Source organism: Akebia trifoliata, chromosome 16 (assembly GCF_017979445.1).
Source record: "Akebia trifoliata isolate Shusen 1 chromosome 16, ASM1797944v1, whole genome shotgun sequence".
Taxonomy (NCBI): domain Eukaryota; kingdom Viridiplantae; phylum Streptophyta; class Magnoliopsida; order Ranunculales; family Lardizabalaceae; genus Akebia; species Akebia trifoliata.
Window position 1 is genome coordinate 31,092,267 of NC_141390.1, and position 268,224 is coordinate 31,360,490.

The 268,224-nt window shown below is 35.1% G+C and overlaps 29 protein-coding genes, 2 non-coding genes and 1 pseudogene across 46 annotated transcripts in view; 10 read left to right on the forward strand and 22 right to left on the reverse strand.

Annotated features, from left to right (window-relative positions):
- Positions 1-28, reverse strand: part of LOC147383533 (homeobox protein knotted-1-like 1) — an 11,108-nt gene extending 11,080 nt beyond the window's left edge. Inside the window, exon 1 of the mRNA XM_086428211.1 lies at positions 1-28. This exon is cut by the window's left edge and continues 737 nt beyond it. The gene's annotated coding sequence lies outside the window, so the exon portion shown is untranslated.
- Positions 29-7,924: 7,896 nt separating this feature from the next.
- Positions 7,925-12,016, reverse strand: LOC147383534 (cytochrome c oxidase subunit 5C-like). The gene is made up of 2 exons (XM_086428720.1): positions 11,890-12,016; positions 7,925-8,328 (listed from the first exon to the last, which is right to left on the reverse strand). Exon 2 carries the CDS (start codon positions 8,297-8,299, stop codon positions 8,108-8,110), a length of 192 nt encoding a protein of 63 aa, XP_086284846.1. The 5' UTR covers positions 8,300-8,328; positions 11,890-12,016; the 3' UTR covers positions 7,925-8,107.
- A 3,690-nt stretch (positions 12,017-15,706) lies between these two features.
- LOC147383535 (uncharacterized) lies at positions 15,707-18,999 on the forward strand. Its single transcript, XM_086428807.1, has 2 exons — positions 15,707-16,191; positions 18,306-18,999. Exons 1-2 carry the CDS (start codon positions 15,756-15,758, stop codon positions 18,866-18,868), a joined length of 999 nt encoding a protein of 332 aa, XP_086284933.1. The 5' UTR covers positions 15,707-15,755; the 3' UTR covers positions 18,869-18,999.
- A 1,266-nt stretch (positions 19,000-20,265) lies between these two features.
- Positions 20,266-23,191, forward strand: TBL6 (TRICHOME BIREFRINGENCE-LIKE 6). Its single transcript, XM_086427550.1, has 5 exons — positions 20,266-21,073; positions 21,454-21,646; positions 21,727-21,917; positions 22,516-22,674; positions 22,762-23,191. Exons 1-5 carry the CDS (start codon positions 20,469-20,471, stop codon positions 23,096-23,098), a joined length of 1,485 nt encoding a protein of 494 aa, XP_086283676.1. The 5' UTR covers positions 20,266-20,468; the 3' UTR covers positions 23,099-23,191.
- Positions 23,192-23,570: 379 nt separating this feature from the next.
- SWN (SET domain-containing protein) lies at positions 23,571-33,682 on the reverse strand. Its single transcript, XM_086427549.1, has 17 exons — positions 33,525-33,682; positions 32,710-32,811; positions 32,345-32,619; positions 32,080-32,238; positions 30,863-30,947; positions 30,505-30,660; positions 30,329-30,376; positions 30,168-30,239; positions 28,769-29,505; positions 27,843-27,993; positions 26,965-27,185; positions 26,671-26,802; positions 25,246-25,336; positions 25,105-25,152; positions 24,897-25,025; positions 24,239-24,316; positions 23,571-24,174 (listed from the first exon to the last, which is right to left on the reverse strand). Exons 1-17 carry the CDS (start codon positions 33,561-33,563, stop codon positions 23,983-23,985), a joined length of 2,715 nt encoding a protein of 904 aa, XP_086283675.1. The 5' UTR covers positions 33,564-33,682; the 3' UTR covers positions 23,571-23,982.
- Positions 33,683-37,724: 4,042 nt separating this feature from the next.
- On the reverse strand, positions 37,725-39,635 carry LOC147383538 (DELLA protein RGL1-like). Its single transcript, XM_086427306.1, has one exon. It carries the CDS (start codon positions 39,633-39,635, stop codon positions 37,866-37,868), a length of 1,770 nt encoding a protein of 589 aa, XP_086283432.1. The 3' UTR covers positions 37,725-37,865.
- A 3,604-nt stretch (positions 39,636-43,239) lies between these two features.
- LOC147383539 (WRKY transcription factor 22-like) lies at positions 43,240-45,107 on the forward strand. Its single transcript, XM_086429454.1, has 3 exons — positions 43,240-43,675; positions 43,889-44,026; positions 44,414-45,107. The coding sequence occupies exons 1-3, from the start codon at positions 43,515-43,517 to the stop codon at positions 44,946-44,948; spliced, it is 834 nt and encodes a 277-aa protein (XP_086285580.1). The 5' UTR covers positions 43,240-43,514; the 3' UTR covers positions 44,949-45,107.
- A 4,254-nt stretch (positions 45,108-49,361) lies between these two features.
- On the reverse strand, positions 49,362-54,641 carry LOC147383540 (uncharacterized). Of its 3 annotated transcripts, none has more exons than XM_086428329.1 (7): positions 54,171-54,641; positions 52,551-53,328; positions 50,454-51,126; positions 50,241-50,341; positions 50,040-50,129; positions 49,822-49,949; positions 49,362-49,699 (listed from the first exon to the last, which is right to left on the reverse strand). In XM_086428329.1, exons 2-7 carry the CDS (start codon positions 53,229-53,231, stop codon positions 49,555-49,557), a joined length of 1,818 nt encoding a protein of 605 aa, XP_086284455.1. In that variant the 5' UTR covers positions 53,232-53,328; positions 54,171-54,641; the 3' UTR covers positions 49,362-49,554. The 3 variants fall into 3 exon arrangements, with proteins under 3 accessions (XP_086284455.1, XP_086284457.1, XP_086284456.1); XM_086428331.1 differs by having other exon boundaries at positions 50,454-51,111; positions 54,171-54,639; XM_086428330.1 differs by lacking the exon at positions 54,171-54,641 and adding an exon at positions 54,069-54,092.
- A 2,076-nt stretch (positions 54,642-56,717) lies between these two features.
- LOC147383541 (UPF0481 protein At3g47200-like) lies at positions 56,718-58,703 on the reverse strand. The gene is made up of 2 exons (XM_086428675.1): positions 57,683-58,703; positions 56,718-57,565 (listed from the first exon to the last, which is right to left on the reverse strand). Exons 1-2 carry the CDS (start codon positions 58,442-58,444, stop codon positions 56,945-56,947), a joined length of 1,383 nt encoding a protein of 460 aa, XP_086284801.1. The 5' UTR covers positions 58,445-58,703; the 3' UTR covers positions 56,718-56,944.
- A 1,446-nt stretch (positions 58,704-60,149) lies between these two features.
- Positions 60,150-64,136, reverse strand: LOC147383542 (UPF0481 protein At3g47200-like; annotated as a pseudogene). The gene is made up of 3 exons (XR_015173875.1): positions 63,626-64,136; positions 62,745-62,900; positions 60,150-61,681 (listed from the first exon to the last, which is right to left on the reverse strand). The product of XR_015173875.1 is annotated as a UPF0481 protein At3g47200-like (transcript).
- Positions 64,137-70,439: 6,303 nt separating this feature from the next.
- Positions 70,440-72,160, reverse strand: LOC147383543 (UPF0481 protein At3g47200-like). The gene has a single exon (XM_086429326.1). It carries the CDS (start codon positions 72,077-72,079, stop codon positions 70,583-70,585), a length of 1,497 nt encoding a protein of 498 aa, XP_086285452.1. The 5' UTR covers positions 72,080-72,160; the 3' UTR covers positions 70,440-70,582.
- Positions 72,161-75,962: 3,802 nt separating this feature from the next.
- On the reverse strand, positions 75,963-77,684 carry LOC147383544 (UPF0481 protein At3g47200-like). Its single transcript, XM_086429338.1, has one exon. The coding sequence runs from the start codon at positions 77,607-77,609 to the stop codon at positions 76,113-76,115; it is 1,497 nt and encodes a 498-aa protein (XP_086285464.1). The 5' UTR covers positions 77,610-77,684; the 3' UTR covers positions 75,963-76,112.
- A 2,270-nt stretch (positions 77,685-79,954) lies between these two features.
- On the reverse strand, positions 79,955-81,963 carry LOC147383545 (UPF0481 protein At3g47200-like). The gene is made up of 2 exons (XM_086427307.1): positions 81,266-81,963; positions 79,955-80,782 (listed from the first exon to the last, which is right to left on the reverse strand). The coding sequence occupies exons 1-2, from the start codon at positions 81,825-81,827 to the stop codon at positions 80,184-80,186; spliced, it is 1,161 nt and encodes a 386-aa protein (XP_086283433.1). The 5' UTR covers positions 81,828-81,963; the 3' UTR covers positions 79,955-80,183.
- Positions 81,964-89,131: 7,168 nt separating this feature from the next.
- LOC147383546 (UPF0481 protein At3g47200-like) lies at positions 89,132-90,634 on the reverse strand. The gene has a single exon (XM_086427308.1). It carries the CDS (start codon positions 90,632-90,634, stop codon positions 89,132-89,134), a length of 1,503 nt encoding a protein of 500 aa, XP_086283434.1.
- A 930-nt stretch (positions 90,635-91,564) lies between these two features.
- On the reverse strand, positions 91,565-97,800 carry LOC147383547 (peptidyl-prolyl cis-trans isomerase CYP21-4-like). The gene is made up of 8 exons (XM_086427808.1): positions 97,619-97,800; positions 96,848-97,031; positions 96,729-96,768; positions 96,461-96,511; positions 95,098-95,183; positions 93,039-93,176; positions 92,582-92,732; positions 91,565-91,941 (listed from the first exon to the last, which is right to left on the reverse strand). Exons 2-8 carry the CDS (start codon positions 96,997-96,999, stop codon positions 91,855-91,857), a joined length of 705 nt encoding a protein of 234 aa, XP_086283934.1. The 5' UTR covers positions 97,000-97,031; positions 97,619-97,800; the 3' UTR covers positions 91,565-91,854.
- A 1,516-nt stretch (positions 97,801-99,316) lies between these two features.
- Positions 99,317-101,877, reverse strand: LOC147383548 (uncharacterized protein At4g28440-like). 2 transcript variants are annotated; one of them, XM_086428739.1, is made up of 3 exons: positions 101,722-101,877; positions 101,124-101,357; positions 99,317-99,888 (listed from the first exon to the last, which is right to left on the reverse strand). In XM_086428739.1, the coding sequence occupies exons 2-3, from the start codon at positions 101,344-101,346 to the stop codon at positions 99,698-99,700; spliced, it is 414 nt and encodes a 137-aa protein (XP_086284865.1). In that variant the 5' UTR covers positions 101,347-101,357; positions 101,722-101,877; the 3' UTR covers positions 99,317-99,697. The 2 variants fall into 2 exon arrangements, with proteins under 2 accessions (XP_086284865.1, XP_086284866.1); XM_086428740.1 differs by having other exon boundaries at positions 101,700-101,852.
- A 1,623-nt stretch (positions 101,878-103,500) lies between these two features.
- LOC147383549 (uncharacterized) lies at positions 103,501-121,852 on the reverse strand. 3 transcript variants are annotated; one of them, XM_086427051.1, is made up of 15 exons: positions 121,436-121,852; positions 121,175-121,242; positions 119,656-119,722; positions 119,350-119,504; positions 119,191-119,261; positions 118,243-118,311; positions 117,695-117,795; positions 111,003-111,223; positions 110,737-110,863; positions 110,291-110,359; positions 109,712-109,807; positions 109,484-109,585; positions 109,193-109,401; positions 107,197-109,075; positions 103,501-104,333 (listed from the first exon to the last, which is right to left on the reverse strand). In XM_086427051.1, the coding sequence occupies exons 1-15, from the start codon at positions 121,691-121,693 to the stop codon at positions 103,722-103,724; spliced, it is 4,104 nt and encodes a 1,367-aa protein (XP_086283177.1). In that variant the 5' UTR covers positions 121,694-121,852; the 3' UTR covers positions 103,501-103,721. The 3 variants fall into 3 exon arrangements, 2 of the variants coding, with proteins under 2 accessions (XP_086283177.1, XP_086283178.1); XR_015173192.1 differs by having other exon boundaries at positions 104,195-104,333; positions 106,816-109,075; XM_086427052.1 differs by lacking the exons at positions 117,695-117,795; positions 118,243-118,311; positions 119,191-119,261; ... (2 more) ...; positions 121,175-121,242; positions 121,436-121,852 and adding an exon at positions 112,907-114,014.
- Positions 121,853-121,896: 44 nt separating this feature from the next.
- Positions 121,897-121,970, reverse strand: TRNAV-UAC (transfer RNA valine (anticodon UAC)). Its single transcript has one exon. It is a non-coding gene; the product is annotated as a tRNA-Val (tRNA).
- Positions 121,971-129,345: 7,375 nt separating this feature from the next.
- TRNAV-UAC (transfer RNA valine (anticodon UAC)) lies at positions 129,346-129,419 on the forward strand. The gene has a single exon. It is a non-coding gene; the product is annotated as a tRNA-Val (tRNA).
- A 652-nt stretch (positions 129,420-130,071) lies between these two features.
- On the reverse strand, positions 130,072-133,302 carry LOC147383552 (receptor-like protein kinase ANXUR2). The gene is made up of 2 exons (XM_086428764.1): positions 133,145-133,302; positions 130,072-132,932 (listed from the first exon to the last, which is right to left on the reverse strand). The coding sequence occupies exon 2, from the start codon at positions 132,910-132,912 to the stop codon at positions 130,315-130,317; it is 2,598 nt and encodes an 865-aa protein (XP_086284890.1). The 5' UTR covers positions 132,913-132,932; positions 133,145-133,302; the 3' UTR covers positions 130,072-130,314.
- Positions 133,303-135,597: 2,295 nt separating this feature from the next.
- GUN1 (s uncoupled 1) lies at positions 135,598-142,074 on the forward strand. Its single transcript, XM_086428170.1, has 4 exons — positions 135,598-137,638; positions 139,013-139,229; positions 140,970-141,154; positions 141,598-142,074. The coding sequence occupies exons 1-4, from the start codon at positions 135,711-135,713 to the stop codon at positions 141,860-141,862; spliced, it is 2,595 nt and encodes an 864-aa protein (XP_086284296.1). The 5' UTR covers positions 135,598-135,710; the 3' UTR covers positions 141,863-142,074.
- Positions 142,075-144,539: 2,465 nt separating this feature from the next.
- On the forward strand, positions 144,540-151,734 carry LOC147383554 (uncharacterized). The gene is made up of 13 exons (XM_086428037.1): positions 144,540-145,507; positions 145,989-146,397; positions 146,474-147,137; positions 147,717-147,757; positions 148,067-148,135; positions 149,035-149,135; positions 149,275-149,353; positions 149,600-149,698; positions 149,791-149,859; positions 149,989-150,038; positions 150,141-150,222; positions 151,048-151,142; positions 151,223-151,734. Exons 1-13 carry the CDS (start codon positions 145,080-145,082, stop codon positions 151,350-151,352), a joined length of 2,316 nt encoding a protein of 771 aa, XP_086284163.1. The 5' UTR covers positions 144,540-145,079; the 3' UTR covers positions 151,353-151,734.
- A 2,190-nt stretch (positions 151,735-153,924) lies between these two features.
- LOC147383555 (uncharacterized) lies at positions 153,925-155,647 on the forward strand. Of its 10 annotated transcripts, XM_086428892.1 has the most exons (3): positions 153,928-154,604; positions 154,785-154,877; positions 154,908-155,647. In XM_086428892.1, exons 1-3 carry the CDS (start codon positions 154,148-154,150, stop codon positions 155,483-155,485), a joined length of 1,128 nt encoding a protein of 375 aa, XP_086285018.1. In that variant the 5' UTR covers positions 153,928-154,147; the 3' UTR covers positions 155,486-155,647. The 10 variants fall into 10 exon arrangements, with proteins under 10 accessions (XP_086285013.1, XP_086285014.1, XP_086285011.1 ...); XM_086428887.1 differs by having other exon boundaries at positions 153,925-155,185; positions 155,216-155,647; XM_086428888.1 differs by having other exon boundaries at positions 153,925-155,129; positions 155,196-155,647.
- A 1,525-nt stretch (positions 155,648-157,172) lies between these two features.
- LOC147383556 (putative pectinesterase 67) lies at positions 157,173-160,771 on the reverse strand. The gene is made up of 5 exons (XM_086428489.1): positions 160,374-160,771; positions 158,924-159,086; positions 158,014-158,220; positions 157,679-157,926; positions 157,173-157,565 (listed from the first exon to the last, which is right to left on the reverse strand). The coding sequence occupies exons 1-5, from the start codon at positions 160,649-160,651 to the stop codon at positions 157,415-157,417; spliced, it is 1,047 nt and encodes a 348-aa protein (XP_086284615.1). The 5' UTR covers positions 160,652-160,771; the 3' UTR covers positions 157,173-157,414.
- Positions 160,772-163,834: 3,063 nt separating this feature from the next.
- On the reverse strand, positions 163,835-166,984 carry LOC147383557 (putative pectinesterase 55). Its single transcript, XM_086427309.1, has 5 exons — positions 166,773-166,984; positions 166,517-166,673; positions 165,295-165,516; positions 164,915-165,150; positions 163,835-164,000 (listed from the first exon to the last, which is right to left on the reverse strand). The coding sequence occupies exons 1-5, from the start codon at positions 166,982-166,984 to the stop codon at positions 163,835-163,837; spliced, it is 993 nt and encodes a 330-aa protein (XP_086283435.1).
- Positions 166,985-172,112: 5,128 nt separating this feature from the next.
- On the reverse strand, positions 172,113-175,240 carry LOC147383558 (putative pectinesterase 55). Its single transcript, XM_086427310.1, has 5 exons — positions 175,005-175,240; positions 174,729-174,885; positions 173,657-173,872; positions 173,048-173,283; positions 172,113-172,278 (listed from the first exon to the last, which is right to left on the reverse strand). The coding sequence occupies exons 1-5, from the start codon at positions 175,214-175,216 to the stop codon at positions 172,113-172,115; spliced, it is 987 nt and encodes a 328-aa protein (XP_086283436.1). The 5' UTR covers positions 175,217-175,240.
- Positions 175,241-182,697: 7,457 nt separating this feature from the next.
- Positions 182,698-193,257, forward strand: LOC147383559 (uncharacterized). Its single transcript, XM_086427965.1, has 16 exons — positions 182,698-183,017; positions 183,616-183,810; positions 185,333-185,407; positions 185,534-185,707; positions 185,916-186,079; positions 186,597-186,815; positions 187,415-187,541; positions 188,079-188,267; positions 189,099-189,185; positions 189,358-189,515; positions 191,038-191,157; positions 191,918-192,143; positions 192,400-192,459; positions 192,534-192,707; positions 192,805-192,914; positions 193,009-193,257. Exons 1-16 carry the CDS (start codon positions 182,832-182,834, stop codon positions 193,172-193,174), a joined length of 2,430 nt encoding a protein of 809 aa, XP_086284091.1. The 5' UTR covers positions 182,698-182,831; the 3' UTR covers positions 193,175-193,257.
- Positions 193,258-194,282: 1,025 nt separating this feature from the next.
- On the reverse strand, positions 194,283-194,771 carry LOC147383560 (B3 domain-containing protein At5g26805-like). The gene has a single exon (XM_086427311.1). The coding sequence runs from the start codon at positions 194,769-194,771 to the stop codon at positions 194,283-194,285; it is 489 nt and encodes a 162-aa protein (XP_086283437.1).
- Positions 194,772-200,831: 6,060 nt separating this feature from the next.
- On the reverse strand, positions 200,832-202,790 carry LOC147383561 (uncharacterized). The gene has a single exon (XM_086428533.1). It carries the CDS (start codon positions 202,570-202,572, stop codon positions 201,319-201,321), a length of 1,254 nt encoding a protein of 417 aa, XP_086284659.1. The 5' UTR covers positions 202,573-202,790; the 3' UTR covers positions 200,832-201,318.
- Positions 202,791-225,382: 22,592 nt separating this feature from the next.
- Positions 225,383-226,763, forward strand: LOC147383562 (transcription factor bHLH147-like). The gene is made up of 2 exons (XM_086429267.1): positions 225,383-225,546; positions 225,826-226,763. The coding sequence occupies exon 2, from the start codon at positions 226,000-226,002 to the stop codon at positions 226,600-226,602; it is 603 nt and encodes a 200-aa protein (XP_086285393.1). The 5' UTR covers positions 225,383-225,546; positions 225,826-225,999; the 3' UTR covers positions 226,603-226,763.
- Positions 226,764-254,363: 27,600 nt separating this feature from the next.
- LOC147383563 (WRKY transcription factor 68-like) lies at positions 254,364-256,058 on the forward strand. The gene is made up of 3 exons (XM_086429252.1): positions 254,364-254,847; positions 254,978-255,121; positions 255,311-256,058. Exons 1-3 carry the CDS (start codon positions 254,480-254,482, stop codon positions 255,729-255,731), a joined length of 933 nt encoding a protein of 310 aa, XP_086285378.1. The 5' UTR covers positions 254,364-254,479; the 3' UTR covers positions 255,732-256,058.
- An 8,312-nt stretch (positions 256,059-264,370) lies between these two features.
- Positions 264,371-265,200, reverse strand: LOC147383564 (3'-5' exonuclease-like). Its single transcript, XM_086429469.1, has one exon. The coding sequence runs from the start codon at positions 265,146-265,148 to the stop codon at positions 264,510-264,512; it is 639 nt and encodes a 212-aa protein (XP_086285595.1). The 5' UTR covers positions 265,149-265,200; the 3' UTR covers positions 264,371-264,509.
- Between the last annotated feature and the right edge of the window lie 3,024 nt (positions 265,201-268,224).

Below are 268,224 nucleotides of genomic sequence, written 5' to 3' on the forward strand. Positions count from 1 at the left end.
TTCAGCTCGCACGTGCTCGCACGCTCTGCGATAGCAACAGTGCTAAGTGAACTGATACTTACCCTTATTTATAGCTTTTCAAGCACCGCCATCCCATCTATTATTGAACTGGACATGACACTCTGCCACGTAAACAAATCCTATTGGCTGATGTACTGTTAGTTGTGGGTCCCGAAATGAACTTGACTAGTGCTCGTCTCTGCAAGCGTGCCACATAGATGTATGACTATACGTCTTCTGATCTTCTTTGAGTACGAAATGGGAAATATGATAGTATCGTCCTTCGATGGATACTGTACCAACGGACACAGTTTCGGACCGTAGGATTTTTCACTAAGCCCAAACATTGTTTGGTTTAGCTTTGCGTGATTGGACAGATTAATAAATAACCCGGTTTCTTAGGGTGAATTTCGTCATTGAAATTTCCCCCCATCTTTATACGCGCTACGCAGTACGGTTTCCTTCGATATTGCTCCCAGTTGTAGTTAATTAGTAATTAGTAAATATTTTCTGATGTAAATTGTACTGAACAAGAAAGAGCGTGGAAATGAATTGATTATTAAGTAAATTCTCAGATAATTATAGAAATTTTCAAAAATACCGAAAATGTTACCTTTCTTTGTTGATGCAACAATCATCTAATATTGACAAAATATTATCAAATTATCAACATTAATAATGTTTCAAAAGTATTAAAAACTTTCGTAATTATTTAAGAGTTTACCCTTGATTACTTGGTAATATCATATAATAAAAATATTATTCTACATCCAAATGATCAACAAGTAGTAATCAATAATTATATTATTTAAAAATAATAATTATTTCTAATACTAATCAATGTTCAATCGCTTTAATAAAAATTAATGATTTTCTGACTCAAAAATTCTCACTCGATCTGTACTTAGTTGACATGGCAAGTGTATAGAACCATAGATATGTTGACCAAGTGAAATTTTGAGTCAGAATATCACGACTCTTAAATATATTGACAATCAATGATCACTAAAAATTGAAATTTGTGGAGGGTCAAATCATCAAGTCACAAGATCGCAACACGTGTCACCTCGAGATTTGGATTTGTTGGTCTTAGAAAGATTGTGTACCGAACTCATAGGTTAGTGTAAGATGGCTTAGAATTCGATAGATGTTGTTATCACACTCTCTCTTTTAAAGGTATTACCATGCATATCAAAGGTACCGAAATTTTATGAACAAAAACCCTATTAAAATTGTTTTGTAGACTAACTTGCACGTAAAGGCTCTATGGTGTAGGTACACTCAAGGGAATTCATAGGAGAGTAAGTGAGCATCAACAAACATGGAAATTGGAAAATTCAACTAGTCTAGGCCCACAAATTTTATAATCGAATTTTGATGGACTAGGGTCGTGGAAATTTTTTATGTTCCTCACAACTATTGAATTTCTCTCATCCTCCATTAATTTAACGATTTTGACTTATCGAAAAAAAAAACTGACAATGAAAATTTTGACACCTTGATCCATAGAATATGGACATTTTTCACATTGTGTTATAAAGTATACAAGGTTAAAAAATTCAATAAGATTTTTTTTTTTTTAAGAACAAAACAAAAACTACGACAACAACCACAACAAAATTAAAATATTTGGAAGCTTCTCACGAGGATTTTCATAAAGATGGGCAATGAAACTTTTAAAAATAAAATAAAATAAATTAGCATAAAGTAGGATTTTCATAAAGTTGTTCTATGCTACCACAACATCAATCCATTTAGGATGAGATGTGCGTGTTAGAGCCTACAAATAATGAAAGGATTTTGCACAAGTAAAGCCTAAAATATGCCTAAGTTACAAGGTTAATTTAGTAAAATTCTATATTAAAAGATAGAACTAGAATTGAATTGGGATCTAACTCATTGATTCGAGGAGAGAATATTACTAATTTTTAGCATAAATGATTTCTTCGTTTGAAGATATCTTCTACAAGAAAAAAAAAATTTGAAAAATCAATTCTAATGTCCTAGACTTATATAGTGGATTGACTGTAGTAGAAAAACTCGACAATGGCTAACACGTATATCTCCCGATTCTGGTTCTTCTCCTCTTTATTCGACTTTGTGTTTATTCATGTATTTGGTTTAATGTGTAATTATTTGAGATTGAATTCATTAGGGAATCTTAATAAATTAACGAAAATTTTCCTCCACAAGGATTATTCAAATAATTCCCTTAAATGGCAAAGGAAAAGTGGCTAGGTAGGTAGGTAAGTGGTTGGTATTGGAGTATTTTTGTAATCTCACTCCAAAAATTGTGGTCGTGAACACCTTTATCCCATTTATTGGGAACCTCAATATGAATAATCTATCTCCATTTAACCACTTCAACCAAGGAATGTTCACAAGTATATATATTTTTTATTACTTCTATCCATTGTCATTACTAGTTTTCTTCATATACTTTTTTAAAGTCATTTTTGGATCCTTGCATCAAAGTGTCCCTTTATTTTTATTTTTTGATAATACTGTATCCTTGTAGACAACAGATCGGGCTCATATGTGAATTTTGCCTAATCCAGAACCATGGTCTTGTCCAAGGACTAGTTCCGGGGCACGTGCAATGCCTGCACATCACACACATTAAATAAGTGAGGGTGCACTATCATGGGTGGCCCTTGAGGAATTAATGCTCATAATGGGTATCAAACTCATGATCTACAGGCATTAACCACTTATCGGTCTGAAATAATCATTGAGCCAACCCTAGGTTATGCCCCTTTATTCATAGTGGAATGTTTCAAAATGATTAAATTTGTCATGTTAGAAAATGAAGGGATTCGTGATTGAAGTGGATGATTCTAAGACATTTTGATATTCCATAACTTAAGGCATTGAGAGGATTTATGGTTCTGATACTTTGAAAGAATTTAATTTTATGTTAAAAGCAATATTACTAGAATTTTTAAGGGGAGAGAGAGAGAGAGAGAGAAAGATTGGATAGAATTTGATCTATGTCTCTTTATAACACAATGCAAAAATGATTTATATAGAACAGATATTTACAGACAGTTACAAGAAGTTACTTATCCTTAAATGATAGGTGTAATGTCTAGAGAAAGATAAGATGATAAGTATCTCAGCAAGTGCCAACCAGCTTAGTTGATAAAGTCTTTGAGTGATAAATCCATGGATTTGAATTCAAATCTTGTCAGTATCGAGTTATTGAACTCTTTAAAAATAGACTTACTAATAATATATATATATATAAAACAAGTATACTAATTACTCCAACAAACTAGCTACATGTGATTAAAATAAGATATTAACAAGTGGTATAACTAGAGAATTAAATGAAATGTGGCTTTGACATGGTTGAAGGCGTTGGCATGGTTCAACATATGGCATAGATCTGGACGTCCATGCCGGGGACTGGACATCTATTTATGAGGTTGTTATATCTTTAGTTAAAGCCATTCAGGTCAATCCATTTTTCACCATACGTATATAGAAATCCACCATCAAAGTCCAACTACCAAGAACTTTGGGCATTGTCCCTACAACATGCATGTGCACTGATCAAAATGCCTGGTACATCTGGGGCTGTGGGCTCAGTCTATGTAATTCAAGATGTGAAGCTCTCTGACTCTAATGGCGAGCCAAAATTGGACAGCACATTCATGCACGCTTGGTTCCCTTCTTATAAGTAGCGCATAATAGCACGTCCCCAATGGGGTATGGTATTGTGTTAATTCCGAGCTGGAAGTGAACCATTGATCCCCCACCCCACAAAGAGCACGAAACAATATGTCTCTCCATTTGCATTTTGGCATATAGTGTACAAAATTATTCACAACATTTAGACAGTGCTATGGTCTACACGGTTTCAGGTCTCTTGTTACAAGTTATTAACAACTAAACCCACAAGAGAGGAATAGAAAGATTCAGTGTTTCAACGGTTGGTGCCAAAATTCTACCTACCTCGTTTTAAGAAAATAAATATATATATTGAGTCAATGAGATATAAATCAAGAAAATAAATTCACCTCGGACATAATATAAAAGAATCGTGATAATTTGACATTCTTTTTTGTAAGCTCTTTGACCTGACAGTTCAGTTCACAAAATCATAAATCTTTGTCATTGTGCATCCCGAAGCAAAGGATCTATGGTTCTATGAAAGGACTTTACAAAGTGACTACAAAAAAGAGCATCAGATTATCACGACTCAATATAAAATCGAGATGCATGTCCTCTATATTTTTTTCAAGAGAACATATGAATAATTAAATATTTTAGAACAAAACTGAAAATTTTGGACACAATTTTTACTTCTATAGATAAATATGTATTTCTAATTTTTCTTACATTGAACAAATAAATGTTTTATCCTATATGCCGTCAATCAATGTGAAAATTACTCACTTGAGTTAAGCAAACAAATTTATAGAAAGGTAGGGGAAAATTATTTTCAAAGATTCTTCTTGATAATCGTATTCCAATGAAAATCGTCCATTTAAACCTTCCCTAACGAAAAATATGTGGCATATAATTTATATATGTTTTAAATGCCCCACATAAAAAATTTTAAAACAAATAATTCAGTATACTTTATAAGGGAGTCAATCCATATAAAAATATAATTATCATAATCCAATGATTTTCGAGTTGGGAAATTGCAACTTAGACCTTAAATTACCATCGAAAAAATCCAAGATATAATAAATCAATAAAAAAAAAATCAACAAAATACATGAACACTCCTTGAGCTCAAATGAATGACAAAGATAAACAGAAGTGCATGTTCTACCTGTTAAGAGAAAGAATTATATAAAGAGAAAAATCAATAATAAAATTCTAAAATAGTTGCATAGATCGATTCGATTTCAATTCTACTCTAAGAATATGCAGAGATCAATTTGATTTTAGATCTACTTCTTTGTTGCTTTCAAATTTGCTTTTTCAATTTCTTTTGATCAATCTGTCGAAGAGAGAGAGAGAGAGAGTAGCCTAAATGGGTTGCTAGAGAGTGGAAACGATAGGAAAATTGAGAAGTCTAACCAATGGAGGAGATTGAGGCTTCGTTGGTAACGTAGGTTAATATTTTGTTTTTCGCTGAATATTAAAATATTCATTAAAAAAAATCATTTTCTCTAAAAAATTGTTTTATTCATTCCCTTATTAAAAAATGTGATTTTTTTTAATCATTCAATTATTCAGACAAACAATATTTTTATTGAAGAAAAAAGAATCGTGAATTTTTCACGAATAAAACAGTAGATTACTAACAAGGCTATGGAGTTTGGTGTCCCATTTGGAAGTTGATGATCAGATAAATATTTGTAACCATTTGTTTTGACAAATCTCGAAAAAGCATCATCTTCATCACATAATATACATGTATCTCGAGGACTGGTAAACAAAAACACTGCACCAACCCTAAAAAAGCACAACATATGCTCATCTCTGTATCCATTATCAGTTTTTCTGTTTCAATGTAAAGGCCAACGTTTGACAATTCCCAAAAGAATATAGACACAGAGATGGGTCTTATCATTGTGATGGATCATTGATCATGATTGATCAAAGTTGTGCATTTTGGTTGAAGATCTCTAGGACATATTCAAATCTAATTTTGGTTTGTCATAAGAGTCATGCTGGGGTGACACAGACGGAGACACAAAGGTGACAAAATGATGTGGTGTCGCATACATTACCGTAAATACTTTTCCACGAGATATGAGTAAAAAGCATCTATGATTATGAACACGCCACCACATCATTTTTGTTGTCACCTTTGTGTCTCCATTTGTGTCATCTCAGCATTTTCCTTTTCATAATATACTATTAAAAGTCAGAAGTAACCCCCTTCTCTCTTTTATTTTTATTTATTTATTTAAAAATAGAGTTGCGGTCCCACCACCTAAAACCATCCCATGCTCCATGGCCCATGCATGATGGGTGGGTTGGGTCCACCTCTTTCAATTTTTCCTAAATAAACTTTATACAGTGCCCCTCCTGCCTCATTATCTACCAGATGCATTCAACATCATGGATTGCGGGTGGTAATGGGTCGGTTCCACATATACTTAGAATCGAAACCTAAATAAAATCTCGATTCTGATTTGTATTGATTTTGATTTTATCTATGAAATTCTTGGAACTAGAATCGAATCTACAAATACTTAATATTCATTAAGATAAATGATTTTTTTTAATTAAAAAAAAAGATGAGTATCCAATAAAATAAATAATTATTTATAAATGTAATAATTTAACTTGTAATTCCTTAATTGTAAGTTAAGATCAATGGATGGATATTCACGTTGAGAAAAAGTAAAATATTAAAGTTTAATATTTTATAAATAATATAAATTTACTAATTGGGTATTTATCGGATACTCATTGTGTATCCGAAGGAGACCCAATTCTTAAGACAATTACACAAAACTGAACCCCAAAATGATCGGTCGATAATGGTAGACCCAATAGATATGAGGCATTGTTGATCAGATCATCCTTGGTTTTATCCCAAATGATCAATTAGAACTTCATGGATATCTGTTAAGGTGGTGGGCCATTATCGACAAAGTAGACATCTGTGCACCACATCTGTTGGTGCATTTCAAACTACTTTAAAAGGGGATGATAGGAGATGGGTATGCATCTAGGTCCACCACCAAGCTCATGACTCTGGATTCATCAGACATACAATCTCTTAGTGTCCAATCGACTTTTATCTTGTGGGATAATTGTAATGCCTAGAGATACATAGATCAATGAGAGAGTGACATTTGAGAAGAAAAATCACTGGTTACTGGTTACCTAGCCAACCAGTTCCCACAAGCTTTTTATTTATTTATAACATTATTTAATCTAAAATTGTGGAGTAAGTTTCCCATCATTGGCACCTGAATTGGAATATTTATTTGTTTTCTAATAAAAAAATACCTAAAAGTGAGTTTAAAAAAGGTTTTAAATATAGATTTGCTGACACTGCCCAACCCAACAAATTGCCACAATCAGCTGAATTTTAAACTCAAATCTCAGTCTTCCTCTTAATACCGTTTTTTATTTTTTTATTTTTTATGGTGGGTATCTCGCTGTTCGGGTTGGACTAATCCCACGATCACACACACCTACGTGCAACAGGTTGAGTCAAGGTTCAACCACATCTTGGAGGGTGGCCCCAAGAAATTCATAGCTTCGTGGGGTTTTGAACACTAGATATAATATTCCTAGCCCAGTTTGCTACTAAGCCAACCCCTTAATCTTTAGGGATGACAATTTTGATCTGGCCCATCCCACCCTTATAGGGTCAATTTTCCCCACTTTTATACTGTTTCAAAATGATTATGGTAGTAGAAATGAAAAACCGATTCGATTTTGAGGTGGGGACATTCTGATATATCTCACTCCGATTATATTTATCTATATTAGATTTACTATCAAGAAGTATCACTTAAGTGAAGTTGTAAGATGTGTGTAAAGTATTTATTAAATTATTATACCCCATCGACCCATCTTTTACCTATTATACCCAATTTCTTAAAATTAAAACAAACCATTCAAACATTAAACCGGGGAGGGGATGGGTCAAAAATATTAGACCCTAGTTGGGGTCGGACGGTTTCAGGGTAACCAATAATAATCGGGGCGACCGTGCCATCCCTATTGGGGTTTCTCACTCTTAATACCTGAAAGAATCCATCTTCAGTTGCCGTTATTGGTACCATGTTTAGATAATAAGCACCAAAGATATACACATGGTTAATTGTTCTTCCCTATTCTTTTAAATGAAAGAGAGCGTGAATGGAGGGATGTTGGAATTGTTAATGTCCAGATTTCCTGGATTAAAACCTACCTGATCATATAACATTTCAGGTTTTTTATAAATAAAAAATAAAAAGCAATGTGGTAGAGAGTAAGTCCGTAAACAAGATGGCAATGATTGTCAAACAGATTCTGAATTTATTTCAATCATGAATGAGCCAAACAAACCAAGTGTGTATGCCCATTTGCATCTCAAAATCTCGAAAATACAATCAGCAGTAGTGCAGTAACCATGAAGAAGAGTTAAAAAGACAGCGTTATTCAACGTGTGCCCATCATAAAAAATAAATGAAAATAACTATTCTTCCACAACAACACCAATCTCACCCTTCTCTAATAAGTTGTAAAATGCTCTTACTTTCCTCTGCTCATTCCAGTGATGCATCTTCCACATTCCGCCGGCAATCAAGCCAAGTGTGATCCCGATACATATCTCCTTAATCACACTCGGTCCTTTCAAGGTAGCATGAGCAATCTTATGAGCCCCCATTTACCTCTGAAGTTGAATTCAAATAAAGCCTAAAAGCAATATAAAGCAATGAATGTCAGGGGAAGACTGCAGGCATGGATAATATATATAAGAATAATGCTGAAGTGACCTAACGATTGTACCTCATATTGCACATCCTGACGTGAAATTGAGTAGGAACCATAGATGCCTTCCTCGAGATACGAGTAAAAAAGTATCTATGGTTCCTACAAACTTTCATGTGCGATATGAAGTACAAGCTTGAGGTCACTCCAGCATGACTCTATCTATAATGTGCTACTATTTAGAAAATGACAATAAAACAACACCACTATCAAAAGCCTTATAACAAATCAAACAAGACTTCTGCAAGGATCCAGCTTTCTCTAGTGGTAGTTAAAGATTTGTGAGTAAATCTAAGCTTGCAATGTTGCAGTTTTCTGAGCTATAAAAAAAAACACAGAAAGTTGCAATTTCTTTGGTCACGCCCCTAAGTACTGCTAGTCAACCTCGAGAAGTTTAACTTAGCTGAGAAATGCTACATTTATTTAGTATACAATACTGGGATATTACAATACCATGTAAAATATGCTAAATGAGCACAAGTAGTAATTAAATTGCAAATTAGAAGGTTTATACCAATCACTGAAAAAGTTCGAAGTAACAGAACAAGTGAACATCGTTGCCTAGTCTGGATCTCCAATTCGAAACACTAGATTAAATCGATGTGTTGCATCATTGTTTAGTATTTTTTTCAGACTAATAGAGGATTTCTTAAAGAAGATTAAGGTATGGTAGAATAACTAAGTACTAATGAAATACATTTAAGAAAATATATTATGCTCCTAGATGCAATAAAGTAGTTGGCAGTATTGCAAATTTAGGCAATTTATGACCAATATCTTCTCATGCCTACGTAAACGTCCTTCGACGATATGCAGGATTGGATGAACAATACTAAAGACAATCCAATGTTTTGCCATAACAAGAAAGAAAATCTAAACCACAAACCAAACAAAAGTAACCAGAATGTTGAGCATCCTCATGTCTTCTCAACTCCAACTAATCATTGAAGATGGATGAACAGAACCTCGAACAAATTGGGAGTTGACAACATGATAAATCACAAGAAAAATGGGGAGGGACCCATTTTGCAGCTAGGGCCATGTCCGCGAATTCAAATCTCAGTCTCAAGATTGAATTGTCAAGCATCCCAGTCAAGACCTCTAAAATGACTTGGAGTAGGTAAGTTCAAGATTTATGAAATGAGCTAAAAATAAAGAAAGAAATAAATAAAGATAGATAAAATGTAAAATAAATTAATGTATAAAGAATAATAAAACCAATGAAGGCCTACTCGAGTACTATCATGCTATCAACCATTGTCATTCTCCATTTGTTGTTGCTAATGCAAGCCACAGCATTTAATTCCTACATTGGTCACTCCCATGCCACCCAATGACACATGTTGTCCATTTCCAAGCAGATCTTGCCAAGGTATCCTAGGCCACATATATGGCTCAAGATACCCTGTGGTGAACGATGCCAACTTTCCATGTCGGGTACCTTATGATGACTCCAACTCCAACACACATGGACAACCAGACACCAGAGTTCATTCCGAGAGTTCCTGCCAACTATTAATAATCCAACTCCTGCAACTCTGCCTTTTGAATAGGCCCTTAATACATTTAAATGGAATTTTCAGGTGAATTCACACATTTAAGTGGTCTAGAATTTCTTTGGCGGTACCCACACATAATTACTTTAATGTGATTTTTTGTAGGAATTACTCTCCTAATTTTTACCATATTTGTTTGTTACTAATCTTTATTGCCCTACTTTTGAAAAGGGATAGCTATTCACATGTTTCATGGATTAATGATCACTCAATGGAGTTACATGTTTGTTTTTTAACCTTTGGAAGCCCTTTATTAAGGCTTGATTGGGAAACAACCATGGGGAACCTTTTAGCTATTCCTTTGCTTTACTTAATGCTCTGAAAGAGAAGAAAAAAAATCAATCCTCACCTACTCATTGTTTCCACCATTTTTCAATTGTAAAGTTCCCAATTACCAACAATCTTCAACAGGATATCACCGTTGAATCTAGGGAAGTGTATCACCACAAGATTGATGACACCGAAGGTAATGACCAGATGACAACGATTAATAACTTACGAACACTATGTTGAATAGTGTCTCAGTGTTTTCCATCACTAATCAATCTTTCTTTCCTATAATAATCTATTTCTAGTGATTTGAATAATTGACATAGAGTTAGATTAATCCATTCTTTCAAAATTATGGTATGTACTCCCTATGGTAACATCTAGTATTTATGCATCCTATTTCAGAATGGTAGAAACTAATACCGCAATTTGACAAAATCATTCATCAAAGTCTAGAATACTTTAAATCATTATTGGCATTTGATATTGGTGTATGAATTTTATTATAACGAAAAAAACCCCATAGTATTTTAAGAAATAAATCATAATAATTCCTACAAATTTCACTATAATTTCCAAAACATAACTACTATAAATTCAACACAATATAGAAAGAGAGCTACCATTGGCACCTCAACTTTTACTCATTACACTCCAATTTCTTAAATTATTTATCACACTCCGATTAAAGATTAAAACAAACTCTTCAAACATTACAAAGGTTTGGCTCAAATTATAATCTCAACATTACAAAACATCATAACACTCATTCAAACAATTTCAATAGTTGTTCACAATTATGATTAGGCCCATATAAAATCCTAAACCCAAAAAAATAGAAATCTAGGAGAGAGCTTCTATTGGCACCCCAACTTTTACTTATGAGTCGTGATAATCTGACTTACCCACGTGATATTCTCAATCAACACCCCTGACGTGACAGGTTCGGGACCGTAGATCTGCTCTCCTCGAGAGACCAAACTGCACATTATTATGGGGAAGTGTAGTTCTGTATCGCGAGGAGAGCAGATCGGTTCCCGAACCTGTCACGTCAGGGGTATCGATTGAGTATGCCACGTGGGTAAGTCAGATTATCAAGATTCTTTACTTGTTCTTAACCATACACTTATTTTCTTTATTTTTAATTGGGGTGTAATAAGTAAAATTTGGGGTGCCAATAGCAGATCTCTATAGGAAATACCATTTGCCGATTTGCAACAAACACTCAAAACCCTCTCAACATATAATAGCAAACTCAAATTAAGAACGAATTAAAGACACTCAGATCTCAGATTCCTACATGGAAACAATCAATTATCTAATAAGTATTCCAAATCCTCTCATTTGTCTTTAAAATTCCCCTTTTTCAATTTGTAACGCAGAGGATCTATGCACCATTAACTAACAACCCGATTAAAAGAACAAAATAAACCCAGATTTCATTTATCCAAATTTTCTCAATCAAATCCACCAGAGAGAATGAATTTCGTTGAATCCAAGTTTTTACCCCAAATCAATTAAAAAAAAATCGAAAAAAATGATAAAATAGAATTGTTCTCTAATGGGGAAAAATCTACAAAATAAACTGTAAAACATGATTGAAATTTAATGGACACATCGAAGAAAGAAAGATTGAATATTTGAATGTAAGAAAACTAACCTTTGCGAGGAGTTTTTTTATTTTATTTTATACCTAGGAACGAAAGAGCATTGGAGCATTCCTGTGAGACTCTTGACGCAAATTAGACTTAAGTTTTATTTTGGAGAGATGCTATTGGCACCCCAACTTTTACTTATTATATCCCAATTTCTTTAAGAGTGCTGATAAAGGACGCGGTTTTGTCGCACGCCCTTACGCGTTTGGTCACAGCCCAACAAATGTTTAACATGCGGCGAGAATGACATCAGCAAATGACATAATCATGTTTTTCAGATTTTAAATCTTAAAGAGGATTGTTGGGCGCAGTGATTATCATGTACAATCCGACAACATATTATTTTAGATTTTATGAAAATATTCATATTCAAAGTAAATAAAAAAAAATATTATTTTTGGAGTTTGATCCAATGTGTTAAAAATGAACGATCTACGAGCACCCAACTTTAAAAATAAAATTCACAGGTGAAAAATAATTACTTTTTATTTTAAAGTTCATATCATTTTGTTCTCTACAACTCTATTGCATTGAATCATGTTTTTTTAAGTGTCACAAGGTGATCAGATTAGAAAGTTTTCATTTTTTCACTATAGGCAAGAGAGAGAAAATGGCGTTAGGGGTGTTAGTTAAAAATTGCATCATATTATTTAAATTATTTATTGAGTCGTGCTGGAGTGACCTCAAGCTAGAACCTCAAATCGCACTTCTTGACGTGAAAGTAGATAGGAGTCATAGATGATTTGTTATTCGTATCTCAAGAAAATGTATCAATGATTCACATACACTTTCACATTAGGGTGTGCGATATGAGGTCCAATCTTAAGGTCACTTCAGTATTATTTTTAAAACAAACCATTCAAACATTACAAAGATTTGGCTCATTTTCTTTCTTATTACAAAACACTATAACACTCTTCCAAATAATTGAGTCGTGTTGGGGTAACATAGGATTTAATGTGATTCTCACAATTCTGACGTGGACATGCATACATAATCGCAAATGGTTTTTACATGTATCACGAGGAAACACATCTATGGTTATGTGCACATCCCACGTCAGACTTGTAATAATTGCAGTAAATAGTTTTTGTCATTTCAGCATTTTCCCAAATAATTTCTAGTTGTTCATCTCTTTGGGGTTTAAGTAGGTAAAATGAAAATATATTATTAAAGAAAATATTGAAATGTAAAAAATAAAAAAGGAAATATAATAAAGTTAAAGATATATTTTTAAAAAGAGAACGGGAGGAGAGTAAAGATAATAAAATTTAGAAGGGACAAAAGAGAAGAAAACAAAGTTGGGAGGTATTATTAGTTTTTTTTTTAGGTTAAGGGATAAAAAATAAAAATAATTGAGTGAGTTAAAAAAATAAAAAATAGAAATATAATAAAGTTAGGTAGTTAAAGAAATGAGAAAAGTGGTTGAGATGTTTATCCTAGTTGGATTTGTTTCCATAAAAGTGGGCCTTATAATTGTGTTTTATTATAGAAATATTACAAAGAAATTGATCCCTACTTTCTATGATATTTATATATAGAGATTTATAAAAAAAAAATGATATTTATATATTTTTAAAAATAAAAATAAAAATAAAATTAATAGGTTAAATGATGTTGAAGAGCATATTTCAGTATTTCAAAAGAGAACTGTTTTTGCCACCCCAATGGTTACTTATTACATCTCAAGTAAAAATAAAGAAAATAAATGAATTGGTGAGAATAAGTAAAAGTTGGGGGTGCCAATAGAAGCTCTTTTGTATTTTTATTTGCTAGGTTTATATTTTTGGCATTTAAATTTTATATGAGCCTAATCATAATTGTAAACAATTGCTAAAATCGAACAAAGTTATAATGTTTTGTAATATTGAGATTATAGTTTGAACCAAACCTTTCTAACGTTTAAAGACTGTGTTTTAATTTTTAATTGGGGTGTGGTAAATAATTTAAGAAATTGCATTGTAATAAGTAAAAGTTGGGATGCCAATAACAAGTGTCCTTAAAAATAAGGAATAATCTTGTAACCTCAAACTAAACTCCTGAGAAAAGCTTGAAGTCACAGTAACAAAAAAACTTCATTTTTTTTTTAAAGTCTTGTTAAAATATATTTCTTATCTCTAAAGATAAAAACAATGAAAAAAAACTCGACTTTTTTTTAATTAAAAAAAAACTCGACTTTTTTTTAATTAAAAAAAAACTCGACTTTTTTTTAATTAAAAAAAACATTTTTATGTTTTAAACATGACTTTTACGTTTTAAGCACATTTTTTAATAAATTAAATTAAAAATCAAAATAACTCATTTTTAATAGGTTTATAATTGATTTTTATCATCTTTATGATTGTTTGTGCTTTGATTCATTGTTTAATGTAGGATTTGATGATAATGCTTGATGTTATAAATTTTTTTTTTAATAGTGTGTAATTTTGCTCAAAAGATACATTGATGTTTAGACATTTTTTATCATCATAAAATGAACACGTATGTGTGTGTAGGAACGTTTTATCATACACAGATATTCAATAATAATTTTTTTCGCTAAAAAATATTTTATAAATTTAGAATAAATGTCTTATGTATTGTATTATACCTTACATTATACTGGGCGGATTTACAATGAAGTCACTTACCCCCACAATAATTTTCAAAGTTTATAGATTAATGAGCTATTACAATAGATATCAACGATGAATAAAAAATAAATAAATCTACCATTATTACCTTTATAAAAAATTTTCCACTCTTACTTGTCTTGACAGCCCTCACAAAATTGAATGTAATTTACCAAAATACCCTCAAATTTCAATTTTCACAAGACCTGAAGACCTTCTACATATATAGGGTCCCGTTGCTTCGGTTTGTATCTCTATTAGTACCGCAGGTCTCGCTGGTATTTTTGACCTCCCGTTTTCGTCACTCTGTTGGTCCTCTGTGTGCCCGTTTTTAATATCGGGTTCAACAGTAAGTAACAGGGTTCGGCACCCAATCATTTACCCAAGAATTTGCTCAACATGTTTTGTCCTACATGGGTTAGAAGTTTTGGAATAAACTAAGTTTTGGTGAGGATGATCTCTATGGTCAGGAGATCATCCTCACAAAAAATCAGCCCATTCCAAAACTTCTAACCCCATCACAAATGATTTAAAAAAAGGATGATCATATATATATATATATATATATATATATATATATATATATATATATATATAGGGAAATGTTCAGCAACAAACATTTTGGCAAAATATTTTTCAAAACATGGGTTAGAGGTTTTGGAATGGGCTGATTTTTGGTGAGGATGATCTTTACGGTGAGGAGATCATCATCACCAAAAATCAGCCCATTCCAAAACTTCTAACCCCATCAAAAATGATTTACAAAAAATGGACGGTCCACGATTTTTCAACTTGTAAACTGGGGCTAGAAGTTTTGGAATGAGCTGATTTTTGGTGAGGATGATCTCCTCACCATAGAGATCATCCTCACCAAAAATCAGCCCATTCCAAGACCTCTAACCCATGTTTTGAAAATGTTTTGCCAAAATGTTTGTTGCTGAACGGGACCCATATATATAAACCCGTTTTCCGACTTTGGTGACCATGCTTGAAGGGAGTTAGGTTCAACTTTTAAGGGTGTATGTGTAAATAGTAGTTGATATTTTTCTGCCCCCCTAAACGACAAACATTTTCTCCAAAACCCATGAGCCGTGGAATCTTTCCTGTACACACAAATACAGAAAGAAAAAGAGCAATGATTACATAAACCAGTCGTAAGTTAATATAATACCATCCGGATGATATGATATAAATTTCTGTCAAACGAAAGCCATCGTCGCTCCCCACAAAACCAATCTTTCTTTCTCTCTCTCTCTCTCATGGCGTCTTTCATCTGCTCTACGAAATTTCTGCTACTTATCCTTCTCATCTCAGCCGTTCCTCTGGGGTTCATCATATTACTTGAACGGTCCAAATCTTCGACCCATGTGTACGAGTATCACAGCAGTGGTTTGCTTAGAGAGTGCAGTAAATGGGACGATCTCAACCATCGGTTTCTTGTATCTTTCTTAGAAGGTGGTGTGGGTCAGATCTCGGTGCCCGAAGATCATACTACAGGGACGGTGTTGGTTGAACAAACGGTAGTTAGAGATTCTGATTTGATAGGAAACGCTTCGTTGGGTATGGCAATCGATCGGCCGAGAAATCGCCTCCTCCTTGTGACTGCTGACGTCTTTAGTAATCTCTACGGCGCGTTATCGGCCTACGATTTAACCACGTGGAACCGATTATTTCTCACTCAACTCAGCGGCCCAGGTGAGTCGGCGAGTTATAAAAAATATTATATGTTTCATTCTTTAAGAGAGTTGCTATTGCCAAACCAACTTTTGCTAACGACACACCACTCGTGTGCAATTCTTTTGTTGTTTTATATAGGAATTGGTGTGGCAATAGTAGCTCTCTTCTTTAATTGGCTTAATTGATATCAGATATGTGACCCTATTTGAGCAGACATTAGTAAGTTTGGTCTTTCGTCAAAAAATTGAATATAAAAAGTAACGCATTTAATAGTTAAAATAATTGTTTCTGGTTCGTGTGGTCAACACCTAACCTAATTTCCACGTTTGAATTTTGAACCTGACTATTTCTTAAGGGTTGTTGGGTCCACATTGGTTATTATTACATTGAAAATCCAACACCAACTTTTAATTAATTGTGAACCAGACTAACTAAATTAATGTTATAAAATAAGATTACCTTTTCTTTTAATCTTCTTTTAAAGAAGAAAAAGTTTTAAAGTTCTTAGGATTTTGTTTTCTATAATCCTGTCAAATCATGTTTTTGAATATTTAGAAAAAATGAAAAAGAAAAGAATAATGGTTGGTATGTAGTTGGTGTGCGACCACGGGGTTGGTATGCAGTTGGTGTGCGACTACGTGACATGGTAAGGGCACAAAGATCTATGGTCCTATGCCCTAGTTACGTCAGTCACTTACCCAACCGCATACCAAAATCATGCGCATTCATCATGACTCTGAGAAAAAAAAAAAAAAAAACCATATTTTTGGATGCCACAAGTTGGGGTGTCAATGGGTGCCCATTTACTCGGAATTGAAATCGAAAACCCTGATTTTAATTTCTTTTTTATTGGAATCGATTAGAGTCGGATCTAAAATGAAATCGAACCAATAGGAATCGAAATCGTTAGGTTATATTTGATGAGTACCCACGGGAATCCGAAACTAATTTATTTTGTAATTTCTTTTTATATTATATAGGGGTGCACACGATTTGGATTGGTCTAGGTTGAGGACAAAATTGGAACTGAATCGAACATGATCGATTTTACAAATCTAAAATCAGAACTGAACCGGCTGTCCCTTAACATCGAACCAACCCAAACCAATTTTAGTTCGGTTCGGTTTTGGTCAGCAAATGTGTAGGTACAATGGGTGTTGATAAGAGAAACAATTTCTTAACTGACTTAGTAAAGATTTGAGCCTTATTAGGGGTCGTTTTATTCAAATGGATTAACACCTCAACAATCCAATACCACAATCATTTAAGTTGATTAAAAAAATTCAGATCCAACTTAGTAAAGATTTGAGCCTTAGTAAAGGTCATTTTGCTCAAATAGATAACCACCTCAGCAATCTAATACCATAGCTCTCTAAGTTGCTTTGAAAAACACAACAATCTAACACCACAACCCTCTATTGAACATCCACATACTCCCAAATTACAGAGAGAGAGAGAGAGAGAGAGAGAGAGTACTTCTTCAATTTTCGACGAGGTGACGACGACGAGGATCCAATCTCTGTTGATGAGGGGTGACGACGATGACTTGGCTAGGGTTTCACTTGAAAAAGATGAAAGAAAAGAATGAAATCGATTTTTTTTAAAGTTTATTTGTTAAATAAATAAATATTATATAATATATATATTGGTTCGGTTCTAGGAAACCTTGGAATCGAGAACCAAATTGAATCAATCGATTTTTTAAATTAACGACCCAGAATCGAACTGATATATTATAAAACCAAACCAATCCGAAATAGTTTGGTTTGGTTCGGTTCTTGGTTTGACTCGATCCAATGTGTACCCCAAATATTATACATGATTTAATTTTTTTAACATTTTAAAATAATACATTTTACATGAAAGGTCTTCAATTTTTCATATAAATTATGTATTAGAGCTTAAAATAGGTCCTCTCTTCTAAAAGTTGATTACTTGTAATGAAGTTAAATTTTAATTTTTGAAAAAAAAAATCATTAACCCCTAGCTTTAGTAGAATAAAATTGTAACTAAGTTGATATTTAAAAGATTAATTGGATCTGAACTGAAGATTTAAAACTTGTTTAATGGGTTTATTTTTGTTCGACATTTGAGCATGATTTAGTTACTAACATTTTCTTTTAATTAAATAGGCGACGAAAAGTCATTTGCAGATGATGTGGCGGTCGATGCAGAGGGAAATGCTTATGTTACCGATACCAAAGCCAGTAAGATATGGAAGGTAGGTATGAACGGCGAGCTTATATCGATCATAAAAAGCCCACTCTTCACTCATAAAGAATGGTACAAGAATTTGGTTGCACTTAACGGCATAGTTTACCATCCTAATGGTTATTTGCTGGTGATTCACACATTTAGTGGTAGTTTATTTAAGATTGATACAAAGAAAGAAGAGGTGAAGTTAGTTAAGGTAGTTGCAGGATCCTTGGCCTTTGGGGATGGTTTAGAGCTTATTTCTCCAACAAAGCTTGTAGTTGCAGGGAACCCTTCAGGGAGATTGGTTGAAAGTTCTGATGAATGGGAGACGGCTAGGGTCATCGCCAAGTACTCTGGGCCCATGCATCGTTTGGCTACGGCCGCAACTTTGAAGGATGGGAAGGTGTATTTGAACCATATGATTGGCTTGGGACTCCCTAAGAAGAAGCATGCCATCATTGAGGCGGTCTTTACGCCTATTAAGTCTACAAACGCATAGTTCATCGTTTTCTTGATTACTATATGTTGTTTTTTGCTTAATGGAGTTACTAGTTGAGGACATGTTAGACGAGCTTTGTGTTGTGAGATAACCATAGTTGATATGCATTGCGAATTTCCTTCTCTTGATAAGTTATGTTCTCATGGTATTTATATGAGAAATGAAACCCCATCGATTTGTTGAAAGATTGAAGAAAAATTGTATTGGCACACCAACTTTTTGTTATAACATACCAATTAGTGAATTTATGTATCACATACCGAAAGGATATAAACATACAATTAGTCTTTTCCCTCACCTCACTCTCTCTCTCTCTCTTTATGGCCTCTCTTCCGCTCCTCGCTCTTTCCTTGGTTCTAGTTGTAGAGAAATCGTGGCTGGAGAGAAGAATAATGCTATTGCCACATCAATTCCCATGTAAATCACCAAAGAATTGCACACAGTTGGGTGGCGTTAGAAAGTTAGTGTGGCAATAGCAGCTCTCTAAATTTAGTGGGGACTCCCTTTGTCAATTAAGAAACAATTTTAGCTTCTCTTACTTATATTGGTCAGCATGAAATCAATAATGCATTAATAGGACAACCATTAAAAAAAGTGCATTAAAATACTCTAGATCCAACCTGTAGACACTGTCGGGGGCATTTTAATTTGTTATTCAAAAAGACATATTTGCCCTTCCTTTCTTACATTTCACCTTGAAAATCCTAGCATCTCTTGTAACTTGTAAGCAACGTAAAGCTAAGATTTGTAAGAAAAGTAGAATAGTATGAGTTAATTTAATAAGAAGAATCTACTTAGGGGATCATATTGTCCATAAAATGGTATTTATTTCTGCATATAAAGTCTTTTAAAGTTCAAAACAATTGATTTTAGTAGTAACTAATTTTATAGTTTCTATCTATAAAGAATAATGATTTTCTGATGCCCCCTACAGCCCCCATCACATAATCGTAAATTATTTGCCTTTGGATATGTAAAATCATAAATCTTTTTCTTATGTATCCCAAAGCAAATGATCTATGATTCTATGATGGGGACGTATGTCAGAGGGGAGTGTCAGATTATCATGCCTCATCTATAAAATCAACATGGGTTTTTATCTCAAACTTGAGACCTTCATCTCGAGAGTCAGCTCTTTTTGATCAAATTTGGAAAAGATTATCGCCGCTTCAACGAGATCAATTTAATTTGGGTGTAATCAAATTGCTTAGTTTGAGATTCTAAACAAAAGAGAATGGTTGAAGGACTGAACAAATTGTCATGAAAGTATGTAAGTCATTTAGGGAGGACATATTTGTACTTATAGAGGAAGAGTAATGGTATTTTGGTAACTACACTAAGAACCCAATTCTCCACTGCTCCCTTCACTTGAAGGGTTGGAAGTCTATTACAGCCTGAATCCCTGAATCCTCGCTCCATTATCTAAAAACCAATTCATCTCAGTTCAACTCCTTTCCATTTCTAGATTTTTTTATTTTTTTTTATAATTTATATTTATATTTTTTTATTTTTTATTTTAAGTTTACACTTCACAAGTTTAATAACTGTTTTTTCCTTATATTTAGCAGCCATTATTGTTGTCTCATAGAATTCAGTAGAAATGGAGAGACAGAGAAGTTTCTCCTTCAAACCCACAAGATTTCTTGTCTTCTCCTTCTCTATTTCTTCCTCACTTCTCTTCCTCTCCATCTTCTCCATCTGGGTTTTCCAAGAAACCCCTTCAGTGCCTCAAGAAACGCAATTCCAGTTCAACACCTCTTTTAGTTTGGGCCTCAAACCCATAAAAGTTCACGCCTTTACGATTTTTAGTAAAAATTTGACTGTCGTTGAGGAGAAAAAATCAATTTTGAGAGATACCCATTTCAAAAGACCTGATAATTCTTCTGGGAATGATGTGGGTTTTGTTGGTAAGAGTGTTCAGAGTAACAAAAGTGAGTCTGCTAATGAAATTTTGAAAAGTACCCATTACAGAAAATATGATAATTCTTCTGAGAAAGTTGAAGAGAAGAGAAGTGAGAGGATTGAAGAGAAGAGAAGTAAGTGTGACGTTTCACATGGGCGGTGGGTTTATGATGAGAGCTATCCTCTGTATACAAACAGCTCATGCCCCTATATAGATGAAGGTTTCAATTGTGAGGCTAATGGGAGATTAGATAGAGATTATATGAAATGGAGATGGCAACCACATGATTGCAAATTCCCAAGGTACCCCCACTTGATTCTTTGTTGTCTTTGTGAATTATCTTGGAAATATTGATTTTATTAAATCTCATGTAGATGTGAAATTGTGAAGTTTGCATGTTTTCCTACCCTACTTGATTCTTTGTTATCTTTGTTACTTAATCTTGGAAATATTAATTTTATTAAATCTCATGTAGATGTGAAATTGTGAAGTTTGCATGTTTTCCTACCCCACTTGATTCTTTGTTATCTTTGTTACTTAATCTTGGAAATATTAATTTGATTGAATCCCATGTAGATGTGAAATTGTGAAGTTTGCATGTTATCCTTGTTCTTTAACTTTGATTCAGTTTGAAAAATTAAAAAAGAAAAATTTTGATGGGTTGGAAATTTGTGTATTATAGGTTCAATGCATCAAAAATGCTGGAATTGATTAGAGGGAAGAGACTGGTTTTTGTTGGTGATTCAATTAACAGGAACCAATGGGAATCCATGTTGTGTTTATTGAGAGGACCCATCAAGGATCCGAAGCGCGTTTATGAGTCCCATGGTCGAAGGATCACTAAAGAGAAGGGAAATTACAGTTTCAAATTTGTGGTAGTTCTGCGAAAACTTGTTCATTTCTTAATCGTATTTTGGGTCTTCACAAATATTTGATTCTCGCGGGGGTTTTGCAGGATTTTAAGTGTACGGTTGAATACTATGTCACTCATTTCTTAGTTCACGAGAGTAAGGCAAGAGTAGGACATAAGCGAGTACCAACTCTGAGAATTGACACCATTGATAGGAGCGCTTCAAGATGGAAAGGAGCTGATATTCTTGTTTTCAACACTGCACATTGGTGGTCTCATTACAAAACAAAAGCTGGGTGAGTACCGTTCTTGAACTATTCTATGTAAAAGCTTCTCTGGTACACTATTTTTCTCATGTACATTCTTGTTTGAAGCTTTGTAGTAGCAAAATGATTCAATCAAACTAAGTTTCTTAAAAGCAATTCCATGAATCTTAGTTAATTTAGTAAATTTAATGTCGAAGCTAAAATGGGTTTGTTTTACATTAGATGTTTAAATAATGTACCTCCAACTTAGACTTTCAATCCTTTCTTACTTAGAAAATATATAGGTTTTGAATGGTGAATTGTATGGTAAATCACGAAGGAATAGTTTTCCTAATCTAAATGATGGATACTTGAGAATGTAACCTAAACCAATAAGAATCAAAAACTTCTTGTCGATAAGGTGGTGAGATTATTCCCGCATTATAATATTCGAAGACTTATATTTGAGATTTGGTTTCCACATAATTCATTATGAACTCGTCCCTTCAACTCATAGGAACAGAATATGCAAAGGGAATACTTTGGCATTACGACTTACGAGGATATATGGCACACTCGTCAACCTTTCGCTTTTATTTACTTTATAACCATTTGGACCAGGTCTTAACTTGTGTTGTTCTCATAACAGTGTGAACTACTACCAAGAAGGAGACCAAGTTCATCCTCGTCTTGATGTTTCGATAGCTTTCAGAAGAGCTCTGATGACTTGGGCATCATGGGTTGATAAACATATAACTCCTGGGAAGACCCAAGTTTTCTATCGAAGTTCTTCACCTTCCCATTTTCGGTAAATATTTAATTCTCTTTGCTTAATCAAAGAATTTTTCGATCTTTCCTCTTTTTCGTTGCTTAGTGATGTGTACTTGTTTAATAGGGGCGGTCTCTGGAATTCTGGCGGACACTGCAAAGAGGGCATTCGACCCCTTAATGATACTTCATATACAAAATACCCTGAGAAGAATATAATTGCAGAGGAGGTCATAAAGCAAATGAAAACTCCTGTAACATTGTTGAATGTAACTAGTTTGTCAGAATTTAGGATAGATGGTCACCCATCTATATATGGAAGAAAACAAGGGAAAGGCGTCACTTCAACTGGACAGGATTGTAGTCATTGGTGCCTTCCTGGTGTTCCGGATACTTGGAACGAATTGTTGTATTTCTATTTGCAATCTAAACAGAAAACCAGATCCAGAGAGTTAACCCATTAGTCTCTAAGCTGTGTGACATTCCCACATTTTTTTTTTCTCAAATATTGGTTTATGTACTATAATTGTATTTTTATTTGGTATTTTTGGGAGATCTATTAGGATTTTTGGAATTCTACGGTTCAGTCCTCGGTATCTTTGGAAGTTCTACAGTTCCTGTAGTTTTATTATAAAACTTAGAGACCCAAATCAAGGAAAAAGTAGTTTAGTATAACCTTCTCAAAGGTCCTATACTTTTTCTCAGTTCTAAAAAATTGAAAGTAAAATAATTTAAGTGGCCCTCAATCCAAAGAGGAAAATGTGGGAAAAAATTTAGGTAAAATCTTTTGAATTTGATCCAGTTTTTTTAACAATAGAGAACTTACCTAGTACATATTTGGAGCCAAAAAATCAATTTGTATTGAAAATCTAACATTGTGACCAGTTTGATGTCAAGCTCACACTCACCCAAAAAAAACCTAAATTCTCTATTTAAAAAAAAAAGATCTGTACATTGAACGATTCACTCACCAAGAGTACTGATGCATGCCATGGACTTGCATTTCAGTCTTCAAGAACATCCCATAAATTTAAAAAAAGAAAAAAGGAAAAAAATGAATATGTCTTGGAGGAATCGAAGTATTGAACCACCATAGAAGCTTCCACTTTTACTTAAAATGTTGCAATGGATACAACTTTATAAATATATGGGTACCCATAAACAGTTGTTTTCTGATTCGAAGGTATGGAGAAAATTGAATTTCTTTATTGTTTATTTTTTTTATAGATAAGAGGGAGAAAGACGAAGTTCTGATCCGCCCAGACTTTTACCAGCTCTTTGTATTGACACCTTATATGTACTTCCATTATTATCTATACACACAATGCCATCTAAATGCCTTACACCGTCAATGAGATTGGTGTTTCTGTGCTCGGCCATTAGACACCGAAGAATCATCTTTCTTGGAACTCCCTGGCTTCCGGGCCCACACAGGTGCTTGATCAGGACAGTAACGATAATCATAGAAGAGCTCCTCATTAGCTTCTATATGTTCCTTGGCAAAAATGCCAACACGATGATCTCCAGCAACCAGCATTACCTGTACAAGCCAATACTCAGAACTTGAAAGAAATTTTGATACAGATCTACTGAAATTGACATACCTTTGCATAACAATTAGGGTTTGATGAATGGTTTGCAAATTTCAGCTTGTCTCCTTTGCGATAAGCATCAAGAACATACTGCAAATCAGGAGGTACCCACTATGAGAACTCAAATTTAGAAACTTTATTTTCAAGATAGTCCCCTATAACATTTTCTGCATTTTCAATCAAGACCTTCAGGGCTCAGCTAAGACTTCTGTGAAATTTGACTAAATTTCAATTATTAAATTGCAGGGTTTGTTACAAGTGCAGAAATAAGTGTGCCTCCAAAAACAAATACTCACAAGTTCAGGAGTGTATTCTATTCAAAATAAAAATATAAATGGGTTTAGGAGTCTATTTTGTTTTCAACAGTTTGTAATAATGGGTAATGAAGGGTTACATAATGGGATTGCTATGGGCTTGTAATGTATCGTATATGAGTAGATCCATATAAAATGTAATGTTATGAACACCTATATTTTCTAAATTATAGTTTTCTATACAGAACTTAAAACTATCTATGAAAAAAAAAAAAAAAAAACTAATTTATACTAAATAGTTTCAACCTCCAAAGAGGGAAAAATACTCAAAAACCTCTCATGTTAAGTCTACAATGAACACCTATTCAATCCACGAAGGCTGATGGAATTAAAAATCAATAAAACTTATCACTTGCCTGGTCATTCAAATCAAAAAGAAACGAGGAGTTGGCACGATCATAAATCTTCCCACGCTTGTCTGCTTCTCTGTGGGAGATCAATTCACCGGTGTATTCTCCAAGGTAATCGTTTTTATTAACAGGGTTCTGAAATCACATTAAACCCAAGTCCTGGTAAGAAGTAGCAAGAAATAGTGAGAAATAAAAGGAAATATTGTCTTCCCACCTTTAGAAAGGCTCCCCATCCAGCAACGTCAGACTTTGCTAAAAGGATCTGCAAAAATTGAATATAAGCGACAGATTACAAATATGCCAATCATTACAAAAAAATACTAATTGCAATAATAAAACAGCCAGTATTCCTCACTCTCTGTTGCTGCTTTAGGAGTAGCTTCATGTTTCCGCATTGATAACCATCTCCTCGTGCTGGTGGCTCACCTAATGAACCATCTCCACAGCTGCACATAATAAGAACTATTAGCAAAGATCATTCTGAAATATATAAGAAATTCCATATAAAATTATCACATAAATGATACAGAATCATCAATGTATATGGCTGAGCCTAACAAAACTAGATAACTGTGAACTACACTTTTAAAGAAAACAAATTTATTAACTACTTCAAGGTTGTTCAATCTTCTATCAAAAAAAAAGTTGATGGATTGGATGATAAAGCGATAATGAATTAATAATCAACTCTAATGAAAGAAATTTGCAAACTCCATAAAGAATGAATCAATAAAATTGATGAACAAGTAGGAAGTACCCATCATTGCCCTATTAATCATGCACGCGTGCATTTCTGTATGTTAGCATGATCCCCATGTGGAGACAAACAAAAACCTATCTGACGCAGAATCTAGTTATGAATATTAAAAATAAGAGGCTGCACATCAGAACATTTCTCTAATAAGGATTAAGATGTATGACTCAGCTGGTAAATATCAGGTGGTAGTCACTACCAAAGTGGTCAATCTGTTTACAATGTCTTCTTTAGGTCACTAATGATGTGTACACATTATTTTTATTCAACTACATGCAGTGAGCATACAATGTTCCCCATTTTTCAATATTTGGCTTCCTATTTTATTGGTGTAAGATTTTTAAAGAATTTAGAGAGGTGTTTTTTGAGTATTTCCTAGGAAGGTGGATTGAGTCTATAATATTAGATGTGAGGAGTGAGTTCTCAGGCCCTTGGGTGTGTGTTCAGGTTGTTTATTCTGTTCTTGTTTGGTCAAATCAATGAATAAAATTAATCATATGAAGGAAAATATATATATATATATATACACTAACAGAAACTAATATAAATTTTGTTAGTTTATTTTACAATAAACTAAATCTGAGTTCTCTTCCTCAATATAAACAAAAAACAAAATGTTTAGATAAAAGTGAGCAAATTTGCGGGGGAGACGAATAACACCAGCAACTAATAAGATTTCAAATTAGTTGGACTGAATGCGGCAGCATGATGAAGAACAGAAGGAGCTAGCCAACAGAGTGAAGTTCATCTCATGGAGATATCGTGTGCTTGAGAATCAGCGATGCAGATTGGTCATGTCAGGAACTGACAATTTGTAAGGGATCACCTTATATCAGTTTCATAACATGAAAATCATCAAATCTATGTCCAAGATGAACTAGCTTGAAAAACATGCCAACTCCATTAAATCCATTAAATTGGTCCAAAATAATTTTATAGCAGCTAATTGGTTAATGTCATAATAAACAGGGCAGAATCAATAAATGAATAAAGATGTAACCAACATAGGGATCTGAAACTCATTACCTAATCCAGCAATTCCTGCATACATCTGGGTCACACTCACGACCAGCTGCAAAGCACGGGCACTGCCGACTTCTGCACTGGCTCTTGGCACAGTGGCATCCCCTAAACCGATTTTTGCAGCCTTTAGAACACCTGAAAATTTAGAAGATTCCTTATATGAACCACAGATGCTAATCTAGGATTCGAATGCAAATATGTTTGTGAATAAATGAACATCTAAACATTAGCTTTATTCATGTTCATTTACTCATGTAATATTTCATCATAGAAAGTTTGAAAAACAGCTTAACATACCCACAGTATTTTTCACAGCAAGTTCCATTACGAAGACAAGGACATTGCTTTCCACAGTTGAACTGGCATCCACACGGCGTATATTGTTTACATGACTGATGTTTCCCATCAGCGATTCTTTTTCGAATTGATGGGTGTCCGGCAGATTTCCATGTATACTTTAGCTTTCGTGCTCGGCCCCTTCTACGAAATAGTCGTGTTCTAGTTGGCATCTCTTGCTCCTAATAATAATGTGATGCCAAGGTTAAAAAAAAAATGATATTATTACTCGAGTCATAAGACAAAATGCCTGCGAGTGATACCAATAAAGAAAATCTATTGAAGGGAATTGAATAAATACATTCCCAGACAATCTTTTCTGCAAAAAAAAATCATTTTGAGTCAATCACACTCTTTTTTTCTCTAGAAATCGTTAAAGAGTGGGGAATACCAGAGCTTGCATTGGTCTAGGTGCAATAAACCAGCATAAAAGGAGCCATAGAAGTTTGAGCTTGGTGGGGAATGAAGGTTGTTTTCAATCTTTTCTCAGTTTTCAGTGAGTTTCAATTTCCACATACTTGGTTAAAGTGCGATATGCCCACAAAAAGGTGGATTCAAAATCATAATGTCAAGTCCATGGGAGTGTTGTTGAATGTTGTATCTCAGTCTTGGTAAGAAGGACAAAAGATTGGCATAGTTGTGTTGAGTTGCCAAGCATTTAAACCCTGCTGAGAAGTAAGCCTCAAATGCCTAGAACTGGCATTTTTTTTTAAAGCAATGCTTCCAATAACAAGTAGAGTATCCATTACTTCCTTGCCACCGAGGACTAGAAATAGACAGTATTCTGATAATTATAAAAGAAAAAAAAAAAAAAAGAAGAAAGATTTCCTATTGCACACCATGTAATCTGTATCAGCTTTTCCAGTGTCTTCAAGGTATGAGTCTGGGACAGAAGTTCTTTGTGCCATTTCACCTCCATCATTACACATGTACATAGATACCTCAATGCAAGTCTTCAAACCAGAAAGTAAGTTCCTCGCTATTAGGCAACTGCAAAGAAAAGGGTCAAAACTTAAGCACAATCATACATATAACCCGTATGAAACATGGAGCAAAAAAGAGAAATATATATATATATATATATGGGTCCCGTTCAACACCCTACGCTTTACCCTACACTTTACCCTACGTGTTTTGTCCTACATGGGTTAGAAGAATAGGCTGATTTTTGGTGAGGATGATCTCTATGGTGAGGAGATCATCCTCATAGAGATCATCCTCACCAAAAATCAGCCCATTCCAAAACTTCTAACCCCATAAAAAATGGTTTACAAAAAATGGACGGTCCACGATTTTTCAACTTGTAAACATGGGGCTAGAAATTTCGGAATGGGCTGATTTTTCGTGAAGAGGATCTTCTAACCGTAGAGATCATCCTCACCAAAAATCAGCCCATTCCAAAACTTCTAACCCATGTAGGACAAAACACGTTTGGTAAAGCGTAGGGTAAAGTGTAGGGTGTTGAACATTTCCCTATATATATATATATATATATATATATAACTCCATGGAGTGGTTATATATTCTATCCGCAAAAGAAAGAATTGTATCTTATACCACAATCAAACTTCATTCACAATTAAACTAGATTTATGCCCTTCCCTCCCGCGAAAGTAATATGCATTGGCCTACAACTTGAATGTCATGCAAATTCCAATGATACCATTGAACATCTTAGTCCTATATTACCAATTAATAACTAATCAATAAAAATAAAATAAAAATCGAAACATGCTACACAGAGAAGAAATCAAATTCTTTATACCTGTTTCTCCCAAATATCTCCATTCCCTTCAAGTACAGTTCTTTCTCAAGAGGTTTCCACTCACAGCCACTTGTAACTCCTTTAATTTGTCCTTTTCTTGAACCAGATGATTGTTCCATTACACCTTTTTCTGTGGCATCATTTGTTTCAAGTTCTATGATATTATCATTATTCTCATCACATGCAGCACTATCAGGACCGATATATTTAGTATATTCTACAGATTCATTCAAAACATGCTTATTCTTCTTCTGTTTGTTGTCATTAGGTGCTCCAGAATCTGGATTCCTAATATTCTCCCTCAAAATGAGATCTGAATCTGTTTGACCTTCAGTGGACACATAACATACATCAACACCTGCTATTTTCTTCTGTTTCTTGTGAGCAGAATCCTGAAAATCATCTGAACCTGGTTTTGAATTTTCTACTGTTATGGTTACATGCTTCAATACCTTGCGCTTTCCTAAATTTTCATGTGAGGGTACCGTCGAAATAGATTCATCATTATTTACACCTCCAGCAGAGACTATGGGTACAACAGTAATTTCTGAAGAAATGTCGTCGGTCCTTCCACCACTGCATCTTTCATCAGGTGTTATACCTGTGCCTAAGTTATCAGGAGATGGTTCTTCAGATCTAGAATACAATGGATTCCGATCTTTCTTCGTTACAGATCCGATCCTACACAGGGTACTAGTATCAGACCTTCCAGATGGTTCTTTGACACCTTTCCTTGCCTGCAAGACAGCAGAGATACAAGTAATGCTTGAAATTTTTTTCTATAAGAGATGAGAGAAGTAGAGGACCCCAAATTATTAAATAGATTAACAATATCAAAGGGCTAAAGATGTTCTGAGAATTTAATGACAATGCTTCCCCTGGTTCAACTTATGATTAATTCATGACGAGGATAAATTTGACAATTGACAAACAGAATAAAAATGTTCAGCATTCTGTCCCTGATGAAATGAAACAAAAAATAAAACAAATATTGAGAAAATGACACCAATAACCAGAATACGAAGAAATATAAAAGATCAGTAGCATGCAAGCATCCATGTCCTTCTTGGAATTGTTGTTTTAAGGCCACAACTTGGTTCAGTAAAATTAGCTTACAATAAAGTGCTTACAATTGAGTGCTTTGAGTTACCAGCTGTGAAGGTCATTACACTAAGCAATCCATGAATTTTTAACAAGAAATACTTGTGGAACCAGCGTATCTAATACTTATATCTTTAAAGCTACGTCCTATTAGAGTCTTCTGCATCAACATAAACATTATAAGAAAAATAGAGACCATAAACCTGCTATTGGATTAAAAGAACCATGTTCAACAGACTGGGGAAGAATACAAGCAGCTATGCATTTTAACATTTCAAGTTCGAAATGAAAACCATACCCTAAGGTAGCACTGATCGCCACAAGGCTTCCCGTTCTCTTCACTTTCAAACCAAGATGGTTGTTTTTCACTCTGTAAATGGAAATACTCACATTAGAACAACCAACAAAATAATCATTGTATTTCAAGTCAATAAACAGCATAAAAACACCACAGCTTACAGGGGTGACTAGACTTTGTGAACAGCCATGTAGACGGCAGTCGAACACCTATGGGATGAAAACCAGTATATAAGAATCAACGTCAATGCAACTAACCCTATGAATTGAACAGATGAAGATAAAAGTATTTTTTCACAAGTGATGTAAGACCAGAAGTGGCCTAGAAAAAAAAGTACCAAGCAACGACGACAAAAAAGATTATCGAAAGAATCTAAAGCCATATTAAGGCTCTTGTCCAAAAACATGCTCCTTTCAGATTCTTCTTCCCCAGAACCTTCGACCTTTTTAGCACATTTCTCCTGATATTTCTCCACTAGTATATTGCATCTGTCCTGCAAATCTCAAAAACAAATACAGCTATCAGATACCTTCCAAAAAAAATACACCTATCAGAAATAGGTAACATTATTTATAAAAGATAATATACATGTTATATTTCTGATAAAGAAATATAGAACCCAAAGTACAGAATCATAATCTTGAGACAAGAAAGTCCCATCAGGATGTTTGGTTTTTCTATGTTAATTCCAATACCTGTATTTCAGTTGAGGTGGCTTCAATAAACTGGCTCAAGATTTTCAGCACTTCCTGAGTTAGCCCGTACTCTTGGGAAACCTTCCTGCCAAACTCAACACATAATATGGCTTTAGATTACCACATACAAACTTTACCACCTCGTCGAAGTGGTACCTTCAAAAAGCATGAATTGACTTAGACAATATTAAACCTTTTTAACAAAATCAAATAAATTCGGAATAATATAAGAATATGAATAAGATATTTGCAAACCCCAACCAGAAATAGATATGGGTAACCAATAAATAAGCCATTTAAAGACCTGCATGTTCATGGCGTGCCTCTTTGACTCTGATCTATAAAATATTTCAAGCAGTAAATAGCAGAAATTTAATGTCTGCAAGTGAATTTCTGTATACTTTAGGGGTGTGGAGATCACTTATTATGTGAATTAGTGAATTCAGGTTGCTTGACTGGTCATCTTTCTCTGAAAACTTTCCTATTCTAGTGTGCCTTCTTTTCTTTCTTTTTTTCTGTAAACATTTTATCAATTAGAGGACTTACCCAATAACTGGAAGTCTGGAACTACTATCTAGTTTCTCTTTCTGATGTAGAACATAGTATGAAAATCTTTGTGATGCAAGTCTTGACATTTTGAATAACTTACAGTCCTTATGGTCCTGATTTCGCTATTGTTTTATCCTAACACAGTCTGTACCTTCAGAGGAAAAGGAAGCTCAGGATTACATGAGAATAAGGATTTCCAGCAGTAACAAGGAGCATTTTGTTTAGAGAACTTATCAACCAAAATGGAATTCACTTCTGTTGATAACTTTTATCACATAATTCGGAAGGTAACTGGGCTTGTCTTTTACATTAAAAAATACAAAACACAACATTTTTGGCACTATATGCCATTCACAGAAAAGAAACGGTGAGATCGTGCATCCACAAGTAAATGGTAAGAGAAAATAAATATCATAAGTGCAGTGGAGCATGAAGAAAATATAATTGCCTTTAAGAATGCTTGATCTTTAACCTTCAAAATTTTGATAAATAGTTCATGGCCTAAGAGTATTGAAGTGATCAAAACCTATAGAAGGAAAATCCATCACTGATTTTTTTTTTCAAGGTTTTTTTACTTCATACTGCTGAGTCTAATTGGGCAGCCAACACAATTAAGCAATGATTATAATTATTACAATAATGGACTTACACCACTTAAATTTACTTACCACAACATCTGATCTTCACCTTCAGAAAACTCATGTTTTCCTTCGGGTTCTGCAAACTCTTCCTCACTGTCACTACAGATCAGTGTTTCACCACCATACTGGTCATAGTAGATCTGTCTCCTCCCAACTACTGATTGATCTTCAGCCATTCTCTGATTCCTGTATGTGTGAGGCAAATTTAAGAAACCGGGAGAACAAACAAAATCTTCAACAGTGCATACTTATCCAAAAAAAAAAAAAAAACATATTCGTCAACAGTGCATACTTGTCCAAGAAAATCCAAGTTGTATAAGGAGGAATCTTCTCAACATATGGAAGTTTGATAATTGTTGAAGGCAAAACTTCTTGATTGTTAAAATTATCTTTCTCTCCTGATCCTTGAGCAAACCCACTTAGCTTACAGAGAGGATTTTCACTTCTAAGTGAGAGCATGTTTTTTGACCCATTCCTCTGCATTAAAAGATCTTTTTTCGATGTTGCCAACTCAACAAGTTCAGAGGTGTTAATTTCTAAGTTCTTTCCATTCTTTCTAAGTTTCCCCTACAGAAGAAATAATCAACAAGTATCAGTAGTTTCTTAATTGGAGTAGCTATAACTAGAGAATTGACATCAAGGCCTCAGGTGACTTACTTTAATTGAAGCAAATCGAGTAGCTTGAATCTGCTTTTTAAGCTGAGATATCCTAGTTGATAGGCTTCCAAAAGCCTCATTTGCTTGTTCTCCCTCGAAGTTCTGCAACAAGATTAAAGAAATTATACAATATATCAACAGATAATTTGTCCAATTAATCACGTGTTTGCGAAAATAGAAAACCTTAAAACTTATAGAAGTTGAACAATTGATAAATGCTTCTTTGTCACTTATAACTAGATTTTAGTGTTTATAATGTTCAACAACAAAGCCTTAACACAAAGATTTGGGGTCTGCTAAACCAATCTTGTTCTTCTATTCCCCAATGTCCAAGGCCAACTCTAGTGTTTTACAATGTAAAGCTCCATATTGGGAAAATTTTTCTTTTTTATATTAGTATAGATAATCCACCAATTATCATTAAACTCTTCGGCCTCCCACGCCTTGTTTGGGAGGATTACACATCTTAAATATACCAAAATTATGCCTGAAATTCGGAAATTTTCACAAAATTCGACCCAACATGCAGTGATTCCTGAAAAAAGTGATTGAATTCTGTGACCATCAAGTCATGAAGTTCAATATTCTATTAACGATTGTCTTTCTAGGCTACAGAGATCGATAATAAAGTAAAAAAAAAACGACTATCAGCCATAAAATTCATGGATTGGATTCCTATATCCAATCCAAATCTAATTAAAATTTCAACAAAGATAAAAATATCAAATTCTGTATAAGGTTTTGTTGATTCCATAAATCATAGATGGAGAAAAAAAAAACGATCTGAACAGATCGAAAGTTGAAGAAAACCTGACCTTCACTTTAGTCGCACAATCGGATGCCTTGGACACCATGATCGAGCTCTGCTCTGTAACTCTCAGAGAGAGACCCAAGAGCGCGAGTACTCGAAGTCCGTAAAGAGGGTCCACGAAAGGGTGATAAAAGTCGCCAACGTGGATAACTTTTGCAGATGGCCCAGTACTCCTTGGGTCCCACGTGATATACATCAAGAAGAAAGAAATCACTAAACAATCGTCGTAATCTGACTTACCCACGTGGCACACTCAGTTGACACCTCTGACGTGTCAGGTTCGAAACCATAGATCTGATCTCCTTGGGATGCTGAACTACGATTCCTCGTAAAAAGGTACAGCTCGTGAGGAGAGCAGATCTATGATTTCCGAGCCTCTCACGTCAGGCGTGTCGATTGAATACGTCACATGCCTAAGTCAGATTATCACAACTCATTAACAAAATTTCTTAGTGTTTTAAAAACCAATCCGACCGTCCGAACGGAGATTTAACAATTGAATGATGATTTTGTGATGCCCCCTTTGACATACACCCCTTTATGCTCATCACAAAATCATAGATCGTTTTTCTCAAGATATGTAGAATCATAAATCTTTTTCTTATGTATCCAAAGGCAAATGATCTAAGCTTCTGTGATGGGGGTGTATTTTAGAGGGGGGTGTCAGATTATTACGTCTCTTAACAATTATTGGTTCAATTCTCAAAAAATCATTAATTCAAGAACCATCGATTTTTTTTTTTAAATAGATGGTTCGACTTTGAAAACCGTCCTTTGTAAAAATGCGGTTTTCAAAATTTTGAAATTTTTTAAAGTTTTCAACAAAATTGAATTTGAAGTTTTAAGATTCCATCTTAGATTCATTTTTGCTAAAAATCAGTCAAATCTTAGAAAATCTGAAAATTAATTAAGCTAATGATTTTCTGACTTGAAAATTTTCACTCGATCGGTATTCGATTGATATGACAAGGGCATAGAACCATTGATCTTTTTCCTTGTGTATCCTGAAAAAAAAGATCCATGGTTCAGCTGCGTATAGATTGATTGAAAATTTTCAGAGTCAGAAAATTACTACACAATTAATTATTTTACATTTGTATTGAAATTTTATTATCAAATAAATATAGAAACCTACTAAACTTAACATGCTAAAAATCAGTTAAATCTTTGAAAATCTGAAAATTAATTATTCCTAATAATTATCTAAAAAATTGAACTCGAACACGGTGTTTGAGACTACATCCTGCTTTGGATTCTTGAAAAAGTTTGAAAGCGATTCCACACGCATGGCTTCAAAATCAGCTTCCTATTATCGATGTCCATAGAATACATAATTGCATATCGAAGAAGCCAACAAGGACTAGCTTTAGAATGGCTTCATATTTTTCCCGTCACAAAATCTAGAATTAATTCTTTTCTACATTTTCCATAACTTATGCTTGAGGTACATTTGTGTGAATTCAAAGACTACGTTTTCGGACTCCCTGAAAGTAATATCCCCATAATTACAGTTTAGGGGGAATTGCAAACACAGGAAATGGATAATTTATCGTAGTATCCTTTAGTCCCTCCCAACTTCCAATCTCAAAAATCCAAATGGTTTTCTACAAATAAGGTCGGCCATGTTTTCTTATTAAGATTCTTCTTTTCGATGATTTTTAAACCTCCCTCTAGACATTCGGCATTTTCCTCCTCCTTCATTCCCTATTGCAACTAAATGGTCAAATCTTTTTTATTCCAAGTATACTCTCAACTTGAGATTTCTCTTATTCAATATAGTAATTGAAGAGCTATCAGATTTTTGAGAAATTATTAGTTATTTTTTCATGGTATTTTGATTTTTTTTTATTGACCGTATAGATTATAGTTGGATTCATGTCTCTAATTTCTCCAATTCTTTCAATATTGGTATGTCAAAGAGTTATGAAACTGGTGGGCTAATAGACCTTATTTGTACTAGAGTCACTAACAAAAAATAATTTAAAAAAATTACTTTCCAGGTATCTATTTACACTTTTTTCTGCAAAAAAAAAAAAAAAAGAGAATGGTGGGAACTCCAAACCCAAGTAGAAGATATCTTCGGAAACGAAAATCTCATATCTACACCCAAAATCATATCTCGAGGTTGGTCTCCTTCATGTTCCTACAAAAAATCTTAAATCCTAAAATCTGAGAGGATTTTTCAAATTAAGACCCTTCGACAATTAAATTAGTAAAAAAAATTAGAATTACTGAATTAGAACACAAAAAAAAAAAGTCTTTTACCTATATGTTCATAATAGTCTATATAGATTTACAGTTCTTCTCATATTGATAACTTCCTCGTTGAAGATCTTGCACATGTCTCCCAATCCTTCGTAGATTAGTAGGATATTTCCATCTTTATCTTATTGATTGCATGATGAATCATAATTCTTTCATATGTTAATCTTCTTTCAAATTGGTCTAACAATTTTTTTTTTTAATTAGGGTCATGTAGATCTTTGGAAACCTTATACTTTAGGTCCACTCTTGCTCCTTTTCTAATTCTGCTCCATAGACTAAGTTTTCGGCCATGATAAGTCGAGTGCTTCGAGTACTTACATGTGTCACTTAGGTTGAGTCCCCTTAACGAATCAACTCAAGTGAGAAATGGGTGTCTCCATTGAACTTCTCTCTTGTTGAATGATTCCTCTTACTTCAAGGACAAGACGCATAATGTCCCTTACGATTCATCCTTGCCTTGCACTAGTGACCATGCTGAGGCATGTTATTAGTCCACGTCGTCAAACGTAATTATGCCCCTGCAAGTTATAGGCTTGTCATTTTGGTTTGTAATTTTGTTCCCCTTGGTATACTACTCATGATTGAAGGTGCCAACTTAGCTAAGTTGGTAAAGGCATGTGAAATGTTGACCCAATGACCAGGATTCAAATTCCATTGAACCCACTTTTACGTTGACAACTAACAACTTTGCTTCCCTAGCCCAAAAAAAAAAAAAAAAAAAAAAATGCTCATAAGTTATTTCATTCCCACCGCTATTCTCTCACAAATTACCAGTCAAAAGTCTAAACCATTCAATTCAATAGTCACAATTTCTTTGATGTAGAACAAACTTCCCAATCGATCTTATCTTATTGTAATTCTAGAGCACTCTATATTTTGTCCATCTCATGAGAATGCAATATGTACAATCTATTGCAATATTAGTTTATTTTTCTCTATTATTTGTATTTATTGTCTCAAGTAAGTAGGCGGCCACAAATATGGTGTAATCGAACATTTGTTATATTATCAGAATTTCAATTATATCAGGGCCCATGTCTGAGACCTACATCATGTGGTAGCCCATTATTTCTTTGGGAAAATTTTCATTCAACAAAAATTATAAAATCGAAGATATGATTGTTTCATAAGTTTAATAATCAAAAGTATGATTATGTAAATTTCAAAGCAAGGTATGATCACAATTATTTCAACACAAAGATATTGATATCTTGGCAGCATTTGAGTAACTCCTCAACTTGGAGTCTTACACCCAAAGAAGCATTGACTAGGTAGCTATCGAATCTTCTACATGTACATGGACAATTGTGCAAACCGATGGACTTGCCAACTGATATAGGGTGAAGAATAATTTTTCAATTAGTTCGTTGATTCTCAAAATTATACTAAACAATCAGATATAAAAAACTTGTTAATTCACACAGAATACCAAGTAATTGAAAAATAAAGAGAAAACTCTCTTAAATATAAATTTTATTAATCAGAGATGTTTTCCCATATTAGAGTTACGATACTATTTATATTAAAGATTCTTATTCCTAAATATAAAAGAAATGAAAATAACAAAAATTAAAAAAAAAATAGTAAAAACACCTAAGGATGGAAATAGATACCAATTAACCTTAGAAATAAGAGGGAATCGACGGTGCAAAATTCTAAATTTTACAACTAAAGTTATTAAATTTTTATTTTTTTTTTTCAAAATAGTAAAAACATCTAAAAATAGGATAAACGAAAGAATCATGTCTAAAAATGGAAAGAGCATAGCTTGCTATAAATCTTGAAGATCTCGACGTTTCCATTCAACAATAGGTCCCTTTGGATTATTCTGAATCCGTAACTCGTCCGGATTAGTAGTCCCACTTGGACTTGTTGCATTGCATCACCAACCTTGATCATTACAAAGGATGATGTCGTACAAGGGTCCCAAGCCCTGATAGAGGTGGGTTACATCAAGTTGGCACCTGTGTAAAACATGATTCTTGATCCTTCCCACAATTTAATGCATGGTAGTAAAGCCTAACAAAAACTGAAAAAAACAACTAGAAACTATTTTTGCAAACACACACACACACATAATTTAATTGAATTTCCAAGCAGAAACAGAGTGAATTGGAGTTCCCTTCCACCCAACTGTTAGGCATTTACCCCTCATATCAAGGGTGCAAGAACTCCCACAAGAAAATTTCTTAAGAACCAAACTAGCTTGATACAATGATGACTGACTTAATTCTGTCTCCACCAACCCAAACTGCGAAAAAAAAACTCTCCACACATCGATCCCAACATGTCGCATTGTTCGTTCCTCTCCCTCTGCTGCAACAATGTTCCGAATTGCCTGACTAATGAATGTCCCCTCAGCCATTATTCTATTTTCATTATTTCGATCCATACAATCTTCATAGCAATCAAAGAATGCGCTGTAGAAGAACAAAGCTTCAATGAAGCGGTTCACGAAAGATATTGAATTATGGTTCGCTTCAATTTCGGTGACCACCATTATACATGGGTTAAGGCTTTTGATCACTTTCATCAGAGTTTCTAATCGATCTGGCCAAGCGATCATGGTTCTCAATAACATTGGAGAGAAGACGACCACCTCTTCGTCAGCTTCTAACTCGAATAAATCTTCCTTGAGATTTTTCATGTCAGATACCATAACCACCTCGAATGAACAAGGTAGGTTCATGGATTCAGCGAAATTTAACAACCTCTTACCAGTTTCTTCGATCTTTTGCCTCGATGTTGTTCCAACAGCAGTTATCTTAAAAAGCTCAATTGGGCATGCGTGTCTCGATGCAAGAGCTTGCATTAAGATTGATGAGTGCAGTCCAGATCGGACACCGAGATCGATCAAATGGACCTTTTTCGCCAAAGCTACATTTTCTATGATGGCTTGAATTCCAGCAAGTTGCAACACTTGAGAGAAGGGTATGTCTTGGTAATATGAGAGAATCACCGGGTTAAGATTCATCATCTCATCCTCGATATCGATATCTTGTTTTCCTTTACCCAAACCTTTTGATGAAATTCTTCCAGTTTCACGATCAATCCTCTCTTGAAGAGCTTTGGAGAAGTAGTAAACAACTCTCTGAACAGGATTACCCGTAGTAGACGCTAAGTAATCAAAGTGGTTTAGTAATTTGGTGGCACGATAGAATTGTTTGTTGCCTACCTTTTCGGCCGAGGCTAGAAGAAGGTGAGCGAGTTCCACGTCTTTGATTTCTTCGTCACTTAGACCCAAAAGAGCACAATCAAAGGGGTGTCTAAACATAGAAAGATTATCATCCTTTTGGCTCGAGAATTGGATGTATCGTTCTCCCGCAACTCTCATGATTTCTTCTGTTGAAAGTCTTTGGCCACCAATATTAGTAACTTTGTCATTTGGTTCTTCCTTGCTTAATCTCTTGAACCCACTCCCATAATTGTTCAAAATATTCAATGATGCTAAAGCTATCCCATGCGGCTTTTCCTTCTTTGGTTCAACAATATTTGAAATTTCAGTTAGGATAGAGTCAAATTGTTTCGAATCTTTTGACTCCTGACATGATTGAGTTGTCTGAGAAACAATATCAAAGTGAAAATCATCCAAGGACCCAAAAATTGAAAATGGTTGTTGTTGATCATCAGGAATTAGGATACCTTTTTGTGGAGTCTTCTCTTGATTGGTACCATATTCATGCCAAAGATGATCCATATCTCCAAAATCTTCCATTTCAAACAAATGGGTCTTTGCTTCTGTGTTCACTGATCCTTCTTCCTTCTCATAACCTTGAAGAGTAGGAACATAAACATCTTGATGAACTCCACCAAAATCAAATGGATCGAAAGAGAAGAAACCATTCGCCATTAATCTCGATGAGGAGATCAAACCAAGAACAGTTACTCTGAGATACTCTTCCAATATATGGAATCGAATAAAAAAAGTTGTACTATGTAAATTTCACCAATTAAATAGTACTTATAATCATAGGGTATGCACCATTAATCAACCAAGTTGCCAAGATTATCGATGACTTTCTTGACTACTCTTGATAATTTGTAAGTACTTGTCGTAGAAATGGAAATTAAAATATATCTTACAGAAGACAACAAGAAGAATGACATTTTCGATGTTGAGGCCTTGATGTTAACAGGTAGGCCGGCAGCCATGGCATGAGGAGGATTTCATTGTATAAGGGATCGCTGGAAGGATATGGATTGAAGTAGAATTTTGAGATCACAATAAATCTGTTTAGTTCGAGAACATAGGAGGTATCTCCAATATTATTTAACAAGACATAGAGGCCAATCTCTAAATCTATGTTACCAAATTCGTTCCTATACTAGATTGGACCAAGAATTGGTACAATGAGAATCAATTTGTGATTCAATTCATACTAGCTTCGTGGAATATAATGACTCACATGTTTACCAAATGAAGTAGTAGTTAGGGATACACGTGTCCGTGTGTGTACATATAATAAAACATGATGGTTGTTCCCCCTCCTTTTGTCTCAATTTGTATTCCTCCACAAAGAGGGATTGAGATTTTAAATGAATCTCGATGATTTTTTTTATTTTAAATTTTATTGTCTTTCCTCTTCTATCATTTTCAAAGAAACCCTTTCAAATTTGAATATTGTCTTTCCTCTTCTCCAATTTTCTAATACTATCTTTCAACTTTATTTTTAAATATATTTCCTCTCTTTCTTCTTCCAATAAGTGAAACCTTTTCTTCCTAACATTAACATAGTAAGATTTTGAGCCTTACTAAGATTCGATTTGCTCAAATGGATTATTACCACATCAGAAATCCAACAACACAGCCCTCTAAATTTCATCGAAAAATTTTAGATAAAAAAAAAAATAAAAATAATTTCTTCTTAACTAGATCCAAGATTTTGAAAATGGACGCTAACGAACTTCCACAGAACCCCCAAACTTAAAAATGAAATTCAAACGGTGAAAAATAACTTTTTTTTTTCTTCAAAATTCATATAATTTCATCATGTACAACCCTGAAGCATCGGATCATGTTTTTAGATGCCAAGGACCCTTAGTACGGCTAGGGGGACTGTTCCAATAATAATCCTCCTACGAATTAACAAATCAAACTGACAAAGAAACAAATTATCTCCGCCTATCCTTACAAATTGGATTTTGATAAACCATGTATTCAAAGTCTTATTGAGCAAATTATTGAACCAAATAATATAGGTCTAAATCACGTAAAATAATTTCGTATGGATTCTAAGAAGAGTTTGCCGTAGCTCACATCCCTGAATTCTGTATTTACATTGTCTCAACTTTCTCTCATTCTTTTGAGATAAACGAGAAAACCTTCGCTAGTTATTGGCGTGGAAATTAACCAAAGATTAATAAAAGAAAAGGAAATTTGAACTAGGAATTTAAATAAGTCTAACATGAAATCAATAATACAAGTGTGGTAGATCCCACACCATTTAAGTATTATAGCTAGGTATCGTACCATATTAGCTATAACGTGGACGTGGAGGTGTTGATACACATTAATGTATTATTGTCCAACCTTATCATATTAAGTGTAGAGTGATAATCATATACTACAGGGAGATATACTTTTTTTTACATACGTGCCAAGTGTTTGGGTGGGAGAAACATTTGTGATTTAATGGATGCAACAACGTCGATAGCAAATAGTAATCTTTCCTGTAGTTAATTTTAAATACTACACAATTAAAAGTTTAAAAGAAAAATCAACAGCTCGAGCATGTGAGGATCATGGTGGAGATTGGATTTAAAAAAAAAATGATTTTTTAAGTCTGATCCAAGTTTTGAAAATGGACAATCCCTGAACTTTAGTATTTTTACGATTGGATTTGTGCATCTATACATGAAATGGCGCTCCTTCAACCATTCAAATTTATTACAAAGAACTACAGAGAAAAAGTACTACAAAGGAGTTGCTTCTAATGTCTAATCTCTTAATATGTTTAAGTCAAATATTTCATTTTAAAACTCAAAAAATAATTAATATGTTGATTATTGGTCATTTTGAGTTTTGTGAATAATATGGATCATAGGCATGAAGTTACTTATGAAATCTTTGGTAAGTTAAAAGAGACAATCGTGGACAGGTAAATTTATATATATATATATTGACAAATTAATGTTAGAATGACTTTAGTGGGGGACACACGGGAGAGATCTTGACCTGGTGGTACACACATGCCCATAAATGCATTTTCTCCGAGATATGAGTAAAATGCATCTACAAACATGCACTTACCACCACGTCAAGGTGTCCCCCCCATGTGTCCCCAGCTGAGGTCACTCCACCACGACTCATATTAATAAGGTATTTTATTATTTTAAGGCATTTAGTTTTGAAATTTTACATAATTGGAATATCTAAGTTACTATGCAAAAATTAGGAGGCTTTTTAGTAAGAAAACCCTTTATGAGGGTGCATTAAGTAATTTTCATAAAAACAAGTGTGTGCCCATTCCGCATGAAGGACGCTGAATGACACGTCGCAATCAAGTTAATAGCACTACATGTTCCGCTAGTCACGTTAGGGAACTTTTGATGAATAGTGGGATAATAAAAATTCTACAATCCAACGTCGTTGGACACTAAATGTCCAATTGACTAATAATATATGGATTCTGAATAGTTCGGCTGGTGTTATTTTAAGTCTAGCATATCTGAGAGACTGTCAGCTACCGTTGGATCTGTTTGATTGGTGGTTCTTCTAACATGCACCTTGTCAGTTTAAGTTGCTAATATATTAATAATATAACATACGCCTGTGGCACGTAATAGCCCACCAAAGCCGGTAGTGCAAAGAATGGAATCTGATTGGAGTCCCTTTTATTTTGAGAGCTGCTATTGGCGCCCCAATTTTACTTATTACAGTCCAACTTCTTAAATTATTTCTCGAATTAAGAATTAAGACAGACTGTTCAAACATTAGAAGGTTATGATTAAACTCATATAAATTCCTAAATCAAAAATATAAAAAAAGGATTAGTCAATCACTTATTTTCTTTTTCATGCATTGAATATGAAAAAAATTTCAAGTTTGGTATATTATTCGTTTTAATTCTCAAAACATACATTCGTCATTTTTTTAACCTACGAACTTGTGAGATTGTCAATTTTAATATCTACGAATTTGTAGATATACCAATGAATTCATTGATTACAACAATGATGAATTCATATGAAATGCATGTTTTGGAAATTAAAATAAATAATGCACTCAAATCAGAATTTGGATTTAAGTTGTCCACGTTTCAGCAAGAATCACTTTTCTTTATTTTTAATTGGGGTGTAAGAAGTAAAAGTTGTGCCACCAGCAGTTCTCTTTATTTTTATCAAAATGTTTTTTTTTCAGAGAGAGAGAGAGAGAGAGAGAGAGAGAGAGATGGGTTAGGTGGAGGTGTTGGGTAGGGGGATTGTGGATGAAATTCATATTTATTGCTTTTTAAATAAAAAACAGTTGTGTAGGAGATATGTTTATCACTTTGCATTTATTTAAAGAGAGTGAAAGGGAGAGAGAGAGAGCAAGTTGGGCTCTCTTATCTCTTGTGTTGTGTCCTCCCCATTCCCTCCTCTTCATTACTTCCTAGTCTGATTCTCTGCAACTGCAACTCCATCTTTCATTAACTTCCATAACTAAGATCAGCTTTTAAGACATATAAGAAGAAGAAGAAGAAGAAGAAAAGCACAGCAACAGCAACTTATAAACAAAAAAAAAAAAGCCATGAAAGAAGACAATGATGTAAAAGAAAGCAAGTCACAAAGAAACATAGGCATAAAAGAAACCCATCATAAGAGATCAAGAATAGGAGGTTCTTCCTCTGAAAAAGCTGACCCAAAGCCTTCAAAAGAAACCAATATGGAAAATCAAGCCTCCAAAGGAAGGTGGGTTTAAGTTTCTTTTCTTCTTCTTCTTCTTTTTTTTTTCCTTTTTTATGAAGTTGGTTTTGAAGAATGATCCTTTTGTTTAAATCTTTTTCCTCTTCTTCTATATATTTATTTATTTATTTTAATACATGGGAGGCATTTGAACTTGGAGATAACTTTTTTTTTTTTTTTGCTAATTTTTTTGTAATTTATGATCATGTGGTACAATAGAAAAGTGTATCAGAAGACAGTGGTGACAGTAAGGATTGAAACAAGCAGTGGTAGACAGAAGAATGAAGGGCCACCTTCTGATATCTGGTCTTGGAGAAAATATGGACAAAAACCCATCAAAGGATCCCCTTATCCAAGGTACCTTCTCCTTCTTGAAATTTTTTATTTTGTTTAGTGGATCTCTTCCCCAAGATCCATCACTTCAATGTATATGGCTCATTCTTCTCATAGAAGAACACCCAAATCTTCATTTTCTTACTTGATTAAAGGGTTTCTAGAAGGAAAAAAAAAAAACATGAAAATTTTGTTTTATTTTCAATAATTTTGTCATTTTTTCTGTGAGTCAAAGTATAACTACCAAACCCCTACATATGATCTGTTATGGTGTTCAATTCTTCTTGCTTTTCTTTTTTTCCTTCTATTATATATATAGACCTAAGAGAGAAGTTATCAAATATTGACAAACAATTTTAAATACCCATATCAAGTAATCTCATTGTCTTCTCTCTCTAATGATCTTCACAGGGGCTATTATAGATGTAGCACATCAAAAGGTTGTTCAGCAAAAAAGCAAGTTGAGAGATGCAGAACAGATGCTTCAGTGCTCATCATCACTTACTCCTCAAGTCATAACCATCAAGACCCTGATCACATCCATCCCAACAGTCTAAATCAAGAACAAGACTTTGAAACCCAACCCACTGATGAACTGCCCACCACCCCAAAACAACAACAACAACAACAATCTATCATCACTAGTGCAGAAGAAAAACTCACTGAAGATCATCTACACTACTTCCAATCACCAATCAAACCTTTAAACATAACTCTAGAGGAAACCCATGACTCATTAAACCTCCTGTTTGATGAAGAACCAATCTCTTATCCCACTCTCATGACCTTCTCTACACCCAAATCTGAAGAAAATGACTTCTTTGATGAACTTGAGGAGCTACCCATCTCTTCATCTTTTACAAGCTTTATAAGCAGCAATTTCTTTGATGAAACAAAAGATCAGGATTCCTTCAGCCAACCCCAAATTTTTGGGATAAGGCTTTGATGGAAGGATCATTGTTCATCTCTTTTGAGATAGTATTAGTAAATTGTAGTTCTAGATGATATACCCACTTGTAATTTATGGTTTTTTTCCCCTTTCTTGGGTAGGTACATAATGACAATTTGAGATTGGTTATAGGGTATTTGTGACATTTGGATTGAATGATCTTGACAAATGTGAAACCCATAAATCCTCAAAAGGGTCTGAAGGTGGAGGGTTTTGAGTGGTTGTGATGATGAAGGCTTTGTTTTTTGGGTGTGATTTGGTGGAAAGAGTTGTTGTGCTCTTTTGGCAGTTCTCTTTGATTGGGGAGATTCCAATTACTGGATATCTCTTTCTACTAAAAAGCTGGTGAACTTTTTGGTAGTAAAAAGATAGCTTCCACAAAATGCCAAACCAACAAATATTCTTTGGTGGGGAAATTGCTTTGCTTGTGATTCCACAGACACCCCCACAGTCAATTGAAATCTATCTCAGATACCCCTCTTCTGGATACAATGGCTAAAATACCCATTGAGTTGGTGAAACATTGAAATATATATGCCCTTATTATTAGATTTAAAGCCTAATTCTTGGTTAAAATAAAGAATAATGCTGAAGTGACCTCTTGATTATACCTCTTATCGCACATCTTCACGTGAAAGTGAAAGTGTATAGGAGCCATGGATGCTTTCCATAAATGCTTTTCATCGAGATTGGAGTCAAAAGCATCTATGGTTCCTACACACTTTCACATCACGATGTGCGATATGAGGAACTATCTTGAGGTCACTCCAGCACGACTCTAAAATAAAAGCTTAATGGGGAGAGAGGGGGATCCTCTATAGTACATTTTTTCTGTAGTACACTTGAAATAGTGAAGAATCCATGTTGAAAAATATAAACTAACACATCGATCATGTTATGATCATGACTTAGATCAGATTTAAAAAATAATAACTTAAACCTAATTGAAGGCATTGAAAGTGAATGGTCAGTGCAACTCCCAAATTACAATGGTGGGATTTTGATGTCTCTTGCATGCGGCGTGCTCTCAACCGTTGAACTCCATTACAGGGAACTTCAAGGAAAATATACTACAAAGGATCCGCTCCCAGCTTAACTGTCAAACAAGCTTCAATGCTTAAGTCAGATTTACTCCTAATTATTTATGGGAACCTCAAAATTAAGCAGATCATACTCATCATTTCACACTCGTCTTTTAGGAAGTTTCTTCTCTTATTTCTTTTTCATCACAATCTCGCCCTAAATGCTCCTCTTGATCTTAAGCAATCATGGTTATCACTTCCTAATAATCTCTCAGCTAGTTACATGTTAACATGGCACTCCCAATTGGCACACTATCAAGGTCCCGTTTATAGGGTTTAGGCTCGATATCTCATCATGTGTCCTTGGGAGGAAGAATCTTCATAGATTCTTTCTTGTATTCCAAACCATTTTTCACAAATCTCGACGTAACACGTTTATGCTTGGGAAACATTCAATTTTGAATCGGGATCAAGTAAGGTGTCACATTCATTAAGAATAAGAACAATGCCTACTGGGCACATTTTGAACACTTTGATTGGAGTTTAAAACACATTGGGTTCCTAACCAAGTCAACAGTGTCTATGTGGCACATTTTGGTTGGAGTTTAAAACACATTAGGCTCCTAACCAAGCCATTTTCTATTTTGCATATAGCCCGATATAATTAATGTCCGATGAAAACGTGCCACAAGGTTCCTAACTAAGCCATCAGCATGCCACATAGGCACTATATGTTGTTATTGGAATGGAACACCACTCTGGAGTCTGGGATCACGACTCACAAATGAGTTGATATGACCACATTATGGTAAATGGTAGAACATGAATTCATGTAAGCTAAGTAAATAGTTGCAGTAGTAGTATTAAGTATCTATGGTTCAGGAATCATGTTAACCTAAGAAACCAAAACTAGTGCCCCTTACATCACTCCTTACGTTTGCATATTGCTATTATGCATTTATATAGTCGCTGGTGGAGCCTACAAGTTATTGAATAATGTAACAATCAAGCCAGCCATCAATTGGACCAATTTTGGGAACATTAGTAAGAAGGGAGGGAGGTGCACATAAGACTGAGTTTTGCTATCCTTAGAAATGACGAAAAGTAGTTATTAATTAGGACTGGTTGGCACGGGAACATGTGTGGGGTGACCTCTGAGGAGACTAATATTAATCATCATCTACGTTGTGCATGTGCCTTGTATTCTATTGGGGGTACTACGTGGATGCCAAGCCCACTGAGCTGTGGGGGTGCAAGTGACAGCACGCCCTGGACCAAATTCTTTAGGATTATCAAAAGGGTAAATATGTAATATTTTCTTAAGGATACTTACATCATTTCTTTTGTGATATATATATAGGGTCAGGATCACAGACACATAAAGTGACTTATATATCCACAAATCAACATAGCCGTCAGATTAATCAGAGAATCAACGGTCGCGACATAAATTAGAGTGTGCTCATTGTTTCACTTATAATTTTACATTATTTGCAACTACCTCCCTAAAATAAGAAATCGAAACTAAGGTGGTGTTTGTTTGCGCTATTTTTCAGTGCTTATTGCTGAAAAAAATTAAATTCAGCACTTTTGTCAAAATAGCGCGTTTGTTTACTCGTGCTTATTGCTGAAAATAAGTGAAAAAAATTCAGCACTATTTTGATGCTGAAAAAAAGTGCTGAAGCGGTAAGCACTTCGCTTTTTCAACACGGACAAGTATGCCCTTTGTTTTTTTGAGCATGGACAACTATGCCCTTATTCTTAAAAGGATATTACCTCTTATATCCCATGGATAAGTATATAGACACCCCACAAATTAATAAACCCACACCATAGCTAAATTATTTTGTCTTATATGGGTTAAAAATTTTGGAATGAGTTGATTTTTGGTGAGGATGATCTCTACAATGAGGAGATCATTCTCACAAAAAATCAGCACATCTTGAAACTTTTAACCCTATCAAAACAAGTTCAAGAACTGTAAATTGTCCATTTTTTTTTTTTTTTGAAAACTATTTTTAACGAGTTAGAAGTTTCAAAATAAACTGATTTTTGGTGAGGATGATCTCTAGACCATATAAATTATCCTCACAAAAAATTTGGTCATTCCAAAAATTTTAATCCATATAAAACAAAATAAAAAATGGCTATAGTGTGGGTTGCCCTTATTAATTCATAGGGTGCTTTAATAATTACACATCCTTCATTTCCATCGAAAATTATTCATAAAAAATTAAGTTCTTTTTAAAGTTGATTTCAAATTTTGGTGACTTGTATGACATTATTATTTTTAATTTGAAATTTGTGGGCTTTTATAAATAGAAATTATTATTTATAAATTGAAGATTTGAGTATTATTTATTATTTAAAAATAAATTGTATTTTAATTTTATAAGAAATAATATATTTTATTGTGTTTGATAATAAATAAGCATTTAAAACATGCAAACAATGTATAATATGATTGTAAGGGTAACAAAGACAATTTATCAGTTTCAGCAATGTGTAACAAACATGATTCAGCATCTAAACAAACAACTTTTTTAGCACTTAAATTCAGCGCTTATAAGTTTCAGCGCTTAATGCTATTCAGCACTTATTTTTTTCAGTTTAACAAACAGCACCTAAAACAGAACTCATTCTACACTTTTCTTGTCTTCATCTTAGGCAAAAAATAATTTCAAAATTGCAATTAAGTAAATTTGTTGAGTAATAAATATATTTGCAAAAGATTTATTACTCACATATAAGGGTAATAGAAAAAGGATCAAACACATCCATTTACAATTTATTTTTTCCTGGATCATTATTCCAGTGTTTTGTGAATAGGAGACGAAATTCACCAAAACTGAAGGTCTATAAGCAATCTAGCCGAATCATGTAAATCTAGCTTTATTTTTATTTTATTTTCTTTGGTGACTGCTCATGGTTTTCAACAAAGTACTTAAGAAACATTGATGTCGCTGGTTTTCTAAGTTACGAATCCATGAAGGCCTAGTATTTAGTGTCAATGGACTTGAAAGATCGTGTCACATGCATTTGGTTTTGGGGTTCAATTTGAATTATATTGTGTAGCTTTCAGACTCTGTTCTATTCAAAATTTAACAGAATATGGTTTGTGGAGCCTAATAGTACTAGTTAGCAAAGAGTTGGTGGTAATCAATGGAAAACTTCTGGGAAGCTCAAGATGAAGCCCTTGGTCCGTAGGACAATTCCATAGCCCTAAATTTGTTAGGGATATTTATAATTCTTTTCTGCCAGAAAGCTTACGATTTGTTAGGGCTGTTTATAGATATTGTCTTCCATCATTTGTCTACAATCTAACTGTTCGAATCTTCATATCTGTTTTTTCAAAATAAAGACCTAGGCAACGTACAACTTTCACCAGAAAAAAAAAAATTGTATTTATGCATCTTTAAGCAGTATCTCACGTCAAATGATAATCTGAGCTTAAGTAAAGCTCTCTGCCTCAGATTTGCAGAAATCATCCTCCACTACTCAATAGTAATTACAAAACATTGGAAGAATATGAGCACAGGTTGACAAAAGCTAATGCTGCTAAGTCAAGGTCGTCCGAAACATCAGCAGATTGATACAGGCTGCTTCTGCTCATTTATTGCTCTATAGCACTGAAGACTGCATAGTGGGAGCTTTGACTTCGAATCACGGTATTTGTATGTGTTGGTGCATGAAGGACCAGCACATTTCTCACGCGGAGGAGGATAACTGAAAATACAAACCAAGAACCAGTTGTCAACCATCAGCAAAACAAGAAATAGAATAACTATAAATGTGGGTAGCCAAGATAACAATCAAACTTGAATCTCGAAGAAGATAGGGATGCCAACCTGCACGGTTTGGGGTCAAATATACTTGGCAGGCCCATTTCTTTGGGGAATATAACCACCGTCCCACTTGGACCCATGACCCATCTGACAGTATTCGATGCAAGTGTCAAAGCGCTGGCAGCCTTCTCCTGTGTACAAAAGCATTAAATCTCAAAACTAAACAAGGGGTAATCAAATATGATAAAAATGAGAGTCAATTTTAGTGCAATTCTCTGTACCTGTGCTATCTCATCACGTCTCTTCTTCATCTTGTCCTCCCGCTTCTTCCTACTGGAGTCCTGACCAAGTATTTTCCTGATTGCCTCCGCCTACAAGATTCAAACTAAGTAAGCATGTTTCCCTTCAAAAAGATACAATAAAATGGACGATTCATCTTTGAAAAAGAAAACGAAAAAGAGAACATAAAATGAAGGGCAGACCTCAGACTCCCGAGCGGCCTTCTCCACTTGCATTCTACGTCTTTGAGCAGCTTCGGCTTTCTTCAGTTGCAGCTCCACTTCAGAAAGCTTCTCCTTTTGCTCTGCCACATCGAACAACCAGCCAACAAAAGAATGGAGGAATTTAATAAAATTTTCGACAATCTTATTTAAATATTAACTGAAGAAAGTAAATAGAAAGAACAAAATGCTTACTTCTTGAAGGGGCAGGCGGCAAACCATTTGGGAACTCAATTAGACTTGAACTAAGACCCGTCGAAGAGATGTCTTTGCCGGACTGAAGGGCCCGTTGACGTGTTGTAAGAGACAGTTCCTTCTTACCTACTAGCTGTGTCTTCCTCCTACCTTCGGGCCCCCCATCTGATGTTGGTTCTTCCTCTTCCATATAATCTGTATCCACAGATACTGATCTCGACTTCTTCTTACCATCTCTACCCAACTTTGACGAACCATACTCCTTATCTTCATCATACTGACCATCAACTGGCCTACTGTTTATAACCCTCGAAATCCGAAGTCGTTTCTTGCTTCCTTCTTCCTCATTGTCATCGCACTCAGCGGCATAATCTGCAGTCGTCTTGGAAGTTTTCAGTCTCTCAAGATATTTGATCTCCTCATCTTCATCACCATCATCAAATGCTCCATCTAAGACACGTCGCTTGGGGACTCGTCTACTCTTACGAACTGGCTCAGACTTGTCTGTTTGTTTCCCAGTGACACTATCTTCAGGTATCCTGTTTCTTGAAGAATCCTCCTTCCTGAGACTAAAACCCCCTCCAGAGAAATCCTTCCATGGGACTCCTTGCAAGCTACTGTCCTTTCTTGGAGGAGAGCCATCATCATCCGAAGTGTCCTGCAACAGAGTGGCCTGTTCAATACAAATTTCTTTATAGGATTTTACAGCTTATTTTCAACGAAAGTTTCATAAAGAAAATTAATACAATTTTGTTTTAATAAGCAAAGACAATTAATCTGATAGTCTTGTGGGTATTAATACTGCAGGGAATCTTCCATATAACTGGCATAAAAAAGCTCAATTGCCCGAGATGTCTAATTAATGAGTTCGGCATAGATAATTTCTAGCCTTGTCTTTTACGACATAACCCAATTATTGGGATCAGTAACAAGCCCTATTTTCTTTAGTTAACTCTTGCACCAACCATATCTTCAGTCAAAGCATGTTTCTTCATATATTTTCTTACTTTCGTCATCAATGTCATTTTTTTTATACATAAGCAAGACTTGAATCCACTACCTCAAAGTTGTTTTGCAATGTGTCAAACCAACTAAGCTATGGGTCTAAGCCCATAGCATGTCATCTTTGGTCGATCAATGTCATTTTCGGTCTTTCACCCTTTTAAATCCCTCAACTTGCACCAAAGTTCTATTTGCTGGTGTTGTTATTAGACTTCTTTTTTTTTACAGGTAAAAAAATTTATTAAAAAGAAAAGGAGGTCAAGATGACCACCCGGCATTTGCCAAATACAAAACTTGAAAATATTTATAATAAAAAAAATAAGAATCCAAAGGCCTAATATTGCTCACAACTCACTAATATTACAAACTCTATCCTATATAAACAAGAAAGTTCATTGTTGACTTTGCACAAGAAATAAAGAAACCCAAGAATTTATATGACAGGCTGTTGACTTAAAATGAAACACCCCTTGAACAACTTTTCATTTCAAATAATTTTGCCTTATTTTATAATTCCTAAATTTCCTTGAATATACCCATTTCTAATTGTAGTGTTACATACTGAACCATCTCAACATCCGATCTCAACTATTCGCACTTTATGAAAATGTACTTTCTTGCATATGTTGAAGGGTTCTGAGTACTGAAACTATCGACCGAGATTCGAAAGAAAGAAGTTCGTTTAGCAAATTGGCAACATTCTAATTCAATTAATTTTGATGATAGAATTCCTTGGCGTCCATACACTGCATTCTTTGGACACAACTGCATATCCACCCACTAGATACTATTAGGCTATAGACCTACTAACAAAATAATATAATATAATATAATATTTTTATTTTTATTTTTTATAACTGAAGTCAAGAGATTTCCCCCCAATTACATTAGTATGGGACCAGTTCATGACCCCCAATTATATTAGATACAATTAGGCTATAAACCTACTAACAAAATAATGTAATTTCTTTTTTTTTTGGAACTGGAGTAAAAAGATTCCCCCCCCCCCCCCCCCTTTCTCCTCCAATTATACTAGTATGGGAACGGTTCATGACCCTCCATTTCAATAGTTGACATTAAGCAATAGGGAAGTACCTGAAGAATCAGTCTCTGTCGTGGCCGAGGAGCATCAGAAGAGCGAGAAAATTTCAAGGAAGACGACCCATCTGACTTGGAGTTTGCATGTATTGTATGAGTAACACCCCCAACTTTGAGCTTGACTTTTCTAAGCTTATTCTCATTTCCCACGCCACCCAAATGAACCGAACTCTGGATTTCTCCATTACTTCCGCTGCCCATATGGCTATCAGGCTTTCTTGATTGCAGTTCAAAGACTTCCTTGCCTTTGCTCGTGCTTTTCCAATTTGCCGGGGCAAGGACACCTTCGCTGCATCGTTTGAAATCTGACCCACTTTGCCCATCATTACTGCCTCTTGAACCACGGTTTCCATAAAACCCGTCATATTCTCCAAATGTTCCATCTCTCCTAATCTTTTTAGGGGCAGTTTCACCTTCACCTTGGTGAACAGATGAAACCCCGAGAGCACATTGGTTCAGATCGATCTCTTTCTTCAGTAAACTGGTTTCATAACCAGTGTTCTCATCGCTGGAGACCTTGCTCAGATTATCCGAAGGCGGAGTGGACGACAGTGATGAGATGTCACGACTGTCAGGAAATTGTTGTGAAACAGATCGAGGCCGCCGGGATGTGTTACTTCTCTGCCTCCTCACCATAACACCTAAATTTTCAAATCTAGAATGTCCAAAACCTTCCATTATGGGAAAAAACTGAACTTACACCACAGGACCAGTGGTGTGGCTGATCTTTTGAAGATGACGGAGAAACCTCACTGAAGTTGAGGATTCCAGAATCCTAAACAAAAGAATAATGGATCCAGTAATTATCTATATTGAATAAAATAAAATAAAAACAAAGAAGATAACGGACTAAGGGAAAGCAGAATATAACAACAACATTCACACAAAAATTGCCAAGAAACATTCTCAAGTTCACATGGAGAACATAAAACAAACAAGGAAATACGAGGACTGGGAAAAGCAAAACCCGCAATCCTGATTAAAAGAAAGACAATTGAAGGTAATGCAAAAGTAAAATACGTTAGCAAAGATCATTCCAGGAATGTAAGTAAGTTAGAACACCCTGATAGAGAAGAAATCGATTAAGAGATACAAATATCAGAAAGATCAAGTTAATTGTGAGGAAACAACTAAATTATGGTAACATAAACACATCGAAAATAAAAGAATCCCAGATGAAAAAACAAAGAAACTGAAAAGCTTAGACAGATAAACCACGAAAAATCAAAGAAATAAAGATTTCATGATAAATAATCCAAATACACATCAACCCAAAACATGAATATAAACCAAACCCACGTCAACTCATATAAAGAGAACAGAAACCCAGATCAAAGACAGATGCGAAGAACCCAAAACCACATTCAACGATCATCACAAATAAATAAAAAATAAAAAATCTTGCTAATCACAAACAGATATCCTGTAAAAACCACATAAAAGAAATAAAATCAAGATACCCACATACAAATACCTCACAAAAACCAAAAAAACTAAACAAATCAAGATACCCACATAGAGATAACCTCAACAGCAACACATAAAGGAAACAAAGTCGAGTCCAACCTCGCCCCAAATGGCAGAGACAGAGAGGAGAGAGAGAGAGAGAGGCGTTACCTGATCGGTAATAACGAGGGATTTGCAAACCCTAGCTCAGCGTTGAGAGAATCGAAAAAGTCAGAAGAAAGTAAGGAAGAGAGAGAGAGAGAGAGAGTAGGGGGTTGGGTTTTTATTGGGTTAGAGTTAAATGTAGGGTTAGGGTTAGGGTTAGGGTTAAAGGAGAGAGAGAGTTTGAGTTTGAGTTTGGGTTTGGGTTTGTCTCTCTGGTGTAGTTGGGTGTAGGAGAAAGTTGGGTGTAGGGTTGGGTCATGATGAGGAGATGGATGAGGGCAAAGAAGACGCCTAATAATCTTCTCCATCTTTCTTATTATTCCACTACACCCACACCAACACTACTCCTGTGTTTTTGTTCAATAGTCCTTATTGTCTCTCTCTCCTCTCTCCCCCCCCCCCTCTCTCTCTCTCTCTCTTCTACCTCGATACGGTTTCTTCTTCTGCAGGTATGTGCGCAGGTTAAGAACTAGCACCCCTCTGAGTATGTTAGATAATTCAGATGATTAAGAATGGAATTCGAACTGAACTGACTTTGCTGAATACTGCACCGACGTGGCAGTATAAAAAAAACCATTGATTTTTTTTCTTAGTATCTCGAGGAAAAAAACAATGGTTTTTAATATACTACCACGTCAGCGCAGTGTTCAACGAAGTCGGTTTAGAACGACTCTTTAAATTTTCTAAAGAAATTAGGCATAACTGATGACATTCCCATGATCTGATTTATCAAAAAACAAAAACATTCCCATGATTTGAGTCTAATGTTATAAACTAATTAAAATGACTTAAATGCCCTTATCCTCTAATTAAACACTAGAGATTTTTTCTCTCGAAAATCTTTCATCATCTTCAATTCATCCATTTCATTCTCACCTTAATCTCTTCTTGAAAACCGTTGATTTTTCGAAAATAATTTGATCGTCTTCTACTTCTTTGAAAAACCGATCTTATTCTTGAGGTTTAAAATTGGAGTAGAAAAAAAATCCCAAGGTCGATGATAGAGGTAAATTATTTGCCCATGAGAATATAAATGACTGAATTTGGTTGAGATGAGGACATTTAAATTATTTTCCTTAGTCTATTTGGATAGACCAAAGTCAAGGGAGTTGTATCTCAAATATTCACAGAAACATAGACAGGTATGTCTAAACGAACTTGTAATTGTGAATTTGTGACCAATACTAAGGAAAATTCTGAAGTAATATTAAAATTGACATCAATTCTCACATTACTGATGTGAATGTATATATGGAACCATAGAAGTTTTTCATCAAAATACGAGTGACAAGCATCTATGGCTATTTGTGTACCTCCACATCAGCAATGTGAGAATTGATGTCAATTTTAATGTTACTTCAGGGCGACTCTAAAAATAAACATAAATCATTGCCTTGCCATATTTAACTTTCATATTAATGAAATTACACCCATCAAAATGAAGCAATCATATTTTAAAAAACAAGGAAAAGTGTAAGAAATTTTTTTAATTAGTAACAACTAAAATAGAGTAAAAAATTCAAGAAGACTTAATCCACCTTTTGATCACTACATTGAGATTCATGGTTGAGGACTACCCTGAGATATGTATGGGCTTATTTGCAATCACCCCAATCTAAGAACTCTATCCATCCCCAAGGGAGGGATCATCCTATGTGCCACTCGGGTTAGGGTTGCAAGTTGGGTGGGGTTGGAGAAACACACACTTGACAAACACCAATCCAGTCCTGTGCTCAACCTGACCTCAAGCATAAAATGCTCAACTCAAACCCAACCCAAGTGGGGTTGGTTCACTCTTCAATAAAATTATAAAATTTAACAATGACAAGGGCTTTATATAAACATAAGTGGAATGTAAAAGAAAAAAAAATCTATATAATAAAACACAATGGTGAGGCCTCCTTTAATGGGCAATAAATATCTCATCAAATTCAATGATCCCATCGGATTTGAGTTTGATCCGCCCAAGTTGCAACCCTAGGTCGAGCACTCTACACTAAAGGTAGAGGGTTTGTTTAGTGTGCCGGTCAAGCACTCCACCCCCATAGAGCAGAGAGCTCAGCCAAGAGACTAATCCTGAGGGAAACCCGTTTAGCCCGACCCTCACCGACCAAGGTGAACTCTAATTATATTAAAAAATTAGGTTAAAAATTTAGCTCATGAACAAGATAGCTCGGATATGGGAATTGTCTCAGTAGAGATGTCAAGACAACTCATCTTCATCTTGAAGCCCAGAGATTTGCACCAAACCCACCAAACCAATTGCATAGTCAAGTGGCACAACGCCGATTGGGAAATGGGTCCTTACTACACTAGGCCATTATAGAATGAATGGTTTCATGGGGGTAATTACAAAACAAAGGGCATAATAGGGGCATGGGAGACAAACAAATGATGAAAGAATAAGCTATTTTGGAAGAGATTTTGTATTATATGTTAGGTTCAGGTACTATCAATTCTAGGTCCCCTTAGGTTTGCTTACACAAATAACATACAAAATCTATTAGATTTAAACAGTTTTGATTTCTAGATGTTCCGGCTCCAGTTTTGAAATTTGTAGTCCCGAAACTGGGATAATTGATTCTTATTCTGATTTGAGTATAGGATAATTGGATACTTCCATTGATACCCATGGTACCATATACAATAAACATTGGACCATTCAATCACTCAACTTGTATCACAAATTTGCCAACATCTTATATATAGAGATGATAAACAAGAACTAAAATCCTCAAAATATATTAATTGTGGTATAAGTTTGACAAGTCAAAGTTGTATTAAGATGGAGGAGCATAGTAAGAAACTATGGTATAAAATGTCTGTGCTAAAGTGAGCCCAATGAGAAAGATTGCTGCCAGAAGAGAAACAATGGCCCAAGGGTTGCTAAAGTAGTCATGCTTCAAGCTTGCTCGCCAAGTATGCCATTTTCGATCAAAGTATTTATTAACGTCAGCCGAAACTCCAGAAAGATAACAATCATTGATGTCGAATGCAATTTCCCTACAAATGCTGTTGAAGAGACGGGCCACCTCGTCTTCGCTCCCCAGCCCATGGTTTATAATCCCTTGGTAACGAAGATACCCCACGTCTCGCGGAGTATTAATTAGCCCATCCATGAAACTCATGTACGAGCTGACATGGTTACTACAATGTGGGTAGCGTTGCTCGAAAGCCATGAGGTTAAGGAAGATGGCCTTGGTTGAGTCATGGATTATTAGGGGAGGAATGTGAAGAGTACCTTTCTTGAATACGATATCCATGAATTTATCTGAGTTCTTCTTTCGGAATTTCACTCCTGAATCCCTTAACTTAGTGACACAATGCATCATTAGCTGGGGCTGATAGTTGTGCTTAATCAGAACACACCCGAATGTGTCCTTGGATGAGGGGATGAGACTCTGCCGAACAAGATGGAGAAAATGTAGTCCTGGCGCATTAGAATTTGTTTCCCTATATTGTGGATTCTGGCATCCGGGAATGACTGAATCAAAGAATTGAAGAGCGATCTTACTCACCGAATCAGTTTCATGTAGCTCGCAAGTAAAAGCAAATAACCGATCAAGTACGAATAAGGGAAGTTGGTTCTCGAGCATCAACAAATCCCTTTGTATACATGGCAAGACTCCACGGGAAGTAAAGATAGGATCACCCCATGAGTAACCACAATATATGAACCCCTTCACTGAGACGCTAAGCAATTCAAGTATAAAACAACCATCAAGTAACATCATTTCTACAAATTCTCGATGATCGATATCGTTCTTGAGATTTGCATAACATCGTCGTGTCTTCTCTTCTAGTTCTGACATGACCTCTAGGTAGAGCTCCAAGCTATGTCCAGTGCGTTCCATGACATGCCGTAGAAGCCTCCACTTATGCTTTTCCATGTCGTTAAGACTTGTGTTGCCTCTATGATAAGGGCCTATGGAAACCATTCGGGGTGTGTAAGCCTTGGGCTCGATTTCAAAGAGAACCATAGGAACTCTAAAGATACATTGGTCAAGCCAAGAACTCGATCCTTCACATGGAGTGATTTGATCAAGCTTCTCTTTGATTTCAATCACCCAATCTGATGTTGGTGGTATTGTAGAATTGAGTTGTTGTTCTACTAGATGTTCTTCGTTCTCTTTTCTTTCTTTATCAGCAGTTTCTTCTTGATAGAAAGTGTGTCGACGTTGACTCTGGCTCCAATCTATTGGTTTTCTCCTTCCCTTTGATGCAACAAAGACAACACCTCTTAGTGTTCTCCTTAAAAATTTTGATTCAGGGATTGTCATTTGATGAAGAGGAAGGGTAAGCCTTGTGGAGTTAAAGAAATGGAAATTGAATTGGTGAAGAAGTTATAATTTCATTGAAAGAAACTAATACTTTTTGATCTTTAATTGAAGATAAAGCCAATATATGGTCACCAAACTCCACTAGTATATTCAATTGGATTACAAAATTTTTTTTTTTGTTTGAGTATGAGGTTCATCATCCTCAGTGGACCTAATTTATTTATTCTAAATCTGAATCATAGCATCAGTGTGTGACTTAGTGAACATTTACTGTGCAATCTGTGGGTCAAAGGGATGTGATAAATTGGGGGTCCAACCCAAAACCAATTGGAAATGACTTGAGAGGCCCAGGAGCTTATAAGGAGAGAGACAAGACAATGAGTGTATGATGATGTGGGACTAAACTCAACAAACCCCTACACGTGTGGCCGAATTGGGCCAAGGCAAGTGGAGATATGAACTAGATGATGTGGAGGAGAGAAATGCCCACAATGATACCATGATAAGTTTAGGGGTCTAACTCAAAACCAATTGCCTATGAGTGAAGAGGCCCAATAGCTTATAAGGAGAGAGACAAGGCAATGAGTGTCCAATATGGGACTAAACTCAACTATGGGAGAAATATTGTTTTAAAGGTTCACATTCTTGGCATGTATGAGTGGACAACAGGGGAACAAAAGTATCTAGATTTGGTAAACCTAAAAAGTTTAATAACCTAACTGATGACTTCATCGAAAACTTGGTCGGTTCTTGATTCAATTTCATTGAGTCTTACATTTACTAAACAAAAAATTAAAAATGTGTAATAAGTTTAGTTGCAGAATAATTAAATCCCATTGACCATATAATATTTCTCGTTTGTTATCTTCCATTCTAGGTATGAAGAATATTAATATAATCTTTCTGTATACCTCTAAGTTGGTCATCAATTTAGATTCAGTTGAGATTTGAGATTAAATTATTATTTTTTAATTTTGGATTGATTATTAAAGAACCTCCAATAAAATCATATTGTCTTTCCTAAATAAATAAATAAAAATCATATTTTGAAAGTTAAATTTTATTTATTTTTATTTAAATAACATGTTATTGAAGACCAGTTTATCTTCCTAATCAATGATCTCCCACGGAGGAGCTAAATAGCTTAGTTGGTGAAATCTATGGGGTGGCAACACCAAAATTTTAGAGCTCAGACCTGTTGCGATGCAATTTTGACATTGTGGGTTAACGTCCAGCTTACATATTAAAACAAAGAGAAACAAAACGAAAGAACTCCTAATAATTGCCATTGTAACTGCACTCTTTCCTTACTTATTTATCTTCTTCTTTGGCTTCACTTCTTTGCAGATATAAACTCACTTTCAATAATAGAAGACTTGACTTTGGATAGAGTGGAATGGAGAAACATAATTCTTGTAATAAAATGCTTAACGTGATCTGGTAAGTCTTGAGAAGAACGTCCACGGTGACCGTGTCCATGGGAAGTAATGTAATAAATTGGAAATGGAGGCAACAATGGCAAGTTTCAATGCAAAATTAAGCTGAAGACAGAATAATGTCCTGATCCAAACTGCATTGTCCTTGAACAGTTTCAGATCCCACTGTACAGCATTTGCCCGACGCATGTGCTACCATTAAGATTAAGATGCTGTTGGGGAGTGTTATGCTATAGGTCCTCAAGTAACCTACCTTGCAAACAGAATTTGGATCACTTCAGGAATTATTCGGCACCTTGTAAACTAAATGAGATGTCTTTGAATCTACAATCAAGCACTTACAACGTAACTATTGCAAATTTTCCGATAACTTACATACCTAAATCATGAACAAGCCTGTAACATATACAATGTACAAGAACTAAAATCCTTAAAACAAAATTGCGGTCTTATGTATGAAAGTTTTGAGTTGTATTAAGTGGGAGGAATATGGTAAGCAATGATGGTATAAAGTGTCTGTGTGAAAGTGAGCCCAATGAGAAAGATTGCAGCTATAAAAGAAACAATGGCCCAAGGGTTGCTAGAGTACTCATGCTCCAAGCTGGCTCACCAAGTATTCCACTTTTGATCAAAGTATCTATTAACATCGACCAACACTCCAGAAAGATAACGATCATTGATGTTGAAGGCAATTTCTCTACATATAGTGTTGAAGAGACACGCCACCTCTTCTTCGCTCCCAAGCTCATGGCTTATAATCCCTTCATAACAAAGATACCCCATGTCTCGTGGACTATTTATTAGCCCATCCATAAAACTTATGTAGGTGGTGACGTGGTTACTACAATGTGGATAGCATTGCTCGAAGGCCATGAGGTTAAGGAAGATGGCCTTGGTTGAGTCATGGATTACTAGGTGAGGAATGTGAAGAACACCATTCTTGAATCCGATATCCATAAATTTATCCGAGTCCTTTTGAAATTTCACTCCTGCATTCCTTAGCTTAGTGACACAGTGCACCATTAGTTGGGGCTGATAGTAGTGCTTGATCAGTTTGCACCCAAATGTGTCCTTTGAGGGGATGAGACTATCCCGTACAAGATGGAGAAAATGTAGTCCTGGCTCATTAGAATTTGTTCTCCCACTATGGTGTTGATTTTGGCATCCTGGAATGACCGAATCAAAGAACTGAAGAGCGAGTTGACTAACTGTATCAGTTTCATCAAACTCACAGGTTATAGCAAATAATCAATCGAGTACAAATAAGGGAAGTTGGTTCTCTAGCAACAACAAGTCCCTTTGGATGCATGGCAAGACTCCACGAGAAGTAAAGATAGGATCACCCAATGAGTAACCGCAATATATGAACCCTTTTATGGAGACGCTTAGCAATTCAAGTATGAAACAAGCATCAAGCAACATCATTTCTACAAATTCCCGATGATCTATGTCTTTCTCGAGGTTTGCATAACATCGTCGCGTCTTCTCTTCTAGTTCCAACATGGCCTCTATGTAGAGCTCCAAGCTATGTCCGCTGCGTTTGAGGAAGTGTCCGAGAAGCCTCCACTTATGCTTTTCCATGTCTTTAAGACTTGTCTTGCCTCTATGATAAGGGCCTATGGACACAATATGGGGTGTGTAGGCCTTGGGCTCTATTTCAAAGAGAACCATAGGAACTTTAAAGATACAAAGGTCAAGCCAAGATCTCGATCCTTGGCTTACAGTGGCTTTATTGAGCTTGTCTTTGATTTCAATCACCCAATCTGATGGTGGTGGTATTGGAAAATTGAGTTGTTGATCTTTTTTTTTTTTTGAAAAGTATAATATATTGATAAAGGAAAACAAATACATGAAAACCCAAAAACAAGGAGGCCGAGGAGGCCTCACAAAGGACAAGAAGAAGAAAAAGAAGAAAAAATAAAAAAGCATCTCTAATTACAAAGGTCATTCCATCTAAAGACAAAATCCTCGAAAGAGAATCCTGCAAACTCTTTATACTGTTTTGACCAAAGGTACAAATAGCCCAAAATCTCCAAAAAGCTTGCATGCGAGTTTCTAGTCTTGTTATTGAACACCCTGTTGTTTCTCTCGTTCCAAACCCCCCAAGCAATAGCCGAGGGAAGCATAGCCCATAGAAGCCTTTTTCTGGAATTAAAGTCATTACTAGCCCATTCAACTAACAGGGAGGAAAACTTACAAGGAAGGACCCAATAGATGCAAAACCGACTAAGAAAATAAGACCAAATAATAGAAGAGAAAGAGCAATGAATTAGAATATGATCCACAGACTCCTCATCCCTCAAACAAAGAGGACAACAATTAGGGGTGATCCAACCTCGAACAATCAAATTATCCAACGTGAGTATCCTATCAAGGGAAGCCAGCCAAACAAAGAAAGAGACTTTAGAGGGAATAGACTTACACCAAACGATGGACCCCATAAGGGAGCGCTCCGCATGAGGATTAAGACTCTCATAGAAGGATCTGACGGAAAATCTCGCATCCTTTGCCCTCTTCCATTCCCACTTATCCTGTTCTTCCTCATTGAGATGAACCGTGTGCAGGAGATCTAGGAAAGATATCAAGTCGTTTAACTCCCAATCATTAAAATTTCTCCTGAACCCCAAATCCCACGTAGGACTAGACTCATCGCGTATCAGACACTGCTGGATAGAGCAGTTCTTTTTAATAGAACAGGCATATAATGACGGGAATTGAGTAGCCAGAGGGGATGTTCCACACCACCGATCCTCCCAAAATCTAACTCTGTCCCCTGTCCCCGCTTTAAACCTAATACCACTTTCAAAGTCCTCGCTCAGTTTAAGAACCCCTTTCCAAATGCTACACCCGTAAGAACCTTTCGCTCAGGATTTTCTTCTTTCTCTTCTCTTCTCTTGTTATCAACGGTTACTTCTTGATAGAAAGTATGTTGTTTAACTCGATTCTGACTCAACATGATTGATTGTTTTCTTCCTTGATTTCTCTTTGATGCAAGCAAGATAACACTTCCTAGCTTTCTCCTAAAATATTTTAATTCAGGGATTGTCAGTTTGGTAAAGAGGGTGAGGAAGCCTTAAGAGTAAAAAACAAATTGAAATGATTTGAGATACAAATATCAGAAGGATCAAATCAATGTTGAGGAAACAACTAAGTTATGGTAATATAAACACATGGAAAATAAAGAGAAACAAAAACAAAAAAGAAACCCATATGGGAAAAAAAAAACTGAAAAACTTTAGACAGATAAACCCTGAAAAATTAAAGAAATAAAGATACCATGATAAATAATCCAAATCAAAATAAAACCCAGATTGGAAAACTTTAAGAAATCAAGAAAACCACATGAAAAACAATACCCATCAACCACAAGAAAAGAAATCAAAACACGAAATCAGGAAGAAAGAAAACCTAATACACATCAACCCAAAACGTGAAAATAAACCAAACCCATGTTAACCCATAAAAGAAAACAGAAAGCCAGATCAAAGACAGGTGCGAAGAACCCAATACCACATTCAACAATCATCACAAATAAATAAAAAAATCCAGCTAATCTCACACACACACACACACACACACACACACACAAATCAAGACACCCACATACAAATACCTCACAAAAACCACACAAACTAAGTTAAATCAAGATACCCACATAGACATAACCTCAACAACAACACAAACGAAACAAAGTCGAATCAGACCTCGCCCCAAAAGTGCAGAGAGAGAGAGGGAGGGGCGTTACCTGATCGGTATTAACGAGGGATTTGCGAACCGAGATCAGCGTAAAGAGTAGAGAGAGTTTGGGTTTGGGATAAAAGGCTCAAACAAATGCTCTGCCCGAGCTCTCCACCCCCATAGAGCAGAGAGCTCGGCAAAGAGACTAGTCCCGAGGGAAAACCGTTTTAACCTGACCCTCACCTCTTGAGGTGAACTCTAATATTAGACAATTGGGTTACATTCCCAGTGCAACTCCGATAAAAATCTAATTCATGAACAAGATAGCTCGGATACGAAGAAGACACCCTTTTGATATCTCGAGGAGCGTGAGACTGCCACTACATTGGTTGTTTGTGATTTTCTAAATATGCAAAGTGGTTTTTAGAACTTTCGACTCTAAATCGATGCAATTCTTTTAAAAGATTATATATTGTGTCTGTGGAGAGTTTTACGATTTCCATTCTTCGAGATGTTGTTTTTGTACCGATGGCTTCAGCTTTAACTTTAGGTCTTTTTTTTGGGTACTTCTCTGATTTTTAAGAATAAAATGATACAAGCCAAAAACGTTAAGGCGTCGGTGCGGTGCTTGCTAAACATAGAGAAGTAATAAAAAATAGAGAAAAATTACAATTGAATATTGGAGAAGATGATGAATATATAGTGAATTGCATAGGGATTTCTTTTTTATCTTTTTTTTTTTTTAGATTGATTTTTTGAACTCTCTTTAAGTCTTTTAGAGGGGGTTTTATTCTTAAAATTCAGGACAAATGTCACCACATCACTATACAGGGCTAATGGTACCTAAGGAAATAATTAGACAATATTTACTGACATTTTTTTTGAAAAATTGTACTTACATCTTTATTAATGCTTTCATCGAGTTTGATTATTGGTGTCTCAAGCTCATTAATATTGAGTTAGTGAGATTTCATTATTTAGGGGTGAGTGAGTCAGAGAATGTTTCAATCACTCTCATTATAATAAGTACTCTAAGATCTTGCATTTACTGAGAGGATTTTCATATGGAAGAGTTCATAACACATTTAATTCATTGTCTTATTAGGATGTGTATTCAGAGTCTTGGTTATTGTCTTATTGACCTGATGGACTCCCTTTAAATAGATGAATCTTTACTGCCCTATACTAACTGACCCAAGATCTTGCTCATACTTTTATTTAGATAATCTTGGTTCACACTGAACTCATTTTCAACATAGTGGATTAGGTTCAAATTCTATCTTATTATTACCAATTTTGCTAAGGTGCTAAGTTGTACACCTTGAACTCCCACCTCAGTTTGTAGCAATCTAATGATATTGTTAACCTATCTTGGTATAGGAGTGTTGGTCCCTTGACCTCCCTAGTGTCAAAGGAAGTGGTGATTGTCAGTTTCTAATGCTCGGTTCATATCGTACTTCAAATTCCTATGGTAAAAGGATGAACATCTATTATCTTCTTATCGTAACCTACTCAGTTTTAAGGCACAGAGCTTGGTATTTTTCCGTTCACTGGTTTAACTTATTAGTGTTAAATGGGTCCTCCTCATTCCCTTATGACACATGTTCCCATAGTGTAGCGTGACAAAAATGGTCTCCATAGTATCGTCAATGATACAATGTATCTCGTGTATATCTATATGATGCATCTTATTTTTCAACACTGACAATTCCTATAATTGTCCGACTTTATCTGTGCCGAGAATTGATAATGTAGGCATTGTTAATTGGTTTGCTACCATAAATGCTCTATAACCCAATCATAGTTAGCAATTCAGTGGATAGGAAAAAAAATGGTACGAAAATAAATCGAGTTCCATTCAGAATAGGGATGCACTGGTTCGCTTGAAAATTTGGCAAAAAAACATAGAACGATAAAAATACGACACGGAAATGATTCGTATCCAACAATTTTTAAAACTTTCAAAAATTCGGATATATATAACATATGATATGAGTTAATAATTATAATCTATTGATCAAATTATCAATAATTAAATTAAAAATATCTTAAATAAGCAAGTAAACAATCTACAATCACATTCATCAAATAAAATATATATTCGCAATTAAAGATTTAGTTTTAATCCATCTAATAATCAATATAAATAAAAAGTATAAAACATGATATGCATTATAATGTTAAAATTGTCATGTCCCATGACCTAATTAAATTCAAAAAGAAATTTCTTGTCGTTTCTAAAAAGTTATTAATGCGAAGTAGATGGATTAAATAGCTCGTCAAAAAGAATATATTCATGATTAGGTGTAATTTTTTCTTCCTTTTCAAGCTCTTCATAATCATCATCAACGTATTTTAAAAGCTCCCCAAATTGTTCAAGATTAATTATTTTTGTAGAGGCGATTTTCAACTTAGGGTATGTTTGATTGCATGGAAAGTCACTTTCCATGGAATTTGAAATCCATGGAAAATTAGTTGTGGAAAATAGATAGGGTTGGAAAATCAAATTCCATTGTTTGATTTCACATGGATAAAATTATGGAAAAATATGAGAAAAAAGAATAAGAGGAGAAGGAGGAAGAAGATGATAGGAGGGGGAGAGGAAGAAGAAGATGACGAGGAAGAGGGAGGGGGGAGGATATGGCGACAACGGTGGCGGCCACAATGGCGACGACAGTGGCGGCCACGACGGCGGTGGTGGCCAGGACGGCGACGGCGAAGGTGGCGGCCACGACGGCGACTACGACGGTGGCGACGGAGGTAAGTGAGGAAGATGGGGGGAGAACGTGGTGGTAGTGGTAGCGGATGAGGTGAGGGATAGAGAAGAAGGAGAAGAAAAAAAAAAAAGAAAAGAGATAGAAGGTGGTCGGAGATGGAGCCGATGGCGACGGCGATGGTGACGACGGCGATGACGACGACGACGAGGTTAGTGTAATGGTGATAGTGGTGGTAGTGGTAGTGGTAGTGGTGGTGGTGGTGGTAGGGAAGAATTGATGATGGAAAATATGGGTGGATTTCATTTTCCCACCCATATGGGTGGGAAAGTGAAATCCATGATTTAGTGGACTTTTTGAATGGGGTGGAAAATGAATTCCATTTCCATGTGTAATCAAACACTTGAAAAATGTCATTTTCCATGGAAATTGATTTTCCACCCTATTTTCCATGTGCAATCAAACATACTCTTAAGGTTTTTTTTTTTTTTTTTCCCCCTTATCTTGAGTTTCGAAGTGAGAACTGAGAACAAGAAAATACGAAGTATTTTATTAAAATACTTACGAAATATACGTACAAATCGCGATCTATTCGTTGGGATTCAAAGATCCGTGAATTAATCCGAATCTTTGAAACCAACAATTTTGATCGGAAAGAGTATTATTCATTTAATTCGTGTCTAATTCGCAAATCAATGGCGAATTAACTAACTATTTCCAATGTAGGTGGTGTAAAGGGGTCAGTTCTTCTCCAAGCTATACATCCACAATCGGTTATTTATTTTGAAATTAAGAAAGATTGTCTCAGAACTGGGAAACCAATTTTGCTTCCTATTCCCTTATTAAGTATTGGGTACCAAATTGTTACATGGGAGATTCAAACGATGAAAGAACTAGCTATTTTGGAATAAAGTTGACATTCTTTTTTCATTATATGTTTGGTTCCAGTACTATCAATTCTCGTTCTCTCTACATTCTGTGACCAAAATAAGGTCCAAAATCTAATAGATCTAAACAGTTTCGATTCCTAGAGATTCCGGATCAAGTTTTAAAATTTCTAGACCTGAAACTGGGATATTTGATTCCCATTCTGGTTTGAGTATAGGATAATTGCATACCCATTGACAGCCATAGTACTATATGCAATATACACTGGACCATTCAATCACTCAACTTGTATCACAAATTTGTCAACATCTTATATATAGAGATGATAAACAAGCCTGTACCATAATGAACAAGAACTAAAATCATTAAAATATATTAATTATGGTTTAAGTTTGAAAGTCGAAGTTGTATTAATAGGGAGGAACATAGTAAGAAAATATGGCATAAAATGTCTGTGGTAAAGTGAGCCCAATGAGAAAGATTGCTGCTAGAAGAGAAACAATGGCCCTAGGGTTGCTAAAGTACTCATGCGTCAAGCTGGCTCGCCAAGTATGCCATTTTCGATTGAAGTATTTATTAACGTCAGCCAATACTCCAGAAAGATAACAATCATTGATGTCCAACACAATTTACCTGCAAATGCTGTTGAAGAGACGGGCCACCTCGTCTTCGCTCCCAAGCCCATGGTTTATAATCCCTTGGTAACGAAGATACCAAGTCTCGCGGACTATTAATTAGCCCATCCATGAAACTCATGTAGGAGCTGACATGGTTACTACAATGTGGGTAGCATTGCACGAAAGCCATGAGGTTAAGGAAGATGGCCTTGGTTGAGTCATGGATTACTAGAGGAATGTGAAGAGTACCTTTCTTGAATACGATATCCATGAATTTATCTGAGTTCTTCTTTTGGAATTTCACTCCTGAATCCCTTAACTTAGTGACACAATGCATCATTAGCTGGGGCTGATAGTTGTGCTTAATCAGAACACACCCGAATGTGTCCTTGGATGAGGGGATGAGACTCTGCCGAACAAGATGGAGAAAATGTAGTCCTGGCGCATTAGAATTTGTTTACCTATATTGTCGATTCTAGCATCCGGGAATGACTGATTCAAAGAATTGAAGAGTGATCTGACTCACCGAATCAGTTTCATGTAGCTCGCAAGTAAAAGCAAATTACCGATCAAGTATGAATAAGGGAAGTTGGTTCTCGAGCATCAACAAGTAGCTTTGGATACATGGCAAGACTCCACGGGAAGTAAAGATAGGATCACCCCATGAGTAACCACAATATATTAACCCCCTCACTGAGACGCTAAGCAATTCAAGTATAAAACAACCATCAAGTAACATCATTTTTATAAATTCTCGATGATCGATGTCGTTCTTGAGATTTGCATAACATCGTCGTGTCTCCTCTTCTAGTTCTGACATGACCTCTAGGTAGAGCTCCAAGTTATGTCTAGTGCGTTCCATGACATGCCGGTGAAGCCTCCACTTATGCTTTTCCATGTCCTTAAGAGTTGTGTTGCCTTTATGATACGGGCCTATGGAAACAATTCGGGGTGTGTAAGCCTTGGGCTCGATTTCAAAGCGAGCCATAGGAACTCTAAAGATACAATGGTCAAGCCAAGAATTTGATCCTTCGCATGGAGAGGTTTGATCGAGCTTCTCTTTTATTTCAATCACCCAATCTAATGCTAGTGGAATTGGTGAATTGGGTTGTTCTACAAGATATTCGTACTCTTTTCTTTCTTTATTGGTGGTTTCTTCTTGATAGGAAGTGTTTTGTTGACGTTGACTCTGGCTTGAAACTATTGATTTTCTTCTTCCTTGATTTCCCTTATTTGATGTAACAAAGACAACAGTTCTTAGCTTTCTCCTAAAATTTTTGGTTTCAGGGATTGTCATTTTGATGGAGATGGAGGGGAAGCCTTAGGGAGTTGAAGAAATGGTAATGGAATTGGTGAAGGAGTTAAGGTTTCATTGGAAGAAAATAATACTTTTTGATCATTGAAGAAAAAGCCAAGATATGACCACCAAACTCCACTAGTATATTCAATGGGATGGGAGAAATGTTGTTTTAGAGATCCACAAGCTTAGCATGTATGAATGGACAACAGGGGAACAAGAGTGTCTAGATTTAGTGAACTCAAAATGTTTAATAACCTAATTGATGACTTCATTGAAAACTTGGTCGGTTCTTGATTTAACTTCATTGGGTCTTACATTTTGAGATTTTTTTTATTTTTTAAATTTTAATTTTTTAAGGATAACTCAAAATCTTTATTAGTAAGGAATGATTATTAAAGAACCTCCAATAAATCATATTGCCTTTCCTAGAAAAAATCATATTAAATTTTCTTTTTTGACAAGTCAAACGTATCGGATGAGATTTAAAAGCATAGTTCATTTTTCTCATTGCTGAATGAGACAACTCAAACGTATCAGAAAACTTGTCTCGTTCATGGACGAGACAAGAAGCCAAAACGAGTTTTAAAACCATGGGTGGATCAGATATACAGAATCATCATTCAAACAAGATGGTTATCCTTGCTTTACGTAAACAGGTAAGCCTTCAGAAGAGGGTCCACGGTGACTATGTCCATGGGAAGTCATCTAAAAACTTGGGAAAAATTAAACCGAACACAGAACCATGTCCTGATCCAAACTGCATTGTACTTACAGTTTCATATACCACACGGACTGCACTGCATTTGCCTGACGCATGCGCTACCATTAAGACACCGTGGGGAGTGTTACTTCTAATATATATACATCTACAAGTAACCTACCTTGCAAACAGAATTCGAAACACTTGAGGAATCACTCAGCACCTCATGAACTAAACGAGATGTCTTCGAATCTACAATCAATCACTTATAATATTAGTGCTGATTTGAAATCCTTTTCAAATTGAAGAATGGTAAATCCAGACCAGGATATAAGAGGAGAAATTCAAACAAGAACAACGATCATTTGTCTCAATATGAATAACCCCACATCTTCAATCCTGTTCATTTCGAACACAAACAAGCTATTGTGGAAGAATGTCTCTATGTGTGGTTCAGGAACTATATATCAATTATAGTTCCCTCTAGGATTTCCTTACAAAAATAAGGTCCAGAATCTATTAGATTTAAACAGTTTCTACACGTTCCGGTTCCAAATTTGAAATTTGTAGACCCGAAACTAGGATAAAAGATTCATACTCTGATTTGAGTATAAGATAATTGGGCAGCCATTGACACCAAAAGTACCCATATGCAATTTACATTGGATCATTCAATTACACAACTTGTATTATTGAAAATTTGCCGTAAAAAACTTACATATACGTAATCATAAACAAACCTGTAACATATATAATGAACAAGAACTAAAATCATTAAAGTATTAAGTTTGAAAGTCGAGTTGTATTAAACGGCAGGAACGTGATAAGCAATGATGGTATAAAATGTCTGTGTGAAAGTGAGCCCAATGAGAAAGATTGCTGCTATAAAAGAAACAATGGCCCAAGGGCTTCTAAAGTACTCATGCCTCAAGCTTGCTCGCCAAGTGTGCCATTTTCGATCGAAGTATCTATTAATATCGGACGACACTCCAGAAAGATAACAATCATTGATGTTGAAGGCTATTTCTCTACATATGCTGTTGAAGAGACACGAAACCTCCTCTTCGCTTCCAAGCCCATGGCTTATAATCCCTCGGTAACGAAGATACCCCACATCTCGCGGACCATTTATTAGTCCATCCATGAAACTCATGTAGGAAGTGACATGGTTACTACAATGTGGGTAGCATTGCTCAAAGGCCATGAGGTTAAGGAAGATGGCCTTGGTTGAGTCATGGATTATTAGGCGAGGAATGTGAAGAGTGCCATTCTTGAATTCAATATCCATAAATTTATCTGAGCTCTTCTTTTTAAGTTTCACTCCTGCATCCGTTAGCTTAGTGACACAGTGCACCATTAGCTGAGGCTGATAGTTGTGCTTGATCGGTTCGCACCCAAATGTGTCCTTCTTTGAGGGGATAAGACTATCCCGGACAAGATGAAGAAAATGTAGCCCTGGCTCATTAGAATTTGTTTCACATTGATTATCGCATCCTGGAATGACCGAGTCAAAAAACTGAAGAGCAAGTTGACTAACCGTATCAGTTTCATCGACTTCACAGGTTATAGCAAACAATCGATCAAGTACAAATAAAGGAAGTTGGTTCTCAAGCAATAATAAATCCCTTTGGATACATGGCAAGACTCCGCGGGAAGTAAAAATAGGATCACCCCATGAGTAACCACAATAAATGAAACCCTTAACAGAAACACTAAGTAATTCAAGTATAAAACAAGCATCAAGTAACATCATTTCTACAAATGTTTGATGATCGATGTACTTATCAAGATTTGCATAACATCGTCGTGACTTCTCTTCTAATTCCGACATGGCCTCTATGTAGAATTCCAAGTCATGTCCGGTGCGTTCGATGACATGTCCGAGAAGCCTCCACTTATGCTTTTCCATGTCTTTAAGACTTGTCTTGCCTCTATGATAAGGACCTATGGAGACAATTCGGGGTGTGTAGGCTTTGGGCCCGAGTTCAAAGAGTGCCAGAGGAACTTTAAAGATACATTGATCAAGCCAAGATCTCGATCCTTGGCATGGAGTGGCTTTATTGAGCTTTTCTTTGATTTCGATGATCCAATCTGATGAAGTTGGTGGTAATGGACAATTGAGCTGTTGATCATCGAGATTTTCTTCTGTCTCTTCTTCTCTTCCCTCTTTATCAACGGTTACTTCTTGATAGAAAGATTGGCTTGACATGATTGGCTTTTTTCTTCCTTGATTACCCTTTGATGCAAGCAACATAACACCTCTCAGCTTTCTCCTAAAATGTTTTGATTCAGGGATTGTCATTTTGGTCAAGGAGGAAAGCAAGGAGAGAAAGACGAAGCCTTAAAAGAGCTAAAAACAGAATGAAAAGGATAATAAAGAAGTTTGGTTTGAGAAAGACTTCTTTTTATTATTTATTAAAGAGTCAAGCTGATCGTATGCACGCAGGGTGGAGGATTGAAATCCTCCACCCACTTCAACACATGCCACGTAAGCAATCAAATATCTTTAAATTTTTTTTTTTTTTTTTTAATTTTTCTTTACAATAAAATATATATATATATTTAATTTTCTTAGATTACAGCTCACGTGGCATATGTTGAGGTGAGTGGAGGATTTCAATCTTCCAGCCTGCGTGCATAGGAACCAGATTCTTAAGAGTTAAGTAAAGATGTCAATTGTCAAGATGCCAATTGAGTGGTCTCCAAACTCCACTGACAATTGGATAGGAATATTTAATAATAGAATTAAGAATATGTATACTTATCTATGGGCTAGGTTCCTTAATTTAAGAAATATTACTTAATTTATAATAAAAATTCTTGATCATGTAAATATAAAATTCAATGGTTGAAAATTATTTTTAAAATAAATATCGAGATATATTTTATTAAGATGTGTATAAAATCTTAACTGTTAGATTTTATACTATATAAAATCAGGACCGTAGACTCGGTCCATCACTTAGTATATATATATATATTTTATTGGTCACTTAATGCATATTTGATGTACAAGTGCAATCTTTGTATCAAATGGATAGGAGAAAGAAATGTTATCAATTTCTAGTCAGTGATATTTTAATAATAATTGATGATTGATTGATTGAAAAAATGTTGATTTTCACAATATTTGATTTGGTGATTTTTTCAATTAATCATTGATTATTTTGATCCAGACCCCATTTTGGATGATTTTTTTTCCTAAGGAAAATTTGGCAGGTTTGGAGAACATGGTTGTGGTACACTTTTGGTGTCCAACACACTGACAATCCAAATTTGTAATCTGTATCTGTACTATTATGACGAGAGATGGAGTATAAGTGGTCATAAATGCCTTCACTTTAACATTTACAAATAAGTGCATGACCTTCATAAGGCGCAGACCATTCAAAGTTGGTGAGATGCAATGTGGCATATTCTGAATGGCGACTGAATGGATGACCGTTCAAAGAAAATGGAATGCCATGTGGCGTCTTGTGAGTGGAACCCCATGGGAATGAGTATGATTTGGCACAATGAGGTGGTCAGATGATGATCATTCACGGAAGCGGATTATCTATAACACACGATTCTTGTAACATAAATCCAACGAGTAAAAGAATACCACATCAATCATATACTTAGATCTCACAATTAAAATATTGGGTGTTCAATAGCTGTTCAATTTCAAATACATGGATTTAGGGAAAAAAATATTTTTTTGATTTTTTTTAACTCAAATCTAAATCTTGATACAAGAGGTTGAGATGTTAATTTTTTTTATACTAAGATAACTCTCTCTCATCCACTGTATCTGTGTTATAGGTGCTACATAAGATCGACTTCCACGATTCACACCATAACGGGGCTACAGATAGGGTGAATAACGTTCACCATGAGTGGTGGTCTTGAAGTACGAGGGGACAGCAGGTGTGTCCAGACACGAATAGAGGCGGCTAGCCATGAGCCTATGGGAAAAGACACATGGAGACAAAAAATAAAAGCATTGAACAAAAGGGGTCAGCTGACTTCTTGTCAAGTGGCATGTGTACTACTAGTCAAGTGGCACTTTGAAAGGAGACCTTATCCTCTGTCGAGCCATTAACAATAACTTTAGTTGCACATGACTAGGGAGGGTCCCATATGTGTTGGTTCCGTTCCTAGCTCATCTGGTCCCTCTAGTCGGACCAAAGTCGTATATTTAAAAAAAAAACAAACAAACAAGAAGTTTAGTTGCAGAACAATTAAATCCCATGGAGATGCCAACTTAACAAGTTGGTAAAACGTGTGAAAAGTTTTCCTATGTCTTAGGTTTGACTCTTTTAGCACCCAACTTCACAATTACCTTTCAAAAAAAAATTAAATCCTATTGATCATATCATATGTCTTTCTAGATCAACTATACGTTTAGAATTGAGAAGCATTCGGAGGCCCTAAAAAGAGTCAAACATTGTGTCAATGTTTTTTAAAACGAGGAGTTATAAGTTTCATAATGGGCTGATTTTTTATAAGGATGATCTTTATGGTGAAGAGATCACCCTCACCAAAAATCAGCTCATTCTGAAACTTCTAACTCTTGTTTAAATGTTGAAGAATTGTGGACCGTCCGATTATTATAAATCCCTTTTGATGAGGTTAGAAGTTTCGGAATAGGCTGATTTTTTGTGAGGTTGATCTCCACATCATAGAGATCATCCTCACAAAAATCAGCTCATTCTAAAACCTCTAACACACATTGAAAAAATGTTTGACTCTCTTTAGGGTCTCCAAATGCCATCCTTTAGAATTTAGTTGAGATTAAGGGGTTTTATTTATTTATTTTTTTTATTTTAAGTTTTTTAAGGATATTCAAAATCTTTATTGTTGAGAATTGTTTATTAAAGAATCTCCAATAAATCATACTGCCTTTCCTTAAAATATAAAAAATCATATTTATCTTTTGTTTAAATAATATGTCAGTGAAAAACCAGTTTATCTTCCTAATCAAAGATCTCCCAAGAAGAAGATAAATTTAAGTATATGGGTGTTGTACTGTAGACTTGGGGGCAACACCAAAACTTTAGAGCTTAGATCTGTTGCAATGCAATTTTGATGCCGTGGGTTAACGTCCAACTTACCTAAACAAATAAAGAAACCAAATAAACCAACGCCTAACAAGAGAAAGAGAAATCAAACAAACTAATGCCTAACAATTGCCATTGTCTACAGCTTTCTTTCGACCCACTAACCTAAGGATGTTTGAGAATGATTTTCTATTTCTCAATGTGGGATTGAAGCATTTGTTATTAGTCGTGACTTCATCTACTGGACAGGGCACATTTTGAGGTTCTCGGATCCAAAGGCAAGCTCTTACCGATCAAACTTATGTTTGGTGCCTAGGTGGGTCAGATATAGAGGATCATCATTCGTAAATAATTTTGAGATACCCTCATTTGAAATTTCAGCAATCTCAGATGCAGTGGCCATCCTTGCTTTATGTAAACGGGCAAGCCTTCAGAAGAATGTGCACGGTGACTCTGTCCATGGGAAGTCATCTAATAACTTGGAAATGTAGACAACAATGACCATTTTCACTGCAAAATTATGCCAAATGCAGAACCATGTCCTGATCCAAACTGCATTGTAGTTGGAAAGTTTCATAACCCACTGCACAGCATTTGACCGACACATGTGTTACCATTAAGAGGCCGTTGGGGAATGTTACTGCTATATATATCCACAAGTAACCTTCCTTGCAAACAGAATTCTAAACCCTTGAGAGGAATTATACAGCACCACGTAATCCAAATGAGATGTCTTCAAATGTACAATCAATCACTTACAACATAAGTGCTGATTTTAAATCCTTCATGCTCTCAAGAATGGTAAATCAAATTCCAACCATGAATCCAAGGGACTCAGTCATAAGAGGAGAAATTCAAACAAGAATAACTCATCATAAATCTCAATATGAATAACAACACATCTTGAATCCTGTTCATTTCAAACACAAGCACCCTTCTTGCCCATCAAACAAAAAATTAATTGATTTTAGGCTTCGTTCAGAATCATAAATGTAAACAGTTTCAATTCCTACACGTTCCAGTTCCAATTTTGAAATTTGTAGACCCAAAACTGGGATAATTTATTCCTATTCTTATTTGTGTATAGGATAATTAGGCACCCGTTGAAAACAATACTACCCATATGCACATTGGATCGTTACACAACTTGTATTATTGAAAATTTGCTGCAAAAACTTACATACCTAATCATAAACAACCATGTAACATATATAATGAAAAAGAACTAAAATCCTTACAAAAAAATAAAATAAATAAATAATGTAGTCTTAAGTTTGATAGTCATGAGTTTGATTAAGAGGCAGGAACATGGTAACCATAGACGGTATAAAAGGTTTGTATGCAAGTGAGAATAATGAGTAAGATTGCTGCTATAAAAGAAACAATGGCCCAAGGGTTGCTAAAGTACTCATGCTTCAAGCTGGCTCGCCAAGTATGCCATTTTCGATCAAAGTATCTATTAACATCGGACGACACTCCAGAAAGATAACAATCATTGATGTTGAAGGCTATTTCTCTACATATGCTGTTGAAGAGACACGAAACCTCCTCTTCGCTCCCAAGCCCATGGCTTATAATCCCTCGGTAACGAAGATACCCCACATCTCGCGGACTATTTATTAGTCCATCCATGAAACTCATGTAGGAAGTGACATGGTTACTACAGTGTGGGTAGCATTGCTCGAAGACCATAAGGTTAAGGAAGACGGCTTTGGTTGAGTCATGGATTATTAAGCGAGGAATGTGAAGAGCTCCATTCTTGAATTCAATATCCATAAATTTATCCGAGTTCTTCTTCCGAAATTTCACTCCTGCATTGGTTAGCTTAGTGACACAGTGCACCATTAGCTGAGGCTGATAGTTGTGCTTGATCGGTTCACACCCAAAGGTGTCCTTCTTTAAGGGGATAAGACTATCCCTGACGAGATGGAGAAAATGTAGCCCTGGCTCATTAGAATTTGTTCCACACTGATTATCGCATCCTGGAATGACTGAGTCAAAAAACTGAAGAGCAAGTTGACTAACCGTATCAGTTTCATCTACCTCGCAGGTTATAGCAAACAATCGATCAAGTACAAATAAAGGGAGTTGGTTCTCAAGCAATAATAAATCCCTTTGGATACATGGCAAGACACCACGCGAAGTAAAGATAGGATCACCCCATGAGTAACCACAATAAATGAAACCCTTTACAGAGACGCTAAGTAATTCAAGTATAAAACAAGCATCAAGTAACATCATTTCGACAAATGTTTGATGATCTATGTCCTTCTCAAGATTTGCATAACATCGTCGTGACTTCTCTTCTATTTCCGACATAGCCTCTATGTAGAACTCCAAGTCATGTCCGGTGCGTTCGATGACATGTCCTAGAAGCCTCCACTTATGCTTTTCCATGTCTTTAAGACTGATCTTGCCTCTATGATAAGGGCCTATGGACACAATTCGGGGTGTGTAGGCCTTGGGCTCGATTTCAAAGAGAGCTCTAGGAACTTTAAAGATACATTGATCAAGCCAAGATCTCGATCCTTGGCATGGAGTGGCTATATTGAGCTTGTCTTTGATTTCGATCACCCAATCTGATGATGTTGGTGGTAATGGAGAATTGAGTGGTTGATCATTGAGATCTTCTTCTTTCTCTTCTTCTCTTCCCTCTTTATCAACGGTTACTTCTTGATAGAAAGATTGGCTTGACATGATTGTCTTTTTTCTTCCTTGATTACCCTTTGATGTAAGCAACATAACACCTCTTAGCTTTCTCCTAAAATGTTTTGATTCAGGGATTGTCATTTTGGCAAAGAGAGAGGGAGGGAGGGAGGGAGGGAGGGAGGGGAAGCCTTAAAGAGTTAAAGAAATTGAAATTATTGAGTTTTTGTTTGATAGAAAGAAATATTTGATTATTTAAGAAAAAGCAGTGATGCCAATTGAGTGAGCGGTCACCAAACTCCACTAACAGTTGGATAGGAATATATACATATAATACATATCACGTACTGATACAGTGAGCATGAGCGGTCATTTACTGCTCAATCGGTGGTTAATTTTTTTTTTTTCTAACAATAATAGGTGAATGATTAAAGAAGAAAAAAATGTTGATTTTTCATAATATTTGATGATTTTTTCAATTAATCCTGGATTATTTTGATCCACTCCTTTTATGCTTTTAATTTTTTATTTTTTTTAAATAATGCCAAAGTGACCTCATGATTGGACCTCGCAACGAAAAAGTATATGGGAACGATAATTTTTCTTCTAAGATGAGGGTGAAAAATCATTATCATTCCAATTCACTTTCATGTCAAGATGCGTGATATGCGGTCCAATCTTGAAGTCACTCCAGCACGTCTCTTTGTATTTTTTGAAAATTTTGCGATTAGGTTTGGCAGACTGGGCCCTTCTTGGTGTGGTGCAAATTATTTGCATTGTGAAAAATTTCATGAATTCCCTAAATTCTTTGAAAAAAAAAATTAAAGAGTCAACAAATGATTTGAAGAACAAAAGTGCCACAAATCATTTGCAAAATTATTTGACACCAATTTATTCAATACTTGTAATTGCAATATACACATAAATTTATGAAAATATCCCTCGTCAAAGATACATTCAATTACATATTTGAAATTACAATAAAAAACAAAACAAAAGATCTCTCATTAAAGAAAATTTTAAATTACAAAATTAGTCCTTAGAAATTGTTGCAATAACATGCATATGAATTCACAAATACATCTCATCAAAGATACATATACTTGCATAAAAATTACAAAAATTACCCCTCATTAATGTTTATACAAAAAAGAAAAAAAAAACCCCTCATTGTGAGGGTACTTCTATAAAATCATATGCATGTTATTATATCAAGTGGATCCTCACCAGCACAAGGTTCTTGTAGCACCAGCACAAGGTTCTTGCAATTGTAGCACCCTGCAGCACACTTACAACGGTTGAAATAGCGCCACATCAGCAATGCTATTAAATCTCAAACTTAAAATATTGGGAGTTTAGTAGCTTCATTTGTAAAGACATGGATGTAGAGAATAAAAAACAATTTTTTATTTTAAATCAGATCTAAGTCATGATCACAAGAGGGCTAAGGTGTTCTCTCTCTCATCTATTGAAAGTGCTTTACAGAGGATCGCTCATGTCATTATAACAAATACTAAAAGCATTTTTGTATTTTGAATATATTTTTTAATGATAAATATTTTGTAATTGCTGAATTCATATGTATTTTGATGTAACCGTAACGGAGGTACTTTTATAATTTAAATAATTTCTTTGAGGAGATCGAATAAGTTAAAGTTATTTCCACGTTTTATTTTAATAATAAATCACTGAAAATTTTTAATTACAAATATTAAGTTTTCAACCAAACACAAAATGATTTCACAAGAGATTTCCCGGTGACTATCGAGCAATAGTAAATTTTTCATCACAAAACATTGGCATTGCAAGCATTGGGCCTATATTATTCCATATGCAAAATTGATGGAACGTTTTGTACTTTTTTGGGTTATGGGGGCATGTTTTTAAATCTCATTGTCAATGGAGACAACTCCGCGGAGATGAGATTACTTGTCCGAGACATCTTGGTCTCGTCCATGACTGAAATGAAGCGGTAATAATATGAGAGATATAGTTCAGACACCTACACTGAGGTGGTTCTCGCCACTTGACCATAGCAAATCTACAGCTACAAAGGCTTTATTGGTCCAATTCGGATCAATGAGATATGAATAAGAAGTGAACTACTATCCTGCGGAATCCGCTCATCATGCTCTTGTTCTAGCTAGCTTTAGGACCCTCATCCACAACGATAGAAGAGAGAAGGAGCAGCCAAATGCACTGCCCCTTCAAGAGATAAAAGAGAAGAATGAAGCGGGGGAAGATCATTGAGTTAATGGGATGCTTAAGTGTATGGAATCGACTTCGATTCTTGAATAATCCACATCACTTTTGGTTCTATTATAACAAAGAATACCCTTACTTACCGACATTGACCATCATAACTAATAGTGTAGAGAGGCTTCTCTAGCGAAATGGAAACCACATATAGATGTGCTTCTAAAGCTATTTGTGAAAAATACGAAACAACAAAGAGGAAAAAATCTCACAAACACAATGATTTACGCAGTTCGGTAGTGTGCTTACGCCCAAGGATCAGAACAAGACAATGGGGGCATCTGTTGACACCAATAGTACCCATATGCAATGTACATTGGATCATTCAATTCTCAACTTGCATTACAAATTCGACCGATATCTTACACATTTAATAAACAAGCCAGTAATATAATGAACAAGAACTAAAATCTTTATAGAAAAAAAAGGATTGTGATCTAAGTTTGGAAGTCTGGAGTCCTGTTAAGTGGGAGGAACATAGTAGGCATAAATGGTATACAATGTCTGTGCCAAAGTGAGCCCAATGAGAAAGATTGCTGCTAGAACAGAAATAATGGCCCAAGGGTTGCTCAAATGCTCATGCTTCAAGGTTGCTCGCCAAATATTCCATTTTCGATCAAAATATCTATTAACATCAGCTGACACTCCAGAAAGATAACAGTGATTGATGTCGAATGCAATTTCTTTACAAAGGCTGTTGAAGAGAGATGCCACCGCCTCTTCGCTCCCAAGCCCATGACTTATAATCCCTTCACAACGAAGATACCCCACGTCTCGTCGACTATTTATTAGCCCATCCATGAAACTCAGGTAGGAGGTGACATGGTTACTACAAGGTGGGTAGCATTGCTCAAAGACCATGAGGTTAAGGAAGATGGCTTTGGTTGAGTCATGGATTACTAGGGGAGGAATGTGAAGAGTTCCGTTCTTGAATTCGATATCCATGATTTTTTCCGAGTTCTTCTTTTGGAATTTCACTCCTGAATCCCTTAACCTAGTAACACAATGCACCATTAGCCCTAGCTGGGGCTGGGAGTAGTACCGTACACGCCCAACTGTGTCTTGTTACAATTCAACACCAGCCCAAATTGGGAAAAGCCCACATTTATAGCCCAAGCCCAAGCCCAATAACTATTTAGAGTTCAATTTCTAGAATCTTCTTAGAGAAAACTCTAGATGTTTTTAGATAAGAGAAAAATAGAAGATTCTAGAATTGAAGATATTTTGGTAGAAAACTCTAGACTAATATATATTTTTAGAAAGTTCTAGATGATAAAATTGTAACCACTAGATTAAAAATGTGTTGGCACAATCCTAGCCATTAGTTAAGGAGGTGCCACAAGTATAAATAGGGGTGAGTCCTCTCATTTTGTAATCAAGTAGTAAGAAACAAATTGTGAGAAATAAGTTGTGAGTAAGAAGTCTTGAGAGGTTGTAAAAAGTGTGAGTGTTTGTAAAAGTGTGTTTTTCTTAATAGAGTGTTATTTCCTTCTTCAATTTGTGAGTGATATCTTTATTGAGGGTATAGTACAAGTAAATTGTTTACTTGTTTATATCCAATATTTGTGCATTTAGAGTCAAGTACTCTAGTTTTTTCCTCAACATGTCTTTCGGTGAGGGGATGAGACTTTTCCTGACGAGATGGAGAAAATGTTTAGAATTTGTTCCCACATGATGATGATTTTGGCATCCTGGAATTACCGAGTCAAACAACTGAAGAGCAAGTTGACTAACCGTATCAGTTTCATCTACCCCGCAGATTAAAGCAAATAAACGATCAAGTACAAATAAGGGAAGCTGGTTCTCGACCAATAGTAAGTCAGTTTGAATACATGGCAAGACTCCCCGAAAAGTAAAGATAGGATCATCCCATGAGTAACCACAACCTGTGAACCCTTTCAGTAAGACGCGAAGCAATTCAAGTATAAAACAAGCATCAAGTAACATCATTTCTACAAATTCTCGATGACGGATGTGGTTCATGGGTTGTGCATAGAATCTTCGCGTCTTCTCTTCTAATTGTGACATGAGCTCTAGGTAGAGCTCCAGGCTATGTCCGGTGCGTTCGAGGTCGTGTCTTAGAATCCTCCACTTATGCTTTTCCATGTCCTTAAGACTTGTGTTGCCCCTATGATAAGGGCCAATGGAGACAATTCGGGGTGTATAAGCCTTGGGATCGATTTTGAAGAGAACCAAAGGAACTTTAAAAATACAATGTTCAAGCCAAGAACTCGATCCTTCACATCGAGTGGCTTCATTGAGCTTGTTTTTGACTTCAATCACCCAATCAGATGGTGGTATTGGAGAATTGAGTTGTTGTTCTCTTCTCTCTTTATTGACGGTTTCTTCTCGATCACGTTGACTTTTGATCGAAATGATTTGTTTTTTTTCTTTGTTGATTTATCTTTGATGCAACTGGATTTTTAGTTTTCTCCTAAAAATTATTATGGAGTCAGGGTTTGTCATTTTGATGAAGAGGGAGAGGAAGCCTTGTGAAGGAGATAAAAAGGAGTTTTTGTTTAATAGAAAGAATACTTTTTAAAGAAACACCACTCAAATTGGATAAGAATATTCCAATGGGAGAGAATACATAAAGAATGAGAATGAGGTTCATCATTCTCAGTACACCCAATTACCTGTTCTAATCTGAACCATTGAATCAATGGAAGATTTTTAGTTGTCCACGAAACAGGAAAACAAAACTGTCTAGATTAGGTGAACCCAAAATCTAATTAATTTCTTTATGGAAAACTGGTCAAAGTTGGGTTCTTGTCCTTGATCCTATTTTATTGAAGTCTTACATTTATTATAAAATAAGTCTTAAAATATTTGTAATAAATTTAGTTGCAGAATAATTAAATCCCACTGATCATCTAATATTTTTTCCATTCAAAGGTACAAAGAAAATCGATCCAATCTTTTCCATGGCTTTCTAACTAGCTAGTTCTCATATATTAAGATTGCAAATTGAGATTAAAGAATTTTTTTAATTTATTTATTTATCATAATCCAAAATTAAAATTTGTATTATTATTAGGACTTATTTATTAAAGGAGCTCCAATAAATCATATTTTTTTTTCTCTAAAAAAAGCATATATTTTGTAAAGTAATGTATTTTGGGATGTGATATTACCACATCATTATGTGACGAATAAACATCATAAGTGATTTTAAAAAAGATACAGATACTTAATTTGGCTACGATGACACTCGCCTTGCCAATAATGTTACGATGTCCCTACACATGAGGTTAGGTGAACCAAAGAAGGTCCTTCCCCTTGCACGAGAATATCAGGAAAGCTCGTATTAGCCGCTAACAAAAGGTAAAGAGAAAAAAAATACAAATACAAATAATGATCAATTATCTCAATACGAATAGTCCCACATCTTTAATTTTTGTTCATTTCAAGCACAAACTCCTTCTTCCCCCTCAAACCAAACATTGATGGACTCAAAAAAGTTACTAAAAAAAAAATTGGGATGCCATGTAAGCTTAGCTAAAAAATGTTTTGCAATATCACTTCTCAAATGGGTACACCATTCAATGTTGAAAATTTTCAATATGATATTATCTCAAATCAGTACCAAGAGCAGAGCCAGGATTTTTCAGTAGTGGGGGCAAACTATGATTAGTTGTATAGTAAAAATGAATGGTTTTAGGGAGAAATTAAGAGGTTTTTAGTTAGAAATTGAAGAAAATGATATCTAGGTCATTTCCAATTAATATTTGAGAAGTCCTAGTCGAGAGGCAATGTCATCAACAAAAAATTGAAGAGGTGAGGGAGTGGGGACAAATAGGGCATGTAATTAGTTGAAAATATAGGGGTGTCTTAAAGTTTCGTGGGGACATATGGGGCATGTTATTTATATTTTCAAATAAAAGTTTAGCGTCATGTTGAGGCTCTCCGTCAAACAAACAGTTGAGATGATATAGGTTTTCAAGAAAAATGTACCCCTAGAAAAAAAAATTGTATTGGTCCCTAGGCGATCAATATTGATTTTTAGGAAATATTTGTTATTCCTCTTATCTCAATTGTTTGTTTGATAAGGGAATTGGAATCTAGCGTTTTCAAAAATAATAAAATGAAAAATGAAAGTGATGTAATTGTGAATAGGCAGATTTGTGGCTTATAATCCAAGACATTGAATGCATTTTTGGATGTGTGGTTCAATTCGAATTATCCAACTAATTAAAAAAGTATTCTGGTGAAGCTTATAAAACATTAATAAGATAGAGAAAGGGGTGGAGCCAAGATTTTCCTGTAGTGGGGGCAAACTATGGTTAGTTGTTTAGTGAAGATGAATGATTTTAGGGAGAAATTAAGAGATTTTTTTGCTAAAAGTTGAAGAAAATGATATTTAGGTCATTTCCAATTAGTATTTGAGAAGTCCCGATCAAGAGGCAATGTCATCAACAAAAAATTGAAGAGGTGAGGGAGTGGGGACAAATGGGGCATGTAATTAGTTGAAAATATAGAGGTGTCTCAAAATTCTGTGGGGCCAAAAATTGAAGGGAGGTGAGGGTGTAAGGACAAATGGGGAGAGAGGTGAGGGAATGAAAGGAACAAATGGGGCATGTAATTAATTTAAAATATAAGGGTGTCTCAAAGTTATGTGGGGGCAAAATTTTGAGGGAGGTGAGGGTGTGGGGGCAAATGGGGAGAGAGTTGAGAGAGTGGGGACAAATGGGGCATGTAATTAGTTGAAATATAGGGGTGTCTCAAAGTTCTGTGGGGGCAATTGCCCCCACCAGCTCCTTACTAGCTCCACCCTTGACTAGAACTCCATGCAACATCGATTGATAATTTTACAATTAAGCCATAAAACTGGCTTCAGATCTCCTGCTTCAAGGTGACATTGAAGATCTTTATAGGGGCTTTAGGCTTGTAGTGTTTGTCCGTATCCACCTCTTCAATGTCCTGAACACATTATAAACAAATTAGTGATCGACAATGAACATGAAATATTGATGTAGAAACTGAAGCTAGTGAACAATGGAGCAACCAATACAACATGAACATCAAAACCAAACCATGCCCTAGTCTTAATTTCAAGAAGTACCTGCCACCTAAGCGATGTAGGACAACAATGACCTACAAATTTGAATTATTGTTATTTTCTCCAAAACCCTGGATTAAACTGGACAGCTCACCTTTTTGATAGGCCACTTAACTGGTTTGAAGTTCATTTGGATTTAAAAACCCTACAAGATGATCCATATGACATGAGTACAGAAGTAGATATAATCTTAACAAGTCCTTGGAAAAAATTAATAGATGTTTTTAATCTTCTAATAAATGAAAAATAAATAGCAACAGAGTACTGATACAGTGAGCATGAGTCTGTCATTCACTGTTCAATCGATGGTTAAATTATTTTTTTCATAATATTTGATGATTTTTTCAATTAATCCTTGATTATTTTGCTCCACTACTTTTATGTGTGAACACAAGATTTATTTATTTTTGAACATCTCAACCACTTTGGGGGATTTTGGAGTCGCTACCATTCTTTTTGTAAAATGATGTTAATGGTCACCCGTGATGTACTTTTTTGAAAATGATTTATTTCGACGTTTAGTGACTCTCGTAGGATAAGGTTTTACTGGTCCAATTTTTTATTCTAGGTAAGGGAGTCCGTATTAAGGAGTAGGGAAGGTGTTAGGCACTCTACTCCCTCCACCGTTGGTGATAACCTCGGATTTGATCCTTTTTTGAAAATAAAAAGAATCGAAAAAATCCGATATGTGTCCTTAAGTATGAAGGATTTTGATGTTGGTTCAAACCATTAAGAGCACCTTTATTGAAAAAGGGTCCTTCAATGATTTAAACCGTTTGTGATGTGTGCCTATATGTAGAGAAAGAGAAGAAGTAGAAAAGAGAAAGTTGGAGGAGAAAGAAAGGGGGGTGTTTTTGTCCAAAACCCACCTTGATCTTGACTTTATCTTCTTTGATTTTTCAAAGGATGACTCTTTTTTTACTTTCCTGGACTTGTTTAAGAGAGAGTTGAGAGTTGAGGGTAGTGAGATGAGTTGAGAGTGGAGAGAGTTGTAATTTTTAGAGGGTTCTTTTTTCAAATTTTCATTAGGGTTGTGTGAGTTGAGAGTGAGGGATTTTTTTATAGAGTTTGAGAATTATTTATAGGGGTAGATTTGGGTGAAAAAAAAATGAGAAATGATATAATGGTGTAGGATTTTAAGAGAGGGGTGTGTGTAAATTGAAGGGTATTTAGGAAATGAAGTTAAATGAGTTATTTGTAACCCAAATGGTTCAACCCATTTGGGTTGAGTATTGGGTAAAGGAGAATGAGAGGTATTTGAGGGTGATTGATAGGTTGAGGGTTTGGTGAGATGAAGGGGAGTGATATTTGTTTTAAGAGAATGGAGGGTGTAAGAAGGTGGTTGATTAGGTTTTGAGAGGGTAAAGGAGATGGTGACATGTGTCAAGATGTGTAGGGATTGGGAGTTTAAATGGGTTGATTAAAGAGAATGGGTGTTTGATTTGAGAGAAGATATATGAGTTTAGATTGTAAAAATGGATTTGTAAGTGATGATGATGGTAGAGGTATAGGTTGAGATGTGGGTAGATAGATTTTTTTAGAGAAAAGATGATAAGTAGATGTCTGGGTAGATGATGTTTAAAGAAAAGTGATGGGGATATGTAGTGGGATGAGAAAGGTGAGTTGAGGTGGTGACATGTGTCCCACCTTGATGATCACGTTGATTGGTTGTGATGTTGGGTTGGGTTGAAAGTTGGGCTTGGATAATGGATTTGGTAGGTATAGTGTTGGGTTGAGGAATGATTGGGATTAAGTTGCAGGTTGGACTTGGGTATTGTAATGGGTAGGGTTGAGTTGAATGGGCTTAGGTGATATGTTGAATAGGGATAGACTTGGGCTTATGTTGGGTTGAGTTGATGAGTGTAGAAGGGTGGTGAGGAATTTGGGTTCATGGGCCACATGGTAAGTTAGGTTTGAGCCATATATTGAAAGTAAATGACAAAATAAATTGATTTTTGAAGGTTTGGGCCTTGGGGCCATTTCGATTTTTGGGATATTTTGCATCTAGGGCCAGGTCAAATTTGGGTGTCTACATTATGAATTTTTTTTTTAAATATTGTTGAAGTGACCTTATGATTGGACCTCGCAGCATAAAAGCATATGGGATCAATAATTTTTCTTCAAGATACGGGTGAAAAATCATTATCATTCCAATCCACTTTCGTGTCGAGATGCGTGATATGCGGTCCAATCTTGTGATCACTACAGCATGACTCTTTTTATTTTCGTGGGTATTTTGCTAGCATGGTGTGGTAGACTGAGGCCCTTCTTGGTGTAGTGCAAATTATTTGCATTACGAAAAATTTCATGAATTCCCTAAATTCTTTAAATTAAAAAAAAAAAAAAAAAAAAAAAAAAAAAAAAAGTCAACAAATGATTTGAGGAACAAAAGTGCCACAAATTATTTGATTCCAACCCATTCATATCAAAATTATTAAAATATCCTTTTATCAACAAAAATCAAATTACAAAAGTTGCATAAGTACTTGTAATTGCAATATTCACATAAATTTATGAAAATATCCCTTGTCAAAGATACATTCAATTACATATTTGAAATTACAACAAGAAACAAAAAAAAAAATCTCTCATCAAAGAAAATTTTAATTTACAAAAATAGTCCTTAGAAATTATGAACAAATACATCTCATCAAAGATACATATACTTGCATAAAAATTACAAAAAGCACCCCTCATTAATGATTATACAAAAAAAAAAAACCTCATCATGAGGGTACTTATGTAAATTCATATGCAAGTTATTATATGAAGTGAATCCTCTGCAGCACAAAGTTCCTCTAGCACCCTGTAACATACTTACAACGGTTGAAAGAATGCCACATCAACGATGCTATTAAATCCCAAACTTAAAATATTGAGAGTTCTAGTAGCTGTTCATGTGTAAAGACATGGATATGGAGAAAAAAGTAATTTTTTTAAAAATCAAATCTAAGTCATGATCATGTTCATTTTTCTTTGGTATGACTCTCTCTCATCTAGTGAAAGTGCCTCTGTTATTATAACAAGTACTAAAACCATTTTTTGTAGTTAAATATATTTTTTAATGATAGATATTTTGTAATTGCTGAATTCATATGTACTTTAATGTAGCCATTGGAGGTACTTTTATAATTTAAATAATTTCTTTGAGGAGATCAAATAAGTTAAAAAGTTATTTCCATGTTTTATTTTAACAATAAATCACTGAAATTTTCTAATAACAAATATTAAATTATCACCCAAACACAAAATGATTTCGCAGGAGATTTCCCGATGACTATCAAGCAATAGTAAATTTTTCATCACAAAACATAAGCACTGCAAGCATTGGGTCTATATTATATCATATGCAAAATTCATGAAGATATATGTACTTTTTTGGGTTTATGGGGGCATGTTTTTAAATCACATTGTCAACCGAGACAACTCCGCCAAGATGAGATTGCTCGTCCGAGATATCTCGATCTCATCCATGACTGAAATGAAGTGGTAATAATATGAGAGATATAGTTCAGACACCAACATTGAGGTGGTTCACGCCACTTGAACATAGCAAATCCGTTGGTTGTACTGAATTAGATTGTGGGTTGCTTTCAAGTGACCTAGTTTCTGTTATTTATCAGGATGCCTGTGGTATCCCATTTCTGTTAGATTGGTCTGGCTCTGCCTTAACCCTGTTGACCCTTCAAAAAAAAAATCCGCAGCTACAAAGGCTTTATTGGTCCTATTCGAATCAATGAGATTGAATAAGAAGGGAACTACTATCCTGCGGAATCGGCTCATCGTGCTCTTGTTCTAGCTAGCTTTAGGACCCCTCATCCACAACGATAAAAGAGAAGAATGAAGCGAGGGAAGATCATTGAGTTAATGGGATGCTTAAGTGTACGGAATCGACTTTGATTCTTGAATTATCCACGTCACTTTTGGTTCTATTGTAACAAAGAATTCCCTCTTTACTTGGAAAAAGGGATCTTACTTGCTGATGTTGCCCTTCATAACTAATTGTATAGAGAGGCTTCTCTAGCGAAATGGAAACCACATATAGATGTGCTTCTAAAGCTATTTGTGAAAAATACAAAACAACTGAGAGGAAAAAAATCTTACAAACACAAGGATTGACGCGGTTTGGCAGTGTGCTTATGCCCAAGGATCAGAACAAGACAATGGGGCATCTGTTGACACCAATAGTACCCATATGCAATGTACATTGGATCGTTCAATTACTCAACTTGCATTACAAATTCGCCGATATCTTACATATCTAATAAACAAGCCTGTAATATAATGAACAAGAACTAAAATCCTTAGAAACTAAAAAAGGATTGTGATCTAAGTTTGGAAGTCTTGAGTCCTATTGAGTGGGAGGAACATAGTAGGGATAAATGGTATACAATGTCTGCGCAAAAGTGAGCCCAATGAGAAAGATTGCTGCTAGAACAGAAATAATGGCCCAAGGGTTGCTAAAATACTCATGCTTCAAGGTTGCTCGCCAAATATTCCATTTTCGATCAAAGTATCTATTAATATCGGCTGACACTCCAGAAAGATAACAATCATTGATGTCGAAGGCGATTTCTCTACAAAGGCTGTTGAAGAGACATGCCACCTCCTCTTCGCTCCCAAGCCCATGGTTTATAATCCCTTGGTAACGAAGATAACCCACGTCTCGCGTATTATTAATTAGCCCATCCATGAAACTCAGGTAGGAGGTGACATGGTTACTACAATGTGGGTAGCATTGCTCAAAGACCATGAGGTTAAGGAAGATGGATTTGGTTGAGTCATGGATTACTAGGGGAGGAATGTGAAGAGTTCCTTTCTTGAATTCGATATCCATGAATTTATTCGAGTTCTTCTTTTGGAATTTCACTCCTGAATCCCTTAACCTAGTAACACAATGCACCATTAGGTGGGGCTGGTAGTAGTGCGGTACACACCCAAATGTGTCTTTCGGTGAGGGGATGAGCCTTTCCCGGACGAGATGGAGAAAATGTAGTCCTGGCTCATTAGAATCTGTTCCCACATGGTGATGATTTAGGCATCCTGGAATGACCGAGTCAAAGAACTGAAGAGCAAGTTGACTAACCGTATCAGTTTCATCTACCTCGCAGATTAAAGCAAATAAACGATCCAGTACAAATAAGGGAAGCTGGTTCTCGAGCAACAATAAGTCCCTTTGAATACATGGCAAGACTCCGCGAGAAGTAAAGATAGGATCACCCCATGAGTAACCACAATATATGATCCCCTTCACAGAGATGCGAAGCAATTCAAGTATAAAACAAGCATCAAGTAACATCATTTCTACAAATTCTCGATGATAGATATCCTTCATGGGTTTTGCATAGCATCGTCGCGTCTTCTCCTCTAATTCTGACATGACCTCTAGGTAGAGCTCCAAGCTATGTCCGGTGCGATCAAGGACGTGTCCTAGAAGCCTCCACTTATGCTTTTCCATGTCCTTAAGACTTGTGTTGCCTCTATGATAAGGGCCAATGGAGACAATTCGGGGTGTATAAGCCTTGGGATCGATTTCGAAGAGAACCAAAGGAACTCTAAAAATACAATGTTCAAGCCAAGAACTCGATCCTTCACATGGAGTGGCTTTATTGAGCTTGTCTTTGATTTCAATCACCCAATCTGATGTTGGTGGTATTGGAGAATCGAGTTGTTCTTCAACTAGATGATCTTCTTTCTCTTCTCTTCTCTCTTTATTGATGGTTTCTTCTTGATCGAAATTACGTCGACTTTGGCTCGAAATGATTTGTTTTCTTCTTCCTTGATTTCCCTTTGATGCAAGCAAGAGAACGCTTCTTAGTTTTCTCCTAAAATTTTTGGATTCAGGGATTGTCATTTTGATGAAGAGGGAGGGGAAGCCTTGTGAATTGTGAAGGAGAAAAGAGTAAAGTAGTTTTTGTTTAATAGATAAAGAATACTTTTGGCCATTAAAGAAAGAGTTAACATGTGCACTGCTTGGTCAACAAACTCCACTACAAATTAGATAAGAACATTCAATATGAGAATACATATACAATGAGAATGAGGTTCATCATTCTCAGTACACCCAATTACCTGTTCTAATCTGAACCATTGAATCAATGGTTTGATTTAGAGGTCCACAAAACATGAAGGAACAAAACTGTCTAGATTTGGTGAACCCAATGTTTTAAGAATCTAATTAATTTCTTTATGTAAAACTGGTCAAATTCGGGTTCTTGTCCTTGATCCAATTTAATTGAAGTCTTACATTTATTATAAAATAAGTCTTAAAATATTTGTAATAAATTTAGTTGCAGAATAATTAAATCCCACAGTATCATCTAATATTTTTTTCCATTCGAAGGTACAAAGAAAATCAATCCAATCTTTTCCATGGCTTTCTAACTAGTTCTCATATATTAAGATTGCAAATTGAGATTAAAGAATTTTATTTATTTATTTATTTATCATAACCTAAAATTAAAATTTGTATTATTATTAGGACTTAGTTATTAAAGAACCTCCAACAAATCATATTTTTTTTTTCTTATAAAAAATCATATATTTTGAAAAGTAATATTTTTTGGGATGTGATATTAACACGCCATTATGTGATGAATAAACATCATAAGTGATTTTAAAAAAGATGCAGATACTTGACTTGACTACAATGACACTTTCCTTGCTTATAATGTTCTGATGTCCCTGCAGATGAGGTTAGGTGAACTACAGAAGGTCCCTCCCCTTGCACAAGAATATTAGGAAAGCTCATATTAGCGGCTAACAGAAGGTAAAGAGAGACAAATACAAATACAAATAATGATCAATTATCTCAATATGAATAGCCACACATCTTTAATTTTTGTTCATTTCAAGCACAAACCATTTCTTCCTCCGCAAACCAAACATTGATGGACTCAAAAAAGTTACTAAAAAAAAATTGGGATGCCATGTAAGCTTGCTAAAAAATGTTTTGCAATATCACTTCTCAAATGGGTACACCACTAAATGTCGAAAATTTTCTAATATGCTATTGTCTCAGGAACTCCATGCAACGTTGGTTGATAATTTTACAATTGAGCCATGAAACTGGCTTCAGATCTCCTGCTTCAAGGTGACATTGAAGATCTTGATAGGAGATTTAGGCTTGTAGTGTTTGTCCGTATCCACCTCTTCAATGTCCTGAACACATTATAAACAAATTAGTGATCGACAATGAGCATGAAACGTTGATGTAGAAACTGAAGCTAGTGAACAATGGAGCAACCAATACAAAATGAACATTTTTTTTTTTTTTTGTTGAGAAGTATAATATATTGATCAAAGAGGGGAAAAAAAAAACAAGGAGGCGAGAAAGCCTCACAAAGAGCACCAGAGGAAAGAAAACTACAGCGTTAGTAATTACATAAAGAGTGCCATCTAAAAACAAGATGAACATCAAGATCAAACCATGCCCTAGTCCTAATCTCAGGAAGTAAACACTAGTATTTTCAGTCTCAGACTGAAGTGGAGAACCTGCCAACTAAGCGGTCTAGGACAACAATGACCTACAAATTTGAATTATTGTTATTTTCTCCAAAACCCCGGATTAACGTGGACAGTTTGCATTTTTGATAGGCCACTTAATTGGTTTGAAGTTCATTTGGACTTAAAAACCCTACAAGATGATCCACATGACATGGGTACAGAAGTAGATATAATCTTAACAAGTCCCTCAAAAAAATTAATACATGTTTTTAATCTTCTAATAAATGAAAGATAAACAGCAACAGAAATCACCAAATCATTCAGATACCAAGAAGAAAGCAAAATCATTAGGTACCTGAACAACATCCTCTCCCTTGACGACTCGTCCGAACACAATAACCTTATCGTTTAAATCTGGGATTGGTGCAGTCGTTATAAAAAGCTCGAATTCTTTGCTGTCATGTTTAACCTTCAAAGTTCCAAGCATGAAGGCCTCATGCTTCATACTGGATGTATAAGCATGGAAAGGTCCCTCGTTAGAAACAAAAATAACCAGACAGCAACCATTATAGAAAGAATAATGATTTTCTGACGACCCCCCCCCCACCCACCCGACATACACCCCCATCACAGAACCGTAGATCATTTCCTCGGGATGCGCATAATCATAAATATTTTTCTTGTGTATCCCGAGGCAAATTATCTAGGTTCTGTGATGGGGGCGTTGGGGAACGTATGTCAGAGAGGGGCGTCAGATTATATTCTTATAGAAATAAAGAAAACAAATCCTAAATGGATTCAAGCTACAAAACCTGATAGGAAATTGACTTCGAAGCTTTGCTTTCACGGTCCAATCTTCTGAAGCTCCAGGTCTTTGGAAATCCCCAGCTTGAATCACATAATTTTTTATTACACGATGAAAAAGCATCCCCTTGAAGTGCCCCTTTTGACTGAAACCAGTTTGTCAGGTTCTTGAAGAATATACTATAGCCACATACAGGAAAACTAGAAACGACAATAGGTTGATATTATATGGTCTTTCAAGATTTCTTAGTTTCCTCTTACTTAGCTTACGTGGATTGGCCCTCCCTTAACTAGTTAGAATATAACGAATGCCCATTGCCCAATAATCAATCTTCATTCCAAAAAACCACCATCCGCTTTATGAAATGTTCTTTTGTGAAAGGGCTCCCATAAGATTTTGTTCTACATTAAAAAAAAATTTACTAGGACGATAGCTGATTATGGATTTTCAACAAAATATGTTACTAAGATAATACTGAGAGTTGAGGATCCAATGTTTAGTACAATAGTCTGGTCAGGTTCATGATATCCATTTTACCTAAATGTCATCGACTACCAGCTACAATAATTTCAGGATGACTTATTAAGGATTTTTTTTTTTTTTTTTTTTTTTTGAAAAGTAACTTATTAAAGATTTTAATTTTTAGGTCGTATACATTCGTGAGCCATAAAAAGAAGGACAATGATGATGGGTGTTACTGATTCAAATGATATGCATTTGAGTCAAGTGTTGATCTACAAGCATCTAAATGTACGTTGGTATACTAGAAAACACACTAAATACACAGACTCAATTAGAGCATGACCCAACATTATTATGGATTATATTGGGAAGATTCCTCCAAGCATCAAATTACATGTCCGAATACCAGAAAATGAACAGCATGCACAGAAATAGAACCAATGAGCCATGTAGCAAACTAAACAACCCAATATGAACAGTAGATTATCACACACAAAATTATGATCCACTCACAAGTCATGAACATCAAATTGCAACTAGTGAACTTAATCCTGGCCAAAGAAAATAACTTAATTAAGTAATAGCATAGTATATAACATTTTTTCCTTGTGTTACATCTGAAGTTTTTAAATGTGTTAAACTCAACCCCAAGGGGTCGGCTCAATGGCAATTTCGGACTGATAAGCGGTAAATGCCCATAGGTCATGAGTTCGATACCAAGTATGAGCATTAATTCCTAAGGGGCCACCCATGAGGGCGCACCATTACTTACCTGGTGTGTGTGATGTGCAGGCGTTGCACGTGCCCTGGGACTAGTCCATGGACAAGACCATGGTCTATGGACTGGGCAAAGCCTAGATACGGGCCCGGTCCGTTGTCTACAAGGCACCCGATTATAAAAAAAAAAAAGTGTTAAACTCTCATTGGTAACTCCTTGCCCCTGCGTTAGATGCTGTAAGAGCAGTGAAAAGATATCTTCGACATTTCACAAACATTTTTCTTTTATCACTAAAGCCTTTCTTTGCCAGGTAAGAAAAGCTTGAAGCCATGAAAATGTCCGTTTGGCATATGCAGACATTCTAGCAAACCACGACTATGCAATCAGGTTTTACAACCAAAAAGAATTATACAGGTTGTCAACATAATTATATGCAATTAATAATTATATTAGAGTAGCTCCTCGATAACGAATATAGATGGTTCAATACCACCACAAGTGTAGAAAAAAATTTATGGAGGCAGAATTACATTTACTAGAAAGTTGAAACAAAAATTGATGGTTGAATTTAAGTAACCTAACAGGTTAAAAGCTCCCAGAAGTTCACATTGCCAAAATGCAAATTAAAAGAGCCATAATTTACGAATGAAATGATGAAGAAAAATTGAAAAGAAGAGAGCATCAACATAATCTCCTCATTAAACAGAAAAATATGCACTTCTCAAAAACAAGGTAACAAATGTTTGCATGTGAACAAGAACTTGGTTAAGGACAATGAGCAATGAAAGATGTGGGATAGCATCAATAAACATCGGCTAAGAGATAGTCTTCCAAATCATTTGCAAGCTAAAGAGGGACAGTGATAATGATAATTTCAAACACTCACCAGAAGTCAAGAAATTTATCAACAATTTCAGGAGAAGCTTCCCTGCTAAGCTGCACTGTTATTGAACCTTTGGAGGTATTTAGAACCTAATAGAAAGTTGAGGAAAAATAGTACCGTCAAGATATTAGCACACAACTCCCCCAACCAACCCACCCACAAGCCAAAAAAAAACGAAGAAGAACAAGATGCTCACTAAGAAAGCACAGAACAGAGCACAAGTAAATTTGATACGTTATTGAGGCTTTTTCACGTGTTAAAAATAAGCACAATCAACCAAAGCAAGTGTCCAAGGTTAACTTATCAGGAAAAAAAGGTGTCAAATGCTTAACTTTCGTGAACAAAATTCCAGCAAATGAATAGCTTTAATGATAATAGATATCTAAGTGTTGCACCTTTTTGGTTCAAGGTCATTGGTGTGACCTCCTATCATTGTCTTAATGAGGTAAATGAAAAAAAAAAAACATCTCAAACAGTGTTCCATGCTCTATATTTTTAAAAAGGTGTATATTCCAGACAATTTGTAACATACATTTCCCATTGCATCTTATGTAATACCAATCACTCCTACTATTTTCTTCTATTATCTTGCACATCGACTTGCTCCACATGTACAAGTCCTTCAATCGGTGGAAGATTGCACTCTACTCATTAGAGACACCAACCCTTCTATGCAGAAGTTTCTCTAAAAGTTTTTCTTTTGATCTGTAACAGTTGTTTGTGTCAAAGTGTGGATACTCAAGGTGTAGTTGCGCTGCAAATATCGCATCAAAGCTACAATAGGTAATTTAAAATTTTGAATACGTAGTTCATATAAGGAGCACAACTATTAGTTGGAAGAGTGCTTTGGCGTCAGTTGAGGGTTCTAAAAAGGGGAGAAGAAGGCCAAAATGGAAGTCGATTTGAGGTAACAAAAATGATCGAACATACACTAGAACAAGAAAGAATCACATGGTGAAATCAGATTCATATATTGAGGGTTCTAAAAAGGGGAGAAGAAGGCCAAAATGGAAGTCAATTGGAGGTAACAAAAATGATCGAACATACACTAGAACAAGAAAGAATCACATGGTGAAATCAGATTCATATATTGACAAAAGGCATCGCTTATAATGAACTAATAATTGACAAGGTAAAAAATATTCCTTTTTTTTTTGTTGATAAGTATGGTAAAAAATATTCTTATTGATCACCATTATTGAAACCATTTGATTTCCATTTGAGATTGCTTTCAAACTTTAACAATATAACTGTATATCTACATGTGAAAACGGTTAGCTAGCAATGCCAATACATCTATAGTAAAAAATATATAATAAAAAAAAATAGAACTTGTTCCTCTCAACTTAGGAGTGCAGCAACTTACAGCATAACTAGGAAGATCAAATTTCTCTGTATCTGTGAATCCATCAACGCCCTATTAACACACAAAAGAATTAACTCAACAAAATATGCATTAATCATTAAATGCCATTTCCATTAATTTAAAAGAACATAACAGCCAAGGCATAGATTGAGCAACGTAACAATCAATTGAATCATTAGAAGCCAAAACCAAAATAACACAATACAGAGGTAATAAACATCGAATCTTCAAAAGAATGATGGAAAAAAACAATCCTAAGAGAACATACCTCATGATTTGACAACCCATTGTCTGCTTGATTTCTTGATCTACAAGATCGTTTGAAATTAATGCAGATCTACTTCACCAATAAAACCCATAACTATTATAATAGAGAATTTGACCAACCTTTGAGACCAATGCCTGTATGTCGCAACTAAAGACCACACAATCGAGATAATAATTAAGTTGCACAAAACAATAGTAGTGACACTGATACGAGTTGGACCCTTCTTCTTTTTGCTTTGCAATAGCAATGTTTGGGGTTTGATCCTCGCCATGATGTTTAATCTTCAATTATAATTTCTACAAACTTCACATACGTGGACAATGAGTAAAAAATTAAACATTTCAGATATAACCAAAAAGTTTCTACAAGATTTTCTAGTTGGATCACAGTGTCTAACTAAGTCTGCAATTTAATTCTGATTATTGGCGACAAACAACCACCAATACAGAAAAATCAAATCAACACAGAAACTCAACAATCAATCACCACTTCAAGCAAATCCAAAAGAACATGATTAAAAGACAATAAAGGGGAAAAAAAAAATCCTTAAATCTCATGAAATCTCCAACAAGGAAATTAAAAAACTCTTCGTTTATATTCAAAATGAATTAAAAACCAAAAAAAAAAAAAATCAGGCAAAGATGTAATTAAGCTTCCTCACTAGAATCTTAAATAAATTATCAAAAATAAATCAGACACATTGGAGAACTTCGAAATCCCTGCGTTTAAAACCGAAGAGTGAACATAATTCAGAAAACCTAACAACACAAACAAAGTAAACAGAGTTGCAATGAAATCGTACTCGCGATTAAATATTTCGATCAAACAAACTCAGCCCTAAAAAATTTAAATAAAAAAAAAAAAACTGTAAAAGTAAGCGAATTAAATACCTCTGAACACACCCTCTCCAATGGGATTAACTGCTGGAAGTGTGATTTCTAGAAAGTTTAACAAAGTTAGATTTGTTTGAGGAGAGAATGAGTGAGAGATCTGTGTTGATGTACAGTCGCTTTTAACAGATATTAGGTGTAACTTCATATCTTCCAATTTCTAGAGGGGGCAATGCACGTGTTGCTTCATTAACGGGTTAACGCCTTAACGGCTGTCGATTATTAGATTCTAACTAATTAACTTTTAGAATTATTATACCTTTTAGAATTAATGGAAAATTACTTCGCAAAGGGAGTTCCTTTTAATTAGTCCCTTTTTGGGATCTCTTTTAATAGTTTATTTAGTATTAAAAAAATTACTTTTAACCAGTTAGTTTGTACATTTCTCACGATTGAATGTCTTGATCATTCGCACTCATCAATTTCATAAAAAAATGGATTTTTAACATTCTAATCAAATTTCGAAGATTTTATTTTATTGGAATGGATTTAAAAAAGAAATCATTTTCAAATAATTTTCAAATATTTTGAAGATGTATGTAAAAAAATTTAATTCATTTTTGAATGAAAATCAATCATGAATGATTATTTCAATTCGAAATCATCTAGACAAGTCGTTACCTCGAGTTTTTAGTCGATTTTTCAATGTATTTTAGTTGGAATAAATTGAAAAATGAAATTTGATTATTTTTTTCAGAGTGAAATTCACCACCTTTTATTGTCTGAATTCGACATTTTTTTAAAATTGTTGAATTGAACAATAAAATTGATTTGTTCATTAATAAAAGTAATGAAGTAATGAATTCAACAAGAAATAAAAAGTGGTGTACTTATTAATAATGAGGGCTTATTAAAATATAAAAAATTTATTAAATGGACCATCATGAAATTATCACCCAAAACTTAGGGATTATTTATAAGAAAATCTCTCTATCACTATTAGGTCCTTTAAAGTAATTTTTCTAAAGTTTAATGATTTTTATCTAATTAGTTTCTAGATAAAAAAATAAAATTGATATTACCACATCATTAGGTTATGAATAAACATAATCCTAAAAATAATAGAAAATTAAACAAAAATTATTAACAGACCATTATCAGAAAATTCCTATTTCACGTGACCAGCACATGTGATGCACCACGCTTGATCATGGTAACTGATCACACTCAACAAAATTACATCTTTCGATCAATTGATGCCAAGTAAATGAAACCCCTCGCTAGTGCTCCTTTTATTATTTTGGGAATATTTGAGATTCAAAAAGAAGAAAAATGGTTGCCCTTCCCCCACTTTTGGTGAATATTTGAGATTCAAAAGGAAGAAAAATGATTGACTTGACTTCCGGCTACCGAATAGACTAATGAAAATGACTTAAATCTCCCCATCTTCAACCTTTAGCTTAAAAAAATTTCAGCTTTTCAATTTTTAATCTATTGAACCTCATCTTCAACCCATAGTTTCCAACCTTGTCTTACTCCTTGTAGAAATATCCTTGATTTCTCTATTCTAGAGCACTTTGCATTATGAAGGCTCCAGAGAAGAGAGCAAAAAAATGCCATTAGGGTTCTTTTCTTTCTTGATAATGTTGGAACAATAACTCGAGGAGAAACCTGAGTTGCAAAGCCATGTCAAAGCATCTGAGTAGTTTATAAGGTTATATCAATGATAAGGAACACAGAGAGCGAAGCAGAGAGATGTAAACTAAATGAAAGGAACATAAAGATAAAAGGCAGATTAGAACACAATAATATAGATCACCTCATACCCTAGAGCAATTACTGTACCAAAACAACCAAAGGCGTGATCTATATAACCTAAACCACACCCAGAGGAAGTTCATACAAGTAACATGTAGTTGCTTTATCTTGTTGTTCCGACGAGGTTCCACCGAATGCTTCTCTAGTGTTGCAAAGGTTTGACCCATCTTCCTTTGGTAGTAGTATTAGTAGTGCAACTTGTATTCAAGATGCCGAGGAAAAAAACAACAGTACCATTGCGCAGATCGCCCAAAAAGTTTGTGTCTTACTTGATTCATATTTCATTATGGTGGTGATAGTGGAACGACTAATTGCCACACATCACTCTTCAACAACATTCACTAATTCGTACTCCACCAATGACAGGTTGTTATCTTCCTTCACGGTGAAACTGGCAGGTTCAGTCACTTCAAAACGGCCCCACTTGTCCACAGCAAGCCTCATCGATCCCTTGAACATGTCAATTTTTGCATTGCGCAAAATTATGGTAGCATCGGGTTTCATCAAGTCCACTTAACACAAAATGTGTCTGACCGTAAATAATAAATCGATAAAAATGGTACAACACAAAAGCAGTAACAAGTAGTACCAAGAGAAGTCTGGAAGACACGTATAATAATATGAACTGGAAAAGTCCTGAATGAGAAGTGTTAATTGCAGTAGAATGAAGTCGTTTTAAATACTCTGTTGAAAAATCAATAATGATTTTCTAATGCTCCCCTCTGACATGGCCCCATACACCTCCTGAGGTGCCATGTGTTAGAACCATAGATTCTTTACCTCGGGATACACAAATGCACATATTTATGGGATGTACAGTTGTGTATCCTGAGGGGGGAAATCTATGGTTCTAGCCCATGCCACGTCAGGGGGCGTATGGGAGCATGTGTCCGAGGGGATGTCAGAAAATCACGACTCTTGAAAAATATCGAAGAGCAGTGATTTTTTCTTCTAGTGGGGATATTATCTTATTACAAAATCAGTTCACTTCGACACAATTAGCATTTTGGGACCAGTATGAAAGAGTATGCAACATGTGTTTTTCAGTTTTATTTATGTTGGCAAACAGCTCGGCAGATTGTTAGGTGAAAGATTTTGAACCCATGTACATGGTATCAACACCCAAATTTTACCCATAACTGGCAGCTTCACAATGGTGCTCACCAAAGCCTTAACCCAAAAATTCTGAGGTTGGTGGAACAAAACTTATTCCAACAAAAATAACAATTGTGTGCTAGTCTGCATTGTATTAAAAGCTTTTTAAAAAAGAAATACATATAGAAAGGTTTCATAATCCATAAAAGGCTTTTTTTTTTTTTTTACCCATAACTGGAAGGTGACATGCCCAAACAAGCATGTATATGAAAGGGCTTATTTATAAGTTAAAATATTAATTAAAAGGTGGTTTAGAAGATTACATAGTAAGAAATGATGTTTTTGTGATGTTGAAAACTAATCAGCATGATTTTAGGGATTTGTGATTGCAGTTTTCTTGAGTTTTGACCAAAATGACCCTACTTATATTAAGTTCAAATGTTAAGGTAGGGGCAATATCTGAATCCAAATTTTGGTATCGAACCACTTCTACTCCATGTTCTCTTATTATAATAGTAAAGATATTAAATCAATCTAAATTTTTTTATAGATGGCATGACATTCAGAATACTATACGATATTATTAAACCCTAATAATAATAAAAATTAAACGAAAAAAAAAAAATAAACAGAACGACAACAAAGTCAGTACCTTGATCATCCCTCGCGGTAAAGACAATCATTCCGGTTTCATCTCCAACTAAGCATTCAGCAATTCGCATTTGGCGTTGTTGGGGTCTGTCCCCACGACCTTTTTGCAACACCATCTTCGAGCTCACCACCTTTACAGTGAGAGTATGTCCACTTGTGCCTGGCCGAAGCTGATCAACCTTGGTGAACACCGGTTTCCTCATACCTGGCTTCGCTTCAGCCATTTCTAACAAACCTTGAAATTGTAATTTTCAAGTAAAATGCATTAAAAAAAATCAGAAAATTGCACCATTATCGCCAAATTAGGAAGTTTAAGTAAAGATCGGATGAGCTAATCTAAATCTAGAAAGGAAAAAAACAAAAAACACAGACTCTCGAATCGATACGAAAATTTTCTAGGGTCTCATGATCGATCAATCATAGCTTATCTCAGTTTCATCAAATACAAGAGCAATGGTTGCAGATAATAAACCCTAAATTACAATCAAAACCATAATTCCTCAACAAAAAATAATAATAATAAAGGGAAAAAAAAAAAAAACACTTCCCAGTAGGAGATATGGATTCACAAATTTACTTTGAGGAAGTGAGAATCAAACCTCAGAGATAATTGTTTCGTCCAAGACTTAGCGTATTTAAAGATCAGGGTTTCGAATCAACTTTTTTTTTCTTTTTTCTTTTTCAGATTGAGCGATTTGGACTTTGGAGATATATGCTTGGGTAGTTGAGACTTGGGATTGAGAAGACCGTCAAACTCGGCTTTATAGAAAATAAAAGGTTTGTTTACTGCGTTGTTAACCGTCGATCTTCGACTCGTACGAGTGAGCCAATGATGTCCGTACATGTGGATATGATTCGCGGGTAGTATAGTAATAGATAGAGCGGACTATCTCGGGTTCGGTTCGGATCAGATCAGTGTGGATTCAAAATCGATCAGATCCGATACAATTCGTGATATTCGGATTTTATGGGTTAAATTCATTCAACCTGATAAAAATTGGTTATGGATCAACATCGTCTCAATCCAATAAGGGACCCAATCCAACAATCAATTATATCAAACTCAGATTTGGGTAGTTCATTGGATTTGTTCCAAGTCAATCCTAATTGACTAAACAAACCTCTCTTTTATGTCTTTTGTGATTAAAAATAGATTAAAAATATTTCTATCTGCTTTTATTATTTCTATCCACGTTCTTTTAGGTCTTCATCTCACTCTCTTAGGTAAATTATTAAAGGCATTTACGTGATTAGGAGAAATTTAGGGTTAGCAATGGATTGATTCAGTACCAGATCAGATCCAAACATTTTTTAACATGTATCCAATCCGATCGGATAAATGAATATGCAAACTAAATCTGATCCGTTTCATCCTTAATTCAAAATTGATCTGATCCAGACACATATCTTATTTTCAAATTATCGATGTTCAAAAAATTTAAAAATCCACTTTTCAACTACAAATATAGAGGAAAATCAAAAGGACTAAAACATTTTATCTATATGTATTTATATGAAATTAAGAATATTAAAACATGTTCGGATCAGATTAGGGTATATCTGAATCCAATCCAAAATTGTATCAGATCTAAGATTTCAATTTGAAAATCCAATTTTCATATTTTTTTCGGATTGGTTCGAACATCGGGTATATTTCAAATCATTGCTAACTCGAGGGAGAATGTGATAATAGATTAGATTGTTGTCTAAAGAATAAATATTCACAGAGCAACCATTGCACTTTTCCAAGTCTAGAAAACAAACGGAAGTCTAGGATTCCTTCTTTGGGCAAATACTTTTATGCAGAAGACACCATAGGATACTTATATTATTGTAAGATGATACACACTAGCTAACAGTCCGCCCAGTACTACATCATAGGTACACTAGGAGCAAGCATATATCATTGTAACCATATACATATGAAATGACAGCAATATAATACATACCGATCGAAGACAAAAAAAAAAAAAAGTAAAATAATACAAACCTCCGCCCCGCCCCCCCCCCCCCCCCCCCCCCATCCGGTCCTTGGCATGGCACGTGTTAGAACCATAGATTTTTTTACTCAGGATACACAACTGTAAATATTTATAGGGATGTACATGCGTGTGTCCTGAGGAAAAAATCTATGGTTCTAACCCATGCCACATCAGGGAGCATATGGGAGGCATCAGAAGATCAAGACTCATGTTCGAAAGGTTTGAGATATTAGAATTAAATTATGAACAGAGTTAGGGAGCTAAAGAGGTTTAAGAGACTGATTTTTATACTAGAGGAGAGATACATTGAGAGGACCTACTAAAAGAGGTCTCTCAGCTATGCTGTGTTGTCTAGTCTATCATTCAAACACCATCTAAAAATAAATAAATCCAAGCTAGGAAAACTAAATGAAGGGTATAATTTCTTTCAAATTAAGTCAAGAAATATCTGAAGTTCAACTGGGTTTATTAAAGGTCTGGGAAAAACCTTAATATTTAAATACTTCAAACCAACTCTCTACCTTAGTTAAAAACTTGTCTCTGAAGCAATATCCACTCTCCATTGTTATCATCCCGATGAGACCCATAAGCAGGTCTTAATAAGAAGTCAATATACACTAACTTACACCCCAACGCCTCTTTCTTGTCGGCCTCTGTTGCTTAATATCTGCTGTTTCAATCACAAGATCACATTGTGGATTGGGATTCTTGTCAGCCTCCTTCAGAGTAATGGGCTCCTTCATGGAAATTGGCTCCTTAAAACGCTCTCTCCTCCGTTCCATCTTTGCGAGTGTTTCAAGAATATGATGGTTGTCAATCCCATGAACAACACTATTCTCATCAACAGCATCTTTGGAGTGGAATCTTTTCTCCTTAGCATCCCCAGCTTTTTCTTGACGTTCCTTTACTACCAGCTGACCCTCTTCAGATGCTGAAGCTGTGTGCTTCTCAGTAACCTTATTCTTGTCGAGATGATTATCATGACTTTTTTCAGTAGAGAACTGTAAATCATGTCCACCCACTACTTCAACCTTTGATCTGATGGTTTTGAAACAGTTGTCTTTGACATTTGGGAAGTGTAATTGGGCAGCATACTTCTTCTGCTCCTTATCAATGGTGCGGTGGTCAGTGTTTTCATGCCTACCAATGCGTCTCGCATCTATGCGGTCAGTGTTGTCACGCCCACCATTGTGTTTCACATCCCTGACTTCAGTAGATCTTCCAGAGGCCTACAGAAAAATTAATATTGAGAAAAATTAATATTGATCTAAGTATCTACAATAAATTCGAATAAACTATAGCTACTAAAACCCAAGAGTGATTGCAGCTCCATGTCAGAAGGTGAAAGCAAGTTTATAAAACATGTGATAGTGGAGTAGATTGCAGAAGATAGTACGCAGTAGACATATACTACCTGTAAATGTGAGTGTAGGAATTTAACTGGTCGTAAACAGCTCGATAATATTGCATAATTAACATAGCAAGTCTATGAACTAACCGTAACATTTAAAGTCCCAAACACTTCAAAAATTAATGACATAAAAATTATCTAAGCAGCATTTTTTACATTTTATAAAATTGATGAAGCAATGGCAATCAGATTCTTCAACAAGTGTATGGAATAGATCGTTAATTCAGTGGAATAGCAGAAAAATGTCAAGCATACAAATGAAGCTTGTAAGGTCCCTTCCGAGGACAAATGCTTCTTTGCCATTCAAGAACATTGATAACCTAAGTTCAGCTGACTGATCCTAAAGTACACTTCTAAGTAAATGAAATCTGTGGGATGTGGGAATATTAATATCATATACCTTTATGAAGTCTTCATTGCAACAATCAACATATTTCACTCACTTCGTATAATATTTACTCACTTCCAGACTAAAAGCATAGAATGGTCACAGATATGGACACATGACACTAATATAGGGAACATGACAAAAAGATGTCAAACTAAAAGCCTAGAATGGTCGCAGATATGGACACATGACACTAATATAAGGAAGTTGACAAAAAGATATGTTTTATATGTAAATGAGATAAAACATTTCATTCCCCAAAACTCGAGACAAAGAAACAGAAATGTCTTCCATCCATTGTGTCCATGCCATGCTTTAGTTTTTCTAAGATAAGTATCATTCCTTAGTGTCATGCAAATTGTAATGAAATTTCTAATATAGTGAGAATATTTTGGACAGCAAGGTTGTTTCATAACCAGAAAATCATGAAGTAGAACTATCCAGTACCGTTGTTAGTATCGTACTGTGTGGACATGGGGAAGTAACCAGGTATTATTGCTACCAAGTATGACATCATTGGCCATCAATCAGTCAGCATAATTAATCTTTTTTCAAGATTGGTGGCAATCCATGACAATCAAATACCAGAAAAATACTTCAAAACAGCTATAGATATAACAATACATATATTTATAGTCCTTAGAACAAAGTCAACCAGAATGATTAACAAAGTTATCGAAGATAGGTAACCTCAACAAGAAGTGAAATTTCATTTCCATTATTTACTGAAGGAAAAAACTTATGAACAATTAATCTAAGAGAGAGACTACAATTGGTATTTATTCAAAATATAAAACTATGCACAAAGAGTTACAGTTTACTTTTGAAAGGGGAAATATGTTTATGTTGCTGACCCCAATAGTTGGGATAAGGCATTATGAAACACTCGAAGGAAAAAACACAGTTATACAGCCATACATGCTTGCATTCAAATAAAGCAAAAAATGCTAACCTTAACAAATAGAGCGGAATAAAAATAGGAATCCGCCAATAAATATACTGCCGGATTACTAAATTGTATAATGAAAAAATTTATGGACTTTAACTAGTATATACAACTGTAGAATAATTGTAAGAGAAGGGTAAGAAACTAAGAGAAGATGTGCCATGATGAATAGGATAGGAATGCTTTAGAGCAAGACCTCTTTTTTAAAACTGGTCAGATTAAAAAGAAGTGCATACAATTCATTTGGAAGGAAGAAAATGAAGGGCCTCAAGGAAAGCATAGATGAGGGAAACTTTGGATTTATGTAGTTCATCAGTTGCGACCTAGAACATAAACATTCATCAACACCATGAAATATGAACCTCCAAGCATGTACCAAAACCCTTGTGTAATTATTTATTTATTTGATAAGTAACAATATCAAAACCTTTTGGTTGACAGAAATTTAGAAAATTCCCTGGTTCCCAACTGCAGCTTTACTCATTTATCAGCTCCACCCATCTTCCAAGGCTTTTCATTACATGTTGAAGGAACAGAATCTATCTTAATAAACAATTAGCATGAAGTTCAACACATCAACCTCGAATTAGCTGGAAATGCAGAACCATTATAGCCAATAAATACTACACTGGATTGTTAGTTCGTAGAGATTTTTTTCTAGTAAGTTACACAGCAGCATAGGGAAAGAGCTTTCAGGACTCATATGCACATAAATGGGCATGGCTTATGCGAAAGGAAGATTTGATTTGGACAATGGACAAAGTGACCCACAGTAAAAGGTTTGGTATATATGGCAAGTGTTTAGATGTCAACAAGATAAAAGAAAATGTGGAGGGATTTAGAGTTTGAAATATCTACTTATGTTCCCAAAAAAGATAAACACTCTACTTTCAAGTAAGAATATAAAGCATATTTTACCACACACAAAAAAAGGCACCAGAAACTATGATAACAAAGAAATCCTACCTCGGACCGTGCACATTTGTTCTGACAAAGTATGGCATCGGTGAAGGGCACCCACCTTAATCATAGATACAAAAAATAGATACAAGAAATTCCATTCATGTCCATGGCATTTCCATTACATGTTTCAGGCAACTCAGGTGTTATCCTGCATGGCCATCTCTGATAGAAGTGCCCATGGAAGTACTGTTGAAATGGACAAAGACTCGCAACACATTACATGGAAGATGAAAAAAACAAAAACAAAATAACAGGTAAGAACTCCAAAAAATGCTGCGATAGCTTTTGCAAATATGAAACAAACCGACTCAACAATTTAGAAGGTACACTCATATATACAAGTACAGCGATGTAAGGTTTTAACCTTGGTCTCCTAAACTTTACCTTTCCTTTCCCACCAACCAAATCCAAGCCAACTGAATACCTGCGTCTCAGCTCTGTCTGCTCATGTTTATCAATAACATCAAAACTGGAATTAACGAGATTACTAGCTTCAGAATTTCTATTTTCTTCTCTTATCATTCTGTTTCTATCCCCCTCCAATCGGTTTTCAACAAGAAGCGACCCATCATAGGCTGAGTCATGGTTAATATGAATAGGTTCATGTCTAGACATCCTTTCACAGGAAAAGGATGCTTCCTCGGCATGTGATCTACCATGATTTCGATGTCTAGAACTTGAATCATCCTCAACCCAATACAGTTCTTTAGATTGCCTGCTGTATCGTTTCTCATAAAAAATGTGATCATCGGGATAAATGGTTCTATAAGCATCATGATCATCTTTACATTTAGGATCCAACCAACCACTATCACCATTTTCCTCAGAGTGTTTCCTGTGATCCCCATATCTTTCATCCAATTTCCTTGAGGCATACAAGTTATTTCTTGGTGAAGTGGCATCACGCCACCTACTTTCATTTCTATTGCGAGATTTTCTGTGAATGTAAGAGGGCAAAGATTCATCAACAGGCTGCCTATAGTATTCATCATCACATTCCTCATACATCCGTGAAGTATCCAAATCCAAACTTGGACTGCCACCATATCTCTCTTTTCTTTCAAAGCTTCTTATTTCTCTTCCATTGCACGGCACACGTCTTTCAGAATTTTCATGAAAGTATTTTCTTTCTCTACTGTTGTATGGTACAGGTCTACCATACTTTTCTTGAATAAATTCCTCCCTATATCTGTGTTCGACAACAAAATCTTCATCTTCTGTTCCATTTCTGGACCGATGCCTATAATCTCTTTTCCGTCTGTGTGAAGGATACTTTTCCTTTTCTACATAAAAGGATGAATCCTCTGGAGTTGACCGCATAGCTTCCTCATGAGCAAAACTATTCATCTTCTCATTATTAGGTCCTCCTTCAAAAAGATAATGCTCTCTTTGCATTACTTTATTCCCCTTTGCAGTAACTCTTTTCTCCAAAGGCTCTCTTTCATCCAAGTGCCTACTGGGATAAGGATCCGATTCATCTCTGAAGTGCAGATGACCTTTTCTATGATGAACTTCAGTGTAGCTATTTCTAACCTGCTTTTTGGCAAACCTTACAGTTTGACTCTGGTAACCAATTGAAGTTTTTCTTTCTCTATAGTATGACAATTCTTCTCCATCATAGAAGTCATAATCAAGATGGCTTCCCTGCAGTGTTTCATGGCCTTTTGCTAAGTGATCTCTGCCATGCCGACCCTTTCTATCAGATATGCTGAAAGCCTCTTCGTCATCCTCTTGAGTCTTCAATTTAGCCACACTGCGGAGTTTCATTCTACTGCAGCAATTCTGCTCCTCTTGCATGGGATTGGGGCTCCCAGAATCATTTTTGTAATCTCCATGTTCTGTTTTATTTTCATCACTTCCGGAGTCCTTAGAGCGATAGTGATTGGATGTAATTGCCTCTCGTAAACCTGTAACGGATTTTGGTGAAGGCCTTTTTGTGCGGTTTTGAGTTTTCTCCATACCAATATCAACCCCATCCTTCAATGCTTCAGAACGACTATGAAGATCTGATGAACTCAAACTATGCTGAATTTGATCGCCAAGTGGTGATTCTGCTTCCACTATAAATTGGTCTGCTTTAGAAGGATTCTTGTTATTCCCTTCTTTGGTGCTCTTTAATGTTTCAATTGCTCCAGTGCTTTTATCAATAACATGCTCTTTCACCTTCTGATGGCGATCCACATCAACATCAAGGATAAGCTCATTTCCTTGACTACAAGCATCCAGAAACGATGCATTAGATGAAACGTTTGGTAGGGAACACCTGATCACATCGAAATGAAACATGCAGCTTGTCAGAACTTTCCAATAAAACCAACAAGAAATGAATGGAAACAGGGCTCATAAAAATGAAGCCAACAACGTCTAGCATGAAATTGACCTTCTCAGAGAGCAGACTCCACCATCTATAACATGAGAAACATCATATTCTCGTCTGTATCCGTCCACAAATTCTGCTGAATGCATATCCCGCTTATTGCCCGTATAAGAACCATCATTCTCAGATACTTTCCGTATAGAGGTATCTGCATGCATTGGTTCTTCTGTGTCTGAGCCAGAGGAGTCATCGCTTGAATCCTGCACGGCAATCTGCACCAGCCATGGTATAAGAAATGAAAACAGGAACACAAATGTCATAGAAATTTAAGGAAATTTGTAAGTGCCAGTGCACCTGAATCACAACATCAGAATCCCTATTTTGAGGGCGCCAAACATCCATGGATGGTCGGCGTTCACCAATACCGCCTTCAACCGGAATTGCTCTGCCTTTTGGCTGATTCGGCAATGAATACAAAAGTGAGTATTTCAAATGAAGTGTTGGGAGAAATCTGATTTAGAATATAAATTAAATGAATGAAACATGTGTTACAGAAAGGCAACTCATTCAAATAACATGTACCGTTTCCAACCACCAGTCTCCCCGTCCGATTTGGGCAAGTTCCTCAACCTCATCTTCTGGGGCTAAGGTCTTGTAATCAAATTCAGCTTCATACACCTATAAATAAAAAAATTGACCTTTTAAACCTAGAAATCCTAACCATTGGAAAGTTAGACAATGGATGCTACCTAAAGCAGCTAAAAACTTTTAACAGTATGATATAAATAAGAGAAAATTCCAAAAACATGTGTTAAAATTCCCTTTTGAGTACACTGTTCATTTTTATTCCGAAAACATGCATAGCAAGATCACAGGTATATATTCTAATTTTAAAGTGGCATTCTCACCGATAAAATTAAAACAAGAGGTAGCAAGATCACTCGTATTTATTCCAAAAGTGATGATCTCACTGAAAAATGAATCAGGTATATATTTAGATCACTGCTATTTTTTTCTAAAAGATATGACGATGTCACTAACTTTATAAAAGTGATGATCTCACTAAAAAGCATGTTTTGGGAATTAATGAACAGTGTACTGGAATGGGAATTTTCTCGTATTCAGCGCACTAAATGGTAATTTACCCTATAAATAACCCACCTGATTAGGCCTTAAAGACTCGTGGACAGGTATTCTCTTCTGCATGGTGGCTTCTCGCCAAAAATATTCCTGATATAAAGTTAAATAAGAATTATATTTTCGTCAGTTCTGTTAAAGAGGGAATGTAAGGTATACATCAGATCAATCCTAAGTCTAACCTACAAACAACATATACGTAAATGCAATGCACATGAAAATGCAGATGGTCGATTATGTGCCATTGAAATGCGCATAGCAGATATTCTAGGTGAACCAATCAAATGGCTTATCGTACCAGCTTGCATGTGCATCATGGTTTTTTCATGCTTTTGGTAGACCATCCTTAGGTACATTACATCAGGTGGCACCACAGTTTTTTTTTTTTTTGATAAATAGTGGCACCACAGTTATACACTTATACTACAAATTAAATGTTTCATGAGAACCAGAAAAATAATTTCATGTACCAGACTGTCGCAATAGTATTTCCAACTTTCTTCATTCAATCCGAAATTAAAAAAATCTGTAATATCTACTCCAGGATGTCTCCAGGGCTTCCGCACAAATGTTTCAATATTTATGTCTAATATTGTCCTGTAAGAAAGATAAGGAAACAACTCCAACTTTAAGAACGTACAAGGCAAAAAGTTAAAATCCCTATAAAAAAAATTATTTCAAATAAGACACCATTTGTAACTATATCAAACTATAAATAGTCAAAACCGTAAATTACCTTTGTCGCGGAAGAGAGAAATTAAATTCATTTTGAGGTACTACTGGAATGGCTGTGGTACAGGATGAAGAGATAGGCATTGAGTTTGATCCTATCTGCTGAGTGAGGCCATTTACATCCCATTCACCTCTACTTGACAATGGAGAAGATAAAGAAACAGCAACCCCAGATTCGTTGGTTTTCGCAGTATTTGGATCAGTAGCTGCACGAGGTCTTATGTACTAGACAACAGAATCTCAGTCAGACACCACGCACAGGTTTTACAGACATTAAAAACAAGAAACAAAACTTGTTTAAAAAAAAAACTATTATTACGGCAATAGTGCAGTTATAGAATGTGAAGGAGATTAATAAATAAATAAATAAATAAACAATTTCCATAAGCACATCATACTGAGGTGAATAGATAAAAGCTGAGAAGTAATGAAACCCCAGGATAGAACAGCACATCTACAAAATGCTAGTAAAAGCAATCTAATCAAAATTTTAAATCTCGTCTAGCATTAATTTCAGTCTGGCCAAGAAGGTGCCACCTCAGTGAGGTGGTAAAGTCCATGGGCAGTAATGACAAAGACCTGGGATCAAAACCCTCCTTTACACGTAAACCTTAAATAAAAAGTAAAAAATAGAAAATAGAAAATAGTCGATCCAAAGCCACAATTAAATCCAAATTGTGATGTTTCAGAATGTTCATGGAGAAACAAGAAATTCTCTATAAGACTTCAATAAATTTTTGAGATTATTTTCAAAAATCGCAAAAAAAATTAAATTTCAGCAAAATTTTGAACCCTGAGTCCAACTACTTCTCCAAATAGAAATCTCTAAACCTCACCCCACCCCTCCCCACAAAAAAGCTAAAAATAACATAAAATAAAGAAGAAAACCAATACGAACAAATGAACACACAAAATCAAATGTCGATCTCGGTGATGTGGTTCCCATGTTCACTACTATAATTAGTATCTAAAGAGTGAACAATGCTTATTATTTATTGCACGTGTACGAATAATTGAAAACAAAACGATAATTATAATCCAAAGTACGCATTTTATAAAGACATGATCCCCATTAGACACATTCGCCAGAGACAACAGAGTACCGAACTCGCCTAGGTTGGCAAGAGGATTGCTGAATAAAATTAGCCCTGCCTGGAAAGAATTTAACCCATTTAATGTTGGTTTCACAATCTTGCTCATTTATTTCATATTGATTGTAGAATAAATTAATATTGTTTCTAAGGTCCCTTCCTGATTATATCATCCTTAGACTTATATCATCCTTTAGAATCATAGTCACCAAGTCGGGGTTCGGGAATAAGTCGGCAGCGGAGAAAATAAAAAAATCGGCAAAATTGGGGCATGTAATTATACCAACCAGGTGGTATTATCACATTAGATCATCAAATCTCATATTAAATTATAATAATAAATCACCAAACATTATATTGATATCATCCATCATCCACAACAAATAACAATAGGTCTACTACATATTCAAGGCTTATACAGTACCGGTCTAAATCATCAAAATCAACGTTATCCTCATTTGCGCATCATTGATTATCATCATCTTTATCAAGGTCATATCCTCTTATTAGTCCATCAAATTCATCTATCGTTTTTCTCGATTTAATTGGAAAGATCGTGATTTAATCACGAAATTTGCAATAAAAAATCTCATTGAAATAAGTTGTTATTAAATGGGTGAAGGTAAAAGTTACGATTTAATCACGATTTTTTCAATAAGTCTGGAGAATTTGGTGACTGTGCTTAGAATCAACCTACTTATAAAAAAAAATGCTTACAATCAACCGACAAGTAAAAACGCAAGCACGGATTTTTTTATAAAGAATATCATATCGGCATTGTCTCGTACAATGTCGAAAGAAGGATCAATTCTTCTACCTTATATTGGGAATATTGCGAAAGATAACTACCCTTTATTCCATTTCCCCTTTCAGCCCCAGGACTCAAAGGATTTTGCTCCAATCCTTCGATCTGTCTCCTATCCTTACTTGGACAATAGCCTTCATCGTCACTTCCTTCCATTGTTCCCCTATTCCCCATATTTGCTCCACTCGAAATCAGGTAATTCTCCACATTCAAAACTATGTTCAAATCATCCTCACTATCACTTCCATCATCCAAAATCAAATCTTTTTCACCTTTGGCTTTGGCAACCGATGTTTCCAAGTTATTAGGAAATGATTCTCCTTTCTCAGGGTTACCAACATCATCACTTCCGTACAGATTCAACTCGATTTTTTTCAAACGAGAATCAGTGACAGAACCCTGTTTTTTCTCATTCTTGTTCTCATGTTCTAGGTACAACTGGTTAAAGCTTGGAACTGCGTTAACGGCGGAACTTACTTGAGCTTCAACATCCGCGTAGAGATCACCAAAATCGTCGTCCATCTCTTCCATTCCCGTCTTCAGAAACCCTACTTAATTCAAGAAGACTAGCGCTTTGGTTTCTTCAACCTCAAAACAGCTTCAGAACTGAGAAATCCCGAGTTCCAGAAGAACTATAACCTCCAAGAGGGCTGATCCTCGCTAGGGTCTCTCTGCATGTTGCATTGTGTGAGGTAAGCTAAAGTCCCTAATCCAAACCCTAGCCCTGGACGAACTCCATTAGAGCTATATTCGTTGCTTCGTAGCTCTCGCTCCTCGCTGTCATGTGTCTTCATTTCTTTCCATTTGTAGTTTATTTCGCTTTGAGACCAAAATGACCCTGTTTTCGGTGTTTGGTTGTTCCCGCTTATTTAACGAGCTCTTCCATGTATGTTATATGGATTTCAGGGGATGTACGGTGTAACAAAATCGTAATTTTGTATCCTCACATTGGGTTTTTCGAACTTTGATAAGATGATGATGATGAAATTCGCGGCCATCTGTTTCTTTTCGAGAGCTCACACTATTGCCACACCAACTTTTACTAAAGCCACACTTATTCTTATGACATTTGCAGAAGTTGGTGTGACAATAGTAACTCTCGTCTTATTCTTGTGCCTTGGGGAACAATCATTCGCTGTGGTGTGAAAATTGAGATGTCTTTTGGCTCACCTCTTGTTATCATCACCATCACCATTTAATTTTGGATGGTGATAATTTAACTATCCCACGTGGCAAACTCAATCAACCACCCTGATGTGATAAGTTCGAGAACGATATATCTGCACTCCTCAGGATATACAACTACACTTTCCCATAAAAAAGTGTATCTCAAGGGAATCGTGTATCCTAAGGAGCATTGATCTACAATTCCGAACTTGTCACATCATATAGTCGATTGAGTATGTCACGTGGGGTATTCAGATTATCACGACTCTTTAATTTTTATATAAAATTAGAGTTTGAACAAATTGTATAGGAAATGAATGGGAGCATATCAAGACCATAAAATAACATATTAATATTTAAGCTGGTCGGAAAAATTATGTCATTGGTCGTTTATAGAATTTGGGAATATTATCAACCTCCATATATGGCGACGGAACAAAAGTGGCAATTTCGACGAGAGGATCCCAGACTGTGTCATGGAGGCTCTATCATTGAATTGGTATTTGATGCACGTAACAGATGTGCTCTGTGTTGAATTAAGAAACATCAAGATCGTATCTCTGATTAATAACGAAAATCAAAGAAATGATCGTCAAGATTTAAAAAATGAAAAAATGCATGATATTCCTTCATTCAATTATTATTTTTAATGATGATTTTTTTTTCTTTGGGAAAATTATTAGAAGAGGGTTAAATATTTCAATATTTATAATAAAAAATCTATTTTTTCAAAAATTATAAAAAAAACGAATTAAATCCTCTCGATTGTTCAGTGTTTTAGTAACTCGTTGGATTGTCCAGCGTTTTAAATGAAAGTTGTTAAAGCAAGCTATTAAACGTTGGACAGTCCAACGTTTTAATCATTTGGAGGGCATTTTTGGTAATTAAATATATTTTAACACATTAAAACGTTGGACTGTCCAACGACTTAATTTGTTTTTGGTAATTTTTGAAAATATAATTTTTTTGTAAATATTAAAATATTTTTATTAATAGATCCACATGTGAATCACGTTGACTTCTAATCGTGGAGAAAAATAAGCAACCCTTTGGTTGTTATGAGGAAAGTGCCGAGCACTGAGCACCCAAGAGGATGTAACGATGAGACAAATACACACACACAAATTTTGTTCATAGAAAAGTCAATCTGGATTGACTTTTTTAAATAAATGGGTACTGTTGACAACCCTAAATCGATGTGTATTGGCATCCCAAATTTACAAAATTACCCTTATTAGACTTCGTACCATTGGTCATTTCGAAATTTTGTGAAATTCCAGATTGACTTTCCTATAAGCAAAAAATCTCCTCACACACATCAAATGCATACTACCAAGAGGGTAAGTAATCTTCCTAAGAAGGGTAGAATATTTCCATCCAACATTGAATAAATCAGTTGGCGTCAATAAAAAAGATGGGCATCAAATTCCAATACAATAAGGGTTTATCAATGCAAAGTCAAAACATTGTGAGTGATGAGCCAAAGCACATAATCACATAAATTATGTACAATTTTTCCACTCCAAACGAGGAAGATTTACATGCAGAAGATGATACAGATCATCCTCTTCGTGTAACTCAAAAGATGCCTCCTATTTATAGATTTCTTGAGACAAAATCACCACTCCAATATTTTGGCAAGGAACCTTCACACATCAGTGTGAAATAGGATGGCCTTCAAGGTGCAGACCCACGCACGACTTGAAACTTTAGAGGCAATAGTGCTTGTTTTACTCTCCATTACAATGACCAATATTCCTCTGAAACTGACATTGGCCTTGAATTGCATTATAACGATATACAACTCTTAATTCTTATAATTGGTTCTGGAATGCATAACCACCCAACTCAAATGATCCAGACCAACTGATACAAAAGGTCAAGTCAAAGTAGAGTCAAATGGTCAAGTTAGTTCGAGTCAAAACCAATTGTATCAGAGAATTTTTCATGCCAACCCAATAATAAATGCCAATTGGGAAAGAAATGGCATTGATGAAGCAATATAAAGAAATAGATGAAGTGCCAAAGAATACAACCCCCAAACTAATAATACAAAAACGATGCCCCATATTACATCCTAAAGACGATCCATTGGCGTGAAAGGTACAAACTTATTCTTGAAGACTGAATAATAACCAACGAAAACAGAAATGCTCAATGAAACAACGGATAAGATGAGGGAGAAGGCACTTGCAGCTTCCCAAGAGCTTCTTGACGCCACTTTTGTAAGACCAGAATTGCCTAACAATATATCCAACGGTAACCAATCACAGCTAACGGAATAGTGTCCAGACCCATGCCATGGATTTCCATCGATTGGGTACCAAAAAGCAACTGCCAACTTGGTTTGTTGTCCAATTTCAAACTGAACATCCTGTAGACATGAAAAAATGTGGATTTTTATTTGAATTTCTTTTTTCAAGGACTAAGAATGGATTCAAGGAGGGGGCCTAACAGAAAACTACAATCAAGTTATCCTAACTGATTATTCAAGAGGTATGGGCAAAGTTCCAATCAATTAGCAGAAGTGCTTTGGTTGGATAGTTATTGTGGAGGATATTTTTCGTTAGGTACCAAGGAATGACACGTGGCACCTAAGAATTCAGGTTAGGCATGGAGATCCGAGACAACTCGTCCAAAAATAGATTTTGTGGCTCAGCTGCAAACCAACCATGGGTCTGGATCTCGATTGGTTGGGGGCAATATTGGGTCAAGGTTGCATGCTAGAGTCATTTAATCAGTCCCAATCCCTAAAAATCAGGGATTAGGTCAAAAGTGGTTGGAATCCTGATGAGGGAAAGTCCCAAAGAATAAGGAATGTATGGGGACCGGATATTTACTAAATACATTCCCAAATCATCAATTAAGATCTACCTTATAAATTTGATAAGGGTCAAATCAATAACAAGATTGAAAGGAATCTTAAGGTTTCACCTCTATAAATAAATGGTCAAAAACATTAAAAGGTATGAGATTTTCCCCTCTAAACTCTACACTACTTATTGTACTAAGGTTCGGACTTTGGCATCGGAAAGGTGTTGTTTAGGCACACCCAAGGGCACGAAGAGTGGAGATCGTGAGACATTGTCACAGATCCTAAGGTAGTGCAAGTTTTTGCATCTATGGTTACCTTATCATATTATATGCTATTTTGAAAGAGGAAAAAACTTTGAAATGGCCTTCTACTTCTAAATTTCGGTAGAACCCGCCCTCTCCTTTGAATTACATGTGGTGTCTCCAAGGAGGTATCTCACATATTAACATAAAAGTAGAGGTGTGAAATAAATACAAAAATCCATGTGGCATGTTACTAGAAGGGTTCCTCCAAAATTTTGAAGACCGCTTCCAAGTTGGACTCTTTGAGAGGGGTTAGAGGAAGGGGTATTCACTCATCAACAGATGCGGAATTGTATTGGGTCTCAAGGGTTCCAATGTCAATCCAAAGTTCACACGAGTTCAAACGGTGTGGATGTAATCAACCAAAAGTGCTATAATGGTAATCACTACAAATTTAAGGATCCACGATTCAGTGGTGTTGAATTATAAAGGTCGTGATAGAAAATTTGACCTCTAAAGAAAGGTTAACTTGGGGCAGTTATAGATTCCAAAGCACAGTAGTTATGGAAAATTGACCTGTTGAAGACGATCCGTGGTACTCAAAGGCCTTGAGAATTCGAAATAGTACTTTCCCTTTTGTTTGACTGACGCATATGGACTGTCTTCCTCAACAAATCCTGCCAGAGCGTAAGGTGCAACAACAAGATCACATGGAAAATTCACAGCTACTGAAGCCATTAGAGAAGTGGAAGCATGGCTTAAGTCAGTGGTAATAAGTAATACTGGCACCCCAACTTTTACTTATTACACCCAACAATCCAGATTCACTAAGGGGTAACCAGGGTTCTCAAGTGTATAGTATATATGTAGTTTTTGCTTGTTTTTGAGAACCTCCCAAGCTTGGAGAAGAGAATGAGTGGGTTGAAGCTTGCCTTCCCCTCTTAATGGTCTTATTACCAACCATTGAATATATTGTTTTCTAGCCATCCACATTTTCACTCCATATTGGATGTTAAGATTGCAATAAGTGCGATGTTGGGTTGTTTCCATAGAAGTCCCCATTGAACATCCCTTGGCAGAACACAGTTAAATATTAGTTAAAAGAACAGGTGAATGGTGTCTACCCGAATGAACGGCAAAGCTATCATGCCACCATGCTCCTTTCCAGTCATTCTGAGCACTAGAATCATTTCCTGAAAAAAGAAAACAATAACCAAAAATAAATCTGATGCTGCAAAACCCATTGACAGAGAAGATAAATACAGACCAACTCAATATATATATATATATATATATATATATATATATGGGAAATGTTCATCAACAAACATTTTGACAAACATTTTGGCAAAACATTTTTCAAAACATGGGTTAGAGATTTTGGAATGGGCTGATTTTTGGTGAGGATGATCTCTACGGTGATGAGATCATCATCACCAAAAATCAGCCCATTCCAAAACTTCTAACCCCATCAAAAATGGTTTACAAAAAATGGACGGTCCACGATTTTTCAACTTGTAAACTGGGGCTAGAAGTTTTGGAATGGGCTGATTTTTGGTGAGGATGATCTCCTCACCGTAGAGATCAACCTCACAAAAAATCAGCCCATTCCAAAACCTCTAACTCATGTTTTGAAAAATGTTTTGCCAAAATGTTTGTCAAAATGTTTGTTGCTGAACGGGACCCTATATATATATATATATATATATATATATATTGTACCTCAACATTATTGGATGGTGCAATATACCAGAAGATCATAATCCTAACTCAAAGCTTCTAAAAATCCTAGATATATAAAATAGTTACAGTAATGAACTGTTTAAGTCATATTTTGGCCTACGGCAATAAATAAAAAGGTGTTACAGTGATTATCAATTGGAGGCCAACCAGAACCATCAACCAATCTGCATTTTGAGGAGGGGTTGGTTAGGTTCCTTAGAGATTATCTTTGCAATTTTGTTTGTGCGTGTGGGGGGGGAATACAAGTATAGGCTCCTTTCACCGGCACTGAATTTTGTAACTAAATTAAAAGTATAAGGTGCAATTCAAGTTCTTAACCTTAGAAATACCTGAAGTGCTGATACCATCGACGTAACGACAGTGCGGATTCCAGGAATACAGATCAACCAAATGACCAAACCTATTAAGCAAATTAAAATGTCAAAATATCAAATGAAGATCAAGCACAGTTCTAAGTCAAACAAGAAAAGGGAATTGTACCATGTTACCTGTCACCTCCATTTCCATCTCCGTTATCTATTGGATTGCCACCATAGAGCCGACCTGGAATAGCATTGCCAATCGAAAAGTGCATAATGTCCACTTCATGACCCCGACAAGTCTTTCTGGTGCATGCATTTGGTGCTTCATGACATCCGCCCATCTTTCGACACAAAGCTTTTCTTAGTTCTTATTCCCAAGATAGGAATGGAAAAAAGTATATATATATAAAAAGACCCAAAAAAAAAATATCCCATAAAATCTCTAGAAAGACAGATGCCTATAAAAGTATATAAGGAACTAAAGTTACTTACATTATGATATGTGGCCTTTTCCCCAACTTGGAACATGAGAGCAACAGATGGGCATTTGTTGTTATTACTGAATCATACAAAAAACATACCCAACTCAGTAAGTGCATCTTATACTAAGTACATCTAATTTCAAATATAAAAAAATATTTTTACAAACTTAATAAACACAAGGGTGTGTTCTCTTTCCAACAGTTAAGTGGTGATTCACCCAATTAGAATTAATAATTTAAGCCACCAAACACACTATTTTTGGTCATATATTTGTCTCCCACTATCTACATCTCTAAAGTTGACTAGTCTATTTCTCACTATTTCAATGTAATAAATTCATATCAAGAAGTAAATAAGGCTTCACAAATTTGGATCAAATTTAGAAAATCATAAATCCCTCATCCAAAACATTGGTGGCAGCAACATGAATCCTATGTCTTCATTCAATTCTATTTAAAATCAGATCTTTGGTCAAGATCATGGTTTTAAATCTCGTCCAAGACCGAGACGATTCGTCTTGGTATCGTCAACCAACAAGACAGATTAACAAGTCGTCTCAAACCTGAAGGGTTTCTCAAAAGTCAGTCCACTGTGTCAATGTTGAACGAGATGACTCGAACAAATCAGACGACTAATCGTCGCATTCATGGACGAGATGAGATGTCAAAACAAGTTTTAAAACCATGGTCAAGATAGGTTATTTTAATGTTTCCTGTAGAGGGTAAAATCGGTGTTTCATTAGGATCCTAAATGTGTCCTGATGAAAACGTGAGTTGGAGAGTAGAAAATCAATTGTTGAAAGAAAGTGGGACTCGGAACAGGTTAATGATCCATTCCTACCCAGTAGAAAGGCAGAGCGTCAGGGCAGACTATATTAGTATATTCGCACAACCGCATGCCGCCTGAATCAAGCTCTGGGATTCTAGGGGAAATCCTAAGAATCCTGGGGAACGATAAAGAAGATTCTAATTTGGTTAAGGATCCCTATGATCATGAGATTCCCCATGATCAAACCCCGAATGAAGGGGAAACCCTGATCCTAGGGAGATCCTATATATTCGAGGGATGGCCAAGTGCATAAGGGATCTTTTTTTGGCTCCCTCTGGATTGGAACCAACACTTATTAATCCTTTCTGCAACTCTAACTCGATCATTGGAGGATGATTGGCAGGTACCACACCGGTGCCATTACGGAGGAGCAAGGAGCACTTTTTCGGAGCAACAGAGCAGAGTAACTTAGGTAAGACTCTAATCAGCCTCTACATTTCCTAACAACATTAACCATGCCATTTTTGCCTCTCCTCTCACAATTTTAGACCCTCCAACTTGCAATAAAGTATTCATTCTCATTAATGTCATCATTGGTATTTGCTCATCCATCTCAACATCCTCATGTCAAATACACAAATTCTACCAAAAAGTAGCTTCTTGACCTCCCAAGTGAAAGAGACTAACATATCAATTGTTAAAGACTGCCAATTACTATCAAAGTCAGAATTAATTTCAAACCAAAGATTAATTAACTTACCCTTTAGAGTACACATACTCCCCATCAACTTGCAACATGAAGAACACATACTTCCCATCATGCAAAGCCTACAAAGAAGGTGAACAAAAAAGCAAACAAACCCAAACCCATTGAAATTTCAATGAAATAAGATAAACCCAGATTAAGAAAAATACACCCAAGAAGACAAAATCAAATATATTTAAAATAAAAAAAAAAAAAATTGATTTCAACCCAATTAGTAAAAAAAAGACGCCATAAATATATCAATTAAAAACATACCTTAACGGTCATCTTCCCACCTTTATACGCATCATCCTCGTGTGGGTCCAGAGCAGGAAGGAGAGAGAACTCAAAACCATCAACATCATTCCAATCGTCAGCGTGGCCATCAAGGGTGACGATTCCAGACCTGAAATTAGCTTGTATTCGAATCCCGGAACTCGAATCACAGCTCCATTCACCTCTCTCTTCGTGCGAGTTAACGAATCTAAACGTGCCAGCGATGAAGATTGCTAAGATCAACAAGAATCGAACCATGGTTGCAGTCAAGAAAATAAGGAGAAATTGACGATAAATTGGTTATAGGTTTCGTTTTTGGATCTTTGTTTCATTGCAGAACCGCCATGGCGGCGATTGCTACCAGATCATGTTGCTTACACTCTGAGCTCAATGACTTATTTACACTTTTGGCCAATTGGATAGTTTGGTCAATTAAGTAAAAGAAAAAAAAATATACAAAATGGTGCTGCCCAGGCTCGAACTGGGGACCTTCAGTGTGTAAGACTGACGTGATAACCGACTACACCACAGCACCAATTGCAGGTTTTTTCAGCATCTAATTATATTAAATTGGCCATTTCTTAAATCAATTGTTAATCCGATCCACTGTGCGTCTATCGTTTGAAGCAATGGCCCATAGTGTCTAAGAATAATGATCGGTAAGAGTTCTTCAGCAAAACTGATTCCAACAAATGAAGGCCTAATCAATAAATTTAAATGGAACTTTGGTCTTTAGGATGTTCAACATTTTGATTTATTATTTGAGTCATGATAATATGATTCGTCAGGTGGCATACTCAAATGACTCCAAGACGTGACAGGTTCAGCTACCGTAGATATGTATGCATCGAGATGTACAATTGCACTTTCTCATAAAAAAAGTGTATCTTGAGGAAATCGTTATCCCAAGGAAACCATGTATCCCTAGGCCTACAAATCTATGGTTCCCAAACGTGTTCATGTCATAGAGCCATTTGAGTATGCCACCTAGCGAATCATATTATCAAGACTCTTATTTAGTACTATTATTTAGCATATAATTTCATAATTTTATGAAAGGTGATTTTGTAAATCTTTTGGATTAATTCGATTGTTGATGAACCATTTAACAAATATCCTAATTTTATTTATCCAGTGAGGAGAGCCCACAAGGGTACACAATCAAAACATCCCCATGTTGAAGAATAATATGGATGCCTCAAAACCTTAATCTTTAAGTTCCAACTTAGCAACTATGGGGAGTTTGAGATTGAAGCTTATCTTTGTATAGGGCAATGTTGTTTACTTAATTTTTTTGATTTCATGGAAAGTCACTTTCCATAAAATTAAAAATCCATGGAAAATATATATATGATAGTGAAAAATGGGTAGTGTTAGAAAATCAATTTTCATTGTTTGATTGCATCTTGACATAATCAAGGAAAATTTTGAGGAAAAAGGAGAAGGAGAGAGAGGGTGACTACAACTGATAAGGTGACAATCATGGTTATGGTGGTGATGGTCAGGGGCGGAGTTAGGAAGGAGTTGGTGGGGGCAATTGCCCCCACAAAACTTTGAGACACCCTTATATTTTCAAGTAATTATATGCTCCATTTGTCTCCACTCCCTCACTTCTCTCCTCATTTGCCTCCACACCCTCACCTCCCTCAAATTTTTGTCCCAATTTTTTTGTTGATGACATTGTCTCTTGATTGGGCCTTTTCATATACTAATTGAAAACGACCTAAATATCATTTTCTTCAACTTCTAATAAAAAACCTTTGAATTTCTTCCTAAAACCATTCATCTTCAAGTTCTTCAACTATACAACTAATTATAGTTTGTCCCCACTAAAAGAAAATCCTAGCTACACCCCTGGTGACGGTGACGGGGAAGAAGAGCATATGAGATTACAATATTTGATTTGGAGATAAAAATTGAGAGTGAATTTCATTTTTCTTTGGGTATAAGTGAAGAAATGAAATCCACACTTTACAATTTGATTTTCAACCAGAGAGACCATGAAAAGCCAAACTACAATACTCAGAATTTTCACCTTAAACACTAAAGGCACAATGAGTGCTTTTCAAATAGTCTTCCTCTACTTGATAATGTTGTTCATCATTTTCTCCAATGTTGGACTACACTCAGGTATTATTATTGCAGAAAGGGAGTACAAATCCACTTCAATGTTCCTTTTGATTTAGCTTTTATTCTTTTACAATTTTGGTTCTCTACTTGTAAACTTTTAGCTTTTTTCTCAACCAACCTTTTAAAAATTCTTAAAAATCTAAATAACCCATCTATATTTTGCTCTAAATTAATTATATATAGGTGCAACAAACATGGTTCTACATCAAGTCCATAGAGATAACCAAACCACACCAACAACAGCTCTAAATTCAATATCAACTTACTCAAAGATTAACAAGAAGCTTTTAGTTCAAGGTGAAGAAAACCTCCATCCATTTTTTGAAGTTTTTCATTTTTGTCAAATTAATGGTTTTTTTTGTCTTTCTTTCTTAACCAGGTATTTGCAAGATTGATTGGGTTTGCTCCCTGTGGAGGCCGATTTTGGGATAAATCATCCTCCATCATGATTTTCACATTTTTGTTCGTAAAATGGTAATAAAAACATAAAAAAGAAAATAGAAGACAGATTTTTTACGTGGTTCGGCAATCGTGCCTACGTCCACGGGCTCGAGGAGCCTTTCTACTATCAAATTCGCTCTTACATGGCCTCTTTCCATCCTTTTTGTCTCTACCTCCCCCCCTTTTCCATGGCCTCAAAGGCCTATTTATAGAAAAACTTTAAAGGAGTTAACCCTTACTAAGATACAATGGACCAGATTACCCTTACCGAAATTAGTTATTACATTAAAAAGGAAAAGAACCATCTTCAAATAATGTCACGTGTCTACCTCGGAATATGTGTTGATATTGCAAATGGATAATCCGAATGAGGGACAATTTAATCCATTTTGATTTATTCCCTGCTTTTCCCCAACCGAGACTCAAACCCATGGTTGGTTTGTAACCGAGTCACCGAGCTTACCCTTGTATCTCTGTACTTGACTCAAATCCATAGGTGTCACGTGTCCTCCTTTAGTACCTAGCAATAAATATCCTCCACAATACCCCCTCTCGGGGGTTTGGACTTTTAGTCCGAGCGCCCGAGAATAAATGAATGGTACCATGTGACACGTGGCACCGCACCTCATAAATTGTCATTTTTCACTTATCGATCGGACTTTGTGCCATCATCTTAAACCAATAGATATAATCCCTTATGGTCAGGTTTGGAACATAAATCAATCAAACCCACCCCCAATGGATGGACTTGCCTCCCTTATGAACCAGTCGTCAAAAAAAAACAAAGACAAGTTAACCCGACCTGCATTGATCGGGCTTGGTTCCCTTCAATCGCCAAGATTTTCGTTGTGTGTCGTCCCCCTTATGGTCGAGATTTGCTCTTCTCACGTGTCAGGATTTTCGTTAAATAATAGAAGAACCGACCAAAGTCCCAGATTGGGCTTCGATCCCGAAATGATCCAAGACTTAGATAAATAATAGAAAAATCGATCGAAATCCCAGATCGAGCTCGGATCCCACAACGATCCAAGATTTTGATAAATAGTAGAATAACAGATCAAAGTCCTAGATCGAGTTCGACTCCCCTGATGGGCCAAGGCTTCGATAAATGATATAATAACCGATCGAAGTCCCAGATCGAGCTCGGCTCCCCTGATGGGCCAAGGCTTTGATAAATGATAGAATAACCGATTGAAGTCCCAGATCGGGCTCGGCTCTCCTGATAGGCCAAGACTTTGATAAATGATAGAATAACCGATCGAAGTCCTAGATCGGGCTCGACTCTCCTAATAGGCCAAGACTTTGATAAATGATAGAATAACCGATCGAAGTCCCAGATCGGGCTCGGCTCTCCTGATAGGCCAAGACTTTGATAAATGATAGAATAACCGATCGAAGTCCCAGATCGGGCTCGGCTCTCCTGATAGGCCAAGATTTTGATAAATGATAGAATAACCGATCGAAGTCCCAGATCGGGCTCGACTCTCCTGATAGGCCAAGACTTTGATATATGATAGAATAATCGATCGAAGTCCCAGATCGGGCTCGGCTCTCCTGATAGGCCAAGACTTTGATAAATGATAGAATAACCGATCGAAGTCCCAGATCGGGCTCGGCTCTCCTGATAGGCCAAGACTTTGATAAATGATAGAATAACCGATCGAAGTCCCAGATCGGGCTCGACTCTTCTGATGGGCCAAGACTTTGATAAATGATAGAATAACCGATCGAAGTCCCAGATCGGGCTCGGCTCTCCTGATAGGCCAAGGCTTTCCGCTACACCAACCCCTCGGTTGGGCTCGGCACTAGTGAAGGGCCAAGGCTTTCCACTATACCAACCCCTCGGTTGGGCTCGACACCAGTGAAGGGCCAAGGCTTTCCGCTACACCAACCCCTCGGTTGGGCTCGGCACGAGTGAAGGGCCAAGGCTTTCCACTATACCAACCCCTCGGTTGGGCTCGACACCAGTGAAGGGCCAAGGCTTTCCGCTACACCAACCCCTCGGTTGGGCTCGGCACCAGTGAAGGGCCAAGGCTTTCCACTATACCAACCCCTCAGTTGGGCTCGACACCAGTGAAGGGCCAAGGCTTTCTTTGTAGGCCGACCCCCAACAGTCGGATTTTGCACTAAGTGGTCCCGTATGACCGACTTAGGATGTGGACCGGACTCCCCATACGAGTCGGGTGTGTGCCAAGTTCTTCTGTTTCCTACATCTTTAAAGTAACAGTAGACACGCAACAGTAATAATTGCATAAAATAATAAGGCAATTAGTTCATAGTCCGGTGTTGTCGATATGTGCCACTCCATAGATTGTACAAATCTCAATTATAAATTTACCCCCTAAATCAAAACCAATTGACTTACTGAGTTGAGATCAATTGTTCATTAATAAATTGGTCGTTCGTAGTTCAAGTTAGACCCTCACTTACACCGTACAACTTGGCGAGTCGAATTTGGATTGAACCTTACATAAATTTACCATTTTAATCATTTGAGTCACCTAACTCGGGTAAAGTCCCAATTATTTGTCACATGACCCGACGGGGTCCCTTGACTCGATTGATTTTTATTTATTTACTTGTACATGATTTAACTAAGTATCTCAAGTTAAGTGATTCCAAAATAATAAGTTTGATGTGATTGAGTCGGGCTCATATGAAGTCCTGTGTCATTTTCATGCTGAGTTAACTCACATTAACTCACATAATAAATAGGGTCACGGGGCACTCTTAACCCAAGCCCTCGAGCAATATAGTTGCTCGATACAATATACTGGTTGACGTTGCTAAGTCAATAATTAGGTAACTTGGCTTACCCCCTTACTTTTAGTAATTTCTTTACTTCTTACAAGGAAAAGTGGAAGTCATCTAATCAATAATGATGTCAAGGCTAAGCACTGAATTCAATCTCATTCCTAGGATAATCTTAGAATTTTTAATCAAAGGGTCCAATTTCACATTTTCACCTAGCCCTTGATGTGTATGTGAAACACCTAATAAACATTCTCATACTTATCACCTTATTAAGTGGTTTGAGTCCAGAACATACCTGGAACCCATTAATGCAACGTAAGAGATAGCCTTGCCAACCTTGTTGCTGCAAGCTCTTCAATAATTGCTACCGCCATTAACGTTGTACAATGGTCTGATTTGCGCATCCTCACCTTTGTCACTGTTTTCAGGCAGCCCCTAGTGTCGTCTTAGTCTTTCCAACACCACTGTCTTGAGGTACGTCATCTATTTCAACCACTTTGTACCCAAACCTAACCCTTCTGATAAAATCCCCATCAGAGTCTCTATCAACCGTTGGATTCCCTGGTCCCTACTCCACAATCTCTCTCCTTCGAATCTCAGGCACTTCATCAAAGTATGATGGTGTGAGGTCCAATCGAACTGTAAGTGTGCCCCTCTAACTTGTAGCTTTGGACTCGAAGAGATCAAAATCTGTCAAGAACAATACGCTGCATCCGACCCCACAGCTGTAGTGCCGCGATTTGATGGCCGCTGATTGATTGTTGAAAGATTAGATGGAAGAGATCAGATGGTGGAGGATTTGTAAGGGGATTTCGTGATTTGTGATTTGGAAGAAACCACCCCTGGGGGACGATTCACAGATTTGGTAGACTATGGTTGATCCACGGTCAAATTTCACTCTGTAGAGATCGACAATGGGAATTTCATCGAGTACCTGATTTGTGGTAGTGGTGGGCCCATAGAGGGTTCTGGTGAATGGATGAAGAAGTGAGGGATGGAGGTGATACCAGACTCAACGGGACCTTCTACTCCAAACTTAGAGTCGTCCACAGTGTTTCCGATTGTCATCTCTCTCACTCTCTCTCTGATGGGATTTTTCACTCTCACCACCTTTTGTCCTTTGACACAAACAGATCCAAGATCTTAATCTCCCAAGGTCTGGTATTGACAGCAACACCTCCCTTTGATTGAGACCTCGACTGTACCATGCGGTTTCTCGTAGTTCATTGTTCGAGTTCCCACAGACGGCGCCAATTGTGGAGGCCGATTTTGGGATAAATCATCCTCCATCATGATTTTCACATTTTTGTTCGTAAAATGGTAATAAAAACATAAAAAAGAAAATAGAAGACAGATTTTTTACGTGGTTCGGCAATCGTGCCTACGTCCACGGGCTCGAGGAGCCTTTCTACTATCAAATTCGCTCTTACATGGCCTCTTTCCATCCTTTTTGTCTCTACCTCCCCCCCTTTTCCATGGCCTCAAAGGCCTATTTATAGAAAAACTTTAAGGAGTTAACCCTTACTAAGATACAATGGACCAGATTACCCTTACCGAAATTAGTTATTACATTAAAAAGGAAAAGAACCATCTTCAAATAATGTCACGTGTCTACCTCGGAATATGTGTTGATATTGCAAATGGATAATCCGAATGAGGGACAATTTAATCCATTTTGATTTATTCCCTGCTTTTCCCCAACCGAGACTCAAACCCATGGTTGGTTTGTAACCGAGTCACCGAGCTTACCCTTGTATCTCTGTACTTGACTCAAATCCATAGGTGTCACGTGTCCTCCTTTAGTACCTAGCAATAAATATCCTCCACACTCCCCATAGATCATGACTTCGAATCTCTATATGCCCCCTCCATAAAAAAGGTGGCTATTTAATGATGTACACGCGTTGGATGGGATAGTACATGCGGCCCACCAAAGCAAAAAAAGAAACAAAATCCCTTGAACAAATCGACATTGTTAAGTGATCGATGTCATTCAAGATAGTCAAATACCTTCATTATCGGACAATAGCTCCAATCATAACAACCATCCAATTGAATTGTAATTGATCTAAGAGAACGATCAATTTGAGAGTCATGCCTTCTTAAATATTTTGGGAAAAATGTACTATTATCTCCAAAAGATGATAAACTAAGATTAAACAGAAGTTAGGTTATATGATTTAGGTATGTTCAACAAAGGCTGATTACTGCACCAATTAAATTTAAGTTGAAAGTCCTAAAAATTACGAAGAGCCAAAACAACATCGATGGAGATGTTAAAAGCAGATATGAATTCACTCTCAATAATAAAATACTTTGACAAGGTAGGGATAAGACTTTGTTGTTGTTGCCTTCTTAAATATGTGCCTAGGGTCTATAGATATGGCTGACGGAGCTTAGAGTCTTAACATGAGGGGAAGTGTGTTATTCTGATATTTGATGTTTGGGCTTGGCCTTAATCTATAAAGCAGATAAGGGCTTGTTCTAAAAGAAAAATATGTATGGACCACCCTCTTCAATGGGCCCCTGCGTATATGTATATTATATACTAAAATTTGTGTATAAAGTACAAAGATCACTTATGTGGTGCTGTGGTGTAGTCGGTTATCACGTCAGTCTTACACACTGAAGGTCCCCAGTTCGAACCTGGGCAGCACCATTTTGGCATTTTTTTTTTTTTTCAATTTTGATTACCCATATCAACCAGGACAACAAAGCCTAATTCTAAATATTTGTAGTCAGTTAAACAAATCTTGTTCAAAGGCAAATTTTCTATTGTTTCCATGGATGGAAGATAATCTCCATCCATGTTCTTTTGATTCTTCTTCTCAAATCATCTAAGTCGACTTTCTCTTAGTTTGTCACATATTAGAGCTATTTCTACTTTATTTTTAGGAAATTTTCGTTTCTTTTTATCTTTCCTGGTTGTTTTACTCATTCATCGATCTCAATGTCCTCAATCTCATTTCCGTAAGATTCATCGATCATCTTTCAAATTAATCGATGGATTTTGATTTAGAAAGATTATGGTTCAAACAATATACTCTTTTTGATGATCTATCAGTGAGATTTTATCAATTGTGCTTGAGGACTCCAATGTTTGAGAGAAGTCTTGAAGATTGGAAGTCTAGATCCTAAAAATGAGGACAACAATCTACTTGTCGGGAATCAATATTATTTCAAAACTAAGTCAATCAATGATCAAACAAAATAATTTAAGCTTGTTTGTTCTATTCTGGACAAATACATTTCTAATGTAAAATTATGTCAGAAACAGTTATTAGTACGGGGTATCGTATGACACATGGATAAGATAAAATACCAGACAGAGCTGAGATGATGAATTTAATACAAGTTAGTATCAGTTTCAAGAATCTGTCTAGTATACAATACTAAGGAGTGGAGGGGGTACAGAGAAAGAAACCCAACACACAGCACAAAATGTAAAAAAACAAAAGCATAATTCTCTTAAGTAACGAAGAAACGTCGCTTTATTTCATCACAGCCATTCATCATCAGATATGGTTCTATAGCAAAGATGAAGAATTTTCTTCTCATCGCCCTTGTGGATTGACGATCTGTGAGAATACTACATTTGTGGTTTGCTCATCTGTATCCTCACCCAATTCGCTCTCACTTCCGAGGCTTAAGTTGATGTTATGGAGACCCATATTTGTCTCATCAGATGTTTTAGTTGGTCTGCCATCTTCAACCAAGTTCGCACCATTTGGGTTTTCATGCAATTGGAGAGCAAACTCGAGATTCCACAACACATCGCCCATTGATGGTCGATCGATTCCTTGATCAGACAAACACTTCTCAGCTGTCTCAGCAAACTTCTTCAAGCACTCGGGATTGATCTTTCCTTTGAGATGAGGATCGATGATGTCTTCGAGAGTTCCCTTTCTTTGGCAATGTAAGGCCCAATCAGCAAGACTAACTTGTTCTTTTGGTAGGCTAGGATTGAGTGCTGGCCTTGCACATAAGACCTCAAAAAGAACGACCCCAAACGAGTACACATCAGATTTCTCTGTCAATTGTTGCCGTCGAAAGTACTCCGGATCCAAGTAACCGAAGCTACCCTTCACCACTGTACTAACGTGGGTCTGGTTCAGACTAGGACCCGTTTTTGAGAGACCGAAATCTGAAACCTTGGCGACCCAATTCTCATCTACAAGAATGTTGGTGGTCTTCACGTCCCGATGAATGATTGTGTACTTAGCACCAGTGTGAAGGTAGTGAAGTCCCCTGGCAGCTCCAATGCAGATCTCCAATCTCTGCTTCCATGAGAGATGAGTTTTGTTATTCTTATAAATATGCTCTCTCAGTGTGCCGTGAGCCATGTAATCGTAAACCAAGATCATCTCATCATCCTCTTCGCAATACCCAATCAAAGATACCAAATGTCTGTGCCTCAACTTCGAAAGCATTTCAATTTCAGTCTGGAACTCATGAACACCTTGTTCTGAAGATGGGTTTGATCTTTTGATAGCTACTTTGGTCCCTCCATCAATGACTCCTTTATAGACTTTTCCGAACCCTCCAACCCCAATTACTTGAGACTCGTCAAAGTTCTTGGTTCCTTGTTTTATTTCCCATAATGAGAAATGCCGACAAAGATTTGCAGCCATCGATGAGACATGGCTACTAGCACAACTCTTGCCAGATATTGTTGATTTGCTAGTGCTCGTATGGGAACTACCATAGAGCGGCAACCAACCAGATGTGGCAGCGGATTCAGATCCGAGGACTCTCATTTTTCTTTGGTAGACCACAATGCATAGAGCGGCTACTAAACCAATGGCAGCGGCCCCACCAGCCGCCCCACCAATCAGGTGGGCCTTATTCGGGGAATGCGATGACTCAAAAGTTTTCATCGCCTCAGATTCTGCTTCTAGAAGCATCGGTGATGGTACTGGATTCGGCCCTGCAAGGTTCCCAGCCGTGTCATTCAACTTGAAAATCTCCAACCCATTGAGGATTGCATCATAGACTTCCGGCTTATCCACGATGGAGGGGTGTAGTGCCACCCAAAGCTGCACATCGGCTGTTTCGTTACTAACATATATTGCATAATCCTTGTACACAGGAACATCCTTCGATCCTGCCCATGCAATCACATCAGCTGACGCTTGTGCAGTCTGGTTATTGATATAAATGTCGAAAACTCTCTGATTAATCATCGTTTGTTGCAACTCACAGAAGTGGAATCTAACAACATACATGAAATTCCCATCAACTTCGAAAATCCATGTGAGATTATAATTCTGATTGAGTTTCGAATCAGGACCCATCGATCTCGCGGTACTGTAAACATCGAGTGGGGCCACATACTTTGGCATATCGGTGGGATACTCGATTGCAACACTATTGTTGATCTCAGTGGTGACACCAAAAGCAGCACCATATACATAAGGGGAATCATCGTACCAAGTCCGGCTTAGGCCAGAGTCATTATTTGCGGGAATATACTGTCCACCGACATTAAGCCTATACATGGTTTGCAAGGCCGAACTCTCTGTATCAACGGTTTGGTCAGAAAATCCAACCAGTGTTGCTGGTTGGAAAAGATCCGGCATTGAAATTACCTCAATTCCATTGACGAAAGCATAGGAGCCATTATGTTTCGCAGAAGGTATGAAAGTGAGGTTGAGAACACCCGTGGGAGAGGGTGTGAGAGAGAATTCTTTCACAATGTAGGATTGTGTAAGCGCTTGAGCTGTAATGGGAGCACTGAAATTGTTAAGGAGAGTGATTCCTCCTGAAACAACCGAAAAATAGGTGTCGTTTGGATTGAGGCCGTTGTACGAAGAGGGATAGAAATGGAGTCTAAGCCAATGTCGATTCTTATTGGAAACAGAGAAAGTATAAGTGGATTCCGACGTTAAAATCCTTGCAGACATATATGGAACTGTTGAAGGCAGAGATGGGTCTTGGAATTGAGCTCTAGTGGGAGTCGAATTATCCGACGAGACGATATATTTCGTATCAGACTCCCAATTGCGTCCATCGGAGTCGGTGCCACCACTTGTTGAACCACAACTCAATAGAAATGAATCGGAATTGGATTTAGAGGCACACAAGACATGAAGGGTGTTCAAGAGAAAGGAAACAGAGATTATAGAAGATAAAATATGGGTTTTGGTGTTCATGATTGCAGAGAAATACCCTTCTGAGAAAATTTCGATTGGATTAGATTAGATAGATAGATATAGAAAAATAAAGATCTCTCTTACAGGAAAAAAATAAAATAAAAACAGAGAAGGTCGTTTTCCTGTTCAGCTAAAGAACAGGAAAACGACTTTTGGGTTTTCTTCTACTCTTATTGAATGAATCTAAATCACCTTTTTTTTCTCTTACATGGAAGGAAATTAAGTAACTTACATGGATTTTTAGAGATTGAAACAGGTCAAAGAGGAAAGATGATCCAGAACAAAGAGCATTTTCTAAGATCCATCCTTCTCTCTTTGGTTTCTTTCAGGTTTGAGTTTTCCTTCGTACATTGATTGAGGTGAGGAGTTAGTTTGTTAGATTTGAACGATGGAGAACGTAAATTGAGATTCTGTCGCATTGTTTCTTCATTTCTTCTGAAACGAATGGATTTCCATTAAAAGTGGCAACAGAAACTGAAGACTCCGAGTTTCATGATATGTGCCAAGACACACACGCTTGCATGCCACATCAGCCATAATAATCGTGTTTTGAATCGTAATAACCTGACTACCCCACGTGGCACATTCAATCTACTCTCCTGACGTGACAAGTGTGCCAACGGTAGATCTGTACATCCTAAGATACAAAACTACACTTCCCTATAAAAATATATCTCGAGAGAACCATGTATCCGAGACATCCATATCTCCGATTCCCAAACTTGTCACGTGAGTAGGGTCGATTAAGTGTGTCATGTGGGGTAGTCAAATTATCATGACTCTAGTGTTTTAAACATGTCCCTCCCTAATTTGAAAGAGTCGTGATAGTATGACTCACCAAGAAACGTGACAAGTTCGAGAATTGTAGATTTGTATTCCTTAGGATACATGATTGTACTTTTTCATAAAAAATTGTATCTTAAGGCATATAGATCTACGGTTTCCAAACTTGTTCACATCAAGGAGTCGATTGAGTATGCCACCTGGCAAGTCATATTATTAGGACCCAGTATGAAAAGTATTTTAGATACCCTTATTAATAGAAAATGACTTATATGTACCCACATTTTCAAAAAGAAAGAAAAAGCTTTATTTTTAATCTCAAAATCAGTCTTCATCTTTCATTTTTCATTATCAAAACCATTCATCTTCAACTTTTAACATTCAATCTGCTTCAACATTTCAAACATAAAAAGTAGATTGATTTTTTTTTTTTCTGTTTTTGAAATTTATAAAAAAAAAATAAAATAAAAGGAATTTTAAATAGAAAATTCAAGAGTTCTTTAGAAATGTTAAAGATAAAAATATCTTTGGTTTGGTATTAAATTCAATTATCTTCACTTCCTTGCTAAAATTTTCCTATCTAGTCATCAATCAATTTTAATCGTGTTTTATTTGAAATCCTAGATTTTTCTATCCAAAATTTCACAATTTTCTATTTTTTGATAAAATATAATGTATCTAATCTTGAGATTTGAAGGTTGAAGTATATTAAAACACACTCTTCAAACATTAGGAACGTTTGACTCAAATTATAATCTCAATGTTACAAAACATTATAACACTTTTTTTTTTGGAGAGTAAACATTATAACACTTGTTCCAACAATTTCAATAGTTGTTTAATATTATTATTAGGCTTATATAAATCCCAACTCAAAAAAAAAAAACAAAAATCTAGTAAAAAAAAACAAAGAAGAAAGAGCTTCTATTGGCACCCCAACTTTTACTTATTCTCAATCAGTTATTATGTGAATTTTCATTCCATACAGTGAATATGAAGAAATTTTGAGTTCAGTACACTATTCATTTTTATAACTAACAAACTTGTTAGTTCGTCACTTTAAATATCTAGGAATTCGTAGATATATTAGCAAATTCATTGATTATATATAAGTCACGAATTTACTAGCAATGCATATTTTGGGAATTAAAATGAACAGTGTACCAAAACCAGAATTTGGACATAAGTTGCATTCGTTTTGGGAAAAATCCCTTATTTATTTTTAATCGGGGTATAATAAGCAAAAGTTGGGGTACCAATAATAAATTGTAATGTCAGTTATTGGGCTGAGATGTCGAGCCTACTTACTAAGCCCAACATGATAACTAAACTGGTCTTTTAAGACAGCCCAAATCCAATGCAAACTCTCAGCCAAATTTTTTTTTCTATTGAGACAAGATTTTGCCTTTCTAAATTGCTCTTTTCTCGTAACCCTTTTATGTAATAGATTCAAGTGAACTTTTTTTGTGTACCTTTTTGCCCTCATACCAAAACATGGAGAAGGCCAGACTGCCACTTCAAACGTGGGCCCCATTCCACACCCATTCAACGGTGACACACCTGTAATTATCATACTTCCCAAGGGCATCCTCGTAATTCGAGATTCCCATTGGAATCTTCGAACTTCCCAAAGCAGCATCTATGCGACTATAACTACCAACATGATGTTTTGATGAACCATATTCATTCACGCTACACCTGTCCCACCAAATAATCTAAATCTTGACGTTGTTGATCTCGATGAATTTACAAAGTTAATAAGATTAACTCAAAGATTGGCCCACAATCTTTTATCCAGATTGTGTGGTCCAGATTATCGCAACATTATCAGTGATAGACAGGTAGGACATGCTAGATTTGCTTCATTCGCCATTTTAGCGGAACTCCTCTAAATTTAGCGGAGTTGAGCTGATACGATAAGATTGCGATATCTATGTCCGAATGCCTTCGATTGACCTATAAAGTATATAAAAAGAACCCTCACTCAGTCTCTCTAAAATCTCCGCTAAATCTCTATGGCCTCTTCAACTCCTCCACATTGCTCCATTACTGCAAGCAAACCCAACCAAAACCACCATTATCCCCACAATAACCTGCAAAACCACTCTCGAAACCGCCAACAAAACCAACATTGGACTACCTCTAACAAGTTCTCTCTCGGTTCTTCTTCACCTGCAACTCGAAATGCTGCAAAATCAGGTACTTCTCCTCTATCTCGAAACCCTAATTTCCCATCTCTTTCGCCTCTCCCTCCTTCAAAATCCGAACTTGGATCCGATTTCCGTGGTCATCGATCGACCCGATTCGTTTCAAAGATGCATTTTGGTCGCCCCAAAACCTCCATGGGCAGCCGACACACCTCCGCTGCAGAGGAAGCTCTGCAGCAAGCCATCCGCTTTGGTGGAAACGATGAACCATTAGAGATTTTATTGCGTAATTTCGAATCGAAACTTTCGGGGTCCGATGATTATGGTTTCTTGCTTCGGGAGCTCGGAAACCGCGGGGAGTGCTCGAAGGCGATTCGTTGCTTCGAGTTCGCGGTTCAGAGGGAACACAGGCGCAATGAGCAGGGAAAATTGGCTAGTGCCATGATCAGTATACTTGGTAGATTGGGTCGAGTTGATCTCGCGAAGAGTGTCTTTGAGACAGCGAAGAGTGATGGATATGGGAACACGGTTTATGCATTTTCGGCGTTAATTAGTGCTTATGGTCGAAGTGGGTATTGGGAGGAGGCGTTTGGGATCTTTGAATCGATGAAGAAATTGGGTTTGAAGCCTAATTTGGTTACATATAATGCAGTAATCGATGCGTGTGGGAAAGGGGGTGCTGATTTTAGCAAAGCTGTTGAGATTTTCGATGAGATGATGAGCAATGGAGTTCAACCCGATCGAATTACGTTTAATTCACTTCTTGCTGTTTGTAGTCGTGGTGGGTATTGGGAGGATGCGAGAAATTTGTTTCATGAGATGGTTCATAGGGGGATTGATCAGGATATTTTTACGTATAATACATTTCTGGATGCAGTTTGTAAAGGTGGGCAGATGGATTTGGCTTTTGATATAATGTCGAAAATGTCGGAGAAGAACATGTGGCCAAATGTTGTAACTTATAGTACCGTGATCGATGGGTGTGCTAAAGCAGGTAAGTTAGATGAAGCTTTGAATTTATTTAATGAAATGAAGCTTGCTGGTATTGGATTAGATAGGGTTTCGTACAACACACTGCTTGCAATTTACGCAAAGCTTGGAAGGTTCACGGAAGCGCTGAGTGTTTGTAGAGAGATGGAGAGTATGGGGATTAAAAAGGACGTTGTAACTTACAATGCACTTTTGGGGGGATATGGGAAACAAGGGAGCTACGACGAACTTAAGAAACTGTTTAGAGAGATGAAAGCAGAACATGTTACTCCTAATGTGTTGACTTATTCTACACTGATTGATTTGTACTCAAAAGGGGGTTTATATCAAGAGGCAATGGAGATTTTTAGAGAGTTTAAGCAGGCGGGCTTGAGGGCTGATGTTGTTATGTATAGTGCCTTGATTGATTCCTTATGTAAGAATGGACTTGTGGAGTCTGCTGTTTCTCTTCTTGATGAAATGACAAGGGAAGGGATACGGCCTAATGTCATAACTTATAATTCTATAATTGATGCCTTTGGTCGGTCAACAACTACACAATTTCAAGAAGGCTTTGACAATGGAATCAATGAGTCACATAATGCATCATCAACTTGTATCGTTCTCAAGAATGATGACGAGGAGGATGATGACAAGGTCATGAAGCTTTTTGAGAAGTTAGCTACTGCGAAAGCATGTCCTTCAAAGGAAGATGTGAATGGGAGGTCGAAAGAGATCTATTGTATCTTGGGAGTTTTTCATAAGATGCATGAACTGGATATCAAACCAAATGTCGTCACTTTCTCAGCCATTCTGAATGCTTGCAGGTACACTTCTTCGTGCAATCCTCTGCATATCTTATTGTGCTAAGTTTGTTGACTTATTTATTAAGAAGTTTGAAGTGAGTTTAGGGTAATACTATTGTGGAATGCCAGTTGAAAATGTAACACTAATCTTACTTGTTTTTAATGACTTATGCCCTCTATGGGCATAGATGTCATAACTAGCTTTACTAAATCACCATACTATCTTCTCAATGATGTGTTCCCTTTTTTCACCCCCACTTGAAAATTTTCACTAGTTGTTAATTGCTTGTTCTGATTGTTTAATGATGATGCCTTTTTATATCATTTTAGCTGTTGATTTTATAGTTAGGACTTGTTATAGAGAAATTAGAGACTCAACAATGAGCTCCCTACGGGAGATTTGTTAGTAATAAACCTTAATCAAACTACAAACGCTCAGTTAGGGGTATCCAGTTTAGTTAGTTTGATAGTTGGGACAAAAAAAGGAAAATCAAATTTTGAGTTTTGGCTTCAGGGAAGCAGAACTGTAATGAGTGTTTCTCAAAAATTCTTGGAAAGAGGTACAATTATAAGCATTATTATTATTATTTCTGGATTCGTTACAATTATATATAAAAAAGGGTGCTTCGGATCAATGCCCTTCTCAAACAGAATCGATTGCATCTGCTATAGGAAGCTAGTTTAGCAGTCTGCATATGTGGGATTTGTTCCCATGTTGATCTAATTTTTTTATGTTTCCGTCAATGATGTATCAAGATTGGAATTAGATAAGAGAAATGTGGAAAAAGTGATGTAGTGTTCAATACATTTGCCTATTCTGTCTGAGCATTTACGACCCTTTTATTGAGCTTCTTTTGTTCCACTACATTACACACTTTCTAAACATGGTTTTGGGCTGAATGGAGTGGAGGAATATGACTCATTAAGTCACCCCCAGGTTTTCAGTACAAAGCTTTGATGATGATGATGATAACTCCTTTTCTAGAATAGGAGGAATGATGAGTACGACCGTACCTACATTACTTTTCTTCTCTCTCTCGAAAAACATACTTGAAATTCCATTTTGATTGAGTTAATTGGTGGACTTTGTTTTGCTGCACTTGCATGGCAATAAAGACTTGTTTACTGAATATTGCTGTTGGCTTGGTACATCTTCTTGTCCCCCTTAGTGTTTTCCACTGACAATCTAGGTCCTTGCAGTTACGCATTTTAATGAGTAAATTAATATATTTTAGACATATGTATTAATGGTGAAATAGCTGATCCAAATATTTGGGATAAGTCATGGCCGCATGGTTGATAATGATGCTGTAATAATGTTTCTTTTGACCAAAATCCAAAGTTCACAATACACTTGTAAATCTGCTCACCATGTGATGTTATTTTTGGCTGCAGTCGTTGCAATTCATTTGAAGATGCTTCTATGTTATTGGAGGAGCTCCGTTTGTTTGATAATCAGGTGTACGGTGTTGCACATGGACTTCTTATGGGGTGTAGGGAAAATGTATGGATTCAAGCTCAATCTTTGTTTCATGAAGTGAAGCGCATGGACTCTTTGACAGCTTCGGCATTTTATAATGCTCTAACTGACATGCTGTGGCACTTTGGGCAGGTAACCTATATTTTTTGCATGTTTTATTTTTGTAAGTATTTCTAACATGCTTTCAGAGACATTTTTTGAAGTTTAATAGGACATGATTGTCATTTGCAAAGCCCTACAGCTGCTAAATTGATCATTGGAAATAAATTTGAAAAGTTTTGTATGGCATTTCAGGCAAGGACAGTATGGCCAAAACATTGAGACCAGTTATGTCTGAGGCAATAACACTTGCTTGGTTAAAAAATAAAACGGATTTGTTATTATGAGAATATGTGCTTGTTTAGCTCCTACCCAGTACCTAAGTAAAGCTTCATGTTTAGCCCATACCCTTGTTATCAAAGTACACTTCCTCGATGAATATAAAATGCAGTGGAATGATGGGGTGACATACCTTATATTTCTCCACAACTCAATTGGAACTCACCCCATATTCCTTATCTAATAAGAGCACCCCATTTCCTAAGAACTTGTCATTTCAGACTCCATGTCTTACCCATGTACCAGACACATTTTACCACGGAAATCTTAGTATATAATTTTCAGCTATTACATATTGTTAATGAACTCTTAATGTATATCTGCTATCTAAGTACAGTTCTTCTTATTTTGTGTGCTTTGTGTATTAAAAAAATGTCCTTCTAACATATGAAATAATTGTACGAATGTGCCAGCTTATGGGGTTGTGGGGGTCTTTGTGTCTGACACCTAGTATCCATATTGGTTAATGACACAAATCCATGTATTTGTTACATAGATTCCTTGCAAGAGGTTTCAAATCTTATAGATTTTGTCTCATCAGTTGGGTTCCTACTTTAAGTCTGCATATTAGGTAAAATCACCAATCCCTATACAATTCCATGAAGGGACTTACCATGTTTAATATTTGATTAAAAGGCATATACAAAATCTTTGAGTCTTGCCTATTTATTTCTTCAAGCATATCCAAAGGGAGTCATCCAGCGAAGAATTTTGTCCATCATATGCGTCAGATCAGAAGCACTTTGGAATTTTCTTGATTTAAACTGGCAGCACCACAGCGACTAATTGTTTTATTACTGTTTTTTGCTCAGCTTTAAGAACCATGTTTTCTTTTATTTATTGTGGTCTATGTTACCCTGGTATGGCAATATAATGTTGCTGTGACATTTATAAGTAGAATTTACTTATTCTATCTGAATACAGAACCACATTGAAGAATCCTGGTAACATTACATAAAATATGATATGATTATGTTGTAGCTCTAGTCACTGAATCTCAAAGTTACAATAACGTATGAGTTGCATGATGAGGAAAAAATAAAAATTCTAAATAAAATAAAAATCAAACCAAGCATTGTTCCAGCCTTTAGTTTCCTAGAATGTGCAAGGCTGTTGGCCTTTACGTGTGTTATGACACATTTATAGTACAGCCTGACTTATTCTTTCAACTCCTCCGTGGTGCAAGTTGCCAAAGGGCTGAAGGTGCCAACTTAGCTAAGTTGGTGAAGGCGTGTGGAGTGTTGGTCCCACAATATAGGTTCAAATATACCGACCTTCATGTTGCTACTAACCACTCTTGCTTGCCTAGGAGAAAAAAAAAAGGTTTCTGAAGGGCTTGCCAAAAGACACTGCAAGTTGCTTCTTAAGTGTGTCCATAACTAATTTAAAGACCTCCCTCCATGTAGAATTGTCATAACTGCACAAGCAGACCCTAAAAAGACTTGCATTGGTTGTCACTTTTAAGTACTCATCTCCTCTCTACATTTTGTGCAGAGACGAGGGGCCCAGCTGGTTGTGCTCGAAGGTAAACGCCAGGATGTGTGGAATAATGTGTGGTGTGATTCTTGCTTGGATTTGCATTTGATGTCTTGTGGAGCAGCTCAAGCTATGGTTCACTCTTGGCTACTCAATATACGCTCTATTGTTTTTGAAGGCCATGAGTTACCCAAGTTAATTAGGTACGCATCCAAAGACCATCGTAGTCTTTAGAGCCCGTTTGGATACACACAAAAAAGTAACTTTTTGACTTTTGAAAGTTAAAAAGTCGTTTGGATTTGTTTTAAGAAAACTACTCTTAAAAAGTTAAAAATCCTTACTTTTTAAAAAGCTAAAGGAACTACTTTCTACTTTTTTCGATACACATAAAAAAGTAATTTTGTTTTACTTTTAAAAAGTTAAAAAGCTTGTTTGAATTCATTTTAGAAAACTAGTTTCAAAAAGTAAAAAACTTCTTAAAAAAGTAAAAAGAAATTACTTTTTTTACTTTCTAAAAGGTACTTTCTCCTAAAACTATTTTCTTCCTTGTTATTTTCTACTTTTTTTACTTTCTATCCAAACAGACTCTTAATCTCTCTAGATAGTAATCCACATTCTTAGATCCATAGCTCCTGCATTTGTACAGCATTTTAACAGGTTGGGGCAAACACAGCAAAGTAGCTGGAGATGGCACTCTCCGACGTGCCATTGAAGCACTTCTCACTGGAATAGGGGCACCCTTCCATGTTGCCAAGTGCAATATTGGGCGCTTTATTTCAACAGGAGCTGTGGTAGCTGCCTGGTTAAGGGAATCTGGCACACTAAAGGTCCTCATCCTTCATGATAGTAGAACAAATCCGCAAAATGCACAGTTGTCTCAACACCCCAACTTGCAAATACTCCCATTGTAATTCGGTGTTTTTTTTCGTTGTTGTGTTATTCCCCGGTAATTTTGTGTGAAGAAGTTCGAAAATAGGGAGGGACATGTCTGTTTGGGCCCTTCCTGCATGATGTTTCAGTGAGGGGACAAAATTCAACTTTACAGTTCCTATTGTATAATTTATGGTATATTTTATGAGAACATAAGGTGGATGAATTATGAATACTAACTTCTATTAATGCATCTAATTTGACAAGTCTCATTTGTTAACTACCAAGTTAAACGTGTGGGTGATTCCAAACGCCTTTCGTATGGCCCGAACCAGTCTAATTAGCCTCACCTGAATCCGATCGGTACTGCCCCCTCTGAGTAAAAAATATTTTAGTGGATAATAGTATACAATCAAATGGCCTAGATACGCTGATTCAATGTATTAATTACTTGGTATGGTCAATGGTGTAAAAGATTGAAATTTAATAAATAAATAAAAGTTAATATTATTTATTTATTTGTGCAAATGATATATACAAATTTAAATTTATTTATTTTAGATATTTTCTGATTTTAATTTAAATATGGTATTTAATCCAATCCGAACGATGTCCAGCCCGATCGAAGTAAAAATTCACCCAATTGGCAAAATATTTGTCAACGTGTTTGTCGAAAAAATTAACGATTAATCCACTTAGAAGAAATTTGAGATCTTTTTGTGAAAAATCAATGATTAATCTACATTTAATCTACTGATATATTTTAATTTATTAGATTTTTCGATTAAATATATGGTCATAGGTTATTTTGGATGCATGTAATTGTGGTTCCCAATCTTCAGATTTGCAGATTCTACTCTTCGAGATGATCTCGAGATTCGTGTCAAAAGTAAACTAAAGAATCAACACACGTGCGTATGACTCGAGTTTCCATCAAGCTAAGACTGACATAAGTGGCCTAACAACGACAAACCCAACTTGCATATAATGGTGATGAATGATATTCACAAGAGGAAATATGAGGGTCAAAACAGTCTTTTAATCCTACTTGTTAAACTTATGCATTAATTCCCCAATTTAATTAGAAAAGTTCAAAAAATATACTAAACATGCTTAAAAGGGTAAATTACCATTTCATATGCTGAATATGAAAAAATTCCCATTATAGAACACTGTTCATTTCAATTGCCAAAACATACCCGGAATGGTCAAAATAGTCTTTCAGCACTAATTCCCCAATTTAAGTAGAAAAGTTCAAAAAATATGCTAAACATGCTTAAAAGGGTGAATTACCATTTCATATGCTGAATATGAAAAAATTCCCATTATAGAACACTGCTCATTTTAATTGCCAAAACATATCCGACATGATCTTTAGTTTTAGAGTAAATACGTTCTCACCATTAAATATCAAACAATATTTGACTTTAAAATACTTAGTTTATTAAGTCACGATATCGTTATCTCATGTTTTAATTTTTGATAACCCCAAGGGCTTATTGGCACGTCGAGTCTTGATAAACTCTCCAGGAAGGATTAGTCAAGTGTTTGAAACTTCATGAAATATTGAATTTCTTGGTGCCACTCTCTAGGATCTGATTGACTCTTAATTAAACCAGTTGTACGTAGGACTTTCCGAGGGGGCTGTGCGTGTAATCGTGAGATTAGTCTCACTAGAAGGGTGGGGATACTCATGATAAGCAATATATATTAATTTTGAATGAATGAGATCATCATTTTTAGAATAAATACATGTGCTTTCGCTTCCTTACTTTTTAATTTTTATCAACAAGTTCATTATTTTTAAATTAGAATAAATACTTGCCATCTTATTATTTCATGTTTGTGAATGTTTTAAAAATTAAAATAAACAATATATTGAAATGAGAATTCTAACAAAGGTCGTACATGTTTTGAAAATTTTCTAAAAACATATGGTTAAATTATCATTTATTGAGTTGGATATGACAAAATTCTGATTTTGATTTACTATTCATTTTAATTCCCAAAATATGAAGATCGAGTTCGAAGGTATTTCAAGATGACGATCTCGTTGATATTTATTTGAAAAATAACAATCTCGTTGATTTATAAAAGTGACGATCTTGCTAAAAAGTAGCAATTGCGAGACTGTTACTTTTCAAATAAATATCTACGATCTTGTTATCTTATATCAACAAGATCATCACTTTGAAATACTGAGAATTGAAATATGAGTCGAAATCAGAATTGAGTCAAAAGTTGACCACAACTTTTGTAAATTTCTCAAAACAATTCTTCTCTTGAATGGTAAGATTCTTCTTATATCCCAACACAGTAATTAGCCTATCATGTGTGTGATGGAAACCAGTCATACGAGTTGTCTTAGAGTGGATTAAAGGACCACAAAGGAATTAAATTTCTCGAGATTTTACCCACTTCACAAGGATTTTCATTCCAATGGAAGTGATCATAGGACCACACAAGTGTGTGTGGTCCCAAGACCCAGTTTAAAGTTTCCCTTATTGGAGATGTCCCCATCAAGAAATTAACTAATCTAATTCTAAAAGTTATCGCATCCATGAAACCAACCAATTACTCCATTGAAGCCGTGAAGGAGCTTTCTTGGATAAAAAGAAAAAATAAATAATGGGTAAAATGGTTATTTTCTTACATAATAAACTCTAAGCAGTTTCAACTTTCAACTTTCATCAACCATTAAAACTTAAAAGTGAGGTCTAAAGTTCAAAGAAACAGGTCCTCTTAGCTTGTATATAACATCTGGTTGAGAAAGATCGATGATGGGATAGAAGAGAGAGAAAATAAAGGAAGAAGAAGAGACCAAAACCAAACCAAATCAAAACCCTCCAATAACAGATAGGAGATAGCAGAGAGACACTTCCCCAAAACACACCCAAAGCCATAAAGAAGAGAAAGCAACCATAAAGAAAAGCAAACATTTAAAAATACATTAAAAAATGAGAAAAAAAGAGAGAGAAGACTTCATGAACCCAGTTTTCTTTCTTTCAATTTCAGCGATAAAACACCAAGAGATTGAGATATAGATAGAGACAGAGAATAAGAGAAATACGGAGAGAGAGAGAGAGAGACCAGTCTCCATGAAAAACTCAATCTTTTCTTCTTTTTCTTCGTATTTGTGAGAAAATCTCAACTGGGTTTTGTTCAAGTCTCTCATCTCCATGAAGAATTCCATCTTTTCTTCTTTTTCTTGCTATTTTTGAGAAAATTTCAATTGGGTTTTGTACAATTTCTCTAGTAATGGACACCCCACCAGCAGAAGAGCTACTAAAGAAGATCCAAGAACTTGAAGCTGGTCACGCACACCTCAAACAAGAGATGTCAAAGCTAATGCTCAGCGGTGCTGGCAGCAGCACTGATCCCAGATCGGATCATGGGCACCAACGTTCCCACTCCATATCGCCTCAGAAGTCGAGATTGGCTGCAACCATGAGAAAGGAAAGTGGGGGTTTTCATGGAAGTTCAGAGTGGAGGAAGGGTTCTGTTTCTTGCAGGCATTCGTCACCGTTGCAGAGAGAGAGTAGAAGCCATGATCCTTTAAGCCCCCCTAGAAGAGGCCGTGGTGGGTCGGCCTCGTTGAATTTTACTGATAGTCAGTATTTGAATATTTTGCAATCTCTCGGTCAATCGGTTCATATATTTGATCTCAGTGGTCGAATCATTTACTGGTAAGAGTTCTTGAATTTTCTGTAGTTCAATTACTTGTTATGTTCATATGGAGATTGTTTTGGGATTTTTGGTTAATTGGGTTTGCTGTTTTATTTGGTTTTTCCTGACTTGAGAATTCTTTATTAATGGGTTATTACTTGTTTGAGTTGAGCTTGATTGTTGGGTATATATGAGCTGGTCAAGTAGAAACATAGAACAAAGTTCATTGTTTTTGGGCGTTTTGATTAATTAGATTTGTTTTTCTGTTTAGTTTTTCCTGACTTAAAAAACTCTAGAATAATGGGTTCTTACTTGTTTGAGTTGAGTTTGATTGTGGGGTATAAATATGAGCTGGTCATGTAGAACATGGAACAAAATTCATTTTTCTTCAACATAAATTTGAATGAGAATCCTAATGTTATTCACTCAATCTTTCTTACCAGTCTTGTTGAATAAGCTTTCCTTTTATCTTTTTCTATTTGGGAACATTCACTTCTACAGGAATCGAATGGCTGAAAACCTCTACGGGTATTCTGCATCAGAGGCTCTCGATCAAGATGCCACTGAGCTCCTTACAGATGCTGGTGACATCGATTTAAAGAACAATATAATTCAACGGATAAGCATGGGGGAGAGTTGGGCTGGGAAGTTACCCGCTAAGAATAAGTCAGGAGAGCGGTTTCTAGCTGTGGCGACCAACACCCCATTCTACGACGAAGATGGTAGTTTGGTTGGGATCATTTGTGTATCAAGTGACGCACGTCCCTTTCAAGAAATGCGCATGTCTGGCGCAAAGCTCTCGCATATGGATTCTGGCTTTAGTCGGCCTAGAAGTGGTTCCACAATTAAATCTAGCTTCTTTCCTCAGCAACCTTTGCAAGTCGCACTTGCATCAAAAATTTCAAGTCTGGTGAGTTTTTCCTTCTCAAGGGTTTTGTTATTTCTTTTGGTGTTGTCTCATTTGATTGTTAGAACCATCAAACCAGGCTTCTAAGGTGACCAACAAAGTCAAGTCGAAAATACGGAGTGAGAACAATGTGGAGCATGAAGGTGGAAGTGGGGATAGCCAGTATTCTGATCAAGGCTTCACAGATGCATTTTTGGCTGACCATAGAGAGGATGCAAATTCGAGCGGAGCTAGCACACCTAGAGGAGACACACCCCAATCACCCTCCGGTATATTTTCTCAGGTTGTACTTGAGGAGAAATCTCCGGGAAAATCCTCAAGAGATTCTGGGGATGAGACCGAAGGCAAGACAGGAATCCACAAGATTACTTCGAAGGCAGAGGCATGGATTGGTAAGAAGGGGATTACATGGCCGTGGAGGGGTAATGAGCGGGACAACCTGGATGCGAAGAACACCCGTTCTGTATGGCCTTGGTTGAATCATAATCAAGAAAATGACTTGGGTCATCATAGGAGTTCTGACTCTGGTGGCAAGCCAGAATCCCAAGTTGGGGAAAGTAACCGACATGGAAACAATGAGGCTTCAGGGTCTTGGTCCTCATTTAATGTTAATAGCACAAGTAGTGTGAGTAGCAGTGGAAGTACCAGTAGTAGTGCTGTTCATAAAATTGATTTGGAAACTGACTGCTTAGATTACGAAATCTTGTGGGAGGACTTGACAATTGGAGACCAGATTGGGCAGGGTAATCATCTTTTCCATCAACTATACTAGGTGGCATGTGCAAATGCACATTTATCAAAAGGGTTTATTTGTAATATAAGATATTGATTAAAGGGTTTATTTTTTATTTTTTATGATTACATGGTAAAAAGGATATTTTTGTAAATTTTAAAACTAAGCAATGTGTAGTTGCAATTTTCTTGGTTTTTGACCAAAATGACCCTGATTATATTAAGTTTAAATATAAAAGTGTGGGCATTTATGACCTTTCCAAATTTTGGTGTCGAACCACTTTTACTCTGCCTTCTCTCATTATAATAGTAAAGATATAGTAGCAGAGTAGATTTCCATTTTCCCCATTTTCACAAATCCGTCCATTCTCTTTATCTTGGTAAAAGGCACAGCAGATGGTGGAAATGCCATTCTGTGGATCTTCTTACCCATTGTTAAGTCCATTGCAACTTTTCAGAACACTTATGTATATGTATTAATATGCTTTTCTATTATTATTCGTCGTTCATGTTCATAGTTCAGTTCCCTATGATGCTTCTCTATGCGTGGGTGGTCCTCTGAGTTCTGATATTTCGTTTCTGAATCACAGGTTCATGTGGAACTGTATATCATGGTCTGTGGTATGGCTCGGTAAGTTCTTTTGCTTATCCTTTTTGATAACTTCAATTCCAGGGGGAATCATTGCGTAATAGATACAAATTTAAACTAATTATTTGGAAGGGGAAGTCATGGTATCCAATTCCCTCTGTGTATTTGTACAATGTTGTTTGAAGTGCTGGGCTGTTGTGCCCCCAGCATGATGTGAATGCATGGAAGGTGTATACAAGTATCTTTATATGGTGCCAGTGTTGTGGTTCAGGTTCTTTCTTAAGTTCTAATTGTAGGATTTATAAGAATGGTGGCTTGATATGACATTAAATAACGTCCACTTCTTTGCAGGATGTTGCTGTCAAAGTATTCTCCAAGCAAGAATATTCAGATGACCTGATGATTTCCTTCAGACAAGAGGTGATTGTACAAGTCAAATTACCACTATTATTCAAAACCACATTTAATAGATGAATTGCTGCGAAATTAAAACTTTAGTTACATTCAATAAGAAATTCCTACCTCAATTATTCTATTTTTTCAGTATAAATCCAGTGATTGCAGAGAATATCTTTCTAAGTTAAATGGGGTCCAATGTATGTGTGCACAAAGCACGACAAAGACACTAAAATAAAAAAAAAAGTATTGTATATGCAAATGCTCCTGAAAGCATCCTACTTTTCTCCATTCTTTTGATTGTTGCATCAAATAGAAACCATATTTTGAGAATAGAGACAATGAGAACGACTAATGTACAACTATATGGCATAAATAGCTGTTAAAAGTTCTAACTTTTCCACTACCCAACAGCACTCAATATGCTAAAACATGGATTCAAATTGATTACTGGGTTGCTGATCTAACCCATCATTACATGGCACGGGTATTCTAGAAAATCTATTGCACTAGTATTTATTAGTAAACTGCCCCATTTATGGAATAAAGATTCTGTTTGAAATTGGGAGGACAAGAAATTGTTCCTTCCCTTTTTATATTAGCATGTTATTGTACTTTGTTATTCTTTCTATTTTCAGACTGGTCACATATTTGGTGATGGGGACCTAATTGCCCACAAATTATGATTCTGTTTTTTTCCCTGCTATTATTCGCTATGTATCCTTATGTGATAGTTGTGATTGTGTATGCATTACTGTCCAAGGACATTTATATTGTTTTATAAAGATCGATCAACTCTCCCTTAAAATGTGCTATCCTTGGAGAAAAGATATATGATACCAAAAAAAAAAAAAAGGACTTTTGAGTCTAAAGATACATTGATTTATTTATTTATTTTTAAATTTTTTTGATTTTATATGAAGGTATCACTTATGAAGAGACTGAGGCATCCAAACGTGACACTCTTTATGGGGGCCGTAACTTCACCTCAACGTCTTTGCATTGTAACAGAGTTTCTTCCACGGTTCATTACTCCACTTTTCCTTTCGAAAACATGTTTTCCTGTATAAGATTATATACAATTTGAAGAAGTCCCACATTTTTGAATTTGATTAGTTTGATGATTCATAATCCTTTTTCTGCTTACTTTCTATTTAATGCAGTGGAAGTTTGTTTCGGTTACTTCAACGGAGCACATCTAAGCTAGATTGGAGAAGACGTGTTCACATGGCTTTGGATATTGTAAGTATCATTGCCTGCATTTATATAAGCGAAAATATGGTTTCATTGAGATGAAAAGATACTATTACACATAATCTAGCATACGTTATATTACTGTTTCGTTGATTTAGGATACAATAATATCAAACAATTCTCTGTATATGTTCTTGTTTTTTAATAAACATCTTTCATACAATGATACCACTTAAGAAACTGGGTTCTTGTTTCATTGATTATGCATTATTTCCTTGTCTAACCCTTCTATAGGCACGGGGAATGAATTATCTTCATCATTGCCATCCACCTATCATCCATCGTGATTTGAAGTCATCAAATTTGCTAGTTGATAAAAATTGGACTGTGAAGGTATGTCTTTATTTCTATGTAAATATTGCCTGCCCATTCATGCTTTTATTCTCTCTTATTTTAATATATGTAATCTTCTTTTGTTTTATCAGGTTGGTGACTTTGGTCTCTCACGTCTCAAACTTGAAACATACCTAACGACAAAGACTGGGAAAGGAACGGTAAAAAATGTTACCTTGTCTTAAATTGCACTCCATTTACATCCCTTGATTGCTTCGCTTCATGATTGGTGATCACAATCACAAGTAGTTTTTTGACAACCACGGTTTACTTTTTTTGCTGTCTTGTAGCCACAATGGATGGCTCCCGAGGTTCTTCGTAATGAGCCCTCAGATGAGAAGTAGGTTGATTTATTAATGGAATTTGATTCTTTCGATCTCTTTTTCTTACTAAAACTTCAGTGTTCACTAAATATTTCTCACTTGTTGAGTGGAAACATTAGGTCTGATGTATATAGCTATGGAGTGATACTATGGGAGCTTGCCACTGAGAAGATTCCTTGGGATAATCTCAATTCAATGCAGGTATCTTTCTCATCGATAAAATGTATCTTGTCACGTTACTTATCTATTTATACATGTTGTTTGGAAGCTTTCCTCCATTCAAGAGGGGCTGGGATTTAATCTTGCTATGAATCTTGAGGAATTTTTAAAAATTTATTGCCTTTCCTCTTCTATTACTTTCCAAGGATACCAACTTTATTGTATTTCCTCTTCTTCCCCCTTTCCAAGAATACCCCTCCGACTTTGTTGTCTTCCCTCTATTACCCATTTTCCAATAATCCAAATTTACTGCCTCTCCTCTCCTACCCACTTAACACCGGCACGGGCAAACTCTAGTATATAAAATTATAAATAATATAAGAAGATTGCCAAAAGATATATATTTTTTCTCAATGAATATGAGTGGCTTTGAAGCAGGAAAGAAAAACAATAAAGAGTTAATTAGTATCTATCATGTAAAAATAAACATAATGTTGAGAAAGGAGGCAAAAAAAAAAAAAGGTTTTCTCGAATAAGATTCTCATATTTTATCCCTCAATTATTTTGCTCAAAATGCAGTGAACCTGTTAGATAGCTGTAATTTCGCTGGCGCCAGTGTTTGAATGTTTCAATCTATCCTCAATTTTATGTAGGGCAGTTCCATTTGCACCCACCCTCCTCTATAAATCTCATCCAAAATGTGCTTTAAGTGGATGCAATGAGCATGAATGGTGGGTGCAAATAGCCTGGCCCTTTCACGAAAGCTCTATAAAAAAATTAGATGGAAAATATTTCATTTTTGGTGGGGAGTTCATTGTGTGAAGCATAGAATACATGATTTTTAACAAGTTGTGGTGGTTTCATCAGGTGATCGGAGCTGTAGGGTTCATGAATCAACGTCTAGAGATCCCAAATGATTTGGACCCACAATGGGTGTCTATAATCGAGAACTGCTGGCACAGGTGCTTATCTCTCGTTGATTTTAGTTCAGTATATTTGATTGATCTCATCTAACCCTTTAATTTTCCATTCGATGAAACAGTGATCCACAATGCCGACCAACATTCCATGAACTTCTAGAAAGGTTTAAAGATCTACATAGGCAGTATTCTGTTCAATTCCAGGCAACTCGTTCAGCCCAGGGAGATAATACCACGCAAAGGGTGACGTGAATTTGAATATGGTTTGCACTTTTTTTCTTCTTTAATTGTTCATTAAATACCAACAGAAGCATTGGCTTCATGTAAGTATTCGTGTCCATCGGTGGAAGATGGATTGTTTCCGAAGGTTTCAACAAATGATGGAAGTTGTTTGAAGGTTGAGTTTATAGCTCAATTGCACTGTGCATTACACAACCAACCAAAAAAAAATTGTTGGGGAAGGACTTGTGCATAATGTTTGAAGGCAGTGTTTGTTTGTTGGGTTTTTTGTCCGACCTCGGAAAAATGTAACTTTGTTGTGTTTTCTTGTAATTTTGTTCATGTGCCTTTGGTCATTGTCTAGCCATTTTTAATTTGTATGTATATCAATGGGTCTCAGAATGTTTGTGTATCCTGAATTTGAGATTTAGACTGCTTTATTTGTTTTGCTTATAATTTTTACAATGCTTGATTTGGTTTTCAAGAAGGGGTGCTGATGTTTGATTTGGTTTTTGATAAAGGGACTTCAATCGATTTCCTACATTTTCATGAGAGCGATCCCTACGACCTGAAATTATCAGGTCGTATCTGAATTTAAAATATTTAGCATTGAGGGGATATTCCCTCGAATCTTTCACCATATAGAGCATATGTTGTACTTATTTTTTAAATTTACTTTTATGCCTTTTTTATTTGTATTTGTTTGGAATTGAATCAACAGTATTAGAATATATTAAAGTAATTTAATAAAAAAATCATAAGTATTGAAGACGCCATTTGCTGTAAAAGAATTTTTGATTATAAGATATGGGATATCGCCCACGTGTTAGACATTTTAAAAGCTGCTTTGACATAGTATTTCAGCTCTTTCTTGGTTAGGTTCGATTTTAGAAATAATTTCTTTTGAACCGAAGTATTGGACATCTAAGAGCACCCGACTAATCCATGGGGCACATGCAGTCCCCTTCCCCTACATGCACAAAGTAATTTTTGGGATAAATCCCCAAGGATGCCCCTAACGGGGGATTTGAATTCAAGACCTCCGCCTCCTAAGGTATGGTGGTCTTGGCCAGTGGCGAATTTACAGTAGGGGTACTTGCCCCGCACAATTTTTAAAAAAATTACATTCTCCTCTTGAAAATTTAGTATATTTTGAATTTGTCCCCCACCACCCCCTAACCCCCAACCCCCCGCCCACAAACTTTTGATAGTTGCCCTCTACCCACTCAAGTAATTGGATTTATTAGAACTTTTATTTGGCAATTTCCCCCACCCCACTAATGACATTGTCTCTTGACTTCGGTCTTTTCTCATAGATTAATAAGAAATGACTTAAATGCCTTTTTCTATAACCTCTTAACGAAAAATCAATGAATTTTTGTCTCAAAACACTCATCGTCGTGTTCTTTAACCTTATCGGGCAATTATAGTTTGCCCCCACTGCAAGAAAATCCTCTGCCCCTAGTCTTGGCCATCTCACCAACTCGAACTTGAAGACTATCATGCCCCAATAAACTTTCTAAAGCGGTGCACACAATAATTCATGATAAATTTTTTTTTTTTAAATCACTCCAACATATAGTAAATTTGGGTTTTGAAAAGCTTTAGTGCGTTTAAGCCTGTGCAGGTGTGTTAACCAAACAAGACCTAACATTTGAAAGAGAAAGCTAAACCAGTTGTTGTTAGCTTTAATCTACCCCACATTAAACGCGTTGCACATGAAGAAAAGTGGTGGCCATTAAAATCTTTAATGGCCAACTCTCCAGGCCCGACTCTGATTTGATAATTATGTCTAAAACTTTATATTTGTTGAAATTTTTGCTTAGCTCTCTTTCCCAAACATTCAACTCCTACTCTCCACAAATTCTTCTCTGCATTTAATGCTAACCCACGTTTCTCGCCGAGTCCTTTAAACCAAAAACAAGACTTGTATGTATTTAGAAAGAAGGGATATTTAAAATAAAATAAAAAAATGATATTTTCGACGAGTTTACTATTTTGACTCTCTATTCATTTTAATTGCCAAAGAATAGTGATTTTCTGACACCTCCCATCACACAGGATCATAGGTCATTTGCCTCGGGATATGTATAATTATAAAAAAAATTATTTATTTATCCCGATGCAAATGATTTATGATTCTGCGATTGGGTGGGGGGGTATGTCAGATTATCACGACTACCGTTCACATTTTGATAATTAAAATGAACAATGAACCAAAGTTGTAAATTGTTCAAATTCAGCTATAGAATTGGTAATTCACCCCAGAAAGAATATCAAATGTACAGTTGAGATAAGGAGTTGTTCTTAGGGGTAAATAATTTAGATCTCGTGGAGTACCAGATCGGATCAAATCTTTATTGGGTCGCAGATGCGCATAGCATATGAGGTCAGATTTGTTTTTGGATCAGATCCATTAAGAGCCGTAGCACACTAGTACTAATGTGCATTAAGCATTCAGATGTGAACGTATGCATGAGGATGACAATTGGCGGAGAGACCTTGGGAACAAAGTTGGTTGAGAGTTGGGACAATGCAGTAATGTCTGTACAAGGTCAAAGTCCATTAGATATAGATTTTAATATTAAGGCTTCTGGCTTGCAAATTTAGTAGGACACCATAACATGTCGACTGTCTAGTGTTAGTGTGAGTGAGTGAATGAGTGACAGAGAGAGGAGACTAAAGTACTCAACTACAACTACAAGCATTTAATAGCCTTTTTTTAAAATTTTTTTTTTACATTATAAGTAGGCTTCTCCATTAGTCTTCTAAACCAAACAAGCGTTGCTCCTCTGATTTCTCTTTTTAAACTTTTCAGAGAAATTAATATGGGGAGCTTATTAAAAAATGTAGGAGTATTTGGGGTAATGTTGATTATGGTGTTGGTGTTGGTAGGAATTGTAGAAGGGAGGCGGATTGAAAAAGATACTTTTGGTGATCATGGAGGTGGTGGTGGTGGTTTTGGCGGTGGTGGAGGATTTGGTGGTGGTGGTGGTGCTGGTGGTGGATTTGGTGGTGGTGGAGGATTTGGTGGTGGCGGAGGACTTGGCGGTGGGTCCGGAGGTGGTGCTGGAGGAGGGTTTGGAGGAGGTAAAGGTGGTGGCGGAGGAATTGGTGGTGGTTCCGGTGGTGGTGCGGGTGGAGGAATTGGAGGTGGTAAAGGTGGTGGTGGAGGAATTGGTGGTGGTTCCGGTGGTGGTGCTGGCGGAGGAATTGGAGGTGGTAAAGGTGGTGGCGGAGGAATTGGAGGTGGTAAAGGTGGTGGTGCTGGTGGAGGAATTGGAGGTGGTGGTGGTTCCGGTGGTGGTGCTGGTGGAGGAATTGGTGGTGGTAAAGGTGGTGGCGGAGGAATTGGAGGTGGTAAAGGTGGTGGTGGAGGAATTGGTGTTGGTTCCGGGGGTGGTGCTGGTGGAGGAATTGGTGGTGGTAAAGGTGGTGGTGGTGGTGCCGGTGGAGGAATTGGAGGCGGTAAAGGCGGCGGCGGAGGAATTGGTGGTGGTTCCGGTGGTGGTGCTGGTGGAGGAATTGGAGGCGGTAAAGGTGGTGGCGTTGGTGGAGGTATTGGAGGAGGAAAAGGTGGGGGTGGAGGAATTGGAGGCGGTAAAGGTGGGGGTGGAGGAATTGGTGGTGGTGGAGGAATTGGAGGTGGAAAAGGTGGGGGTGGAGGCATTGGTGGTGGTGCTGGTGGAGGCATTGGAGGCGGAAAAGGAGGGGGTGGAGGAATTGGTGGTGGTGCTGGTGGAGGCAAAGGTGGTGGAATTGGAGGTGGGTCTGGTGGTGGTGCTGGTGGAGGATTTGGTGGCGGCAAAGGTGGCGGTGGAGGAATTGGAGGTGGAAAGGGTGGTGGTGCAGGAGGAGGCTTTGGAGGTGGCAAAGGTGGTGGAGGTGGAATTGGTGGTGGTTCCGGCGGCGGTGTTGGTGGAGGATTTGGTGGCGGCAAAGGTGGTGGAGGAGGAATTGGAGGCGGAAAAGGTGGTGGTGGCGGTGTAGGAGGTGGCTTTGGAGGCGGCAAAGGTGGTGGTGGAGGAATTGGTGGTGGTGGTGGTGGCGGTGCAGGTGGAGGCTTTGGAGGTGGCAAAGGTGGTGGAGGCGGCTTTGGGGGCGGCAAAGGTGGTGGTGGTGGATTTGGAGGCGGATCCGGCGGAGGAATTGGTGGTGGATTTTAAAGCAGCACCCACACGTATCAACACATGAATATAAGATCCTTATGGTTAATGTAATGGAATAAAGAGATGTAGCCTACTTATCTATCCTTCCCTTTCCTATCCAATATCGAAATTGTCAAATTTTGTTATCTACCATTGTGTAATACATATATCATTAGTGACTGATGTTTGTTTGCCATAAAACCATAAAAATTAAGAGTAGTGTTATCCAGAGTAGAGTCAAGAAATGATTTGCAAACTGAAACCATAACTCAAGACTTATAATAAAATGTCAGTGATCTAAAATGGTGTCCCATTCTAATGACCAATGCTGTATATGTGACGTTTTGATTGGAGATTAAATGCATTAGGCTACATGCCATGCAGAAATCCAATGTGTAATACATTCCGACCAAAATCGTGCAACGTAAATAGTGATCCTATTCTATAGGAACAAGACACTTTACCTAATCCTAACTTTATAATAAACACGATCATGCACGTCTCGACCATTTGCACTTGGAAACTAACAATTCCAAAATCGAAGTACATTAATAACTTGGGACTAATTTTTGAGACTTTCAATTCAATTTGCTTAGGCGTCCCTGAATGAACATTACACACAATTCTATTATTATTATTTTATTTTATTTACAGGTAAGTTGAACTTGAACCCACAATCTCAAAGTTGAGATTGCAATACATCAAGCTCGCTATGGGGTCAAGCCCCACTCAATTATCTAATTTTGATACTTAACCATTGAGGGGTCTTCTTTATTTGTGTGTGTTCTTTGGTCCATTCTAGACCTAGGAGTTGCATAGAGCCAACAAACAAACTGCGACTCATTAATCATTAGTAATAAAAAAAAGTTAAAAGGAAATAATAATAAATATAATAATTTTTTATACATTAAAATGATGCAATTCACTTGAGGCCATATTGTTACGTCTTTAGGATTATATTTTTAGATCATTCTGACATTTCTAACTTTCTCAAACAAAAGAAATACAAATTAAAAAATAATAAAAATATTTATTTTTATCGTTTGATTACTTGAATTTTACATTTAATGTTACACAAGATTTATGAAAGTAATGGTTTTCTATGTGAATGATCTTTGTAGTAACGAGATCATGACTTCTTCGTGTGGACCTCATGAGTTTGTTTGTCAAACTTAATAAGAGTGATCTCAAATTGTACTTCATATCGCACATCTTGATGTGAAAGTGTAGAGGATGAGAAGCATGTATGATTCCCATACACTTTCATGTTAGGATGCGCGATGTGAGGTACAATCTTGAGGTCACTTCAGAAATATTCATTTAATAAATTCGTGCTACAATCACCTTATTAGCGTAGCCTCACAATTGATTGGATCAATTCATCCATAAATCATAATTTTCTTACAAGCATCCTAGCAATATTCTATTTGATACTCACTAACTCACCATAGACATAATTCTCACCAAAGTTTATAAATTAAAATGGAAAAGCCACTTGAAGTCTACATTGCTAATTTGCTATGATTCAAGGGCTCATATTTATTATGAAAATAATTTCCTACCATAGAAACCAACCTGAAATAGTTATTTTAACATTTTTATCTGTATTTAAATAGACAAAAATAAAAATAAAATTGGTATTGTGTATTTTTATTGTTTACTTGAACTCCTTATTTGATGTAGCTAGAAATTAACTTTCAAATAATTAAATTAATTACCTTATTATAATAATACATTAAAGTAAGGTTTACATTGGTTCAATAAAAATCAATATTTTTTGTTTATCTATCAATCAACCAACATGTTCTTGAAGTTAGAGTGAGGACAACATTTCTACATTATGGTAATGTAATAGTAATTAAATTCCTCTTATCTTAAATTTAAAAACCAAGAAATTAGAAAAATAGGGAAATTAAATGAATTTAAAAAAAATAAAAAAGGTATTTTCTAGTAGACAGGCAACCATTCCTTGCCACTGATGAAACCAATATCAATGAATGGAGCAGCTTCTTTGTCTGTGAGTTGTTGTGACCAAGGAACGCGACCCTCTGCGTTTGAACCAGGTCCATGGCAATCGTACTCCGCGTGAAATATATTACTGTTTTAAATTCACAAAAAAAAAAAAAATTAATATAGTCCTTTTACAAAGCTACATTGCATATATGGCTTCATATTCATGGCCACAAGAGAACATGAGATGAGTTTTCTTACTCTGTGCTGCCGTTGTAGCTCCAATTGGTCCACCCTTCTGGGACAATAGTCTTGGAGAGGTAAGTCTTGGCAAATATCACCCTTGAATAGGCTCCCCTTGCCCTGCCCAAGTACACCCCACCAATTCCATAAACCTTCCCTTTCAAAAACACGAAACCGCTATCTTCTTCTGCAGTTTGCTTGTTTTGAGCTGTGATGGAGCCATGGATCGATACCCGAAAATCAGCCACCACAAAGATCTCACAACTCTGTTAATTTCCAAAATTCAATAATTTATGTTAATTTATGATTTTTTTTTTGTTGAATTTGTTAAATTGATTATTAGCGGCACTTACATAAAACATTGACTGACCACGACCGAAAATGAAATCGATGGAGCCTTGAATGTAGCAATTGTCATAATAATGTCTGCCTTTGTTATCGAAGAGAGTATTATGGGCACTATAGAATCCACAATGGTAGAATGCAACTTTGTCTGCACCCACGAATGCTGCTACCGATTGATTTTGTGATGTCCATGGATGTCCTATGTCTGCATCATTCTGTAAATGATAAAAAGTTGGGTGAAAATGCCTAAATGAATGAAACTTTTGATTCAGATATGATTTTGAAATATTTACATGTCTGAATAAATTTTACCATATGTGTAAAATTTTTAGTGAATTTGTTTTTGTACCCCTTAGATTTTAAAATATCAAAGTATATATGTAAATTCACTAAAAATGTTATACAGAAAATAAAATATATACATGTTTCAATGTTTAAATTCATTTAGTTATATAATTTGACCAAAACTTTTATAGTAAAATCCCCATAAAATCATATATAAAAAAGACTAATGATAAACTGAGGCCCCAAAACTTGATGCTCCCTGACGTGGCAGTGGATAGAACCATAGATCTTTGTCCTTGTGAATCTGGAAGAAAAAGATCTAGAATGATGATTTTCTTACTCCCCCCTCTACTCTCCCGATGTGGCATCTGACAGAATAGTAGATTTTCTTCCTCAAGATACATAACTACACATGTTTATGAGAATGTGCAGTTTTGCATCCCAGGAAAAGAAAATTTACGATTTTGTCACATGCCACGTCGGGAGAGTAAAGGGGGAGTATGTTAGAGGGGATAGTCAAAAAATCACGACTCAAAGATCTATGGTTCTATGCATTGCCATGTCAGAGAGGGTACAAATAGCGTCAATTCACCACGACTCTATCAAAAATAATATCAAAGAGAAAGAAGAAACCTTGAAGCTGATGCCAAAGGCAATGAAGTTTGAGGCTTCGACCCTGAGAGTTGCAGAGTCGGTGTTGTCGGTAGAGCTCTTGTCCCAGACAATGTGGGTTCTACCTTTCCCATTTCCTCTTAAAAATATATATGGTTTATTCTCTGGTATATGGACCATTTCTCTGCAATAAATTTACACATACTCACCTTCCAAACATAAAAAATACACATACTTCAATTATATTAACTACTTTTGTTCTTCAAAAATGACTTTAAACGAAATTCAAACATCTCTTAATCTGTTTCTTCTTTATATATTAACTCTTCAATTATTGGTATCAAATGTGAAGATTAAGGTCTCATTTTTTGTCAAAATCAGCTCTTAACTGAGGAGATGGCCCATTGTTGTGAGATGTCTATGGGCTTGGACTTCAAGAGGTGAGTTAGTATCAAAAGGGACCTTTTTCGATGCATATAGAGAGTCTGTAATTTTTATTGTTGATAGTTGATTTTTCTCGCCCTTTCCTTCGTAGACACGTAGGCAATTTGCCAAACCATGTAAATTTTGTGTGTTCATTTTACTTTTTTTTATCTTTACTCTTGTTATGCTTTCACACAACACCCATCAAATGAATGTTCAAGATTTATGAGTTAGTGGGTCATTGTATCATTTAGAGATGAGTGTACATTCACATATGAAAATGTAAGAAATAAGTGAATAATTTTGTTTCAATTTTTTCTTCGTGTCCATATGATTGATAGTAAGACAATCCTCAGGAAAATGGTTTTCTAGGAACATATGGAAAATCATTTTTCAAATAAAATGATTTGTTCCTTCTCTGGAGAAATGATTCTCCGAGCCAACCCCTTAGGAAAATGAATTCCTCCTTAGTATGGGAAAATCTTAATTGTCTCAATTATATCCCCACCTCAAAAATTATGTAAATCAACTCTTAGTCTAGAGTTTCTCCTAAATGGAACAAAGCACTTGTAAATATTTTTTGAGAAAATTTAGTCTTTCAAGACCTTATTCTTTGGAAGTTTAGTTTTCAGAAAGAATTTTTTTCTCTACAATCATACATACCCTTTTAAGTAATTCATAACATGGTGACAAATATTGGGTTCGGGAATAATTCGACAAGAGAAAGCTATTGAAAAAATTGATAAAATCGGGAAATCATCGGATAAATTTAAAAATAATTTTTAATGTACAATAATATATATTTTAGATATTAAATGATAAAATAACACTTAAAAAATGCTAGAAATAAAAGTAATATGTAAAAAATTAATTGTGATATTTTGTTGGAAAATCAGTGTTTTTTTTCCACAAAAAAGAAAAAAAAAAAAAAAAAAGCCTAAGTTTGTCACACCATCATACAAAGATCAGCTTGATGTGTGATTCATTTTCATTAGATTTGGTGATTTTTATCACATGTAACATCTGATCATTTATATAACTGAATTACCTATATATTCCTTTCCTGATATGGATAATGATCCATTGAGAATTCCCTTCTTGAACAGAATCGATAGCGGCTTGAACCGATGTGAAATCTCCATCACCTTTTATATCAACCTTGATTGTACGATTGGTTCCGATCTTTTTTGTTAGTAATGGTGAATCTATGACTGTTTCTGCAGATAACCCATGAACAACATCGGATAAAGAAACCGAGACCACGAAAATTATCAAGAAGATTACATGAATTGTTTGAACGAGGAAAGTAGATGGAGAAGATGGCATTTTAAAACGATAGAATCGCCCGACTCGACTCGATCATAACAATGGGTTAAAGCAGGGAAGGGTCTTATGATGAGAAGGTTGACAAGTCATTAGTTCAGTTTCTTCTTCATGGGTTTTGGCTGTTTGGAAGGTAATATTGGACGTTCTTCCTTTAAGGTGGGAAAGTTGGTTAAAAAAACTTCAAATGCAAGGCTGAGACTCTTAGTCAAACATACGGTTGAGATATGAGGAAAATCACAGATTTCCTAGAGATTAAAACTTATTATTATTATTTTAGAAAATTTACTAGAAAAAAAGGGTTAATTTTTTGGGATATTTACGAAAAAGTGATCAACATTGACAAATTTATGATTCCGACTCACTGTTTATTTTAATTATTAAAACGTGAATGATAACGACTTTGGAGGTTTTTAATGTGATAATTTTGCAGGTTTAAAATGATTAATTGGAAATAGTTACTTTAAACCTGCTAAATAGTCACTTTAGAACCATTGGATTAATTCATTATCGTTCTAGACTTTGTTTTAACGAAAATGTGATCAGTCACGTTATGGTAATTAAGGTGAAGAGTTAGGTGCTGTTTGTTAAACTGAAAAAAATAAGTGCTGAATAGCATTAAGCGCTGAAACTTATAAGCGTTAAATTTAAGTGCTGAAAAAGTTGTTTGTTTAAATGCTGAATCATGTTTGTTACACATTGCTGAAACTGATAAATTGTCTTTGTTACCCTTACAATCATATTATACATTGTTTACATGTGTTCAAATGCTTATTTATTATCAAACACAATAAAATATATTATTTCTTATAAAATTAAAATACAATTTATTTTTAAATAATAAATAATACTCAAATAATATTCAATTTATAAATAATAATTCTATTTATAAAAACCCACAAATTTCAAATTAAAAATAATAATGTCATACAAGCCACCAAAATTTGAAATCAACTTTAAAAGAACTTAATTTTGGATGAATAATTTTCGATGGAAATGAAGATGTGTAATTATAAAAGCACCCTATGAATTAATAAGGACAACCCACATTATAGCCATTTTTTGTTTTGTTTTATATGGGTTAAAATTTTGGAATGAGCAAATTTTTAGTGAGGATGGTCTATATGGTCTAGAGATCATCCTCACCAAAAATCAGTCTATTTTGAAACTTCTAACTCGTTAAAAATAGTTTTTTTTTTTTTAAAGGGACAATTTATGGTTCTTGAATTTGTTTTGATAGGGTTAGAAGTTTTAAGATGTGTTGATTTTTGTCAAGATGATCTCCTCATTGTAGAGATCATCCTCACCAAAAATCAACTCATTCCAAAAATTTTAACCCATATAAGACAAAATAATTTAGTTATGGTGTGGGTTTATTAATTTGTGAGGTGTTTATATACTTACCATGGGATATAAGAGATAATATCCTTTTAAGAATAAGGGCATACTTGTCCATGTTCAAAAAAACAAAGGGCATACTTGTCCGTGTTGAAAAAAGCGAAGTGCTTACTGCTTCAGCACTTTTTTTCAGCATCAAAATAATGCTGAATTTTTTTCACTTATTTTCAGCAATAAACACGAGTAAACAAACGCGCTATTTTGACAAAAGTGCTGAATTTAATTTTTTTCAGCAATAAGCACTGAAATATAGCGCAAACAAACACCACCTTAGTCGGAATCGTAAATAACTCATTTTCAGCTCACGAAATGGTAATTCATTCTAATTTTTTAATTAATCATAATAAAACTACAAAACCTAATTTCAGAAGCTGGACGGTCCAGCATTATGGACTCTCCTAGTACTACGTCTTCTACGTTCTACCTACGTGGGTGAATTTGGCTAAGAGGCTTTGTGAATTGCAGAAAAATACTTTCGTTACTAACTTGGTAAGATTTCAATCTTACTAAGAGTCGTTCAACTTAAGTGGATTACCAAATTGGCAATCCAACACCACAACGCTCTAGATTTCATGGAAAAACTCAGATTCAAGAGGAAATTAATGATTTTTGAATTTGATCCAAGGTTTTAAAATTGAAAATTATTGAACTCCCAAATTTAAAATTAAAATTTAAGGTTAATTAAAAAATATTATTTTTTTTTAAAGTTCTTAAGATTTTGTCCTCTACATCCCCTTATGGCATTGGATCATCTTACATCCCCTTAGTAAGATTTCAAATCTTACTAAGTTGGTAAGGCTAGCATAACTCTTTAATATAAAAGAATCATACATGCAAATTAAATCTTTTTCGGTAATTACTTAAAAAATATTATTTTTAATAATTAATTAAAAAATCAAAATTTTTATAGTAATTTTCCAATCTCAAAACAACGTGGAAATCTCTAAATTGAACAAATCTCTACAAAATATGTAATCTCTAAAAAATCTTAAAGTTATAAATGCCCTTGATCCATTGGCCTCTTTGGTTTGAGGCTTTCTTTAAACATATGGTTGAGATAAGATGAACAAAACAAGGATTTCCAAAATATCGATAGATTTTCTAGAGATACGCAGAATGTTTCATAGGGATACGTTTGTCCTTGGACATTCTTAAAACCTCACCAAGCCCTAAGAATTGCGGAATTCTCATTTCAGCTTAGTTTTGAAAATGGTAAATTATTATTTTTGGAGTTAAAATGTTTCAATTAAAGTCGCAAAATTATTGTTTGATAAAGCAGAACTTTTTAACCATTTACTAAAATTAAAGTGGGGAAAATATTTATTATTTTATACAATAGGACAATTTTCCTCCATAATTGAAATATTTTAATTGATAATTAGTTATTTTTGGAATTAAAATGAATAGTTAACTGAGATGGATTTTTCCAATTTTTTCTACATTCTTGAAGTTTCTCCTTTATTTAAAAAAAAAAAAGCCCAAAACATGAACTTATTGCGAAGGTTGGTGGAAAAGAGAGATTTTTAATTCACAAGAGAGTCAATTTAGGATTTCACAGAATCTCGGATGTCCAAGCAGACCAAACTTAACCAACATAATTTACTAAGAAAATATCATAAATTGCTTAATTTTTCACAAATATATTCTTAAATCAACTATTTATTTGAAGGGTGATAAATATAGAGAGATTCTATGCTACACTAACTTTTACTAACGCCACCCCTACAAATATCTTTCACAACAATAATGAAAATAAATTCATATAGGAACCCAAATACATGAGTCCATTTAGTAACTTGAGGGTTGTTTTTCAATCCAACCATCTTCATCGATAAACTTTGGGCCTACAAACGCTTGGACCTGTTCAGGAGTGAGCTTCTTTTCCCATGGAATACGTTTTGAAGTGTCCGAACCAGGTCCAGTGCAATCCACCTCTGCATAAACTATAGTGTTCCTACAAATTGCAAACCAGATAAATTACAAGCTAGAAAGAAACACTATGTGGTAACAAATATAAGAGCAATAGTTAATTTGATCTAAGAGCCCTATTTAATTATAAAGGTTACACTCGACCATGTTTTAATAAATCTTGTCTGAGACCAAGACCAAGACCGAGACGACTAGTCCAATTCGTCTTGGTGTCATCCACCAACGAGATGGATTGACAAGTCATCTCAAACCATGGTCTCATTTGAAAACACAGTCCAATATCTCATTGTTGAATGAGACAACTAGAACAATTCGGACAACTTATCACGCACTTGACACAATATTGTTTTGGTTATGTTAACCAACCAACTACTCCAAAAAACCAATATGTTGGAGAAAGGGAGAACTATGAATATAAGAGAGTAATAGGGGTATGACACACTCGAGAGTGAAGGAAAATATACACTCAATTCCTCTCATCCATAGGGGTGAAAAGATTTGAACCTGTGAATTATACGAACTTAGCGCTCTGATACCATGTTAACCAACCAACTACTCCCAAAAAAAACCAAATAGTTAGAGAAGGGGAGTACTGTCTATATAAGAGGATCACGGGGCTCACACAACGTGAAAAAGCCCATATTTGATGGTTCAAGGTTGTCGAATTTCATAAAATATGACAGATCAACGCTTCAATTTTTTTTTTATTATTATTTTTTTTGATGGGCTGAAACCATCAAATTAATGGAGGATGAGAGAAATTTGATGGCTCTGGAACATCATAATTTCAACAGTCTTGAGCCGTTGAAATTTGGTTTCTAAAATTCATGATGTTAATAGGGGTACGACACACCCGAGAGTGGAGGAAAATATACACTAGACATTTTATTATTCATTTGAAGAGTAAAATATCTACATTTAAAGAAGAAAAATACTAACTCGTTGCCCTTGTAGTTCCAAGCATCCCATCCCCATGGAGTCACTTTGATTTCAAACTGTGTTTGGAAGAATATTACTCTTGAATAAGGTCCCCATGCTCTACCAAGATTAACTGGACCCCCTCCAACTACGATGCATTTTTTAAACACGAAGCCAGTTGGTTCATCCCCATGGTTTCTATGTTGAGCTGTTATATAACCGCCACGAAATCCAGGAGTAACCACTATTTTGCATAGCTACAAGAAAAAATAGAAGAAAAAAATAAAGTTATATGGGCATATATGTCGCCAAGAAATTAAATTGAAAAACTATCTATCTCACAATGGAAATCAATATCACATTTGCCAAACATTGGTGATTTTTGTTATTTCGTTCTCCACCTGATAAACAGACTGCCCATTGCCGAAGATGAAGTCAACAGAGCCTTCAATGTAACATCTATAGAAGAAATGGCGTCCGACTGCATCAAACAATGTATCTTGAAGGCTCACGAAAGCACATTCGTAGAAAGAATTCTTGTCTCCTGATATGAAAGCCACGACCGCTTGCGTTCTTGTGCGGCCAGAAATAGGATAAACTACATTGTTGTGATTATAAGTATTCTGTGAAACAGGACACCCATGAGTCGGTACATGATAGTAAAAAAGTGGCCTTAATTCATAATATTTTAATAATGAGGCGAGTGTATATAAGTGGTTTTGAGGTTGAAGGAGCGAGATTGGTAAGTTTGTTAAAGTCTATGAGTGTTGATACCATCCACGACTTGCGTTCAAAATCCACCTTCACTTATTAATTGTCAATAATTATCCCACTTGCTTATAAAAAAGAATTAAGTGGCCCTTATGTTTGCTCATCTCGAGCTCATTTTTTTACTTTATCATTTCATTTTGTACTTAGCATGATTTTAAATCTTGTCCAAGACGGAGACAACTTGTTCAATACATCTCGGTATCATCCACCTAAGAGCAAGAGAGACAAGTCAAACATATTGAGAAACTCGTCTAAGACGACTCGGTCTCATTCATGGGACCAGATGTCAAATCAATGGAGTTTTAAAACCATGTTTTGTGTCAATGAAATTTATCTTACCAAGAAGGAAAATATACCTAAATGCTAGTATGGCTGTCACTATGAATAGAAAATATGGATCATTAATTGTAAATTAAAAAAAAAAGGTTGATTTACAAAAATTGTCCTATGGGCATTAAACTGAATTTACCTTCATACCTTTTTTTATATAATGAAATCATACAAATAAATTGATTTTTTTCCAAAATAAAAGGTGCCCATTTAGCTCAATGTACCTTAATTTATACCCTTATTCAATTAAAAATAAACCCTATACTTATGCGTTTTTCATAATTTTGTAAAAAGTTAAGAAAAATTAAAAATTCAATTTATTTGGATGATTTGAGATTCACAAGAAGTCTAAAAAGTTAAAAATAAAAATAAAAATGTAACATCGATCAACTACCCATTTTGGATTACATAAATACCAAATCAGGTAAATGGCTCTTTTGAAAAGGATTTTAATGTTTATTTTTTTACATAAGAGCCCAATTTAAAATAGAACAGAAGTTAACAAGTTCTTAGTCCCTTCACCTTGAAAGTAATGCGTTTGGCCACAAAATTATCTGCATGCACACTAAGAGTAGCATTCCATATATTTACACTACTTCTAAACTGAATCACTGTATTACTGCTACTTTCACCTTCCAAGAGGATGTATGGCTTGTTGTATGGGATTGTAACATTTTCGCTGCATCAACATGAATGAAACCCAAACACAAGTGGATCAAAATTTTGAAGACCCACTTAGTACAAATTTAGATAGAGTACTAGGATGTATATATATTACCTGTAAATCCCTTTAGTAAGTTTGATTTGGATCCACTTTTCATTGTTTTCGGGGACTCCTCTATCAATGGCTTGTTGAATTGTAGCAAAATCTCCATGGCCTGCTGGTGTAACAGTTATTGTCTTAGAGATGGGAGATGAAGCTGCATTGCTTAATCTCCAACTTCCAAAGCTTGAAAAAATAACTACGGAGATGAGGATAAACAACTGCATGGGTACACCTTTGAAAGACACCAAGAAAATAATCCAACACAAGTACTCTTTTGCACATTTGGGTCTATATTTATAAACTTCCCTTCATCTAAACATTTATGGAATGGGTTTTTTTTTTTTTTTTTTTTCAAGCACAAGAAAATTATATATGGAAAGGATTTTCTGAATTACCTCCCTCAAATTTTCAGCAAATTGTATTTTCCTCCCTAGTTACTTGGCCAATAACTACTGAGTTTTGACCAAGTTTTAAATGCTAATTAACTTCTTATATATTTTTAGAAAAATATTAACATGACTTCGTACGACAATGCGTCAATAATAAGTTAATGTGGAGGTGTGCTCAGAATCATAGATGTTTTTCCTCAAGACACAAATGAAATGTAGTTACGATCATAGTTAGTAAATTCGCGATTGATTAACGAATTAGATGAATAATACTTTTCCCGATCAAAACTGTCGTTAGTTTCGATTTGGATTAATTCGCGGATCTTTGAATCCCAACGAATAGATCGCGATTTGTACATATATTCCGTAAGTATTTTAATAAAATACTTCGTATTTCCCTGTTCTCAGTTCTCACTTCAAAACTCAAGAGAAGGGATAAAAAAAACCCTAAATTGAAAATCGCCCCTACATAAATAATTAATCTTGAACAACTTGGGGAGTTTCTAGAATACGTTAATGATGATCGTGAAGAGAGCTTGAAAAGGAAGATGGAATTACATCTAATTGTGAAGATTTTTTTTTTTTACGAGTTATTTGATCCATCTACTTCGCATTAATAACTTTTTAGAAATGACAAGAAATTTCTTTTTGAATTTAATTAGGTCATGGGACATGATGATTTTGGCATTAATTAGTATATCATATTTTATACTTTTCATTTACATTGATTATTAAATGGATAAAAACTAAATATTTAATTACGAATATATATTTTATTGGATGAATGTGATTGTAGATTGTTTACTTAAAATATTTTTAATTTAAGTATTGATAATTTGATTAGTAGATTAAAGTTGTTAGGTCATATCATATGTTATATATATTCAAAATTTTGAAAGTTTTAAAAATTGTTGGATCCGAATCATTCTCGAATTATTTCCGTAACGTATTTTTACCGTCCTACGTTTTTTTCGCCAAATTTTCGAGCGAACCGATACATCGCTATTCCGAATGGTACCAAATTTATTTTCGTACCGTTTTTTCCCATCTACCGAATTGCTAACTATGGCTACGATATCGATTATGAGAAAAAGCATTTATGGTTCTGAGCACACCTCAATGTTAGCTAAGTGTTCGACACAGTGTCTTGCGTAGTCACTCTAGCATTGGTCATATTTTTATCTTTTATCAAAGTCAATTGTCAAGGGGGTGATTTTAAAATTTTCTAAAGTCTATGGTGGCATATGTAATTTGCTTTAGCCAAATTAAGAATATTATTTGAAAATAAAAATCATTCCCATTCAATAATAATTAATAACATTCTAATCTAACAAAAATAATTAAGGAAAATGAGATGATTATGCCAAGTAGATATATATATATATATATATATATTATATATATATATATATAAAATTAAGGGAGCAAAAAATATTCTCGAATTCTAGTCGACCTTTTGTATTCTTTCATGAATAATATTGGATTGACTTTAAAATTTACATCGATTCACACTTTGCTGATGTGGATATGCATATGCATATGCATACGTGGCCTTAAATGCTTTTCATTGTTATATGAATAAAAAGCATCTATGATTCTGTCCACACCTCCACATCAGCAAATGTGAATCTATGTGAATTTTTAAAGTCACTCCAACATGACTCTATTTTCCTAAAGTACTAATATGAGACTCTCATAAATGAGACCTGGAATAGCCAAGGTTTTCATAAAGATTCCGGATAATATGATCACCCAAGGTGGAGGATTGAAACCCTCCTCCCACACCTCATCACATGTCACGTAAGTCATTATCCAAGAAAATTTTAGGCATCAATCCTTTGGATTTTGGCTTGTGTGGCATGTGTTGAGTTATGGAGAAGGGTTATCCTTCACCCTGGGTTCATAGGATCTGGACTTCTTAATAAATATACATGTTGCATTCCCACCTATTTTACTACTAAGCCTACATTATCTATTTTTTTTTTTTTATTGATGGAAAAGAAAAAAAAAAAAACGAGTTTATACTCGTAGTCAAACTTTTATATTTTACACTCAATTAAAATAAAAAATAAAAAAGTCAATGATTTTAAATAAGTAAAAGTTGGGAGTGCTTGGAAGTAAATTTTGAAGTCACTTCAGCACGAGCAAGACACTAGAGTACCAATCTCATGAAGAAAGATTCTATTGCCACCCAAACGTTTGCTAACGCCACCCCAATTCATATGTAAATCACCAAATAATTAGCGCTTGGGGGCATTAGCAAAAGTTGGTGTAGAAATATAAGCTCTCTCTTATAAATGAGACAAGGAATACGCACAGGGTCTTCATAAATGTATATGTGGCATAGAATGATAGAATCACCGATCGATCGATCGTAACAATGAGTTAAAGCAGGGAAGGGTATGAGAAGGTTGATAAATCATTGAATCAGTTTCTATGCACTGCCACATCAGCTCTATGTTGCATGCAGTGTCCAACAAAGTCAATGTAGTCGAAGTAATAAACATTAAAATTCTAATAACTTTGAAAAAAAAAATGTTACTTTTCGTCATGGAATTTTAATTTTAAATTTGGGAGCTAGTAGCCATCTATTTTCAAAACCTTCAATCAAGCTAAAAAATAATATTGTTTTTAAATTTTTTCTTTTAATTATGAGTTTTCTCATGAAATCTTACTAAATTAGTCATACTAGCCTAATTTATAAAGTAAGGTTTGTTCAATAACAAACTTCATAAAGTAAGGGAGTATTTGTAATAAAATTGCAATAGATAGGTCTGCCCCATAGATTTCTCTAAATCTATGGTTTTCTGTAGATTGCCACGTCAGCACAATGTCCAAGGAAGTCAGTTCAACATTTTCCTGATACTTTTTCTTTTCTTTTGAAGACTTTTCCAACCTCAAACCAACGTGCGGCTAGGGTTGGTAATGGATCAGATGTGGATCGGATGAAGCTATTTTCATATCATTATCCAACTTTATATCCAGTTATCTATAACTGATTTTTTACCCACTTATGCTAAGGATATCCATATCTGACAATTTATCGAATTTTTAAATGATATCCGCATCCGACTTATACCCAAATTTCAAGTGGATATCCAAGTCAGATATAAATATATGCCTCATTGTGAAGATGATGGAAAAATCTTAATTTTGAGTAATACATATATTTTATTATGAATTTACCATATCAAATTTGGATAAACAGATATTCAGGTTGGATAAGACGCATATCCAACCCTAAAAATATTCAAATAAAAATAAGTACAGATAAATTTATTCAAATTCTTAATCGGATAAAAAATTTGTACCCATACCCGAATAACTCAAGTAGGATGAGTCGAGTAAACGGATATTATTCTCTCTAGAAATATATGTAATCTCTAAAAAATTCTTAAGGTCATAAATGTCCTTGAGGCTGGAGCCTTTTCAGGCTGTTCCATTAAACATACTGTTGAGATAAGATGAAAAGAACATGGATTTCCAAAACATCGGTATTGATTTTCTAGAGAAACGCAAAATGTCTCCTTGGGATACGTTTTTTCTTGCACATTCTTACTTTCTTATCACCTCAACCAATCATCTGCTTGATACAGAGCCTCAGCGTTGAGGATAGTGTTTCCCTAATTTCATTAAAAAAAATTTCATATATTTGTTTATAGTGAATTTCCCAAGGTTAATTCCTAATTTCTTTCCATCCCAGTCGTCTGCTTGGTGGAGATCCTTAAACTATTTTCTTTTTTTCCTTTTAAAGGCTGATTTACCAAAAACATGCCCAAAAAATTGTTGAATTCTCATTTCAGCTTAATTTCGAAAATGGTAAATAACTATTTTCGGTGTTAAAATATCTTACGGAAAATTATTGTTTGATAAAGCATAATTTTTTTAACCATTTACTAAAATTAAAGTGGGAAAAATATTTAGAGTCACGATATTCGGACTCGAAAATTTACACTCGGTTTGTACTCTGTCGACGTGGCAAGTGCACAGAACCATGTATAGATCTTTTTCTTCAGGATACACAAGGAAGAAAATCTATAGTTCTATGCACTTACCACATCAACTGAATACAGATCGAGTGAAAATTTTCGAGTAAGATTATCATTAGTCAAATATTTATTATTTTATAAAATAGCAAAATTTTCCTTCATGATTGAAATGTTTTAATTTTATAGTGAATTGAAATGGATTTTTCCAAAATTTTCTAGAGTTTCTCTCTCCTTTTTTTTTTTTTTTTGAATAATGTTGAAGTGACTTCAAAGATTGATCTCATTTTGTACTTTGTTGATGTGGAAGTGAGTATGAACCATAGATGCTTTTCATTGAGATACTTCTCTAAACATGAACATACCATTGAACGAGGGAAAATGAGTGATTTTTTGCTCGCAAAAGAACCAATAACGAGGGTAATTTTTGAAATTGTGGATGCCCTCGATACATATAGTTTGTGTGATTTTTTAGGATTATGTGAAATCTCGAATTGACTTTTTTGAGTAAAAATTTTTCGGTGGAAAACACAAGTGTTTTCAAAGATCATAACAGAGTTTTCTTAGATTTTTATAAGAAGGATGATAACAATATGCAGGGCCAGATTCACATTGGGGGCAATGGGGGCACTTGCCTCCACAAGCATTTTCGAAGTCTATGAGGTTACATGAATTATTACGACAAATAATAGTGACGGATAAGAAAATTCGTTGTTTTTGCCCCCAACAGATTGTTTTTCCTGTAGTGATTGCCCCCACAAAAGGCATTTGCTCTTGGTTGCCCCCACAAGAGCAAAATCTTGGCTCCGCCACTGACAATATGTACCCATTTTTAATTTTTTATCTTCTTTATAAAGAACTTAAAGCACCCCTTCAATATTTCCCCTGTATTTAAATTTGTCATACGCATCCAAGGACACAAGGACTCAACAACACTGAAAACAAGTTCATAGAGGATCAAGAATACATGAGTCCATTTAGTAACTTGAGGGTTGTTTTTCAATCCAACCATCTGCATTGATGAAGTTTGGGCCTACAAGCGCTTGGATTTGTTCAGGAGTGAGCTTCTTTTCCCACTGAACACGTCTTGAAGTGTCCGAACCAGGTCCAGTGCAATCCACTTCTGCAAAAACTATATCATCCCTACAAATGGCAAACCAGGTAAATTACAAGTTAAAAGAAACACTATATATATGGTAACAAAATATTAGGGCTGTGCAGTCTAGGCGGTTTTGGCACATTCGAGGGTCAACCTAAGCTGTAGAACCCTCAACCCAACCATCAGGTTAGAGCTCATTAACCCAAGCTCAACCCAAGATCGAGCTTCTAAAATCAGATTAGCCCAAGTTAGGTAATTTTGGACGTGAACTCATTTAGAAAACCACAGTTTCATTTTGATCAACAGATAAATTTTATTTATTTTATATCTTAAAAAAGAAATGCAATATAACAAACAAAATCACTAGTAAATAAATTTGCACACAACCTTCAAATCCATCATTTAAATACTATTTAGACAGTCCATATTAAATCAAATCCACCGATGACTAAATATTTAACATTGGGTTTGGATTGAGTTGAATTGCCTAGAACCTCAATTCGAGCTCAACCCAAATTCAATTTGGATTGAGATTTCCTTAGCCAAGCTCAACCCATTTTCCATATAACCCAACCCAGGCTCGCCCATCCATCGGGTTGAGTTTGGGTCAGTCTCCCCAAGTTGCAACCCTACAAAATATAGCAAGCTCAAAGAAACACTATATATGTGGTAACAAAATATAAGAGCGATAGTTATTTTGATCTAATAATCCTATTTGATGACAAAGGGGACACAACAATTTTTTTTTTCTGTTTTTGTTTTATTATGCATTGAAGAGTAAAATATCTGCATTCAAAGTCGAAAAATACTAACTCTTTGCCCTTTTGTTCCCAAGCTTCCCAGCCCCATGAAGTCACTTGGAGGTTAAACTGTGATCGGAAAAATAGTACTCTTGAATAAGGTCCCCATGCTCTACCAAGATTAATTGGACCCCCTCCAACCACGATGCAATTTTTAAACACGAAACCAGTCGGTTGATCCACACTCATTCTTTGTTGAGCTGTTATATAACCGCCTCTATGCCCGGGAGTAGTCATTATTTTGCATAGCTACACAAAAAGTAGAAGAAATTATTTTTTAGTTATACAGGCATGTTCCCAAGAAACTAAAATTGAAAACCTAACTATCTCGCATGAAAAAAGCCCATATTCGACGGCCCAAGTTCGTCGAATTTTTCATTAGCGAGTCTTTTTTTTATGGGTCAAAACCGTCAAATTGACGGAGGATGGGAGAAATTCGATGGTTCTAAGCCGTCAAATCTAAGGAACATAAAACATTTCAACAGTCCTAGATCATCGAAATTTGGTTTCTAAAATTCGTGGGCCTTCGCTCATCGAAATTTCCAGTTTAGAGGTTGTGTCACAATGGAAATCGATATCACATTTCCCAAACATTGGCGATTTTCAGTATTTCATACCCCACCTGATAAACAGACTGCCCATTGCCCATGATGAAGTCAACAGTGCCTTCGATATAACATTTATAGAAGAAATGGCGGCCGAGTCCATCATACAATGTATCTTGAAGGCTAATGAAACTGCATTCGTAGAAAGAATTCTTGTCTCCTGTTATGAAAGCAGCAACTGCTTGCTCTCTCGGGTGGTCAAAAATATGTCCAAGTTTGTGATTATAAGTATTCTGTGAAACATGACACCCGATAAGTTGGTACATGTTAGTAAACAAGAGGCCTTAAATCATAGTATTTTAAAAACAAGGCGAGAGTATATAAGTCATTTCGTATTTAAAGGTGTTAGCTTGCTAAGTTTATTAAAGTCTATGAGTATCGATACAATATGCATGACCTAGGTTCAAAATCTGCCTTTTGCCTAGTAATTGCTAATAATAATACCTCTTATTAAAAAAAAATTAAGTAGTTCTAGTGCTTGTGCTTGTGCTTGTTGTTTTGCTCGTCTCGGGTCCTTTTTGGACTTTTTATATCTATTTTTTGTAGTCAATGTAATTTCTTAGCAAAAAAAGAAAATTAATATATGGAAATTCAAATATGGCTCAGTATGAATAGAAATTAAATATGGATTAAAAATTTTAAAGGACAAAAAAAAAAGGAAGGCTGTTTCACCAAAACTGCCTATGGCCATTAAATTGAATTTACCTTCCTACCTTTATTTTTTCGAAAGTCATACAAATAAATTTATTTTTTTCCAAAATTAAAAAGGGCACCCATTTAGCTGAATTACCTTAATTATGCCCTCATTTCAATTAGAAATAAACCCTACAACCTAAGAATACTTCAGCTTTTTTCATAATTTTGTAAACAAAAAATAAAAAATGGTCTTTTACTTGAGGTTCAGAAAATGGCATTTATCACACCCTAATTAAATATTAAATGTGTTTCTCGAGGAAACTGTGTTTCCTGATGAGCATGGATTGACGATTCCCAAACTTGTCACGTCAAGTAGTTGATTGAGTATGCCACGTGGGGGTAGTCAGATTATCACGACTCAAGATTAAAATAGAACAAAAGTTGTCTCCTCACCTTGAAAGTAATGCGTTTGGCCACAAAATTATCTGCATGCACTCTAAGAGTAGCATTCCATATATTTACACTACTACTAAACTGAATCACTGTATTACTGCTACTTTCACCTTCCAAGAGGATGTATGGCTTGTTATATGGGATTGTAACATTTTCGCTGCATCAACATGAATGAAACCCAAACACAAATGGATCAAAATTTTAGAGACCCACTTAGTACAAATTTAGATAGATTGCTAAGATGAAGGATATAATATATATATATATATATATTACCTGTAAATCCCTTTAGTAAGTTTGATTTGGATCCACTTTTCATTGTTTTCGGGGACTCCTCTATCAATGGCTTGTTGAATTGTAGCAAAATCTCCATGGCCTGATGGTGTAACAGTTATTGTCTTAGAAATGGGAGATGAAGCTGCATTGCTTAATCTCCAACTTCCAAAGCTTGAAAAAATAACTATGGAGATGAGGATAAACAACTGCATGGGTACACCTTTGAAAGACACCAAGAAAATAATCCCACACAAGTACTCTTTTGCACATTTGGGTCTATATTTATAAACTTCCCTTCATCTAAACATTTATGGAATGGGTTTTTTTTTTTTTTTCAAGCACTAGAAAATTATATATGGAAAGGATTTTCTGAATTACCTCCCTCAATTTTTCAGCAAATTGTATTCTCCTCCCTAATTACCTAGGTTTGACCAAGCTTTAGATGCTAACGAACAACCGCATTCAACATTGAGCTAACGTGGAGGTATTCTCAGAATCATCAATGGTTTCCTTGAGATTCGAATGAAAATAATCTATGGTTCTGATGACCTCCACGTCAATTACGTGTCGAACAAAGTGAACAGTCACTCTAGCATTGTTTATATTTTTGTCTTTCGTAAAAGCACAATCTTCAAGGAGGTGATTTTAACATTCTAAAAAATCTATAGTGGCTTATGCATGTAATTTGCTTTAGTCAAATTAAGAATATTATTTGGAAATAAAAATCCTACTCATTCAATAACAACCGTCGATCTAATCTAATCTAACAAAATAAGAAGGAAAAAAGGGCTGATTATGCCAAGTAGATATACTTAATGGAGCAAAGAATATTGTGGATTTAACATTTTTAAATTTTTTCCTGAATAATACGAGATTGACTTTAAAATTCTCTTCTTTCCTAAATTACAGAGAATCTCATCAACGAGATTACGAATATATCTAGGATCTTTATAAATATATACGCCCTCCCTCCCAAGTTTTATTTATTACAATCCAATTAAAAAAAAAAAATTAGAGATATTTCCCAAATCTTGCGCAACTTATGAAAAAATTCCGATTTGAGTACATTTTCATTTTAATTCCCAAAACATGTTTTTCTAATGAATTCGTCATTTTTATAATCAATGAATCGCTAATAAATTATCAACGAGATCACTGATGATATGACAAAATTACTAGTATTTTATCAACAAAATCATTGATTATAAAAATGATGAATTCATTGGAAAAACATGTTTTGGGAATTAAAATGAACAGTTTGCTAGGTTAGGAATTTTGTCGTATTCAAGCACGAAATGGAGATTCACCCCAAAAAAAGAAGTCAATAGTTGAGAATAAGTAAAGGTTGGGGTGCATGGATGTAAAATGTGAAGTCACTCCAACATGACTCGTCTTTTCCAAAGTACCAATGTGAGAATCTCTTAAATGAGATGAGGAATAGAGTCGTGATGATCTGACTCTCCCATGTGGCATACTCAAAATACTCTCTTGACGTAACATGTGCTAGAACTATAGATTTCATGCCTCAGAATACACATCTGCACATCCCCATCAATATGTGCAGTTGTGTATCCCAAGGAAAAAAAATCAATGTTTCTAGCACATGTCACGTCAGGAGAATATTTTGAGCAGGGACTTCATAAATGTACATGTGGCATGAGACTCCAAAGGGACCCACTCACCCATCACTTCCTTAGGTCCCACCTAGTTTACTACTGGGTTGTAAGCCTATAACACGACTTTTTTATTGATTGAATGGAAAAAGAGTCTGCCTAGCCTTACTAAGTAAAGATTTCACCCACACTAAGGGGCTTGGGCTCACCTTATGATATCCAAAAAACATGATCTGATGCTTCAAGATAGTAGAGGACAGAATTTTATGAACTTAAAAAAAAAAAAAAAAAAAAAAAAAAAACTAATTTTCAAGTTTGGGAGTTATGTGGAAGTTTGGTAGCCATCCATATTTAAAATAATGGATCAAGCTCAAAAAAAAAAAAAAAAAAGAGATCATCCTCACAAAAAATCAGTCCATTCCTAACATTTTTGCCCATATAAGACAAACGGTGTGTCGCAATGTGAGTCGTAATAGGGGTCGTAATAACGCCATCCATATATATATATATACATATTCAACACCCTAAGGTTTACCCTACACTTTAACAAACGTGTTTTGTCCTACATGGGTTAGAAATTTTGGAATTGACTGATTTTTGGTGAGGATGATCTCTATGATTAGAATATCATCCTCACCAAAAATCAGTCAATTCCGAAATTTTTAGCCCCATGTTTACAAGTTGAAAAATCGTGGACCGTCCATTTTTTTGTAAACCATTTTTGATGGGGTTAGAAGTTTTGGAATGAGCTGATTTTTAGTGAGGATGATTTCCTCACCATAGAGATCATCCTCACCAAAAATCAGCCCATTCCAAAACTTCTAACCCATGTAGGACAAAACACGTTTGTTAAAGTGTAGGGTAAAGCTTAGGGTGGGGAACGGGACCCATATATATATATATATATATATATATATATATATATATATATATATAGGGGACGGTTCAGCAGCCTTAAAGTTTACCAAGTTTGGTGCCAAACATTTTTCAAAATATGGGTTAGAAGCTTTGGAATGAGCTGATTTTTTGTGAGGATGATCTCTATGATGAGGAGATCATCCTCACCAAAAATAAGCCTATTCCAAAACTTCTAACACCATCAAAAGTGATTTACAAAAATTGGACGGTCCACGATTCTTCAACTTGTAAACTAGGGTTAGAAGTTTCAAAATGAGCTGATTTTTTGTGAGACTGATCTCTTCACCGTAGAGATCATCCTCACAAAAAATCAACCTATTCCAAAACTTCTAACCCCATCAAAAGTGATTTACAAAAAATGTTTCGCATCAAACTTGGCAAACTTTAGGGCTGCCGAACCGCTCCCATATATATATATATATATATATCAATGGCAAACATTTTGGCAAACACTTTTTCAAAACATGGGTTAGAGGTCTTGGAATGGGCTGATTTTTGGTGAGGATGATCTCTACGGTGAGGAGATCATCCTCACCAAAAATCAGCTCATTCCAAAACTTCTAGCCCCCAATTTACAAGTTGAAAAATCGTGGACCGTCCATTTTTTGTAAACCATTTTTGATGGGGTTAGAAGTTTTGGAATGGGCTGATTTTTGGTGATGATGATCTCCAAGATCATCATCACCAAAAATCAGCCCATTCCAAAACTTCTAACCCATGTTTTGAAAAATGTGTTTGCCAAAATGTTTGCCATTGAACGCTACCCTATATATATATATGGGTCAGGTTCCATAGATCCCCATTACGACTCACATTGCGACACACCGTTTTGTCTTATATGGGCAAAAATGTTTGGATGGGCTGATTTTTTGTGAGGATGATCTCTATAGTGAGGAGATCATCCTTGCCAAAAATCAGTTCATTATGAAACTTCTAGCCCCATGTTTACAAGTTGAAAAATTTTAGACCGTCTAATTTTTGTAAACCAATTTTGATGGGGTTAGAAGTTTTGGAATGGGATGATTTTTTGCCAGGATGATCCCCTCATCACAGAGATCATCCTCACAAAAAATCAGCCTATTCCAAACATTTTTGCCCATATAAGACAAATGGTGTGTCGCAATGTGAGTCGTAATGGGGGTCGTAGGAACCCCACCCTATATATATATCTGTGTGTGTGTGTGTGTGTGTAAGTTTGGTAGCCGTCCATATTTAAAATCATAGATCAAGCTCAATATGTATATTTTTTGGGTGGCGTTTAGAGGCCCTACAGAGAGCCTAACATTGTACTAAACATTTTTTCAATACATGGGTTAGAAGTTTTGGAACGGGCTGATTTTTTGTGAGGATGATCTCTGTGATGAGGAGATCATTCTCCCCAAAAATCAGCCTATTCCAAAACTTCTAACACCATCAAAAGTGGTTTACAGAAAAACAAAAAACAAAAAACAAAAAAAACAAAAAATGAACGGTTCATAGTTCTTTAACTTGAAGAAATTTAGAGGGTTGTGGTGTTGAATTGTTGATGCGGTAGTTCATTTGAGTAAAACAACCCTTAGTAAGCAAAATATTTCTCTTGGAAAAAAGAGAGATGCTAGCTACTTCGTTAGTTTGCAACTTGGGTGGGTAACCTGATGGGTTCAACTTGACCCCGGGTTAGGTTTGGGCATAGTTAGCTAGGATTCAGGCTCGAGTTTGGCACAAAAAAAAAATTAAATAAATAAAAATTATCGGACCAAACCAAGTTGGATTCAGACATATACATCGGGTTGCCCGAACCTGAACCTGATAAGATTGAGTGTCTCATTCCCAAGGCCGAGTTGGGTGCGAGCACGGGTTGGTGTTTGTCAAGTGTGGGTTGGGAGCAAATTGATCCCCAACCCACCCGAGTTGCAACCATAGCTACTAGGAACCGACCTTTTACTTATTCACCCCAACTAAAATAAACAAATAAGTTACTGATTGGGAATACGTAAAGTTGGGGTGCCAATTGATTCTCTCTCTCTCTCTCCCTCTCTTTATTTTATTTTTTCAGATTTTTATTTGTTAGATTTAGTATTTTATATGGGCCCAACCTTGATTGTAAACAACTGTTGATAGTTGTTTGAATGTGTTAAGCGCTTTGTAATGTTGAAATAATTACTTTAACCACATTTTTGTAATAGGAAAAATTACTTAAAGGATCTTGATGGAAGGAATTTTTTCTAATTAGTCCCTAAGTTTTTTGATTGCTCTTAATAGCCTATTTTGTAAAACTTTTATTTCTAATCAGTCCTTGAATCCCACTTTAGAAATTTCTCACAATTGAAATGTTGAAACTAGAATCATTCAAACTCACCATTTTTTTTTTGTATATATTAAAAAAAGAAAAAAAAAATTAGATTTTCGACATACCTATCAAGTTTTGAAGACTTCATTCCGATGGAAAGAGTTTGAGAATGAAGAAGAAACCATTTTCAAGGATTTTTAAAGAATTTTGAAGATGTATTTAAAAAGCTAAGATTTTGTCAATTCTTAAACTTCATTTTTAAAAAGAGAATGATTCTTTTGGCTTGAAATCATCTACACAAGTCGTTATGTCAAGTTTTTAGTCGATCTTTTCATGTATTTTATTTGGAAAAAACTCAAAGACGAAAATCGATGGGTTTTACTATCGTTAAGCTTACGATTGGTGAGCTCGACAATAAATAAAACTAGTGATATCGACAATAAAAAGTGGTGAGTTCGACAATAAAAATATTGAACTTGACAATATATAAAAAGTGGTGAGCTCGACATTTTACATTGTTTTTTAGTCTCAGTTTCGTTCTTCAATTTTTGTTATGAATCGTCGAAATAAATAAAAAATACATCTAAATGTTCAAAATTAAAAGTAGATCATTTCCTTTCATCATTCACAATAAAAAATCGTCGGATATAGACTAAAAGTTTAGGAATGAGCTGATTTTTTGTGAGGATGATCTCTATGAAGAGAAAATCATCATCAGAAACAAAAAAAAATCAGCCAATTCTGAAATTTCTAACTCCAGTTTATAAGTTGAAGAATCATGAACTTTTAATTTTTTACCGTTAGTTTGTAACCACTTTTCATAGGGTTAAAAATTTTAGAATTGACTGATTTTTTTGTAAGGATGATCTATTGATTATAGACATCATCCTCACAAAAAATCATCTCATTCCGAAACTTTTTAGCCGTGTAAGACAAAACTCTGTTTAGGACTTTGTCAAAATAACCCGACCTATATATATATATATATATAATGATGATGATGATCTCTATGGTGAGGAGATCACCCATACAAAAAATCAGCCCAATCCAAAACTTCTAACCTTATCAAAAGTGGTTTACAAATTAATGATAAAAAATTGATAATCCAGAATTCTTAACCACTTTTGATGGGGTTAGAAGTTTCAGATTGGGCTGATTATTTTGTGAGGATTATCTCCTCACCATAGAAAGCAGTCTAATCTAAAATTTCTATCCTATATACGATAAAGGTGTTGGCTCCCTAAAGATGGTTGTCGAACGGGACCTATATATAATGTTTTTCCCTTTTTTTATTTTTTATCTTTTTATATATCATTTCTTTTCCATTTTTTCCTGAAATTCCCCTTGCCGTTTTAAATATGTGTTATGACTTGGTGACTATGAGTATAACCATCTCTTAAGCTAACTTCCAAGGGTTGGTGAGATGGCAAAGACTACGCCTTGGTAAGCTGAAGTCATGAGTTTGAATCCCCTTGGGGGCCATCCTCAAGGATTTATTCCATAAATTACTTGGTGCATGTGAGGTATTTTAAGAGGCCCGAATATCTCAATTTCAAAAGAAATCTCTTTAGTAATCTACAAAGGGTATGCATGATGATAGTGAATTCGTTTTTAGCAAAATACGAGTTTTTCGAAAAATAGTCATAGAAAATTTTATTTTGAAGGTTGATTGCTTTTAAGAAAATTTCAAAAAAAAAAAAAAAATGCATTTTAGTTATGGGATTGGAGTCAATGTGAGAGAGTAGCATGTGAGAAAATAATTTACCTAAGGTGTGCCGTGGGATAAATTTTCTCGTCTAGGCATGATTTTTAAACTCATCCGAGATCGAGACGTATCTCCCGAGTTAACTCGGTATCAGAGCTGAACGAGACCAACTCACAAAGTCATTTTTTTGATCAAGTTTTATGTCTCACGTTATATTTTTTGAGTTATCTCACGAGACGTCTCAAACGTATCGGAAAACTCGTCCAAGACGACTCGGTATCAGAGCTGAATGAGACGAGATGCGATACCGAGTTTAAAAACCATGCGTCTAGGTGTACGATAGAATTGCAGCCGTTTCCAAATATCGACATTTACATAATTATACAAACACAAATGGGTGCACATAAGAAAAGACTGAAACACATGCACACACTTAAGAGTTGAGTCTAGTGGAAGGCATGATTTTAAAACTCGTCCAAGACGTATCGCTTGAGTCGTCTCAATATTACCTAACAACGAGACAAACAAACAAATTATTAGGGTTTGATAGCATCAAGTGAGATGAACGATACATATTAGACGAGATGTCAAAAATCTCGTCAGAGATTTCCAAGACGAATGATATCTCCTCTGTTTTTATCTTCAAACCCTATCCTTTCAATCTCAAATCGATCTTTCTCCTCTTCTCAATCAAATAAACTAGAGAAGAAAGGGGTTTAGTAAAAAAACTTCTTCCTCCAAATCAAGTAATCTCTCTCTTTCTCCCATCAATAGAAGTTCGTATTTCAAACATGATTTTTAAACTCATCCGAGACCGAGATGTATCACCCGAGTTAACTTGGTATCAGAGCTGAACGAGACCAACTCACATAGTCATTTTTTTTACCAAGTTTTACGTCTCACATACAAATTTTCGAGTTATCTCATGTGACATCTCAAACGTATCGGAAAACTTGTCCGAGACGACTCGGTATCGGAGCTGAAAGAGACGAGACGTGATACCGAGTTTAAAAACCATGATTTCAAAACAAAAATCAGAAATTTTCCCGATTTTTTAAATGGTGTAAAACCATCGTCTCGTTCGGCAACGAGACGACTCGAACGAAACGAGATGAGTTTTCCGAGACAACTCGGTATCGGGCATGGACGAGAAAACGAGTTTTAAAACCTTGGTGGAACGTGACCTAGAAAGTGAAACTCCATTTCTTTCAGTCGATCCAAAACTCTGAAACTCATTAGCCATGGCGGATTCTCCTCAGAACACCCAAATTTAAGGTCTTCGTTTCTTCTCTACTTGAGAACGAAATCACATACTGAGAACAATGAAACAGTCATTTAGCTTAACTCTGTTCGTCTTCTCTCTCGGACTTCTTCTTCTTCGATCTGAATCTGCGCCTCAAGCTTTCAGGAGAGATCCAGGGCACCCACAATGGCATCATGGAGCCTTTCACGATGTCAAAGAAAGCGTTCGATTCGATCTTCGACGGATGCTCCATTCACGCGCGGAAGTAATCATTTCTCAATTCTTCTTCATTCAATTTCAGTCGATTTTATTATTTTATTAGTTCAATTATCAAATCATCCAAAATTTTCATTTAATTCCAATCTGTAATTCATATTTTGTGCTAAATTGTAGTTATTTCAGTGATCAGTGATCGATATGTACTTTAATCGGTTCTGATGAGTGTATGCAGCTCTCATGTTGAAATCTCTGATAATCTTAATTTTTATAATTAACTCAATACTAGTAGGTTTGACTGTGTTACTGAAATTTTGTAACTTTATCTATTTTTATAATTAACTTTTGGTAATTTTGCTAAATTATGGTTTTTTCAGTGATCAGTGATCGATATTTACTTTAATCGGTTCTGATGAGTGTGTGCAGCTCTCATGTTGAAATCACTGATAATCTTAATTTTTATAATTAATTCAATACTAGTAGATTCGGCCTTGTTAATGAAATTTTGTAACTTCATCTATTTTTATAATTAATATTTGATTTTTTTTTTTTTGCTCAATTAATTGGATGTGTGAAATCTGGTACTTTAATGGTGGAAATTGAGGTTTGGAGTAGAAATTTGTATGAATTATAAAAATGTTCTGCAGGTTCCATTCCAGGTTCCACTTGAAGTTAATGTTGTCCTTGTTGGTCTCAATGGTGATGGGGCTTATAGATACATGGTAGATTCACACAGATTGGAAACGTTTCTCAAAACCAGTTTCCCAACACATAGACCAGCATGTATGGAGACAGGGGAGCCACTTGATATCGAACATCATATTGTCTATAATGCATTTCCTGTAAGTTTCTCGTAAACTATTCGATCTTTTTCCTGGTATATGGTTCATGTTCTTGGTTTTCAGTTTTCAGTTTTTTTGTAATTTGGTCAACATAATCGTATTTCTCCGCAGATGATTTCATTTGAGATAACCATTGAACTGTTTTTTTTGTGTGTGCTATTTTCGGATTTTTTTTTTCCTTCTATTGGTTATTTGAGTAATTATTAATTTGCATTGTTACTTGTTGGTGTACTATATCTTTATCTTAAGAAGGTGGATGCCTAAATAGATGTGAATAGGGGAAATATTAGGATTTGTACGTCAAAGGATGGAGAAGTAGTGTTCTAAATGTCTGTGATGTAATCCAAGTAAAGAAAAACATTAAAAAGAATTGGGTGGATACTGAAAGATAAGCATTTAATTTATGTCACCACGTGAAGAAGTATAGAAAAATCTGTTGAATCCACTCAACTGTTTTTACAATTTGTGCGGGCTAGCTGATTTCTTTAGACATTTATTTGCAACTGGAATAGAGGGACTAACTTGTCTGAGTTTCTACAATCATGCCTGGGATTTTAAAGTTATCTTATTTCTTTTACCATTAATTTTGGTACAAAAATGTTGCCTCTAGGCTTTGTATTAACATGTGCCTATAGATTGGTCTTTGTGTTAATTATTACTATTTGTTTTGAGGATGTGAAATTAAAAAAGAATTTTACTCTTTCTATATGGCTGTTTTCAACTTGATATATTTAGTCATAGCCCTTGACACAGCAGTTAGACTGGAAGTTAATCAGTTGAAAGGATTAAGAATACTATTCCAATTACCAATAGTCCTAAATATGCTATGTAGCATGCAAGATAGTTTAATCAAAATTGCTTATGAATGCCAAATAGCACATAAGATCATTGTTTTTCTGTTTGAACCAATTCCTATATATTGGATCTTATTTAGTTTTGACTTATACACAACCTCTGGTTTGAGAAAACTGTATATTGACGGAGAAAACCTATAGTTAAAAAGATCAATACCTAAGCCTATTTGTTGCACCTTCAACCTGTACAGTAGCCTTGCCACCACAACATCTTGTGAAATTAGTGATTCTAAAGCTATGTCAACCAACCAACGAATGTTGGGCGTAGTGGCTAGGGCCTTCCTCCAAAAAGGGAGAGGTCTTGAGTTCAAGCCCCTTCATTGGTCACCCTCCTGGCTTACCTAGTATGCGTTGTTTGTGAGATATTGCATGTACTTGGGGGATTTGGATGCGATATGGTGCTCCAAGAGGTTTGTTGCCTCTCCCCTGCTAGTCAGGCCTATTGGTCTGGACACCTCTGTTGTAAAAAAAAGAAGAAGCTATATCAACCCAATCAATCTTATAGTGTGGAATTTTTTTCCCCCTCTAATGCAGTAGAAGTTAATGGTTGATGCCAATAAATGGTTGAAAGCATGAATGAGGGTTTTAGTGTTTTATACTTCTCATATGGGAATTCCTATGACTGATTCTAATCAAGATACATACATATATATATCTTCAAAATATAGGCAGGACAGCCAGAGCTAATAGCACTTGAGAAGGCACTGAAGGATGCTATGGTTCCTACTGGGACTGCTAGAGAGGTAACTGTTGTTTTGAATTCCAACATTTTTTTATATTGGGTTATTCTCTTATTTCTATCTTCTTCGGAAATGTTACAGATATTATTTTCATGAAATAAAGTGCAATAGTTTCCTTGCAATTTTTAGGGTGAATACGGAAGGCAGGTCCCTCTTTTTGAGGTGGATGCAACAGTTGTAGAGCCAGTATTTCAGCAGTTATATTCCTTCACATTTGATATGGATCATGGAGGTTATTCTGCAGCAGAGGTGGAGATGGACAGGCCTGCCCCAATTGCAATATTTGTTGTCAATTTTGATAAGGTATACCTACCAATCTTCAAGATTTATTAGTTTCCCTGTTGTTTTGTGGTAATAATTATTACAAAGATTACGTCGCTATATTTAATATAATAATAGTACCACCATGTTCATGTACGATATGATTATTGTGTTAACTCTACAATCACTGTTATGGTGGACTTTCTAATAGTTACCATTTTTCTCTTTGCTGCTTCTACTGCTTTTAAAGGTCAGAATGGATCCTAGGAGGAAGGATATTGATCTTGATAGCTTAATGTATGGTAAACTTACCGACCTGACGGAGGAAGAAATGAAGAAACAGGAGGGTGACTACATTTATCATTACCGTTATGATGGAGGTGGGGCATCTCAAGTTTGGCTGGGCTCTGGCAGGTATGTTTGACATGTACTCCTGAGCAGTCTGGGTATATGGAATTGATTGCTAGAGCATTATGATTTTATTTTATTTATTTTTTTTAAAGAAAAATACTTACAAGCACATCATGGAACCATTTAATCTGAAACTACTATGTTGTTTAGCCATTGTTCTCCTAGTTTTCTGTGAGACATGAACTGTTTTGGACCATTGCATCTTTCAGTTCTCGTATAAATTCTTTGATCTGTATTTTTTTTTCCATTTTGTATGAACCATGATATTCTAATTTGGGAAGATCCAGAAATTATTGTTGCTTTACAGACTTTATTGTGCAGAACATTATTAACTACTATATTTTTTCCTCCGTTTTGAGTTGATTATAGTCATAAGTATCCAGTCAGAAAGTGATTTAATTCCATGTTTAATCAACCCTCCCCCCCCCAAAAAAATAATAATAATAATAATAAAATAAAATAAAATAAAATAAAAAAATATATATATATCCAGGTCTAATCCTTTGTTGTGCTATTTCAGATTTGTTGTCGTCGACCTCTCTGCAGGCCCTTGCACATATGGCAAGATAGAAACTGAGGAAGGAAGTGTCAGTTATAGAACACTCCCTCGTCTATTGAATTTAATCTTTCCTGGGGGTTCAGTGGCTGCTAGTGCCAGCTCTACTCATGATATTTTCATGGGACAGCTCGCAGCTCTGATCTCGACCACCATTGAGCATGTTATAGCTCCAGATGTAAGGTATTTGGTACTTTATCTTCATACAAAACAATATCATGTTACGAAATTTCTTTTGTGAGTTGATTGATATTATTCCACTTAAAGGATACTGCATGTAGTAAAACCTGGCTATGAATGATGATGTGCTCTCTTTTTTTTTTACATCACTTTAGGGAATTTGAATTTTCAGTATGTAAACACCTTACAAATATACCGTGGAACTTAATAATGGAACAAGCCCAGAGCTGGTTTGATCTGCTTAGCCATCCTCAGTAGTTTGTATGGTGTCTTTAACAAATTTGTAAAGTGAAGATTAAAAACTATATGTTAATACATGAATAAACTTTTTTTTTTTTTTGTTCTTGATGTTAGGATTCTGCCTATCAATGCTACTGATTTTATCAAAGCATTCCCTTAGCTTTTGGGGTATGAAAATTTATTCTGGTAACCAGAGAATCATTTTTCTCTGGATTTTTGCAACACCCAATTGTGCATTACACCACAATTTTTTCTCATGTCTTGGTCGGGCATCTTTTGTTTATCCTTATCAACACTTGTACTTACTTTTTCTTTGTAACCTTTTGTAATGTTTGTTAACATATTTGTTTTCTTTTGCTCAGGTTTGAAACTGTTGATTTGACTACAAGGTTGCTTATACCTATTATTGTCCTACGAAATCATAATCGGTACAACATCATGGAAAGAGGCCATAATTACAGTATAGATATCCAAACAATTGAAACAGAGGTCAGTTGTGTCCTCCCGAACAAGATATGTTTATGTGCGGGGCAGGGGAAGGATTTCCAGACAGGAAACCGTTTGTTTCAATTCAGATTTAATCTGTGCAAAGTTTTCTGATGCTTCAGCTGTGACAAGACCTTGTTTTTGGGAATTAAAACGTTGGTGTTATTTGCTCCAGTTGACCAATATGATAAATGAACATAAGTTTTTATTGCTCCCCCACCCCCCAATGCATGGCCACGGAAAAATATTTCCGTGGTACTTCTTACGATTTTTCATTTTATATGACATTGATTCTGGAGACTAATATTGAATTTGCCAAGACCCTTTATAGAATGAAAACTTTGAAGAAATTTCATAAATAGTATTTCATTAAAGATTAACTTCTATATTTTTGATAATTCCAAAATATTATAAATTTATTTTACGGTAATATTTTTAAAGAAAAATCTTCTCAACATCCATAGTGGTCCTTTGTATTATGATAACTGGGGAATGGAAATATTTTATGTGCTTAGTGATTTTTCCCCTTCCCTTTATCAGGTAAAGAAGATGGTTCATGCTGGTCAGGAAGTGGTAATTGTTGGAGGTTCTCATGCGCTACATCGCCATGAAAAGCTAGCTATTGCTGTTTCAAAAGCAATGAGGGGTCATTCCCTACACGAAACAAAGCAGGATGGACGTTTCCATGTTCATACCAAAACGTATTTGGATGGTGCTATTCTTAAAGAAGTTGGTTCTGCTCTTGACTTCTGTTTTTGTTCACGTTTTTTAATCATGAAAATGGTCTTCACAAACATCCTTTTATGTTTGCACAAATACATTTGTTAATCAACTGGGGTGAAAATTTGCATGGTTGGAGCAGTGAAGCAAAAATTTCATCTCTTATAGCTCATAAAATGATCCATCATAATTTGGCATCTAGGGCTTACCATCTTTTAACCGCCCTTCTATTCTTAGTTCTTGTATTTTATTTTCCTTTTTTGATAAGGTATACAATTTTTTATCAAAAAAATAAGGTATATAATTTACTGAAGGACTAAAAAAACAACAGATAGGAGGTTGAGCAGAACTATCTACAACAGGAAAAAAAAGCATACCAAAAACTTTCCTCCCTTAACCAATCCTCTCACAAACCATATCATGTCTAAACAAAAGTCTTAGAATAAGGCATCCTTGAACTCCTTAAACACATTTCTCTGGGAAAAAAGGTCTTATTCCCATGAAAAATGTGAATGTTCCTCTCCTTGCAGGTATCCCCAACACACTGCAAATGGAGTTAATCTCCAGAATATCTTTTTTGCTTGAATCGAGAGCCAAAGACTGCCAACTTTGAAAAAACATACAAATCCCATCTTTTATTCTCTATGTCCTCTACGTTGAACTTTACTTGCTTCCTGAAATCAAATAAATGATTGCTAATATTTGCTGTTACACTTCATCGGGAAGGTCTACAATGCCCAGAAAGATATACATTGTCTTGTTTGCCATTTGTTTTCTGGTTTCCTCGTGACAAGCTATTATTGCTTATTCCATTGATGTTGCAATTTACATTTTTTGCAGGAAATGGAACGTTCTGGTGATATCCTTGCTGCAGGTTTACTTGAGATTGCTGATCCTTCTCTGTCAAGTAAATTTTTCATCCGCCAGGTAGTCTAAATATTGTACATGTATATTTTGTATGCAATGTTAGGTTAGATACTTTTTGTTTTTTTTTTCCTCGTATCTTTCGTATGTTCTTGAAATACCTTTTATATAAAGTTCTATGGTTTTATGTTTCTACGTTGTGCACTTTGTTCTAACTTTTTATTAATTTCACTAGCATTGGATGGACGAGAATGATGGTTCGAGCGATTCCATAATAAAGCATCGGCCTCTTTGGGCAACTTACAACAATAAACGCAGCAAGGATAAGAAAAGGATTGGGTTGAAGAAACCAGGGAATCTGTACAGAACGTATGGAACCAGAGTAATTCCTGTGTAAGCAAATCAGACCCTCTAACTGATACTTGTACTAAATCTTGTAACACAGTCGTGTCAATACCATATTTTTTGGTCCTCTACTCAGCACCATGATCTAATTTTATAACGTAGCGGAAGCGTGTGAATCAATGGATTCTATAAGTTGTATTCATTGAAACACTCAAAATCAATTTGAATCAATAGATTCAATTGATAAACAAAAAATATTTTGAAAGAAAATAAAGCCTAAAGCTAACAAGTAATTAAGAGAGAAAGGATAATTGAATTGATGATTGTTTTATTCTTAATTTTCGGATTTGGAGCTCCTTATATAGATAATTTCATCATAACAATTTAGAAACCTACTAAAATACTAAAAATTAACATTCTTAACATATCTATAACATAATACTAACTTTCTAATCCTATTAGAACTCAAATTGGATGCTTCTAAACACTTGTAATTATAGCCTAAATAATAAAAACGAATTTAAAACAAATTAGAAATTAACAGGGAATTATACTCCTAAGATAATTATGGAATATAAATCCTATTAGAACTAGAAATAGAAATAAAACCTAATAGAATTAGAAAACTGCTTAGAGTTGTAGATGTCTTACGTCACTTTATAATGTGGAAATGGTTTCTTAACCCAGTATTCTGGATAAGATGGTGATTCAAGACAACCCATCCTACAACAAAAGTTCTTATTTTTCACGTAAAGCATTTCCGTTTTTATTGATTCCAAGTTTTGGAAGCCATAGAATTAAATAGCTGCAAAATTCTTGTCAAAAGCCTTTTTATGGCTGCCTTTCAGGACTGAAGCCCAAGGGGTAGTCTGGGGGCCAGGCTCTGGCAAACATTGGAACTGTTTGAACTGTAAATTTGGCAATCGACATATGCAGATGGGTTTGTTATTTCAGGATGTTGTGCTAGTGATCAAATGCAATTACCTTCTATCTGGCAGGAAGGACATGCATGTAATTTGTAGTCCCCCCTAAACGTCCTTCCCTCTAATTAGAGAGGTTCAAACATCTTGTTCTGGTTTAAAATTTTGCTTATGATTCATCTTGTTTGTGTAGATTTGAATATTTGATGACTGAGGTGTAACAGAACAAACAAGAAAAAAAAGAAAAAGAAAAAAAGACACATTTAGCAAGAAATATATCCTTAGCAATAAAATCTTGCCTGGATACTTGAGATGCATGAGGCGTTTGCAATTGCTTTTTCTGTTTTTTCAGTTTCTTTTTTTTGTTGCTTGCTGTATCTTTGTGGCCAGCTTGGCCTCCCCCCTTTTCTTTCCTTCTTTTAGGCATATTCTTCATGTTATGTGCATACTCTGGCATTTTTTGCAATACTAGAACTGCTCAAGATTATCAAATGCTTAGAAGTCAATGCTGCCACAACATACAAAATGCATATCACTGGTCCAATGGTCTACTTTACATGCTGCAAGAGCATGCAAGTGGAGTAGTTCTAATAATTACTTCCTAATTCCTGAATTGTCTATAATACAACACTTTATCCATTTCATGACAGCTTTGTTTTGTCATTGGCTGACGTTGATGAGAACCTTCTTATGGAGGATGAAAGTCTTGTCTGGGCAAGCAGGGATGTTGTCATTGTCCTTCAACATCAAAGTGAAAAGATACCACTAAGGTGAGTGCAGAATGCATTTTCTTCATTCTAGGGGTTCTATTTCCTAAGAAGGATTTCTATTAATTCCATTTTAAAACTTAGACAAAGCTTTCTTATCTATAGTTGTAGTGGAATTGTTCCTAGATCCGAAATATTGTAGCATAGTTCCTGACAATAGTGTAATACCGACTTCCTACAACACTGCGTTCAACACTGTGCTGCGTGGTGGTGTGCACGGAACGATAGATTTTTTCATTCTTATCTCGAGGAAAATCGTCTTATGGTTCTTTGCATACCTCCACATCAGTGCAGTGTTGTAGGAAGTTGGTTAAACATTTTTCTATGTAATTACATGCGACCCATCTCCACCATAGAAATGATCATTTAGTTTATATAGTGGTGGGGATTCCTGCATATTGAGATAAAGATATGAGGTCATTGACCGAGGAGTGATCTTAAATTCGTGATTGAATGGCTGTGCAATTAGTATCTCCTACTTGGTATGGGCGGTGCACTATCCGGGTATAGAATTCCATGGCTTGACTGGTAGATGCATCATCTAATCAATCTGGTTCATCCATTCATGCTTGGTATGGCCCTCACAGCCCATTTTTACACAATTGTGCTGCTGTTGATTAGAGCTAAAAGGGAGATGAGAGGATTTAAACTCATTATTCAGTTAGTCTATACTTGAAGAATTCATAGGAATCAAGTGATCCATTGTTACAGCATATGTAATCCACTTTAAATGCTGTCCTACTTAAATGTTTTTCTTCAACAGTTACGTTTCAGAAACAGCAAAAAGACATGCTTATCCGTTGCAAGCACAACGCCACATCTTGGCAGGCCTGGCTTCTGCGGTGGGTGGATTGAGTGCACCATATGAGAAGGCCTCACATGTACACGAAAGACCAGTTCTGAATTGGCTTTGGGCGACAGGTTGTCATCCATTTGGACCATTCTCAAACACTTCTCAAATCAGTCAAATGCTTCAGGATGTTGCCTTGGTAAGTCCAGTGTCATTCATAATCTCATTGTGTGAAATTGAAACCAAGACTCAAGAATGTTTGGCTCAGTCCCACAGCTCAATCGGTTTGACACATTGCAAAGCAACTTCAAGGTTGTGGGTTCAAGTCCACCATACCCATCAAGACTCAAGAATGATGACTCATTATTGAAATTGGAGAAAGACATTTATTTAGTATGGATATAGATGTTTTATTTAGTATGCATATGTTGACATCTCTCTCTTCTTGGTCACAGAGGAGCACAATATATGCACGTGTCGATACTGCACTTCACAAAATTCGGGATACTTCAGAGGTAATGAAATTGAGAATCTGTTTTACATGGTGACTTAGAACTCACAGTCACCAAATATCTGCATGGTTTTGCAGGCTGTACAAGTTTTTGCCAATGAATTTCTGAAAACACCTCTTGGTGTACCAGTAAAAGGTAAAAAGAACAAGTCAAGTACCGAGCTATGGCTGGATAAATTTTACAAGAAAACAACCAACTTACCCGAACCTTTCCCACACGAGTTAGTAGAGCGGTTAGAGAACTACTTGGATGTAAGTCAGCCTAAATCAAAACTTCTGTATAGACATCTTGTAGAAATATGGAGATGGACTAATAAAATATGTTACCTTTGATATTCTTGGTTAACAGAATATTGAAGAGCAGCTTGTAGATCTGTCTTCCCTTTTATATGATCATCGGTTGGAGGACGCACATTTGAACAGTTCGGAAATACTTCAAAGTTCTATTATTACTCAACAGTGAGTTATCCTTAATTATCTTCATGTATTTTGGTAATAATTGATATTTCGTTGTTTGTATCTTATTTCATTGTTGACTACTCTTTTGTGACAGGTATGTAGATCATGTGTTGGTAACTGAGCGGGAAAAGATGAAATGTTGCGACTTAGAATACAAGTTTCCCGTGCAGTCTTCTCAGGCATTAATCTATGGGGGCATACTTATTGCAGGATTCTTTGTATATTTTGTTGTTATTTTCTTTTCTTCCCCTGTTCGCTGATCCAAAAGGACGCATTAAAAGAATTTTGTATACTGAGTACGTTATCATATAGTTTTACTTTCTACTGAATTTGATGCAAATAATGAACTAATTCTTCCATCTGTAGTCTGAATCATAGAGTGAAACTCCCATGGAATGAGGTTAACTTTGCCACTTCAGCATTAAGTTCACTCTTCGTCGTACTTTTATGATCATCATGTCATGTTGAAATTCTAGATAGGTATGGGGCAATCGGATATTTGACATTGCAAAAAAGTTTGGATTTGGTAAATATTTGGTGTGGTTTAAATTCGAGAAAGTTTCATATCAAGGGAAAATTACGAAGAAAATAAAAATAATGTTTTTGGATTTTAAAAAAAAAAAAAAAATCAAAATCCATCATCTTCAACCTCAATGGGAGCCCTAACTTGTTTTTGAGGGCGAAAAATAAAATGTTTCCGTGTTCCACAATAATCATCAATTAAGTCATCGATTTTTCACGCAGCCCAATGTGTTTATTTTCTAATCAAATTGTGCCACTTAAGGCACCGATCCTGTGTCCCAACTCATATGCAATTGGATGTACGGGTGTACTTAGTTGATTTTCAAGCCCCCATTAAGAATTTACTCATTATTAAAGTAGGAAAAAGATCAGCAGATCCAAAATAAAATTCTTTTCTATATAAAAAAAAAAAAACGCTTGAGGATTACCTTTTACGTTATATATTCAAAAGATTAGGATCTAAACTCTCTTTAATGAATGAGAAAATAGAAACACCATAAAGATTAGGTTACTTCCAATTGTAACCCTGCTATAATTTAGAAACATAATTTTATTCCCAAAATAAATTGATCTTGCTGTAAATTTCAAAATTTTCCTACTAAAATTAAACAAACCCATCTCACACCACAGAAGAAGTTGTATTCAACCTAGAAAGTAGAAACCTCCACACAAAACAAAATAAAAATTTCAAAGTTTTATTTTAGTTTCACTCAATCTAAATTCCTTATTAAAAAACAAAGAAAAACCACCACAATGTACCCAATACCCATTCAACGTTCCCATGCAGTACTTAAGAAAGAGAGAGAGATGGGTCTTCTTCTTCCTCCTTTATTCTTGATAACTTGGTCAATCAGTTCCAACGCGCTTCAACACTGAGAAACAAAAAGATGAAGATTGACGATTCCAATACAACCCAATCACGTCACCTACCTTAAGATCCCTTCGAAAAACAAAATCTCTGGTCCAATTGTCACGGATTATGAACATGTCATCACCTTTCCACTTTTTCAAGAACAAGTTATACTCGCTACCAGTGTCAATATCTTTGATTGTGATTGATGCTTGTTCCCCACGATTGATTGTAGACCAATCCAAGTCCCAATTACTATGGACATGCTCTCGGCCCAACACGAGTCCACCATGACTTACAATGTCGTCTGTGAGCACTAACTTGATCTCCCAAGGATTAAAGAGATCCAAGAGAACTAGAGGTTCGTCTCTCACATCCACCAACACTGCACCAAATGGACGAAGTGGAAACACGGGGCTTCCCTCTCCTTTCTCTCGTTCTTCGGCTTTGGTGGGGATGAAGTGGTAGTAAGGAGTCTTAGGCATTGTAAGACAGGGACAGAGAAAGAGAAAGAGAGAAACAGAGACAGAATTAAAATAAATTTAGAGTTTTTTTGAGAGGTAAAACGAGTTATGGTCTTTATATAGAGAGAGTCCATCCTACTCCTACTCCTACACGTATATATGGAAACTCAATTTCTTTCTTAAAGGAAAATTTTCTAATTTGGAAAAATTGAACTTCTAATATGGTAATTTTTTTTATATTTATTTTCTAATTTCCATTTGCGAATTTTTTTTATGCCTCTTAATTTTAAGAGTCCTGATCTAGGATGATGTCCCGTTCCTATAAGAAAATTAGATGTAAACGTGGCACCATTTTATTGGAATTCAAAAACAACGGGCTGCGTGCATGGTTCGGTTAAGATCTTAGGTGTTCAAACTCTATCATAAACGTGCTAGGTAGACACCTTATCGATATTATAGGAACAGGATAACGTATTGGATCATTTTAAAGGAAAAATAACTTAAACCACCCTACCACTGAGTTTTGAGCGGTTACTTGATTGTCTATTTAGTAAAACTTTCTTCTTTTAATGGTCTCTTAACTAAGGTTATCAACGGATGCTTATCAGTTTAAATACAGTAATATTTCGAATCTAACAGATGTTCTAAAACTTTATCCGAATTCAAATCCCATTATCTTATCGGATGTAGGATAATATCTGATTAGAATTCGAATAACTTTGTATATATAAAAAAAAAACATAATTTTTCCTTATCCAACTGATTTTTCATTATTAAAAAAAATTTATTATATATTATACTATTTATATAATAAATAAATAAATAAAATAATATATAGTATATATTATTTTAAATCGGATATTATCGGATTCGAAATGTTAATATCTGAATCTGTATCCAATAACGATTCGAATATATAAAATTATCTGAATTCGAATTTGATATCTGAAATTTTCAGATAATATCCGATTAGCATTCGAATAATTTGTATATAAAGGAAACATAATTTTTCCTTATCCAACTAATTTTTCATTATTAAAAAAATTATTATATATTATACTATTTATATAATAAATAAATAAAATAATATAATATATATTATGTAGCATTTTGAATCAGATATTATCGGATTCGAAATGTTAATATCCGAATCCGTATCCCATAAGGATTCGAATATATAAAACTATCCGAATTCGAATTCGATATCTGAAATTTTTAGATAATATCCAATTTTTCAAATTCGAATTCGAAGTGGATTCAAATTTTCAACCATCCATTGACACCCCTACCCTCAACCTCATCTTAGGTTATAATATTTTTGAAATACCCAAACTACCCCCCTTTTAATCTTCTTCACATACTTATGTTTCCCAATGATTCCAATCATTTCCTACGATTTTTTTTTATCATGAATGATGAATGAAAAATGATATATTTCTAATTTTAAACATTTAGATGTATTTTTTTATTCATTTTGATGAAAATAAAGAACGAAGCTAAGATTCAATTTTTTTACATTGTCGAGCTCACCACTTTTTATTTATTGTCGAGTTCAATACTTTTATTGTCAAACTCACCAATTTTTATTATTGTCAAGCTCACCAGTATTATTTATTGTCGAGCTCACCAATTTTATTGTTGAATTCAACAATTTAAAAAAAAAATGTTGAACTTAAAAAAAAAAAAAATGGTGAGTTCAATGCTGGTTAAACCCATCAATTTTTGTTTTTTGAATTTTTTCAACAAAAATATTTTGAAAGATTGACTAAAAACTTGACATAATGACTTATGTAGATAATCTCAAACCACAAGAGCCATCATTGATCGATTTTCATCTAAAAACGAAGTAAAAGAATTAAAAAATCTTAACTTTATATAAAAATACTTGAAAATGACTTCTTCTTCATTTTCAAATCTTTTCCATCAAAATGGATTCTCTGAAACTCAATTGGGATGCCGGAAATCAATTTTTTATATATACGAAAATGGTGAGTTTAAATGGTTAGGACAATTTCAACATTTCAATTGTGAGAAATGTCTAGAGTGGGTTCAGGAACTGATTAGAAATAAAAGTTTTACTAAATGGACTATTAAGAGAAGCCCTAAAACATAAGGACTAATTAAAAAGAAATCCTTTGGCCGGGGTCCTTTAAGTAATTTTTTTTCCCAATTTTAAAAGTTGAAAACTCAACTCGAATGTCCATCGAGTCAAGCAAAAAAAGCGAGTGTCAACACAACCAAATTAAATTAAAGTATTTAACAGCTTAACATAATAACATGTCCTTTTACCATCAACCTTTGGCCTATATGGTCTTATTATTCTCCCTACTATGGAGTTTTGTATGTAAAGGATTTTATTCAAGATGTTTAAAATGATGGTTGAAAGTGATGCTCATGGATTTTGGGTACTTTAGAGCTTGAAGAGAATGGATTTTAGGTAGAAAAATCAAGGGCTTTCTTCAAAAGATTGAAGTCATAGATTGAAGACGAGTTTAAATAAGTTAAAGAACTCGAAGATTGTAGGATTTTTGGAACAAAAAATCAAGGATTTAGGTTTTGCAATAGGTTAGGTCGTGTCATGCCGAGGAAAGGGCATTATGGAAATTTATCAAAGCCAAACCTAACCTATTTAATAATCGTGTCAAAAAACTTAAATAAAACTCAACCCATTCGTAAAAATGTATACCTGATCCAAACCATGTATAACTTATTTAATAAAATTCTAATCTTTATTAAAAAAATAAGTTTCATTTTTACCACGAAATAAAATACCAGTCAAGAAACCAAAATCTACGAACATAAATTGAGTATGCAAAAAACATAAACTAAGTTTTATCACCAAAAAAAGGGTAATTTAAAATTTTTGTAAATAATTGTTGATATATTTAAAACTAAGGGTGCACATGATTCAGATTAGTTCGGATTTGTGGCAAAATCAGAATTGATCAAAATATTTTGGAACTGAACCAATCCAATTACTCTATAGTACCAAATCAATCCAAACCAATCTTGGTTTTGATTGGTTTGGATCAATTCTCGGTTCTCATACTTATTATTTTCAATAGTAAAATTAAAATAGTTAAAAATTAAAACCAAGCAAAATAAATATTAAACAAAGCATCACACATAATACATTAAAAATAAAGGGGTTTGAGCCTTGAGTATTGTTTGAATGTTTTTACCTTTTGTCTTTTAAAATTATATTATATATATATATATATAGGGAAATGTTCAGCAACAAACATTTTAGCAAAACATTTTTCAAAACATGGGTTAGAGGTTTTGGAATGGGCTGATTTTTGGTGAGGATGATCTCTACGATGAGGAGATCATCATCACCAAAAATCAGCCTATTCCAAAACTTCTAACCCCATAAAAAATGGTTTACAAAAAATGGACGGTCCATGATTTTTCAACTTGTAAACTGGGGCTAGAAGTTTTGGAATGGGCTGATTTTTTTATGAGGATGATCTCCTCACCATAGAGATCATCCTCACCAAAAATCAGCCCTTTCCAAAATCTCTAACCCATGTTTTGAAAAATGTTTTGCCAAAATGTTTGTTGGTGAACGGGACCCATATATATAATAATAATAATAATAATAATAAATATAAAAATTGGTTCGATTCTATAATACCCATAATCTGGAATCGAATTAAATCAATCGGTTTTTTTACAATCTGTACCTGAACCAAACCATGCTTAATCTGAATCAATCCAAAGACCAATCAAAATTCAAAAAACTTCGGATTGGTTCGGTTATTGGATTTACCCAATCCAATGTGCAACTTAAAACTACACGATAATGACAGAATAACTAGGGGTATGTTTGATTGCACATGAAAATAGGGTGGAAAATCAATTTCCATAGAAAATGACATTTTTCAAGTGTTTGATTGCACATGGAAATGAAAATTCATTTTCCACCCCATTTAAAAAGTCCACTAAATCATGGATTTCATTTTCCCACCCATATGGGTGGGAAAATGAAATCCACCAATATTTTCCATCCTCAATTCTTCCCTACCACCACCACCACCATTACATTAACTTTGTCGTCGTCGTCACCATCGCCGTCGTTGTCGGTTCCGTCTCTGACCACCTTCTCTCTCTCTTCTTCTCCATCCCTCACCTCCTCTGCCACCACCACCACGACGTTCTCCCCCCATCTTCCTCACTTACTTCAGTCGTCGCCGTCGCCACCGTCGCCGTCGTCGCCGCAGTCGTCGTCGTCGCCGTCACCTTCATCGCCACATCCTCCCCCCTCCCTCTTCCTCGTCATCTTCTTCTTCCTCTCCCCCTCCTCTCCTCCTCCTCTCCTCTTCTTCCTCCTTCTCCTCTTCTTATTTTTTCTCATATTTTTCCATGATTTTATCCAAGTGAATCAAACAATGGAATTTGATTTTACAACCCTACCTATTTTCCGCAACTAAATTTCCATGGATTTCAAATTCCATGGAAAGTGACTTTCCATGCAATCAAACATACTCTAAATGTTTCAAAATGGGTTAATCGGTTGGATGCCCTTGACCTAGACCCGACCTATTTAATAATGACTCAAACTCACTAATTTCCTATTGTTTTCGAGTCGTGTTCGTGTACCTTTAAAGATTGCCACCCCTAGTTTTGGAAATGTGGTTTTTGATCCAATTCGATGTAGTTTGGGCCTCTCCCAACTTAGTTTTCATAGCAACCCTTCTGAGTTTCAGAGTTGACTCAAAGAGTTTTTTTATCGAGTTTTATAACCAAGTTGCCTCAAAACTCAAGTGACTGGAGTTGACTTGACCAAGTTTCAAGTTGACTCAATGAGTTTTTATCCCTAGAAGATGGGAACTGATCTCTAGGAAATCCGACATTTTCCTCAAATCCTATTGAGTGGTTTGCTGATTTGGAAAATATGTTATTTTCAGACTTGGAAAACACTAGTGAGCTCCTCCATCAAACAGATGGTTGAGATGCAAGAGATTTCAAAAAATGTCTCTAAAAATTTTATATTAATCCCTGGAAAACAAGAATTGATCTCTAAAAATTTTTCCCCCCTTATGGCATCATATTCTCTTTTTGGTTTTCAACTGACTTGTGTTCTTCAGGGCTGACCCACGGATTAATGTTTGCCTCGGCCATAGGTGAATCCCAACACGCCAAAAATCAATAAAATTTGTTGATTTCTAAGTGGATGGATTAAAACGATCGATTCCAATTACTAGCCATCAACAATACTGCAGACCTATTAGAGTCCCCAAGAGTGGTGCATTGTGCACTAGTTAACCATGCCTCAATAGAACCAATCGAGTTACAGGAATCTAACATATTCATACTAATAATTTTCCACAAAATGGGGACCAAATGTATAATTTGTACAAATCTTTTCAGTTTTCAATTCGATCCGATCCATTTGTTCGTAGAGCTATTTACTCGATCGCAAACATTTCTGGAACACCTCTAACAGAGTGGGCGAATATACTATATATGCAAGATATCCGAGGAAGGTGACTGTTTTCTTCGTTTGGTTTTTCTTTTGGGCTGGACTATATACACTCACTTTTTGTTTGTTTTACCCACTTTACTGCTTTTTCAGATACCATCCCTACTGAATCTCATTTTCCTCCTCAAATGCCTCTTTTCTCCTTCATATCTTTCTTTCTCATTTTTGTTCTTTGAATCTACATAAGTTTCAACTAAGGTTTCATGGTACAAGAAGCAATGCCTTTAAAACTTGTAAAATATCTTAGCAATGAACATGAAACCCTCAACTCCTAATGTAGTAGTTGCATGGTTTTAAAACTCGGTTTTGCAACTCGTCTCCTTCATGCCAAATCCCAAGTTGTCTCAGATGAGTTTTCCGATATGTTTGAGACATCTCGTTCAAAAAAATTGACTTGTCCATCCGTCTCATCCATGCTTGATACCGAGACAACTCGGGTGATACTTCTCAATCTCAGATGAATTTTAAAACCATGAGTAGCTGTTGAAAATATCCGTAGTGAAAAAAATAAATAATCAAACATAGCTTAATTCAGTAAGTCAGTACTGAATTCGCCAATTGGTACCTACAAAGTCCTTTTAGATGGATCCCACCGAATTGCAATGTAAATTTTCAATAGCTTCCTACCGAATAGAATCTTCTTAGCGAACAGAAAATTAGTCCTTTTTTTAAAGTGGGTGAGTGAGACGAGTAATTCTATGATTTATTGTGAAAGGGTGTGAACAAGCAAAAAAGTGGGTGTATATGATCCACCCCTTTTCTTTTTCTCTTCACTCGAATATCTTCCATTTCATCTAGAATAACGATGAATGCACTCAGTTTCAGAACCAAAACCGTGTGCATTCATTGTGACACTTTCATCTATTATGTTTGATACCTCTCTCTCTTCTTAACAAAGAATTGAGAAGAGTTTGAAGGTTTCTGCATTTTTCTTAGGCATGTGGCATAGATTACTTCAGTGTCATAACGCCTTATATTCCAACATTGGCTCAAGACATCCTTTGTGTGCAATTCAAATATTTAATAGTAAATCCAATAGATCTAAATATGGTACTGTTACATGAATCAATCTCTTTGTCTAAGCTATATGGGAAGTTTACCTTTCAAATCTTTCTGCTGTAACATAAACTCACTGAATTGCTTCGATCTCTCTCTCATCGTTGAAATAATCTCTTCGGTAACTTCATTTATCTGCTTTGGCAAATAAACCTCCAAATAATCGAACCATTCCGCCAATGTCATCTTCTCTAAATCGATCCCATTGTCAACCTTTGTGGGAACCAAATTCCCTTTGACATCTGAACTTTCTTTCTGCAAATTTGATTGCTTGGGAACAAGTGGTTCTTCAGAAACACTAATTGGAACAAACTTTGAAGACTCAGCCTCTTGTGAAGCGCGAATTCTGTTTTTTCGGGTCTGCTCTTCAACTGGTGCCACATTACATTCTTGGTTAAAATTCAAACTTTCAGGAATCTTTGGAATCTCAGAAACAGAATCCAACGATTCATTGTTCTTCTTCGAAACTGCTACCAGAGCTGCTCTCCGAGTCCTCCTCCCCTTAATGGGTGCTACATTCTCAGATTCTCTGCAAATCTCATGATCTTTGTTCAAAGTTTCAATTTTTTTCTGAACTACAAGGGAAGCCAAGACAGACTCCACAGGTTCATCCTTTGAAGTCCCTCGCTGAATCTGATTCTCTGCAACTGCGTTGAGACTCTCTTGTTCAAAATTCAAACTTTCGGGAATTTTCTGAACTGCAACAGGAACCAAAACAGATTCCCCAACTACATCCTTTGTAGCCCTAGTCCTTCCTCGTCTAGTCCGATTCTCAGCAACAGATATGGAAATAGACTCCGCAGGTTTGGGCTTGGATGCCCTAGTCCCTTTAGAAGCCACCACGCGTCTTGGATTTCTCCTCAATTGATTTTCTTCATTTTCTGCATCAATGTCCTTCGCGACCTCGACATCTACCGAAGAATTTTTGCCGATCTTTCTTGAATTCTTCACTTCCTTAGTTTCCTTTTCGATATTGACCTTGAGAGAGGTGCATTCTCCGATCTTGATCACGTCTCCATCTCTGAGTTCAAAATCAATCAAAGCTTGAAGCTTGACTTTGTTCAAAAAAGTACCATTCGATGAATCGAGATCTGAAACAACCCATTTTCCTTCTTTGAACTCGATCGCTAGATGTTTTGAAGAGATCCCATCGTCTTTGATGGTGAAGGTGTTGCCTTTAACGACTCTACCGATTCGGATCACAGATCTAGGTCTGCAATCTAGGGTTTCTCCCTCTCGAGGACCTTTCTCAACGATCAATTTCAAGGTGGATTCCGCCATGTAGATGATTGCGAACCCCAGAAATGCAGAAAATAAAAGAGAGATTTTTCAAATGCGGTACAAAAGAGACGAGATTTGTATTATTCAGAGATTTTACGCTTCAGGTTCGAAGAAGAGTAAAATTAGGGTTTCTATAGGTCCCTGTCAGGGTTTTTTGGTTCTTCGAGAGAGATCAAAAAGAGAGGGAAACAAGCGAAGGAAATGTGGCTGAGATTTGAAATTTTGGTTTATCGCGCCGTCACTGTTCAAATTTCAAGAAGCACCTTTCGAGAACCGGATTTGCTCGTCCGGGTCGAACAGGACGAGTCAATACCTCCAAATCGTATCCACTTATAAAATCTCAATTTTACTTTTACACACCTTTTACCTAGCACCATGGTTTTAAGACTCGATTTCGTGTTTCATCTCGTTCATGCCAGATATCGAGTCATTTCGGACGAGTTTTCTGATACGTTTGAGATGTCTCGTTCAAAAATGAGAAAAATGAATGTGGAGTTTTAAATCTCATCCAAAAAATTGACTCATCTGTCCATCTCTTCCATCTCATTTATGCCTGATATCGAGATGACTCTGGTGATATGTCTCGATCTCATACAAATTTTGAAATCATGCCTAGCACACCCCTTTCCTAGATCTTATCTAAATTTTAGCCATAATTAAGTATTTGGATTAGATTATCAATTTTTTTTTACGGGGTTCGGAATTGTAGGTTCAACTGACAAGGAGGTGTGGAGTCAGGATTTTGCCCATGTGAGGGCAACCAAGAGTAGAATTTTTTTTTTGTGAGGGGCTACTAAGAGTGAAAAAGAATATTTGTGAGGGCAACTAAGAGTGGAAAAAAAATTTGTGGGGGCAATATAATAGATTTTTTTATCTGTCGCAATAGCTCACTAATCCATAGTTGTGTGAGCAAGCATGAAGGATATGCTTTGAGTTGACATTTGTAGGATTTAAAGCCGCCACTTAGAAATGGCATCCCATATTATGAATCACATGAATCATAACAGGGGTAGTTTGGAAAATTGAGGATGCCCTAAATACACATGGGTTCGTGTGATTAGTTTATTCGGGATTTTATGAAATCTTGGATTGACTTTTCTGTGAGACAAAAAATTATTCACAATTTTTTTGTCATATTTATAGTGATGATGGATGGTGTAACTGTCTAGCTAACACATGGTATGTCAAAGATAAAAGCACACGTAAGTCCATGTTAGCATGGCTGTTTATTTATATTCACATACAACATAAGGCCATAAAATGAAGGACACCACATGCAACCTTGTACTTGTGGAACTAAAAGTACCCCATATGCTGGACTACCGAAATATCAGTTCCAAAATTTTCAAAGCACACTATATATGTTCAAACCAGCTTCATTCTTCTAAAGAGCTCAATTGGTCCCTGGATTACGATCATCTCCATACGTATGGTGACTATCAGGAGATGAGTCTTTGGAAGGACTACTGTAATGTTCATAGCCATCGTTCTTTTCATTGACACTGTTGTTGGCTGTATCTTTATTGTTGCTTTCTCCTACGGGCACATTACCAACTGTGGGATTTGAATGTGTAACCATTTTGCGAGAAAGGTTGTTTACCTTCACATCATTGATACCATTACTCCCACCAGATAACTTTTGCTCGAGATGTATATTGTCACGTGCAACCCGATGGTCGTCCTTCTCTTTGAGCTCCTCTGGCAAAGCGAATTTCAACTTTTTTGCATCGGCTGGTATAGTTGCCACGATTGATCCAATGGTAACTAGAAGTATGAGTAAGATCTTCATCATCGAACTACAATTAAAACAAAACATTGAGCATCATTAATGAATTGAAATCGGTAATTATAGTCTAGAAATTTAGTATATTAAACACTTTTTTTTAAATACCGTTACAACCCACTTCGAATATGTATGATGAGGTGGATTAGAATTGGATTTCAAAAAAATGATTTATAGAAGAACAGCTACTTCGGATAATCGTGATTAGTGGGAAGGCAAGTTGAATTGAAGGCACTAAGGATCGTGAAGACGAGTGGGAGATCACGACTTTGCAGCTCTATTGGATGATAATTTGGGTGTGGATGGACACTAAAAAGTAATTATGACTATGATTACTAGTAAAGGCAATGTCCCAAGATTTTGTATTTAAATTTGATTATGTTGCTATTTAAGGGTTCACTAATGAGTGCTAATGTGACAAAGTTAAGATCAATCTTATACATAATAGTAACTCGTAAACAGTTTTGTTCACTACATGATGGGAATTGTTTGGATGACTTGGAGGTGATTGATGGATGAAGATCTGCATCATCACATTAATTAATATCTTAGTCCCTTCAGTTGATTTCAAAGATTATATTCAATGTTAAATCATATCTGTTTAGATCCGTTTGGATTTAAAGATCAATCTAGAATAGATAAATTTCCGGTATATTTTAATTTTGGGTGTTTTATGTAGTTAGATAAAAGTTTGATCAAATTACATAATCAGATATGATTTTAAAATATTTATCAACCCGGGTAAATTTCAACATCTATGTAGAAAACTTCCCTTTGATTTCTTTAAAATTACATAATCGATATTTTTAAATTTCAAGATGAGTTTCTAACGCAACCATCTATCAAAACATGTCTCACAGACGTGAACAATGAAAGAATTTGGAAGAGAGAATAAGAAGGGAGATAGCTATGGATGAATTGGCTCCAAGCAAGAGTTTGGGATTACAATTCACAAGTCTGTGTTTCTTCCGCCCAATTCATGTATGTTTGTTTTGCTTGACAAATTTGTGATTTTCTTGTGGCATGGACAATAGCTTTGATACATGCCACCGACCTCCCGTGGGCTCCTTCAAGGGAGAGAAAATTTAGTGCAAAAAAAGTGGCATGCCATATGTGCTCGTGACTTGTCCAATGTAAGCCAATGTTAAATCCAATTTACAAATCATAATGAGTTAGAAGAGATGGTTTGTGTAAAGTAAAACCAAGAATGATAATAAAAAAATTTATAAATCAATTTAAGAGAAGAATTTTTTTTTTTTATTGGAGAAAAGAAAGGAATTTGTGAAGCTATGAACACTTCCAAAGTGATCTTCTCTACTTCGAAGATCGGACTTGAGTTTGATTGCCTTGGCATCTACGTTGGATCTCTCTGTTTTGTTGTTTAGCTTTTCGAGGGGTAAGATCTTTTGAGGGTTCCATTTTTTGTCTGGAAAGTTCAAAGAGATGAGACATGGGTGAGAGTCCCTTGGTCAAATCTCCTATATTCAGAAATATGAGGTTTTAGGCTTCGATTACCCTTCAAAACTTAACGTCTTGGGAAAATGTATCCGTATACCATTTTAATGAGTCATGGGTTTGCTTTAAGAACGAAAAAATCTAAATGTATTAAATTTGGGTAATTTGATCACACTCTTCCAAAATATTTCATTAGTTTACATTAATAACTTTTTAACATCATAAAAAATAAAAATAAATAAAAATGAACTTTGTTTGGTATACATAAATCATCATAAAATATTTAATTGAAAAAAATTATATATAATAAAACATAATGGTGGGTTTCACTTGGCTATAATTTTGTGGGTATGAACATTCATTCGACTACTGGAAGTAGGGTTTCTACGACGTCACTTTATTGCCTTTCCTCTTCACCTTTTTTAATTTTACTGTCTTTCATCTCTTCCCCCCTCCTTTTTAATAATATCATTCCAATTTTGTTATCTTTCCCCTTTGACCCCCTTAACCCAAAGAGGATGCCAGTGTCATAGGCATGGGCAAACTCTAGTATAATAAAAGTTGGAAGTTCTATGTTGGATGCAACATCTTCCGTGTATTAATCATCATAAAACCCTGTATAAAGAATAGAAAAAAGTTTACTAATTTTTATAGATAATAAATTATCATAAGTTGCAAAATAATCCCCACAAAATGATCCCAAAAATTAATGGAATGAGCATGTGATAATATTACAATTAATATTTTGGATATACATCTATTCAACTTAAATTATGTCAAATTTATTGAACTTGTCTTAAAATGAGATTTCAAGAAAGTTTTAGCCATAATAATTTCATGGTTGTTATGAGGTCGCAAAGAGATAAGGACCCACCATGTTTCCTAGTCAAAATGTTGGCTGATTTTATCCTTCCATCATCCAACCAAACCTATGAATAAATCGAAATAGCAAAGATAACACAATCGTACAAAACACAAGGATATACATGATTCAATGGTGTGCTTATGTCCATAGAACAAAATAAGAACAATTATTATTTTCTCATAAGTTTTACAACCCTAGATATCTCTATTTATATAACCGAGAGTTACCAAACATGTAAAACTCCCTCAAACAAAAACTCCAAAAAATAGAAAATCTCTTAAGAAACCCCCATAGCTCTGCATAGTGCGACAGAATACAAAACATTTACATAACAAAACCAACATCACTGAATTCATGAATTTACTTGGCAAGGAAAAGTGCCAACTTCTTCAAATCCTAATTCCCACTATAAGTATTTCTCATTAATCAATATTTATACTTAATATCAACTATGGGACATATTTTTCCCCATAGTGGCTGTGTTATACATTTAGATAAAAAAATATATTTAAACAAGTTGTAGACAATACTAATTACATTTTAGTTTAATTTTGGATTGAGCATATATGATTTAGTGATTTAATCCTTTGGTTTATGTTTTATATATTATTATCATAAGATGCCGTCTAGTATTATCGTCAAATCGGGGAGTGCCATGCATATTAAATTCTCTTCTCTAACTTAGCTTCCAAGGATATTAAAGTAATATTTTCATGAAATTTTTGTGTTTCAATCTGATAGATCATTCTTTGTCCATGTTTTCTTTTATAATATCTTTTCCTACTGAAGGATGTATAAATCTTCCTCTCTGATCCCATGAAAATAGTAGAAATGTAAACTTACCTAATAAATATAGCATATACTCTGCTTGGTAAAATAATCTAAATTTTGGGCTCTTATGGTCCCCGTTTTGTATTTTGCCAGAAAAACAAAAGAAATACATTTTGAGTCAATGATTTAAATTACTTTCCCAAAGAAAAAAAAATTACCACTGAAAACCCAACATTTATAAATTATTATTAATCTATCTACTATGATAAAAAGAACTCTAATAAAATAGAAAAACATAGATAAGGGAGAAAGAATGTCTTAATGAATGAAGACATGTTAGCTAGGGAACAATGTACATAGACAAATCAAAATCAAACTAGTCTTTATGTAATCACCAGTCTTAAGGAAAAGCCTACGTTCCCTTGTCAATTTATTGTTTTATTTTTCTTCTTCTTCCTTTGTATTGCTAAAGGACATGTCAATCAAAAACATGACTAAATAGCTTCTTCCCATGCAATGGTGGGGATAAGTTGAAAATTCGATGGAGAATGAATTGAATAGATCATTGATGAGTTCATCAATAGGTCATGCGAGTTCGACATAGTTCTGTTATTTTCGAGTGCACAGTTAGTAAAGAGTGTGATTGTTGAATCTTGGAAACTAGACACTTAAGATCGATTACACTGTGGATTTAATTTTAAAGATACAAAATTGGTTTTAAGGACAACAACTTCTCCGTGCCTTAGTCACTAATAAATTCTTTTAATTTCTTTGCACTTTTACATTCTTCTACTATTTAGAATTTATCTATTTTAAAAAGACATAACAAAAACCCAAAACCAGAATACACAACAAGCACTAATGAAGGGACACAAAGACGGAGTAGGAAATCACGACCTCATAGCTCTATTGGATGACGATTTGGGGGTGGACAAAATGTGGACACTGACCGAGTAATTATTGACTATGATTACTAATTAAGATTTTAAATATGATTATATGTGCATTTTAGGCGTCACTAATGATTGCTAATGTGACAAAGTTAAGTTCCACGTTACATGTAATAGTACCTCTTAACAATTTCCTTCACTACATGATGGGAATTGTCTGAATCACTCTGAGGTTATTGATAGATGATGAACTGCACTATTATTGTAAAATTCATAGTTTTATTTTCATATAATATCTCATTCATTTATTGTTGAGAATAAGTTTTGAACTCAAGACCTTTTGAGTGTTTTATTGTAAAAAGTAGTACTTTCCTTTCTTGGTGAAACATAAAAGAATTCTTTTCTTTTTTCTTTTTTGTTTTATTTTTCTTTATTAGTTTTGAAAGTTGTAAAAATATCACTACTTTCTTTAGTCTCACATTGGGTAAATACAAGGAAAATTCTCAACTTATTTATGATCCCTCTCTCTTTAATGCTTGAGTGTGAGAGAGATAGATATTGGGCCCCGCGCACACATGGGGGCTCAAGGCACTGTGAGACTGCAACCCATTGAGTTTGAGGCCAACCCGTCAGAAAACCTTAGTACGCGTGTGCGCATACGATGTGCGCGCAGGGGGGGGTGTAGATTTCGGGATTTAAGCCTCACGTGGGTGCGCGTGATGAACTGCACTATTATTGTAAAATTCATTGTTTCAATAAATCAGATTCATAATTATTTTCAAAGATGTATACCCGAGAATATATCACGGATAATGTTAAATCATATGATTTAAAAGTATTTATTTTCTTGTAAGTTTTATGTTTCAATCTGAAATATCATTTCGTTATCCATGTTTTCTTTCATAATGTGTTTTCCTATGGAAGGATGTGCCAGTCTTCCTCCCCAATCCCATGAAAATGGTAGAAAAGTAAATTTAATTAAATGAAAAATAGCATATACTCTGTTTGGTAAAATAATCTAAATTTTGGGCTCTTATAGTCCCTGTTCTGTACTTTCTCAGAAAAAGGAAAGAAACACATTTTGAGTCAATGATTTACATTAATCTATCAAAGGAAACAAAGAAACAATACTACAAGTGAAAGCCCAACGTTTATGAATTATTATTAATCTGTCTACAATTATACAAAGAACTCGAATAAACTGAAAAGGGAAAATTACTAAAAAAGAGTTAAAATATTAATTAATTACTAAAAAAGTATTATTTTTTAACAAATTACAAAAACCGATTTAACACGTTGAACTGTCTAGTGTTTTCAGAAATCGCTGGACTGTCCAGCGTGTTGGGTTGTCCTACTCCTACGTCATCTAACTGCCTTTGGCTGACATTATTTGAATTGAAAAAAAAAATACACTTTCCTTAAAAAGTTGTAAGATTCTACTTGTTAAATCCTTTTTGGTAATTTTTTGAAGATTAATACTTTTTTAATAATTAATTAAAAAATTTACCCTTTTTTTTTGGTAATTTTCCCAATAAAAATAAATGGATAAAGGAGAAAAAATTTCTTAATTAATGAAGTCATGTTGGCTAGGAAGCGATGTACAGGGAGCGAATCTTTTGTAGCTCTCTTGAATGGTAAAAAGAGTGCCACGTCAATCACAGATTTATAATACATGGTTGATAAGTGTTTGAAACTTGGACGCTCATTGACCGTCCATTTTCGAAGTCATGGATAACCTTAAAAAGAGTGTTTTTTTTTTTTCTTTCAAATTTGAAAAAAAAAAAAAAAAGAAGTTAGAAATTCAATGGAGAATGAATTGAATAGGTCATTGATAAGCTCACCAGAACACAATTTAGAACAACAGTGGTTGTTCATCATAAAAGGTAAAAGGTTAAAACTTCAAGTTGTTATTATTGTACTAGAGTTTGCCCATCCTCTTTGGGATCAAGAGGGTTGAAGAGCAAACAAAGTAATATTGGAGGGATACTAATGAAAAAAAGGGGAGAAGTGAAAAGACAATATTACCCAAAAATAAATAAAAAAGACAATAAAGTTGGAGGGATTTTATGAAGGCAGATTTACCAAAAACATGCACAACATTTCGAATATTTATCAAAACGGTACACTATATCAAATAATTCCGAAAACGGTAAATTTATCGTTTTCGGAATTAATTTCTTTTACCAAAACGATAAAAACAGTAAAATGTATTTTTTTAACCAAAAATACCCTTTTTTATTTTTTGACTGAAATTATGAAAATAAAATTGATTTCGGTAAAAAAAAAATTGTAAATACATATGATTGTTGGATTCTCGAAAGAGAGTGAATCTTTTTAGTTGGATTTTCATTTTTTTAAGGTTAAAATTGTAAATACATATGTAAAACAAAAAAGGGTATTTTGGTATAAAAAAATACATTTGACTGTTTTTACCGTTTTGGTAAAAAAATTAATTCCGAAAATGGTAAATTTACTGTTTTCGGAATTATTTGCTATAATGTACCGTTTTGGTAAATAATTTCGAAAACTCTACCATTTTGATAAATTATTATTTTATGAAAGTGGGAGAGAAGAGGAAATATTATATACAAAATTGAAGGGGTAATCTAAAAAAGAAGAGTAGAAGAGAAAAGTCAATAAAGTTCAATAGATTCAATCATAGACTCATCCTCAGTGGTGCAATGCACTAGGCTAATTGTAGGAGGCTTGGCTTCGAATTCAGATTTGGGGTAAGCCAATATGACATTAGCAGGAGCTAGAAAGAGAAGGTACAATAGATCAGTTGGAGTTGGAGACACCTATAAAGGGGCATGGGGGAGAGGTATTCTTGAAAAAGGAGAGAGTAGGAGAAGGAATAAAGTTGAAAATATCATCGAGATGCATGCAAGATTGAATCTCAACCCCTCCTTATTGGGAGGATAAACATTTGGAATCGAAAGAGAACCGTTATGTTTTATTATATAAACTACAGTTTTGCAAGTACCTCCCCAACTATACTTGCACTTGACAAACCGAAAGCACCCCATAATTCCATGTACCCATGGCTATTTATTTCCAGATACTTATTTATATTCACATACAACATAAGGCCATAACATGAAGGACACCACATGCAACTTGAAACTTGCACTTGAGGAACCGAAAGCACCCCATATGTTGGACTACCAACATATCAGTTCCAAATTATTCTAAGCACAATATATAAGTTTAAATCAGCTTCATTCTTCTAAAGAGCTCAATTGGTCCTTGGATTACGGTGGTTGTCGTCTGCAAAGATATGACGCGCAACGTTTCTTCTGTCTTCTATCAGGAGTACTTCCATAATCAGAGACCTCTTTCTTTTCATTGTCATTGTCGTCGGCTGCATCGTTATTGTTTCTTTCTCCTACTGGCACATTACCAACCGTGGGATTTGAATCCTTCACATCATCCACACCATTGCTCCCTCCAGATAACTTACGTCCGAGATGTATATTGTTACGTGCAACCCGATGGTCATCCTTCACTTTGAGTTCCTCTAGCAAAGAGAATTTCGACTTTGTTGCATCAGCTGGTATAGTTGCCATCATCGATCCAATGGTAAACACAAGTATGAGCAAGGTCTTCATCGTCGAACTGCAATTAAAACGAAAAAGAGTGATCATCATAAATGAATTGAAATAGGTAATTTTAGTCTAGAAATTTAGTACTCGAAAATTAAAGGAAAGTAAGGTAAATTCACTACAAAAGTTTTTACACAGATAGTATGATTGATCCCGGTATGGAAATATTTCAAATTCAGTTCTTAATTGAGTGATTGTATAGATAGGAGTTAGTTGGTTCACGATAACTTATATTATGATATCCCTTACTGAGAGAAATCTTATATATGTGAAATACAAGCACTAGCAAGCGATGGAATCCTGAACTTGTTGGCAAAACGATCCATTAAATCTCTGAAATCACGACAATGATCATTAATCAAAGTCAATAGAGGTATGTTTCTAACGCGGTCATCTCCCAAAGCATATTGCTGTGGTTTGTGGAGCCTAATAGTATTGGTAAACAATGAGGTACTGTAAATCAAACCACACCTTCACGCCTGTTGAGCTAATTGGGGGAGCCGGGGGAGAAGTCTCCGAAAGAAATTTTCTCAAAGGTATTTTTGTAATTTCACTAATATTATGAAAACCTTAGTTAGGTTTCCTAGGTTATTAATATTTATGGTTTTTGGTGAAAGGATGCAATATGTAACAGCGGTTTTCTCTTCATAGTGGAATCGGTGTGATCCGTGGACATAATTCAATCTTGCAGGAACCACGTAAAATCTCTGTGTTTCTTTGTGTAATTGCATCTTGTATTGTGATTGTTTTTCTATTCGTTTTCTTGGATCAATTGCACGCATTTTCTTAACACATCTCATAGACATGATCACCAATGTGGAATTGACATCCATCTACTACCATAGCCTGGCTGCATGCATAATCTAGCATAGCTGATAGCTCACTTACCATGCCAAACCCATGTGTATTTGTTTTGCTTGACAAATTTGTGATAGTAACAAACAAATCTTGAGGCATCCACGTTAGCTTGGATGCATACCACCAACCTCCCAGGAGGCTCCTTCAAGAGGGCCAGAGAACTCAATCGTTTGTTTTCGTTAACAAAACATTCTGATTGTATTAAATTTTGTTAATTTGATCATATCCCTCCTAATTAATTGTGATTATTTGAATCATATAATTCATTAATAATTTTTTTTCATCACAAAAAAAAAAAAAAAAACTCTGCCCTTCTTTGGTATACATGTAAATCATTGTTAAATGTTTTAATTGCAAATTAAAAATAAAATAAAAATGGAAGTTAATTTGTTGTTGGTTGCAACATCTTAAATTGTGTCCTTGTATTTATATACAAAAGTTTACGATTTATGTAGGTAAAAATTCTCATAAAAAGCTCCAAAATAGCGAGATTATTGTTAATTTTGTATATGTATATCTGATTTAAAATCCATTTATTGTATTTAACTCATCTTCAAACAACATTTCCAGAAAGTCGCAACCTCATTAATTTCATGATTTACTAAAAGAGATCTGGTCCCGCCATGTTTTCTAGCCAAAATGTTGGCTGATTGTATGATGTTATCCTTCCATCATTTAATCAAACCAACGTAACCGAATTCATGCATTTACTTGCCAAGGAAAAGGAATAACGGGGGCATGTTTATTCCCATAGTTGCCGTGTCACATGGGAGGAGCCTAATAGGACATTTTGTAAACTTTTTTTGATTTCTTAATCCCTTATTATTGACGAACTCATCACTTTTTTAATTTATTGTCGAGTTCACCACTTTTTATCTATTGTCGAATTCACCATTTTTTTATTTATTGTCGAGTTAACAATTTTTATTGTCGAACTCACCACCATTTATTGTAGAGTTCACCACCTTTTGTTGTTTAGTGCACCATTTTATTTATTGTCGAGTCAACAATAAATAAAATGGTGAACTCAACACTGGTAAAATCCACCTATTTTTTTATTTTTGAGTTCTTTCGACTAAAATACATTGAAAGATCAACTATAAACTTGAGATAACGACTTGTTTAGATGATTTCAAATAAATAAATAAATACCATTCTTGATAGATTTTCATTCAAAAATTAAGAAAAAAAGAAAAAGTGAAAAAAAAACTTTGAAAATGACTTCTTCCTTCTTAAATCTTTTCTGACAAAATGGAGTCTCTGAAACTAGATTGAGATGTCAAAAATTCAATTTTTTTGGATGAAAGCGATGAATTTGAATGATTAGGGTATTCAATTGTGTGAGAAATGTAGAAGATGAGGTCCAGGACAGTAAAGACAAGAAAAGTTAATTTACTATATGAATCCATTAAGAAACAGCCCAAAACTTAGGGTCTATTTAGAAAAAAGTCCTTTCATCAGAATCCTTTAAATAATTTTCCCTTATTTTTTTCCCCCTTGTATTTGTGTTTGAATTTGAACTATCCCTCTATTTTGGACTAATGACATGCCCCATTTGCCCCTACTCCCTCCCCTCCCTCCAATTTTTCCTCCCCTCATTTTTTTTTTGTCAAGATGACATTGCCCCATGACTTGAGCCTTCTCTCATAGACTAATTGGAAATGACCTAAATACCATTTTCTTCAACCTCTAACAAAAAAAAATCTTTAAATTTTCTCTCTAAAACCATTCAAGTACAAGCTCTTCAACATTACCATTAACTATAGTTTGCCCCCACAACAAGAAAATCCCGGCTCCACCCTTGCTATGTCAGACAGGTTATGTTCATGGCCTAGCTACAAGTGCATTAGGTGCCAGACAATACAGGTCCCAAATCAGTTCAAGTTGCTTATTTCATGTGTGCACTTTGTCTTTGGTCATGCAGAAATGCATTTAGATTAAAACAGTATTTTTAAACAAACATGTAATGTTTAGAGATCTAACCCTTGTGTTTATGCTCCATATATTATCATAAGATGCCATATAATACACGAATGTGTCGTCTAATAGGGGAGTGCCATGTGTAGTGAATTCTCTTCTCTGACTTTGCTTCCAAGGATGCTAAAGTAGTATTTTTCTTGAAATTTTTGTGTTTGAATCTGAAAGATTATTCTTAATTCATGATTTCTTTCATAAGGCCTTTTCCCACGGACGGATACCTAAGTCTTCCTCCCCCGATCCCATGAAAATTATTGAAATTTAAATTTCACTATAATGAAGATGTAGCATATATCCTGTTTAGTAAAAATAATCAAAATTTTGGGCTCTAGCAGTCCCTGTAAAATCCAACACTTACAAGTCATTATTAATTGATCTACTATGATACAATGAACTCTAACTAAAGCGTGCCACAGACACCCCGTTCCTGTTTTATAGGAACGGGACACCGTATTGGATCCTGAATCCATGATAAAAGGTAAAAGGTTTGAACTTCAAATTATAAAACAGGAACGGGACACCGTATTGGATCCTGAATCCATGATAAAAGGTAAAAGGTTTGAACTTCAAATTATAATTTTTGTATTAGAGTTTGCCTATCCTCTTTATGGTTATTAAGAGGATAGAAGAGGAAATGTAATAAAATTATAGGGATATTATTGGAATAAGAGGGAGAATTGAAAAGACAATATTACCCATAAAAAAAGACAACAAAGTTGTAGGGCTATTATTGGAAGATAGAGAGAAGAGGAAATATAATACATAAAATTGAAAGGATATTCTTGAAAAGAGTGATTGTTTCCTCACAGCCCAACACCCTTTTGACATGTGGTACTATGCATAAGCAATAATAGGCGAATTTTTCTCTCTCCAGTCAATAGTAAAAGATTGAAATTTCCTGATAAGATCACCTTGTGACATTCAAAAATATGATGCAATGCAACAATGTTGTAGAGGATGAAATCTATGAATTTTAAACAAAGAGGGGTATTTTTCACTGTTTTATTTTAATTTTAAATTTTGACACTCGATAGCTGTCCATTTTCAACACCATCGATCAAGCTTGAAAAACATTGTTTTGTTTTTACCATGAGTTTTTTCATGAAATCTAGAAGGTTGTGGTGTTCGATTGCCAATATGATAATCCATATGGTTCTCCCGATACTTTTTAAGAGTTGAAATTTAAATATTAAAATTTCTGGGCAGTGGATGTGCGGGTAGGAGAGAAATTTCTTTCTTATCACTTATGTCATCAGCACCACATGTCAAAATGATGTTGGGCTGTGAGCCGACAATCACTCTTCTTGGAAAGGGGAGTAGAAGAGAAAGATAATAACGCTTCAACAAATTTGGTCGTAGACTCATCCTCTATGGTGTAGTGCCTAGGTACACTTTAGCAGGCTTGGCTTGGGTGACAAGTTTGGGGTAAGCCAATATGATACTAGACACAAGAAAAAGAAGGCATGATATATCAATCGAAGCTCAAAGTAAGTCCAGTTTTTAAGTTGCAAGTCCAACACCTAATTGGAAATGACCTAAATATTCTTTTCTTCAACTTCTAACCAAAAACCTCTTAATCCTAAAATCATTCATCTTCAAGTTCTTCAACTATACAATTAACCATAGTTTGCCCCCACTAAAACAAAATCCTGGCTCTACCCCTGAGGGGATAGGTATTCTTCGATATGGGGAGAATCGGAAAGGGAATAAAGCGAGATGCATGCAAGATTTCATCTCAGTTCCCAACCCCTCTTTATTGGGAGGATAAACATTGGAATCGGAAGAGAGACAGTATTTTATTATATAAATTAGAGTTTTGCCCATACCTAGCAAGCTATACTTGCACTTGAGGAGCCGAAAGCACCCCATAATTCCATGTTACCCATGGATGTTTATTTCCAGATACTCATTTATATTCACATACAACATAAGGCCATAACATGAAGGATACCACATGCAACCTGATAATTGCACTTGAGGAACCGAAAGCACCCTATAAGTTTGGACTACCAACACATCAGTTCCAGATTATTATTCTAAGCGCACCATATAAGTTTAAATCATCTTCATTAATTCTTCTAAAGAGCTCAATTGAACCTTGGATTACGGCTGTCTGTCAGGATACGACGGACACCTAGGCCTTTGATGATAGTATGGATCCGGAAGATCACCGACATCTTCATAGATCCCATTGTCGTCGTAATTTTTGTTTCTTTCTCCTACTGGCACATTACCAACTGTGGGATTTGAATCCTTCACATTATTGACACCGCCGCTCCCTCTAGATAACTTTCGTCCGAGATGTATATTGTTATGTGCAACCCGAAGGTTATCCTTCTCTTTGAGCTCGTCTGACAAAGCGAGTTTCGACTTTTTTGCATCGGCCGGTATAGGACACCTAGGCCTTTGATAATAGTATGGATCCGGAAGATCACCGACATCTTCATAGATCCCATTGTCGTCGTAATTTTTGTTTCTTTCTCCTACTGGCACATTACCGACTGTGGGATTTGAATCCTTCACATTATTGACACCGCCGCTCCCTCTAGATAACTTTCGTCCGAGATGTATATTGTTATGTGCAACCCGAAGGTTATCCTTCTCTTTGAGCTCGTCTGACAAAGCGAGTTTCGACTTTTTTGCATCAGCTGGTATAGTTGCCACGATCAATCCAATGGTAACTAGAAGTATGAGTAAGGTCTTCATCATCAAACTACAACTAAAACAAAAGATTGAGCATCATTAATGAATTGCAATCAGTAATTGTAGCCTAGTAATTTAGTATTAAACACTATTTTATACCATACCAAACTACTTCAAATATGTATGATAAGGTGGATTAAAATTGCATTTCAAAACAATGATTTATAGAAGAACTGCTAGTACCGATAATCAAATTGAACTGAGGCACTAATTAAGAAACACAAAGACGGAGTGGGAGATCACGGCCCGGAGCTCTATTGGATGATAATTTGGGTGTGGATGAAATGTAGCCACTGATAAAGTAATTATTGACTATGACTATGAAGGCAACTTCCAAAGGTGATGATACATTCGATTTTTTATTTAGATTTGATTATATGTGCGTTTAGGCTTCACTAATGAGTGCCAATGTGACAAATTTAAGATTAATCTTATCTATAGTAGTGCTTGCTAACAGTTTCCTTCATGGGAATTGTCTGGAAGACTCAGAGGTTATTGGTGGATGATGAACTGCACCATCACATTAATTAATGGGTCGGGATCCCTAGATACATGAAAAGTGAACTCATATGTACACACACAATCTCAACCGTATATATATGTCAGATCCAACAGTTGAGATAAAAGATGTATCCCGAGAATATAATATGGGTCTCTAAGATTTCATAATCAGATATGATTTTAAAATATTTATACCCCTTTGAGTTTTTAAAAAATTATATAACGTATATTCTAAATTTAAAGGGAAGTAGGGCAAGTTTTCTTTTTTCTGATAAAGGGGGTGTCCGCACTTACATCTGACTAGGGGAACCGGATGAGCCAATGTCGGAGCCAAAGCATATGGGTCCCTCCCCCGGGCACATGCAACACCCACACATCACGGAAAGGCAAATTCACTATAAAGGTTTTTACACAGATGGTAAGATTGATCCTGCTACAGAAGTATTTCAAAATCATATTTGATTATGTAACTTGATCAAAAGTTTTATTCATTTTTTGTATTTTTCACTTTTAATTCTAAATATTAGGGGAGTGTTTATTTATATGCGCACAATAGGGCATGTTTGCGTTGGAGGCCATAATCTGCTTCTAACTCCAACATTAGGACATCAATAAAAAAATCTGTAATCTGTAATCTCCACTCAAGCGCTCTACAAATTCGACAATGCAAATGTATTTAACATTCCCTGACTAGTCTCAAAAATATGGGAATATTGGAACTATAAGTGACCCGACTTAGAATGATGTGTAAAAATGTCCGTACAATCCAATATCATAACAGATGAAGCTCTCTTAATCCAACTCAAACACCTCAAATAAGAGTCAGGAGAAGATTTGGTGGAATCTAAGTTGGAGACTGTCCGAATTGAAATGCAATTCAGTTCTTAATTGAGTGATTGTATACATAGGAGTTATCTAGTTTGCTCATGAGAACTTATATTATTGTATCCCTTGACAGAGAAATCTTATATATGTGAAATACAAACACTCGCAAGCCATACAATCCCAAACTTGTTAGCAAATGATCCACTAAAGCATATCGCACAGATGTGAGTTGTGACCAAACAAACTTGCTTGATAAATTTGTGATTATAACAAACAAATCTTGAGGCAGGGACGATAGCTTGGATGCATACCACCGACCTCCCATTGGGCTCCTTCAAGATCAACTTGTTTATTTCTCAATGAAGGCATGTGTGCACTTTTTCTTTGTTTGATTTAATTTAATATACGGGATCATAATAATGTTGTTTATTGGTTATGAGGAACACCCCCTATAAAGAAAAACATTTAGAAGACCAAATATTTTTTATATTAAAAGTTGTAGAAATAATAATTACATTTTAATATAATTTTGGATCTAACATATATGGTTCAGTCACCGATCCCATGAAAATGGTAGAAATGTAAATTAAGCTAAATGAATAGGTCATTGATGAGCTCACCAAAACACAATTTAGAACAACAGTTGTCGCTTATCAAAGTGAGTAAAAGGTTAGAACTTCAAATTGTTCTTATTATTGTACTAGAGTTTTCCATCCTGTTTGGGATTAAGAAGGTAAAAGAGGAAACACAGTAAAAATGGAGGGGTATTATTGAAAAAAGGGGGAGAAATGAAAAGATAATACCACCAATAAAAAAAGACAACAAAGTTGGAGGAGGATTATTATAAGAGGGAGAGAAAATGAGAAATAATCTATAGAATTGAAGGGATGCTCTTGGAAAGGGGAGTAGAAAAGACAATAAAGCTTCAACAAATCTTGTCGTAGACTCATTCTTTGTGGTCTAATTCACTAGCTTGGCTACAACAAACTTGGCTTGGGAGACGGGTCCAGTGTAAGCCAATATGACACTAGCAAACACAAGGGGTGTGTTGTGGTTTGTGTGATTGCATCTTATGTTTGTTTTTTACTTCGTTTTCTTATTTCGATTACACCTGTTTTCTTAACAGGGCACTTATAAGGGAGTGTTTGGGGAGGGATATTTTTGAAAAGAAGAAGAATAGGAGAGGGAATAAAGTTGAAAGTCATCATTAAGATGTGTGCAAGATTAAATCTCAACCCCTCTTTATGGGGGGATAAACATTCGAACACTACGTAAAAAAATGGTAAATTTTACTGTTGAATTTGGCTAAATCCAAGTAAATTCGACGAACCATGACATTGAATTTACTCATTTTTCACTATGTGAAAACTGAAAATGTTAACAAGAAAATTCAATAGGCCAAAGCCCACAAATTTTAAAAAGCAAATTTTGATGGCCTATGGCCGTTGAAATTTTTTATGATCCCTAATTTGACAACTTAGAGCTATCAAATTTCTCTCATCCTCCATTAATTAAACGATTTCGGTCCGTTGAAAAAAAAATATTTGACAATGAAAAATTTGACGTCCTAATCTGTCAAATATTAACTTTTTTCACATTGTGAGAACGGAAAGCACCCAATAATTTCATGTTATCCATGAATGTTTATTTCCAGATACTCATTTGTATTTACATATAACATGAGGCCATTGTTGTGGTTTGTGGAGCCTCATAGTACTGGTCAACAAGGAGGTACTGTAACTCAAGCCACATCTTCACGAAAGAGATATCAGGACCCACCATGTTTCCTAACCAAAATGCTGGCTGATTGTATGATAATATCCTTCCATCATTCATCAAACCAACCTAACCTAGTACATGAATTTACTTGGCAAGGAAAAGGGATAACTTCTTCCCATCTTAATTCAAGTATTTCTTGTTAATCAAATTTACACTTAATTTTAACTATTGGACATGTTTTTTACCCCTAGTCGATGACTTACAGCGTCAGAAAGATTATGTTCATGGCCTAGCTACAAAAATATTGTTTAAAACACCAACCAAGTGCATCAGGTGTCGGCCAATATATATGAGCCCCACACTATATCAAGTTGTTTATTTCTCAACGCGAGCATGCGTGCACTTTGTCTTTGTTTCGATTGAATTTAAGTGTTTGGGATCATAATAATGTTGTTTATTGGTTATGAGAAACAGCTTATCATCCCCCCCCCCTAAAGAAATACATTTAGATAAAAACAACATTTAAACAAGTTGTAGAAATACTAATAACATTTTAATATAATTTTTATCTAACATGTATGGTTTAGTGATCTAATATCCTTGGGTTTATGTTCTATATATTATTATAAGTTGTCGTCTAATCCACGGATGTATCATCAAATCAGGGAGTGCCATGTGTAGTGAATTCTCTTCTCTGACTTTGTTTCCAAGGATGCTAATTAAACTAGTATTTTTCTTTAAATTTTTGTATTTCAATCTGAAATATCTTAACCATGTTTTCTTTTATAATGCCCTTTCCCATGGATGAATAAACAAGTCACAACATGAAAAAAAAAAAAAAGGTCGTATTCAACAGTTCAATGCCGTCAAAATCATCAAATTAATGGAAGATGAGAGAAATTCAATGGTTCTAAACGGTCGAATCGGGGAACATAATCTAACCTTGGCCCATCAAATCTTCCAATTTTCACGTAGTGAGTCTTCCTATCTGATCCCATGAAAATGGTATAAATGTGAATTGAACTAAATGAAAATAATATAACAAATACCCTGTTTGGTAAAATAATCTAAAATTTGGACTCTTACAGTCCCTGTTTTGTACTTTTTCTATAAATAAATATAATAAAAAAAAGAAAAGAAAAAAACAGGAAAGAAATACATTTTGAGTCAATGATTTACATTTCTCTGTCAAAGGAAACACAAAAAAAAAAAAAAATTACTAGTGAAAACCCAACATTCATAAATTATTGTGAATCTATCTACTATGATACAGAGAACTCTAATAAAATAAAATAAAAATAAATAAATAAAGAAGGAGAAAGCATGTCTTAATGAATGAAGACATGTTAGCTGGGGATCTATTGTTTTATTTTTCTTTGGATTGCTAAAGGACATATCAAACAAAAAAAAAACAAGACTAAATAGGTTATTACCAGCCAGTTGTGGTGGATTGATTAGAATTTCAATGGAGAATGACTTGAAGAGGTCATTGATGAGCTCATAATAAACACAAGGTTAGATTAACAGCTTTTTTATTAAGATAAAGGTAAAAGGTTAGAACTTCAAACAATTCTTATAATTTTATATTTAAGATAAAATTATTAAAAGAGGATTAAATATTTTAATATTTACGAAGAAAAAAAGAATTTAATTTTTAAAAAATTACCAATAATGAATTAAGTTGCTGGACAGTCCAATGTTTTACTAACTCGTTGAACCGTTCAAGGTTTTAATATGTTAAAATACATTACTTTACCAAAAATGCCCCCAGAATGATTAAACGTTGGACTATCCAACGTTTTTAATAACTTGCTTTAACACCCCAATAATTTAGCTTCCATTTAAAATATTGGACAGTCCAACGAGTTATTAAAACGGAGGACTGTCCCAATGGCTTAATTCATTTTTTGTAATTTTTGAAGAAAAAAAAATAGATTTTTTTTGTAAATACTAAAATATTTAATTTTTTTTAAAAGTAATTTTCCCTATATTTAAAGTAAATCATGTTCTTGTGATTGAATTAACTTCAATAACTAACCACTTCAATAGACCCATTTGTTCTAAAATCTAAAAGAACAATGTAAGAGGCATAAAAAAAATAGAAAACTTTACTGCCACACCAAATATCTCTTGCAACACATTAATTGTGTAACTGCAATAAATGACGAACAATTAAAAATAACTTATTCAATAAACGAGTAAAACAACGAAAGATAAGGGATGTTGAAATAAATGAGCGATAATATTTGGAAGGACAAAATCAATAATGAATTTAGTTATAAAAACGTTGAGAATAATTCCAAGAAAAATAAATTGAAGAGAAGTTTAAAATAATTCATACTTGTGGAAAGAAGACTAGTGAGAAAGAGCGATTTGCTACAAATCTACGATTAAAGTAACAAAGAGATCCCAAGATGATACTTGATGAGAACAGAAGAATAAGATAAAGAACTTCTATTGACACACCAACTTTTACTTATAATACATCAATTCATATATGAACTTCGATTAAAGATCAAACATAACTTCAGTGTGGGATAAAGATAAAAATGATTAGGCTTTAATGATACTTATCTTGATAAGTGCGATTTAATTAAAAAGATATTAAAAATATGTTTCTTTTGAGGTAGGCAATGTGGATCAATCTGTCCTCTACTTGGGATAGAAAAGAAGTCCAAAAAAAATAAATAAATAAAAGAAAAGGAAAGTAAAAACAAACTTATTAAAGGGCCAAGATGGACAACCACATGCGTTTCGTATATCTTTTACCTCTGGTGCATCACCCACTAATCATTGTCAAGGAAAAAACAAAAAACCTCAAGTGGGCCCACAAGTTCCACCAGTGAGTGGAAGCCAACACCAAAAGCCAACAAATCAGAACCGTACACGTCATTTAATAATCATGAAAAATTAAAATGAGATATGAATATAAAAATGTTGGTGGGGGGCTTTTATTAATAATCTAAATTTAATACCAACTATGTATTCATATATTAATGTGTTTTTATTGGCAAGACATACCCCTCCATGTTTTGTTGAATGTGTGAAACATCCTCGTTTTCAAAATAATGATATATCCCTTGACGTTAGTGATTTTTAATAAATTATAATAAAATTTTTAAGAATAATGATTTTCTACGTCTCTGTCCGACATATGCCCCCAGACGTGACATTTGTTAGAACCATAGTTCTTTTTCCTCAAGATACACATTTGTACATATTTATGGGGATATGTAATTGTGCATCCCGATGAAAATATTCAATGATTATAGCCTATGCCACTTCAAGGAGAGTATGTTAGAAAATCACGACTCAATATTTAAATATCCTCGTCTTTTTCTTTCCAAAAACACTTTCAACATTTGAATAAAAAAAATTTCCCCAATCTTTAAATTTAAGATCCTATCTACTTCAACCTTGAAACCCTTAGTATAAAATTTTAGAAAGTAGAAGATGATGATATTTTGAGTAGAAAAATCAATGAATTTCTACAAGAGATTGAGGTGATGTTAGAAATAATGGATAGAAGATGATGTTAAACAAATTAAAATTGATTTACCATAGAGATTAAAGAGCTAAAAGTTAACAAATTTTTCATTAAAAAATCAATAATTTTTTGCTAGAGATTAAAGATGAACGCATTCAGATCATTTTATATTACCCTATAAAAAAGTGACTAAGGGAATTGGACATCTCACTTGGACAAATAGTAAAATTGGGAACTTTAGTGATACGTCGCACGAAATGTCTAAAAGTGGGGCAAGGAATCCCTATCAAACACAATATTAGTTCTTCGTCCCTTGATCAAATGTCAAAGTAATTAACTAAACTAAACTAACCGAAAAAGTTTAACAATAAATTATGTCAAACGAGACTTAAAGCTTCAAACTCCAATTTCACCACCCTCTCTATCTCTTTGCACTAATTTGAAAGAATGATGATGGAGATCATTTGAACTTCAAAAGAATTGCAACTTTCAAATAAGATATATTTCAAATTTTCAAAACAAAATATTAAATGAAACTTTATTTTTCAAATGCAATTATATCAATGGTGTGCAGGAGATATTGTTCTTAAGTAATGGTGCTTTTAAATATTTCTCATATTAAAAGGTGTTTTATCTGTTTTAGAAACTTGTGAAAAATAACAATCAAGCATCCAAAACACTTCACACTTCAAACTTGGGTTACCCAATTCGTTGAGGGGTATCCAACCATGAATCAGTTCGATTCAAAATAGTTCGTGGTACAATTTGCTTTGAATATGTTAAACCTAGCGAATCAAACAAATAACTTTATTTTGACTTAATTTCTTCACACCCCCTCTGCATGTTGATATATCAAGATATCTTGTAAAATTTTTAAATTGATAGAATACCCATTGATCTTGATCTTTATTAATAAATCGATTAAAAAATGATCAAATATCCTCTTCTTTTTTATCTTATTCATCACTTCAATCTTCAAATGCCTTCATCTCTGCCTATCCTTACCGATCGGATTCGTTCTCAAGCTCTGAACAACGAACTATGAACCCAAATTTGAACTGAGCGAACCCATGAATCAGGCAACATAACTTCAAACTTCGTCGACTAAAGAAAGTATGGGAGTTGGACGGTATTTTATGGATATAAAGGGTAATATTGTCATACTTGAAATATCAGTAAAGTTTTTGTCACCTGTTCCATCTACATGTCCATATCTTAGCCTTAAACCTCTAATAATATCAAGCAATTGTAAGAGTGTTTGCGAGAGGGCTAAATCCGTCATTCTAATTAAACATAATTATTGAAAAAAATAATAAATAAATAAATAAAACCTCATTACACGATATCCGCAGAAGGCAATTTAAATGCATTTAAGAAAACGACGCGTGCCATCGTTTAATTGCTTCGACTTCTTCGTCCAGCGATTTATCTCTCTCTCTCTCTCTCTCTCTCTTCCGATCTTTCTTAATCGTTTCGATTTCCTCGAAAAATCAAGAGGAGGAGCTCTGAAGGTTAATTTCGTTCTTCTTCTCTGAAAGGTAATAAACGATTTGGTGTTTAAACCTTTGAGCTTATTTAGGAATAAATCTGATGTTTTTTTCTTTCTTTCTTTTTTTATTCTGCAATTTTGATCGAAAGAAGATTTTTTCCTTGATTTTCGTATTGATTTGATCCATATTACTAAAAAAGGAATGATTTTTTTTTTCTTTTATTTTGATGCGGTCCGCAGAAACATGTGAAGGATTCATCAAATTTAGTAAATTCTAATTATAATTTTTAAATTTGTTTTGATCGATATCTGAAACTCTGTTTTTCAGGAAATTTCTTGTTCTCGCAGTCTCATTCAAAGAGGGAGACGAAAGACGAAAGAGATGGACAGAGTGTATTAGCTTGAAGATTCAAAATCTTCGCCCTCGAGAATCTCGAGATACTTCGTTTAATTCATCTTCTCCCACAAAAGAACCTCAAATCACAAGGTGTCTGGTTCATCGATGGCGTCTTCTTTGATCTCAAATACTGAATCAAACTCAGACAGATCTTTAGAGGCGAAAAAGAAGAAAAAGAAGAACAATCAAAGCCAGAACCAAAAACAGACGACGAGATGGAGAACCGCAGCGCAACAACAGATTTACTCCTCGAAGCTTCTTGAAGCTCTTCGTCAAGTTCGCCGAGATTCTTCTCGCGCGGCTTCTGGACGTGCCGTTCGTGAAGCTGCTGATCGAGCACTCGCCATAGCGGCTAAGGGACGAACGAGGTGGAGCCGAGCCATCCTCACAAATCGGCTCAAGCTGAAATACAAGAAGAAGAAGCCAAGTCCAATTACCGGCAACTATCAGTCAAACAAATCGAGAGTAAATGTTCTCCGTTTGAAACGGAAGAAGTTACCGGCGTTGCAACGAAAGGTACGTGTTCTCGGGCGATTGGTTCCCGGTTGCCGGAAACTCTCATTTCCGGTGCTTCTTGAAGAAACCACAGATTACATAACTGCACTAGAGATGCAGATCAGAACCTTGACCACTCTCACAGGACTTCTCTCCGCCGCTCCACCAGTTAATCGGCTCGGCTCGAATCAGCCTTTTAATACACCCAGTTAACCCTGAGCCATGGGTTATAAGCCAGGTGTCATCTCTTTTCTGTCACCTCTTTTTTTGTTCTTTGTTTTCTGAGTTTAAAATTCATGTATTTTATTTGTATACAAAGTCTTTCCCTCTTTTGAGCTCCGCTACCTTGAGATATTACTATTTTTATTTTTTAACCTTTTTAATTTTGTTTAATTATTTTGCCAAATTAATTATTGAAGTAACAATATGATCCACATTAATCTAATGATAATGTAAGTAAGAATGATGGGGTAATTTTGGTAATTTATATTGAGTTTAGACCATACCGGCGGGGCATATTGAGTTTAGTTTCACATCAACACTTATCATCTTACTTTTCTTCTTATAAGTTTTTGGGCCTCTTCACTTGTTATTTTATTGATTTTGAATTGGGCATCAAACTCATTAGAGTAGAGTGGGTCTTTCTCTCTTTCAGGTCATTAATATTTATATCTCCATGTGTTTGGATTCAATCGAATTGATTCACGCGTGACTTATTCATTGTCAATTTATGTTGAATTGAAGTCCCAAATTTATCATTTTCATTGAGGAATTAGAGTGCAATTATTCTATTGTTGGAGGAAACTAATACATGTCTTTGAATTGGTGAATTGGGCTGATCATATTGGTATCCATTCTTTTTACATTGGTAAAAGTTTTCCAAGTACTCTTGCACTATTTATGGGCGAACAATAATTTCAGAGAGAGAGAGAGAGAGAGAGAGAGCTATTGTACATGGGCAAGGGCACAATTTCATTACATTTGTGTCACAAATTAAGGGGAGAAAAATAAAACAAAGCTGTCAAATCTTTATCCTCTTAAATGGCTGAAACGTGTCAATGAAACGAAACTGTCATTTTTATTAATAGTAGGAGCGAGTCAGGACAAATTATTTCACGTGTCCCTCTGGTCAATGATGTTTGCAGTTGCACCAGCGATAGCTGTTTTCGGTGAAGCGGTACCATGCGTTGCTGCTAACTCTTTGCCTTTTCAGGGTGAAATAAAGAATGTGTGTTTCCTATTTGTTTACATCTCACAATCTTACCTTTTCGATGACGTGTGTGACTGGTTGGATCTATGATTTTAATACGAGTTCAAGACTTCAAGTGGTATTTTGGTAACTCTTCTCAAGTCTCAATGGAAGTGATCGACCTCTAAAATTTAGATTTCGAAAATCTTAATTTTATTAGTTTCGTTTTAGATTTTATATTTTAAAATCAAAATTTAAAATTTTTGAATCAATGATGAACAGAGGCGGAGCCAGGATTTAACTCATGTGGGGGCAATGTAAGAGTGGAAGTTTTTTTGTGAGGGCAACAAAAATTGTAATTTTTTTTTTTTTGTGGGGATAACATAATAATGAAAACTATTTTGTGAGGGCAACTAAGAGTGTAAATCAAATTGAGAGAGCAATAGCTCATTACTCCAAAGAAGGTTTGAAAATTCTTGTGGGGGCAAGTGCCCTCATTGCCCCCACTCTAAATCCGCCCCTGATGATGAATGAAAGATGTTAAATAAAATATTTAATATCTGATTTATTGTCCCACAAAACCTTAAGATAATCTTGTATTTTCAACTAACATGTCCCTCACCCCCATCCCCTACCTAGTTGAAGATGAACTGCTCAAGTAGTCAAGAAATGCATTTTGAATATAATTTTTCATTAGATGAGATAAAAAAGAATCCAACGTCTTGACTACGTTGAATCCAAAATCTTGAATTCTTAAATTATTTTTAATTTATATCTTGAGATATCGTATGACTTTCAATCCTATGATAAACTTTTACTTAATGGGTCCAAAATCAGTCTTAAATTAATTTTAATTCGACAAATTATTTTAACAAAAAAATTTAATTTGAGATTTCAAATAAGAGTATGAGTATTGGTGTGCACAGAATTATTGATGTTTCTAACTTGTATCCCAATGAAAAGCATCTATGATTTTATAGATACATTCACCTCAACAATGTCAATGACAATTTCAATATTACTTCAGCAATGTACTTCAAATAATTAGGATTGATTAATCAACCTTAAAACATATGGTATCTATGATTAATGGGTTGTAATTATGTGAAATCTCAAATTTATTATATATAAAAAATAAAAATAAAAAATCTTTCACACCTTGAGATACATAATTACGTATAACCTAATAACCTTACGATAAACTTTTAGTGGCACATCTTTTAATTTGGGTTTGGGTGTAATGTTTTGTCCTTTATGAATGCTGCGCGTGTTAATGTAACGTGGAAGCAACCTATTGAAAGAGAAATGGAATTTTGTGGCAGAAGGAGATTGGACAAAACAATAAGCACTTTTTAGCTGTCCACATCCCAATCCCAATTCACTAATTGGCCTCATCTTCGAGACGAAAGAATATCATCATCTCTTTCGTATCTTGACACGTGTCATAACTAGAAAGAAAATCGTGGCGCCACTAAATCGTAATTTGTTCAATGTATTTAGCCCATTTAGATATTTAATATGTGGGGATCGAAGCAGTGGATGGTCCAACATTCCAACGTAACGTCATTTTACTAATACGCGTGGTTCACGATAGGGTTGAATTCTAAAGGAAAAAAAAAATATGAAAAATCAAATTTTTTAGATTAGGTTTGAATTTAAAATCTTAAATTCGATATAATTTTGGATCAGATTCAGATATATGTTAATTCGCTCTGAAAATATTTTAAAATTTTATATGATTTTATATTTTTAAAATTTTTTTTAAATATTGATAATTTAAAAATAAGACATGTGTTTGGGTCAAATCAATTTCGTATTAAAGATGAAATGAAATAGATCGTATTTAGTTCATACATTCATTAATATGATAGAGGTACATATTTAAAAAAATTTGAATCAATATTAAAGTGGTATTGCTTTAGCACCTAATCAATCTATTTCCAACCCTAATTCACGCTAGAAATAGGACTCCAATTTATACATTTCTTAGTTTAAATAAATAAATTGGTAAATTTACGATTGTGACAATCGATAAAAAAAAATCCGTCCCTATTACCCCCTACAAAAAATTTTGCTACTCTTTATCCACCCCCCCCCCCTGCCCTGACTTTTGTTCATTCTTAATTGCTCTCCCTTCCCCCAAAAAAAAAAAAAATTCTACACTTAGTTGCCCCCACGTGAGAAAAATCCTGACTTTGTTCCTGAATACAAACCTCTTTAACCATCTTATTTGTCGAATGTGTGGGCACATTGAATGGTGTACCATGTTACTCCCCAAGCAAGTCGTAAATGTCAAGTCCATAATAAAGATAAAAGTCTTGATTTTCTTATGCCTCCTTTAACACACACCTCTATATTGGCATGGCATGGGTTAAAATCATAGAATTTTTTATTCTTGGGATACACAATTGCACATCTCCATAGATATGTGCAATTGTATATCTCGAAGAAAAGAATCTATGGTTCTTGCACATGCCACATCGGGGACATGCGTCAGAGGGGGCATCAGAAAATCATTATTCTAAAGATTAACTCTCCTTCGAGGGCTCTAGGGGAGGGGAGGGGAGGGGAGAGCAGAGGAGAGGGGAGACATTGGAATTCTCCACCACCATGAAGAAAGAGACATTTTGATGATTGTAGAATAGAGGTTTTAACTTTCAGAAGAAAACACAATTAAAAATAATAGATATTTGATGATGGGTCCCTGAATTGCTCATTGAGAGGCCCACATCTTGGATGGGTCATTGTCAAACAAATTTATTTAATACGTTCTGGTCTTCAGTTGGTTGGTCTACTTGATGTTGTGGAATGGAAGGGAAGACAAACTAGCTCCAATGAGAAGTGATTCCTATAGATTTTCTCGGCTGAATCACTAGGAAATCCGGACCAATCCTTGTGTTTCATCTCCCATATTAGCTCTTTGTTTGATGCTTTGTATTTGTGGTTATAAAAGTCATTGAAGAAAATATGTCTATTAAATAATTAAAATTTGTCAAATCTCTTGTAATTATAATATTTGAAAGCTAAAAAGAATTCTAAGCAATAAAAATAAGGGTGATTTACAGATACTCTCTGTTTTGAAATTGGACGATGTAAATAATAAAAAAATTACTTCACCCTCGAACTCAATCTAGATGAAAAGGTTCCTCTGATTCCTACAAAAAATAGTCAATCTAAAAAATTTTCTCAGATCAAGATCCTCCAATGATCAAGTTAGCATAAAATCTAAAGAATTGAATTTACAAATCGTCAAAAGTCTTTTACTTGTGGGCTAGATTTATTATTTAAAAGCTTAAAGAGTCCATTATTGAAAGAGTATTACAGGAACTTATAAGAGTAATATGTTCAAAACAAAATGAGCTAACGGTGGTGGACCTTTAATCTTATTCACCGTTAGGTATACCTAGTGGGTATGTTTTTTATTTACAGATCTTACTATAAATCTTTTATAATTTTTTTTTCTTTATTTTTATAAGAATCACCGGTTCTATGTGCATTTGCAAACAACTTACACAAATTAATATTTATGAAAGGTTACCGTTGCTTTTATAATAAATTAGAAGGTGGCATGTGCAAAAGTAAAGTGTATTAAAAAGCTTATTTGTAATCTAAAATATTGATTAAAGTATTTTTATAAATTAAATAGTAAAAAAAAAAAAAGATGTTTCTCTAATTTTAAAAACTAAAATAACTCTGATTATATTAAATTTATATTTAAAAAAAAAAAATTGGAGGCATTTATGGCCTCTCAAATTCGGCGTTGAACCAATTATATTCGGCCTTTTCGTGATAATAGAAAAGATTTAAGAGATTATTTTATAATTTATATATATACTAAAAATAAGATATTTAAGAAGCAAAATATCTTTAAAAATAAAAATAAAAGAGAAGGCTGACTTGAAGGAAATAATTGCCTATACCACCATAGTTATCTTTAGGTTTGCTCGAACAAAAGAGAGATTTTGGTCGTTTTGTGTGGGTTTGGACGCTCTCTCTTGTTGTTTTTTTCTTGTTTGTCTTACAATGTGAGTTAAAATTGGACAAGCGTGACCTTATATGCTAACTTACGCGTGGGAGTAGACCCAGAAAAGAAACAAATAGAACAAAATAAAAATAAAAAAATTAAAAAGTTTGACATGGAAAAGATTCCAAGGAACGATTGATGGAAGGCATATGAGGAAATGATTAGTCGCATGTGGCCACGTCATCTTGCAATGAACACCGTGGATATAATAATAACTTACTTTTCAGCCACGTGGCACCTGGGCCTCTTTGTTCATCCTTTTGTTCCTAAAGTGGGCTGCACCATGTGTCTACAACAAAACCTTAGCTCAAAAGTGGTACAAATTAAAAATCAACGATAACTATTTAATAGTGACTAAAGTTTATGACCACATGAGGAACATGGCTTCTTCATAAAATTCCAAAGAAGATAAAAGGTGGAAAAAGGGTTTGCATCTCTTATGGGTCACCAATAGTAATGAAAGGGGGGGGGGACATCATGTGGAATGTTGGAATTGGTAAGAAGGAGACAAAACATGAACATCATTAAAGTTGATTAAATTGTTTGGTGATCCGATCAAGACGTTAATGCACAGAGTCGTGATAATCTGATGTTCTTTTATTGGACACTCCCATCAGAAAATCGTAGATCTTTTGCGTTGGGATATACAAGAAAAAGATTTATGATTATGTAATTACCAGGTCAAGGAGCATACGGTGGATGTTTGAAAATAGAGAGTCAGATTATCATTAGTCTAATACATATTGTTGTTCCTATGTGTAACATGAATCAAAGAAAATTATTATCAATACTTATATCTGACTACAATGCATCATAAAGAGAAAAATCATCCTTCATTATCTCGATAAAATTTTCGATGAGGATCCGTCCAATTAACCATGACGTGATTTATGTGAATTTACTTTGACGCCAACTTAAAAAATTTAATAAAATACAAAATTGAATCAGAGAAGATTGTATTTATTTACTTTTGTTATTCGTAAATTTTTTATTTTTATTTTTTATAGGTGTTGATTATGATGAATCCTATCATGTCCTTACTATGATATCCTGAGGGTGTGATGGCACCATTTATTTATTTTTTTTATTATTATTATTATTTGTGTGTGGGGGTGAGGAGTGGGGAGGGGGTCTTACATCTAAGGGACATATTCTAGTGAAGAATTTTTTTTTTAGTGTTGTTATTGCTACACCAACTTTTGCTATCACCACCACAACGGTGTGCAATTCTTTGGTGATTTACATAGGAATTGGGGTAGTATTAGTAAAAGTTGGTGTGACAATAGAAGTTCTCTCTCGTTTCTTTTAATCACTTCAAAAAGATATACTATTACTGATTGGGTTTAGGAAACTCCAAATTACTTTAATGACTACCGTAATTGAGAAATTTGGCATGGTTTCTCTTACAAGATTGAGATCGAGTCGCATATCAGAGATTCAATACCCGCACAACATATTTGCATGTAGCATTTGTGACCCTTCGATCATCCTTGCATGGCATACGTAGGGTATGTAAGGGGGAGGCCTACATTTCCTCTTGTTGTTGCATATTAGGTGAACTTCTGCCAGCCTAAATTCCTACACAGAGAAAATCAAGATGTCCAACAGTAAATTCTTTAAAACCCACTTTTTATGAGAAGCAAACATTTTATTCCATTTGTGTCAAGTACATTAATGTGTCTAGCTACTTTTAATTTTGTTGCTGATACTATAGAAGGACCCTGTTGAATGAACATGATTTGGGAGACCTATGTAGCCTAAGTGGACCACTTCTCCATTGTTTTCTAGTGTAGCTTTTAGTCTTTGTTCATGGGCCACCATTCCTATATGTGTCTACAGATCACCTAAGATGACAAAAATTGCTGAAAACTGACTTGTTGGGATGGGGACTTAGAGAACATATTGCATTTAGGGCTGTTTGGTTGTAACATGCACATGTGCCCAAATCATAATTATTTTTCACAATCATGATTTGATTAAATTATTTTAATAGACATCCTAAAAAGATTCGGGGTCGGCTAAATGAATCGTGTTCTTTCATTCCACTTAGTTTCGGATCATGACTTCTATTATTTGAAGCAACCTTATGCGTCAAAATTTTTTCCTCGGCGGCAGCCGACTTGTTGATGCGTACCTCTCCTTTTGGACTTTTTTGGATTCAATCTTCCTTCCTACACTTCACTTGCCTTTCAAAATATTAAAAAAGAAAAAAGTGGCCTTGCAACTTGTTCAATAAGAGCATTGGTGGCAACAACTAGCTTTGCTTGTACACTAATTTAAGCCTAACAACTCTACAAGTAGGATTAGACACCTTAATTACCTATGAACTGGACCTACCAACTTGCACAGCAATGAAATGTTAAAGGGGTTTATGTCACCTTACCTAAGTTGGTGTGATTAGGTAATCTAATCCCTTTAAGTCCAGCTATTCGATTGTGATTACCTGACAAGTAGTTTTGTGCCAATCGGTGTGCCACTTCCCTTACTTCTTTGAGCAGTAAACTAGCATGTATAGCCAATTTGAGAATGTAAACTCTTTATGAAAAGTTGGTGCCTATGTTCTATTGCTGGAGTGATCCATAACCCCAGAACCCATTCTTTGGAAGATACAAACCTTATGATCTAAAGCTCATTTAAATAATGAAAAAGGTGACAATGATAATCGATGACTCTTAAAACAAAGGATTTGAGGTTTTTTTTTAATTTTTTTATTGGAACTCGTGAAGGAAAATGATTGAGCACCCCAAGTCTCTCCTCTATTTATATCCTATCCTTACATCACTTGTTGCCAGGAAATCAGGCTTTTTGAACTTGACAGACCTCAATTAGGTACTCACCTAAGCTACCTCTATGTGAGTGAGGAAGAAAATGCAAGTTTTTATAAACTATTAAACTGGTAAGGTTTGCCAATGATTAAAAAAACACAAGCAATGGCCTCAAACTACCAATCAAAAGCATTATTGTATGATTCTAGTGGTTTAGCCATGTGCCCCTATAGTCTAGGACAAGTGTCACCATTTATCGACTATAGAATGAATCCAAACCTACAAAGGATTAAAGAAATATTTTGATAATACTTGGATTAATAAGTTGGGTTGGAAGACAATCAGAGTCATCCAACCTACCTGTCATATTATTAATCGATCAATCAATCTGATTGTAACCATCCGATTCATAGACACTCCCATACAGTTAAGAAAACATGACTATTATTCTAAAGTACATGAGATTCCTTCTACTATTATTTTAATATAAAATAATGCTGAAATGACCTTAAGATTGGACCTCACATCGCACGCCTTGATGGAAAAATGTATGGGAATCATAGATGCTTTTCCTCAAGAAATAAGTGAAAAAGCATCTATGGTTCCCATCTACTTTTAGCTCAAGATGTGCGATATGATATCCAATCTTGGGGGTCACTCCAGCATGACTCCTTAAAAAAATTATATAAATAAAAATACATGAGATCCGGGCTGTTCAAGTGGCAGATCACCTTCTCCTTCCCCCATTCCTTCCTTAATCAACTTAGCAAAGAAGAAGAAGATGTATGTGTGTAAGGTTGCTTCAAGTAAGATCCCATGGTGTGCAATGAACAAGACATGTTAGAACATGATTAATAAAATCATATTTAAACCCTGATTACCCATTAAAAATATGGTTCATGAATGTCAGTGGACACACACTTTTCCTTATCCCAACATTAAGATCTAAACATCTCCCTTTTGTTACCACTAACATTGACAAGTATGTAGCCCTAAGCATCTTAATTTCTTAAAAACATTTATTAGGTTCCCTATGTGGAAACATAAGGCTAAATAACTATGAACCATGAGTACTATGTGACCCATTTCACATTGATTGAGCTGGAATGAGGAAATTAAGAGCCCAAATTTTACATAAACAATAGATTGAATTTTTAAGGAAGGAATAATCCAGGGTGTTTTGATGATAAATAGAAAGAAGGGGGTGTGTGATTAGTAGATAGGTTAGGTGTATTAGGAATCATGTGGTTGCATGTGCATTGAGCTGGAGAACATGCCCAAAGCAAACTCTAGGGAGACTTGGGGTCTCTCCCACATTCATTGATCCCATTACCTTGGGAAGTCTTGGAGGAAATTGTATTTGTGGGGCCATCTTTGCCGCCCTAAATGATTTCAAAATGCACACAATGGTCACCAACCCATTTTCTAAAACACATAAAAGCACCCCTATTCCTCTTAATCCCTTTATGTGAGTGTCTTCAAGCCCTCAACAAAGGTGGGTTTCATTTGAAATCTTTCTTGAATCATGGGAGCTTCTCTACAACCTCTCATCCTTCCCCTTGTTTTGAAGGGTATGGTCCTAGAAAATAAGGGTCTGTGTAAGTCTTCAAGTGGTTTCTTAAGGAGTAAAGTTCTGGCAGCTAAGTGCATAAGAAGAAGTAGAAGAAGAAGGCAAAGGATTTTGATGAAGAGGAGGACCCTTCTAGAAGGTTCTAGAAGGCCCATGAATGGGATGAAGAGCAAGATTAGAATCTTGAAGAAACTTGTGCCAAATGGGAAGGAGTTCATGAGCTTGGATGGGCTTTTTAGGGAGACAGCTGACTACATTTTGTGTTTACAAATGCAAGTGAAGGTTATGCAGAATATGGTTAAGGATTTGTCAGGTTCTAATAATGAGTAGTTTGTCTCATTTGTAAAGAAAGATTTCTTTCACATTTATTTATTTACCATTTGATAATGTGTAACCTGGTTTAGATATCCAACCATGTGTTCTGTTTTAATCACAATGTGAAATGGATTATCCATTTCAATGCCTTTGTTGGTATTGTTTAATTTTAAAATTCATCAATTACTGTGCTTTGTGACCTTGGGATTGATAGAAAAAGTGGGGATAGTGAGATTCTTATATTTCATTTTAGAACGAGTGTTTTGTGTTCTTCATGCTATTTCCTACGTATGGCTTGGCACGAATTGAATCATAATATATTTTTTTATTGTAAAAAGTTGCTATCTCAAACTCTATCACAATTGTAACCAATAAGGTACTTTAATGCTAAATCCATGGTTTCTGATTACATCAATAACCCCGAGGGGGTGGCTCAATGGCAATTTTGGATCCAATAAGCGGTGAGAGTCTGTAGGTTGTGAGTTCAATACCCAATAGGATCAGTGTTTCCTTAGGTCACCTGCGAGGGCGCACCCTCACTTACCCGGCTCATGTGATGTGCGGGCATTGCACGTGCCCATGGGAGGGACCCAAATGACTTGGCACCAGCCCTAGCTCTTTCGGTCCCCCTATTCGGACGTAAGTTCAGACACCTCCGTCATCAACTAATAATACTAATAATAATGCTACAAAACCAACCCTTATTTTCCATTGTGATAGAATAACATTAGGAGGTGGGAAAATGATTTTCCAAAAGAGGTAGGGTAGAAAAAAAATTCCCTAACAGTGTTAAAAATCGCATTGCAAGGGAAAATATGCAATTATACACCTAAAAATCATATTTTCTAGGAGAAAATAATTTTTCTTCCCATTTTCTACTCACAATCATGAAGAAAGTAATTTGCCAAACTTGGCTTCCGGGCATTCCCACATTTGCTTTGAGCTTAGAATGTAACAAAGAAGAAGAAAATCGTGAGCCTTGGGCCTTATAAATTCGATTTCAAGCCCAACAAAAAATAGATAGAAAGATGGATGAACTGCCTATCGTTGACAGTCATATGTTGTGCTCATGACCCAGCCGATCAAATTCTCATATTAGTAAACATTCTCTGCAGGCCCATAGATCCATGGGCTTTTCCTAAAAGTTTTTATGGGCCTCTTTATTTCTGGGAAACATGTTGAAAATAACGATCTTAGGGATTGATAAATTTGGGGGTCCAACTCAAGACTAATTGGCAATGAGTGGAGAGGCCGAAGAGCTTATACCCGCACATATGGGCCGGACTGGGCTTAAGCACGTGAAGATATGAACTGGGTGATGTGGAGGAAAAGAAGATTCACTTTGATACCATGACAAGTTTGAGGTCCAACTCAATACCATTTGACAATGAGTGGAGAGACCTAAGAGCTTTTAAGGAGAGAGACAAAGCAATGAGTGTCCGATGTGGGGCTAAAATCAACAGAGATTTTCGAAATGGGAAAGAAATATTTGGGAGAAGTTTAGTATAAGAGCAACTCCAACCAACTCTTTAAACCTGACATCCTCTTTACTTTAAAGAGCCAAGTTACAAAATTTGGGTCCAACTGACTCTTTATTTACAAATGTTAAAAGTAATGAATACAGAAATCGAAACAATTGCTCACTAAATGTAGCGAGGGGTTGTGACTAGTAATTATTAAAAATATAATATAAAAACTTAAAAAGAAAACACTTTCCTTACTAATTTAGTAAGATTTCAAACGTTACTAAGGGTCATTGGGCCCATATGGATTATCTCATTGACAATCGACCACATCACCCTTCTATATTTTATGAAAAAATTTGTATTTACAAAAATATATTTAAAGTCACTTTAAGTTTTTAGCTTGATCCAAGATGTTGAAATGGGCGGCTACCGAACTCCCAAAACTTAAAATTATAAATCAACAGTGAAATATATATATATATATATATATATCTATATATATATATATATATATATTATATATATATATATTATATATATATATATTTGGGAAATGTTCAGCAACAAACATTTTGACAAACATTTTGGCAAAATATTTTTCAAAATATGGGTTAGAGGTTTTGGAATGGGCTGATTTTTGGTGAGGATGATCTCTACGGTGAGGAGATCATCATCACCAAAAATCAGCCCATTCCAAAACCTCTTACCCATCAAAAATGGCTTACAAAAAATGGACGGTCCACGATTTCCAACTTGTAAACATGGGGCTAGAAGTTTTGGAATGGGCTGATTTTTGATGAGGATGATCTCCTCACCGTAGAGATCATCCTCACCAAAAATCAGCCCATTCCAAAACTTCTAGCCCCAGTTTACAAGTTGAAAAATTGTGGACCGTCCATTTTTTGTAAACCATTTTTGATGGGCTTAGAAGTTTTGGAATGGGCTGATTTTTGGTGATGATGATCTACTCACTATAGAGATCATCCTCACCAAAAATCAGCCCATTCCAAAACCTCTAACCCATGTTTTGAAAAATGTTTTGCCAAAATGTTTGTCAAAATGTTTGTTGCTGAACATTTCCCATATATATATATATATATATATATATATATATATATATGGGTCGGGTTCCTGCAACACACATTGCGACACACATATAGACAACGTGTTTGTCTTATATGGGCAAAACTGTTTGGAATGAGCTGATTTTTTGTGAGGATGATCTCTGTGATGAGGGGATCATCCTGGCAAAAAATCATCCCATTCCAAAACTTGTAACCCCATCAAAATTGATTTACAAAAATTGGACGGTCTATAATTTTTCAATAAAAATTGGACGGTCTAGAAGTTTTGAATGAGCTGATTTTTGGCAAGGATGATCTCCTCACCACAGAGATCATCCTCACAAAAAATCAGCCCATTCCAAACATTTTTGCCCATATAAGACAAAACACGTTGTCTATATGTGTGTTGAAATGGTTGTCGTTTGAACCTGATCCTATATATATATATATATATATATATGTTCAAAGTTCTTAGAATTTCGTTCTCTAGAAACTTGTGGCATCGGATCATGTTTTTGGATTCCAAAATGTGAGGTCACAACTCTTATTAAGCTTAAGCCAATTTTCAACAAATAAAAGATTTTTTGAGTCTTGAAGCACCCAACAAATTTTGAACTAGTTAAACTAACATTTGTCCAATTTTGACCAAATGTGCTCTTTATTGTAAAGAGCATCGTTGGAGATGCTCTAAGGAGGTAAGTTGAGGCAACATGTAAGGAGGCCAGCCCTCTTAAAGTTGTCATTAACTTTCCATAAAATATTTTTTATTTTATATTTTTATGTTTTTTATTTTTCGGGCTCATGACATATTTTTCCAAGGTTACAAGTTAAACATGAATTTATAAAATATCTGATAGATTCACTGTCAAAATATTTTTTTGTCATGGGAGAATTCTCGGGAAATGAGACTGAATAATCGCCAAGTAACTTAGATAGCATTTTAATTTGAAATGACATCCAAAATCATACATTTAGTTAAAACATGTGCATCTCTCTTCACTGTAAATGAACACATTCGAGAAAATGTTGGATTATCTTCAATAAGCAATAAAGTAAGAGAAAGCTGATTCATGTGATTTGGGTATGTTCAACGAAAGTCAATTACAACCCTAAATAGAAGGAATATGCAAGTTGAAGATCCCAAAGGAGCAAAAGGAAGACCCAAAAGTACATGGATTGAGATGTTAAAAATGAATATGAACACACTTTCAATAACAAAAGACATGGTTTTGGTTAGAATTGAATGGTGGAAAAATATTTATTTAGTCGACTTTGTCTCTTTGGTATAAGACTTCAATAATGACTATGAGCTCTGAAGTCTAATAACTGCCGTTGTATTTGACATTTATATTAAAAATCAAATCTTGATACTCAAGCCTTGTTAGAATTCAATTTCATTATTGAGATGAATAAACTCAATCCACGATCATAAGAAGCTAATGTTTTCTAAAGTTTTCTACACTAGTTCGCATTTTATTGAAGTTCTTTGTTACTTTCGTTTAGAATTGATTTACATGTGTGTTATACTTCATGTTTCTTGTTATACCAGGCAAAGATCCATGACACATTGACAAGTTCTAAGATATAGTTGCCACATTACAAGGTAAGATGGCTACTCAAGGTTTGTCGTTCATAATTAACATGTTCTGGTACTTCTTCGATGAGTTATGTTTCCATTTAAGAGAATGATCGAGATGTAGTTATCTCATGATTTAAACACTCAGATAAAGAGCACTATAATTTTTCTTTTGTTATCTATTTAAAAACAATGGACACATTAATGCACGAGACAATGCTTACACCCATTTCAGTTAATTAATACGAAGAAATCTTTTCTTTTTTTTTCAAAATAAATTTTACGTACATGAATCATGATCTTAGTAGTGTTTTAAATTGTATTATAGGTTTTTGGTCCATCTAGTCTTACATGACTGCCCGTATATATAATCTTCTATACTTTTGTGAGCAAAGCAATACAATTGAATATTACCATATGATGTCCTTGAAATAGTATGGTACATGCATGAGAGACAATTGTTCAGATAAAGATAGACACATTTATAATTAAATATGTTTGACAAGATTAAGACAGACACATCAGTAAGTTTCCATATTGTGTTGTTCGAGCTATGGCCCCGTGCCATGGCAAAGAGTCAAATCCTTGGCACTGGTGTCACTTTTTTTTTTTTTTTCAACATTTTCCTCTTTTGGTACAAAAAAAGTCAATAATGAATGTTTATTTTAAGAACATCTTGACTGAATTTGATCGGTCTTGGTTGTCTAGCATGTGTTGACAGGACCCACTCCTTTCTTTCTACTATGATGGAATAAGAAGCTTTTCTTGTTATCATTAGTCACCGAATTCATCTTGAAATTATAAGCAAATCCGTGTTTTCAGAGTAATTGCCTCGAAAAAAAGAAGAAATAGTCTTGTTATTATGATGGTTCTACCTAAACTACTTGGTTCACATCTGTTGTGTTGATTTAAATTCAGTCTAGTTCATCATGTACCCCATGTCAACCAGTTCATATCTCCATGCTTTGGCCTAGTCCGGCCCACATGTGCGGGTGTGTTGAGTTTAGTCCCACATCACCTGGGTTTCAAGACATTGGACTATATATAAACCAAGGGCAATCCTCATCTTACAAGTCGATTTTGTGAGGATGAGTTAGGCCCATGGGCTTCCACAGGGGTTTCATGGGTGGACTGCCACCATGTGATTGTCGAAGCGGAAATTGGTCTAGCTCTGTTTCAAAGAAGATTCCAGCCTTGATATGGTGTTTGTGCAAGTTGTAGTCCATTCATGAATTTGATTGTAGTCTTATGGGGATTCTAATTGTAGTATGTATTGGTGTAGGATACCACGATGTGGTGAGTCATCCATTTATAAATAATTTCATGAAAAGAGGAACTTCAAGCGAATGTATCGATTGCTCGTTATTGTTCTATAGGTGTAGTAAATTCTTTTTGTTCTTTATGTTGGGATGCAGGTGTCGATTGCTGATTTCAAAGTTTGAAGCTATGTTCATGGGTTCTCATTCTCTTTTTTGATCTTCTGGTTACAAGTTTGATAATCTGGAACATCTCATAAGTCCTTGGATCCGTTTCTGGATGCAAGGGGATGTTGAACTTGAGCCATACTCCTTTGTACTCATAAACACTATACAAATTTTGTAATATGATGAGTTGTGCATAAATCTGCTTGTCAATTTCTAAATCAAATGAGAGTGTTTTTGTAAAATTTAGTAAGGGGACCCTGGTTGACTTTTCAAGCATCAATGCAACATAGACACACTTTGTAAGTAACGAAATCAATAATCGAGCAACAAAAGAGCCACATATTTAGATTTGATTTCATGAACCTAACATAGAAGAATTACTTATAATAATTTGATTTCATGGACATAACATATGTTAAGATCCAACAAATAAGGGTATAACTTTTTAGATCGATGGTCTAGATGATTTAGGTGTATTGGTTGGATTCATGTCAAATAATATTAGAGCTCGTGTCAAGTCTCAGGTTCAAATGTTAAGAGTGAGTGATCTGTTGATCCCGAAAGAAGGATACCACAATAAGAGCAATGACCCCATTGGAGCATCCACAATAGACATGTTAAAGAGTATGTTTGTATTGGACATCAAAATCTAGTCAGCCCAACTCATTCCAACGGACACACTAAACACTGTTATAGGTGGGACATTAACATATATGTTAACTGTGGCTAATCTCATCCATTTGTTAAAATTCAATTTTTGAATACTAACAATTATTTCAATTCTTTTACATTAATATGACACTAACATGTTTATTGGAATTAGTGAATTTGTTAAATAAATTTATTTGTTAAAAAGTGAATAATAAATGAAAAATGTGTCTACGTGACACATTTAACATGTAAAAGTTAATGTATCCATTGAAGATGTTCTTACTTCTTTTTATTTACAATTTTTCAATTGTCATCAATTTCAAAGAATGTGTTGAAATATTTCTGAAAAATAAAAATATTATGCCAAAATATATATTTCCCTATATATATATATTCAGTACCCAACAATTTGCCCAACATTTTGCCCAACATTTCCCTATATATATACATATTCAGTACCCAACAATTTGCCCAACATGTTTTGTCCTACATGGGTTAGAAGTTTTGGAATAGGCTGATTTTTTGTGAGGATGATCTCTATGTGGTGAGGAGATCATCCTCACCAAAAATCAGTCCATTCCAAAACTTCTAACCCCATCACAAATGGTTTACAAAAAATGGACGGTCCACGATTTTTCAACTTGTAAACATGGGGTTAGAAGTTTTGGAATAGGCTGATTTTTGGTGAGGACGATCTCCCCACCACATAGAGATCATCCTCACCAAAAATCAGTCCATTCGAAAACTTCTAACCCATGTAGGACAAAACATGTTGGGCAAATTGTTGGGTGCTGAACATTTCCCTATATATATATATATATATATATATATATATATATATAGGGTCAGGTTCAAGGGCCATATGAGAAAACTTTCGTTTTTCAAAATAAGGGTTAGAGGTTTTGGATTGAGCTGATTTTTTGCAAGGATGGTCACTATGATGAGAAGATCATCCTCACAAAAAATTAGCTCAATCAGAAACTTCTAAATCCATCAAAAGTGATTTAAAAATTAGTGATAAAAATTGGTAAAAAATCGACGGTCCACATTCTAAATCACTTTTAATAGGGTTAGAAGTTTCAGATTGGGCTGATTTTTTTTTTTTTTTTTGGATGATCTTCCCATCATAGAGATCATCCTCACAAAAAATCAGCTCAATCCAAAATTTCTAACCCATATTTTAAAATTTTTTGAAAAATGAAAGTTTTCTCATATGTTCTCATATGGCCCTTGAACCTGACCCATATATATATATATATATATATATATATATATGGGTCACGTTATTACGACCCCCTTTTGGACCCCCTTTGCGACACACCTTTTTGTCTTATATGGGCAAAAATGTTTGGAATGGGCTGATTTTTTGTGAGGATGATCTCTATGGTGAGGGGATCATCCTGGCAAAAAATCATCCCATTCCAAAACTTCTAACCCCATCAAAATTGATTTACAAAAATTGGACGGTCTATAATTTTTCAACAAAAATCGGACGGTCTAGAAGTTTTGGAATGGGATGATTTTTTTCCAGGATGATCCCCTCACCATAGAGATCATCCTCACAAAAAATCAGCCCATTCCAAACATTTTTGCCCATATAAGACAAAAAGGTGTGTCGCAAAGGGGGTCCAAAAGGGGGTCGTAATAACGTGACCCTATATATATATATGGGTCGGGTTATTACGACCCCTATTACGACTCACATTGCGACACACCGTTTTGTCTTATATGGGTAAAAATGTTTAGAATGGATTGATTTTTTGTGACGATGATCTCTATGGTGAAGAGATCATCCTTGCCAAAAATCAGCTCATTATGAAACTTCTAGTCCTATGTTTACAAGTTGAAAATTTTTAGGCCGTCCAATTTTTGTAAATAAATTTTGATGGGGTTAGAAGTTTTGGAATTGGATGATTTTTTGCCAGGATGATCCCCTTATCACAGAGATCATTCTCACAAAAAATCAGTCCATTCCAAACATTTTTGCCCATATAAGACAAACGATGAGTCGTAATATGAGTCGTAATAAGGGTCGTAATAACGCTGTCATATATATATATATAGGAGCGGTTCAGCAGCCCCTATACGGTGCCACACATTTTTTATAAATTATTTTTGATGGGGTTACAAGTTTTGGAATAGGCTGATTTTTTGTGAGGATGATCTCTACAGTGAAGAAATCATCCTCACCAAAAATCAGTTCATTTTGAAACTTCTAACCCAAGTTTACAAGTTGAAGAATCGTGGACCATCCAATTTTTGTAAATCACTTTTGATGGGATTAGAAGTTTTAGAATAGGCTGATTTTTGGTGATGATGATCTCCTCATCATAGAAATCATCCTCACAAAAAATCAGATCATTTCAAAACTTGTAACCCATGTTTCAAAAAATGTGTGGCACCATATAAGGGTTGCTGAACCGCTCCCTATATATATATAATCGAAATAATAGACATTACATGCTTTCCAAACAAGCAATCGACATCCGATGAATTAAGTCGATTAAAATCTTTAACCCTGACAATGTTACTTTATTAGAGACTATATTAATTTGATCGTCGAAGTGTGATAACAAAATTCGTTGAACAAAAAATAAATTTAACATGAAAGAAAATTCAATATCACACCCACCCCCTCATTCACGAACATTCAATATTCAAAATAGGATAATTAAATTGGACATGTCTACCATCAGTTCCATACACCCACCAACTTCGAGATAAGATATAGTTTGACCATATTGACTTTTTTGGTTTAAGAAATATCTGAAGACGTTTGAACTGGGATCCTTCGCATGGTAGGTTCTGCGTGGCTTTCATGTGGTCCACTTCTCCTTCTATGTGGGCCCATCTTCTGTCTCACAGGTCCTACCACGCATCTCTCTCTTTCTCTCTCTCTCTCTCTCTCTGGCTGACTGACTCTCTCTCTCTCTCTCATATGAAGACGTTGGGAAGTTGGATGTCAAAAAAGTAAGATTTCTTAATTAATGCCGTGTAAGAACAAAAGCTTTTAAATGTCAGTTGAAGCTGACTTTGTCCTCACATGGAATATTAATTTTTGTCTTTTATATTTTGAGTGATTTGACCATCTCCAAACCTCTCTGACCAACAGTTGCTGACTTTGACTTTTCCATTTGGTGGTCCTCGCCTCCTTATCTCATCAACTTCATTATGATTCAATTCGATTTTATATTTGACCCTCTAATTCAATCCCACATTATTTTAAAATTAAATAAATTATATAATATTAAGAGAAAAACCTACAATGCCGCAATCAGCTCTTTGGCCTCTCTCATACCAACATAATATAATGTATATTACTCCTTTATAAAAAGTATATATATATATATATCGCTAATAATTTTGAGACTAAAAAATTTTCACTCTGTCTATACTCGATTAATAATGGAAGGTACTAGAACTATTGATTTTTTTTGTGTATCTCGAAAAAAAATATCTATGATTCTAATTCCTTACTATGTACAGAACATGTGAAAATTTTCAAGTCAGAAAATTACAACTCTCTCTCTCTCTCTCTCTCTCTCTCTCTCTCTCTCTCTCTCTCTCTCTCTTCTATATATTTATATAAAAGAGAGATTCTTATAACAACTAATTTAATTTAAGACCATCATTAGTGTTTGATGTCAACATTAATCTATCGTTCTAGAAATAGAATCATCGATGACGTAAGAATAAGAATAAAATATAAAATCACTAATAATCCCATTAACAGGACCTTGAATACGTATTATGATTCAATGCATCATAAATACAAATATAGAGACATGACACTTGTTTATTAAAGCATAGGTAGTGTGAACACTTAATAATACACCCATCACGTTGTAAAGATCATGTAATCTACGGTAATTGAATTTATCATAAAATATTAGTGAGTTGAATAGTATTTTATACCTCAATACATAATTAATGAGTAAGTAGTTGTTTGGTATCACTATTTTAAACATTATTCTATATTTTAAATTAAGCATAATAGATTAAAACATTCTTAATAAATTTAATCCAAGACCCAAGACAATGTGAAGAAAAAACATAAATTCAACTCTACTAATCTCGATTGACAGGTTCATGTCACAACAAACTAAATAAAAATTTCATACAAGATCAAAGATATTTTTCTTGATTTCTATCAAAAGTCATGCTCGATTAACATTGAAATTAGCGTCATTTCACATATTGGTGTGCACAGAACCATAGATGCTCCTTAAAAGTGTCTCAATGAAAAGTCATTTAACACATTGATGTGCACATAACCATAGATGACTCTAATGCATATCTCGATGAAAAATATTTATGATTCTGAACACACATTTACATCGACAATGTGTGAAATAATGTCAATTTCAATGTTACTTCAGCATTTTCCTCCTATCAAATTATGCTCCAAATGGAAAAAAATAAAAATTAAGAAAAAAAATACAAATCGAGGTCCCCATCCTATGCAGTTTCTTGTGATGGTCCCTTTAATGGCCGAAAGGAGAGACGTGGTGCACATTAAATGGGGGCAATGGGGCCAAAAAGTGATATTCCATGATGCAGCCATGTTGTACCGTGAGAAAAACAAAATCTAATAAGTATGGCTAAGATCATGTGCGTCCGATACAGATACGAAATGTACGAAATTTAATAAAATACGACACGTAATATATATGGGGACCAATTCAGTTTGGCCTTTCGGGTACGAGTTCAACGTAACCCCTTTTCAAGATCTTGACCCATCAATATCGTTCGGTCCCACTTTTAACCGATACGTAGCGGAGACTAGTTATTGTAGTCAAACTCCAAACTAGGTTCTATGATCCTGACTTGAACTTCAATTTCTAAATTAATTGAAAGTAAACCCTATAAATTTAATTTTATTTCTATTTTAGCTCCTCACTTTTATCTCCTAAGCAAAATAGTCTACACTCATAAACTTGTTTATAAATTACAAATTAATAACAAGACCCAAACTTTAATTTTATGGTCTAAATTCAAATAATTCAATTTTTACATTTCTAACGAGGAGGTGTGAACATAATCGTAGATGTGTTTACTCATTTCACGAGAAAATATTTACGAATATGTGCCCACCTGCACGTCAAAAATAGAAAAATTACAGTAAATCCAATGTCATCTCAGCACGACTCTTCTAAAGATTGGGTAGAATTTAAATTTGAGATATTCTATTGTCACACCAACCTTTGCTAACATCACTCTAATTCATATGTAAATCTCTAAAAATTTTAAAAATAAAATATTTTTTTTAAGATAAACAAATAAAAATTTTATTTTATTAAATGATTAATTAATTAATTTTCAATTCAATTTAATTAACTAATCTCTTATTCCAAAAAATTTAACAACAAAGGAATAATTTGTAACTAATCTCTTTTATTTTTTTCATAAAAAATAAAAATGATGGTCCAATCTACCTTCTTATTTTAATTAGAAACACATAAATACAAATGTATTGGTCAGTGAACACTTTTGCGTCCAACGCAGCTTGATATTAATTTTATCAAGGAAAGAAAATCTAGAGAGCGTCTAAAACAAGCAAGAGAAGAAACGTAGAAAATACGGAAACCGCGTAAAAATGACACGTGGTTAGAGAATGAGATGGTTGCACCTGAGCTGTGAAGATGCTTTGTAACAGTGTAGGAAATCGACTTGTAGTTCTACAGCTGTCAATGGATTGGATTAAACTCAAAATCCGAAACGTTTTCAATTTAATTCAATAATTTCGGCCCCTGAATAAGAATCCATAAAATTCAATTAACTATCAATTGTGGGTCTCATCTAATTCTACTCATATTGGTACCAAATTAATGGTATCATGATCTAAACTACATCAATTTTAGTCTTATTGTAGATGGGGCTATAAAGAGCAACTCCAACGTAGTACCTTTCTCTTTACCCATCAACTCTCAAATGTCGATATGGGTAATGGAGCCCGAAAATTTCATCTCCAACCCAGGACCCATCCCTCTCCATTTTTTCAATTTAGACATTTTCTATACCCAAAAAAGGGCTCTCACTTGACTACCCTTCCTTTTCGGAGGAAAAAAATTTCAAGTAGTTATGTTGAAAAAACGTTAATTTTAAAAAAATTTAAATTTGAATTGAATTAAAAAATGAGTCGTGTTGGGGTGACACAGGATTTACTATGATTCTCACAAATCTGATGTGGAGATGCATACATAACCGTAGATAATTTTTACTCGTATCGCGAGAAAACACATCTCTGATTATGTGTACATCCCATTCCAAACTTGTGAGAATCGCAGTAAATACCCAATGTCATTTCAGCATTTTCCTTAAAAAATTTAAGGGAAGCATAATTGGAGTGCATATCACATGGATATCCATAATTACTACCTAAAACACTCATTTATGGGTATAGGAAGAGGGTGTTGCGTCAGAGATGCTATAAGGAATGTGCAAAATGCCACTTAATTAAGCGCCCATAGGCCACGTGGTAAGATTTTAGGACATAGTATCGACACCCTACAAAAAATCCGTCGATGAGTTTGTTTTTAATGAGTTCATTAACCCAATGCTTGCAAGATTTGAACTCCCCATCTCTAGTATATCATAACTCAAAGACCTTACCAATTAAAATAGTTGGCACCTCTAGTAGTCACCCTCTCTTATTTTGTCGAATAAGTGGATCTCTGTGTGAATTGGTAAGGGAGGTTCACATGCCACCCTATCTCAATACACTTCTGAAAATGATGGTCGTCAAATACAATTGTTGATGACGAAAGAAAGGGACTGTAAGTGACCAGTTAATAACTTCATTGAGCCACAAGAGGTGGAGAATCATTTTCACTCAATAGAAGGCACGAAGAAATGGTCCTCTACGGCAACATTGCACAAAGTTGCCATTTTACAAGTCCAAGACCTTATCCATACAATCAAGTTTAACATTTGACTATAGATATAAAAAAAAGTGCAACATTTTACTCAATACACCTACTAATTGGATCTTATTTTGGCTTTCATTAACACAATCAAACATTTCAATAGATTTTCACTTAGTTCATTAGTGGTATTCCAACCTTTTTAGGAAGAGTAATGATTTTTTTTACACTCCGCTCTGACATACTCCCCTATACGCCCTCTAATGTGGCATATGCTAAAATCATAGATTTTTTTTCTCGGGATATACAACTACATATATTTATGCAGATGTACAATTGTGTATCCCAAGAGAGAAAAATCTATGGTTCTAGCCCATGCCATGTCAAGGGGTGTGTGTCAGAGGTGGCGTCAGAAAACCACGACTCTTTTAGGAATGCAGTCATTTCAAGTTTTATTTTTCGCCTTACACTTTTCAATCTCATCAACTCACCTTTGCTATGCCCCATGTATAAATATGTTTTTTAATAAATTTTTCTTTGATCTAATTAAGATATATTCATGTCTTATAGCACACCAAAAAAAATCTCCACTTAAATAATCTAGGACTAATATAAGAATGGTGTGGGTTGTAATTCTATTGGACAAGTTCCCCTCAATTTGTAAACGAAGATGCTTGCTTCTCATCTTGACTCATGGATATTGTGAATCACTTTGACAATCAAGTGACTAACAATTTTGTTAGAATGTAGGGGTTTCTTTATTTCAAATTTCTTACAGTTGTCTTCATTTAATTTTATTTTTTTGAAAGGTAATTAGATATCATCTAATTACCCTTATTAATTGCTTATTTATAAAATTCATGTAGGATTGGTCATAATGCATGACATTCTATTTATGTCACTCTCGAAAATGTAGACACGTGACAACTTTGAAGCTCCATGTGTAACCATCCTTACAGCTTAGCTATGTGTATATGAGACTTCACGTCCTATCTAATCATATTTCGCATGTATTCGATCAGAGATTGTGTCCATCATCATTTTGTTCTCGGGGTCCAAATTCGACACTTAAAGGGAGCTTCATCTTTCGAATTGCTCAATCATTGATTTTCTTAATTGTTTGTCAATCAATGTACTTTTTGAATTAGAGATATTTTTTACATGTTCCTACAAACATAGAAACAAAATTCAAATTCAATCATTATTTGAAGAGGTTTTGTGGAGGGATAAAATTGTCTCCTATCCGGATCATCCATTCGCATCATCAATGCACATTTTGAGGTGGACACGTGGCATTATTTTAATAGAGTTCTACCTTATTAGGGAAGATTCCAAATTTAAAAGGATTATTTTCCTTGTTATGTAATTGTTAATTACGATAAGGGGCAATGTGGTCAATTATAACTTGATTAGGTTTAAAATTCTAATTAAGATTTTTCTATTAAAAAACTGTGAGGCTATTGTAAAAGGGGAGGAGGAAAGATGGAGAAGGGGAGAAGAGGCTATGTAAATCCGAGATATATAGTGAAACGACTTCCCAAACTCGTGAACGTAGGCACGTTTGCCGAACCACGTAAAAAATCTCTTTGTGTTCTTTCTCTTTTTTGTTATTTTTACTATTATTTCTATGATTTATTGGTGAATAATTTTACTAAAAATTAAATCTCAAGGTCAATTACAAAAATCGGCATCCACAATTTCAATTCAATTAATTCGGATAATGATAGACATTTTTTATAAAAAAGTTCAAGAACAATTCGGGAATATGCAAATGATGGTTCTAACATTTTTTTTTAATACCAAAATCCATCATCTTCATCCTCCCTAAAAAAAACCCAATAATGTTATTGAAATTTAAATGTTGAAGAAAATAAAATTTTGAGGTAGAGGATAAATATGTTACGATTCCATTGTTAATTAATAAATTATCGATTAATTTATTGATTCTCGATTTAATCAACAAAAAAAATGGAGAATTATGTGACTCTGTCCAAGAGATTGTAATCTCCTCAATTTCTTGCTTACAAAAATCTTTATTTTTCTAACCTTTTTTTTTCTTTCTTTTGTCATTATATATTGTTTTCAATCAATAATGATGAACGCGCGCGACTTTGATACACAACTGACATGGCAAGGACACAGAACCCGACATCTTTTTCTTGTGTATCCTGAGAAAAAGATCCATGGTTCTGTGTCTTTGCCACGTTAGCTGCGTACCCAACCGTGTACCAAAATCGCATGCATGCGTCACGATTCTTTTTCAATGTCTCCATCTTTAGGTAAAATGATTGTAAATAAATTATCATTTCAATATATTTATTTATAATCTTTTTTTTCAATTTAATTTTTTCTCTAAAAATTATCATTTACACTATAAACTTATGCACTAATATTATATTCATTTATAAAAACAAACTAACCTATCAAAAACATTGTGACACCTACTTTTGACAAAAACAAAATGAGGTAACATAATTTATTTTAGATTAGGAAGGAAGAAGGAAGAAAAAGGACATTGTAAAAAAGAAATATGAATTTTATATTTAAAAAATGGACATAAATAGAAAACTCGCTTTAGGTGGTGGTTGGGCTGTCGGGAAGCGAGAGATTTAGACTCGGACATCGTGTCATAACGCTATCGTTGTGTCAGATGTGGACCACACGTGCAGAAACTTCTTATTCACACGGTTACGACAATGTAGGTATTTTTCTCCTTTTTCTACTTTTCAGAAATTTCTGCTATTTCCACCGACGGTACGTGGGGACAATTGATTCACACGTTTGAAAGCTCATATATATTTTTTTTTCTTTCTTTCTTCCTTTTTATTCCTTTTATATTTATATTTAGCCAATACGTGAAGTTGGACTGTTTGTGGTACCATAGTTTTTCATGAACTAATTTCATGATATGTAACGTTTCATTTTTGGTGACCCATGGAGAATTCCTCACATTGGTGAGACTATAATTACATGGGGTCCATCATGAGCCAACAACTACGCGGTCCATTTTAATTAGGGGGACTTGTAAGTATTTGTTTTTGAGTTCACAACTAGGGGGAGCGAACCCTTGTTGCTACGTCTTACTGCTGAGCCCTCACCCTGGTGGGTAACCTATCAATTTGATTTAATCAAAGAGCCACGATTTTTTGATTCCCCCTCTGATACACACTACCCATCTACTCTTTTGACGCGATTGTGCATATAACTATAAATTCTTTTTTTTTTTTTTTTTTTCCTTGGGATGTGCAATTGTGTATCTCGGGACAGAAAAATGGTTCTATGCACAGCCACATCAGGAGAGTAGAGGGGGAGTTAGTTGATCAATTGAGTTGATTGTAACTCGATCTAGTTTCAAGTTGACTTGATGAACTTTAAATTATGATTGTGGAATCTTTTATTTGATTCATCTTTGGTTGTCATTCCTTACCTCTTGGATCTAGTGGTAATGGTTGTAGAACTCCTTGACTTGTAGTGGTTCATACAAAAATGCCTCAATATTCAAATCAGTCGATAATTCAAAGGAGTTACAATTTAGAAAAGTGAAAATTCTGCAAATTTGTTTTCATTGCTCAACTATTTATAGAAGTAAGGATTTTTTTTTTTTTTTTTTTTTTTAATTGTAGTGTAATCTGCCTTAAATGTATCTCTAGCAAGATGATGACATATGACAACAGGAAAAAATTGTAAGGATTATGAAATGTTAAGTCGCATGCGTCTTTTGATAGTTTGCAAATCTAACATAAGAAGTATAGTGTTGTTAGCCTATAGAGTTGAGAGTGGTTTTGATATATTTGTCTCTGTAACAACTATCTTTGTAAATAGTAGCTCAAATCTTCCTTTTCCTTATGTGATACCTTCCAAAGTCACAACCATCTTGATATCAAGTTAGTCATCTTCAGGATATCAACATGAGAACGCATCTCCTATACCCTCCCTTTTTTAGGTTTGGGTCTTGTTTGTTATGGTAATGCTGATTTTATTGAATGGTGGGACGTTCTCTATGTTTGAACTAATTGAATGCATCAAATGGTTGATATCATCTTTATATCTATTCTACGAATGTGATTTACTTTTTCCATTGCTCAAATGGATTATCACATCAGCAATCCAACACCACAATCCTTTAAATTTCATCAAAAAACTCAAATTAGAAAAAATCTTTTGGACTTGATCAAAGATTTTAAAAAATGGACAACTATCAAACTTCAACCTAACTCCAAATTTTAAAATTAAAATTCAAAAGTGAAAAATATTTTTTTTTAAAGTTCAATAAAAATTTTCCTCTTCAACCCAGATGAATTGGATCATGTTCTTTGATGTCACAAGGTGACCCCAAGGCCACTTAGTAAGGGTGAAATCCTTACAAATTTTGTAAGGCTAGTTAGACTTTTTAGAAAATTAAACATAAAGTACCATGTATAACTGCATCAAGAGCTACCACAAATACATCATAGCCATAGTTTCAAAGGGAATGGATCCTCCATAGCCCCATTTTCCTGTAGTACCTTATAACGCTTCTTCTATAACCCATAAAATATTATTTTTGTAGAAAATAATAGTACAAATCTCTTGTACTCGTGATGTAGATTATATTTTTTTTTAAAAATTTAATATTATATTTTAAAATGATCCATGACTTTGAAAATGGACGGTCACTGAACTTTTAATTTTCTAACCCCATTTCAACGATGTATTTCCAAATTATGATTGATGTGGCACTCTCTCAACCATTAAAAATTTGATCTATCTATGATTTCAATTTTAAAAAGTGCACCCAAAAATGTTTAAACTTTAAAAAATATAAGCTAAGAAAAAAATGCAAAATCTATTGGGGGAATCTCATGGACACGAGCGAAGATAAGGACTCTCACATGTAACGGAACCCAATTCACACAAAAACCTGTTAAGTGGTCAAAACCAACGTATGAAAGCGTCGACTAATTTGTCGACAGCATGTAATCCTGCATCCGTTCCACCGGCAACTTCAGGTTCCGTACGTAAAGCTGACCGACAATAGCCAGTAGGCCAACCCAACCCAGCCTTTACTCCAGAACCCCACGCTCTTCATTCACACCAAACTCAAATTCTCTCTTCCAACCTCTTTATCTTTCTTTCTCAAAGTACCCAAAGAGAGATCACAAACAACAAACATAAAATGGGGAATTTTTACTTTTAATCGATCGATGGAGAAGAAAGAATCAATGGAACCAGAGAATTCGATCGAGTTATCGACATTTTCCGATCAGATTCCCACTAATTATTATCCATCATCAAGCATCTTCGACATGTGTGAAGACGAAAAAGGCTCTCTAGGCTTCATGGACTTACTTGGTATCCATGATTTTAATCATTCTATATTCGATTTGCTACAACCATCATCAGTAGCGATACCTCCACCAACAACAACCACAACTTCCTTACTTCCAGAGTCATCTGAGGTGTTGAATTTTCCGACGACGCCGAACTCTTCATCGTCTATCGAAGCAACAGCCAACGATGAGCAAACGAAGGTAGCTGAAGAAGAAGATGAACAAGAGAACACTAAGAATCAGTAAGTCTCTTTCTTTAGAAAGATATATAATTCAGATTTTTATTAACTACTTCATTAATCACAAATTTGTAAAATTGGGTCTTTGTGTTGAAAATCTAAGATTTTTATTTTAAATGTTTTGTGGGTTTAGATCAAAACCCAAAACCAAGAATAAAAAACGACAGAGGGAACCGAGATTTGCGTTCATGACAAAGAGCGAGGTTGATCATCTTGAAGATGGGTACAGATGGAGAAAATACGGACAAAAAGCTGTGAAAAATAGCCCTTTTGCTAGGTACTAATTTACCCATCTCTCTCTCTCTCTTTGCTAATTTTGTCCTTGAAAGCTTACTGATATGCAAATTATCATACGTATAATGAGTTTAAATTGGAATATTATTATCACACTTATTTTAATTGGAATATTATAATCACACTTGTAATGGGTTTTAATTGGATTGATTAATAATTTGTTCTTGTTTAGGAGCTACTACCGTTGCACCAATGGCACATGTAGTGTGAAGAAGCGTGTGGAACGATCGTCCGAGGATTCGACGATCGTCGTAACAACCTATGAAGGCCAACACACTCATCCTAGCCCGATCATGCCACGAGGAAGCCATGCCGTAGTCCCACAAGTTTCGGGCAGCTTTGGGGCCGTGGACGCCGCCGCCGCCGCTACCTTCGCTACTTCGATGCAAATGACACAAACTCATTACCAACAACAACCCTATTTCCATAGCTTAATACCTGTTTCAAATTTTGGTTCGTCGACTTCACTTTCTTCATCTTTACCTACTTTTCTTCATGAGAGACGTTTTTGCACTCCATCAGCAACATCTTTGCTTAGAGATCATGGGCTTCTTCAAGATATCGTTCCTTCCGATATGCGTAAAGAGGAGTAGATGACATCAATGTTAATGGTATGTAATGATAGAGAGTATACGAGTATTAAGGAAGAATATTAGAGACATCTTTGGACTTTATAGATTGTAATATCGTTCATGAGATACATCTATATCTATCTAATATCTCTCCTTAATACTCGTATAATTTCTATTGTGTAATTCTCTTACTGACTTATGGAGATTATACTTAAACAGAATAACCCATTTCACCATTTGCACAAACACACACATACCCTACTGATTATCTCTATATGATGAATGTGGTTATCAAGTGGAGGGATTAATTTGTTTCTTAATTAAATATGAAGCTTTTTTTGGGTCTTCTGTTCTTGTTTCTCTTAATTTGTCTCATATCTTTACTCTTTTTTGTTGAAGGATTGAATTAGGGTAATGAAGTTAGGGTTTGGTGGGTTTAGAATATTTTCATTGAGCAAATGGGGTAGAAACTTTTTAGCTTTTTTATTCCTTTGTGTGGAAATCCTCAGAACCCATACATGGGAAAGTTGGATATCTAAAGTGATACAGAGATTTGGGAACTTGATTTTGTTCCTTATTCAGGTAACTAGAAGAACTATATGGTATGATGGTGGGGAATTGGTGTGGGGAATTAATGAGATATCTTGAAATGTGTATAGTGGTTGCATCATTGGAAGAATGAGTAACTACTACAATCCCACTTTTACCTTGTTGAATTAATGGCTCTTCTTTCTTCTCTTGTATCATTCTATTTGTTTTGGTGGAATCAAGTAAGAACATCTTATTGGGGTTATGAAGTTTGATTCTTGATTCCAAGGATGAAGTGAGATCTTTGTGAAGATGTGGACATTAATAATAGAATTGGTGATGAAATGGATGGTTTTTATTCTTGGAGGGTTCAAAGTCTTTGTCCATGTGATAGGCTTTGCAAAGAATGTTGGTCTTGCTTAAATGCCATGCTACTTATAGCCATTCATCACTTGTATCATAGATTATTGTACAGAGGCGTGAAACAATACATGATAGAATAAAAATATTTAAAATTACAGTTGTATCACACTCTAGGTTGATTTGGGGAACAAAAAGATGCATCTATATACAATTTAATATAATTAAGTAACATCTATTCAAATCAAATGAGATGAATAGATAATAATAATAATAAAAAAGAATTTATGTGGTTCAATAATGCCTACTTTCGCAAATGAGATGAATCCATTAAATTGCGAACGAAAAGTCTTACGAGAATTCCATTTTCTATATGAGTCTTCATATGATTCCCTTCCTATTGGGTAAGTGGGTCAAGGAAGAAGACCTTTCACCTTGCTACAATTACAGTTTGGGACTTAGACCTTATAAATCCTAAAATACTAGTTTCCTTGTTTTATTTTTCAGAAATACAAAAATTGCACATATGGCCGAATTTCAGCATAATTGTGCAATATTTTCATGGTGTAATTGTCAACTCCATTCAAGATACTTATCACAATAAAATCATATTCATATCTTCATAAATGTATGGGAAAGCAAGGAGACAACACCTTTGTCTCCTATATGGGTTAGAAGTTTCAAATTGGACTGATTTTGTGTGAAGATCTGAAATTTCTAACCCCATCAAAAGTGGTTTAAAATTGTAGACCATCAATTTTATAACCACTTTTGATGGGATTAGAAATTTCAGATTGGGCTGATTTTGTTGTATAAATGACTTATATTTTGTTGCTCTACGTAAAGTTGCAAGAGTACGAAAAGGCAATTGTGCAACATTTTCTTAAGGATTTTCTATTTTTTGGGTCTTTCTTTTTGGGAGACTCTGTTTTGGTAACTCTCGATTATATAAATAGAGATCTCTAAACTATAAAACTTATAAGAAAATAGTAAGTCTTTTTGTTTTGTTCACATACTACCAAACTATGCAAACCTTATATGTTTGTGTGATTGTATTATTTTTGTTATTTCGATTTTTTCACAAATTTTTAGTAAAGATGATCTTCTCACCATAGAGATCAGCCTCACAAAAAATCAACCCATTCCGAAAATTTTATGTAATATAGAACAAATTTTGTCTTTCAATGTTGTCTCCTTAACATTATTTGTCGAACGCTATCCTATATGTATAGGCATACGTATTCGTGTTCATATTGATATTCATGTAGATATGTATACTAACATGTAGAAGATAAATTATATTATATTCAGTCATGAAAATAGTAGATGATGGTTAACTTTGGAGATTTCAACTACCATATCAATAATAATTAGTCAAATCACGGAATTAGTTCCGTAGGCCTTAAGTAACGACTATACCTCTCTTTTTGACTGCCTAAGATACGAAACTAAGTTCCATGATTTTCATATGATGTATACTATTACTATACATATGTGAATTTTTATGATCAATTTTTAAGATGATTTGACAGAAATTATTATTATTGTCAAGTCTTTTGTAACTTTTAACTTTTCGGCAGATATTGCTTCTTATTCCCACTTCTATGGTTGGGACCATTTAGATATCATGTTGGAGATTGTTTTTAAAAGGGGAAAGAACAAAAAGATCCGGATGGTTTTGTGAATTTTCTCTTTTATGTAAATAAATAAAAGTTATTTAGCAAAAATATTTTTATTTTTATTTTTATTTTTTTTATAATTAAATATAAATGAATTCAAACCAAATAGAACTAGGGTGCCACCAATTTGATAAGTGTTCAATCCGATCATCTTCATCCATTCAATTTTTAAGATATTTATATTGGATGATTTAACTCACCAAAGAGTTTCCTTAAACTAATGATAATCTGACGCTCTTTTTTCAAACACTCCCTGACTTGGCAGTTATAGAACCATAAATCTTTACTTGTGTATCTCGAAGCAAAGGATCTACGATTCCATGATGGGGGTGTACAGATTATCACAACTCTTTTCCTTATTAGGATGTTCATCATTGCCAACAATTTGTTCATTTTGATAATCGGGTATCCCTGTAGATAGTGGACCCAGACTGTTCTCGTATCTGGGCTTTGTCTAATCAATTGACTATAATCTTGTCAAGGAACTAGTCTTGGGGCACGTGCAACACCCTACACATTACATGCACCAAGTAAGTGAGGGTGGCCCCTGAGGAATTAACGTTTATCGGTCCGAAATTGCCATTGAGCCAACCCCTCGGGGTTTATTCATTTTGATATTATTCGTTATATTAAAAAAAGTTTAATTCAAATAATTATTTATTCCAACTTTTTTGCCTCTTTATTTTCAATTGAAATAACATGGAAGTTATTGTTAAATGATCACTGCTTTTGTGTGTGAATGATTTCCTACATAGCATCCATATAGGCCCATAAAGAGGATAAAAAATAGGGAATTGTAGACTTATGTTACCAGATTCGTTCATAATGGAGGAAACTGCGAATCACTAAAAGGTGAATCAATTTGCAGCATGTTCATACTATCATGGGTTTCTGAAATTCAATCAATCTACCATTCTTAACAATTGACCTTCGAACTCGGTTGAGTAGACTCAGTTTTATGAAATTTCGATGTGACTCGGTTTGTCGTAAATAAATTTTAGCTAGACAGAATTTAAGGGAGGAAAATGAGATCGGTACCAACTAACCTCAATTTTTTTAATAAGAACTTGGTAATAATGATACATGTTGATTATGAGCAAAAGTCATTGACTTACCAACTCAACTCATAATTCGTCAAGTTGACTCTGACCCCATAATTAAGTATTCGAGTTTCTTTGTTTTCTTATATTGGTAAGCTAGTTTTTAATGAGTTTTATAACTCAATATTGCCAAGATTTGAAAGCAGATCTCTGGTATGATCACCAAACGACTTTACCAACCAAGCTAGTAAAGGGCGAGCTTCTAACTCAAGTACTAGACAGAAAGAGTAACTGTAGCTACTAGCTAGCTAAGAGAGTAGGAGCATTACCCCCCAGCCCCCTCGACAGATAAAAAAATCCGTTGATATTGCCCCCACCAAAAAATATTTCCACTCTTAAATGCCCTCACACAAAAAAATTCACTTTTAATTGCCCCCATAAAAAAAATTCAGTGTTAATTGCCCCCTTGTGGGCGAAGTCTTGGTTCTGCCCTTGCCTGTTAAGTATTCGAGTTAATTGAACATCTACAACAATTTTTTTTAATAAGGTTTCATTAATGTTTTCCAAATGAATCGTGATAATCTGACTACCCCTCATGGCACACTCAATCGACTATCCTGATGTGACAAGTTTGGGAACCATAGACTTGTATGCCTTGGGATACAAAACTGCACTTCCCCATGAAAAGTGTATCTCAATGGAATCATATATCCCAAGGCGTACAGATCTACGGTTCTCGAACTTGTCACTTCAAGAGAGTCAATTGAGTGTGGCCTGTGGGGTAGTCAGATTATTACGACTCTTTCCAAATTATGATATATTTGCCATATATTACCCAAAAAGTGAGTGTTAAAAGTAATCAGTTTTGTGACCTTATTTAATATTTTTATAAATTTAAGCAACACCAAGTCTGGACTTTGAAGTGCAGTAGAATAGCAGATTTGGGCCGGTCCCTGCCAACCTTAGCCCAGCCCTAAAATGCCTAGGTCGATTTGTTTGGGCTGGATTTCAAGTTTGATAAAGTTGATTATAAAATTTATTTACTCCCATTTGAAGGGATATGAATTGCCATTAGGATTCAACTTTGTGTTGAATCATTTTCTCAATGACGATCGATCAATCCGTTTGAGCATTATAATTGTTAAAAAGGAGACAAAATCAAGAGTAAAATAAATATTAAAGATTTTTGAAATTCAAAATTAACTACTCATGATGTAATTAAGAAATGTTGGAATGTTAGAATTATTCTTACAGTTATGGAAATTTTATTGTACAAATGAATCATTTAACAGGATATCAAGCTATATGGGTCATACAACTAGGAAAATTAAATACAATAAAATAAAAAATCAGAATGGGGCATAAGTGGCAGAATTTATAAATACAAGTACCAGGCCGGGCCAGGCCAGGCAGGCCGGGCCAGGCCAGGCGGGCCGGGCTCAGTTACTGGGTCAGATTATAAAGGCTTGAGAATTATGGGTCCTGCCCTACCAAGCTCTTTGATTTGAACAACAACCACAATAAACATATATTACAGAATTGCCCTTCATAAAATTACTAAAAAATTATAACAAACAAACAAACAAACACACAAAATCTAACAAGAAACATTATTTAGGGATTTAAAAGTATTTAAGGATTCCAAAATATATACAGAAATTAAAATAAATTAATTAATTAAAACGCTTAGTAGTCATCTAACGTGAAAACATGCAAGAAATCAAACAAGAAAATTTACGACAGAATGAAACTCACATTGCTTCAAAAACATTTATTATATTCCAACTTCTGTGCAAGAATTAACAACTTTGATTTAAATACAAACTATTTGATCCTTCCTTCTATAGATTCATCTCCAAAATCCACAAAACTAGTAGAAAAAACTAAAAACCATCTTAAATTCTTCTCTTATTATTCGTTTAAGGGAAAATGTCTCCAACAAAACTATATGAATCTCAAATCAAGATAACCAGATTGCCAACCTCATCATCGCTAATGAAACTCCCAAACCTGCAACTGCGTTCCAATCTCAAACGAAACATAAGCATCGATGCAAGCGTTGATGACTTGATCATGACTAAGCCAATCAACACTCCAATCGCTCCTACTGATCGATATGACCTTCTTCACTCCACCAAATCCAAGAACAACTCTCACCATAGTCTCCATTGAAGCTTTTTCGAGCTTCAGATCTCCCATCCTCATTGCCACGTAATGCCTTAGATCTATTGTAATTGGTACCAATAAACGATGATTCGATCTCTGAAGCTTCTTCGCATCCAAATGATTCCAGATTCCAACGAGTAAGGTTTTTGGATCTGAGAGAAATCTTCGAAGGACTCTTGGAACTGAGACGGCGTGAGTGATCTGGAAAATGAGGCAATGGCGGCCGACGCAGAGTTGCAGAGTGTCGGCGGGATCGTTGGTTCCGGTTGAACGCCATCGGACGCCGAGACCGACGACGAGGTGGTGGTCGGGGAAGCGGTTTATCTACATGGCGGTATTGATCCATCTTCTGACGACGAATGGGGTGGAGGTGACGGTGGTGATAATTCGAGTTCCGAAGAAATCAACGGTTAGGATTCGTCGATTGCGTGGTGGGTTAGTCAGTCACTCTCTCTCTCTCACTCACAGCAGTTTTGATTCGCCGAGGTTTACTTTTTGGCGCTAAAGAAGAAGAATGATGAGATAGTACCGGGTGTAGTATAATTATTATACATGCATGACTGTTTGTTTTATAAATCTTAAATCAAATGGTTCACTTAGGGTGGGCCACCTATTATCACGTTAATAATCAGGTATTAGATTGGAAGCTTCATAAAGATCATGTTTTGTTAAATATTTCAGATATTCACTTTCTTTTTAAATTGATAACATATCCTTTGACCTTGGTATTTTTTTACGAAGACTAATAAAATTATTAAAATACCCTCATCTTTAACCTTCTCCCCAAAAAAATCCCGATTTTTTTTTTCTGCCAACAATACCCTCCATCTTTGCCTTCAATATGTTAAAAAACCCTTGTTTTTTTCTCCCAAAAATCCATTATCTTCCTTGAGGTTTCGAGGTTTCAAGGTTTAAGGAAAATTATTGTTCAATCCTCTATCAAACAAATGGCAATTTTATGAAATTGATTAAATTCGGTAAATGTATTTAAGGAGTTTTATTTTTATTAATTTTGTATGAGAGGACTGCAGAATAACAATTTAGAGAAATTAATTGTGTGAGGGTGTTTTTCAACAACTCTAGCCCTCGAACAAATTGGATCTCGGATGAGTACGTCGGCCTTGACCATCCTATTAAGAGGATTTTTACAATGAAAAATGATCAAATTGACAAAATATTGATGTGGGTAAGAAAAATTATGTACCTTTGCCTCTTTAGAGGTTATATTTATAGACTCTGACTTCTCAATTTCTTCAAATTCGAGATCATTCGTTAAAATAAAAAATAATCATTCAATGACCTTCTCTATTTGAGTAGGATTCTCCTTTTAATTATTTGTTAGTTAATGACTATTTTAATTTGGGATGTAATCTTTCTGCATATTATGAATTGATGGGAGTTTCTATTAATCCTGACAATTTTCACGGGTTTTTCTTATTCGAGATACTATTGGTCGTGACTTATGAATTTTCTTCTCAACCCATCAGTCTTCGAAACATACAAACAACTCCTTATAATATACAAGAGTTCATTATTGAGTCAAAAACTTATCGTTTTACTAATTATCTAGTGAAATATACAAGAAATCCAACAGTACAATTTAATAAAACGAAGGAAGACTAATTAATGATTAAAACTCTTATATTCAAGTAGGTGTTTGGACCAGTGGGGGCAATTGCCCCCAAACAACTTTGAGATATCCCTATATTTTCTATTAATTACATGCCCATTTGCCCCACCCCTGCACCTCCCTCCAATTTTTAACACCCCCCTCCTTGCTTAATTTTTCTTTTTGAAGACGACATTGCCTCCTAACTCTCTCATAGACTAATTGAAAATGAATCATTTTATTTAATTTTTCCTCTAAACCATTGATCTTCAAGTTCTTCAACTTTACACATGGTTTTTAAACTCGATATCTCGTCTCGTCTCATTCAGCTCCGATACCAAGTCATCTTGGACGAGTTTTCCAATATGTTTAAGACGTCTCGTGAGACAAATCAAAAAATTGAATGTGACTCGTAAATCTCAAATAAAAAATGACTGTGAGTTAATTTCATTCAACTTTGATACCGAGTTAATTCGGATGATACGTTTCGATTTTGGACGAATTTAAAAACCATGACTTTACCATCAACCATAACTTGCCCACACTACAACTCTGTCCCTGATTGGGTGTAAGAAATTGCTCTTAATGACTTTCGAAGGCATCCTCACCATCCCAATGTCTACACGACTATTAGCATCTTTGATAAAATCCAAAGCATTTGATTCATCCATTTGTCTTTAGATTCCCATAATCCTACTTGTGTTCCTCACGGAAGTTAGTAGGATACAAAAAGAAAAATTATCATAAATTTATTGGACTGAATGTTGGAAAAAATCTGAAAATATTGTATGATTAATTAAGATAAATTCAAGCATAATAGGAATTACATAATAAAGAGATTAATCATCCAATTTTTCTTTTTATGATCAATACGAATTCCAAATTAATGGATCTAAAATCCATCAAAATAAAAATAAAAATTGATAATAAAAAATCAAAGATACATACATAATTTCAATAAAGTTTGAAATGAAAATTGGTAATTTTATAACTATGTTGTTTAATGATGAAAATATCCCAGATTATTTTTAGGGTTTCATCTCATCTTCTTGCATTGGAAAGTCACATTTTAATTGATTTCGCCAAACGGTCCACAGTTCCAGCTACTGAAGAATCCTCCAATCATAGTTCACATAGATAAACAAAAAAATAAAGACAAGAGAGAGAGAGAGAGAGAGAGAGAGAGAGAGAAGCCATGGAAGTAATTAACAAGAACATTCAAACGCAAATCAGTGAACCCATCTCTTGAATTTCAACATACCAGAGACCAAAACCAAGAAATCAAACATTGCTGATTCATTCAACCCTTCAAAACAGAGGACATAAGAAACCACATTTACAAGAAACCATCATTCAGATCTTCCAAACTTAGGAAACAAGAAAAAAAAAAAACCCCAAATCTTATTCTATTAAAACCCTAATAATTTCCACTCATCAACCTCCTACCGATCTCGAATGAAACAAAAGCATCGACGCAAGCGTACTGAATCTGTTCGTAAGTGAGAGACCAATCATCCCACCTACTCAAAGTAACCCACTTAGGTTTCAAAATTTCTAACCCAAGAACCTCTTTAGCCAAACCCTTCAACCCTGCATTCTTAAGTTCCTTCAGACCCAACTGTTCCTCAGCCAAATGACGTAAATCAACAATAGTAGCTATCTCTAACTCGTAATCGTTGAAAAGCTTCTCGACATCTTTATCGATTCCAACCCCAACAAATGTGAAATTAGGGTTATTAAGAAAATTGAATAGGGATTGAGGGATGTAGGATGCGTAGTAGATTTGAAATATGAGACATCTACGACCGACGCAGAGTTGTAAGATGGAGACAGGGTTGTTGATGTTTCGACCGAAGTTTGGGCGCCATTCGATATCGAGACCAACGATCAGATGGTTAAGTCTGCGACGATGGATACGTTTGATTTGAAAGATCCAATCGTCTACAATGGAAGGAGTATGTGTGAGGACTGTGTTGATCCGATCTTCGAAGATGTTGACGTTGTAGTATTGGTGAGTATCTGAGGGGTGCTGAAGATCATCAATGGTGATGGACATTGTGGCGATGGTTTCTGCTTTTCAGAGAGAGAGAGAGAGAATGATCTTCAATGATTATATATTATAGACTTATAGACTAGAATAATAATGACTGCACACGATCGTCATACGCACTTGGGTACGCGGCTAACTAAGGGGCACATAACTGCAAATCCTTTTGATGCGTATCCCGATGAAAACAATCTATGATTCTGTACCCTTATTACGTCAGCCGCGTACGACCACGTGCATTCATTACGACTCGAATATTATTGCACTTTTCTTCCTTGCCAAGCAAAAGAAAAAAAAAAAAAAAAACATTCCCAATTTGAAAAAAGATATTTTTCGCAATTAATTCGTTATTATTATTTTTTTGGGCTTACGTGGCATCTTTTGAGGTGTGGGAGGAGAGTTTCAATCCTCCACCCTGAGTGCATATGATCCGAACTCGAGTAAGGGTCGCGATTGACAACGGTGTCTACGTGGCACGTTTTTGTTATGAGGGTCCTTGGGCTCACCTCGTGGGATGAAAAAACATGATTCATGCTTCGAGGTTGAAGACGACAGAATTCTATGAATTTTTTGGGAGAAAAAAAAAGTGATTTAGACACGCCCCCTACATTTTACTAAATATTAGAGATGTCCCTACATTTTGAATTGATGGTGTTCATCCCTTGACCTCATTCTTTTAGGTAGATTTTCAGAGAAAAAACTCTAATGCCCTCATCTACAACATTTAGCCAAAAATCCAAAATTTCCTTATCAAAATCAATCTTCTTCGAGCTCTCTGATCTTTAACTTCAATTCATCGTTTTCAACCTAGAACTAACCTTTAACATTAAATCTTAAAATCCCCAAAATCCCATCATTTGCAGCTCTACCAAAAAAATCTTATTTGTATTTTCTTCACCTTCAAGTTCTTAAACTCTAGACTAACTTTAATCTATTCAACTTTATTTTCACCCATCATTTTTTTACCTTGCCTCTTTTGTAGAAAATTCAAGATTTTTATTCCCAACATTTCATCATTTTATACTTCCTCAAAAATTGTATATTTCTTTAAGATTCAAAAGATGAAAACTTGAAATAGATAAATCTTAAGATTGACAAGAAGGGTTAAAAAAATTTAATAAAAAAGTTGAAGTTGGTTAGTTTTGAAAAGCAAATCTGGATTTTTTTTATTATTAGAGATTGAACATGAGAGCATTTGAGTGTTTTCCCATTAGTCTACGTAAAAGGCCGGGGTCAAGGGACTCATGTTATCAATTTCAAAACATAGAGGTATCTCTACTTTTAGAAAAACATAGGGGATATATCTAAATCAACAAAAACAAAGTTATTTTTCACCATTAAATTTCAATTTTCAAAACCTTAAATGAACTCAAAGGGAATTATTTTCTGAATTATTTTTATCTTTTTTTTTTTTTTTTTTAATTTGAGTTTTCAATAAAACTAGAGGGTTGAGGTGTTGGATTTGTCGATTTGATAGTCCATTTGAACAAAACAACCCTTAGTAAGGCTTCAAATCTTTACTAAAATCCCAATTACTATCTAGTGTATGCCTTCTCCAACGGTTGGAAGACAGAAGGCCAATGATTTTTCTTTTTTGTTAACTGCTGCACCTCAAATCTTCTAACTTCGAGAAATAATGAAAATTATCTTTATTTATTTTAATTCGCGATGATTAATGGTGTAAAATGGAGCAATCAAATTGGTTATTATTTTTTCATATATATATTAACAAGTTAGTTTTACGAGAATGTCCCTCATAGAATTTATAAGCTCAAACTTGGGTTGAGCTTCGACTGGGTTGAATTGAGATTGGGTTGAGGACCCATGTATATCGAAAGAGAAATACAAATAGTGTGAAAATTTGTTGAGGTTTAAGCTTTTGATTTTACCCTTATCTCTATAGTATACACACCTTGGGTCATTAGCTTAGGACGTATTTTTATCTTGATACGGTTGAGGCTCTCCATCAAATAAACACTCTCCATCAAATAAACAAAACAATCGAGACATTTGCAATTCCCAAGAAAAAATTAATCAGAAAAAAAAAAAAAAGTTGAATTAATCTTATGAAAATGCTAGCGGTAGGGCAATCAATGGATCGGGTCCGGACAATCAATGGATCGGGTCCGGACGGATAGTGGTTGATTTGGTATTGATCCAATAAGGATTGAATTCAGGATTGATCTGGAAAGTATCAGATCGGTTTTTTTTTTTTTTTTTTTTTTTAAATATTGGAAATCAATAATAACATCCAGATCTGATCGATTAACAATCAGATCGGGTCCGAATCAGGCTAAACTCTATTTTATATGCAAAACTTAAATAAACTCCATACATTTCAACAAATACTAGATATAATTTGTATAGTTTCTTTTTTTTTCTTTCCTTGTCGTGGGTATCCCCACCCTTCGGGTGAGATTAATCCCATGATCACACGCACCGCTGAGGGTCAATCGGTCCCTAAGGAGCTTATCAAGGCTCGGCTTGATATATGTATTTTGAGGGTAATGGGGGGCATAAATGGGTCCCCTGCCGTTGAAGAGAAATGATGAAAAAGTCCGAAAGCTTACAAAATGTTACAATGGGGACGAGGAGTAGCAGAAATAAGGACAAACAAATCAAAGCCTACTTAACATCTATAGTAGATCTTACCCTGGCCATCTTCAAGGATGATGGACTGCAACTCAACCGGGAAATCTAGAGGATCCAACTCTCTATCCCCTATCTTCCCAACCATCAAAGCCAACAAATAAACTGCCCTATCAACCTCTCTAAAAGAATGCATGAAATCAATCGAAGAGAATCGAGGGATGAGCTCCCTTATTTGATCCAACACTAGCTTCATGCGCCAAAGGGTAGATCACTTATCTAGAATGCAATTGATGGCAACGAAGTGATCGAAAACTACTTTCACATGGGCAAGGCTCAAAAAGAGGGCTAGCTCCAACCCAAGCTTTATGGTGTGTAACTCACGGAAAAGGATTAAAGAGACAATAGCACCCGAACACTTAGCTCCTATAAGCTCCCCCTACAATCTCTGATGAGAACAACCTCTCCCCCTAGAGGAGGTCTGAGCGAGCCATCT

Coding starts and splice junctions, on each gene's coding strand:
- LOC147383534 (XM_086428720.1), bottom strand. CDS start 8,299: ATGGGGGCTCATAAGATTGCTCATGCTACCTTGAAAGGACCGAGTGTG.
- LOC147383535 (XM_086428807.1), top strand. CDS start 15,756: ATGGCGTCTTTCATCTGCTCTACGAAATTTCTGCTACTTATCCTTCTC. Junction 16,192..18,305: donor CACTCAACTCAGCGGCCCAG/GTGAGTCGGCGA, acceptor TTAATTAAATAG/GCGACGAAAAGTCATTTGCA.
- TBL6 (XM_086427550.1), top strand. CDS start 20,469: ATGGAGAGACAGAGAAGTTTCTCCTTCAAACCCACAAGATTTCTTGTC. Junction 21,074..21,453: donor CATGATTGCAAATTCCCAAG/GTACCCCCACTT, acceptor TGTGTATTATAG/GTTCAATGCATCAAAAATGC. Junction 22,675..22,761: donor TCTTCACCTTCCCATTTTCG/GTAAATATTTAA, acceptor CTTGTTTAATAG/GGGCGGTCTCTGGAATTCTG.
- SWN (XM_086427549.1), bottom strand. CDS start 33,563: ATGGTGTCCAAGGCATCCGATTGTGCGACTAAAGTGAAG. Junction 30,661..30,862: donor CCACCTCAACTGAAATACAG/GTATTGGAATTA, acceptor TGAGATTTGCAG/GACAGATGCAATATACTAGT. Junction 27,994..28,768: donor GAGATATTTGGGAGAAACAG/GTATAAAGAATT, acceptor TTTTCTTTGCAG/TTGCCTAATAGCGAGGAACT.
- LOC147383538 (XM_086427306.1), bottom strand. CDS start 39,635: ATGGCGAATGGTTTCTTCTCTTTCGATCCATTTGATTTTGGTGGAGTT.
- LOC147383539 (XM_086429454.1), top strand. CDS start 43,515: ATGAAAGAAGACAATGATGTAAAAGAAAGCAAGTCACAAAGAAACATA. Junction 43,676..43,888: donor AATCAAGCCTCCAAAGGAAG/GTGGGTTTAAGT, acceptor GTGGTACAATAG/AAAAGTGTATCAGAAGACAG. Junction 44,027..44,413: donor AAAGGATCCCCTTATCCAAG/GTACCTTCTCCT, acceptor TGATCTTCACAG/GGGCTATTATAGATGTAGCA.
- LOC147383540 (XM_086428329.1), bottom strand. CDS start 53,231: ATGGAAGGTTTTGGACATTCTAGATTTGAAAATTTAGGTGTTATGGTG. Junction 51,127..52,550: donor GACAGAGACTGATTCTTCAG/GTACTTCCCTAT, acceptor TGTATTGAACAG/GCCACTCTGTTGCAGGACAC. Junction 50,342..50,453: donor GCCGCCTGCCCCTTCAAGAA/GTAAGCATTTTG, acceptor TCGATGTGGCAG/AGCAAAAGGAGAAGCTTTCT.
- LOC147383541 (XM_086428675.1), bottom strand. CDS start 58,444: ATGACAATCCCTGAATCAAAATTTTTAAGGAGAACACTAAGAGGTGTT. Junction 57,566..57,682: donor AGCTACATGAAACTGATTCG/GTGAGTAAGATC, acceptor CTTGTTCGGCAG/AGTCTCATCCCCTCATCCAA.
- LOC147383543 (XM_086429326.1), bottom strand. CDS start 72,079: ATGACAATCCCTGAATCAAAACATTTTAGGAGAAAGCTGAGAGGTGTT.
- LOC147383544 (XM_086429338.1), bottom strand. CDS start 77,609: ATGACAATCCCTGAATCAAAACATTTTAGGAGAAAGCTAAGAGGTGTT.
- LOC147383545 (XM_086427307.1), bottom strand. CDS start 81,827: ATGGAAAAGCATAAGTGGAGGATTCTAAGACACGACCTCGAACGCACC. Junction 80,783..81,265: donor AATATTGGATATAAACAAGT/AAACAATTTACT, acceptor AATTGTAACAAG/ACACAGTTGGGCGTGTACGG.
- LOC147383546 (XM_086427308.1), bottom strand. CDS start 90,634: ATGACAATCCCTGAATCCAAAAATTTTAGGAGAAAACTAAGAAGCGTT.
- LOC147383547 (XM_086427808.1), bottom strand. CDS start 96,999: ATGGCGAGGATCAAACCCCAAACATTGCTATTGCAAAGCAAAAAGAAG. Junction 96,512..96,728: donor ATGGGTTGTCAAATCATGAG/GTATGTTCTCTT, acceptor GTGTGTTAATAG/GGCGTTGATGGATTCACAGA. Junction 95,184..96,460: donor TTGATCTTCCTAGTTATGCT/GTAAGTTGCTGC, acceptor ACTTTCTATTAG/GTTCTAAATACCTCCAAAGG.
- LOC147383548 (XM_086428739.1), bottom strand. CDS start 101,346: ATGGCTGAAGCGAAGCCAGGTATGAGGAAACCGGTGTTCACCAAGGTT. Junction 99,889..101,123: donor TACCGCGAGGGATGATCAAG/GTACTGACTTTG, acceptor TTTTGTGTTAAG/TGGACTTGATGAAACCCGAT.
- LOC147383549 (XM_086427051.1), bottom strand. CDS start 121,693: ATGGTTCGATTCTTGTTGATCTTAGCAATCTTCATCGCTGGCACGTTT. Junction 117,796..118,242: donor TAGCTTTGCCGTTCATTCGG/GTAGACACCATT, acceptor ACGCTCTGGCAG/GATTTGTTGAGGAAGACAGT. Junction 110,360..110,736: donor AATACTATTGCGACAGTCTG/GTACATGAAATT, acceptor ACTTTATATCAG/GAATATTTTTGGCGAGAAGC.
- LOC147383552 (XM_086428764.1), bottom strand. CDS start 132,912: ATGAACACCAAAACCCATATTTTATCTTCTATAATCTCTGTTTCCTTT.
- GUN1 (XM_086428170.1), top strand. CDS start 135,711: ATGGCCTCTTCAACTCCTCCACATTGCTCCATTACTGCAAGCAAACCC. Junction 137,639..139,012: donor GCCATTCTGAATGCTTGCAG/GTACACTTCTTC, acceptor TTTTGGCTGCAG/TCGTTGCAATTCATTTGAAG. Junction 141,155..141,597: donor GAGTTACCCAAGTTAATTAG/GTACGCATCCAA, acceptor GCATTTGTACAG/CATTTTAACAGGTTGGGGCA.
- LOC147383554 (XM_086428037.1), top strand. CDS start 145,080: ATGGACACCCCACCAGCAGAAGAGCTACTAAAGAAGATCCAAGAACTT. Junction 145,508..145,988: donor AGTGGTCGAATCATTTACTG/GTAAGAGTTCTT, acceptor TCACTTCTACAG/GAATCGAATGGCTGAAAACC. Junction 149,136..149,274: donor GTAACAGAGTTTCTTCCACG/GTTCATTACTCC, acceptor TATTTAATGCAG/TGGAAGTTTGTTTCGGTTAC.
- LOC147383555 (XM_086428883.1), top strand. CDS start 154,148: ATGGGGAGCTTATTAAAAAATGTAGGAGTATTTGGGGTAATGTTGATT.
- LOC147383556 (XM_086428489.1), bottom strand. CDS start 160,651: ATGCCATCTTCTCCATCTACTTTCCTCGTTCAAACAATTCATGTAATC. Junction 159,087..160,373: donor ATCAGGAAAGGAATATATAG/GTAATTCAGTTA, acceptor AATTTATTGCAG/AGAAATGGTCCATATACCAG. Junction 158,221..158,923: donor CCTTTGGCATCAGCTTCAAG/GTTTCTTCTTTC, acceptor TATCATTTACAG/AATGATGCAGACATAGGACA.
- LOC147383557 (XM_086427309.1), bottom strand. CDS start 166,984: ATGCAGTTGTTTATCCTCATCTCCGTAGTTATTTTTTCAAGCTTTGGA. Junction 165,151..165,294: donor ATGGGCAGTCTGTTTATCAG/GTGGAGAACGAA, acceptor TTTTTCTTGTAG/CTATGCAAAATAGTGGTTAC. Junction 164,001..164,914: donor TGGAACTACAAGGGCAACGA/GTTAGTATTTTT, acceptor TGCAATTTGTAG/GAACACTATAGTTTATGCAG.
- LOC147383558 (XM_086427310.1), bottom strand. CDS start 175,216: ATGCAGTTGTTTATCCTCATCTCCATAGTTATTTTTTCAAGCTTTGGA. Junction 173,873..174,728: donor CCAAACGCATTACTTTCAAG/GTGAGGAGACAA, acceptor CATGTTTCACAG/AATACTTATAATCACAAACT. Junction 173,284..173,656: donor ATGGGCAGTCTGTTTATCAG/GTGGGGTATGAA, acceptor CTTTTTGTGTAG/CTATGCAAAATAATGACTAC.
- LOC147383559 (XM_086427965.1), top strand. CDS start 182,832: ATGAAACAGTCATTTAGCTTAACTCTGTTCGTCTTCTCTCTCGGACTT. Junction 183,018..183,615: donor TGCTCCATTCACGCGCGGAA/GTAATCATTTCT, acceptor AATGTTCTGCAG/GTTCCATTCCAGGTTCCACT. Junction 185,408..185,533: donor CTACTGGGACTGCTAGAGAG/GTAACTGTTGTT, acceptor TGCAATTTTTAG/GGTGAATACGGAAGGCAGGT.
- LOC147383560 (XM_086427311.1), bottom strand. CDS start 194,771: ATGCCTAAGACTCCTTACTACCACTTCATCCCCACCAAAGCCGAAGAA.
- LOC147383561 (XM_086428533.1), bottom strand. CDS start 202,572: ATGGCGGAATCCACCTTGAAATTGATCGTTGAGAAAGGTCCTCGAGAG.
- LOC147383562 (XM_086429267.1), top strand. CDS start 226,000: ATGGCGTCTTCTTTGATCTCAAATACTGAATCAAACTCAGACAGATCT.
- LOC147383563 (XM_086429252.1), top strand. CDS start 254,480: ATGGAGAAGAAAGAATCAATGGAACCAGAGAATTCGATCGAGTTATCG. Junction 254,848..254,977: donor CAAGAGAACACTAAGAATCA/GTAAGTCTCTTT, acceptor TTGTGGGTTTAG/ATCAAAACCCAAAACCAAGA. Junction 255,122..255,310: donor AAAAATAGCCCTTTTGCTAG/GTACTAATTTAC, acceptor GTTCTTGTTTAG/GAGCTACTACCGTTGCACCA.
- LOC147383564 (XM_086429469.1), bottom strand. CDS start 265,148: ATGTCCATCACCATTGATGATCTTCAGCACCCCTCAGATACTCACCAA.